This window comes from Acomys russatus, chromosome 4 (assembly GCF_903995435.1).
Source record: "Acomys russatus chromosome 4, mAcoRus1.1, whole genome shotgun sequence".
Taxonomy (NCBI): domain Eukaryota; kingdom Metazoa; phylum Chordata; class Mammalia; order Rodentia; family Muridae; genus Acomys; species Acomys russatus.
Window position 1 is genome coordinate 12,984,584 of NC_067140.1, and position 285,056 is coordinate 13,269,639.

At 48.1% G+C, this 285,056-nt stretch overlaps 7 protein-coding genes across 12 annotated transcripts in view; 5 read left to right on the forward strand and 2 right to left on the reverse strand.

Moving 5' to 3' along the window:
* Hnf4a (hepatocyte nuclear factor 4 alpha) overlaps nucleotides 1–12,761 on the forward strand; it is a 23,957-nt gene extending 11,196 nt beyond the window's left edge. Inside the window, exons 5-10 of one of the 2 annotated variants that reach the window (XM_051143735.1) lie at nucleotides 504–659; nucleotides 4,097–4,184; nucleotides 6,221–6,376; nucleotides 8,113–8,349; nucleotides 11,099–11,251; nucleotides 11,965–12,761. In XM_051143735.1, coding sequence (XP_050999692.1) covers nucleotides 504–659; nucleotides 4,097–4,184; nucleotides 6,221–6,376; nucleotides 8,113–8,349; nucleotides 11,099–11,251; nucleotides 11,965–12,107 — 933 coding nt within the window. In that variant the 3' untranslated portion in view covers nucleotides 12,108–12,761. The remainder of the gene's footprint in view (nucleotides 1–503; nucleotides 660–4,096; nucleotides 4,185–6,220; nucleotides 6,377–8,112; nucleotides 8,350–11,098; nucleotides 11,252–11,964) is intronic. The other variant, XM_051143736.1, reaches the window with a different exon arrangement.
* A 28,632-nt stretch (nucleotides 12,762–41,393) lies between these two features.
* Nucleotides 41,394–58,534, forward strand: Ttpal (alpha tocopherol transfer protein like). 2 transcript variants are annotated; one of them, XM_051143740.1, is made up of 5 exons: nucleotides 41,394–41,490; nucleotides 45,980–46,442; nucleotides 50,286–50,479; nucleotides 52,607–52,717; nucleotides 56,197–58,534. In XM_051143740.1, exons 2-5 carry the CDS (start codon nucleotides 45,995–45,997, stop codon nucleotides 56,473–56,475), a joined length of 1,032 nt encoding a protein of 343 aa, XP_050999697.1. In that variant the 5' UTR covers nucleotides 41,394–41,490; nucleotides 45,980–45,994; the 3' UTR covers nucleotides 56,476–58,534. The 2 variants fall into 2 exon arrangements, with proteins under 2 accessions (XP_050999697.1, XP_050999698.1); XM_051143741.1 differs by having other exon boundaries at nucleotides 41,398–41,490; nucleotides 45,977–46,442.
* Nucleotides 58,535–65,085: 6,551 nt separating this feature from the next.
* Serinc3 (serine incorporator 3) lies at nucleotides 65,086–86,561 on the reverse strand. The gene is made up of 10 exons (XM_051143760.1): nucleotides 86,394–86,561; nucleotides 81,389–81,550; nucleotides 79,511–79,704; nucleotides 77,195–77,274; nucleotides 76,081–76,218; nucleotides 74,872–75,041; nucleotides 70,267–70,357; nucleotides 68,800–68,980; nucleotides 66,334–66,558; nucleotides 65,086–65,412 (listed from the first exon to the last, which is right to left on the reverse strand). The coding sequence occupies exons 1-10, from the start codon at nucleotides 86,430–86,432 to the stop codon at nucleotides 65,274–65,276; spliced, it is 1,419 nt and encodes a 472-aa protein (XP_050999717.1). The 5' UTR covers nucleotides 86,433–86,561; the 3' UTR covers nucleotides 65,086–65,273.
* Nucleotides 86,562–93,931: 7,370 nt separating this feature from the next.
* Pkig (cAMP-dependent protein kinase inhibitor gamma) lies at nucleotides 93,932–161,721 on the forward strand. 4 transcript variants are annotated; one of them, XM_051143755.1, is made up of 4 exons: nucleotides 93,932–94,005; nucleotides 136,765–136,834; nucleotides 156,877–157,050; nucleotides 161,016–161,721. In XM_051143755.1, exons 3-4 carry the CDS (start codon nucleotides 156,903–156,905, stop codon nucleotides 161,093–161,095), a joined length of 228 nt encoding a protein of 75 aa, XP_050999712.1. In that variant the 5' UTR covers nucleotides 93,932–94,005; nucleotides 136,765–136,834; nucleotides 156,877–156,902; the 3' UTR covers nucleotides 161,096–161,721. The 4 variants fall into 4 exon arrangements, with proteins under 4 accessions (XP_050999712.1, XP_050999711.1, XP_050999714.1 ...); XM_051143754.1 differs by lacking the exon at nucleotides 93,932–94,005 and adding an exon at nucleotides 94,018–94,172; XM_051143757.1 differs by lacking the exon at nucleotides 93,932–94,005 and adding an exon at nucleotides 96,456–96,548.
* A 540-nt stretch (nucleotides 161,722–162,261) lies between these two features.
* Nucleotides 162,262–187,296, reverse strand: Ada (adenosine deaminase). Its single transcript, XM_051144836.1, has 12 exons — nucleotides 187,264–187,296; nucleotides 174,751–174,842; nucleotides 171,877–171,999; nucleotides 168,609–168,752; nucleotides 167,894–168,009; nucleotides 166,751–166,878; nucleotides 166,127–166,198; nucleotides 165,944–166,045; nucleotides 165,669–165,733; nucleotides 163,663–163,792; nucleotides 163,143–163,242; nucleotides 162,262–162,738 (listed from the first exon to the last, which is right to left on the reverse strand). The coding sequence occupies exons 1-11, from the start codon at nucleotides 187,294–187,296 to the stop codon at nucleotides 163,159–163,161; spliced, it is 1,089 nt and encodes a 362-aa protein (XP_051000793.1). The 3' UTR covers nucleotides 162,262–162,738; nucleotides 163,143–163,158.
* A 65,269-nt stretch (nucleotides 187,297–252,565) lies between these two features.
* Nucleotides 252,566–262,941, forward strand: Ccn5 (cellular communication network factor 5). The gene is made up of 4 exons (XM_051143749.1): nucleotides 252,566–252,732; nucleotides 256,389–256,605; nucleotides 259,937–260,191; nucleotides 262,721–262,941. Exons 1-4 carry the CDS (start codon nucleotides 252,673–252,675, stop codon nucleotides 262,939–262,941), a joined length of 753 nt encoding a protein of 250 aa, XP_050999706.1. The 5' UTR covers nucleotides 252,566–252,672.
* A 14,045-nt stretch (nucleotides 262,942–276,986) lies between these two features.
* Nucleotides 276,987–282,100, forward strand: Kcnk15 (potassium two pore domain channel subfamily K member 15). The gene is made up of 2 exons (XM_051143742.1): nucleotides 276,987–277,326; nucleotides 281,359–282,100. Exons 1-2 carry the CDS (start codon nucleotides 276,987–276,989, stop codon nucleotides 282,045–282,047), a joined length of 1,029 nt encoding a protein of 342 aa, XP_050999699.1. The 3' UTR covers nucleotides 282,048–282,100.
* The last annotated feature ends 2,956 nt before the right edge of the window (nucleotides 282,101–285,056 follow it).

Here is a 285,056-nt window from a genome sequence, read left to right on the forward strand (position 1 = left end):
GAACTAAAACCTAGGTCTGGCATCCTGGAGGTACTGCCTAGTTCTCCCCAATGCCTGTGTTCACAGGCCACACAGACTGCTCTCCCCGAGGGCTCAAGAGCAGTCTACTGAACAGAAGTAACCATTGTAGCAACAAGGTGGCAAATGGGTTCAAGCCAACCACTAGGCTGTGTGACCTCAGGCAAGTCACAATGCCTCTCTGTGCCATGGTGACTTTGTGTATGAGATTAGGACAATGCCCTGTTCATCTTCTACAGCCAAAGGATTCCTAAGACTCGGGGACTAGAAGAGACGGGGCAGGGAGGCAACAGATGGCGGTGAAAAGGGAGTGCTCCCTGTTTATAAGTCCTCCCTGTCCCTTCGCTCAGAGCTTCCTACTGACTTGGCAGTACACGCAATTTACCTGCCACCAGACAGGGAGACCTCTATGGTGTGGGTTCTGTGCAAGGGACAGGGAGTGCAGGGACAACTTGCCACCCTCAGCATTTTCTTGTTTCCCACAGATCACCTCTCCTGTCTCTGGGATTAATGGTGACATTCGGGCAAAGAAGATTGCCAACATAACAGATGTGTGTGAGTCCATGAAGGAACAGCTGCTGGTTCTGGTCGAATGGGCCAAGTACATCCCAGCCTTCTGCGAGCTTCTTCTGGATGACCAGGTAAGGTCACGTGTTCAGGGAGCAGTGATGGACACTGGGCCACCAGGATCCAGCTGACCTACCAAAGACATAGTCTAAGGCTGGTTTGATTTTATATGAAATGCTCACGTGCACCCACACTGTTTAAGTCACTCTACAAATATTAGCTCAATCCCCCTAAGGACTATGAAGTAAAGATATTTTCCATCTTCCAGGTGAGGAAACTGGGGCACAGAGAGGTTAAGTAAATTACTCAAGGTCACACAGCCAGTAACCAACATAACCAGCCAGAGAAGCTCCAAAGTCCAGACTCATAACCACGGCATCATTCAGCAGGCTTGGAGGTGTTGACAGGCCCTGAGGCTTGAGGGAATCAGGAAGTGTGGCTTAAGCTCTGGTTTTAAGACCAGTTCCCTGGACTTGGGGCAAATCACTTCTCTCCAAGGCCCAGTGTTCTTATCTGGCACGTGGGAGTTATCTCTTCTGAGTGTTGTTTAAAACTTAGGCCATTCTTGTTTGGAAAGTCTGGGATGGTGCAACAGCATAGCAGCTGAACTGCCACTGCCCTCCCTACTATTGTCCCTGCTTTTCCCCCCAAGATGGCTTGAGTCAGCATTTTATATTCCAAGGCACCTTCTCCGGACTATGGAAATGGTCCGGGGAGGGGTGCAGTTTGAGTCTTTGGATGGATACGTCTCTGAAATGCCTCACACAATAGCCCAGCTACACACACCCCCCTTAGCCTCCATAGACGGCTTCCCTGCCTGGGGAAGAGGAAGGGGAGCGCCTTCCCAACACTGAAAACACCAGCTCTTTGCACGTGAGTCTGACGTTGCATTGTCTCGTTTCCTGTCCCCCCCTCCCTGGCGGGTGGGGGGGATTATTCGTTGTTTTGAGACAGAGTCTCACGATGTAGCCCTGGCTGGCCGTAAACTCACAGAGATCTGCCTGTCTCTGCCTCCCGAGTGCTGGGATTAAAGTTGGGCGCCAACCACACCTGGCTGCATACAGTCTCTTAAAGCTTCAGAGAAGTCTTGCAGCCTCCACAGTTGCTCCTCTTTGCAGAAGTCATGTCTTCCCAGCCTCTTTTAAACACCTCTAAGAAAGCCATGGGCACTCTAGGTCAACACTGGCTTGGCTGTTCCCCGACCTCACCTTGGGTCTGGACCCTGGATGCATCTCTGGTTTGGAGAGCTGACAGCCAGGGATCATGTCCAAACTGTCTCTGCCTTCTCCCACTCCTCCTGATGCACCAGCCACTGTCCCTCTGCTGGAGAGTCTGAATTAATGTTTAATTCCCGCCCCCCACACACACACACCCCTGTTCCTTCCCAGGAACTTAGCAGGACAAGATACCCCCAAGCTGAGCAATTGTTAACCTCTTTTTCCCACTCAAACCTCCCTGGCTGGGGCTCAGAGCATTCTCTGAGAGCAGTGATGGGTAGCCAGTAACACGGGACAATCATTAACGCCCCCTTGCCCACCCACAGCCCATAGCCGCCATGTCTGAGAGTTGGACCTGGGAACGTATTCATGGTACATAAGGAACCCATCTTGCCTCACATGAGTGAGGCCACCTGCGAGATTTGGTCACATGGCCTTCCAAAGGACCTACATTTCTATTGTTCCAGGGGCCATCTTCTTCTTATACCTAGGTAGCCATTTCCTGGATCAAGAAGGCCAGATCTGACCGGAGAGAGCCTAGGGAGACAAAGTGATTGGCCTAAGGCCTGGGGCACATTGCCCACCAAGCTGGCATTTGACTCGGTCCTCTGTTCCACTGTCTGAGAGCCACATGGCGGGTGGTTGAGGGCATACTGGTGCCTACTGGGTAGAGTCTACTCAGATATTAACGTCTTCTGAATCTTTTCCTGTTATTCTCGGAAAGCAGTGTCTCACCTCCAAGCTTTCCTGTTTCTTCCCATCTTTGGTTTCTCTTGTGGCTTTCGGCCATGGTGGAGTGGAAAGGGGCCGTAACAAGTGGGCTCAGGAGGAACTGGGTTTGACAAGGAAGCCAGGGTACTGGCTCAGCCATTCATTCTTTCCTACATGGGTTTCAATAAAGGTCTGTGTGCTTGCCGAGTTCTGAGGATCCTCTGGGCTGCTCAGCAAGTCGCAGCTTTAGAGGGGCTTATCCTGAGCTCGTCGCCTCACTGCTCTGTGCTCCCTTCCTTCTCTCCCTCTTTCCCCCTTTACCCTTGCAGCACCAGCCCCCCTACCCCCCCCCCAATTCCTTCCAAGTCTGACGGTTCTATGAGCTCAGAGACCATTGTGTCCCCACACGGTCTAACTGAGTGTCTGGGGGAAGTGGTGACATGATCCAACAGGTGAAGGTGTTTGCTGCTGAGGCTGATTTCCAGGACTCATGGGGTGGAAGGAGAGAATCTTTGTTCTCTGACCTACACACACACACACACACACACACACACATATACACATACACATACATACACACACATACACACACCCCAATACATTTTTTAAAAAATGACACATCATGGGCGTCTCATATTTGACAACTAAATGAATGAGAAATCAAACGAAGGAGTATATAGCAGCACATGACCCTCCCACTATCTTGGTATCTGCAGTCTCCTGTGGAGTACACAGGTGCCCAGGGCCGACACCACCACTGAGCACACAGGTCTCCCAGGGCCACCAGCGTGTTGCTGTTCTTTGGTCTTCACTCAGGCACTAAGGCCAAGGCACAGGTGATGTCCTGTGAGGCAGCTGGACTTGACCCCGGAACTTCAGTCTTCACAGACAGGGCCTGACAACAGATCTCCTCCTGCTGCTCCTGTACTTGAGGAGAGCACAGTTGAAGAACTGACATCCACATGGAGGCTCGTGCAGAGTCTCTGAGAATCCCAGAATCTTAGCGTTGTCAGGAGCACAGGTTCTGTGGAGGTCCTTAGCACCAGTGACTTCCCAAACTCAGTGGAGCCTTAGAACCAGCTGGGAAGCTTGCTGCCAGCCTATCTCAGGTCCAGCTCAGACATCCAGAATCGGAACCACTGAAGGCTGAGCCCGAGATTATATGAGTTTCCCTAGAGCACCCCTCACAGTTCCCTGAAGCTGGCACACAGGTAGGAACTTGGGGCTCCCGGTTTTAAAACATCTGGCGTAAGTTGAGGCTCTTTTGAGGAACTGGTTCTGAAGCATGCACACCAGGTATGGCCAACACCCTGATGAGGCCGGGGCGTGGCTCCTTGCCCAAAGATGGAGACACAGCAGTTCAAGAGCAGAGCGAAAAAGAAGTTTGCAGAGCACAGACTTCCACCTTCCTAGAGTCTTTTGTATGCCCCTTGTTTCATCAGTCATGGAAGGCAGAGGTTTTATGGTGTTCTCTTCAGACTTGAGGTAAGCAAAGGCAGAGCTGACTTGCCAAGGCCACTGACTTGACTGTGTGCAGTCTTCCTAGGATGCAGATGCTAGGCTTTACGCTTTCTTTCTTCCAGGTGGCGCTGCTCAGAGCCCATGCTGGTGAGCATCTGCTGCTTGGGGCTACCAAGAGGTCCATGGTGTTCAAGGATGTGCTGCTCCTAGGTGAGGAGGCTGCCAGAGCTTGAGATCGGGGAACCCAGATTGGTACACCCACAAGGGGAGAGTGTCTCCATAGTAACACACAGGGACCAGGCAGGCAGATCAAAAATATCCCAAACTGGATACATTGTTGTAAGTTGGTAATCCTAGCTACTTGGGAAGCTAGGCAGGAGGTTTACAAGGTCGAGATATGCCTGCGTAGACTATATAGGGGCTTAATGTATGGCTACACAACATTGAGACAGGAGATTCTCAAAACAAAGATTATAACCACATATGAGGGGGTACAGAAATCAGCATTTGAATTATGCCTACAGTTGAAGGTCAGCCTGGGAAACATAACAAGACCTTATCTTCAGCCAAAATAAGTTTAAAAAAATTATAGGGACTCTCAAGGTACTAGTAATACCTTGGGTTGGCGAGATGGCTCAAGTGGTAGAGGCCCGGTGCCAAGACTTATAACCTGAGTTCGAGCCTAGGGACCCACATGGTAGGAAGAGAAAACCAGCTCCTGAGATTGTGCGCTGATCTCTGGGTGCACACTGTGACACACAGGCTCCTCAGAAATAAATAAATAAAATGCAATTAAAAAAAATTTTTTAAGGGGAGCCTGGAAATGTAGCTTGGCAGTAGAACGCATGGCTACCCGCACCACCACAGCAAAATTAAGACAAATGTAACTCAGCCCTGCTCTTAGACTTGACCAAGATTCCAGAACCCAGTTCTCAGGTGGTTCCCCAAGTCAGATGTAGGAAACACAAGTGTGAGGGAGGAGTTCTCCCAGCCTTCAAGTTGGGGAGCAGCCTACTGTTCCCAGAACCTCAAGTACATCTCAAAAGTCCTTCTGGGGTTGAACAAAAAGTGGCCAAAAGTGGTACAGTGCTCCACCCCCACCCCCACCCCAGCACACGCCCAAGTCACCTGAGCCTTCAGGACATACTTATTATTTGGAGTGCTTGTGTAACATACCCTATATATTAAGGACTGTGCAAACTGCCAGACAAATGTTTATGACCTCTTTCAATACGCCATCTCCGGGTATTTGCTAGATATTAACGTTTTTGTAGTTGAGGAAACTGAGGGACAAACAAGTCAACTATGTTACCTAAACATCCATCCAGCCATAAGTGACAGAGTCATTCAGATGGGGTGACTCAGTCCCAGAATCTGACCTTTGACCTTGATGCCTTAGTGTCTCCTAAGGGAGCCCTGACCTCTTTTCCTTTATCTTGAGTCATGCAAGTAAAAGGAGTTTAGGAGCCCACCCCCCACCTTCTCCCCCTACCTACCCTCCCTGACACATCAAGTGGCATCAGGACTAAATGCATTTGATTCCACTGAGGCCCAACAAGGCAACTCTGCTAGAGGAAAGTGATCCAAAGGCAGGAAAGAGAACCCATGCCAGAGACAGCCCTCTCTCTAATTGCTAAGGGGCTCTCATGAAGACCAAACTGACCATCAGCTACATATGTGTATAGTATGTCAATGCATGTTCAGTCTCCATGAGCCCCATGGTCCTCAGTTGACTCTGTTGGTCTTTTTGTGTAGGGAGGGAGGGAGGGAGCTGTGATAAGGATGTAAAGTGAATGAATGAATGAATGAATGAATGGGTAAACAAACAAATAAATAAAACTAATTGGGAAAAAGAAACATCACACACATTCACACACACACACACACACACACACACATATACACACACACACATCAAACACACTAAATAGGGGGAAATCATGTAGTCTTTTCTGCAGAAATAAAATGTATAATCCACATGCTGGGGGAAAAAAAAAAAAAAAAAAAAAGGAGTTGGGTGATATGGAAAGCCCCGAAAAAAGCCAAGTTCTTAGCTCACCCAGGACTTCAGGCAATCACCTTTCTCGCATTGGCCTCAGATTTCTGATCTGTGAAATGGGCGTGGTGACCCAATAGCTCCCCTCACCCCCGAGGAGTACCAGGCACGTTCTTAACTGTAAACCACAGCCAGGGTGATAGGGGTCAACCGAGGTGACAGCCCCATCCTCTCCCCTCCACCCATCCAGGCAATGACTACATTGTGCCTCGGCACTGCCCGGAGCTAGCAGAGATGAGCCGTGTGTCCATTCGCATCCTTGACGAGCTGGTCCTGCCCTTCCAGGAGCTACAGATCGACGACAATGAATATGCCTGCCTCAAAGCCATCATCTTCTTCGACCCAGGTAACCATGCACACCCCCTAACCTGACCTTCACATCCCCAGACCTGCTGTCGGAGCTCCTGCTAAGCTCACAGCCCCGTGCATTGTCATGACAACAAAAATAATTTTCACCAACCCCACCGAGTCGAGGAGTCAGACCAGGGTTCTCTGGGGCGGGTGGCGGGGGGGGGGGGGGAGGATTTGGCGGAGCACAGACTACAGGCCTTGGTTTTACATTTCCAAGCTTCTTGTCCATAACCTTGAGCATTCTCTCTCCCATCCTCCCAGGGCACCACTGTTGCTGCCCTCTGTCTCTGTTAATTAAAGCTTTTAGTGATTCTCTTTATTTACCCTTTGTCCCTTCTACCCTTCTCTTCTTGGGACCAGGATGCTGTACGCCCCCCCCCCCCCCCTTTCTGGCTCTCTCTCCTCTCCCTGCTGACTGTGTTGACTCTCGTCCCTGAGTTTGCACAGATGTCTGTAGTGGAATCTTTGTGCAACATCTGCTTTTGTTTCTCAGTATCTGAAGCTAGCTGGCTTCTCTCTTAACCTGCACCAAAAAAGGACCTGTTAGGCGCTGGGCGCTGTCCTTGGTGCTGGTCCTCGGTTTCACAGGCATGGCCTCTAGCAGTAAGAGGAAAACGACTGCCATTTATTTATTAAGGGCTCCCAGGTGCACAGTTTTAAACATTTCGTGCAGATTATCTTACAGCATGTTACCTGTGGTGTAGGAACCATCATTGCCCCATTTTCAAATAGGGAGATATACAGGGACTGATTGGCTACAGCAAGGTCATAGGTTTGAACTTCAGGCTGTTATGTAGGTCTTTCCAATTCATGGTCTTGCATTTCCACACATCAACTCTTGATTTCCCAGAGGGCAAGAGGCTAGTTCTAGTCCTGCAGCGCAAAGCTTGGGGCTGAGCAGGTGGTCATTGCTAAGTGACAGGTGTGATTCAGAGTCAGTGGCTTGGCTGAGGGCAGAGGACCTAGTCTAGGCTAGAACAGAACAGGCACTCCATGAGAGATGATCGACTGGATGAAAAAAATGCAAAGTGTGAGTGGGGTCTCTTTCTGTGAGAGGAGCTGAAGCCTCACCTGAGTCCCCGGGTGACAGATGGCAGCAGGCAAGGGAGGAGAGAATATCTTGGTGTGACAAGTGCAAGGTCTAGATGGTGAAAACTTACCTGTGGTTCTTCCAGCAACTGATTAAATGAACTGGCCACATCTTCCTTATCTCTCCTTGCCCAAGACAGAGAGAGACTGGGCCTCTCGACAGTAGAGCTCTCACTTAGTCTGTGAAAGACACGGGGTTTGATCCCTAGCATAGCATAAAATTTTTAAAAAAAGAAATGAAGCTGGGCGTGGTGGCACATGCCTTTATCCAAGCACTCAGGAGACAGAGGCAGGCGGATCGCTGTGAGTTCGAGTTCAAGGCCAGCCGGGTCTACAAAGTGAGTCCAGGATAGCAAGGGCTACACAGAGAAAAACTGTCTCAAAAAGCCAAAATAAAATAAAATAGATAGATAATAAATAGATAGATAGATAAGAGATTATAAGATGCCGTGGTGGGCCTTGCATCTTTTCTGCCTGGTTATAGGGAGCCACTATTTGTTCTAGACTAAACTGGTTGCTGAGGACCCTAAATTCTTATCCCAGAAGTGGTTAAGACTCCCTCTGTTCAGGTGAAGAAGCCGCCCAATTTGGGCCTACAAGTCAGGGGACACCGGCCTTTCCTGACCACCTCTCCCGTTTCAGACGCCAAGGGGCTGAGTGACCCAGGCAAGATCAAACGGCTGCGGTCGCAGGTGCAGGTGAGCCTGGAGGACTACATCAACGACAGACAGTATGACTCCCGGGGCCGCTTTGGCGAGCTGCTGCTGCTGCTGCCCACCCTGCAGAGCATCACCTGGCAGATGATTGAGCAGATCCAGTTCATTAAGCTCTTTGGCATGGCCAAGATTGACAACCTGCTGCAGGAGATGCTGCTTGGAGGTGTGTGACACTGGGAGGGCTCTCTGTGGATCCGTGGTGCACAGCTTCACATAGGCCTCAGCGAGCTAGCCTCTAGGCTCCACCGTTCCCTCTGTGAGAACCTTGGACAATCTTCTTTGTCTGTTAGACCTTGTTTTCTCATCAGGAAGAAAAACTGGTGGTTTAAAAAAAAAAAAAAAAAAGGTCCATTTTTTCAGGCGCTGAGGGTCTAGCAAGTTAGTAGGAGACGATGTCACGGAAATAATAACCAAATGAATAACAAAAAAAAAAAATATATAAAACCGGTCATGCGTGGGCCTTTAGATGAGGCAACCAAGAGATGCCTCCTTGAGATGGTGTCTAAGACTGGTGGGTAAAATCACTAGAGTTTAGATAGAGTCTTGGAAAACGTTCCAAGCAGGGGTCATATTTTTTTTTTTTCTAGGCTCTGTGGTAAGGGAGGGGGATGCATGTATGAGTCAGGATTGTTGGAGAAGATGCAGGTGGAAATTAATTAGAAACCAGGTCACAGATAGGGCTTAATGGGCCAGGCTCAAAAAGATTGAGCTTTCATCCAGCAGCAAACCCTCTCAGCAACAGGGAGGCTGAGGCAGGAGGATGATGAGTTTGTGAGGCAACCTGGGAAACATCAGGAGGCTTTGGAAGGAAAGAATGAGAGAAAGGAAGGAAGAAAAGGAGGAAAGAAGGAAAAGAGGGAGAGAGCTAAGATAATAAGGAAAGGGGGGGGGGCGCGTTGTATCTATTTCTCTCTGCAACTTTTATAAAGAGACCAAAATTATGATTTTAAGTGGGCCAATCTTTTTTTTGGGGGGGGGTGTTTTTTGTTTTTTGCTTTTTTGTGTGTGTGTTGTTTTTCAACACAGGGTTTTTCTATATAGCCTAGACTATCCTGGACTCGCTTTGTAGACCAGGCAGGCCTTGAACTCATAGCAATCCTCCTGCCTCTGCCTCCCAATGCCTGGCTTAGGCCAGTCTTATTTAGGTGTAAATAGTGAATTTTAGGGAGCAGGGGACAGAGAAAATTCCCCGGAATATTACTCCCCCAGCACCTGAGACAATGGTGGCTTAGACTTGGGAACAGAGCAAGCAGAGAAAGAAACTCTGTATGCATCAAATGCTGAAGCAAGGAATGACAGAAGAGAAAAAAATCTGCATTTTCCCTTTGAATGGTAGAAACAATGATTACTGACAAGGAAGATGGGAAATACCTGAATAGATCTGTGATGCAGGTCAGAAAACCCAGACCCAGGACTGGACATAGCAGGTGTGTTGGAAATCCAAACTGGGTTACCAAGACCATAAGCACATACATCAGATGCCCCAGCAATAGAGGAAAGGCAACCATGGGCTTTGTAGCATTAAGGAGTGTCATGGAAGCTTTAGAAAAGCCCAGCCAGGGGCATGGGAGAAAAGCAGGAAAGCCAGAGGAGCCAAGTTCGATGGTGCTAAATGGGGCCAGGGAGAAAAGGAAGGGAGGAAAGGGGATGTGGGAAGGGATGGAAGCCGGAAGTCAAGAAAGGAGTAGGGAGAGGGAAGGGAGTGGCAGCGTGCAGGGTTGAGTAGGGAGAGGGAAGGGAGTGGCAGCGTGCAGGGTTGAGTAGGGAGAGGGAAGGGAGTGGCAGCGTGCAGGGCTGAGTAGGGAAGAGAGTGGCAGCATGCAGGGTCGAGTAGGGAGAGGGAAGGGAGTGGCAGCATGCAAGGTCTTGGTCCTTTTGTTGAGAGCAGTATCAGAGGGTTAGGAGGATGGAAACTAGATTGGGAGGGTATCACATAGTGAGTGATGGGCGATGGGAAAGTGATGAAGCCGAGACAAACCCTTGATAACGTTCCCCACAAAGGGGAGCTGGGTCAGAGCTGAGGTTGGCTGGGAGATGGTGGCTTTAGCCACAGACCATGGCGTCTTGGCTGAACTAAAGGAAAACTGGACAACACCCCTTAGAGAAAAGGCGAGCAGTCAGTTCTAACCCCCTCAATAAGGCTGAAGCACTTCTGGGGTGAGTGACAGTCAGCAGGAGACGCTGGAACTGGAGGCCCGGGGAGTACTGAGGCAGTATGGTAACCCCAAGGCTGTCTGCCTCAGCCCTGTTGGCATTTGGGGTTGGGGGTGACTCCTCTTTGAGGGGGATGTTCTGCATGTTGCTTAGCTGCATGGCTGGCCCCTGCCCATGAGATGTAAGGAGAATTTCTCCAGGAATCACAATAAAAAAATATTTCTAGAAATCGTTAAATGTTTCCTACAGTGAGAACCACTGTCAGGCAGGACTCACCTCGTTCTCACAGTGGCCCGTGAATAGGTTGTTGTGGGTCAGGTGTCGCTGGCTGTCAGGATCAGGAGTTGTGATCTGCTTCCCAACACACTTGGCCGAGATAACCTCCCTGGGATACTGCTATCTCGTCTGTAGAATGGGTGATAATGGTGTCCGTTCTGTAGAACTAACAGGAGGATAAAATTATGTAAAAATTAGAAAGTGCTTTAAGGCAGTGCTGAGCAATTAGTGGTTGTCTTGCTATGCAACCAAAGGGACCACTTGCTGTATTTCAACTCAGAAGGGCCTGGTCTCTTTCAAGTCACCAAGCCCATGGACACGCCTGGTGATTTCGGCATTACTAAGCCAGGAATAAGTGCCCAAGAGATACTGTTGGTCTTGATGGGCAGGCTGACTGCCACATTGGGGGAAATGGTGCCTCAAGGCTGTGCTCCTTCTCCAAGATCTCCAATCCTGACTCACATCCTCCTCTTTGTCTACAGGATCTGCCAGCGATGCGCCCCATGCTCACCACCCCTTGCACCCCCACCTGATGCAGGAACACATGGGCACCAATGTCATAGTTGCCAACACGATGCCCTCTCACCTCAGCAATGGACAGATGTGTGAGTGGCCCCGACCCAGGGGGCAGGCAGGTGGGCAGCCTGGGGTCTACCTTACAAGGGGGTATGGGGGAGGGGGTCTCAGAAAGGAGGCAGGAGAAGATTGTGTCTAGTAGTTGGAATCGGGGATCCTAGTTCTCTGTGTTTCAGAGTGGACATTGGGGAGGTGGGGCTGTTGCCAGTTAAAGCTGTTTATTCCATGAGGCTGTGTGTTCAGTGAGGTGATTGACAATGTCTACCGAGTGAAGCCATCCACTACGTGAGGGGACCACTGAGAATGTTTGTTGGCTGGGAATTCCATCAGATGAAGTCATCCAGTGGGTGAAAGTGTTCATGGAAATAGGGCTGGCCAGATAGTAAGTAAGGTCATTTTGGACAGTTAAATGAGACTGACAACTAAGCAGGACCAACCAAACTCTTTAAAGGACAGAATTATCAGTGAGATGACTTAGCCACTGGGCCAGAATAATTTTTGCCACATATCTTATTGCTTTTGGGAATAGTCACACCTGGGCCCTGGTCTGGGAAAAGCAGCCTGAGTTTCCAAATCAAATGGCAGAGAGATGGCCAATAGGACCTCATGAAGCACAGATTTTGGGGTCTGCGACTCCCTAGAATCTTAGGGATTAGATTTATCATTGTGTTTTATGGACTTGTTTTGGCAGATGGAAGAGCTTCCCTAGAGAGCTTTCAGTTATTCCCACAAAGGCTGCAATTCTGGGTAACTTATTTCTTTCTCCTTTCAGCCACCCCTGAGACTCCACAGCCATCACCACCAAGTGGCTCAGGATCTGAACCCTACAAGCTCCTTCCAGGAGCCATCACCACTATCGTCAAGCCTCCCTCTGCCATTCCCCAGCCAACGATCACCAAGCAAGAAGCCATCTAGCAAGTCACTGGGGGTTGGGGGTTCTGTTGGCTCACACCCTCAGAGACCGCCTGGTTGAAACTTAGTCACAGCAAGGAAGATGTGACAAGAGGGCCAGTCCCAGAGCAGCCACGGAAAGGGTGTAGGGCCCAAAAACACGCATTGCCAACCTCTGACCCCACATCCCAGAGGGCAGGGCTTTGCTTTGAGGAGACCCCGGCTGGGAAGTCTTCCACTGCTTGGACTACTTTTCTCAAGTTGAAGCCACTGTCTTCATCTTCCTCTGTATCTTCCTGCAACTTCTTCACCCCTGAAAGGACGGCCATCTACAGATGCTACAGGATTTTGTTTAAACACACGTCCCTTCTCCCCCAGGTGGGGCCCCTTCCTTCCTGGTGCTGGTCAGGGCGGTCTGGATGCCAAGACTCTGAGCCTGGGTCAACTTGCAGTGTGGTACTCCTCCCTCTCCTGCTGTGCCGACCTCAGGTTACCCTCTACCCCATCCTCTCTTGTAACCTTCCTCAGCCATTCTGACTTCTCCGAAGCCACTTCTCTGGAGGGCAAGGAAGATGTGGCAGCCATTTCCCCCATTCATTCTGAGAACCTTGTGTAAGCACTGACCTGGGTCAACACATTGTTCTTTCAAGCACTAGGCTGTAACTTTGAAGTAATAAGCTCTACTCTTTTCTATAGCGGAGAACCACTCAAGCATGACAATTTCAGCAGAATATGGATAGAGACCAGCCGTCCTCAGGAAAGCATCTAGAAAGAGTCTAGCTTTTCAGTGGGTAGCTGTCCTCAGGAAAGCATCTAGAAAGAGTCTAGCTTTGCAGCAATCCCTTGGCAGGGAAGGTGGGCTTCTGGGTAGCACAGCGACTGATGCAGACCAGGACGAAGGCCTGGAGGTAGGTAAAATATCATGGGAAGGAGGCAGTGAAGGAATCAGTTTCCATGGCATTGAGATGGGGCACACACTAGGGACCATGGATTCAATGGAGACCACTGGAAAAATAGACTAAAGCCAGGAGTAACCGCAGTGTGGGGCTGTCAGAAAATGAATACAGCATCCCACAGATGGAGGACTGCTGGAAGCGAGCAAGAAGGACATACCAGAGCCTGGGGATGAGGCAAAGGGATGGATCAGAGCTCTCCCCAGGGCCGGCCAAGCTCTTCCATACTTCCAGATGATGTCACAAGGCATTTGATGTCCACCATCTTATGGAATCCTCCCCATCACCCAGACATTGTCACAGAAGATGAAAGTACATCTTAGCTGCCTCGTAGGAAGCCCTTGTCTTTCCCATGATGCAATTCAAGAGATTTCCTTATCCTTTACCAGTGTCAAATCCAGAGACTTATTCTCTGCAGAACTGGCCGGCTAGAGGCTGTTTCAGAGTCCACTGGCAGTCCAGAATTCCGTAAAATGGACACATGGTTCCTGTTCTCATTCTCCTCTGTTCTCCCCAAGCATAGGTGAGGAGCAACAAATCTGTGGTTCCCGGAAGAGGTCTAATCTGGCAATTAGGGCTGAGAGAGTTTGGGTGAGGGGCAGGAGAGGGACAAGAAAGCCTGGATTTCAGGCTTGCTTGAGGAGCTACATTCAGGGTACATTCTGAAACTACTAATCCCACAGTCGGCGCTTAGGCCCTGGCTGACTCTCGATGCCTCTACAAAGTGCCACTGACCAACCAGAATAAAAGGAAGGCCTCCGGGGCTGGAAGTGTGCTAAGTGGGAGACTGGCTGATCCTTCTGAGTGGATGAGGCCGGCACCCCAGTACCCAGAAATTCTAGGCTTTAGGATAGGTCCTCTGAAAAAAGAGGTGTGGAGGAGTACCTGTCAGGACAGGTTGTGTTAACCCCTCAAGCCAAATGCTAGGTCTCAGGAGAGACTTTCCCATGCTCACAGACCTCAAGCCTTCCTTGGCCACCCTCACTCCAGTGCCCCCCCCCCCAGAGACCCCAGTCAGATTTCTCAGACTTCCCTGCAGGAGGCAGAACAGCTGGGTTCCTTCCAGACTTTGTCGTTCCCACCCTTTGTCCCTCCATCCCCAGTGACGCTCGTAAGCGGAGTAGGTAATGCTGGCCTTCAGTGGTAGGTAGCAGTCTTCTGAGGCAGGGGTCAGCCACAGCCCTGATTCAACCTTTCTGAAGGAGAAATCCACTCATATTAATAAGAGAGACATGAAATAAAATAATGTTTACTCTTCTGATCATAAGCTGAGGACACTATGTTGAAGTTTTTTCTTCTGAGTTGCCCCCCCCCAATACATAATGTAAGGGACTAAGTACAAGCTGGCAGTGGACAAGGGTTTTCCCCTTGTTTTTTCCCAAGACCACCCTCTTTTCCTCAGGGAGTTCTCAGAAACTTCCAGGATAAAGGAGGCTTTCCAGAGAGCAGACAAGGGAGGATTAGACGTGGATGTCCTTGATTTCTTGTGGTAACTATGCCATTTGCCTTTGCTAAAACTCTCTGTGACCTACCTTGGTAAAATACAAATAGTGAACTTCACACAAAACATTTGTAAGTAGGCTGTGTTCCATCAGGTAAATCTGCATCTTCCTGTGGGTGTGCAAACATCATGGGGTCCCACACTGATCCCCAAGTCCCCACCATTACTGCCTAAGGGGTCAAAAAAGAAAAAAATAACCTCAAAAACAGTTCTTACTCTGTGTTTTAGAAAAAAAAAATATATATATATATCAAACAAAATAAATGGCACATATGTTTTCTAAGCCCTTGTGCTGGTGTCTTTTTCCCCTTAGTGTTAGAATAAGGACAATCTGGGATGTTCAGAGTGGGCAAGAATCTTTCCTTTTGGAAAATTCTTCCTATCTGCTGGGCAGTGGTGGCGCACACCTGTAATCACAGCACTCGAGAGGCAGAGGCAGGTGGGATCCCTGTGAGTTTGAGGCCAGCCTGGTCTACAAACTGAGTCAGGGACAGCCAGAACTACATAGAGGACCCTGTCTCAAAAAAACAAAAACAAAACAAAACAAACCTCTTCCTATCAAGAGGTTAAACTACATGGATAATTTCCCATCATAAAGATGAGGAAGCTGAGACTCAGGTGATTTTCTTTGAAAGGCAGAGGTAGAAATCCAATCCTTTACCACACCCCCAACCGTGTGTGTGTGTGTGTGTGTGTGTGTGTGTGTGTGTGTGTGTTTGCATTTGCATGTAGAAGGCTGCAGGTGTGTGTGTGTGTGTGTTTGCATTTGCATGTAGAAAGCTGCAGGTGTGTGTGTGTGTGTGTGTGTGTTTGCATTTGCATGTAGAACACTGCGGGGGTCTGTGTGTGTGTGTGCGTGCACGCACGCGCACGCGTGCACAGGTATGCATGCGTGTGCAGGTGCGCGTGAGGTCAGAGAACAGCTTCATGTGTTGTTCCAAAGACATCACGCACTTTGTTTTTGGAGACAAGGCCTCTCACTGGCATGGAATTCACTGATCAGGGTAGGCTAATGGCCAGCAAACCTTGAGGATCTGCTCGTCTTAATCACTGGGGTTCACAGCATTCTCCAGGAGATGATTCATTGGTGAAGAGTATTGACTGCTCTTCCAGAGGACTAGGGTTCAATTCCTCGCACCCGCACGGTGGCTCACAACCATCTGTAGCTCCAGCTGCAGGGAATCCAACTCCCTCTTCTGCTTTCCTAAGGTACCAGACACAAATGCCATGCACAAGTATGCACGCAGGGGAAACATCCATGCATACTGAATTAATTTACAACAATTTTTTGTTTGTTTGTTTGAGACAGGATTTCTCTGTGTAGACTTGGCTGGCCCATATTCACTTTATAGACCAGGATGGCCTGGAACTCACAGAGATCCGCCTGTCTCTCCCTCCCGAATGCTTGGATTACAGGTGTGCGCCACCACATGTGATTCTACACTCGGCTTCTGGGGACTGAACTTGAGTTGTTGTGCTTGCGAGATAAGCACTTTACTAACTGATCTGTTTCCCAGCCCCAACCCTGGCTTCTTGGCTCTAAGTAGCAGATGTATTGAGAGAGTGAACATGGGAAGGGATGAGGCAGGGGGTTGCAAGAATAGACAGAGATCCAAAGATGGAACTCTTTTGGGCCACCTCAACCTTTCAGGCACATGGAGGTCATAAGAGTAATAATAATGAAGTGGGGGGGAGGCTCTCCAGCCAGGTCTCGAGTCTCCGCGTGGTCCTTTCCTCTTAGGTCGCGATGGTGCCATGTTCGGCCACTGCAGATCACATCTTCACATTCAGGTGGGGTGTGCTGGAGCCGGTGTGTGAAAGGCGGGTGTCGCTTCCCAGGTCATTCAAGAATGGTGGGACTCTCTCCTGCCCAGCTACAGTGTAGCCCTCCTAAAGGGGTTCATAAGCATTCTAGTTTGTGATCACACACTTTTGTGGTTGGTGTCATGTAGGGCCCATCACTCCACCTCTGTAAGCCCAGCTGCAATGGGAATACTACCCTGAGGGGTGCTGTCCTCACACAAGTTTCTAGGGTGAGACAAACCATCCCATTTGCTATCTCTAAGAGCACCCACTAACTTCCCTTCCTGGCCCCTGGGGCCACTCCTGCCTTCCTGTCCCTTCCCTCAGCCGTAAGCACCAGGAAATATTTTGATGCTGTTGCAATAAGCCCTGTCTCCGCTCCTGCCAACGCGGCTGTGGGGGTGGGGATCAGAGGAGAACATTCGGCCCTAAATTGTGCTTAATAAATCCATATCAAAACCATAAACCTCGGACTGCCATAAATTCCCGACCTTGGTTCCTCCACCTCACCTGCCCTTTGCCCTCCCTCCTGTCTCAGTGTAGGTGGCCAGAGCATCAAAGCTGGTTCCCATTTCAACTGCTAAAACAACATCAGCTTAGGTGACAAACAGTAGTGCCTTCACTTGGGGGTGGCTAAAACAAAAGTTGAGAAAAACGAAGGAGCCGAGGGCTGGCCAAGAACTGGGGCCTTTGGAAGGACTCTTCCTCTTCCTATCAGCTCTTCTTCAAAGGTTCTTTTCCAAGACATGAACTGGAAGCTTCTTAGCCCATCATCCCCAGCAGGGCCCCAGTGCTCACAGAAGAAACACAAAGAATACTGACTGACAGGCAGCTTCAACAGCCAAAGAAAGTCTCAGGTAGCATGAACGACCTGTTACCACAGGTTCACCTCAGTTTTAGAGCCCAGATCACCTTTGATTGACACTTCTCCAGTCTGTGTATCCTATGTAAAGTCCAAGCTGAGGTCTAAGGGACCAAGGTTCCAGAATCCCTTGCAGCTATTTGATGATGGAGTGCAGTCAGGATGTCAGGTGCAATGTGCCTGGGTACTTCCTCTTTGTCTCGCTGGCTGGGCGTAATGAAATTCCCCCACTCTCTGGGGAAGTGACTGTTCTTCCATAGCTCAGGGCTTAGGAGAAGAAAGGGAGTTGCCAAAGGTCCTTAGCTGGTCTAACAGCTGATCAGGTGCCCATTGTCTGACTCCAGAGGCCACCATGAGGACACTGGGGAGCCATTGATGACTCAGTCGCTGTGCAGTGGGCACAGTAGGGAGAGCACTGAAAAAGTGACAAAGGTCAATGGGCAAAGACCCAGGATGAGATGAGGCATTCTGGGATTACAGAGAAGCAACGCCATGTGGTCCCTCCCTCCCTCCCAGAGCTGGTCATGCGCATATATAGAGGAAAAGGCAGCACGTAGCTCACTGTTGAGAGGCAAGGAGGGGTGGTGAGGTGGAAGGAAGCGAGAGATTGCTAATGTCTGGGAAAAGGAGTGGCATGTTGGAGGAAAATGATTTAGAGTCGATAGCGAGGCAGGGGAAAGTACACTTGAGGTGGAGTTGCGGTCAGAAGAGACATCGAAGGCCTATGGATGGGAGGAAAGTCAGCATCCTATCTTGCTTTCAGCCACGGCACATGCCACCTGGGCCTTCTCCATCCTTGAACTTTTTCTTCAACCAGTTCATAAATATTCTCTTTAAACCCAAAGCCACTGACAGAAATAGGAAAGACATAAACAGGAAGTGACTGCAAAGTCAAAGTGGAAAGAAATTTAATTTTATGCGGTAACCAGCAGAGGCGGCTAGGAAAGGCTCTGTTTCCATTTCTTCTATGTGTGTATGTTTGCTTGGTTTGGTTTGGTTAGTTTTTGAGACACTGTCTCCTGCGTGAAGATTAAGAGTCCGAGACAGCCTCGAACTCTCAATCCTCCTGCCTCAGAATCCCAAGTGTTGGTATTACAGAGGTGTGTCATCACATCAATGTCTATATTTGTCACTTTCTCCCTCCCCCTCCCCTCCCTCTCTTCCTCCCTCATTCCCTTGTTCCCTCCCTTTATCCCTTCCTACATCCCTTCTTTCTTCCCTCCGTCCCTTCCTCACTTCCCCCTCCCTCTCTCCCTCCCTCCCTCCCTTCCTTCTTCCCTCTTTCCCTTTGGAAAATTAAAGTCAAGTGCAGTGCTATAGGTCTGTCCATAGTTTCAGCTGTTCAGAAGGCCTTAAGCCCAGGAGTTTTCAGCAAACCCAGGCAACATGCCGAGACCTACTCTCAAAAGTACAGTGTGAGACAGGTGACTGACACGTGCCACAAAGATCTTAAAGACATTTTCACACCCAGTGGGGAATTTTTCCGAAGAGAGGAGAACAGCCTAAAGGCTTGGACCCACAGGTCGCTTAAGATGTGCTCTAGGCACTTTTCTGAATCTTAAGGCAGGGCCAGAACAGCCAGGTCTTGGAGTCTATTTGCTGTGCAGTGTGAAGTGAGAAATCAGGATTCTTAGACATTTAAGACAGGGCAGTGATTCCCTTCTTTTTCTTTCTTTCTCTTGTTTTAGTTTAGTTTTTTATTTTTCAAGAGTCTCACTGTATAGCCTGGAACTTGCTGTATAGGCCCGGCTAGCTTCTAACTTAGAGATCCACCTGCTTCTGCCTTTCTCAGTGCTGGGATTAAAGGCTCCACCACCACAACTATCTCTTTTACTTTAAAAAAAAAAAAAATGACGTTTACTTACACGACTCTCTGTCTCTCTGTGTCTCTGTCTCTGTCTCTCGCTGTCTCTCTCTGTCTCTGTCTCTCTGTCTCTCTGTCTCTGTCTCTCTCTGTCTCTCTCTCTGTGTGTGTGTGTGTGTGTGTGTGTGTGTGTGTGTGTGTGTGTGTGTTTGCGTAGACTCATGGCATGGCATACATATGAAGGTCAGAGGATAATTTGCTAGTCAGTTATTTCCTTCCAGGGATTGAACTCAAGTCACCAAGTTTGGTAGCAAGTACCTTGAACCACCGAACTGTCTTTTGGCACCACAGCACCCCCTTTACCACAGCACCTTGTTTTTAGATGGGCCAGATGCGGCTGCCAGAGGCTGGGGCAACTAGGCAGGGGCTAGAGGTGCCAAGGGGACCTGGTCTATAAATATTCTGACATCTTGACTGGAGTTGAGCACAAGACTTTAAACAATTTCCAGAACTTTTAGAAACACACACTTAGTGATGGGTCCATTTTGATATTGGGGGACACCCAAACGGTGGCTTGATCTCAGTTAAGTGGGCATAGGTAGTAAGGAGGTGAATGGTGAGGGCTTTTCTTGGGTTAGCCTACATGGAGGCTGGGAAGAGGAGCCAACAGGATGGAAGTCGATGGTGAGGGAAAAGACTTCAAGCCTTTTCTTGCCATGCTACTGCATGCTACGTGTGCTCCCTGTCCACGTGGACCTCAGTGAGGCTGTGGGAAGGTTAAATGCCTTCTCATTATGCATAGGAAGGGAAGTAAGTGACTTGCCTGGCTTGACCAGCAGCATGACGTGGCATGGTAGGAAAACCCAAGCTGTTGTGTCCCACACCGCATTCCAAACAAGTAAAGGAATGAATGAATGAATGAATGAATTTGGAATGAGAGCTTGTCACTGTACTCCAGGTGCTGAAGCCACACCAGCACACTCAGGCTGGGACTATGAGAACGTGGTATTTTTAGAGAAGTGGGGGCCATAAAACTTATACCAGTCTCCAACGCCCAACCCCTCCTCCTGAGCTCTGAGATTGTGCCCGGCCTTGGGAAGGGCTCCCCAGCCTTATCTTGAGAAGAGTGAAACTGTAAAAGTCTTTATGGCTTTGAGATCATGTCTGACAGGAGCAGCGATTGTTGCCATAAACCAGAACTGGCCCTGCAAGGAGGGCGATGCCCTCGGTTGCAAGGAGTCAGGAGACAGTTGAGCAATGCCAAGGGAGCGGCTGCTCCTGTGAATTAGAGCCCATCACAGACTTAGCCCACACTGCCCCTGCCTGGTTTCTATATTTTTAAAGTCCACCCATGTCTCTTTCCATGTTATGATGTCATTGAAATTAGGATGTGTCTTTAAATCATGAATCCCACAATGGCTGTTGGTTAAATCAGATGGGTGGCTGTGGCTGGTTGGTTCTGGTCACTTCCCTTTTTCCCCCCTGTACTCTTACTGGACATCTGTACCTTTTTCTGTATTTCTTGAGTGACATTAGGGTCATTTGAGGTAGGGCCATTTGAGGCAGGGCCATGAACTGCGGCAGTTTCCAGAACCCTTCCATTGATAAGAACACTGTAGCCTCTGCAGCTGCAGCCACAGTAGGAAGCATCTGGAGATGACCACAGAGCAGCCTTCCCAGAATGCTGCACCACGGAGATGGCTGCCAGTGTGGACGGTGACAAGTCAGAAGAATGGGGAATAATGATTCTAGGAGGCAAAGGGACCTGGAACAGCTGGATGATGGCTGCAGGGGTTTGAGGGCTCCTTCATAAATATGTCTTGCTTGTATTTTCCACTTTCTTTTCTGCTTTCCCCCATGCAGCCCAGGCTAACCTCCAACTCTCTGTGTAGCGAGAACGGCCTTGAATTTCTCATCCTTTGTCTCCCACGTGCTGGCCTTACAGGTGTGCCCCACTATGCCTAGTTTATGCAGTGCTGGGGATGGAGCCCAGGGCCTTAAGCTAGGCAAGTACTCTAACAGTGAGCTACACACCCAGCCTAGTATGTGTTTCCAAGTAAACAAGAGAAACATGTGGATCATTAAGAAGCCTGGTATAGTTGTTCAAGCCTGTAATCTCAGCACTGGAGAGGCTGAGGCAGGAGAATGTGTAGTTGGAGGCCAGCCTGGGCTGCATGATGAGTTAGAGCCAGCCAAGGCTTGCTTCATAGTAAGAGGGGGAGGGGGTGTAAGAATAGAAAAGAGTCTGAGGATGTCATCACATGTGTGCTTAGCATGTACAGGATTCATGGTTCAATCTCCAGTACCACATAGGAGGAAAAAAAAAAAAAAAAAAAAAGACAAACAACAGCTCAAAGATCTAAAACATCTTATCTTTAAGAATTGGGGTGGGGGTGGGCTGGAGAGATGGCTCAGAGAGTAAGAGCACTGGCTGCTGTTCCAAAGGTCCTGAGGTCAATTCCCAGCAACCACCTGGTGGCTCACAGCCATCTATAATGAGATCTGGTGCCCTCTTCTGGCCTGCAGACAGAACACTGCATAAATAATATAAATATAAGCCGGAAGGTGGTGGCACACGCCTTTAATCCCAGCACTGGGGAGGAGAGGCAGAGTCAGGCAGATCGCTGTGAGTTCGGGGCCAACCTGGTCTACAAAGTGAGTCCAGGACAGCCACAGCTGTCTCATTAAAAAAAAAAAAAAAAGTATTGGGGTGGAACAGGCAATAAGAGGGCTTTCTTAGGTTTACTATTGGGATGGAGCATCGTGACCAAGAACGACTTGAGGAGGAATGGGTTCACTTGACTTCCACATCCCAACTCACAGACTGTGAGGGAAGCCAAGGCAGGAAATCCATCAGGGCATGAACCTGGAAGTAGGAGCTGACGCAAGAGGCCATGGAAGGTGCCGCTTACTGGCTTGCTCCTCATGGCTTGCTCGGCCTGCTTTCTTATAGAACCCAGGCCTTCCAACATCAATCACTAATTAAGAAAATTCCCTACAGGCTTGCCTGCAGCCTGTAGGTTCCCTCCTCTCGGATGACACTAGCTGTGTCAAAATGACATAAAACTAGCCAGCCCAATGGCTGAACAAGTAAAGGTGCTTGCCACCAGGCCCAGGAACGTGACTTCAGTCCCAGAGGCCTGCACGATCACATGATCAGGGGAGAGAACCTAGTCTTGCAGGTTGTCCTCTGGCCTCCGTGCTTGTTCTATGGCACTCCCTCCTACTGAATCAATGGAATGAAAAATTTAAAAAGGATATATCTGGCTATGCAGCCCCAGCCAGACTCAAACTGGAAATCCTCCTGTCTCGGACTTCTGAGTGCTTAGGTTACCATCATGAATAACAACACCCAGCTACAAAAGTTCTTTGAACAAATATAAATTAAATATTCAAAGGGACAAGAAAGTACTACGTCACCATTTGATTGGCAGTGTCTTCTTTCTATGTGATAGGTAAAATGCTGGTCCCTCTTACAACCTTAGTACCTCAGTTCAACCTCTTCCACCTCACCAAGGCCAAGAACCACTGAGTGACAGAGCCAAGCTCTGAGCAAACCCTGTGTTCTCTCAGTGCCAAGGCCTGACTTGCACAGTAGCCACCAGGACATTCCTCTCTCTCTCTCTTTTTTTTTTTTTTTTTTTTTTTTTTTTTTTGACATTCCTCTCTTGTCCCAGCTGGACTAGCAACAACTCTGCCATCTGAGGCACTCTGAGAAATGGCGAGCTGCCTTTGTTGTTCAGGATCCCAGCAGAGAAGAACACCTGCTGGACCAGCCGCCCTGTGTGCCAACTGCCCATACCAGAATCCCCAGTATGGCTAAGCCTGTCCCCCAAACTACAGTGTTACATGGCCTTTGTGGCCTTCTCAGGACACTGGCTTATGTGTGTGCCTGGAGCAGCCTCACCTTCCATGACCAACATGTTCTTAGGCCAGCTGATGGGACTGAACTGTCCAGTTGAGGCAAGGAACATTCAAGAGCTCCTGACGTCACAGAGGGGCAGTGCCAAGAAAAGTTCTAGAGTCCACACACCATTCCCTCAGATAGCTTGGATTTAGATGAGTGAATAAGGCAGGAAGAAGGATTCAAAAGTGAGGCATAGTGACACACACCTGTAATACCAGCACTTAGGAGGCAGAGACGGGTGGATCTCTATGAGTTCAAGGCCAGCCTGGTCTACAAAGGGAATCAGGACAGCCAAGGCTACACAGAGAAACCCTGTCCCCCAAAAACAAACAAGTAAAAAAGAACAGGGATACAAAAATGAGTAGAAAGAAAAGACTTCCTAGTCTTGGGTTTGCTGAGGCTTGTGGGCATAGTCAAAGGTCTTAACTTGGATCTTGCTAAGTCCGCACAGTTCTGGGACAGTTTAGGGGGGACTGAACCAGAGCAGGCACAGCTACCAGCCCCCTCCCTACCAAGACCCTCTCCAGGGCCTCCTGTCAGGTTTGGAACAAAACTCAAGCTCAGCTGGGCACGGTTGTTTACTTCTATAATGGCGCACCTTGAAAGCTTGAGGCAGGAGAATCGTGAGTTGGAGAACACCCTTGGCTACATGGCAAAGCCCAGTCTCAAGGCAAAAAAACAAAACAAAACAAAAAACTACCTCTCAGGGACTGGGAGCTCGACACTGGGCCTGGCATCCTGAGTTCCAGGCCTTGCATGGACAGGGTGGAAGGAAGCGACTTTTACAAGTAGTCCTGTGATCTTCACAAGTGCGCTGGGGTGTGCTCCCTGCCCTCCCCTCATAAATAAATATTAGGTGTAGTTTTAAAAATCACCCCTCGCTAGGGTCCTGAGCCCCCCTCTTCCCCTATATTCCCTCGTGATGCTTAGTCATCCCTCTGTGTTCTTTCCATCCCAGCCCTCTAGACTGCTTCCCATGTGTCTTCATGCCTGAGGGTTCCCTAGTCATGGCTCTCTTCCCAGGCTTCCTTTCTCTGGAACACTGTTTCCTCTACTCTTCGAGCAGCCACTTCCTCCTATCCATTTGGGTCTCTGCTCCAGTTTGGTCTTCCGGAAATGCCTTCTGTAAATATAGCTCCGTATAGGAGCATCGAAGCTCAACCCTCTGTTGCAGTGGCCTAAGTCTACCCTTGCCTCATGCTAAGCTATCCAAAGGGAATAGGCACGGCTGAGTGCCAAGCAAACTTCATCAGCAAAGCAGGCGGCAGGCTGGACTTGGCTTGAGATCTTAAGCATAGCAGCCCTGCTCTAACTTGTCATCTTGTTTGATTTTCTTCATTGCCCTTAAAACTTCCAGAAGCATCTGTATATTTGCTTATTGGTTTATTGTCGTCCTCTCCTCCTTCCCTCCTAGGGTGGTAACTCCACAGGAGCGGGCACTTGGCCAGTCTTGTTCAGTGTTGCTGTGTTCACTAGTCTCTAAGATGTAGCCCCAGAGAGGCCCCTTTTCTGCTGTCCATGGCTTGGTGTGGCCATCCCAGACAGAATAGGGCTCCCCTGAGTGAAGAGGTGGAATCCGGCTCCTGAGGCCCTTGGTTTCCATCTTGCTGTCTTGGGTCCCTTGCCCTTGGATGTTGGGAAGCCATGTTGAAGACACTCGGAGACCCATGGAGGTGCACTGAGGCAGCTGCCAATGGGCAGATGTGAGAGAGGACTACATTAGAATGAATAGCTCAGCCCGTCAAGTCTGCTGGTGACACATGAGGGGCCCAGTGACACTTTTCCTGCAGCCTCATGGGGGGACCCTAATACAGAACTCACTCACCTAAGCCATTCCTAAAGTCTAGCACCCCCAAACCATGAGCTAATACATACTTGTTGCTTTAAACCATGGCAATTAATCTTCAAGCCCCAGTTGCACAGCATAACCTTCATATAATGTTGACCATATATATGCTCAATTAATATTAACCAAAAATAAATTAGGTGCCCAATAAAAATAAAAGATAGAGTTCTGGACAGAAACGTGTACACACAGGGGGTGTACGGCAAGCACTGGAGCTACAGTGGGGGTGAGAGATGGGTACCAGCAGACTAGAGAGAAGGACCTCTGGGAAGGCCTGGATAGTGGAGTTCAGAGGTGAGAAGGAGAGCTGCTTTCCATTTGATGCCCTTTTGCCCATTTGGATGTTTACTTTTCACCAAGTACACATAGCAGAGTCAATCAATGGAACAAACAATCACGATTAAAATAAACAATTCAGTTAACGGTCGCTTTTGTAACTCCGAGCACACTGCCTGCTCTTCCCTGTGATGAAATACCTATTTCCTGGTGTCTTGGTCCATACTCTGTTGCTATGACAAAATACAAGAGGCGCGGCAAGTTATTAAGTAAAGAGATATGCTTAGCTCATTGTTCTGGAGGCTGGGAAGCCTTAATATCACAGCTCTGGTATGTGCTCAGAGCCACGGAGCTGCATTGTAACATGGCAGAGTAGCATCATGAGGCGAGATAGGCTCATGGCACACTACAGCCATGACTGCAATAACATATTATCCATCAGCCCACAAACAGATGGTCTCCATCTATTTCCCCAAAGTTTCCACCTCTCAACTCAGCTGTGTTAGAGATCACATTCCAATCGCACAAGGTTTGGGAGACGGTGTTCAAACCGCAGTGTTTTCACATCCTCCAAGACATGTTCAAATGCCCTTCTCCTGACCCCTGCTGCCTCCTCCCTGGGACAGCTCCTGTCGATGACTTCCACTTGTGCTCTGTCAGATCTCCTTTGGCCTCTCCCTCCTGCCCCAGGAGATGCTGTGCCTTCTGAGTTCTGGGAGAATTCGGCAAAACCAAGAACCCACAGAGATCAAAAACAGGGAGGTGGAGATAGTGGACACCTACGTTTCCTTCTGGCTGAGGCCACACATCATTTCTCCGTGGCTTCTGCTTCTGTTTTAAGGTCACTTCTGCACCTGCAGCCGGCCTGGGCCAGTACCACTGCTTTGCGCTGCAGTGTGTGTGTGTGTGTGTGTGTGTGTGTGTGCGCGCGTGCGCATGTCTGAGATACTGACATCTATTGTTGGCCCTTGGGTCGTCCCTCACCATTCCCTAGAGTTCTTCTTTGCCTTCCCCTGCCAAGCAGTGTTGGGGGTGGATGCCAAGGCTCCTGCATCCCAGGCAAGGACCCTACCAATGGAGCCACATCCCTGCCCTGAACTTAGAATTTTCTATACATTTTATATGCCAGCTTTTCATGGGTAAAGGGTTTTATGGCAAAGAAACTATGAGTTTCTGATCGTTCTGGATTTTGCCCATCAGAAAGAGACTGCGCCAGGCAGGCTGTCTTGAGGGCGATTCCTCCAAAGGAAGGAGGAGTCTCCCAGCAGGCAGCAGGCCATTGTGGTCACTGCCTTAAGGGTAAATGGTGGCCCTCTAGTCAGAGCCTCAGCATATAAGTCCTCGAGGCCTGCTCTGTGAAAACACAGTGATACACTGGAATCCAATAGTCAGACATTACTACCAAAGAGGCGAGGAGCCAGCAGGGCACGTGGCTTGGGAAGGCCTCTCTGATCACACAACTCCACCAGCCCAAACTTCCAAAACTCACTTCTTCTCATCACTTTCCCTTTCCCGGCCCTGGTCCTCCCTACCACAAGCCCATGCTTGCCTCCCCCCTTGGCCTCCCTACCCTACAGGAACGCAGAAGCTTTCACACTATGCAGTGGTCATGTGAAGCGTACATTTTCTTAATCCCACTTCACCCCACAGAGCAACATCCAGGTCTCCAGCTGCATGGTGGGTAGGTGCACTCTGAGAACCTCTGTACTCAGGAGGAGGCAGCCAGGCGCGGCAGAATCTTTGCAAATTCGACGAGTCCAGCCTGATCTGCGCAGTGAGTCCCAGGCCAGCCAGGGCTACATAGTGAGACCCTGTGTCAAACAAGAACAAAACCGAAAGCCCCCTCTGCCTTCTACAAACCCAACCCGCCCCCTTACCCCAGCAACACTGGCCTATATCCTCAGGACCCTTGAGCTCTTGTTCACTCGGCCTGGATGGCTCTTCTGCCACAGCTTCAAAACCCACCTCTGGGAGCGGAGAGATGGCTCAAGGAATAAGATGCCTGCCCTTCCAGAGGACCTGGATTTTGTTCCCAGCACCCACATGGCTCATGACCTTCTGTAACTCCAGCACAAGTGGCCCCACCCCCAACGTCCTCTGACCTAATTGAGCACATGCTGCACAGACATACACACAGGCAAGAACACTTAGACACATAAAACTTGAAAACAAACAAACAAATAAACATCAATACCTCTTTAAGGTTCTGAGGCCACTAAACCCCATGAACCTGGTAGCATAAGGGCAACTCGGCAGGAAGACATCAAAACTGGGGACAAGGGTGTGTGGCTGGGAGAGGCATTTCAACTACTTGAATTGTATACTATGTGCGCAACCAAACCATAATACATTATTAGTTATACCAAAAGGATCTCCCTGATGAGTTTGCATCTTGAGAGTACCCTAAGGCTGAAGACTTGGCTGCCAGCCTGGGTCGGTTGGAGCTGGCGGAAGGAAGCTTTAGGAGGTGGGGCCGAGTCTAGGGAGGGTAGTGTGGTCTGAGGAACTCAAGAAGGCTGTTGGGAGTGGAGATGAGAGAGCCAGGACATGAGGCAGACGAGAGTGGGCTCTCACACCATAAGGGACCCAAGGCTGGAGATGTCAGGGGAGTCACCCAGGTTGTCCCTGGGATCAAATCCAAGCCCCATCTCCTAATGCAACAGACTCACGGGTTAGATGTACTTATATGCCTCATGTGCAAAATACTACCATTGCTTCTCACTTGACTGGTAAAGAAGAAGAAGCACCCTTGCCCAACGTCACCCAGCAAAGGAGCCTCACTTTGGTTTTACCCCTGGATCCAAATGACCATCCACTTCCCAACTCTCCCACAGCTTTGGGCCTCACACTAAGTCCCAGCCTAAACCCCAGAGAGGACTAGGAGTTCAAACCCTGGCCTTTCCCAGACGCTCGAGCCCTTTTGTCCCCTTGCCACGCCCCCCCCCAACAGTTAGGGTCCTCCAACTCCAAAGTAGAAGATGACTGAAGCGCCCTGCTTACCAGACTGCTATTTTTAAAAGTGACAAAAACAGTGACAGGGCTTGTATGCGATAACGACAATGACATGATTCCTGACAAACAGCTGAGCTGTGAGATACTGACTAATGGCACTGGGATTTATGGCCTGTGGGCCCAGCCCCAATAGACACTGAAGTCACAATTAGAGTCATGGGCAGAAAACTCCCAGCATCCCTTGCCTAGGGAGAGACTTGATATCTCCTTTTCATATGGGGGGAGGGGATAATTTCTGGGACCACTCTCCAGGACCACCATGTGTTACCCATCTGGTTGTGTCTGGCACTTTCAGTATCTCCCTTGCTGAAGAAACACCTTGTCCACTAAACTTTACAGAGGCCTGATCGGTGCATTTCTTCCCAGGCATGGGGGAGGGTGGTGAGCAGGTGGTGAAGGTGAAAGAGGTAGGATAAGCCTAGCATCGGGAAGACATTTACTGAGGGCCACTGGTGACTCAAAGGGACCTAGAGAGGAAGCCAGGGCTCGACCCTAGGTTCCCAATTCCTAGGATAAGGGCTTTACTAAACAAGCCTGTCAGAAGCTTGTCTCTTGGGCCCCTGAGAATTTTACCCTGCCTTTCAGTACTCACAACTCATCCTTAGGTGCCTGAGACCCCATATTATTATTTTTTTTTGAATTTTTTTGAATTTTTTTTTGAAATTAAAACAGAACCTATATATCCCAAGAGTTCAAACAATATGGAGAAACAGAGGACAAAGTTCAAAATGATGACATTCTGCTCTCCAGAGACTGAGAGAACCAACCAGACCGTCCCATTGGGGCTAAGCACCGCATTCCCCCCACCCCCACCCCTCCTCCGCGTCCCTGAGCCAAGTTGTGCACTGGTTTCCGGAAGCTGCATACTTGATAGTGTTGAGCAGTGTCATAAGTGTGAGTTACCATGCTATATAAAAACAATTTAAGATTTCAGAAGAGTGACATTATGCTCTATGTATAAAGTCCTCAGTAAATAACTACAGAGGTCGGGGAGCTGGCTAAGAAGAGTGCTTGCTTGCTGCTCTTCCAGGGGATCGGAATTTGGTTTTCAGCACTTACTGGAGTAAGTTGAGTCCAATGGATTCAACACCCACTTCTGACCGCCACAGGCACTGGCCCATGTGGCATACATTAACACACACACTTTTACAAAATTTTTTTAAATAGTGCCTAATGAATGGGATGTTTACAAAGTTAAAATGAAGGCTGGGCGTGGTGGCGCACGCCTTTAATCTCAGCACTCGGGAGGCAGAGGCAGGAGGATCCCTGTGAGTTCGAGGCCAGCGTGGTCTACAAAGCGAGTCCAGGAGAGCCAAGGCTAACACAGAGAAACCCTGTCTTGAAAAACAGAAACAAAAAACAAAAAAGTTAAAATGAGGAAAAGGCCAGGTGTGGTGGTACACTTAAAAGGCAAAGGCAGGTGGCTTTCTGGGAGTTCCAGGGAAGTTCAGTCTACATAAGGAGTTCTGGGACATCCATAGATACACAGTGAGACCCTGTTTCAAAACCAAAAACCAGGGGGCTGGAGAGATGGCTCAGCAGTTAAGAGCACTGACTGCTCTTCCAGAGGATCCGGGTTCAATGCCCAGCACCCGGCTGGTGGCTCATAACTCTCTATAACTTCAAGATCTGACACCCTCACACAGACACACATGAAGGCGAAACACCAATGCACATAAAATTTAAAAATTAAATTATTGAAGAAAAAAAAAACAACCAAACAACAACAACAAAAATTCTGTGACTCATGACCCTCTGAACAGAGCTTACGGTTTCACAGGAAGAACTCAGTAGTTAAAATCATAACGATGGTGATTTTAGTTTAAGGATTATTTTTAGCTTAGGGATTTTTTAAAAAAATATTTTTATTTGGGGGTGGAGGTCAAAGGAGAGCTTTCAGGAGTTAGTTCTACCCTTGTGCCATGCAGGTTCCAGGGTTTGAAACAAGTCTTCAGGTTTGAGTGGCAAGCTCCCTTTCCTGCTGAACCAGCTGGTTGCCTCCTTCATATTCTTTTACAATCAAACGTGTTAGCTTCTCTCCAGTGAAGATTGCCTGGAGCGCCCCCAAGTGTTCACATTTTGTTATAACATCTCGGGGACTGCAAAAGCTACCGTTTCAACTGGGATTCAGTTCCCAGGACCCACAGGTTGGCCAACAACCGTCTGTAACTCCAGTCCCAAGGAACCCAGTGCCATTTTCTGGCCTCCTCAGGCACTGAATGTGTGTGGTGTGTGGACATACACACCCAGAAAACCCCATACGCATAAAACAAAAAGGCACCCCTTCATCCAAGTGTAGTCTTTCTTTGAAAAAACTATGCAGCTTGTGCACAAATTAGTGAATTTCATTGTGATTTTCCATACATATATATCATTGTACTTTGATCAAGCCCCACACTTCTTATCCTTCCTTCCCACTAACCCCATCTCCTTTCTCTCCATCACGTTAATTCTCCTACTTTCATGGCATATGTGTTTTTGCGCAAACACATATATGTAGTTAAGTCTAGACTCTATATGTTAAAAAGTGATATTTTCTAAATAATAATTAGTTAATTAATGTTTATGTCTACGGGTGTTTTGCCTGAATTCCTGGTGTGTGCCTGGTGCCCACAGAGTTCAAAAGAGGGTGTCAGGTCCCCTAGAACTAGATTTGTAGATGGTAGTGAGCTGCCACGTAGGTGCTGGGAGCCAGTGCTCTTAGGCACTGAGCTGTCTCTCTACTTCCTCCCATTACCTTCTCTCATTCCTCCTTCCTCTCTCTTCTTTTGTGTCCCACACATATTATATAGTATGCTAATTGTGTGTTGTATATTATATTTAAGGATGTATTTCACATTTTAAATAAAGCATGTGGAATTTGACTTTCCAAGTCTGGCTTATTTCACTTAATATGATGGTCTCCAAGTGCATCCATTTTTCTACAAAGGGCATAACTTTATCATTTTGCAAGGGGAGCATTTTGTTTTGTCATTTGGGCTGTTTTATTTGTTTGTTTGAAGCAAAGTTTCCTGTAGCCCAGGCTGTCCTTGAACTGGACATGTCTCTGAGGATGGCCTTGGACTTCGGACCTTCTGTGTCTAATTTCCCTCAAGCTGGGATCACAAGCATGCACCAGGACCCCAAGTCTTCACAGTGCTGGGGAGCCCAAGGCTGGGGGTGTAGCTCAGTAATAGAGTGCTCGCCTAGCGTGCAGGGGGCACTGGCTTTGGTCTCCAGCATCCCATAAAATGGGGCACGATGGTACCTGCCTGAAATACCAGCATTCAAGAGACAAGAGGATCAGAAGTTCAAGGTCATCTTTTCAGTATTCTTTACAGCTGAATACAATTCCAAGATGTATTTCTGCCATGTTTTCTTTATCCATCCATCTGCTGCCAAGTGCCCATGCTGGCCACCTTTCTTGGCTATTATGCACCAGGCATCAATAGGCCTGTCTAGCTTTGTGGAATGCTGACATAGCTTCCTTGGGGTGGATATCTAGGAGTGCTGTGACTGGATCATATGAGAGACCTATTTTTAGCATCTTGAGAAACCTGCGTAGTGATTTTTCATAATGGGCACAACATTTTACAAGCTTGGAATCTTGACTCCAAAGGTCAATTCTTCGCTTTTCTTTTGTTGCAAGGCCACATTAAAAAAAAAAAAAAAAAGTACTCAAACCTACACTAACCAAGTGGGTCCCAAGTCCAGCCCCAGCCTTGCCATAATACCCTCCCTGAAGGTGGCAGGGAAAACTCACCTGAGAACCATTCTACCTCCTCTGGGTTCAGGTGCCAATGAAAAAGTGATCTGGCTTCTCAGGCAGTGCCACCACAGTGTCAGGGTGACATTACCTACCTGAGCTTAAAAATGCTTTCATCTTAGAAATCAGCACAGTGGCTTACACCTGCAAGCCCAGCTTACTCCCGCAAGCTGAGACAGGAGGCTCAACAACCCAGCTCAGCCTGGATTCTATAGTGAGACCATGTCTCAAAACCATACCAAACCAAGAGCAGTAACCACAGAGAGCTCCTGGCAAGCATGTGGAGACGTGCACGTCTGCTCTTCTTCAGTATTTCAAACGACCTGCAGAGTGCAAGTTATTATGCCGTCTTTCCCTTTCCCTGCCGCAGTGAACTTTGGGCATCTCTTGTGCCAGCAAACAGAGCTGGGTCGGAAAGTGCTTGACTCAAAGGCTGAGAACTTGAACAGTCAGCAAGTGCTGGCCAAGAGGAACGCTGAAAACAGCTAAGGTTTACTGAGAGCTTTATGGGGCCCCGGGCTGAGCTGCTGCTTTAATGTGAGTGCGCTCTCATTTGATCCTCAAAGCAGTCTGGCGGAATCGCGTGTCACTAGTCAGATGGCAAACCTGAAGTTCCAAGGTTAGAGCTGGGGTTCTGGCCCAGGTCCTTCAGGTTCAAGTGTGGTGCTCCCAGGTAGTACACTTGGGGACAATACGGAGGAGGGCACAAGGGAAGGTCTTCTAAGCGTCCAATGACAGACTCTGAAGGTGACCAGAGTGGAGTTGCGCAGTGAGAAGAAAGAAGGGAAAGGAAAGGAAGTTTTCCCGCTCAGTGAGAGCAGCCCACTGCACAAATACCACCTATAACACAATCAAGGCAGTTCTGCATTAAAAAAAAAAAAATCTCTTACTGTCCCCATTTCTAGAAAGGCATGTGTGTGTGTGTGTGTGTGTGTGTGTGTGTGTGTGTGTGTGTGCGCGCGCAAGAATACCACATGTGGAGATTGGAAAAAAAAAAAAAATCAGTGTCTTCCACCATCATTCTCCACCTTAGTTTTTAAGACACTCTCTTGTTGGGTTCGGTGATGCATGCCTGTAATCCCACCAGAGGCAGAGGCAAATGGATCTCTGTGAGTTCCAGGCCAGCCTGGTCTACAAAGTGAGTCTTGGACAGCCAAGGCTGCACAGAGAAACCCTATCTCAAAAAACCAAACCAAACCAAACCAAACCAAACAAACAAACAAACGCTCTCTCTCACTAGACCTAGAGCTTGCTGAGTCAGCTGACTGGCTGGGCAGCAAACCCTCAGGACATGCCTGTCTCTGTCTCCCCTGCACAGGGTTACCGATGCATACCACCTCCCTTCGCTTTTGTATGTTTATTGTACCGGTGTTTTAGTTGCATATATGTCTGTGCAACACATGTGTGTTGTGCCCATGGAGGCCCAGAAGAGGACATCAGGCCCCCTGGAACTGAAGTTACAATTGTGAGGCTCCATGTGGGTGCTGGGAATAGAACCTGGGTCCTCTGTAGGAGCAACAAGCATTCTTGACTCCTGAGCTATCTCTCCAGCCCTCACTTGTTCATTTGTTGTTTGTTCTGATTATTTGTTTTAAACTCAGGACCTCGTGTTTGGATGGCGAGTACTTTGCCAGTGGAGGCGTCTTCCCAGCCCACTCCCAAAATCCCTTTTAAAATGTATTCTGAAGCTGGCCGGTGGAGGCGCATACCTTTAACGCCAGCACTTGGGAGACAGAAGCAGACAGATCTCTGTGAGTTCGAGGCCAGCCTGGTCTACAGAGCGAGTCCCAGGGCAGCCAGAACTGTTACACAGAGAACCCTGTTTCGAAAAACAACAAAACAAACAAACAAAAAGTCTTTTCTGTGGAGAAACACTCTTTCCCATCTCTGTGAGGAGACTCTCCCCCGCAGCTCTTCTGCTCAGTAGACAACTCCATTTTAATATCAGGTTAGAATGTCCATCCAAGCTGCCAATACAAGCTGCCAACCTGATTCAAGTGTGAGCTTCCTCCATGGCCCAGCCAACCTTGCTGGGGAAAGCGCCATGGATGCCTCTTATCTCTTCCTCTGGGCCAGGGGTGCTGTGGCAGTGAGAAGGGTAGCCTGAGCTGCCCCAGCCTCGCTGCCTTCCAGCTCTCTGGACCCAGAAGTCACTGAACGCTTCTGATTTAGCTGGGCACCACAGAGATAGCCATGCATACAGGCCTCTCCTGCCTTTGACCTTTTTGGAGGATGCAGTTCTCCTTCGGGGTATGTGTAGGGCTCATAGGAAGGGGAGGGGCCTCTGTTGCTCCTGGCCTGATTTTAGCAGTGGGGAGTTTGGCACTCAGCTCTTGAAAAATGACAGCCCCTCCCACCTTCCTGAGCCTCGCTTTCCGCTTTTCTTCAGGAGATGGTGATATTTAAGCACTTAGCTTGTTAGGAAGTAGTGCGCGACCCAGTAAATTTATAGAACATCGTCAGATCTGACACACTAGGACTCCCAGAACAGCCCTGCAGTTCCCTCTCCGTGTAACCATTTACAAGTCAGTTGACCTTTCAGTTTCCTTCCCTTCCCTTTCTTTTCCTTCCCTTTCGCCTCCCTTCTTTCAACAGGGTCTCCAGACCCCCAGGCTGGCCTCAAAGTTGAGATCCTCCTGCCTCAGCTTCCTAAATGCTGAGATTTTGGACTTGCCTGAGTCTGTTTGCTCAGCTGCCACACGGAACTCAGGAGATCTGATGCTGTCCCACAGTACCTCTGTGGGGTTAGTAGAGCGAGCACACAGAGAGAGGCTAGTACAGTGCCAAGTGTGTGGTCAGAGCTAGGCTGTATACTGGAACCATAGATGGTGAGGTGAACTCTCAGGCTGGCGTTGATGAGGCCAGGGGTGGGGTTTCTCCCATCCCTGGCCCCATCACCATTTAGGGCCATGTTTTGGAAAAGATTCAGTCTGGCTGGGATCCAAAGCCCCTGGGAACAGACAGGACATCCTGTCCCTGTCCCTCCAAGCAGCCATGCTGACTCAGGGAGATCAATGTGTGACCACAAAAACACAGCTGGCTCTGACCTCTTCTGGGAAATCCACACGGCTAAGCCCTGGACACTATTCTACTCCCATTCAGAGTCCCTTCCAGGGACTGATTCTGGGCTTTTGAGTAGAAGGTGGCATGTAGAGAAACAGAATCTCTGGCACTCAAGGCATACCAGGCCGGGGGTGGGGGTGGGGCGGGCAGGGGGTCACAAGCTTCACACGACCCTCCGATTGAAGTCAGATATTTCTCTTGTGCTTGCCAAGCCTCTGGCTACCCCCACCCTCACCCCCACCCAGGGCTGGACAATTTTCCAGCCAAGTCAGGCTCCAGACCTCTCAGGCTGGGTCAGAGGCAGCAAGAGAGATCTGGTGAATAACACGGGAGGTTTTCCTCTTTAGAACCCCAAGGAAGGGCTAGAGTGAGCCTGCCCCATCCCGCAACTCCAGCGCCCAATCCCTCACTGTCACTCACTTGGTTTGTGATTTGGGCAAGCTCCTCTGCCACTCAAGAGTTCCAGCCCTGGCCCCTCCTCAAGAACTTTGTGTCACACATGGGGGCTGGTGCAGAGCAGGGAGTGGGGCGGGGGAGCTATCATTGCAAACAGCACTGAATGTCAAGCATAAAGAAATATGAGCAATGCCGGGCGTGGTGGCGCATGCCTTTAATCCCAGCACTCGGGAGGCAGAGGCAGGCGGATCGCTGTGAGTTCGAGGCCAGCGTGGTCTACAAAGTGAGTCCAAGATGGCCAAGGCTACACAGAGAAACCCTGTCTCGAAAAACAAAAAAAAAAAAAAAAAAAAAAGAAATATGAGCAAAATACATATAAGACCCTAGGTCCAATCTGCAGCCCCTCCCCACAAGCAATCAAACTAATAGCAGGAAATATATGCTACAGTGGCTTAGATGGTCTGGGTTCGAAGCCAGGGGCGAAGGGACAAGCCACAAGGCCACACACCTCTCCATGAGGACCTCAGTTAACAGGTGCTGTGCACGGGACAATGTTTACAAAGTTGGTGACACAGCTGAGCTGCTCAGCTGGTCAGGGCGCTTGCAGCAAGCCTGGTGGCCTGAGTTTGGTCCTCAGGACTCACATGGTAGAGGAGGAAAAATTCTCCAAAAAGCTGACCTCTGACCCCCTACACGTGTGCCATTGTGCCACACAGCAACATCCATATCACACAGACGCATATCACACATGACACAGAATAAACAAATGTATATGAAAATTTTTAAACAAATGACAAAACAAAACACCTAAAATACTTTATCATCTCCTGTGTGGCCTCAGGTAGTAAAAATGGAAACAAAAAAGTAGCAGAATTGCAGGAGTCCATGGGATCCGTGGCTGACTGACAGGATGCCCAGATTAAGTCTAAGTGTTTCTAACCATGTTGGTAAGGCTCCTGGAATCACACAGCTAAGTGTGTCTGATGAGTCATGGGGGACTCATACTTAGTGAGTGCCTACTATGTGTCTAGTGCTACTAGAGACCACACAGTGTGAGTGTGTACAAGCATACACACACATGTACACGCATTTGTGCATGCGCACACATATACACTTAGGGAGGGAAGCAGTTTAATTTTCACTTTTTAAAACCTTGGCCTTAAAAAAACAAAACAGATGAAGAAAGTCAAATTATATTTATAGCTTAAGGAGTTATTCCAAAGGTCCGGAGAGATGGCTCAGCAATAGAGAGCACTTTCTGCTTGTCTACAAGACCAGGGTTCGACTCTCAGCACCCCTATGGCAGCTATCAGTGATCTGTATCTCCAGTTCCAGGGGACCCAATGCCCTCTTCTGGACTCTGAGGGTAGTGCACAAATGTGCATGTGGTCAAAACACCTCCACACAGAGGGGGGAAAAAAAATTAAAAGTCATTTTAAAAACAACTTATTTCAGAACAAGCATGACAGTCATAACTGTAATGCCCTTGGGAGTGGGGGAGGGGCAGTCACAAAAGAATTGGGAGTTCAGGGCCATCCGCAACTTCCTAGTTAATTCAAGACACTTTGAAACATGTGGAAAATATTCTTAAAAAAAATAAATGAAAGAAAGGTCCAGCAAGATGGTTTGATCAGTGGAGATGCTTGTTGCCAAGCCTGTTGGCCTGGGTTTGGCCTACTTGGTGGAAAGAAAGAACTTGACTCCTGTAAGCTGTCTGCTGACCTCCACATATGCACGTGATAAGTGTGTACTAACGCACGCACACACAAAATGAACAAATGTAATTTTTAAAAATTATCATTTATAGCAGGGTGTGTTAGCTCATAGGCAGAAGAGTTGCTGCAAGCTTGACGCCATTGTGTTTTACACAGTGAGCTCCAAGCCAGCCAGGGTTACAGAGCAAAACTCTGTCTCAGAGACAGGGGTAAGAATAGCTGTGAATAGGTGGGTGGTGGTGGTGCACACCTTTAATCCCAGCACTTGGGAGGCAGAGGCAGGTGGATTGCAGGGAGTTCAAGGCCAGCCAGGTCTACAAAGCAAGTCCAGGACAGCCAAGTTTACACAGAGAAACCCTGTCTTGAAAAACAAGAAATAAACAAACAAACAAAAAACAACCAAACAACAACCACAACAAAAGAATAGCAGTGAACTGCACTTGTATGGTTATACATTTCTTTTTCAAATAATCTCTTGAGTCATGACAAAATTCCCAGTATAGACGACAGCTGAAAACAGCTCAGGCATTCCTAGCCACCGTGGCACACTAGTGATGTCAAGATTTCTTTCTTCCGAGGTGGGTCGAAGCTCAGAGAGCAGGCTGTTTGCAGCCTTCCAAGCCAGGCTGCAGGGTGAGCTGCCCTCTGGTGACCTTTTTGCTCTGGAGTGGGGTGATCATAGCTAACAGACATTCCGAGTGACGGTGCACCATGCCGTTCCTCAGAAGCTGCCAAGGGGCCCCTACCCTAAGCCCACAGCCCTCCTTTATGCACATGGAAACCGGCTCTTTCAAGGTGATAGTCCAGGTCTGTTGCTTCTGAGTGTCCAAGACAGCAAAGAATACAGACGTTCAAGTCTCTGCTCAATCATTTTAGTTGTTTTGTAATCATGGACGGCTTCATGTCCTTCCTTGATCTGAGCCTGTTCTCCAACCTCTGAAGCCAAAGAGACAAGCTGCGTAAGGTCTCTAGGACAATGTAAAGTTTGGGACTATGCTGACCATCAAACTTGAGTTCAAGTCCAACTCCTTCATCTTGGATTCCTTCTGAACTGGAGCATCCTGTTCTGTACAGACCACTGTGCCCCTGCTGCTGTCCACAGGATAATTATCAGGCATAAGTCAGATGATGCGAGCTCAGTGTCTCACTGTCCTAGCTGCTCAGCACACAGGAGCTTTCTCTTGCCTGTATACGATCCGTCCGTCTGCATCTGCCTCCTGAGTGCTGGGATTAAAGGCCTGTGCCACCACCACCTGGCCCCTCCATCTCTTAAACTTTCACTAGGTGTGAGGAAGGCTGACTACCCTCACTAAGCTCATCGCCTCCTGCATCTAGAAGTGCAGTCTGGGCTCCCAGGGCCACAGGTAGGTCAGGCACTGGGTTAAAGAGAGCAGCACAGCAGGGTTCAAGCTACCCACTACATGTGCAGCTTAAGGAAAGTTTGTTATATTTGTCTTATGAGCCCATTTAACCAGTTTTGGTTTTGTTTTTCGTTTGTTTTTGCTCATGAGGACTAACTACATTAGCTACTTTTCTGTTGCTCCAATAAAATACTCTGGCAAAGCCACTTAAGAAAGGAAGCGTTCACTCAGGAGGCAGAGGCAAGTGGATCTCTGTGAGTTCGAGGCCAGCCTGGTCTATGCTACGAGTTCCAGAAGAGCCAGAGCTCTATAGAGACCCTGACTCAGAAAATAAGGAGTGAGGGTGTGTGAGGGGAAGAAAAAAGCGTTTGTTCTGGCTTATGGCTCAGGGCCGTCATGGCAGGGAAGTCATATTGTATTCACAATCAGGAAGTAGAGCGAGAAATGAACACAGGCTGCTGCTTAGCGCCCTTTCTCCACTTACACGGCCCAGCATCCCAGCCAGGGAATGGTCCCAGGCAAAGCATCCCAGCTGCAGTGAACATAATTAGTTCATTCTTAAAGACCCATTTTGCCCATGGTTCTAGAGCCTGTCTAGCTGACAATTAGCTCTAACCAGCCTAGGGAGGAAGGTACTCTGGGAGTTTGGATGACTTGGCCAACATCAGTTTGAATTCAGATGACCAGATTTTGGTGGGCAGGATCATGTCCTGTCCTTTGAGATGTCCCCATCTTAGCCTCTGGAATTTGTGAATATTTTATGGGGTAAAAGGGATGTTGTTGATGTGACTAAGGATCGTGAGATGGGCAGATAATTCTGGATTATCCAGATGGGCCCAATGTCATTGTTTTTTCATGGTTTGTTTTGTTTTTGTTTTTCAAGACAAGGTTTCTCTGTGTAGCCTTGGCTGTCCTGGACTCGCTTTGTAGACCAAGCTGGCCTCGAACTCACAGAGATCCACCTGCCTCTGCTTCCCCTAGCGCTGGGATTGCAGGCATACATCAATGCACCTGGATCGGGCCCAATGTAATTGTAAAGTGAAAGGCAGGAAGATGGGTGTAATGATGAAGTAATCTCATCTACCCAGGATGTTGAAGCAGGTGCATTGGAAGTTCAAGACCAACCTGAGTAAGTGTCTCAAAAAAAAAAAAAAAAAAATTTTTTTTTTTGAGGGGCTTATTATGTAGCCCTGACTGTCCTGCAACAGGATACCCAAACCAGCTGGCCTGAAACACACAGGTCTACCTGCCTCTGCCTCCAGAGTGCTGGGATTAACAGCATAGGCACAATGTCCAGACTTCTCAAATAGCTGGGCATGACTTTTATAAGAGACATGAGCAGTGACACTTATAATCCTAGCACTTCCAAAGCAGACACAGGAGGATTGTGAGCTTGTGGTCAGCCTAGATTAAAGCAAGTTCCAGGGCAGGCTGCACTATGAGACCTTATCCCAAACAAATAAACAGTGCTAAAGAGTGATGTGTTTTAGTGGTAGAGCACTTGCCTAGCATGAATACACACACACACACACACACACACACACACACACACACACACACACACACACGGAGAGGGCAGGAATCTGCCATGACAACAGAAGGAAGATGGTAGAGTGACACAGGAAGGTTATGCACCAAGTAATTCCAGTAGTTTCTGCTGAAAAAGACAAGAAGGAACCGTGAGAGAATGCAGCATTGCTGACTCCCTGATATCTATAACAAAGCAAGAAAATACATTTGTGCTGTTTCAAATTACTATGTAGTAGTTTGCTATTGGGGAAACATGATTCTAATACTTAGATTTGGGGCAAGGGGAGCAACAGGATGCCTATTTTAAATGTGAGTTTCTGCACTTGATCTTAGCCAAAAGACTGAAAAGCGATTAAATGTGAGCTTCTGAGAAATAAAGGTTTCTAAAGTATAAGCGTGTCCCAAATGTTACATAACGCACCTTGTCTTAAAAATAGACCTTTGTTTATCTGAAATTCAAATTTAGCTGCATGTTTCCCTATCTTAAAAACAAATAAGAGCTGGAGAGATGGCTCAGCAGGTAAGAGCATCAACTGCTCTTCCAAAGGACCTGGGTTCAAATCCCAACATCCACATTGCAGTTCACAACTGTCTGTAACTCCAGTTCCAGGGAATCTGACACCCTCACACAGACACACATGCAAGCAAACTACCAATGTACATAATGAAAAGAAAAAGAAAAAGAAAAAGAAAAAAAAATAAAGAAATAAAAATACAAACAAACATAAGCACAACTCAGGATTCCCAGGTCATCTCCTCCCACACATGCAGTTTGGCATCTGGTAAAATCCACGTGTCCTTGTGTCCCTGCTGGCCACTTCCCACCACCCTGGGACTCCTCTTATCTATAAGGCAAGGAATGGAAGAGGTAATTTAAAATCATCCCTTAGGACCACCAGAATTTCTCTCTAGAAATGGCCTAACGTCCTTATTCTACCTGAAAGAGGAATCTCAGAGATTTGCCCCCAAAGTACAGTTGCACAAAACACGGGTATGTGTGTGGTGAGGGTAGTTAATGGGCCAGGAGTGGAGCTAGTAAACTTCTTTCAAACTATTGCTGTCTGGAGACAATCTTATGAGTCCCAAAGCAGGAAACAGGTAGTTTCTGAGTCTGGGTCCTGGGCAAGAATCGTGTTATTTATGAGGAAACTGAGGCCAGGAGGCTAGGGCCCTTGACCAAAGTGGCTCAGTTAGTGGCAGCCAGTCCAAACAGCTGTCAGCTGAGGAGCTAGGAGTTCTGAAACGATAATTCCGAGGTCTGGGGTCTGAGGCTGGTTCCTGCACCGATTTGCCACTTCCCTGTCATGAAGAAGAGGAATTTTCAAAAACATGAGGACTTAATGAGAAAATGATGTAGAACACTGGGCACATGGCAGAATGTTCTGGGGAAGCAGCTGCATTCCTCCTCCAGCGCTCAGTTTCCCAGCCCGGGCCACCAGGTGGGGACAGATCCAAGGCAACGCACAAAGCTCACTCATGCGCACTGCCGGGTGGGCGCCGCCTTCGTGTGCCCTGAACGTCACTTCCGGTGCGAGGGCCGGGCCGGCCGGCTGGGGAGTGCGGGTTTATTCTGCGCGCGCTGCCAGCCGAGGCTCCTGCCGCCGTGACCCGCGCTCCGCCCGCCGCCGGGCTGGTGAGTGCCCGCGACCTCGTACGTGCGCCTAGGGGCCAGAAAAAGAGACCCGAGAGGGCAAGACCGCCGGAAGTGGGCCAGAGGGGCGGGAGACCCCAGGAAATGGGGATACCTGGGGAGGGGGCGAAGACCGGAAGTAGGGGCCTTGGACCGCTGTCAGCGGCTCGGGGGGGGGGGGGGGGGGGGGTGTCTCTGGGACTCCGAGAGAGATGTCTTCCTGCCACCGGTTGTTGTGAGAGAGAGGGAATGGAATGCTCCACAGAGAGATGGCTCCAGGTGGGGAGGATGTCAGGCTTTGTATCCTGTCCCCAAGGCCACCCCTCCTGTCATTCCCCAGGAAGCTGCAGGTGGAGGCTAAAGATGATGAGGCCAGGGTGGGGCTTGACACTTCGCTCGGCCTCACTGGACAGGGCTTGCCGTACTTCCCCTGATGTTTGCTGAGTGCTGTCATGAGCCGGCACTGAGGCTTGTGGTGACCCCGGCAGGCAAGTTTTCTACCCTGTTGGGATTGACATTGTAAAGGGGGGGGGGGGGGACGGTGTCAGTTTCCTCCTTTGTAAAGTGAAAACAGTGATGATGATGTTCTTGCTCAATATTTTGAAGGTGAAATGTGGGGTTGACCGTGTAGTTCAGTGATAGGATGGTGCCTAGCATGTGCAAGGCCCTGGGTTTTTGGTTTTTTTTTTGTTTTTTGTTTTTTTATCTCCAGCAAAACACAGGAAGAAATAAGAAAACGGATGTATGGTGCAGGGCTAGATTCAAAGCAGAACCCTCAAGCATGAATGACTTCTTTGCCTCAGTCCCCCGTGATGTAAGCTGCACGAGGCAAGGATTTATTGTTTTCTGCTGTGTCCCTAGCATCTGTCGGCACAATGCCCGGCACATACTGGAGGCAGTCAGTGAGTCTTTTGGTGAATGAATGGGTGGGAACTGACTCTGAAGGGTCCCGTCAAAACGCCTGTGAGACTGCACAGAGGTTTCCAAAACCAAACAGGAACCCGGTGCTGCGGGGACTAACCCACAGGAAGCCAGGTGGGCTTTACGGAATAGATGACATTGTAGTCGGGCCTTGAAGAGGATGAGTTGTCTGGCTGGTGGCAGAGGCATTTTTTATGTAGAAGGTGTTAGATGTGTGAGATTGTCCGAGAACGGTGGCTCATTAGTTCATCTTCCCTGGCAGGGGAAGGGAGAGGGAGGACAGGAAAGAGCCTTTGAGGCTAGTTCTGCAACCTGTGGCACTACAGTCCATCTCAAGCAGGCAGTGAATTGGGATTCCAGGCACCTACCTGTTGGTGACTGCCATAGAAACCGTCCGGGGTGAATTCTGCGAGGTCGGCATTGTCCCACCTCTGCAAAGTGCATTAAAATAAAGCATTTATGATGAGGGGCCTATATGTCTTAATACCGTTTTAGATGCTACATTCGGGTGAATGAACAAGACCTGGCTAGCATACACTGATGACCTACACACACACACACAAACACACACACACACACACACAAAATCATGAGATATGTGCTTGTCCATAGAGCTCATGCCAGGCAGCTCAGACATCCTGGAGTGAGTGAGGGCCGACTCCGTGTCACTGTCCACTTTCGCCTGGATGGTTGTTGAACCGCTCACATCAGTGGTTTCTCAACCTGTGGGTCCTGACCCACAGAGACCACTGGAAAACACATACTTACATCATGATTCACAACAGTGGCACAATTGCAGTTATGAAGCAGCAAAATAATTTTACAGTTGGGGTCACCACAACATGAGGGACTGTTTTAAAGTGTTGCAGCGTCAGGGAGGTTGAGAACCACTGGTCTATATAATCACTTCCTTACAGTTCATTTTAAAAATTAAAAAGTTACTTTTCACTGTTACTTTCTGTTGATGTGCGGGTGTACACACACGGCACACATAACAGGGTGGGGGTGGTGTCAGAGGTCAGCCTTGCGCTGGTCTCCTTCCACATTTACGTAGTTTTGTAAATTTGGTAAAGTTCGACTCTAAGGATGGAACTCGGGTTGCCAGGCTGGAGCTGCACATGAGCCATCTCGCACCCCTAGCGCATTCTTGAGCCAACAGAGGAAACAGATCATGCGCCTCCTCGCTCAGCACAGAGGTTTGAAGTCCTTACTGGCCTACAGCGCCCTGGCCACTACCCCCAGTGAGCCTCTGAATCCATCTACTTTCTCCCACCTTGCTTCCTTAACTAGCTACACTGGGCATCTTGCTTTTCAGAAAAGCCGCACCGTTTTTTCAGGTACCCTCACCCAACTATGTAGTATTTGGCTCACCCTGTCTTCTCATCTTTGCTCAGATGTTACCTAGGTGAGCCTTCCCTGGATGCCCTATTTAAAACTGCAAATCCGGCCCCATTCCCTACGTTTCCTTTTCATAGTTGTGGACTGTATATCATGGTTAGAAGTATCTCCCATCTCTCCTGGACTCAGTGAAACAGGAGTGGGTTTTTGGTTGTTGTTTTGTTTTTTGTTTTTTTTTCTTCTGCAACCCCAGTGCCTGGAAAAGAATGTGGTGCATCATAAATGTTTGATATTTGTTGGGTGTGTGTGTGCTGCATGGGTTGGGAAGAGGTGGAGGAGAACATACCACAATATGACCAGAGTGAGGACATACCTTTGGAAGCAAGTGCAAGAAGCTGGTGGGGCTAGGTGTTGGAATTCGAGAGATGGAGTGTGCAATCCTGTGGTTTGGAGGGAGTGGCCTGCTTGGTCGCTGGCTATAGTGGAGCAGAGGGAGTGAAGCCAGGGCGTTACAGCTACGCACAAGAACTCTGGGCTGGCTCCTACTTTCCGTGTTGAGCATGAGGTGGAAGAGCAGCGTCCATTTACAGACGAAGGCTTAGGCTGAGCAGCCAGGGAATCCTGCTGCTAGCCCATTCCCAGGGTGCCTAGGCAGCTGTCCTTTTGTTTTCCATACAGGAGTGTGTTAGTGCAGCTTTTCCCAGAAGCGAGTCCTAGGGTCCACAGGTCAACAGGCAGTGTGTAGAGTCTACTGGAGTACCTACACATACAAAGGAAGAGCCTTCACTCAGGGATGTAGGCCCCTGGGAAGGAGCTTCAGGCAGGAAGAATCCAGCATGTGGACGGAGTCCTTGAACTCGGTTGTTTTTTGGATGTACCTATGTCTCTCTTTGTCACTCACAGGCTGGAGGAGTTGAAGGGTGCTTGTGGAACATGGGCCTTAATTAGATAGTGCCACTGAAGGGACAGGAGCTAACCCTTCTGTTACATTTCCTTAGCAGAGCTGATACATTTTCATGATCACCATAGCCAGTTACATTGTAAAAATAAACTCATACAGGAGCCACTTGTAAACCCAGCACTCTAGAGGCTGAGGCAGGGGTTAGCAAGTTCCAGGCCACCTGGAGCTGCATAGTGAGACTGTCTCAAAACAAACAAACAAACAAGAAAACGAAAGAATGGTTTTTTAAAAATCTCTTAAATGTCCAGCTGTTCAGATCTATTTCCTAGGCTGTCTTCTTTGATCATGTATTTATTTGCAGGGGTAGGAGGCATGCTCATGCCATAGTGTAGATGTGAAGATCTGAGGACAACTGTGGGATTCGGTCCTCTTCTCCCACCATGTATGTCCAGAGACGAAGCTCGCACTGTTAGGCTTGGTGTCTAGTGCCTTTACGTGCTGAGCCATCTTGCTGGTCCCTTACTCCACTAGTCTGCTGGCCACTGGGCTCCAGGGATCCTCTTGTGTCTGTCCATCCCCATCCCGCGTCCCCAGCACTGGGGCTACAGGTTCATGTGCAGCGATCCGTGGACACTGGGCATCAAAGTAGCACTCCCTCCAGCCTAGTTTTGAATTTCAGCATTGACAAACTGCTCTCTGGAAAGGTTCTGTTTATATTCTCACCAGTATTTTAGAGAACCTTTTTCCTTTTTTTTTTTTTAAACGGTTTTTAAACTGGGTTGGAATCTCAAAGTTGTTTGCATTCACATTTATGTAATGACAAGCCATGTCTCTGTTTGACACGTCCAAGGAAGGCATGGTGTTTGGTTGTTGGGTTTGACTTAGGAGTGTGATTCATAACATGATCATTCCTCCTTGGGACTCACCTCCCTGAGGTAACTAACTTGGGGAAGACTCCAAATCCCCCATGCACACACATTTGTACAAGTTTGTGAATACACACTTGTCAGGGTGTTCCAGGACAGGGCAGAAGACTAATGGGGTTAATTGTCGCTTTTCATCTTCTATGGTCATTAGGCATATGTGGCAAGTTACCTGTTGAACCATCAGCGGAAGGCCCATGGTACACTTCATTTTCTTTAATTTTTGTTTGTTTGTTTTTTTCTTTTCTTTCTTGGCTGTCCCAGAACTTACTCTGTAGACCAGGCTGGCCTCAAACTCACAGATATCCACCTGCCTCTGCCTCCTAGTGCTGGGATTAAAGGCGTGCGCCACCACCACTGGCTCCGTGCTACACTTTCATAACCCCACTTGTGGCCTGTGTGTCAGCAGGGACCCTGATAGCTAATGTCAGAAGAAAGTGACTCACTGAGAACCAGCCCCTCTGTGGCCTCACTCTCCGAAAATGAGCTGCCGCTTCCTCCGCCTGAACCTCCCGCCTATGTGTGCTCCCTGACAGAAGACTTGGTCACCAAAGCCAGGGAAGAGCTTCAGGAGAAGCCAGAGTGGCGACTCCGGGATGTGCAGGCCCTTCGAGATATGGTGCGGAAGGAGTACCCGCATCTGAGCACATCACTGGATGACGCCTTCCTGTTACGCTTCCTGCGGGCCCGAAAGTTTGATTATGACCGGGCCCTGCAGCTGCTGGTCAACTACCATGGCTGCAGGCGGAGCTGGCCAGAGGTCTTCAGCAACCTGAGACCCTCAGCCCTGAAAGACGTTCTCAGCTCCGGATTCCTCACAGTGCTACCCCACACGGACCCCAGGGGCTGCCATGTCCTCTGCATCCGACCAGGTACTGGGGGGATGTGTCGTCTCTCTGAGATGGGTCTGTCCTTCACCCTGTTTTCTCTCGTAGTCCCCTCACATCCTTGCCTTTTCTTGTTTGGTTTTGGCTTTTTAAAACAGCCCAGGCTGATCTCAGACTCACTGTGCAACAGAGGATGGTTTTGAACTCCTGACCCTCTTGCCTCTACCTCCCAAGTACTAAGATTTTAAGTGTGGACCACCATGGCTGGCCTCAAAGCTCTTTTGACTAGGGGTAGTAAAACTATCCTCAGACTACCTGAGGACCACAAGGAAGATTTGAGTTAATGAAGCAGCAACAGCTACAAAGATGCTGCTATTCTGACCAGGAGCTAGACTCCGGCGCATGGACCCCCAGTGCTGTTTGTGCTTGGCATGGGTAGTTTTTCCCCCTGAAGCTAAATATGGCCGCTCTCAGCCTTCAGGCTCACCTGGCCACCCAGTGATCTTCTGTCAGTGCAAACCCAGATTTCCAAAGGAGCGAATACAGTGGGCTGCGGGATCTGCTTTTGGTCATGGGATGCAGGCATGCTTGCCAAGCCCCTCCTGCCATCTTCTCTGCGTGAGCTGAGAACAGATATAAGGGAGGCAGTGTGGGCTGCACAGAAGCCTGGGCCTCCCTCCCACCTTTCCTCTGGTGGCTTAAACCCTGACAAGATTCATTTTGTCTTTTTCTTTTCTTTTCTTTTCATTCTTTTTTCTAGTGCTGAGAATGAACCCTGGCCTGCACCTGCTGAGCAGGAACTGTCCCACAGAGCTATACTCAGAACCCCTTGGTTCATTTGCTGATACCAACACTTCATAGTGATACTTGGTGTAGCTTTAAAAAAAATGCATCTTTCTCTTCTCCCCCGTCCTCTACCCCCCTTTGAGATAAAGTCTCTTTGTAGGCCTGGCTGTCCTGGAACTTGATTCTCCTCAGACTCAGAGATACACTTGCCTCTGCCTCCCCAGTACTGGAAAAGGCATGTGTCCAACTTCAAAACAACACAAAACAAAACTATGTCTTTTTAACATCACACGAAGAACTGTGGTAGACTTAAAGACAAATAGACACGTCTATTTATTGTACTTTCTTGTCTATCGACTTTACTATTCAAACAGTGTAGAGAGGAGGTGGCGGCTTAGGTATCAGGAAAGATAATGAAAACACGTTCCTGCGCCTCCCGTGTTGGCGCTTCTCAGATCTTTGGCACAGTCCTTTGCAGCGAGGGAAGCTCCCCACAGAGAGCATTTAGAATTGTGACCCTAGGAGAAGCTGAAAGAGGGAAACATTAGACATGTTTTACCCAGTGAATGGAGGGAGGTGGGAACTCTAGCCTTCTGATTCCTAACTCTGTGTCCTGGGCACCAGGTGCAGTGGAGGAAACAGCCTTCACTCCACTCATAGTCCCTGCAGTTCCCTTCAGTGCAGAGCCCACAGAGAGCGAGTTAGAGTGCAGCGCCCTCCAAAGCGGGCCCAGAAAATGAGGGAATGCTGCAGTGTGCAGGATGGCCTGCAGGGGTGTCACCTCCGTGTATTTCCCTCTGGCGGCTGGATGCCTCACATCCTGTTCAGTCTAACCTCTTCCCACACTGTCTTTGCAGTCTAGACCATCTCTTCACCCTGCCTCACGTGTCACACATCCACACAGAGCTGGAGCCGTTTTACCTGCTGCTGTGTTAGGCACTTTCTGAAATTAGGTGCTTATTTTAAAATAAGCAGTGCAGATTTTTTAGCACCAAGAGACCTAGAAACCAGCCAGCAAGCTTTGTCCTGCTACCGCGGGCTCAGTGAGCTCAGCTCATAGAAATGTTCTCAGATGGCACCATGCTGGCTGCTCCTCCTGCTGGGACATGGCTGTGCTTGGGTTATGAATTTTGTCCTCCTGTTTGGATGAGATTTGGACCCCTCGCTGCTGACCCAGCTTCTTAGGAGGAAGCATACCTATGAAGCTGTGTTCCCAGTGGATTTTACATTGCCTTTTGCTAAGCTGGCTTGAGGTGTATGTGATATGCAGTTATATTGTGGTGGGCTTAATTCACATGAATATTAGTCACCAAGTTTGGCCAAGATTTGTTAGGAGAATCGTGCATAGGGCAGCGAGATGCCTCAGCAGGTAAAGTCACTTGCCCCACAAGCCTCTGTTTGGATTCCTGGAATCCAAGTAGAAGGGGAAAGTGACGATCCATGATTATATTATGGCCTACATACATGCTCTATGGCACACGTGTCCCCTCACATATCATTGGGTATATGTATCATGCACACATACTCATAAATATTTCTAAAAAGAAAATAATTGTGTGCACATTGCTAGCAAAATGAAACTGTTTTATAATGTATTATTTTATGGTTTCATACATATATAATTACTTTGATCATAATCCCCAATTATTCTTTATCACCCTTCCCTCTGAGTCCCCAAGCCCCTTTTCCCAAGAAGCCCTCAATGTCTGTGGCTCCATCTCCTGCAGGGAGTAGGTGAGAGTAGCCCACTGCATTTCAGTGGGGTTGCTTTCGTGAGCATAGGTTGGGTGTTATTTACCTGAGTGAGGGAATCTTATTAGTAGCCACCACTACTGAGGACTAGGACCCCCTCCCCCAGCATTTATGGGGGATGACTTTTGTTTCTGAAGCAGAGTCTCATGTAGCCCAGGCTGGCCTTGAACTTTCTACATAGCTGAAGAAGGCCTGAACTCCTGTTCTTACTACCACTACCTCCCAAGTGACGGGAGTGAGCCACAGCCCCGACTCAGCTTTGTCTTTCTACAGGACATAGATTTTGGTGGAGATTTTCTTGAGAATAGTTAACATCTGGGCATGGCGGCCCATGCCTATTATCCCAACCCTCAAGAGGATCGCTGAAAGTTCCAGACCAGCCTGGGACACAGAGAAGCTCTGTCTTAACCCGCTCATCTCTGCTCCAAATAAATAAATAAGTAAATAAATAAAATAATGAGAAGAAGAGAAAAAGAATAGTGATTAATAGTCAAAAATACCATTGTCATTTTTTTATCCTTCTCTCAAAAAGAAAAACATTAAATATGCAAATATTATTGAAGCATATGTCCTGCTAGCTTGCACTTCATTCTCAGGCCACCTCTGGACACCAGGCTCACAGCTTCACAGGTATGAGAGGGAGGAGAGATCTTCCCTTTTTCAAGAACCACACCCAAGATTGAGTCTGGCTCTATGTGACCTGTGGCTTAGACCACAGGCTCTGGCTAAGATGTCATACCAGACTGACCAGCCAGTCCCCATTTCTTACCCTCCCTGGAGTCATCAGTCAAGTCAGTTCTGTGCAACCTGTGTGGCCAGAATGGAAAACCAGGGTGGTGATGTCATAGCACTTGATGGCAGGAAGCAGAGGTGGCCAAGAAGGCAGGTGTCTTACCTGTTTCCTTAAGATACAGAGGTTCAGAGTGCTGAAGTATCTTGCCCAACATTGGAGCCTAGCATATCTGACTTCACAGCTCATGCTTCCCCCTGCCCCCATCCCCTGAGACAGGGTTTCTCTGTGTACCCTTGGCTGTCCTGGACTCGATTTGTAGACCAGGCTAGCCTTGAACTCACAGTGATCTGCCTGCCTCTGCCTCCTGAATACTGGGATTAAAGGCGTGCACCACCATGCACAGCTCACGCTTTTAACCTTAACACTCAATGGTGTTTTCGTCTCCAGATGTTCTGCTGGGTTTGGGAGGTTACGAAACATCAGTTGTTGGCTAGACAGCATCAGGTGACAAGAATGTCTTCCTCTTCATTGCAAAGCCAAGGTTTTAGAAGATGCATCTTTCTCTGTGCACTTGTTTGTATTCATTCTGTAACGCTGCCCATCTCTTGTAACCTCAGACAGATGGATACCAAGCAACTACCCAATAACTGAGAACATCCGAGCCATTTACTTGACATTAGAAAAACTCATTCAGTCTGAGGAGACCCAGGTGAATGGGATTGTAATTCTCGCTGACTACAAAGGAGTGAGCTTATCCAAAGCATCTCATTTTGGTCCGTTTATAGCCAAAAAGGTGATTGGCATCCTTCAGGTATGGCTCCTCTTCACCATTTCCCCCTGCTGTGGCTCTTTGCTTTCCCCGTAGCCCTGTCCATTTACTGTTGTCTTCTGGAGGATTACACGGACCCCACTTCCCACTGGCAGTGGGAATAATCTTCAGTCCCTTTTGCCATGACTCCGCAGGTACCTGCCGAAGGTACCTCTTACCTGTGCTTAATGGTTCACAAAGCCCTGTCGCCATCACTGCAGTTCAGTCCTTCAGGGAACACTCTGAGGCAGACAAGAATTTGTTTTCCTTTTTGATAGATGGGGCAGCTGAGACCTAGAGAACACATACAGCCTGCCCCTCGTGTCACAGCCACAGAAGGCTGAGCTCTTGTTTACTGACCTGCCCCTTGGGTGCTGCTCCTGTGAGCTGCGATGTGCCAGTGGTCCAGCTGCCCTTCACTGAGTTACACAGATGCCCAAGCCCCTGCTGTCAATCCTCTTCCACATTGGTCATCATTTTATTTTGTTTTTTGAGCCAGAATCTCTTGTACTCCAGGCTGGCCTCAAACTTGTTATGTAACCAAAAACTGACCTAATCCTCCTGCCTCTACCACCAGCGCACAGCTCCATCACTGTAAATGTAAGTCTTGATTTTCCTTAGCTTCTACTGCTTTTATTTTCCTTTTTTCTTTCTTTCTTTTTATATTTGTTTGTTTGTTTGTTTGTTTTAGTTTTTTGAGACAGGGTTTCTCCATGTAGCTTTGGCTGTCCTGGACTCAATTTGTTGACCAGGCTGACCTCAAACTCACAGAGATCTGCCTCTGCCTCCCTGAATGCTGGGACTCCAGCCATGCGCCACCGTGTCCAGCCTGTTTTTATTTTCTTGTGCTGAGAATAAACTCAGAACGACATGTGTGCTGCGCAGACAGTCTCCCGCTGAGCTCCACCCCTGGCTCCATGTTTTGTTTTTAAATTCTTTTCTGTGTACGGCTGTGTGTGCCTGTTGTCTAAGGAGGGCAGAAGGAGGTGTCACACTTTCTAACACTAGACTTACAGACAGTTGTCAGTTGACATATAGGTACTGGAAATCAAACTCAGTGCCTCTGGAAGAGCAGCTAATGCTCTTAACTGCTGAGCCATTTTCCCAGCTCCTAGCTGTGTGTTTTGATGGCTCCTGCTGAAACACTCACACACACACACACACACACACACACACACACACGAGTGTTGGAATTGAGTTTGTATCTCTATCTCTATTTTTCTACTAATGTAAGATCACCCAGCAGGGACCAAAACTCCAGGGTTAAATAAGTTTGGGAACTGTGTGATTTAATTTGTCCCTTTCTTGTGCCTGTCACTGTAAACATCAGTGTATTATTGGACAGGGTTTCCCCAAGTGGCCCTGGCTAGCCTTGAAGTTACTCTGTATGTTAATTACCTTTTTTGTTGCTGTGATAAAATCCCATGACCAAGGCAACTTATAGGAAAATGTTTATTTTGCATATAGTTCCAGAGATATTAGTCCGTCGTGGCAGGGAAGCACGGCATCCAGAGGCAAGCATGGTTTAGGACAGATGTGAGACTGAAAGCTCACATCTCTAATAGCACCACAAAGCAGAGAACACTAAAAACAGTAAGCAGCTGTGTGCTCTTAAAGCCTGTCCTCAGGGCCATGCTTCCTCCAGGAGGCCACTCTTCTTCAACTTCCCACACAGTGCCACCAAGCGGGACGAAGCGTTCAAATGTCCAAGCCTAAAGGAGACATCTTATTGAAACCACCATTCTCTAACCCAGACAGGCCTGAGGCATGAGGCGAGGCTAAGGACCCCTGTCTGACTATGTGTGCCTCTGGCTCGCTCACCTGTTTCCCAAGCAGCCCTGCTTCACGTCATCTTGAAGGTGACCTTGGGAAATGCACATGAAGCAGCTCTGACCTGGAGGGCCTTCTGTTTTCCAGCTCTTTCTCTGTGGGCTTGGGGCTCCCACCTCTTTGATAGCTCTTCTGACGCAGACTTCCTCACAACTTGTCTTCCTGTTGGTCCCCACCAGGGCTGTCTCTGAGGAAGCTGTGAGGGTCAGGCCAGACTGGGGCTAGACTTACATGGTTTAGATGGGGAGGGCAGCTGCAGATACTACAGATGCTCTGACATGGCGTTCCTCCCCCGTACAGGATGGCTTCCCCATTCGGATAAAAGCAGTCCATATAGTGAACGAACCTCGGATATTTAAAGGCATTTTTGCCATCATAAAACCATTTCTGAAGGAAAAAATAGCAAACAGGGTGAGTGATGTCCTTTGAACTTGATACTTTTTCTTCCTTCCTTCCTTCCTTCCTTCCTTCCTTCCTTCCCTTCCCTTCCCTTCCCTTCCTTCCTTTCTTGCTTGATTTCTTTTTTTCTTTTTTTCTTTTTTTTTTTTTTTTGGTTTTTCTAGACAGGATTTCTCTGTGTAGCCTTGGCTGTCTTAGACTCACTTTGTTGGGCAGGCTAGCCTTGAACTCACAGAGATCCTCCTGCCTCTGTCTCCCAAGTGCTGGGATTAAAGGTGTGTGCCACCACCGCCCCCTGAACGTGATACTTTTTTTAAAATCTCCCTTGATTGTATTTTCTCACTTGATTTATTTTTGACACCTAGCACATCATTGTTTTTTGTCCAGGAACTAATTTAGAAAGTATATTGATAAACTTAATGATCTTTAAACAAATAAACGTGTTTATGATAAACAGATAAACATGATCCATCTTTTTTATGAGGGAACTTGGAGCTAGTAAGAGTGCATACTTTGCCTAAAACAGGAACAGCAACAGGATGCTGTGTTTACAAGGGGACCTCACATAGTCGGGCTGAAGGTGGGATTTTAATTATAAGATGCCTCTTTGCTCTGTAACCTATTCAGACTTCCTGGTCTCCTGGCTTATGCACTGGGAACCAACGTTGCGTTTTATGTGTAAGAGGATCTAGGAAAGGGAAGGGATGGGTCACCAAGCAGATGGACTGATCATTGCTGACTCAGAACTTCATGCAGTCTCAGTGCTCTACCACTAACTTACACAGCAAGCCCCAGATGACACTTTTAAAAGAGGGCCCTCCTTTCTGACCTGCAGAAGTCCCTCCTCTTCTCATCTTCCTCAAGGTCACTGATGGAAATGTGGTAATAGCATTTTTACTATCTTTCGTTGTACCCAGAGACATTGAGGTCTCTCCACTCTCCAACTTATATTTTTAAAGACCTGTGTGTGTGTGTGTGTGTGTGTGTGTGTGTGTGTGTGTGTGTGTGTGTGTGTGAGAGAGAGAGAGATTCCCAAGGAAATCAGAAGAGAGCACTGGCTCCCCCAGGAATTGGAGTTACAGGCCTGCTGTGAGCCTCTTGATGTGGGTGCTGTGAACTGAACTCAAGTCCTCTGGAAGAGTAGTAAGTGCTCTTATTTCTAAGCCATCTCTCTAGTCCAGTTTCATATCTTTACAAAAAGAGAAGCATACAGAAATAGAAACTTTCAAGGTTGTAAGAACTAAAACTTAAATTCTAGAGAGAGTAGAGCCTGGTGTGAGTGGTTTTAAATATCCTCAGTAATTTTGATCAGGTAGACTTGAGAGCTGCTGGGTGGGTGTGAGTCCATGTTGGTCCTGTCCTACTGTGATAAAACACCTCCCCCCCCCCCAAAAAAAAAGCCATGTAAGGAATAAAGGGGGTGGTTTTGCTTCAGTGAGATAGTAAAGACAGCAATAATCTCCCATAGGCATGCCTGGAGGCCTGCCTGCCAAGTGTTTCTGTCACTCTGACAGTTAACACTACCTTTCACGGTTCCTAAATGCTCTATTTGCATTTTACCATGCAGCCTGCGGATAGACTTTTTGCATCTTTGAAACTGTCTTATTTGTGGTCCATGATGCTCCTCATTCCCCTCCCTTCTGTGCCCACTCATTCAAAACTACAGCTGATGGGCTTCTATATGAAGCATGAGACGAGCAGGCCCAGGTTCTCACACTTCGGGAAACACATACAGAATGGATTGTGTAATAAAGGGGTTGTGCACTCACTGGGGTAGTGAGAACTGGTGCCCCTAAGACCACATGTGAGGGAGTAAGCCATACAGTTGGGAGACCAGCACAGGATAATGTTGGGGCACAGGAGAGTGCCGCCCAGCATGCTGGGAGAGCTGAGTGATGGGGAGAACAATGGGTGAAGCCTAAGAAATTAACGGGCCTGTCTGTAACAGGCCTTGTGGGCCTGTGAGATGGGAACATCAGAAGATGGTAAATACAGTGGTGTTACCTGAGCCACACTGAAAGGAGAGGACTGTGCTGAGACAAGGCTCAAAATTGAGAGACCACGTAGGAGACGGATGGGAGGCTCTGGGGAAAGATGGTGGCTTGGGGCTGATAGGGGCAGTGAAATGGTTGCCTCATGGCTGTCCTGGAAGGTCCACTCCATGGAGGGTGCAGCAGAAGATAAGGGATTCCAGGCCCCTGGGGCTGAGGAACTTTCTTCACTCAGAACATGTTTACTTGAGCACCTGCCACGGGGAGATTGTTTCATTACTGATTCCCCAGCACATGTGTGCCTGTGCTTTATCATCATCATCATCATCATCATCATCATCATCATCATCATTATTATTATTAGTTTTTCAAGACAGGGTTTCCCTGTGTAGCCTTGGCTGTCCTGGACTCGCTTTGTAGACCAGGCTGGCCTTGAACTCACAGCAATCTGTCTGCCTCTGCCTCCCAAGTGCTGGGATTAAAGGCGTGTACCACCACCCAGCCGTGTCTGTGCTTTAAAAAAAAGTGTGTGTGTGTGTGTGTGTGTGTGTGTTAGATTTCTTTGTTTGTTTGTTTTTCAAGACAGGGTTTCTCTGTGTGTAGCCTTGCCTGTACTGGACTATAGATCAGGCTGCCTTAAACTCACAGGCCTGCCTCTGCCTCCCAAGTGCTGGGATTAAAGCCATGTGCCACCACTGCCAGGCCCAGTGTCTTAAATTTCTGTTACTGTGATAAACCCATAACCAAAAGGATATTGAGGAGGAAAGAGTTTATCTGGCTTACATATCCCTGGTCACAGCCTACTGAGGGAAGCTGAAGCAGGAACTCGGGCAGGAACCCGGAGGGAAGAACTGAAGCTGACTGTGGAGGAATGCTGCTTACTGGATTGTTCCTCAAGGCTTGTGCCATTTGCTTCTTTATAATCCCAGAACCACCTTCCCAGGGATGGCAGTGCCTACAGTAGGTTGAGCCCTCCCACATTAATCATCAATCAGGAAAATGTCCCATAGGCCAATCTGATGGGGGTATTTTCTCAGGTGAGGTTCTCCCTTCTCTGATGATTCTAGCTTAAATCAAGTTGACAAAGAACAACTTACCAGCACAATTAGCATAGATAAGTATATAATAAACCAGTATCATTATAGCATTTTCATTCTGTTACCCTCTTGTCATCCTCCCACTCCTGTTGATCCTCTGCCTCTGGACTAGTCCCCTTTCTACTTTAATGTCTTTTTTGTCTGTTTTGGTGATCCAAGAATCTATTTAGGGTTACTTACAAGGTCATGAATAAGGAGCCATTTACAAGAATATGGGCACTAGCCAGTGGCTATAACACTGAAGAAAATGCCTCCTTCTCCCCTAGCAACCATTAATTGCCTATACATCTCAAGGGAGGAGTGGTCCTCATGCTTCCCCAAGCCCATGATGGAATGGTGAAGGCCCAATCTGTGCCGGTGATCACAGCTGCTGAGTATACCTTTTTATACCCTTCTGTTTTAGTTCTTCCTCCACGGTTCTGACCTGAACTCTCTCCACACAAACCTTCCAAGGAGTATCCTCCCCAAGGAGTATGGGGGCACAGCTGGTGAGCTGGACACTGCCACCTGGAATTCGGTGCTGTTGGCCTCGGAGGATGATTTTGTAAAAGAGTTCTGCCAGCCTGTGCCTGCCTGCGACAGTCTCCTGGGCCAGCCCCTGCTACCTGAAGGGCTGATCTCAGATGCGCAGTGTGATGACGCCATGCGAGCCATGAAGTCCCAGCTCTACTCCTGCTATTAGCACTCTACTGGGAGAGCCACCCTGGATAACTCCTTCCTTCCTTAGGAATGCACAAGGCTTAAGGTGCCGAGGCCTCAGTCTTGCACCATCATTATGCAGCAGCATGGAGCTGCGCTTAGAGACTCCAGGGCAAGCCCATCACAGGCAGGCCTTTGACTACCTGGATAATTCCAGGGAAGACACAGAAATTTCCCTGGTGATTCCCAAATATTTGGACTCTTAAGTTTGCAACTCCTAGTCCGGAAGCTTTATCTGTTCCATATGCATCCTGGAAGCAACAGGGGTCAAAGTCACTCTGAAGTGACCAGAAGACAACCTGATTGATCATGACTCTGAAGCAACTACCAGTAATGAAAGGTGGCCACATGTGAGACTTTTGAGTCTCCTTCCCATAAACTCTAGGTGTTGACTTCTGTTGCTCATCAGCAAAATTCAAGGTTCAGGCCTCAGTTGTTACTGCTGGGTCTGGAAAACACTGTTAACTGAGCAGCAGAAATACCAGGACACAGGCAGCACCTAACGATCAAATTTGGAAGCCAAAGGCTTCAGAGCATCCCTGGGATTCCAAGGTTGAATCTTGCAAAAGAATCTTCCCAGACCCATAAAGCCTTAGCTCTGGTTCTCTGTGGAATCACACAGGTCAACATAAAATACTGGGTTCTAGTACTGCGTGGCTGAAAGCATTTGGACTAGGAGTCAATTGTGTGACTGGGTAGGACATGGAACTCAGCTTGTCATTTCTGAAGTGAGGCTAGGTGGCATGGGGACCTTTGGGGATGCTGAAGATGTTAGGTTTTCTGCTTGGAAAGATGACCACCTAGAGGTGATTGAGTCTTGTTTCTTTGTGATATGCATGCAAGCCTCATGTAAAGGAGTGTCACCATTTGGCCCTGCCTTTAAAGAAACTAGTATGATCCTGGGACTTGGTGGTAACCAACTGCCTTTGTAGCACAATGGGTAAACTTGAAAGGTATGGCTTTTGTGAGGCTGGCCAAGTCTTGTACCCAGATCTTATATAAAATCTTTCTACCCTGGAGACACTAGCAGCATATTAGAAACAGCCACAGTAATCGCCAGTTTGGGGCTTCTTCAGTTTTTGTCCCTGGGAACACACAGGGGCAGGTTATTGCTGGTTCACCTGAGAGGCCCTGCCCTCCCAGACACGCTAGAGTGTTTGTCTAGTGTGGGAGGACCAGCTGGCCAGAATGTGAGTTCTGTGTTTGGGCACTTTAGACACCTGTCAAGATTTCAGCCTTAACCCAAGCATCGAGTAAGGTATTTATCTCCTGGTTTTTGACCTGCTTCCTTTGGTATTCATTGTGTATTATGGTGTTAAGTAGTGTCCGGAACTGTTGTTTGTGCACTTAATAGACTAAGCAGGCATTGCACACAGCTTATAGACAGTGCTTTGAGATTCAAAGGTCAGTCGGTTGTCACTAAGCTGTTCTACCCTTACAGCAGTTCCCAACACGTCCACAGAAGCCCTTTATGGAAACTTACCTCAATAATGCCAATTCTGGGGACATTGTTTTCACCATAGATGCTAATCCTTGATCTTCACCATAGATGCTAATCCTTGATCTTCTAGGCCCTGGCCGAGCTCAAGTGCCAAAACACACCACTCTTGACTATCCATGGAGACTATTTGCAGCTGAGTTTCTGCTATTTGATTTAGCTCCTGCAGGTTTTCTGCCTAAAGAGACAGCCACCCAGACACCTGAAACCCTGAAAAGACCCATGATGGCTCCAACCCCAACCACCTGGATGGGAGCATCTATGAGAAGCTTTCTTAGGTCCTAGGTGGGTAGAGAGCAAAAGGAAAAAAACAGACCAAGGTAAAGATGAATCCCTTAGCCCTACCAGGCTGACTGGTTTAAAGCCTGTCACATGACTAGCTAGTTCTTTGTCTATTTTTGACTTAACAAAGGGACAGTCAGGCTTATGGGGGAGAAATCTCAGAGCAGAAATGCTGCCTGCTTGCCAGGCCTTTCTGGTTAGGCCAAGAGCGAGCCATTCCATAAAGTCTCTCAGGAGACTATCTGCTGTCTGCCCCAGCTACTCTGCTGCTTCCTGAGTCGAGAGACCTGTCTGGACACCTCAGGTTTGAAGAAGGCTGTGTGACAGGGACCTCCTGGTGTAAATAAAGCAACTCCTATACTGAGCAGCAGGGATGCAGCGGCCTCATTTGAGGGGAACACAGTGCTGGAGCTAGCCAGTGAGCAAGAACTTGGGAGTATCTGACTTTAGGGTAAAGTTGTAGACATTGCAGATGGCTGGAAATGAAGGTCATGTGGTATTGGGAGGGAAAAGGGATAGTGAAGTAGAAGTGGGTGTCTGCTTTATCTTTGTGCACAGCTTACTTAACATGCTGAGCGCTGGACAGAGGCTTGTATACTCAAATCTGAACCCTGTTCCTAACTGGCTCCCTTCACCCCCCCCCCAAATCAAGATTATGTAAGAATGTAGATCAAGTGAGTTGGTGCTGAAATGTGCTAGTGTAGGAATGCAGTTTTATTCTCTAGCCCAAGTCCCCTACAGACTTCAAGGAAATCCAGCTTCCTAGACACCTTCCTTATTATGCCTTCATGTAGGGATACAGATAAAATCTACAGAAACAGCCAGAAGTGCTGGCTTCCCAGCTTGGCTTTCTCTAGGCCCAGGTGGCCTTGAACCACATCTCATTCTAGATTTGTAGGCACCTCAGGTTACAGGGCAGCTTCTTCAGAGTTGGAGGGACTGGAGGCATTCCCTCTGAATATCTGAGACAGCCTTATTACCCAGTAGGGAGTTTGGGAGATGTCACTTCATCTTTCTGGTCATTCATGGAAGTTGCTTTTTCATTTGGGCAGCAGCAGCTACACTGCTGTTGTGCATTGTGATACCTCATCTTGAAGTCAGCAGCACTTCAGGTTTTCTTGGGAAACCTCCTTTAGGAAGGAAACTGTTAACTCAGTTGACATATGTGTAGCTGTGCATGGTCATGCCAGGCAGGAACACCAAGCACATAGGCTGCTCAGGACAGACTTCTTGCTAAGGCCTCTCAGGTTTGTTTGTTTTGCCATCTGTTCACTTTGTAAACCTCAAGTAATTTTCTTTCTGCTCTCCCAATTCAGAAATGCTCGCTTTCAAATGCAAGAAGCACCATCAACTATTTTTTCTCAGTGGGAACTTGCTCCCAAGAAGGTCCAGTGTGACTTAAAGCTGGAGTCACATTTATTGGTTTGTGGCCCCAAATTTCCTGGTTTTCTCTTACCTGGGGGCCTGTGGGTATGTTTTCAATCTCACTGGATGTTTTTTCTATCAGGCAGTTAGTGGTAGCTGCTTTGGATTCTTGTGGATGTGCCTCAGCTTCCTGGCGTATTACATAAGAACCCAACAGGTAAAATACTTGAAACTTCTCAGTGGCCAAGACCTCCATTACCCTCGCTGATGGGTGGGAACTGGGCTTTTTCCTGACCAGACTAGGCCACTGTTTTAGCCCCTGGTCACATTCCTTACTTCAAACTGAAATTCAGTTTGGCTCTGAGTATAGGCACATGTGGTGGATTCATCTACTTCAGTGTTTGTTTTGACCAAATGTTTATTTTTCTAGTGCATTTTTCTAAGTGGCGAAAATATGTAATTTTAGTATGCATGACTGGGTCTCCAACAATAAAAATCCCTGTAAAGCCAAGTGTGTGTACTGTGGGTTTGTTCTTGAGACCGGGTCTATGTGACCCTGGTGACTTGGAGAGACACAGGTTTCCTAACCATGGGTCAAGGTACAGCTTCTGCCCTCTAGATGAGGTTGGGAGGGACACGGTGGCCGGCACTGGCTGCCAGTGAAGAACATCCACACTAAGAGCACGTCAGTTGCTTTGCACACGGTAGAGACACTATACATTTTCCAGTCCTAAGACTTTTGAGATATTCCTCTGGATTGACCCAGAGGCCTTCCCATGATAACTCAAGAGCTCCTGTGGGCTGGGCACATGTGCCAAGTACACAGAGTACATAATCTCAGTTAAAATTTCAGGCACTATGAGTGAAATGTATTGTCCCCATGAGGAAAATGGGGGCCAAAAATGTTAATTAGCTTGCTAAGAACAAAGCCAGGCAGTCCAGCTGGATCCTGAGTCAGGAGGACATGATGGCTGGAGTTTAATGGCACAGCTCTCATTCTCACACTCAAGTAACCAAATGGCGGAATCTTTCAGAGAAACTGTTTTGGGTTGTTTTGGTTTTTTTTTTTTTTTGAGAGAGGGTCTTATGTAGTTCCATCAGATCTCAGATGTGATCTGTAACCAAGTATGACACTGAACTTAAGCTCCTTCTGCTCCCACCCTCCCCACTTTTACATGTGTGAGTCCAGTGGACTCTCTTTTTGGTTAAGACAAAAGTCTTACCCTCTAGTCCAGGATGACCCTTAAACTGAGGGCAATCCTGTCCCCAGCCTCCCAAGAGCTGAGATTATAAGCATGAGCTACTATGGCTGGCTCCTTTGGGCTCATTTCATACATTAAGTACATATAAGGGGCTTATCACATTATGTATTTTATCATGTTGACTTCATTATCATCTCGTTTTCCCCTCCCACAGATCCCATTTTCCCAACTAGTCCCTCTTATACTTCATGTCTGTTGTGTGACCCAGTGAATTTAATTAGGGTTACTTACAGGAGTATGAGCAATTTACCAGTGGCTACCCTTCTGAAAATGTCTCTCCCTGAGTGACCAGTAACTGCTTATAGATACTGGGGGAAGGGTGGAGCCCCATGACCCTCTCCCAACTTACTATAATTTCCTCAGTGGGGTATGGCCTCACTACCCACTTCCCCAACAACTTTTCATCTCAGAACTGAATTGAACATTTTCATCCAGGAGCACCTGTACACAAGCCCAGACTATGAAGGACACTGGGGTGGCATAGTGTCACACACATTAAGCTACTACCAGCCATTTGTTTACAAAAGGCATGTAATGCCCTAGGGCAGACAGCCGCTGGGTCCTCGGGACTAGTTAGCCTGGCATGGTGGTTGAGTCAGTTGGGAACCTAGAGCACAGAATGCAGGCTTACTGCTGGCTTCTGGTGACACAACATGTAAATGGAGACTGCAGCAGAGCATACTCTTCCTGTGAGTCAGCCTCCTCTCTTCCTCTCCTCCCCTCCTCCCTCCCTCTCCCTCTCTTTCTATGTAAGAAGATAAATGGTCAAGGAAGGATTTGTCACAGACAAAAAAGGCTGTCCTACTTTCAATCAGATGTTATGGTCTGGTAGAAGACTTCAAAAGCTCTACCAATAACTAGGCCCATCGCTTGCCGAGGGAGACACAGGAGAAATTACTGGAGACTGCACTTCGTACCTCACACATGCTAGGCAAACATCCCACCACTAAGCTACATGGCTATGTTTCTTTTATTTTTTGATTTTAAGATAAGGTCTCCCTGTTTGGCTCAGGTTGAAACATGACCTACAGCAAAGGCAGGCCTAGAGCTTGTGATGTTCTTCATCATGCCTCAGGATCCCTGGGACTGTAGACGTGGCTACCATCCCTGGCTTCAAGGCTATTTTTGGCAGTGCCTTTGGCTATTAAGATAAATAAGCTGGGTGTGGTGGCCGCTGCTTATAACCCATCTTATGCTTAGCTGGGTAAGAGTGCAGGACTGCTGGCAAGGGCCGGCCAGCCTAGCCTGCGGAGCAAGTCCCTGTCTCCAAACAAAAAGTCCGACCTACAACAGTGGTTCTCAACCTTCCTGAGGCTGGTACCCTTTAATATAGTTCACTTTGTGGTGACCCCCCCCCACCATAAAATTATTTTCATAGCTACCTCGCATCTGTAATTCTGCTGTTATGAATTGAAATGTAGTATGTTTTCTTATGAGATCAGTGCGCCCCGCCCCCACAAAAGGGTTGTGACCCATAAGTTGAGATCTGATGACCTAGATAATTCAGCTGAGCCAACTAGTTTTCTCCCAGCCACAGCTAGCCTCTGCTGTTACCTTTGTTATGTTCCTAGAGCGCACCCCTGCTCTGAGTCAGGGGCCTCGATCTACACATGAAGGTGTGATGAAAGAGCAGGTGGACTTAACTGGAATGAGATGATTCAAACAATGAAGTATAACCCCAAGCTTACTCAAAGCTGCTAGCATTCTTCATGTCTGTGTACAGTTCTGCACTTGACATATAAAGCACTCGAGACTTAAATGAATGTTTCACATTAACAGGCAGATTTAATTCACTCTTAAGAGTGTAGACAAGCAAAGGTGGAACTAATCCCTGGTTTTGGTTTTTCAAGACAGGGTTTCTCTGTGTAGCCCTGGCTGTCCGGACTCTCTTTGTAGACCAGGCTGGCCTTGAACTCAGAGATCCACCTGGCTCTGCCTCCCAAGTGCTGGGATTAAAGGTGTGCACCACCACACCCAGCGCTGCGTTTTTAAAGAGAACTTTTTTAAAATTTCAAAATTATCATGGTTAAACAAAACAAAACAAAACCGTATTGAACTTCATTACATTATTTTAGTTTAGAATTCTGTTTATTTTGAATCACATAAGGCAAAGAACAGGGAGCTGCTTTTAAAATTTAGGACCTTTACAGGTCTGACCATGGCTCCTCTACTGTTCAGAGGAGGGTTATTTGTCTCACACACTAATTAAGATCAGGGGCCAAACCTATTGCACCACAAATCCTTTGTAACCTGATTTCCACATATGAACCTAAAGGACAGTGGTTCCAACAGCTCCTGTCACACCCAGCTTCCCTAGCCTCTAACTCTACTTAGCTGTCTGTATAACAACTGTTTAATTCTCTAAGACCTCAAATCCAGCCTTCATCAGACTCTGAACATCTCTCACCATAAGTACATCTAGTCTTGTTTTAAGCCATAGTGACATTGGCACTTACTGTCAAATGTGCTTAAAATAGATCCAGTCTATGAGACAACTTTTATCCTAAAACAACCTCCTGTACTACGTACTGACACTGAGGCTCAGGCAGAACGTTCAAGGTCACAAGCACTGTGTGTGTTCAGTAAGCATTAGATGGCCAGTGGATAGATGGAAAATAGCATAGCTCAGATAGATCCAGGAGGTCTGACTCTCAAACTTACACATCATTTGAAGGGACCACCTCATCCTTTTGATATAACCAGGATCCCAAATAGAACCTGTCTACACAGATTAAACCAGAATCACCCAGAAATCAGTCTTTCCTATCCACTTAAACACTAATGTGGAAACTGTCTAAGCTGTCAATTTCTCCCCAAACCCTATTTACTTCTCTATTTCAAATCTCAGATGAATTCCCTGATATCTGATATGAACCAGAGTAACAAATCCTAAGGGCGCTCTCTTGAGGAAGTCACAGTATTGGCCTCTCTCGAAGGACCTCTTCTTAGGAGTTTTCACACTAATATACCATGATGGTCACCTCATTTTCCTAAGATAGGAGAACGTCTGTCTGGCTTGTCACCCCTACAGAGACTAGTACAGAACAATCAGTGCTTTATTATGCCTCTTTACATGTTGCTTTTCAGGAATATCTTCTGTGACAGTGCCTTAACTATCTCTTACCTACTCTGGTCTTTCACAGAGAAAGTATTTGGGATAGTTCCTAAATGAACTTAAGACTTAACTTACTAGTCAAATCTTAAGTGGTAGAAGAGGATCATCCTGCCTGAAATGTCAGAATGACTAGGACTCTCTAACCAAGCATACCACAAAAGAAAACCTACCAAGCACTTCTGAAAAAGGAGCCTGAAGAAACTAGGTATGGTGGCACAGACCTACACTTCAGTACATGGAGGCTGAGGCAGGGTGATCTGAGTTCCAGGCAAGCCTGGGATACACAGCAAAGAACTTTTCTAAACAAACAAACAAACAAACAAACAGGCATCTATTTTAATCAAGTACTTTTATAGTGTGAATGTAATAAACTAACATGCCTTTGACTTGTACACACACGCAACAAGATCATTACATAACACTGAAATGTTTCCCAAGTGAACTTTCATTTTAATCTAATCTCCAAAGCATTTACTGGGATGACATATCTAATAAAGCCACAGGCATCTATCAAGCAGTGCCAGTGTAGTATAAAAGTTAAGCAACTCATTAGTCGCCTCTCAGCCTTATGAACAGCCACATTTCTGGAGATGATTTACATACAAATTCCTTGCCAAGAACCAGGATGTTACACCTCTGAAGAACCTATGCAAGAAACAGCGTGCATTCCTTTTTTGGTTTGTAAGGAGACTGTAATAGAAATATATTAAAGAGAGCCTCAAATATCCAACAATCTTTTTTTTTTAAAGATTATTTATTTATTACATATACAGTGCTCTGCCTGCGTGTACACCTGCACACCAGAACTCATAGATGGTTGTGAGCCACCATGTGGTTGCTGGGAATTGAACTCACCACCTTTGGAAGAACAGGCAGTGTTCTTTAACCTCTAAGCCATCTCTCCAGCCCTCCAACAATCTTCTAACTTACAGTTTAAACCAAAGTTGTAGGAATCTACAGGTCATTTTTTTTTTTTTTATAAAGAATTCTCTTCACAGCACAGCTGTAGTTCATGTTAAAACACAAAAATGGTCCCTTTGTGCTATAGCCTTACAAATAAACATTATATGCATATATATATATGAAAGCTCAGATTCTGCACCAAGCATTATTCAATCTTGCCTTTTGATATAAACTTGAATACAGCCAAATTTGCAAAGCGTTCACTCCATAGTTTAGTTGACGAAATGTAAAATGGATATGCATTTTTCAGGAAAGGAGAGTTTATCAGCTTTAGCAGTGTTCTTGACACCCTGAGCTCAGCTGAAGTCCCGACCAGTGAGGACCAGGGGAGCCACAAGAGTCCAGAGGTAAAGGAGGAGGCACACCCAGCTGGAAGACATTTTGACCCACACAGCTAGCCACTTGCTGGATACCTTCTGGAACTTGGCATCAGGGCTAAGAAAACAAGAGGCAGAGAGGAAGATTAGTATCATAAATCTGCATCCCTCCCATTCCACTCACCCTGGCCAATACCAAGAACCCCCAGTAAGACTTAGCTGGCACTATTAACCCTAGTACTGTCCTAGTAGAGACTTGAGAAGCTATTTTCAGTTATTATGGTCAAAGGATTCTGCCTCTCAAACAGCATTTTCCTTCTTGCAAACATGAAAGACATAACTATTCTTTCAGCAAGGTTCTGAATTATACTAATTACTAGCAAACTGGAAATAGAGTTCTTGAAATGGTTTTTCCAGCTGGGCGTGGTGGTGCACGCCTTTAATCCCAGCACTCGGGAGGCAGAGGCAGGTGGATCGCTGTGAGTTCGAGGCCAGCCTGGTTTACAGAGTGAGTCCAGGACAGCCAAGGTTACAAAGAGAAACCCTGTCTCAGAAAAAAAAAAAAAAAAAAAAAAAACAAAGAAAAAAAAAAAGAAAAAAGAAAAAAGAAAAAAGAAAAAAAAAAAGGTTTTCCTTAGGACATTAATACTTTGACCAGGTCACTTTAATATGACCTCTCTAAAAACACAGAAAAAAAATTATCAAGGTCAGGTCGAATGGCCTTATGTCATGGTTTTCTTTCTCAAATAACCTGTCTAGAAAAGCTACCAATAATTTGAGTGCAAAGAATTCCAACTGGGCTCTATTTCAAGCACAAGTTGGCAGATGCTTATAATCCCAGAGTTAGGTGCCTGTAGCAGAACCATTAACAATGTTTGAAGCAGGACCATCTCAAAGCTAGACTGGAAGGATATCTACACTGGATACAAGCAGCTTCATTTCCTGAGACAGGGAAGGGCTCCGCAGTAAGGATAAGTCACAGACTGTACAGGCATTGCCAAGGGCCGAGCGCTCTTCCTCCTTTGTCTGTGCCTCCTACCTGTACCAGCTGGTTATGGTCATCATGATGTACAAGGAAGCACAGCAGAGCATCAAGTGGAACAAGGAGTAGCTATACTGCACCCCTTCCTTCTCGTTGTCTACAGCCCGCCGTGGCTGCCCGTCTTCTTCATCACTGGCTCCATTGGTGGTATCACCAAGGATAACACTGTCACTCCCAGAAAGAGTCAGCTTGTTAACTTGGCTGTTGCTTGAAGTACGGATGCTGAAAGTAATCCCAAGAAAGTCACATCAAAAGTGAACCACTTTAGATGAAACAATGCCTTTATCCCACACCTGGTAGGTTATTTCTGGACTGTTCCTACTTTGGACACAGAAAGCCTGCTGAAAGCCCTGTACCAAGTTACAGTCCACTGCCTGTTAATTACAGGACGGTACTCTTAGTAATTGCTTGCCCATGGCTCAATGCCAGAAGCACGCTGCCCAGTGTGTTCTTCTACTACCCAAGTGCCTCTACTGTGCGTGTCACATGCCACCTCCCTCTTCCAGCTAACACACTCATGCTTCCCTTCTCTGTCTCAGTGCCGCAGCCTCCTGAAACCCTTCCCTGCATCATCCCTTCCTAGGCTGCGTGAGAAGTTTCCTCCCACTTCCCACAGCTCTCTAGGTGTCCTGCCCCAGCACTTGCCAATCCTGCCTTACTTGCTATTCAAAGAACTCTAACATTAGCTATAGTCATCTCTGGATTCCAGCACTGAAGATACTCATTAGAAGAACAAACAAGTTTATGATTGAATAAAAAAACACGGAGAAAGAACAAAAACTACATGGTCATTTCAACAGACAGAAAAAGCACATGACAAAATCTGGGTTTTTTTTTTTTTTTCCCAAGATAAAAATACTCAAAATAAGAACATAGACTTTTCTTCAACTGATGGAGCAAATGTCATACTTAATGGAGGAAGACAAAAATTAGTGCCCCTTGAGATCAACAACAAAGCAAAGATCCCACCATAAAATTTACTATTTAACACTGTATCAGAACCTCTAGCCACAGCAACTAGACAAAAGCAAGCAAGCAAGCCACAACTGATATCAGCAAGGTCCTAAATTCAGAAGGCACCTATCTCTATAACCAAGTCACACCATGGAGGACCTGTAATGTCAGCACGCAGGCGCCGATGTAAGAGGACCAGGAGTTCAATGATGCACATACAGGCAAGCATACACACACACCCGCAATCCCACCACTCAGGAGAAGAATGCAGAATTCAAGGTCAGCCTAGGTTACATGAGACTGTCTCTAAGAAAGAGGCCAATAAGATAGCTCAACAGGTAAAAACCTGATCTCTGTGTACCCTAGACAAGCCTGGAATGCACAGTAGGAAGGATAGAACCAGCTCCTGAACGTTATCCTATGGCCTCTGTACCATGTAGTGGGCACACATCCACACACTTGGGAGGTGAAGGACCAGGTCTAGATTATCCTCGGCTACACAGCAAGTGTGAAGCTGGCCTGGATATGTCTCAACAACAAAAAAACAAAAATCTTAAGAGAGAAAAAAAAAAATTGAGGGTCAGCAGGATGGCTCAGTGGGTAAAGGTGCCTGCTGTTAAGCCTGATAAACTCACCTCAATGCCCAGGACTCATGTAGAAGGACAGATCCATGTACAATTTACCCATTAACCTTCATATGTGTACCATGGTGCAACTACTGCTCCCCGCATAAAATATACACACCAGATAAAATGGTTAAAAAATTAAGTTAAGTTAATGCATAAAGTGGAAGGATACTCCAACTAAAATGACAAATGACTAAAATATCATGCACCAAAATGTTATCCATGCTGAAAGCAGATTCCAAATAAGATATTCTTATTTTGTATTTTATATGTGGTCTCTCTTATTATGCCAATTTATAAAAATAAATTTATCTTGACTAATTTTGAATATTTCTTATATTTTTAAAATTTTCCTACTTAATTATTAATCTAATATACAGTATTATATAAAAAATGAAATGAGAAAATAGGTACAGATGAAGTAAGTCTATCTGTGGTTTTGTAGTAGGGACTAGCACAAAAAATTTACAATTTTTTACTTAATCCAAAAAAATTTGTGCCAAAAAATTTTTGTCAGTTATTGAGATCACACCCAGGGCTTTATACACACTAGGCAAGCGCTCTAGACTCTGACCAACACTTTCTGCCCAAATCATTGTATATTTTCCTAAAAGATAATTTTAAATATCCCCATTCCAGCCCATTTAAAATCAGACAGACTTTTTTTATCCTTCTATGCAAAGAGGCCTCCATAATGCCAGGAGGAATTAGGAGGCTTTGTTTTTTAAAGTTTAAGAAATATACAACTGAGTCAGCAAAGACATGTAAAGGACTTTTCATTAAAAAAGAATTACATTATTTTAATTCTTCACAGTGGTTTTAAAAACCATGTCACTCACTTTCATGAGAATCTTGTATTAAGCACCTCTTACCTAGCACTTACCTAGAATATATAAGGCAGACAACAAAGATAGACAGCCCCCCAAAATCATCCAAATTCATAAAGTGTCCATTCTGTGATGGTGGAGTATAGGCAGGAGCAAGAGTAGATGCATTTGCTGGGGACACAGTTGGTGACGTTAAATGGGTAATGATGCTCATAAGGGAGGGGTTGCAGGAACGGTCTGAAAATGGAAGTACTCGTTATGATTAGTTACAGTGCACTCTTGTGCCAAGAAAGAAGCACAGGGCTTGTCTACACAACATTTAGCTTAGAAGAACTTGAAACCCAGCAGTCTATACTGCATTTGTGTCACAACCAATGACCTAGCTTTAGAAAAAATACTATCTCAAGTTTTATAAACATCCACTATGACTTCATTGGTTTTGTGAAGTGTAATAGTGTTTTAGCCTAGTGCTCAGACTTTCCAACAGGAGCTTATCCCTATTTTATTTCAATTGTCAGCACCGGGATCAAGGATCCTACAATAATCATGTATCTTTTTAAAAAGAGTCTATTGAATTTTTTCTATTGAACAATAATTGCTTAATCATTGTTAAATACCCTCTAGTTATTTCTGCTAGAAAGTGTAACATCAAAGTAAAACTTAAATAAAACAACTCTAATTTTAAAAATAAAAACAACAGGAGGACTGAAAAAAATGACTCAGTGAAGCCGGGCATGGTGATGCACACTGTTAGTCCCAGCACTTGGAAGGCAGAGGCAGGTGGATCTCTGTGAGTTTGAGGCCAGCCTGGTATACAAAGTGAGTCCAGGACAGCCAAGGCTACACAGAGAAACCCTGTCTCAAAAAACAGACAAAAAGACTCAGTGGTTAAGAACACATGGTACTCTTGCAGAGGACAAATTCATTTCTCAGCACCTACGCTGGATATCTGGCACCCTCTCCTGGCCTCTGAAAGCACCTGCACTCATGTGCATATACCCAGACCTGCACATATATACATAATTAAAAAACAAAACAAAAAAATTTATTTTTTTAGAGAAAAAGAACACCAGGTATGGTGGAATACACACCTTTAATCACAGCACTCAAGTAACAGAGGCAGGAAAATCTGTGTAAGATCAGCCTGTTTACACAACCAGGTCTAGGGCAGCCGTGACTACAAAAAAGGGGACCCAATCTCAAGTCCTTCTCCCCGCAAAAAAAGAATGAAAATAGAAATTCCACCAAAAGTCAAACAAGATCACCCTTGCCCACCACTCTAACTTAGTCTAGATTAGAAAAGGCCTAGCCTATGCAAAGGACTGCAGCCCTTCTGGCAGCCTGTATGAAGAGGTGTGAGCAGACAGGGAGAATCACACATAAAAGGTATATATCTGTAGTCTACTGTCAACACTGGGCATTTACAAGTACTTTTGTTGTTGGTTTCACATTTGCTCTAGCTAGTCTGTCTGTATACCTACCCAAAGAGTAGTTTTATCAAGAGGGTCACAACATTTCCTTACCAGGTTCATTGGTCATGGCTGACCATGTGAGGTACAGAGTGTACAGAGTGATGATGGAGGACTGCAGGAGGCCAGAGCGAGTCTGATGCTCCTGTGGAATCAAAGCAAAAACAATGTCACATGGATTGCAAGACACAACTTTCTGAAAGCCTATGTGCCTCCCAAGAATGCACTGAATTGTTAGAAATTGAAAACCTTATTCTTCCTGACAGTTAAAGACGAGAGGTAGCCCTTCAGTTTGAGTTAGTCTACAAAATAATAAGGAAGACAATGCATCTACTGCTGGTTTGCAAAACCATTTCACTATTTTTTTTTTTTAAAGATTTATTTACAAAAAAAAAAAGATTTATTTACTATGTATACAGTATGCACCAGATCTCATTAGAGATAGTTGTGAGCCACCATGTGGTTGCTGGGAATTGAACTCAGGACCTCTGGATGAGCAGTCAGTGCTCTTAACTGCTGAGCCATCTCTCCAGGTCCCCCCCCCCTTTTTTTTGCTTTTCAAAACAAGGTTTCTCTGTGTCGCCCTGGCTGTCCTAGAACTCACACTGTAGACCAGGCTCACAGGTCTCTGTGAGACCTCAAACCCACAGAGATCCGCCTGCCTCTGCCTCTGTAGTACTGAGATTAATAGCATACGCCACCACTGCCTGTCTTTCTAGACTCTATTTGGAGAAAAATCTGCTCAGGTATACCAGGCGCGGTGGTGCACACCTTTAATCCCAGCACTCAGGAGGCAGAGGCAGGCAACTTATGTGAGTTCCAGGCCAGCCTGGTCTACAAAGTGAGTCCAGGACAGCCAAGGCAGAGAAACCCTGTCCTGGGGGGAAAAAATCTGCTCAGGTCTACCACAAAATAGCTAGGTGACCCACCACTTCTTGGAAACTTCAGTTTTCTTTGTTCTTAGTAATTCCTTTTTTTCTGGATACTATTGCCCAAACTCAAATCTACTTCAGCTTTAAGCCTTGCTGGGGCTGGAGATTTATCATGTCCAGCTAGTAACTGAATGTGAGTTAACATTTTTTCTTTTTGAGACAGGATCTCATGTACTCCAAGGCTGACCTTGAACTAACTAGGTAGCCAAAGATGATCTTGAACAACTAATCCTTATGCCTCCACTTCCTGAATGCTAGGATTAGTCACATGGCACCTTGCCTGGTGCTGAATCAAACTCAGGGCTTTGTGCAGGCTGAGAAAACGCTCCGCCAACCAACCAAGCTATAAGTCCAGCCCCTCATGCTCGTTAAAATATGCATATTCATTTATTTTGTGTGTGTATGGTGGGAGGTGGATCAACAAGTGTGGAGGTCAGGAGCTGGTTCTCCTTCCACTATGGGTTCCAGGGCTGGTACTCACTGGGGTCAACAAGCAAATGCCTTTATAGGCTGAGCCATCTCAGGTACTTCCTTGTGTTTTCCTGAGAAAGAGTAATACTATGGTTTTCTAGACTAGCCTCCAATTCCTTAATGGATTATAACATTTTAGCCTTTGTGGAGGAATGTTGAGTGAATGTATCAATCATCAATAAAGTGCTGTTTAGTCAATCAGGTGGGCAGAAGGACAGGAAGTGAGAGGCGGGGCTTCCTAAAGGAGGAAAAAAGTTTGATGGTTGGAGAAGAAAGAGGTTTTTTGACCGCTGGAGGAGGAGGAAAGAAGGGGACTTAACGAGGACTGGCCCAGGGGTCAAAGTGGCAAGTGCTTAGAATATATGTATGTTATATAAGGTTTAGAGTAGTTTGTTTAGTTTACGAGTAGATTAGAATCAGTTCAGACTCTGCCTGGCAAGGTGCTGGCAGCTTTAAAGTACGTTTCAGTCTCCCTGTGTCAGTTATTTGCTTTGTAGGCAGAATGGATACAAAATACTATAACAAGCCTTAAAAGTAGCTGAGACTGCAGGGATATACCACAAATCCAGCCGTTTTTCTCACTTAAAAAAGAAAGAGGGGGGAAAAAAAAAAGACCACCTGCGCTTATAGGCATACCCAACTATACTCACTTTAGTTTTCTTACATTTAAGATAATTCTCTTAAATTCTCTTTTCTCTTCTTCCTTTGGTCTACAATTCTAGTAGCCTGAATTGGCCTTCATTTGCAGCAATCCTCCTACCTCAGCCTCCTAGGTTTAGACTAGCTCTCTCACTTTTTTTTTTTCTGGTTTATTTTCAATCATGTGTGCTATGTGTCTGAGCACTTGTGTGTGGGTGCCCTTGGAGGTGATGAGCCACCTAATATGGCTGCTGGGGACTGACTTTAGTACTTTGGAAGAGCAACAATTGCTGCCAGTTGCTGAGTTATCTCTCTAGACTCCATAATTTTCTCATTTTTGTAAAAAGTATGTATGTTGTGTATGTGCATGTATGTGTATGTGTGAATAAGGACAGATGTAAGCCTTGATAAGTATATGGAGGTCAGAAGACAATATAAATATAATTATCAGTCCTTGCCTCGTCTTCTACATCTTCAGTACTCTATCTACCAGACTAGCTGGCCATGAGTTTCCATGGACTTGCATGCCTCCACAGCAGGAACCCTGAGATTACCGACATGCACTACCACACCCAGCTTTCTTTTTAAAAAAATTATTTATTCACTTTACGTCCCGATTGTGGCCACCCTCCCTCCTCCTTCTCCCCAAATCTCCTCCCCTAGTCCTCAGAAAGGGGGGAGCCCTTCTCCTCTACCATCTGACCACAGCCCATCAAGTCTCATCATGACTGCCTGTATCCTCTTCTTCTGTGTCCTGGCAAGGCTGCCCCGCCCAGGGAAAGAGTTCAACAACTGGGCAGTGGAGTCCATGTCAGATTCAGTCCCTGCTCCCCATATTAGGGGACCCACATGGAGACTGACTGCCTATCAACTACATCTGAGCAGGGGGTCTAGGTCCTCTCCATGCATGGTCCTGGGTTGGTGGCTCCCTGGGCGCAGATTTGTTGGTTCTGTTGGTCTCCTTGTGGAGGTCCTGTCCCCTCTGGGTCCTTTTATTCCAACTCTTCCATAAGTCTCCCTGTGCTCTGTGCAAAGGTTAGCTGTGAAAATGCCCAGCTTTTTATATGCACTTTGGGGACCTGCCCTGTGCTTGGTGCTTTACCCACTAAGCCATCTCCCTAGCCATAGCTTACTCTTCAAAGCTGAGCTTGGTGGCTCATGGCTCTGATTCCAGCACTAGAGAGAAAAAGAATCAGAGGCCAAGGCCAGCCTGAGCTACAGGAGACCTTGCCTTAATTAGTGATGTACATCACCACACCAAGCTTCAAGTCACCTAGTTTGGAACAGGGATTTTTTTTTTTCTTCTATTTCATTTGTTTGCTTTTTTTGGTTTTCCGAGACAGGGTTTCTCTGTGTTAGCCTTGGCTGTCCTGCACTCACTTTGCAGACCAGACTGGCCTCGAACTCACAGCGATCTGCCTGCCTCTGCCTCTCTAGTGCTGGGATTAAAGGCGTGTGCCACCACCGCCCAGCTTTTTTCTATTTCTGTTTTGTTTATTTATTATGTGGAGGGGTATGTGTGTGTGCCACAGCATACATGTGAAGGTGGTCAGAGGACAACATACGGGGAATCATGTCAGGAGCCATAGGACCTTGCCTGACCTGCCCCAGTGGCTGAGAGGCCCTGCTGGCTGAAAGCCACAGCTGTCTGCATACTTGAGATAATTATTCTGCCTGGCTACCACAAAAATCCAGCCTGACCTTGAGAAAGAGAACTTTCGGTGTATCGAGACTTCTGTATAGTCGTCCCACTCCACACCTGCTGTCCTTGGGCCTGGCCCAGAAGATTTTGTAACTTTCCACTGCATTCCTTCTCACCCCCGCCCTTTCAGAAGCTTATTATAAATTTGGATACCCCCTTACAATAAACGGCCCTCGATAAGCAACGTTTTTCCTGGGCTCATGCCTTTCTTTCACCTATTCTTTATTCACAGGTCGTGACCCTCCTCGCCACTCCACGAATAACTGAACCCGCGGGTCGGGAACAGAATCAGTCCTCTCCATCCACCCTAGGGGTCCAGGGGATGGAACTCAGGGTATTCAACTGAATAACAAGCACCTCTACCCACTGAGGCATCTTACCAGCCCCAAGTTACCTAGTTTTTAGTCTTCAGTAAATGAATGTCATTATGATACAGGAACTCAACCAGGCAAGAAGGTCCTGAAGTTCAAATTCTGGACTGTATAGTGAATACTAGGCCAGCTAGAACGATAATGTGAAAGTATCTCAAATATAAAATTAAAAATAAAAATCAAGAAAGATGGGTTCTCGGGCTGGAGAGATGGCTCAGTGGTTATGAGGACTGCCTGCTCTTCCAAAGGACCTGGGTTCAATTTCCAGCACTCACATGGCAGCTCACAACTGTCTGTAACTCCAAGATCTGAGACCCACAGACACACACCAATGCACATAAATTAAAATTAAATAAAAATTAAAAAAAAGATGGGCTCTCAATTTCACATGCCTGCTTACTAAGTTATAATTACAAAGACTTAAGCATGACACGGAAAAATATTTAAGTAGCTAAACATAACTTCACTAAAAATATTGCTTGGAATTTAGGCTTCTAACATTAATACTAAGTTTTTCACAGGAGAAAGCAGAATACCTCCATACCTGAATTTTGGGGAGGATGGATACAATAGAAACCGCAACACAAAAAATCAGGTTAAGGCTGATGAAGACCTTGTTTTCTGTGCAGCCATCGGGCTTGGTGTAGAAGATGTAGAGCAGCACAGCAAAGACGATGGAAAGGATGTAAAAGAGGCTGGTAAAAGACAGCAAAGCTGCAAAAGGGGGAGACAGCATGAGCATCCGCCACCTGAATGATTAAGACCAGTTTTCTTCCGTGCTATACGAGTGAAGAGATTTAATCCATTCCTATGCTGAGCAATAAGCCACAGTAAAATTTGAGATTGCCCCAAAGTTAAAGTTTCATACTGTTTTGAAACTATTCACCATTAAACCCCAAAATCCACTAATAAAGTCATAACCTGGATTCCCCTAACCCGGTTCCACGGGTCCAATGAAAAATAATTGGTAACTCTGGTCTGAGTAATCCCTGAATTACGTATTAGATGTGTATGTAAGTTTTTCTACATGATCCCTGGTCTTTCAATAGCACGGTTCAGGGTCAGGTACAGCGTGGGAACACCTGTAACCCTACCTAGCATGTGCTCAAGGCTAGCCTCAACAACACAGAGCTCCTCTTCTCAAGGTAGGCATGGACAGTAACTGTGCCAGGGACGATGTCTGCAGTAAGCAAAACATCTCATGTGAGACAATCTCATTCTACAGCCACTGGCTACTTAACCCATCTCCCATCAAAACAATGAGATGACCTCCCTGGTCTAGGAAAACAGTTCATTTGCTACTTTCAAATATCACAGAAATATTCCTTTTCATTCACATGATAACCAACTGGCTGTGTGACAGAGGTGGTTACACTATAAACAGAGAGGGTCCAATGACTGGATGCACTATGCTCATCTTCCAGCAATGCATACAATTTACAATAGGCATGACCGACAAACCCAGCTTTTTCAAAGGCAGCTACAGGGGTTGGAGCAAATGCTCAGTGGTTAAGAGCACTACTGGATGCTCCTCCAGAGGCCATGGTTTCAGTCCTGGGGAATCTGAAGCCTTCTTCTGGCCTCTATAGGCACTGCATGCATGTAGTGCACAGACAATTGCAGGTAAAACACCCAAACACATTAAAAAAAAGAGGAAGCCCTACATTGAGAGTTTATATATTTAAAACTGGAGACCTTATTATACACCTACTTAAGGTAGCAGTATGACTCTGAAGTGAGTTTAGATACGTACCAGCATACCAGAACCTTGGGTTTCCTTCTTCCATTCGATTTACCCATAATTCATTCCAGGAGTGAGCCATGTCTACCAAGAGCACCAGCTGGATCAAAATGAACAAAGTGGCCCCAAACATGCCAGCCACAAACCAGACTGTAAACATAAAGAACAGTTATTTTTCAACACAAAATAACATTTCAGAGTATGGCTGCTAATATTTATAGGCAGACTTCAACTCAGGTAGAAGAGGCAGTAAAGACATTCTGTCTGCAGCAGGACAGTATGATTGTTATCATTTCAAACTTACAGGTATTGAGAAATGTCGTGCTGGATTTCATGTCCTTAGAAGCATTTTACATTTATTTATTTGTGTGTGCACATGCACACATCAGGTAGACAACAGACAGCCTCTGTTGGCGCTGAGGCTCAGGAGTACAAAACCATGATTGTATCAATGTTTGAGTGGAGTTGGAGTAATAGCTATCTTTTTGTAGAGCTTAGCAATATTTTCCAGACACCATATGACAATTACTTTTTATTTATACTTCCTCTAATTATTTTAGTTTGCACAAAAAAACTTTTTTAGGTTAATACATCTGGACCATGGTCAGGGTCATGGACAGTGAGAATGCACTGCCCAGCCAGATGCGGCTACTGGGCAGTGAAGGCTGAGGAGTTCCTGGGCAGACACAAAAGAACCAGGACAAGACGCTGCTGCCTGTCACTTCACTAGCACCTCACACTCCAAATAACTCCATGAGACTTTTCCTTTACTTTAATTGGGAAGGGGAAAACCACATGGGAAAGTGTCAGGTGTCACCTGTCGCCACGTCACAGAAGCAAATGAAGACAGGGAAAAGGCAACATGAGAATGTTAGGTCTACATGTTGCCAAGCTCTCTGATGAACTTTTTCTTATAAGATTAACTATCAAGCAGTGCAAAAAAATGAACGTATAGTTCCAGAAAAGCTGAGAAGTGGATTAGTTTTAATCCATCATTGTCTTAATATGTAGTCATACAACTGGACATAATGTTGTAAAGGCCAGTCCTACAAACCAGTACGGAATTGCAGCTCTTCCTCAATCACCACACAGTTGTACATGTCAATGCCTCAGCAGTCAGTCATACCTGAAGTGAAATGGCCCCCAGGAATGTAGAAAGATCCAACCATGATACCAATAATGGCAGCAATCTTGAAGAACCAAAACCTGTTAAAATATAAAAATACACCTATGAAATGATCGTTTTCATTCTTTTTTCTCTTTTTCTTTTTTTCTTTTAATGCATGCTTTATCTGTACCTACACTTGCAGGTTGGAAGAGGGCATCAGATCCCTATATAAATGGTTGTCAGGCACCATGTGGTTTCTGGGAATTGAACTCGGGACCTCTGGAAGAGCAGATAGTGCTCTTAACCGCTGAGCCATCTCTCCAGCCCCATAGTTTTCATTCTTACACTGAGAAAAATGCATTTCTGGTTACAAAAGTAAAGCTTAAATAGAATTTGCAATATAAATGTCTAGGCTTGCTTCATTTCACTCGAGTCTATTCCACTCAATATTTCATACAAAAAATATTAAACCAGGCCTTGTGACACATGCCTACGACCCCAGTTACTCAGGAGGTTGAAACATGAAGATACATCCACACCCCCACACAGTATAAGCAATGTTATACTGGTCAGCAGAAACAAAGCTGAGACTCATAACCCTTCAGATGAACTTCATTAAGAGTTATAGCTTCATAGACAGAGGCAGCCATGAAGAGACAGCTATTATGGATAGCAAGATGGAGATTCTAGGGGGAAAAAAGCCTTCAATTCCCTTCAGTTCCTCCAGATTATGAAGAATAACAGCATTATATGATGGGACCCTGAAGGAAAAATTCCTAGAAGACAGTGTGTTATTGGGGAACTTGATTGGGGTGGGGGGAGGGGAGGAGTGTTGCTTCAATACTCAGTCTATGAGTGACTTGGCATTTGGGCTAGTAGTCACAAGGCAGGATGGCACTAGATAAAAATAAATGTACAATTCAGGGATGGTAGGTATGGCTTGCTAGTAGCTAAAAGTGGGCGGAAAGAAACTAAGCTCTGCAAGAGCTGCAAGGTCAAGCGTGTGCTGCTTATCAACTCTCCTGTGAGAGCTGGGGGTTGGTGGAATGGAATGACAGAGGCAGCTAAAGGGCTGTAATCTAACATTAGCATGCAAGACAAATACTCACACTCATGAATAAATTTAAGCGTCTTCTTAGTTTTAGCACATTAAAGATAATGCCTTTTCTAGAATTACAAGTTCTAATGGTGAGAGTCATACATGGAGAGTCATAACATTTATATGAGAAATTAACCCCCAATCCTCCATTTACAAAATTGGACACAGATACCGTGTCCTTAGTCAAAGAGCACTTGGCAAACAGGCCAGGACCACACATGACTTGTCTATAACCTTTACTACTGTCTTGAGCTAGATATGGTGGTACACACCTGTAACCCTGCTAGGGCGGTGGAGGCATGAGGAGCAGGATCTCAGGCCAGCCTGGGCTGGTGAGGCCCTGTCTTAAAAAGCCCAAACCAACCAACCAGCCAGTGTGGCTTGCACAGCAGAACGTAAAGTAACAAGCTTAAAGAACTGAACATACATGAACTTCAATCCTATCTGCAACCTTTTGCAGCTAAGAGATCTTAGGAAAAATATTTAACTTCTCTGAAATTCAGTTACTATGTCTATTAAAAAACACAGAGACTGCTAGGTGGTAATAGCACATGCCTTTAGTCCCAAGACTAGGGAGCCAGAGGCACCCAGATCTCTGAAATCGAGGCCAGCCTGGTCTACAGAGTTCCAGGACAGCAAAGGCTATACAGGGCAACACCACCTCAATACATAATAGATAGATAAATTTACAAAGCTCCCACCAGCTTCCAACTGAGAAGTATATGTGAGAGAGGAACTGTGGTCAGAAGGGGGAAGCAAGAGAATAGATACATCAGCAGCCCATATATTTGCCCCCTTTCACTGTTTACCTTACTTGTATGCTATGTGTGCATTCATGTGTGTGTCTGTGTCTCAGGTTGAATGAAGAAAACATGCAGAGTCTAAGCAATGTGTCTGACCTATTTTTCTTTCTTTCTTTCTTTTTTTTTTTTTTTTTTTTTTGGTTTTTCGAGACAGGCCTTGTTTGCCCTGGAACTCACTCGGCAGACCAGGCTGGCCTTGAACTCACAGAAATTCGCCTGACCCTGCCTCTCGAGTGCTGGGATTAAAAGCATGCACCACCACTGCCTGGCATATTTTTCAAGGTACTCAATAAAAATCTAGGAACCTGAAAGCTAGGGGGAAAAAAAGACAATAACCAACTTTTCACGTACACATCTGACCACTGCTTCCACCCAATGGTAGCCTGACAGCTGTAGGAGAGGAACCACACACTGAAAGACAGTCTTACGTACCCATTATGTATTGCTGCTCTGGGATCTTTACTTGTTTTTACTTTTAACATGAGCAAAAAGAAGGCAAAGAAAAAGATGGCCACAGCAAAGTTGATCCGATATACAGCTTTAAAACCGACCAGGACATCACAATCTTTCTCTGCCTTTGTGTCAGCCATCTTGATTTGAAATCCTCCTTCACAGAATCCAGGAATCTGAAGAGGCAAGGAATTTCAATGCCATGAGAATATCAAATCACAAAAACGCTACCTCACTACAGAAGCAGGGACTTGTTTAAAAAAGAAAAAGAAAAAAGAAAAAAAAAAAAGCCCCCTTTCAGCAATTTCAGCACTATGAGATTTCTCTTTGACTTCCAATTGACTCAATCTTATTACCTAAGAAAATATACAAATCACATTAAAAACAAAACAAAACAAAACAAAAAAAAAAACACTTGTTATTTTACAGAGGACCAGGATTCAGTTCCCAGAACCAAAATGGTTGCTCACAACTGTCCATCTGTGCTGGAGAGATGGATGAGAGGTCAAGAGCACAGTCTGCTCTTCCAAAGGTCTGGAGTTCAATTCCCATCAACCACATGGTGGCTCACAGCCATCTGTAATGTGATCTGGTGCCCTCTTCTGGCTTGCAGGCATAGTACATGCAGGCAGAACACTATACATAACAACTGCCCATCTGTAACTCCAGTTTCAGGGAAGCCAATGCCTTCTTCTGACCTCTAAAGGCACTAAACACACACATGGTGCACATACATACAAGCAGGTAAAACATCCAAATGCAATATACATACAATGAGTGGTAATGACAGTTAAGCCTGTAATCCCAAAGTTTGGGAGGCTCAGTGAGAAGACCACAAGTTCCAAGCCAACCTGGACTACAAGATCAGTTTAAGACTAGCTTGGGTCATTTAGCATCAAGCCCTTCTCTGAAGACAGAGTATAGCTCAGTGATAGGACACATGATGAGGCTATGGGTTCAGTCTTCAATTAACCCATCCAACATTATCTCCATTTTCCCACAGAATTTTTCAGCTACAATGTAAAACTTCCAAAATAAAGGACTAATGTAGGACTAAGGTTTCCTCCAGAGCCCAACACTGCTAGCTCTGACTTCTACATCTGCAAGTGGACTAACGCCTCATCTTCTGTGTCCTGACTACAGCCAAGGATAATTTAAACCAAGTGTGGTGACACATACCTGGACTCTCAGTACATGAGAGGTAAAGGTAGGAGTACCAATCAAAAGGTCAAGGGCATGCTGGGCGTGGTGGCGCACGCCTTTAATCCCAGTACTTGGGAGGCAGAGGCAGGCGAATCGCTGTGAGTTCGAGGCCAGCCTAGTCTACAAAGTGAGTCCAGGATGGCCAAGGCTACACAGAGAAACCCTGTCTCGAAAAACCAAAAAAAAAAAAAAAAAAAAAAAAAGGTCAAGGGCAGCCTAAACTACATGTTTAAGGTAAGTCTAAGCTACAAAAACTCTGTTTCATAGTAATAATTATAGGAACACAATGTTACACACCCTGAGTTACTGGGGCTGGAGAGATGGCTCAGTGGTAAGGAGCACTTGGTTCCCTTGCAGAGGATTGGGGTTTGGATCCCAGCACTCACGGTGGACTCATAATTATCCGTAACTCCAGTTCCAGGGGATATGACACCCTCTTTTGACCTTGGCAAGACCACGCACACATTTGATGCATATGCATACACGTGGACAGAACAACTACTCATACACAGAAAATAAATCTTTAAAAAAGTTTTTTAAATTATCTTGAGTATAACAGCAAAAAATTACAATTGTAAGTACTGTAAATACAAAAAGTCATAATACAAAAAGTAATAAAAAATAATCACATTGTAAGGCGCTGTAACTTCTACTTACCTTCTTCAGCTCAGTTTGTATGCCTTCTGTCATCATGATGCAAGACACAATAGTGCCAAGGATGAGAATAGAAGCATAGATGAGCCGAGTTACAGTGGAATTCTTACTGACGGGACAGCAACCACACAGCAGACATGATGCACCACTACAGAGGCATGGAACCTGTAAGAACACCACCATGGGCCATAAGAAGAGCTCCTTCCTTCACGGCTGTTGTAGAACAGATGAGGCAAACTGAGGTTTGGTAGTTTTAATAGAATCCCCTTTAATGTGGCACATGCCTATAATCCCAGTACTTGGAATGCAGAGACAGAAGGATCATGAGTTCCAAGATACATGGGCAACACATCAAGAAAATCAAGGCATAGTAACACACATGTGCAATGTCAGCATTAAAGAGGCTTATGGGAAGAGCATCACAAGTTTGAAGCCAACTGGGACTACATAGGAAGTCTATCTCAAAGCACAAACCAATACAACACAAAGCAAAAAATGGAAAGGCTTTGGGGGCCAATGTTATTTCTACCACTTTAGCAAATTATGTATCTAGCCCTAGTTTTCTTTCTGTAAAGTGGACTCATTAATAAAATACTCCTCCCGCCGGGCGTGATGGTACATGCCTTTAATGCCAGCACTCGAGAGGCAGAGGCAGGTGGATCTCTTGAGCTCGAGGCCAGCCTGGTCTACAAACCAAGTCCAGGACAGCCAAGACTACATAGAGAAACCCTGTCTCGAAAAAATAAAAATAAAAATAAAATAAAATATTCCTCCTTTAGACTTTACTACAATAAACAAGCCAACCACAGTGCCAGAAACATAGGAAGAGCTTTCAAATTACTATATTCACAAAGAACATGTTTTGTGTGAAAACAATATAAGAAAAACAAAAACAATTCTTTTTGTTAATCATTCGCTCCCAAACTGATGTCTCATCATAAGTCAACATTACTACAGTCAGGCGTGGTGGCTCATACCTTTAATTCCAGTACTTGTGAGGTAGAGTTAGGCAGCTCTCTATGAATTTGAGATCAGTATGGTATACATAGTGAGTTCCAGGCCAGCCAAGGCTACACAGTGAGGCCCTGTCTCAACACGGCCCCTCCCCTAAACAAGACAATACTATGTGCTAGTTAGAAAACCACCTGACTTGTCATGGTTCTTGAGGTTATCAAATCATAGTACAAGAATGGGTTAATGCAGATTTATAAGCAACAACTAGTAAAAGTGGATGACTAGAGCTGGAGAGATGGCTCAGCAGTTAAAAGTGCACTTGTTGCTCTTGCAGAGGACTGGAGTTCAGTTCCCATTAGCCACATGGTGGCCCACAACATCCCTCACTCCAGTTCCAGGAGATCCAGCCCTCTCTTCTGACCTCCGTAGGCACCAGGAAGGCAGACAGTGTACACACATAAATGTAGGCAAAATACTCTACACATAAAATAATCTAAAACACTTAAATACAAAAACAATGGATGACGTGGTCATTTTATACCTTTCACAGATGTATCAGGCTTTTGTATTAGAGCAAGCAGAATTAAAAACCTAGTTCTCTCAGATATAAAATGGGCTTAGCCAGGTGGTAGTGGCGCACACCTTTAATCTCAGCACTTGGGAGGCAGAGGCAGGTGGATCTCTGTGAGTTTGAGGCCAGCCTGGTCTGCAAAAAGAATTCCAGGACAGCCAAGGCTACACAGAGAAACCCTATACACACAGAAACCCTGTCTCAAAAAACCAAAGAAACCAAGAACTAAAATGGGCTTAATGCCACCTATGATCTGAACAAGTTCACTGTGTGAAGAATGACATCTCCAGAATATAAAGTAACCAGCATAATTCCTGACTGAGAAAGGGCTCAACATAGCACACTATGTCCAACAGGAAAAGTGGAAGTAAGCAGTCCAGAAGAGCCAGATTATGGTTCAAATCTGTCAATGGTAATTCAGGTGCTTTGAGCAAGTCACGGTGGTGCAGGCAGGCCTAAAATCTCTACACTTGAGAGGCAGAGGCAAAAGCAGCAACAAAAGATGGCCACAAATTTGAGGCCAAGCTGGTCTACAAAACACACTCCAGGGCTACCTGCAACTCTATCTCAAAACAAAATTTTCAAGATCCAATGAGACTAACATCAGAAAAAGGTTTAGAGACTGATGTGCAGTGCAGGGGAAAACTGGAGAAAGATGACAAAACGGTGTGGAACTACTCTAGGATCAAAACAAGGTTACTTTTGCCTTAAAGTCTGGACAGCTCAGAGCTAAGGCCCCTGCTGCCTCTGAGCAGAAACAGAAGAGTTAGCCTTAACAAGCCCCGACGCAATTTATTTTAGGGCATCCAAATAGCCCTGTAAGAATTCCATTCCTGCCAGCGGATGGCAAGCACCTCTGATCTCAGCCCTGGGGAGGCAGAGGCCGCTGGATTTCTGTGAGGTAAAGACAGCCTGGCCCACAGAGCTCAGGACAGCCAGAGCACAGAGAAGCCCTGTCTCAGAACAAAACAACAACAAAAACCAACTCCATTCCTTTTTTTTTCTTGTTTTCTTTTTCTTTTTTTGAGACATGGCCTCTCTACATAGCCCTGTCTATGCTGGAATTTGCTCTGTAAACCAGGCTGGGCTAGTCTTTACTGCCCACCTTTGCCCCCAGAGTGCTAGAATCAAAGGCATGTGCCATTATGCCCAGCCTACTCTACTCTTTAATGAGTAGTTTCAGACTCTGCTTGAACCTTGACCTCTAGTAACCCAGGTCTATCATGCAGATAGTTAATTCAAACAAAGTGCTCTGTGAATTTTATTTCTCAGGGAAATAATAAAAATTCTGCCTAACAATTAAGAAACAGCCTCATATAGTCACCCTCGCACCACTACTACACTGACTTGAACCCCCATCCCATGAAAGGAGCCCCTTAGAAAGCCCAGCAGTTAGTTTCCACTGTTTTGCCTGCAGCAGCTGTACTACACTGTACCTAACAAGCTCTCTACTGTCGCTCTGTCTTTGGCGGGTTATTCCATACCAGGCATTATCAGCCTGTCAAGCCCAAATCTAAAAGCCAAAGAAGAGCAAAAAGACTATCATCAACTTCAGAAGGCAATAACCCTGAATCACCATAATGTCAGAGCTGTACTGTAACTTCGACCCACTGCTGTTGCTTTAAAACCTATCTGCGGTGCTTTGCTATAAAGTTTCAGCAAACCAACATACCTATTTACTTCTCTGCATCATAAATATCTTGATGGGAGGCTGTATTTTATAAAAGGAGAATTCAACTCTTACTGTCCCTCAGGCCAAAAACCTACAGTCTCAAAGCCTCCCTCATCTGACTTAAAGGAGCAACTTCTAGAAAATGAGGTGGACACAAATCCCCATTCAGAGGGTGTTTTAAAGCTAGGAGTGAACCACTTCTCATCCCAGCACAAAAGTATCTATTCCACTCATGTTTTCAAAAGACAAAAATCCTCAGCCTGACACTAAAACCTTTTGCCTTTTTGGGATAGGACCCCAGCTCTGAGTATCCCATGCTGGCCTCTCTCAGGCCTGCTTTAGCCTCCAGAATACTGGGATTACAGGTGTGTAATTATCTTGCTCTTCCTCTTTCCCTCCTCAGACTACAAGCAGCAAGATCTAATCACCTGCCTGAGTTATTCATCGGCAACAACTCAGTCTTACACACACACTCTTTTCATGAAAAAAAGGAAAGCCAGATGTGGTGGCACACTTCTGTAACCCAGGCACTCAGGATGCTGAGGCAGGAGGATCTAGAGTTCCAGACTGCCTGGGCTACAAAGTGATATCCTGTCCCTATAATAACTTTAAGCATTCTGTTAAAACAGGCCAGTTATTTTGGGGGGGGGGGTGTGCTCACACCTGTAATTCCAACACTAGGTAGGCTGAGGTAGGAGGATTGCTGCAAGTTCCAAGGCCAACCTGGGCTACAAGCTACAAAGTAAAACCTTATTTTGAAAAAAGTGAAGGCCAAAATCTTTCGCTAGGAGTGGTGACGCACACTGGGTCTCCCGAGTGTGGAAATAACAAATGATCTGCCATGCCTGGCTCTCCACAGGCTTTTCATTTCCTGTAATTATCTCATTCCACTCTTGAATACTAAGCCCCTACTGGGGAAAAAAATGAATTAATAATTAAGGAGTTTCTAGATATAAATGCCTGGAAAGCATCATTTTAAATTTTGGGTTTAAACAACGGGGGGGGGGGGGGAGCGAGAACAAGGTATCTCCGACATTACTTCTACCCCAACACATGTCACAGACATGTGCAGAGGCTGAATCTTTGGTTCATTACATCATTTCGGGAATGAGAAAACATTAGGCACTGGTTCAAGCTACCAAGCTCGTCTGAGGCAGATCTGTTAGATTATTCGGATGGTTCTCTTTCCCAGATCCTAAAATTAACTTTTTAAAATGTTTTACAATTGACAAAGCGGAGAGGAGGAGAGGAGTACTCGGAATGCTAGTGAGTGTTTGATCCCAAAATATTTAAGCCGCAGGGCTTCTAATTAAAGAAAGGGCTACAGCCCTTCTGCACCCGAGCTGCAGCGGTGCTGACTTGAAATCCGCGTTCCCAAACCCATTCTGCGTAGCGCTGGCATATGCCGAGCTATGAAGGAAGGATGACTCCAGTGACCCTAAATGCATGCCTCCACCTTCTACCCCCCCCCCCCCCCCCCGGCCTAGCTAGGAACCTCGCCGCCGCCCGTCCTCCGGAACCCTGGGTCCGGAAGCTCGCGAGGGCGGGGCGTCGACATTGTAAACAATGGCGGCCCGGCCTCCCGCGACCCTCCGCCCACACGGAGAGCCAAGCCACGCCGCCGCCGCCGCCGCCGCCGCACACGGGGACGTCGCCTACCGGGGCCTGGATTCCAAGCAAGTCCCCCCGCAGCCCCGGGCCTGCCCGCCTCCTCTCTGCCAGCCTCAGAGCGACTCGGGCCTGCCTTGGGCAGCCTGACAACCATTCCTCGCGCGCCTAAGGCCCCGGAGGACCGAGGCCTCGGGACTCACCCAGCTGGCGAGGGAGAAGACGCCCAGGACGGCTCCCATGGTGACGCTAGGGGCCGAGACCCACCGCTCGGAGCGACTCCCTGTGCGGTGTCTAACTGCCGGCTGAGGTGTCGCCTCAGAAACGCGACGATTTCTCAAGCCCCGGAAACAGGGCCCGCCCTTCGCAGGACGCCTAGGTTACGTCATCGAGTGGCCCCGCCCACGGCCCGCAGAGGGGAGGAAGGCGGAGCCCAGCACTTGAAAGGCGGGGATAAGGCTGCTGGAGTGGCAGGGGCCGCAGAGGAGTCGTAGCGAACAACTCTGGGTTTGCTTAGGACGCTAGGGATCTGAGGGGACACAAAGGTGCAGTGGCTGGGCAGTACTTTGGGATTGTGGAGAGATGAAATGTTTGTAAGTTCAGGGGCAAACAGGCTATGTTGGGTCGTTTAACAACCTGTTAGGATCTGTACTTCCAGCTAGAGACTTAGAGGAGGATCGCGAGTTCAAAGCTATCCTAGGCTACAAGGAGTTCCAGGCAAGCCTGGGCTACAATGTGATCCTGTATCTGAAAGAGGAAGAGGGTTGCTCATGAAGTAAGAGTGGTGGTGTACGCCACTAACCCACTGCATTGGAGGGGTGTTAATCATTTAAACCAGAAAAACCTGGGGCAATCTGAGTAAACACACGAGCTACTCTGGCCAGGTCATGAGGCAGAAGATTTCCAGACCGGCGGTATATCTTTCCTAACTGAGATACCAGGAGAACTAAAATTGGATTTCAGGGTTACTGGGGCAAAGATTAAGAAATAGGCCTACAGGAGATAATCTGGCCAGCTGCAAAGAACAGCCCCACTAGAGATAGCGTTGCTTAGTGACTGAAGGGTCCCATCGGAGATGGAGTTGATAAGAGACCCAGTTTTATGGCCACATTCCTTCCTGCCCACCGGAGATAGGGTTAATAAAAATCCAGCACTTCCCTGGACAAGGTGTGAACAAAGACAGCTAAGCCATGGGTGGTCTTGGCGCCTTTTTCTGTAGCCTGTCACTGTAGAGGGTAGGCCTCTTTATGTTACTCAGCCAATAGATGCTTGCCAGGTTGGAACTCCTCTGCTTTGGAGTGCTGGGGGCGGGGGGAGTAGAAACCTACAAATTTACCCTCAGCCCAGAGATCAGGGCTCTTTCTGGATATCACTGTGTTGGTGACAGGTCTGAGCCCGGCTCTGAGTTGATTAAAGGTCCTCATGTGTTTTGCATCGGTATTGAGTCCTACTGGTTTTATGGGGGGGTGGGGGGGAATCTCGCGATCTGGGTGCAGCATTAACAAGTTATACCAGCAGTAAAAACCATTTTTAAATGTATCTTTCTCTGGCCAGGTCATGGCTGTCTCTGGTTGGCTGCCCACTCTTTGCCGCATTTCTAGTGACTGCTGAGCCCACCTCTGAAGAATGGAGGCCCAGGCCTGCCCTGCACTAACAGAAACTGAAACCTGTTGTGCTAGACTTATTTAACCAGGCCTCTCATTTGAACCACCACACAAACCAGGCCTGGTGCCCACCACACCCAGAATCCCAGTGCTTGGCCTGTAGAGGCAGGAAGGTAGGAATGTCAAAGTCAGGCTGGGCACTGTGGTGTACACCTTTAATCCCAGCACTGGAGAGGCAAAGGCAGGAGAATCGAATTGGAGGCCAGCCTGGTCTACATAGGGAGCTCTAGAATAGCCAGGGCTACACAGAGAGACCCTGTCTCAAAATAGACAAACAAACAAATAAATTAAACAAAATTTTAAGAGGCCTATCCTCTGCTATATATGGAGTTTGAGGCCAGTCTGCACTACATGAGACCATACCTTTAAAAAAGGTAAGGAAAAAAATAAAAAGGTTAAGAGGTCATGAGAGATTGCTAGCTCAGCAGTTAAGAGCAAGCACTGGCTGCTCTTCCAGAGGACCCAAGTCCAATTCCCAATATTCGCATGGCAGCCCACAACCTTCTGTAATTCCAGTTTCCAGGGTCTCTGACACCTTGTCCTGACCTCTGTGGGAACCAGGCAGGCAAAACACCTATACATAGAAAATAATAAAGACATAAACCAAGGCACTCTCAGATGCTCTGGTGGAAACATAGGGCATTCCTAGGTCAGACTGGCTAATGAATCTTTCTTGCTAACAGATGTAGGAGGGCTCAGCCTACTGTGGTTGCTAGGCAGATGGGTTTGGACTAAAAAAAAAAAAAAAAAAAAAAAAAAAGTGGGCTGAACATACACCAAAGAGAACAAGCTTGTAAGTAGCCTTATCCATGATCCCTGATCTTTCACTACCTGCCTTCAGTTCCTTTCCTGGGTTGTAACAACCCCCTTCCCTCCTCAAGCTGCTTTGGGCTGTGGTGTTTATCACAGCAACAGATCGAACGATGGACAACAGGTTACAGCAAAGAGGAAGGACGGAAAAATCTCTTCTGTAGGTCTGATGCTATCTGATGACAGTCTTGACCTGTTAAGCTATTCACGGGATGTTAGGTCAGACACACAGGTGACAAAGGAATGGGTGACTGCTAAAGATAGCCCAAGGAAAACCTTAATTAGGCTCTGGACCTGCAACATTCCAAACTCAGGAATCACTGGAGTTCTAATCAGTTAATCAGCCTTTCAAAGGAGTCAGTGTAAGGTGTCAGTCTTCCCAGGAACTTTCATTCACAGATCTCCCAGAGGACCAAGCACCACATTTTGTGTACACAGGAGCCAAATAGTGATTTTTCTTATTGTTTGGAAGGCTCATTCCTAGGATCTGAGGTAGAGGAGGCTGAGTAGCAAGCAGGAAACTTCTTCAGGAAAAAGGAGTGGCTGGAAAAGATATTAAGGAAGAAACTCGTGGACCGTAGAATAGCATCAAAAATAACAACAACAAGATGGCAATGTTTTACCAGGACAAAAATCCCCTTCCTCTGATGGGTCTCAGCAAAGCCCTGTACCTCAGTCGCCTCCCCTGTGCATAATATGTAGCTATCATTTCACGTGGCATTTCAAATTTTATGGAGGGGCAATTTTGATAGTTCCCTCATCCTTTTCCTATCTCGATTTTTCAGTTCCATAGTAAATCTGTCACTAGGGAGAGAGGAGGAGCCTAAAATTGGTTATGAGGGAGAAGATAATCTTAGTAATCTTCTAGCCTGCTAGGGTTTTTGTTGTTGTTGTTGTTTTTTGTTTTTTCTCTTTAGACAGTCTCACTATGTAGCCCCCACTGGCCTGGCACTCACTCATAGTAATCCACCTGCCTCTGCACCACCTCACCTGGCTGTCTTTAATTTTTTTTTTTCTTAAGATTCATTCATAGCCAGGTGTGGTGGGTTATGCCTGTAATCCCAGCACTGGGAAGACAGAGGCAGGCGGATCGCTGTGAGTTCGAGGCCAGCCTAGTCTATAGACTGAGTCCAGGACAGTCAAGGATACACAGAGAAACCCTGTCTCAGAAAAAAAAAAAATTAAGATCGCTTCATTTTTACTTTATGCGTATGCACTGTGTGCATCCCAGGTGTCTGAGGAGCCAGAAGTGGGATCTCTAGAACTGGAGTCACAGAAGATTGCCAGCCAGCTAAGGGATGCTGGGGCAAGAACTCAGGCCCTCCACAAGAGTAGCAAACACTCTTCTTACCCGCTGAGCTCTGTCCTCAGCAAAAGTCTTTTTTTTTTTTTTTTTTTTTTAATTTTAATCTAAATTATCCCGCGTCCACAGACCAGGTGTGGGATCTGCACTTTTAACGGTCTCTAAATCCATGCTATTTTAAGGCTTTCTCCAAATGAGAGAGTTCTTAGGTCACTTGTAACAACTGCTCAGGTATAACTTCCAATAAACTGTGTTGCCTTATGGTCCTTGGCCAGGCTCAAAGGTTAGCGCTCCTGTGGGACTGTGACAGCCAGCCCTAACCTGATCACACTGTGCTGTTGTTTGGTAAGGAAGAAACCACTCTATCCCAGTCACTAAAACACCTCTTTCCGTTTTCCCTGGGTGGTCTAGTATGTGTGACAACTTACACATTAACTCTCCTGTGATGGCTAAGGAACTTAGCCTGGTACCAAGCACCCTCTAAATAGCTTATTCTAAAATGCCTGTGAGATCCTAGGGCCTGCAGGTGCCACCTATGTGAGATAAGATGAGGAACGGTGTTGCTGCTGTGAGGTACTTAACCCAGTTACTCTGGCTTTTGTAAACCCACTTATGGCCTCTGGAACTCAGATGAGATGGTCCTTTTATCTCTGTATAATGAGGATGAGAAACAATTGAGGGCAGCAAAGCATTTTTTCCTCGGCCAGCCCTGAATTCCACAGAGCATGAGATACTTGTGGCACCCACCTCTGATGTCCACTTTATTAACCCTCCCTTTAGCCTCCTTTGGTGGACAGGCTTCTGAATTGGCTGTAAGGCTGTTGTCTTTCTGCCAGCGGTAAGAATCAATTCATAAAATGGGCGTGGTGGCACACACCTTTAATCTCAGCACTCTGGAGGCAGAGGCAGGTGGATCACTGTGAGTTCAAGGCCAGCCTGGTCTACAAAGTGAGTCCAGGATGGCCAAGACTACACAGAGAAACCCTGTCTCGAAAAAACAAACAAACAAACAAACAAGAATAAGTAGATGTCTCTAAAAAGAAGTCTTTGGGATGTGTCAGAAAGCAGCCTTCAACTGTCTCCAGCCCTTGCCTATGTTGGCAGTATACATATGTATTTATATGTGTGTAGGTCTGTATACATGCACACATATATAATCTATCGCTCCTCTTTACATGGGGTAGTGTTCCAAATACATGGTGCTGCACATTCCATTTATTCACTTGATAACTATTTACTAAGCCTTCACATGTGCCAGGCACTGTTCCCAGTGATGAGATGGCAGATACCAGGGAACCGAGCGCCTGTCCTTAAAGCAGTGTATGCTCTAGTGAAAAGGAACAAACAGTAAACAAATACCCAGTGTAAACGTCAGACACCGGATGAGAGTAGAGAAGAAGAGAGAAGAATACAAACCCGAGTTTGGGGGGAATCTACTAATTTAAAGGTAATCAGGTCAGGTCTTTGTGGTCATAGGACGCAGGTGCAGAGGCACAAAGCCAGCGAGGAAACAAATCCTTGGCATACCTGGCGGCAAGGATCTGGATACAGGACTGGAAAAGAAAAGGGCTTGAGGCAGAAGCCCGACTGGCTTAAAAACCCCAAAACCAAGTGTTGAGGAAAAAAAAATTTGTGGTAGAGTGTTTGTTTGCCTAGCACGTGCAAAGTCGTGGGTTTGCACACCATTGCAAAAACGAAACAAAGGCTGGGAGTGAGGCTGGGTGTGTTGGCACAGGCCTCTAACCCCACAGTTCTGGAAGCGGAGGCAAAGGCAGAGGCAGGAAGATCTCTGAGTTTTGGGACAGCCTAGTGTACATATAGAGTTCCGAACGGCGAGGGCAATATAAAGACCCCATCCATACCCCACCTCCCTCCAGTTAAAAAAAAAAAAAAAAAAGTAGAAGCAAGAGCAGGGACTAGTTAGGAAAGCAGGAGACTATTACTACACCCATGGCTTAAAGACAGGTGGGATCTACACGTAAACTGACGACAGCTGTAGCTATTTTGGATCTCCTTATTTTAGGTGGCGTTTGCTCTAGGCCAGGCAGCCGTGGAACTCACACTGTAGCCTAGGCTAGTCCCGCATTCTCAGTGTTCCTCCTATCTCAGCCTCCCCAGTGTTGGGATGACAGGTGTGAGGCACCATGCCTAGTCTGACTCTCATAATTCTTTCTACGATGTATCTATTTTATGGATGTACCGCCATTTATTTGCTCAATATCCTAGCGATGCACATTTAGTCTCAACTCCTGCTTTAAAAACAACGGAGTTTGTGATAGCACAGCCCTAACCTGATGACACTGTCATTGCTTGCCAAGGGAGAAACCACTCCACCCCCAGGCGTTAATGACATTTATTTTCCTTCTCTTCCCAAAGTGGTCTGGTTTACGGACAGTGTGGACCGTGTGTGCATGATTCCCCTGCGATGGCAAAGGAACTCTCCTCAGATACTCCCTAATAGCTGTTGACCTTTGTCCCGGAATGAATGGGAGACCCTAGGGGTCTGCAGGTGTCACCTGTAAGAGACAAGAAGAAAAATGGTGTTGCTGCTGGGAGGTAATTAACTGCTTGCTCTGGCCTTTGTGAAGCCACGTGTGGCTCTGTGACCAGGATGAGATGGTCTTTATCTGTTTAGTAAGGATGAGAAACAACAGAGGGAGCAAAGCGGTTCTCTCACCCAGCTGTGACTCCCATTGAGCATGGGCTAATTGTGATGCCCGCTTTTCTAAACTCTTGATTCGGCTCTAAGGCTGCCATCCCTCTGCTAGCAGTAAGAATACACCCATTTAATCTGAATTCTGATTGAGTCTAGTTCAGTTTTTCTCAGTGGATTAGAACTCCACAACAGTTAGGAGCATCCTTTGTGCTTAGGGTCCTGTATATCTGCAGGGTTTCTTTTTTTTTTTTTTTTTTTCCCCTAGGAAATGTAAGTGCTGTTTACAAGCCAATTATTTCCCGTGCTGAAATTAATTCTGGAGATCAAGTTCTCAGAAAACAAAAACAAAACCAAAACCAAACCAAACAAAACCACCACCAACAAAACCCAAACAAAAACAAACAAACAAACCCAACCATTTTATTCACTATTTGTTATATCCCTTCCTTCTAGAGTTTATAACAGGAATTTGTTACTCCACATTAATTTTCTAGTCTTTATTTCTGGTCAAGGGGCTGGGCTTGTAGCTCCCTGGTAGAGCACTTACCAAGCATGTATCTACTATCATGTCTACTATCACCAAAAAAGTAGTAGTAGTGTAGTAATAATAATAATAATAATAATAATAATAATAATAATAATAATAATAATAATAATAATAATATAAATAAAGCTAGACCTGGTGGCTCGCGCCTGTAATTCCAGCAGTTGGGAGGTAGGAGGCAGAAGGCTAATGGAGCTCAAGGTCATTTTCATGAACAGACTGAGTTGAAGGCTTGCCCGAGCTACATTGAGACCTTGTTTGAAAAAGGAAAAGAGAAAAAAAGCAAAATAGGAAAGGAAGAAAGAGCAAAAAAGAAAACACAAAACCCACCCCAACCAACCAAAGACAACCTAAAACAACACAACAACAACAAAAACCAAACCAAAAATTATATATTACCATCCTAGCAAACTTGGGCTAAAGGGCCCCTCTACTCCACAAATGGTTCCCTTTCGAGTGGCAAAGGCGAGCCGAGGCACGAGCAGCACCCGAGGTACAAGTCCTCATCAATAACCTCGCTGTTCCTAAGCCATCTTCCATCGCGTCACCTCTCTGGAAAGCTAAGGCCCAGCCTCAGGAAGGTTTTCTCCTCCCTATGCCCTTTGCTCGCGGCTGCCTAGTCCGCCCGCCCGCACGGTATCCGCACCCCCTTTCCCTCCCCTCCTCCCCACCGCCTCCTCCGACCGCGTCCCTTCCGGGCCGCCGTAGAGTTAGAGACGCTGGAGTTCGGCAGCCGCGTCGCCTAGGCAACTGCTCGGCGGCGGGCTGCGGGCGCCAGGCTGCCCCGGGGAGGCGCTCGCGCCGGCGGCCGGGGCTCCGCGAGGCGACGAGGCGGCAGGTAAGCGGCGGTAGAGCGGGCGGCCGCGGCCGGTAGAGGAGCGATCCGCCAGGCGACCGGCGAGGGACGGGCCGCAGGGACGCCGGGCAAGGACAGAGGGCCGGACCTTTGTGCCCTGGGCCCGCGAGCTGGCGCCTGCGACGCCCTCTGACCCCGGGCGCGTTCGGGTGGGTGCGCTTTCGGCTTTTATTCTTACTCGTCTCTCCAGTCTCATTCTAAAGTTTTCCTTTTAAATAATAATTTTTAAAAAGCTCCTTTTCCATGAGGGTTGCTCGCGGGTTATCTAGGAACTGAAGAGAACGTATGCGTGTGTCGCTCTTTGGGAGTGGGGGGGGGGGTTGGCGAAATTGGACTTATTTCTGCGTCAGTTTTCTCACCTGCACAATGGGGATAATGTTATTACCTGTCTTATAAGATAACCACAAAACGCATTTTTAGTTAAAATCCCCAATACGTGGGAGCTTTTCTTGTCGGTACTACTACGAGGGGCATCATTGAGTATTTATTGAGAACCAGGGCCAGGGCTGATCGCCAGCAGTTAAAAAAAAAAAAAAGTGAATGAGACATCTTGTCCTTAGGGAACTCTACTCCTGTCCGTAGGAAACCGACCTATGGGCAGGAATTGGTGTAATTTGAGCTATGGTTTTTCACGTACCCCTGCAGGTACTGAATACAGAGGAGGCAGCTGTAGATCTTTAGAGGTGAGAGGGGTGGTCAGAGAGAGGTTATGCAAGAAGCTTGTTACTTTCAGAAAGAGATTTTGAAGCCTGCGGTTGTGTTGGCCAGAAGACAGAGGCTGGTGACATGCCCAGTGTTAGGAAGACAGAGCCTTGAGGAGACAGCCCAACTTCTAGAGAATCTCCTAAGAATTTCAGCCTGGAAGAGCATCTGAAAAGTAGAAATGGTCTCTACTTGATGTTTGAGAAGCCTTTGTTCCTCCCGGCAGACTTTTTTGGGGGGGGGGGCGCGAGGGGGTAAAGTTTTAGGAAGTTTGGCTTTTTATTTTTAGGAGCCTTCAAGGGAATTGCTTGTTTTATACAGGATTTTGTGGCCTCCAGGTTGTCCTTGATGCTGCTGCGTAGCCGAGGCTAGCCTTGACTCCTCACCCTTGTGTGTCTCTACCTCTTGAGTTCTAGAATGCAGGTGTGAGGTGGCAGAGGATTCTAATCACGCGCATCTTTCATCAGTAGTAGATTTCCCACCCTCTTTGGTCTCATCACTCTTATTTTTCACCTTGCAGCCAGTTATTTGTGGTGACTCAGAAAAAAAATATATAGAATGTTTCCTTAGACCCTTTTTCATTATTACAACTAACTACCCGAGGTTGGATAGTGTCAGAAAGAAAAGAGGTTGTTCGGCTTATGCTTCCATAGATTCTTGGGGCCCGCCTCTGACCATGGCTTTCTTACAGCAGACTCCTGAGATGGCTCAGAGTTTTGCATATTACAAGATGGGGAGTTTAGGATTCCTCTTTTTGTGGTTGCTGGGGGTCGAAGTGACCCTTGCCCATAGCGAGCAGGTGTTCTTGCCTTCTCTCACAAAGTTCCAGGATCCAGTCTCAAGAACTCCAACCTAAGGACCTTTTCTAATGCTGATTCCTTCCCAAAGGCCCCGCCTCTGGACACCATATTCAGATCGTTTCCACTCTCTTCACCCACCGCCTCATGGTGGAAATAAAATCTCTCAACACATGAGCCCTTGGGAGATACATGCAAAGCACATCTAAGCCATAGCGAGGATGAGGTGCCAGGCACCGTGCAGCACTGTGAGGAGAAGGTTGGTCCTCACCATGGAGATAAGAGCCGAGTCAGGAGATGCTGCCTCTCTCTGGCACGTGCTGTGTAATGGGAGGCGTTGCTTGGGTGCTTCCTGTCAGGTAAATACTGTCTAGTTTGGAGGTTGGGGAGAAGGAAGTAATGTGACGCAGCCCTGTCTGGAGAGATGTGAGAATGGTAATGGGACAGTCTTTCAAACACGTTCAAAAGCAATGTCACAGAGCCTATCTCCCCAGCATTTGGGAGGTGGAGGCAAGAGGCTACACAGCAAGTTCAAGGCTAGTCTGGGCTGAGTGAGACCTGTATCCCTGTTTGGCCTGGAACTTGCTTTGTAGGCCAGGCTGGCCTAAAACCCACAGTGGTTTATGTGCCTCTGCCTCCAGGCACTAGGACTAAAGGTGTACCACCACACTGGGCCTTATTTATTTACGGAGGTGAAAGGAGTTCACTACAGCTAGAAGTGGAATATTAACACTGAGCAGCTATGGTGGTTCACACCTGCAACCCCAGAACTCAGGACGCTGAGGGGGGAGGCCAGCCTGGACTACATGCACAGCTAGGCCCTGTCTCAGCAATCCCACCTTCCTCCCCCCTCCCATCCCCAAATAGCCCAAATAATACTGAAAGATAATGAGAGATTTCAAAAGGGCCCAGGTCTGAGGGCTGCTGCTTTGCACACTCTCGGAAGAACCATTCACTTAGGGGACACCAGAAGAAATGACTGGAAGAGGAGACCAAGAGGGTGTGATAAGGAAGACAAACGCAGAGGTCAGCTTTGCTAGATGCCACCGAGGTGCCAAGTAGGAGAAGTTAAAGTTAGATTGTGCCATCGGAATAAATAAGTCCCAGAGGTCACTAGGGACCTGACTGAGCAGATGTGGTGAGATGGCGGGGGCGGAATCTATAATGTCCCAGCTTCCAAAGGTTCGGTGTATCAGTGGGCTGAGGGAAGAGTGGGATGTGAGAAGACAGAGTGTAGGCAGCTCCGAGAAGGGCGCCTGTGGAGGGAGGGAGAAGGCTGGAGCGAGTGAGGAGTAAGGGAAGGGTTTTTTTTTTAAGCATGGGGGAGAGCTTAAATGCAGTTGGCATAGAGCTGGTGAGAGGGAAAGGCTGAGAAGGCTTGGGAATGGAAGGGAAACACCACAGCACGGCTTTCTCTGGAAGGTGGAGTGGCTAGGCTGAGGCAGAGAGCTTATTGCCAACAGAAGTGCACCGGTGGAAGGCAGCAGCCACAGCTAGAAGCTATTAGTGTGGAGAGCAAGGCATGCTTTCACGAGCAGGCCTCTTTGAACTAGTATGCTGAGCACCGCCCATGCGCTGATCTCAGTATAAGCTTTTGCTTTGGTGGAGTGGGTTGCTGGGGCTTGAACCGAGGGCCTTGAGTGTTCTAGGGAAGCACTCTACAATCCCTCAATAATCTAATCTTTATAAAAACCTTGTGGGGCAGGCCCTGTTATGACCTCCAGCTTATGGATGAAAACTGTGGTAAAATGCTTACCTCAAATCACATTATATTTGGGTCCTGTGTTTTGGTTTGCTGAGTCTAGAGCATTTAATTTTTATGTGTGTGTTGTGTGTACACCTGTGTGTGCAAGTATGATTTTCTGCTCTATTACTCTCCGTCTTTCACTGAACTTAGAGTTAGGCTGGAGGCCAGAGAACCCTAGGGATTCACTTTTCTCCATCCACCACAGTGCTAGGGTTACAAGCATGCCCACCTATGACTGTCTTCTTTTTAAAAAATTTATACGTGTTTGTGTACCTGAGTGTATGTATGTGCACCAGTTGGAATCAGGAGCCCTCAGAACTGGAGTTGTGTGCCACCATGTGGGTGCTGGGAATCAAACCTCGGTTCTCAGTAAGACTAGCAAGTACTCTTAATCTGGAGCCATCTCTTAGCCCCACACTTATCTTTTTATGTGAGTGCTGGGGATTCAAACTCAGGTCCTCATTCTGGTGTAGCAAGTGCCCTTACTCAAGAAGCACCTCCCTAGCCCAGAGCTTTTACTCTTAGTCACTGCCTAGATGGTGTAATTCTGTACCTTCCGTATTATATATTGAGATAATTCAAGAGGTTAATCTAAAAATACTGTTGGCACATGCCTTTAATCCCAGCACTGGGGAGGCAGAGGCGGGAAGATCTCTTAGTGCGATGCCAGCCTGGTCTACAGAGTGCATTCCAGGACACCAGGGCTGCTACACAGAGACACTCTGTCTTAAAATCCTTACCCCCTAAAAAAGAAAGAAAAGCAATTGTTATTCTACCAGAGGACCCAGGTTCAACTCCCAGTACCCACGTGGTGGCTCACAACCATCTGTAACTCCAGTCCAGTTTCAGGGAATCTGATACTCTCTTCTGGCATTTACACAAGCATATATGTAGACAAAATACCTATATACTTTTGGGGGAGGGGATTTAAGACAGGGGTTCTCTGTGTAGCCCAAGCTGACCCAGAACCTGCTCTGAGGATCAGGCTGGCCTTGAACTTGAGGTCTGCCTGCAATAAATGCTTCTAACTGCTAAGCCATCACCCCAGCCTTTCCCCACAACTTAAATTTATACTTATTAAACAATCTCCATTTTCCTTCCCCCTCAGTTCTGACAGCCACCTACCTGCCTTCCTTTCTACTTTCCTTTCTTCCTCTCTTCTTCCCTCCTTCCCTTCTTTCCTTCCTTAAGGGTTTAACTCCCTCATATGCCTCACTTAAAGTCACTCATTCAGTTTGTTTTTAGTGATTCAGTTATTTCACTTAACATATAGTGTCCTCAAAAGTTCAGCCTTGTTTTCATATGTTAGAGTTTCCTCTTATTGAGACTGTCTTACTATGTAGCTCCAGCTAGCCTCAAACTCAAGGTAATTCTCCTGCCTCAGGCTCCTATATGCCGAGCTTACCAGTATGTGCTAGCAAGCCTGGTTCCTTGATTTAAGGTGACTAATACTTAATTTGTGCTTCTAACATTTAGCTTATCCATCTCTCCATTGTTGGAGTTTTGGGTTGTTTCTATGTTTTGGCTCTTTTGATTAACACTTCTGTGAAACACAAGTGCCTGAAAAAGGTAAGGACCTTGTGTCTGTGTTGTAGGTTCATTGGGGAACTAATCCTTTATTCAGTGGCGACATTATTATTATTATTATTATTATTATTATTATTATTATTATTATTATTATTACTACTACTACTACTATTACTATTATTACTATTACTACTACTACTACTGTCTTAACTATTGTAGCCTTGACTTTCATGATTTCACTATTAGACCAAGCGGTCTTGCACTGAGAGGTCCACCTGCTTCTGCTTCTGGAGTACTTGGGCTAAAGGCATGCACCACCACCCCACACTATTATTATCTCCGATTTTCTAAATAGAGTATTATGCAGCTAAAGCTGGCCTGGGACTTTCTTTATAGCCAAGAATGACCTTGAACTCCTAATCTTCCTGCCTCTGCTTACCAAGTACTGGGGCAATTATGGAAATGAGAGCTCTCAGGGTCTCAGCTAGAAAAAGGGTTCAGGGGTTAAGAGTGTATGGTGTTTTTCCAGAAGACCTAAGCTTGATTTCTAGTACCAATGTCAGAAACTCACAACAGCTTTTAACTGCAACTCCAGAGGAGCTGTACTCATACACAGACACATATATACATAATTAAAACTATACACAAGTCTTAGCTGAGTGTGCTCGCACACACCTGTAATCCCAGCACTCGGGAGGCAGAGGCAGGTGGAGTTCTGCCTGATTTACAGAGTGAATCCCAAGACACCCAGAGCTCCATAGTGAGACCTTGTCTCCAAAAGACAAAACACAACAACCAACCAACCAAAACAATCCAAAACATAAGTCTTTAAACAACAACAACAAACAAGAATTGTCAAGGTCTGCATGACCTCAGCCCACCATCATCTCTAGCCTCACACTTCTGAGCTCTGCTTCAGAGCATCCCGAGGAGCGGCCACTGTGCTGACATTTGTAACTAGCTCAGCAGTTGAAATTTCTGAAAGATGCAAGTCCATAATCGCATCTGCTCTCATAGCAGCTCTATGAAGCAGGGAAGATCCTTCCCGTTTTCAGAGGGGAAACCGTTAGATGAGAGGGTTCAGGAGACTCCTCTTAAGGTCCTGAAAGTTCAGCATTCCTATTACTTCCTGTTTTTTGTTTTTTTTTTCTTTTTAAAGATTATTTATTATTTATACAGTGTTCTGCCTGCATATGGGCCTGCAAGCCAGAAGAAGGCACCGGATCTCATTATAGATGGTTGTGAGCCACCATGTGGTTGCTGGGAATTGAACTCAGGACCTTTGGAAAAGCAGCCAGTGCTCTTAACCTTTGAGCCATCTCTCCAGCCCTGTATTTTGTTTTTTGAGACAGGGTTTCTCTGTGTATCCTTGGCCATCCTGTACTTGGTTTGTGATCCACCTGCCTCTGCCTCCCAAGTGCTGGAATTAAAGGCGTGTGCCACTGTGAGGCTACTTCCTGTATTTTTGTTCTCCTTCCCTCAGGTTCACCTTTCCTTCTCAACAAGAGATGGAATGAACCAAGGGCTAGGCAAATGATCTAATGCTGAGCAATAAAGCACTTCAGTCCTGGCTCCATGCTTCGTGTGAGACAGTCTCCAGCCCTGGCCAGTTGTGAATTCCCACTAAAGTAGGGGAAGATGACCCTGAACTTTTGAACCTACAGGTGTGCGCCACCATGCACAGGCTTCTGTGGTGTTGGGGGTGAAACTCAGGGCTTCCTGCATGCTAGGCAAGCACTCTACCGACTTAGCCACACCCTGAGCCCCTATTCATCAAGTACTTTTTGGAGAGTGACTTCATATACCTTTTAGAAAAAGGTACCTTGGTACAGTGATGTTGTCTTGTGCCTTTTGATGCTTATAGCTTCTCCACCAGGATTCCCAGCTTCTCTGTTCACAGTGATTCGTTCTTGGAGAAACTGTTCGGCGATGGCAGTATCTGTGGTCTACAGAGTAGGTGCAGTCAAGGGCGAAGTTGATCTTTCATTTATATTGACAATTTCATAAGTGTATACCCTGCTCAACTATCCTTTTCCCACTCCCTTAATATCCCCAGAATGTCCCTCATCTTCCTGTCTCCCCCCCCCCCCTCTCTCTCTCTCTGTGTGTGTGTGTGTGTCTGTCTGTCTGTCTTGTTGCCTTGTTCCTGTGCAGGGTTTAGGCATTTATCCACAGCTGTAGTGAGTTCATGACTATAAAAGCCATGTTCTTCCAGAAGACAGCACTTCACAGCAGCCTCCCTCTCCTCCAGCTCTTACCTTCTTTTTTTCCTTTCTTCTGCAGTGTTCCTCAAGCCTTAGGCGTGGGGTGTGCAATAAAGATGTCCATTCAGTGCTGAGTACTCTTGGTCACTTATTCTCAGCATTTTGACAATTATGAGTCTCTTCATTAACCACTGCCTAGTTCAGAGAGAAGCTTCTCTGACTAAGGCTAAGGGCAGATGTGTAGATAGAAATATTTAGAAGGCACTTTGACAACATGAAAAATATAGCAAAAACAATAGGTTTCTCTGTAGAGCCCATGATCTTTCCATCCACAGGCTTTTGACCAGGTTTATAGCACCAGTCATGAGCTCCCTCCTGTGGAACAGGCCTCAGATCTGATCAGAAAGTGGTTGGTCGCTCTGTAACAGTCATGCCTCTGTGGTACTAGGTTGGTATTGTAGCATGCAGGGTCTGGTGCTAGGTGAAATCATGACTGTCTTTTCTTTTCCAGCAGCCTGAATAGCACTGTCTGGCACAAGAAAGCCATAAAGTCAGAGAATAGCAGGCATTCTTAACTGAGCATCTCTAGCCCCTTAAAAATAAATCCTAAAGACAAATGTCAGCTGAGGAGCAGGCTCAGTGAGTAAGGTGCTTGCCTGCTAAGATTGAGGACTGTAGTGCAATCCCTAGGACCTGTGTAAAAGCTGGATATAGCCATATATGTCTGTAATCTCAACTCTAAGGACGTGGAGACAGGAGAATCCTTGGGCCTTGCTGGCCAGGTAGTCTAGCTGAATTGGCATGTTCCAAGTTCACTGAAGACCCTGTCCTTTTTTTTTTTTTTTTTTTTTTTGTTTTTCGAGACAGGGTTTCTCTGTGTAGCCTTGGCCATCCTGGACTCACTTTGTAGACCAGGCTGGCCTCGAACTCACAGCGATCCGCCTGCCTCTGCCTCCCAAGTGCTGGGATTAAAGACGTGCGCCACCACGCCCGGCTGAAGACCCTGTCTTAAACACACACACACACATACACACAAAACCTCTGGCTTCTGAATGTGTGAGCACTTATGTGTGTACACACATACATTCACACATGTATGTACACATCTTCTCTAATCTCTGTTTTGATCCAAAGACTGCAGAAGAATTCCTACCCCTAATTTCTCTCTGTGAGTCACCATAATGCCATAAAAGAGAGTGAGTGTGATTTTCGAGGCCCGATTTTGCTTTTGCCATTTAGTGCCCATCCTTCTATGAATTTAAATAATTAGCTTGATGTGTCAAAAATTTGGACTGTCCCAGAGAGTCCTGTATAACGGAATTTCCTTTATTTCTAACTCCTGTAGCACTTTGAGCTTTGCTTTTTACAGCGTTTCTCATGACCAGTCCCCTCCCATAATTGCTATTGCTGTGTGTGTGTGTGTGTGTGTGTGTGTGTGTGTGTGTGTGTGTGTAAGGACAGGAGTTCCTCACTGGATCTTTACCCAGCTTATGCATAATTGGTGCTCAGTTGTGGTCTTGGAACTAGTGAATGAATCAAGGTCCCTTTCTTTACCTCAGAGCCCTCTTTAGTAACACTGTCTTTGAGTTCATTGTTAGTGGAGGCTGGTCATTTAGCCTCTTCAGTGGCTCAGATTTTATGTTAGGGGAAAAACAAATGTTTTAAAGCTAATTTCAAACCTAAACAACAAAAGAACAAGTAGTATAAAGTAATCCCTATTATCCACCATCTAGCTTCAATCATTACTAATATTTTAGAATGAATTATGATTTGAGATGAAGATTGGTGTTCTATGGTAGAGATGCAGGGCATGTAAGATGGGGCGAGTAGACCAAGAGGAGATTGGTGGCCCACAGAAAGACTAGCCTGCCTTTAGACTATTGTGAGTACTGCCTGAGTTAACAGACAGAAGTGCAAAGAACAATGCCCACCGCATGGAGGGTGTGACTTAGGTGCCACCACTGCTGTTAGCACCATGATCATCACTACACAGCAGGAGAAAGGCAAGTGTGGCACTGAGGTGCTCAACTAGTGAGTGACCTTAGGCACCACTCTTTCCAAGCTACAGTTTCTTTGTATGAGAATGCGCTACTAAGAGTGTCGAAGCCACCTAACCCATGAGAACATCACAAGTCATAAATCTACTCTGAATTAACATTAAGGACAGTTCTCCATAGTATTCTGGCCCTGAGAGAATCACCCTGGAATGTTTTGGGGTATTAAGCTAGTGCCTTGTATGGTTTTTCATTCTGAGACTTCATGAGCTTCACCCCCAGATCTATTTGTCAGCCCAGCAAATAAACCTTATAACACAGTAAGGTTTCTCTTTTTTTATTTGCAAAAAAAGGCGTGTTTTCTTGTTTGTGAGGTGGGGTCACTCTATGGCTGGATGGTCTCATATTCCCTGTGTAGAATAGGCTGGTCTCACTATGTCTTCCTGCCGTAGCTTCCTGGGTGCTGGGCTGCTGCTGCTGCTGCTGCCGCACTACCATGCCTGGTTAAATGTTTGTTTCCCTTCCTTTCTTTCTTTTTTCATATGTGTGTGTATGTGTATTTTTTTTTTTTCTTACTATGTAGCCCTGGTTGGCCTCCAACTCAGAAATCCACCTACCTGCCTCTGCCTCCAAGTGCTGAGATGAAAGACATGTGCCAAGCCCTGTTAAAATGTTTATTATTAAAGCACTTTCACTTTATAGTTTGTCCATATATGCACTGGAGTTGACATTCTTATCAACCAAGTTGATAAAGGAATAAAAATAATTTTCCTAAGTGGTCCTTGGCTAAGGAGCCGTGTTGGGAAAATTTTATAGCAGAATCTGTTTCACAATCTTTGGAATATAAACACTATTCTTATTTGTCCAGATTTCTCACAGTCATTTGTCAACCCCTAATTAAAAATCACTGTATAAGCCACAGATGATTGTGTTACTTTCCCCACAGCCAGTATTTTCATAGAAAAATTAGTCTATTTTTTCCTTTAAAAGGAAAATTGAATTATAAACAAAATGCTTTCTCTTCCAAGACAGAAAGAATTCTGATCATGCAGAACACTCTTCCAAACACACAGACTTATCTGTCCCAGATAAGAATTTGATTCTTTGGGAAGAAAAATGGACTAACCCTGATGGTTCTAATAAACGTCTGCATGTTTGTTTGGCAGGACAGTCAGCTGTCACATCCCCTGGGTCACAGAAAACCAGTGCACTAGACCCAGATTCTCAGGAAGTCTTAAAACTTAAAAGTGTCTTTAAAAAAAAAACAACACACACACACAACTACTTGCTGTTTAGGCTTGACATTTTAAACATTGGATTGTTGTTTTCGCTAGCATAAGTTTGGCCTTCTTAGCATTTGTGATTCATACCATCTTGTGGTTTATAAACTTCAAGAAGATTAAACCCCAACTTTATACACCCCAAACTCCAACAAACAAATATATGATACAGTTTTATCTCAAAAAAGAGCAGCGCCTCAAGGCCACCATTTAACCACACTGGCAGGTGGAACTCTTCGTTTCCTGCAATAGACTTTTTTTTCCCTGGGTCTTCAGTGTGTTTGGTTCATACCTCTTTTCAAGGGTGCTGGTGCAGATCATCTCTGGTTATCTTCTAGTGCTGTCTTAGTAGAAGGTGCAGTCTTCTTCCCAGGACATTAGCTGGTTAGCTGTTGACACAGGGTCTTTCTACATAACACACTGGCCTTGAACTCATTCTTCTTGCCCTTCATTACAGGTGTGTGTGTGTGTGTGTGTGTGTGTGTGTGTAGTCTCGTATAACCTAGGCTGGCCTTGGCTTTGAATTTGCTGTGTATGCAAGGATGATCTTGAATTTTAGAACCTCTTGCCTATACCTGCTGAGTGCTGTGTTTGCAGATGTACAGTACTGTTCCCAGCTTGCGGGATGCTTGGAATTGAACCGAGGGCCTCATGCAGGCTAGGCAGGCACTGTGCCAAGTGTTGAGATATATCCTTAGACTTTTGTTTTGTTTTGTTTTTGAGACAGTCTCAGTCTGTAGACTGCTGGAACTGAGTTTGTAGTCCAGGTTGACTGAACTGGAATCAGTTTTACTGACTCATTCTCTCAAGTGAGATTACAGGCGCGATACCTAGCTTTTTGCCCTTATAAGATTTATATGTATAAAAAAAGATTTATATGTATAATTATTGTACATGTAGATAAATCTGTTCTTTCCATAGCCAGGGTAAACTTTTAAAAAAATCAGTTTAGTTGTATACTCACATGCAGTTGTAAGAGGTGACAGAGCAATCTTGTGTCCCTTTCTTAGTCTCCTTTAATAAGAACATCTTGAGGGCCGGGCGTGGTGGCGCACGCCTTTAATCCCAGCACTCGGGAGGCAGAGGCAGGTGGATCGCTGTGAGTTCGAGGCCAGCCTGGTCTACAAAGTGAGTCCAGGATGGTCAAGGCTACACAGAGAACCCTGTCTCGAAAAACAAAAACAAAACAAAACAAAACAAAAAATCTTGAAAAGCTATAATCCGTCTTCATGATCAGGATGCAGCACAGCTATATTTTTAAACTTTTCTTGTTGCTGTGACAAAATACTGACAGGGACAGGGAGGAAAGTTGGGGAATAGTTTACTTTTTACTTGTTTTAAAGCCCGCAGTGTCTTTTGTGGCTGTTCTCTTTTGTTGGTCTTTGTCACGGAGTAAGGTGGCCCACCCGATCCAGGACAGAGATTTTGGAGGAAATGTCTAAATAAACATGCTTGGGTCTGGAGAGGGAGGGCCGTGCATAACCCAACTCCAGAGCCAGCTTAAAAAAAAAAAAAAGTAGAACAGCATGTGACAATTTTTAATATTGTCCATCCTCAAGAGACATTTGAATCCCTGTAAAACTGAATTTACGATCAGAGAGAGCAATTAGAGCCAGTAGAGCAAAGAAGGCTCAGCGATAAGACAGGGGCAGGGAGCAGAGAAGGCTTAGAGAGAAGAGATTTTGAGATCATGTGCTTATGCAACAGCAATAATTGTTATAATCTCCTTGAATTTGGAAATGAAGGATGCCATTTTCTTGTCGTTGAGCTGTACTGGGCCAAACCCATTGAGGCTTTAGTGAGATGTCTGTGTGGGAAGAGGGAAAAGACTTTAGAGAAGGCAGGTGAGGAGTTGATGCCCCTAATGGCGACGGAGAGAGCTCATGGCTAGAGAGCAGGAAAGGAGATGTCCTTTAGAAGCAGAGCCAAGAGGAAGTGGGGAGGGAGGCTCAGGGAAAAGGGCACAAATAGGAACTCCACCAGAAGGAGGATTCCAGGAGAGGGAGGGCTAAGTGCCTTAGCAGAGCAGTGCTCTGAACCACAGTGGAGAGCCATACTGCAGACTCCAGTGAGCCAACAGGAGACAGACTTTCCGTGTGATGGGTGCCCAGGAGGGCAGCGCAGGCTCTGGGAGCCAGAGACCAAGACGACACTTGCTGAGCAGGCTAGGAGAAACAAGTGGTTAGAGCATGTGGGGGAGTAGCTAAAGGTGCAGACTTTAGAATTTGGAGTCAAATATGATATTTGCGTGGCAGAAGCCAGCAGAAACAAATAATACCTTAGGCGAATCAAATCCCAGACTTCTGCACCAGATGTATGTGATGGGGCACAAAAAAGAAATTGTCAACATGACCGGTCCATGCTATAGTTTAGAGGAAGGTTTTTATTGTAAAGAGAGACTAGCCAGAGGCATCTGGAAGAATTTAGAGCAGAGAGAAAGAGAGCGGACGTGGCCAGAGCTGTCTGTGAGAGAAGGGAGAAGAGCGAGAGAGCGCGCGGGCCAGGGAGAATAGTTAGGAGAGAGGGCAGAGGCCGGCAGGAGGAACTTATTGTTACAGTGAGAACACGTGGGTGTCTGGGAGGAGGAAGCCTGGGGAGGCACATGTGGACTTTAAAATATCTCCTGCTGATTTTATCACATGGATCCATCCAGGAAGGAATCCAGGCAAAGTGGTGGTTTATTGAAAAGGAAACAAAGACAGTGTGGGTTCGTTGGACTTTGGCTGTAGCTAAGAGGAGGCACTATGTGGCACCTGATCTAGCTGTCGGCATGTTCTGATGAGCCTGTAGCTTTTGTAGCTTGAAATTTACTGGGCCCACCCTCTCCTTCACCTTGGCCCAGAAGTTACAGTCAGATGAAGCGTTCTGTTTGAAGTGAACCCTTTATATGTCTGTAACCCCAGCATTTGGAGGGCTGTGGCAGGAGTGTGAGTGAAGGGGCTAAGCAGTTACAGGTGCTTGTTACGTAAGCCTGACAACCTGAGTTCAGTCCTTGGAACACACATTGAGATGAGAGGCGAGAACTGTCTGCACAAAATTGTCCACAAAGTTCATGTACAAAACGCACACTATGACACATGCCTCCCACAGGAATGATAAATGAAAACAAACAAAAAGAGGAGGCTGTGACAGTAGGGTGGCTTGAGGCCTGAGTTCCAGGCTGTGTGGGCTCCCTGTCTCATGGCTGAGGGGATAGCACAGTGGTAGAGTGCTTCTGTAGCATCTGGGGGGGACCTGGGTTTGATCCCCAGCAGGAGGGAGCAAGTTCTTCAGAGATCCACTGCAGTAGCCTAGCTGAGAGCTCGTGGCTGTGAAGAGAGAGGCTGTGGGGGATGGAGAGCGCTGGGGCACTTAGGCTCCTCATCACTTCAGTGGAAACATTTGCTTGCTCTTGGGGCTTCTCCAAGAAGAATCAGGCTCAGGAATGCCTGGCTGACTGATTAACTGTTCCCTTTTTAGAGTCGGTGGCCGAGTCTCTGTTTTGGAAGTACTTATATAATGTATACCACCTGTTATCTGTGTATTTTTAGCAGTGAGGTTTGGGTAATCCTAATCCTGTCTGGAAAAGAGCAACTGTTTACCAGAAGCGCTTTCTCTTCGCTTTGACTCAGGCTGACTCACCCTCATTTTCCTTCCCACTGCCTCAGAATGATCTTGCTTGGGAGGGAATTTTTAGGGAATTCAGTTAGCTTTCTTTCTTTCTTTCTTTCTTTCTTTCTTTCTTTCTTTTTTTTACTTTACAAAGTTGAAAACTATCATTGATTTTTGTCTCAGGACAGACTAAAGTTTTTAGGCCACCATGGTAGAGCCATTGTGACCATGTAGCCAAACATATTACATAGAATTTTGCCTAGACAAGTTGGCTGAGTGACTGGGCAAGTGGCAGAGGTGTACAGGTGACAAGGAGGACCATCCTGCACTCTGAAAACTGCTGTCAACTTAATTTCTGTTGTACTTGGGCTTTTCCTCCTTTGAGATAGGAACTGGAGCCAGGGCTTTGATGTCCTCATGCTGGCCTTAAGACCACAGAGCCAACTTCTGACAGTGTATCAGAGGCGCCAAATGGGGACGGCTTGAAGAGCAGGCTGACTAATATCCTTCTGTCTTCATTTATCATATTCCTTCAGTATGCTCTGCTGATCATCTGAGACACGCTAAACACCAGGGCCGCAGCGGCGGCGGGGAACAGAAGCGCTGCCTGCTGTCATGGCCTGACAGTTGAGTATGCCTGTCTTTTCTCTGCCGCCTACCCCTTGACTGATACTGCTGCAGTGTTGCGGGGATAGGACCCAGAACCTCTTGCATGCTTGGACTGCATTCTACCACTGAGCTACACCCCAACCCACGTGCTTTATAAGTGTAAAGGGGAGCATGGTGTCACTGTGGCCTGCACATGTGACTGTGTGTGTATCTGAAGTGAGGGAAGAGGCTTCAAGGAGGGGGAGGCTCAGAAGCTGACGCTGACAGGCCAGGAACACTCTAACTGGGAGAAAGGGTAAAGGTAGGGGTGGCATGGTCAAAGGGAGTTTAGACTAAATAAATCATGACTTGCTTTGGGAGGAACTGAAAAGAGTTGACGTGACAGAAGGGCAGAGTTACTCTGGACACACATCCATCTGCAGGCATTGGCGAGGTCAGGTCACAAAGAGAACTGGAGGCTAGCATTTGAGTGGAAAATTTCATTAACCTGAGTAAAGTTTGTTTATGGCAGAAAGCTCATGGCCAATGCATGTACCCATGGAACCGGTAGCCCAGAGTTAACCTGATGTTGAGGCCAGTGGGAAGGAGCTCAGCATTACTACCAACTGCCAGCTGAAAGCTGGGGACATGACTGTGGGAGACAGGGTGGAGGCTTGGGGCGGCAGGCATTGCTGCTGGATGGGCAGGGAGTCTTAGCTGGAGAGCGCAGCAGCCTCTTGGCGGTCAGTCAGGGTTTTGAGGACAAACCTCTCAATGCTCTCTATAGGAGCCTAAGTGTCTGAGCACAGCAGGATTGTTCCTTAAGGGGTCCTTGAAAAGCCTCCATGGACCTTGCATTTTGAAGAAAGTCTCATAAATGAAGACACTTTTGAGATGGTCAGTAGGCAGAAGCACTTGCTGTACAAACCTGAAGACCTGAGTTCAATCCCCAGTGTCCACAGTAGAAGACCAGAACCAACTCCTCAAATTACCCTCTGACCTCCATCATCCATCAGGTGTGCCATGATACACACACACACCTCTTTTCCTCTCTTCCCTGCCCCCTCTCTCTCACCCCCCACTCTTACCCCTTCCTCTCTCTCTCTAACACACTCTCTCCCACCTCCCCCCCACACACACAAAAAAAGAAAGAAAAAAGAAAAAAAGAAAGAAAGAAAAAGGGACAGGGAGAGACTCAGTACAGAGAAGGGATTTCCTCTCCACTCCACTGACAAAGCAGATAAGAATCACTGTGGGTTTGATTGTTTTTCTTGTCTGTAGCACATGAGACCGTCTTCCTTTTAAAACTAAGTATACAAACATTGGTAGGTTTTGAGCTGTAGATTTACTGAAGTTTGGCATCATTTAAGTGTTAAGATGAGGGTTTTTGATGTGCTACCAGAAATCCCTAGCATAGTAGCACTCCGCCGTTTTTGTTAGTTTTCTGTTCTTTGACCCAACTCCCACTGGGGTTGAACCCAAGGCCTGGAGTAGACCAGACAAGAGTTCTACACCATCGAGCTACACCAGCTTCAGTTGTTTTTGTTGGTGTTCTTCTGTTTTCAAATTATCAAAGAGTGTTTTTAGGAAGGGGACAGTTCAATTTGTTTGTTTCAGGACAGGGTTTCTTTGTGTAGCTCTGGCTGTCCCGGACTGGCTTTATAGACTAGGCTGGCCTCAAACTTAAGAGATCTGCTTGCCTGTACCTCCTGAGTGCTCAGGATTAAAGGTGTGTACCACATCTGGCCCTGACTTGTCATTTTTAAAAGTTACATTTTTCTTTTCTTTTTGTTTGTCTTTTTTGTTTTGTTTTTCGAAACAGGATCTCATTGTTATTCATTTTTTAATGACTTATTTATTTTTATTTTATGTATATTGGTGTTTTGCCTGCGTGTGTCTGTGAGTATCAGATCTTGGAGTTACAGACAGTTGTGAGCTGCCATGTGGGTGCTGGGAATTGAACCCAGGTCCTCTGGAAGAGCAGTCAGTGCCCTTAACCACTGAGCCATCTCTCCAGCACTCTCATTGTTATTCTTTTTGTTTGTTTGTTTGTTTTTGTTTTTTTCTAGACAATGTTTCTCGGTGTAGCCTTGGCTGTCCTGGTCACGCTTTGTAGACCAGGCTGGCCTCGAACTCACAGCAATCCGCCTGCCTCTGCCTCCGGAGTGCGAGTTCTGGAATTAAAGGCATGCGCCCGCCACCACGTGGCCTCATTGTTGCTCTTAAAGAAGGGAAGGGTATAAATTTATCCTCTGTGTTGCTATATGCAATATTGGGTTTGAGTTTTGGATATTTTGAGATAGTTGCCCAGGTTGATCTGGAACTTCTTGAACTTGTGATCCTTCTCCCACTTCCAAGAGCTCAAAGTGGGCACCACCATGCCTGGCCTCTGAAGTGCTTCTATTTCTGTTAAAATTAAAATGCATTGAGAGATGCAGGGCTGCTCAGCTTTCTTTCTTCCTTTTTTTTTTTTTTTTTTTTTTTTTTTTTTTTTTTGGTTTTTCAAGACAGGATCTCTCTGTCTCTCTGTGTTAGCCTTGAACTCACAGCAGTCCGCCTGCCTCTGCTTCCCCAGTGCTGGGATTAAAGGTGTGCACCATCACGCCCAGCTTCTTTTTTTCTAAAAAAATGAAAAAACGACAATAACCAGCTGGTACCACATGTGTGTATTCATGTGTGTGAATGTAGGCACACATGCCACAGAGAGGGCAGCTTCAGTTAGGACAGCAGTGTCAGTCTTCACCTTCTCCCCTGTTTGAGGCAGGGGTCTCATTCACTGATGTATAAACAAGACTAACTGGCTCAGAGAGTTCTCTGTTGTCACTGTAGGCATACTGGCTTATAGAAGTGCATGACCAGACCCAGCTTTACAACACTGAGGAGGAGGAGGAGGAGGAGGCAGGAAGATCATTACCTGAAAGATAGTCTTGGCCACAAGGTGAGTTGGAGGCTACCTTGGGCTCTGTAGTGAGTCACAGGCCAGTCTGAGCTGTAGGGCAAGACTCTGCCTCAGCAGACCAAGACAAAGTTAATCTTTTTATTTTGATGTTTGTTGGTTTTGTGACAAGGCCTCATCCTTTAGCCCAGGCTGGCCTCAGGCTGGTAGCAGTATGCCTGCTTCACCCTCTCGTGCGCTGGGTATAGTCATTAATTAGCATGTCTGGTTCTTTCCACAATGCCAGGAGTTATTATTAAAAAGAAATCTCTGATAATGCACATTCAAAGCAGAACACCCACTCTAACCATGATAAGGCTGAATTTTCATCCTCTAGAAATTTACATTTATATTTTATCCATTCCTGAGGCCTTGCAATGACAGCACTTACCTTCTCTCGCTTTGACAGCTCAACAAAACAGTAAAGTAACACAAGCACGTAGAAACAAACATCAGATAGGACGAGAGACTGGCCAGGCTCGGAGTTCAGGCCTGGGACCCCAACACTCAGAGCTCAAGGCAGACTTAAAGTACAAGGCCTGCTGGGATAGAGACTGAGTTCAAGGTCAGCCTGATCAATGTAGTGAGACTATGTCTCCAAATAAATACATATTTTAAAGATTTATTTATTTATTGAGTGTAAGTATGTATGTTACGGGGTTGTGAGCCACCTGATGTGGGTGCTGGGAACTGAACCCAGGTCCTCTGCAAGAATAGTAAGTACTCTTAACCACTGAGCCATTTCTCTAGCCCTAAAAGAACATTTTACACACACACACACACACACACACACACACTTGTTGTTGTTGTTGTTGTTGTTGTTTGAGACAGGGTTTCTCTGTGTAGCCGTGGCTGTCCTGGACTAACTTTGTAGACCAGGCTGGCCTCAAACTCACAGTGATCTGCCTGCCTCTGCCTCCCGAGTGCTGGGATTAAAGGCGTGCGCCACCACGCCTGACTATTTTTTGAAGGATTAGAGATAGAACTCAGTGGTGGAGATCTGTCTCAGATGCAGAAGAGCCACAGTCTCAATACCACAAAAACAAACAACTACAAAAACAAAACACCCAAAGACAGACTTAAGGGGAGAGTAAGCATCTCACTTCCTTCAGGCCCTCCGAAGACCCTTGCTTTTTCACTTCTGCCTTTTAACTTTTCTTTAAAATATTTTTTTTTGTCACCTCAGAATCTCTGCAATGTACATGAACATGTAATTTTTAAAAAGGACAGGATCTCATTATGTAGAACAGGCTGGCATCAAATTCACAGAGCAGGTCTCTCCTTCCACCATGTAAGTCCCTCTGCCAACTTTTTTTTTTTTTTAATATTTTTATTTAATTTTTAAATTTATGTGCATCGGTGTAAGGGTGTCAGATCTTGGAGTTACAGACAGTTGTGAGCTGCCATGTGGGTGCTGGGAATTGAACCCAGGGCCTTTGGAAGAGCAGACGGTGCTCTTAACCACTGAGCCAACTCTCTAGCCCCCCCTCCTGCCAACTTTTGCCTCTGTAGAGTGTTCAAGTTAAAGGCATGTGTCACCACTGCCAGCTTAATTTTAAAAAGTGCTTGTGCGCGTGCGTGCGTATCTGCATTTGCATCTGCAAGTGTATCTGTGTACATGTGAGTGGGTATCCCTGTAATCTGGAAGAGAGTGTCAGATTCCCTAGAGCTGGAGGTAGAGGTGGTTGTGAGCTTCCTGGTGTCGATGCTGGGAATTGAACTGAAAGAGCAGTAAGCACTTCTAAGCAATGAATTATCTCTCCAGCCCCACATGTAATTTTTAAAGTGTTCCCTTGGGCGGGTGAGATGGTTAAGTGGGTAAAGGTACTTGTTGCCAAAACTGAGTTCACTCCCTGGGATTCACATGGTAGAAGAAGAGAACCAACTCTTAGAAATTGTCCTCTGGCTTCCACACATATGCATGTCTGCACACACATACACAAACACATACAGTAGGTGATATGTTGCTAAAACTTTAAAAGAGATGGCTCAGTGATTAAGAGTACTGACTGCTCTTCCAGGAAACCCAGCTTCGATTCCCAGCACCTACATGGTGCCTAGCAACCATATGTAACTCCAGTTCCAGGGGATCAGACACCCACTTCCGGCCTCCCTCAGCATCAGTCACACAGACACACACCCAGGCAAAACACCAATACATATAAAATAAAAATAAATCTCAAGAAAGCTTAGAAAGCCAACTTGATTTCTTTGCTTAAAAGATGCATCGCTTTGGACAAGTAACATTTTGGAGCTTTTGCTTGTTCACTTGTAAAATGAAAATAGTGACAAATGCTCAGAAAGTAGCTATGAGGATTAAAGGAAATCAATTTCTTTTTCTCTTTTAAAAAGATTTAGTTATTTTATGTGTACTAGTAATTTGACTGCATATATATGCACTATATGCATGCCTGGTACCCGTGAAAGCCAGGAAGTGTCAGATCCCCCAGGAATCAATTCTGGACAGTTGTGAGCCACCATGTGGGTGCTGAGAGCTGAATCTGGGTCCTCTGCAAGGGCAGAAAGTCCTCTTAACTTGAGCCATCTCTCCAGCCTCATGTATATTTAAATTTTATATGTTATTATTTGTGCGTATGTTTGCATATGTTATGTGTGTGTGGGTACACATGTGCCACAGTGTAGAAATCAGAGGGCACCTTGCAAGAGTTGGTTCTCTTCTTTTGCCATATGGATCCCAGAGATCAAACTCAGGGCCTCATTTTGGTGGCAAGGACTTTTACCTGCTGTGCTATCTCACCAACCACTTGGTTTTGCTTTGAGGTGCCATCTTACTCTGTAGCCCTGGCTGTCCAGGAACTCGCTATATAGTCCAAGCTGGCCTTGAACTCTGATCTGCCTTCCTTTTTCTTGAGGTACCATTTAAAGAATATCCGAATCCGTGCATGTTCGCGCACACCTTTAATCCCAGCACTGGGAGGCGGAAGCAGAAGGATCTCTGAGTTCAAGGCCAGCCTGCATCAAGCGCAGCACCCAGATTGCAAGCACTTCTGTCCCTGGCTGCTTCTTTTAAGGGTGGTGTTGAGGATCTGAACCCTTCATGGGCTGATGCAGCTTCTCGGCCCCATGAAACCTGTTCTATTCTTGTTTTGAGATATGCTTAAGCAGACATAGACTCCAATAGTCTGCAGGCAGAGTGCGCTCTGATACGTCCTGCCATATGGTGGAGGTCTGTTTGCTCTTCTGCTCCCTCAGTCCGTTGTTAACCCTGTAAGGGTCACACTGCATCTATCTTATGTCTTTGGGATCTGGTGTACTTGGTCCCAGCACATGTTTATAAGTGAATGAATGGAGGTTGGTAGTACTGTGGTGCCTTTAGTATACACTGCAAGTGGCTTGGTACCTATTACCAGCAACAAGCAATGTCCCTCAAAATTGTTGTAGTTTTCTTACAAGTCTGAGAGTTCCTGGACATGATCTCTGACAAACCTGAAGATGATTATCAGATTCTATTGAAAATACACATTTTCCGTAGATTCCCAAAGGGATACATACTGTACAATTACTGCAAAGTAGGAAAGCATTTCACTGATCCAGAGGACTGACTCTCTCTCTCTCATTCATTCTCTCTCTCTCTCTCTCTCTCTCTCTCTCTCTCTCTCTCTCTCTCTCTCTCTCACACACACACACACACACACACACTTGTGCATATTAGTTGCACAAGGGAAGAAGGATTTTAGAGTTTCAGGAGATCAGTCCATGGTTGCTTGGCCCTTTGCACTTGGGCAGAACATGGTAATGGTAAGAGTGTGTGGCAAAGGTTAGCTATTCTCAGCATGCAGGAAACAGAGTGGGAATACAGGAAATGGCCAGGCCAACAGTGTCAAGGTTGTGCTCTCAGTGACCTACTTCCAGCTAGCCCCCCACCCCTACCTTTCACTAGTTCCCAATAATGCTATCATATTAGAATCCATCAAGGGATTAAACCATTCATGAGATTGGAGTACTCAAGATCTAATTGTCTCTGAAAATGCAAACACACACACACACACACACACACACACACACACACACACACACACGCACGCACACACGCGCACACACACACACGCACAGAGAGAGAGAGAGAGAGAGTGTGTGTGTATGTGTGTGTAGGTAGTGAGTGGGCTTCATTCATTCATTCATTACCCAGTTGTGTCTTAATCCAGTCGAATTGAAGAATCCAGGCAAATAAAAAATCAGAATTGAGCTGGGCATGATGGCGCATACACATAATCCCAGCACTCGAGGAGGCAGAGGTAGGAGAATATCTGTGAGTTCAAGGCCAGCCTGGTATACAAATCAAGTCCAGAACAGCCAAGGCTACACAGAAACAAAACAAAACAAAACAAAAATAACAACAAAAGAAACCAAACCAGGGCTGGAGAGATGGCTCAGTGGTTAAGGGCGCCACCTGCTCTTCCAGAGGTCCTGAGTTCAATTCCCAGCAACCACATGGTGGCTCACAACCACCTATAATGTAATCTGATGCCCTCTTCTGCAGATAAAGCACTCATATGCAATAAATAAAATAAATAAATCTTTAAAAAAAAAAAAAAAAAAAAAGAAACCAAACCAGAATCCAGTCAAGATGGAGATCAAAATTGACCATCACGTATTTATCTCTTGAATCCACTTACGGGATGACTATCCAAGGGCTGGGGATGTAGAGTACTTGCCTAACATGCACAAAGTCCTGGATTTGATTCCCAACACTGCATAAATGGGCTAAGGCAGGCTACACCTGCAGTCCTAGCACTTGAGAGGTGAAGGCAAGAGGATTAGAAGTACAAGGCCACCTCAGTTGCATAACAAGTTTAAGGCCAGCCTGGACTACATGAGACCCTGTCTCAAAACTAAACAAATAACTGGAAAAAAAAAGTCTATGATCCAGGTATGCTAGCACTTTGAGATCTAGACCCCTGATTTCATGCCTTGCAGGAGCTCAGAAGTTTCTCTAGGGTTCTGTAGATTTCCTGAGAAAGTGTGGTGTGCACTTCTTTAGGTCACCTTAGTCCTTCTCTTCTGTTTGTTTTTTTTTTTTTTCCTTCCTTCTCCCTTCGTCCCTCCCTCTCTCCTTTCCTTCCCTCTCATGTCTCCCTTCCTTTCTTGTAGTTTTGGGGGTTGAAGCTGCAGGCTAAGTAAGCACTCTAGTTGAGCTATGCTCTCCAGCTACCTTTCTCTGTTTCTTCATTTGTCAGCTCTGAGTTGAAACTATCTTCCTCCTCTAATTTTCATCCAGAGCAGGGAGCACAATCACTAAAAAGCACTGAAAGTATTGTTGGCTGGTGGTTTTGAGGTCCCAGGATGGGCCCCCAGGTTTCTGCCATCCTTATGGCTCCTTGTTCATTCTCTTGTTTATAACACACAGATTGTCCCTGGAACTCCAGTTCTTCCTTCCATGCCCTGCAGAGCTACCTTGAAACCTGCAGCTTTTATTTCTATTACATTTTGTAGAGCTGAACAACTCAAGTGGTGCTCAGCCGTGAGAGCCAGCCATTGGACAGATGCTTGTTTAGCAAGAGAGAAGATTACAAAGAGCTTCTTTGTTAGATATATGTTGTAATATCTTCTTGAAGTCTGTGAAGCCATCCTAATAAATCCCCTAGGTAGTTTTGCTTGGTTTTTAACTAATGCTCTTTGTTACTAGTGGATAGGACCTGTAAATATTTTGGAGATCTTGTTTTTACCTAGAACAAAACATTGTTACGTGTGTGTGTGTGTGTGTGTGTGTGTGTGTGTGTGTGTGTGTGTGTGTGTGTGCGCACTGGCATACGTGCACGCATGTGTAAATTGTCATCTTGGTAGAGGTGCCTTCACCATTCACTGACCCATCTCTTGAGTCCCAGGAGGAACTGTGCGTTTTGCTGTTTGTTTGATTTTGTTGTTGTTGTTTTGTTTTGTTGTTTTTTCCAAGGCAGGGTTTCTTTGTGTAGCCTTGACTGTCCTGAACTCCCTATATAGACCAAGCTAGCCTCAAACCCAGAGATTACCTGCCTCTGCCTCCCAGTTGCTGGAATTAAAGGTGTGCATCACACCGCCCTTCAAAGAACTGTTTTGTTTTGAGATCTACTAAGTCAATTCCAACGCCTGTCTGCAAGTTGTTTCTCCTCTGTTTACATTCCTTCAGTGTTGTGTTCTCCATCCTCTCTTTGTTTTTCTGTTTGCGATGCTGGGGATCAGATCCAGAGCCTTGTGGATGCTGGACAAGTGCTCTGCCCCTCAGTTCCACTGCCACCCTCCTGTCCTAAGAGTAATGACTTACTTTTTTCACAGAAATGGCCTTAACATGCACTTTATAAAAATTAAGGTCTTGTGGAAGTACATAATTTAATGAATAATCTCTGTTTAGAGGTGTCCTCATTTAGCAAGTCTGAAGTGTGTGTGTGTGTGTGTGTGTGTGTGTCCTTTTACAGATGTAAATGGCTCCTGGAATAGTAATATAACATAAACTATGAACTCAGTACTTTGAATTATCTCATTTAATTTTGAGTCTCTGAGATGAAGCCCTTGATTCACAAATCAGCAGACTTGACATTTGTGGCTAGCTGGTGACTTATGTAAATATGTCACCAATGCTTGCTTTATAAACATTGTACTACTAATGAATGCATCTACTTAGGTGTTCTTGTCTGGTTGTCTTTGTGTGATAAATTTCAACATTGAGAGTCACATGGCCAAGAGTGCCTGTGGAAAGCTAGGGCTGCAAATGTAGAGCATTTACCTAGCATGCCTGAGGACCTGGGTCTCATCCTCAGCATTATATAGTAAATATAAACTGAGCATGTGATGTATGCCTTCATCTCAGCACCCTGGAGGAGGCTGAGGCAGGAGGTTAGCCAGGCTATGTAGTAAGATTCTGTTTCAAAACAAAACAAAACAGTAACAGAATTCAAGATTTGTTGGCGCCTTTCCATTTGTCTTAGAGTGAATGTCATTAGCATTTTTCTTGGTGGATGCGTTGTGTGATGGCCCTGCACGTCTCCAACATAAATAGCCACCCTGCATATAGACCTAACAACAACCATTTTTCTCTCTTCTAGACAATGCCTAGCCCTAAAAACAAAACAGCTTTTAGAGGTAGCTAGCTTTTCTAAACAGACTCCTTGGCCATACTGTTGGTGAGTTAGAGCTGCAGAAGATTCTGCATGCTTTTTGTTGTAGCTCCACCATTCTCCTGTGTGGTGTGCAGTGAGCTCCAAGGGCATTGGCAGTCCGGCACGCACTGCCTGCTTCTGCTCTGCACTCAGTGGGCAATGCTTCTGCTATTTGCTTGGCACGCATATGCAATTACAGATTTGTGGATCGCTTCTGAAAACCTTTATCCTCCTACACAAACTGTGACATAAGAAATGTTCTCTGTGTGGGTCTTGAGCTGGGCATGACAGCGTGATAGCAGCACAGAACATGCTGACTATAGTCATTCAGATATTTGTCAGTTTGTGCGGTCCTTGAATGCTGTTAAAATGTGCATGGATTGGGATTTATGATTTAAGCCTTAAAGGAAATATTATGTATTGCAAATCCATAGATAGATGAATTTAAAAGTCACATGCTCTTGAAATGTGATTTCTTTTTATAATCTTTAGAAGCTCAGCAACTCAAGTTAGACATCCTGAGGGCAACACGTGTTGGGGGGAATGGGGGTGGCGTGGGGAGGGAGTATGTTTGTTGAAATTGTCCAGGAGCAAAGCTAGGCTCACTTGAAGCCCAGAGATTTGTCATCCAAATATGTGCAGATTGCTGATGCTATAAATAGTTTAAACTCAAGTAAACAGCCTCTTCCCCTAGCTGCTGTTTGGCCATTATTCACATGGCAGAACAGGCTGGGAACAGCACCGGCACCACTACTCAGTGCATTGCACCCAAATCCTGGCCATCTCTGCCCAACAGAGCCGCCAGCTTCTCCACACTGTAAGTGTCTGGAGTCAGGTGTTTGTCCACTTTAACTCCATATATTTGGTGTCCTCTCTGGTCCAGCCTGTTGTGGGGCTTTGTCAGCTTTCCACACCGCTCTGGACCAGTACTAGCCAAGATTATTGGCAAGAATGAAAAGCCCTGGGTCACATGGCTGGACTGAAGCAGATTTAGGAGGCACGGGTGGTGTCTCTCAGAGCAGAGGTATGCATGGCTGTTTGGAACCAAAAAACATGACAGCAGTCACCAGAAGTCCTCTGAGCTCTATACCAACAGCTGGTGTAGGTGCCAGGATCTGGCTGCTGGTATTTCCAGAGCCCCTTCAAGACTCACATAGAATGCTGACAGAGCAACTGAGGACATTCCATGGTTGATTACTGTTTCCTCTGTACTGGAGTCTCCTTCTCCGTTGTCTCCTGCTGTTCTCCATCTCTCTTCAGCTCTCCTGCCTGCTCTCCATCTCTCTTCAGCTCTCCTGCCTGCTCTCCATCTCTCTTCAGCTCTATTCATTTATGGTGACTGCAAGTCAGATGACCGTGAGGAGCAAATAATAGGGTCTGGTGGAAAGAACACTAGATTAGGATCAGGGAATCTGAATTCTCAGTCAAACTGCTCACCTTTCTAGCTGTTATTTTCAAAGAGGATAGTCTTGAACCCATGTTTTCATGGGTTGATGAGAAAATGTGTGGGAAATTACTTTTGGATTCTACCAAAGTAGCAGAATGTGAAGGAGAGGTATGACAGTTCAGACCAGGGCCCTTGGGATTGTTGTGAGAATTAAGAATGCATAGAGTGAAGTGGCAATAACAGCAGTGGTTACATTAAATGTCCTTTAGGTGACTGAGGATTCTAACCTTGAAGTTACACTGGGTTTATAGGTGTTGACATTAACAAAGGGCCTGCTAAAAGATGATTTTAATAACTGATAATGAAAGAAAAAAAATGAAAAAAAAAACTGATAATGAAAGATAAAAGTTGAAGTACAGGTAAGAAGTAACTGTGAATGAATGAATGAATGAGTTTTGTTACTGTTTGAGACTGGGTCTCATTGTATATGTAGCCTTGGCTAGTCTAGAACTTGTTGCGTAGACCAAATTGGCCTTGAACTCACAAAAGATTCCCTTTCTGTCTCCAAATTGTTGGGACTAAAGATGTGTGCCACCATGACTGGCCATGAACAACTTAAAAAACAAAGCAATGAGTCCAAAAAGGCATCATTCTCCTATGCCCTTCTCACTCTGAGGCAACCATTTATTGTAGTATTACCTGCCTTGGTAGACTGGAGCCAAACTCAGTATGAAGGTAAAGATGATCTTAAACTTGGAATCCTCCTGCCTCTGCCTCTGCTGTGCTTGGATTTCAGGTGTGTTCCACCATGGGCTGGTTGTTTATTTTGTGATGCTTGAATCAAAGCCAAGGCCAGGGATCACAGCAGCTAGGCAGACCCTCTACTGCTGAGCTGCCTCACACCAATCCTGTCCCCCCCAAGCCCCATTTTTATATTTAGTATCACAATGCAATAATTTAACAGCCACTGTTACTAACAAAGTTCTCCAGTTAGCTTACATATTCATTTTTTCCAGGCATAGCCAACCAAGACCATATATTTCTATATTACTCTTTTAAAAAAAAAAAAAACGTTTTGCAGAGTCAGGCATGGTGGCACACGCCTTTAATCCCAGCACTTGGGAGGCAAAGGCAGGGGAGTCGCTGTGAGTTGGAGGCCAGCCTGGTCTACAAAGTGAGTCCAGGACAGTCATGGCTAACATAGAGAGACCTTGTCTCGAAAAAACAAACCAAACAAAACAAATAAAGATTTGCTATATAACCCAGGTTGTCCTTGAACTCAGCATCCTCCTGCCTCAGCCTTCGAAGTGTTGGGATTTCAGACCTGGGCTGATGGTTTACTTTTGACAGTGTTCTTCCTTTGCAAAGTTCCTGGTCTTCTCTTTTGAAGTGGACAAGATTAAGTGGCTGTCGGCCATGCTCTCTGCTCACACAGTTCCGACTCTGAGCTTGAAGACAGTCTTCCTCTAGCTCTGGAAACTTCTGAGAATTTCCTAAGATACTTTCCTATCTTCTCCCCTTTGCCCTTTTCATTTTGTTTTGTTTTTGTTTTTGTTTTTGTTTTGTTTTGAGACAAGGTTTCTCTGTGTGTCCTTGGCTGTCCTGGACTCACTTTGTAGACCCAGCTGGCCCCTAACTCACAGCAATCCTCCTGCCTCTGCCTCCCGAGTGCTGGGATTAAAGGCATGCGCCACCACGCCTGGCCCTTTGCCTTTTCTTTCCTGGAATTCCTAGTTAGTGACACATTGAACTCCCAGGATGTTCTAAATCAAGGTCCCTTTTGCTTTGTGTCTCTGTCTGCATTGAGAACTGTCCTTTCTTCACCCCCAGTCCTCCTGCTGAGGGGGTTAGCTTCCATGTTGATAGTGTTGAGAATTCTCAAGAGCTCATTTTTGTCAATTTCCTTAATGCTTTATGGAAACAATATCTTCAGAATTCCTCAAGTAAGAGTTTATGAAACCCTTCTCATTTGTCTGATTTTCTTGTGTTTACTGAACCTATTTTCTCTTTAGTCTTTGCTGTGCTGATGGTTTTCTTGTGATAATGTTCTTGATCAATAATGAAAGACTCCTTTTAGGGCATAGGTCTTGGCTTCCCTTGGAGTTGGCTGTCTGCCCCGTAGACCTCCTCTTTCTAGAAAATTGTTGGACACCTTTGGGTGGAAAGAGTGGCTTTCTTCAGGGCACCTGAACAGGTCCAGCAGGTAGACCAGATAGATCACTCAGATGTCATAAAAAGAGTCCAGGCTCTTGGGAGAAGCCTTAGGCCATCTCTGTTTATGTGAAGAACCCTCCTGTGGTTGTGGAGCTTCCGATACTGTGTGCTGCAGGGTAGGGGTAGGAGCTGGCTGGCCAGGTGTGGATCTCCTAAGTCCTTCGTTACTGTCACTTCCAGGGTGAGACGCTCCTTGGGGTTCCACACTGCAGTCGCTTCTCATGTCCCACAGGCGCTTGTCAGTATAACTAACTGTGGCACTGCTTTCTTCTTTTAGAAACTATTTGAAGGGAGATCTCTTGTTCCCTAATGACCTTTCCTAGAGGGAGGGCCTTGCTTATAGCGTACAAGGGGTGTGTGTGTGTGTGTGTGTGTGTGTGTGTCTGTGTGTGTGTGTGTCTGTGTGTGTGTGTGTCTGTGTGTGTCTGTGTGTGTCTACTCAGAACTGTTTGAGGCACTTAGAATGCATATATCAGAGATGTTTTGGCCTTTCCAGTCTAGTATAACACACAGCAGGTACTTAAAATAACATGCTCAGAGGAATGAGAGACTATTCCAGCATGGATCTCATGTGGCTCCAAACAAGGCCTCTCCAAGAAAGTGGCATTTAATGTGGGATCTGGTTAAGCAGAACCAGAGGGTGGAGCAATCAGAGTGGGAGTGGCACTAAGACTCTGAAGGTAGCCAGAGTGCCTCCTATTAAGCTTGTAGGTTGTGCAGCCTTAGGAAACCCTTTCCTTCTGGAAGGATACTACCAGCTACTTCAGTAAAGTGCTTGCTTTCCAACTGTGAGGACCTGGGTTCAAATCCCCAGGGGTGGCAGCATGTGCCCTCTAGCCACAGTGAGGATGAGGGGGTTGATCCCTGCAAAGTTGCGGGCTAGCCTGGCCTGTGTGCAAAGTTCAAGCAAATATACTGACCCTGTCTCTGTGACCCTGTCGGGGTTGACTGTGCTGCTTCCCATCTGACTCATGTTTCTGATTCCAAACCTGACTTTGAGATCTGCACACTGCACACTAGGAGGCTCTCTGGTTGTGTCTGCATGCTAGGGTGACAGATAGTTTTCTTGCCTTTTTCCCGTTCTCCTATAGAGTCCCATCTTTTTTTTACATAAGTACTTGTTATAATTGGAAAGATAAGAGCAAGAAACTCTACTTGTAGTTGTAAATCTCAATATGTTTCTCTGTTGTCTAGAAGAAGCATGGCCTTAGCTGTATGGCACAGAGAACAGGTGAGTTGTAAATGTCACATCTGCAGCCTGCCTTTCACTAGGCAAAGGCTGTACAAGGTGCACTTTTTTGTTTTTTTGTTTTTAAATAACATGCACAGCTGGGTGTAGTTGAGCATATCTTTAATCTCAGCACAGAGTCAGGCAGATCTCTGTGAATTTAAGGCCACCCTGATCTACAAAGTGAATTCCAGGACTGCCAGAGCTAGTAAGGCTCTTGCCTCAAAAAAATAAAACAAACAAAACATCATGCAGTTTACGGTAGCTCTATGCATCAAGAAAGCCGATAGTGATAGCCGAAATCTATTATTCATGCGTACATCCTGCCAAGAGATACCATGGCCAGCTGTGGTGGCTCATGCCTCTAATCATATTTGAGAACCTGAGGCAAGAGGATTGCCATGAGTTCCAGGCCAGCCTGGGCTAGAGTAAGACCCAGTCTAAAAACATCAGAAGAAAAAATAGCACCCCACCCCCAACACACACATATACAACAAAATAGACAGACAGACAGACAGACAGACAGACAGACAGAAAATCCTCAAATACCAACCTAACAAAAAAGAAATACCAGTGAGTTGTTAATTGAACAGATGGCCCAGTTGGCCTGTGTGAGTGGAGGGACCAGTCCTGCCTCCCTTATGGGAGCTCTGTGGGGGTTGGAGGTGATATACAGACACATAGACTGTTGGATGTTTATCATATGCAGGTGACAAATGTTTTTGTTTATGGGTTTTCTTATGCTACTAAGTGTCTTATAATCTATTTAAAATGTTACTCAGAAACATCTTTTTCTTAAGACTCTAGCAGAGGAGTATTAAAAACTCACTTGGAAATAAAGGTGGCTCAGAGGAGAAAGGTTAAGGTAGCACTAAGGATGCTCAGAGGGCAGGCCAAGCCTTCGCAGCCCAGGGAGGCCAGGGTCAAGGGCAGCTTCATGGAGAATGGCTGTGTGAACCCCTCAGACAGTTCTGTACCTGCTTTCCTCCCCTCCCTCCATTCTCACATGGGGTCCATACTGCTGTCTCTGGAGCGGAGAGGCCCTTTCAGAGGCGGTGGCACGAAGTCTGAGAGTGTCAGGATTGTGCATGCCCGGCCCTGGAGATCCCTGAGATGGAGCACAACCCCTGCTGCTTCCTTCCTGGGCTTCTGAGACTCATCCCCCCCACCCCCACCCCCACACTGCCATGCCTGTACTCTGTGAATGTGAGTACTCATCAGGGCCTCTGTCTGACAGTCTGATCACCGTGAGGATTACATGAAGTGACCTGTGTATGGGGCTGTGCATGGTTCTGGTTTACATGTGTCTCTACTGTTGTCAGCAACGACACAGCATGAGTGTGTCATGGCTGTAGGTTGGAGAATTAGAATTCTCTCTCTATGCATTCTGCCACAGGTGTATAATCACTAAGATCTACGAGGCAAATGCTAGGAGCTACGTGCTAAAGAAACTGACGTTTTTTGTATGAGCTCCTGTTTTTTGTTCCAAGCCAGAGGGTGATGTCAGTACAGTGGCCTTTCCCACGAATGCAACCTTATTTCCTGACGCCCCTTGCGCTTGTGGGACGAAGGCACAGCTAAACAATGGGCCAGTCCATTGTTGCCCTTCAGGCTGAGTTGCACTGGGAACATTCAGGGCAGCTCTCAGAGGGCCTTTGTGCAGGACTCGGCCTGACATTCTGGAAAAGTACGGTGTCTTTCTTCTGCTTTCTCTTACTCAACTTTGCTACTTTGTCATATCAATGTCTTTATTGCATCATCACCAGGGCAGAGAACCATGCAGCTGAGTCAGAATTAGAAAATCATGTCTTTACCGTTAAGGCATTGTGATTGTTTTTTTTTTTTTTTTTTTGCAAATTTTTTGTACTTATAGTGTGTCAGTCACTTCATCCTCACAAGAACTGGAAGGGTGTGGGGAGAGGCCTCAGTCAGTATGCTGAATCTGGATCCCTAGCACCCACGTAGAAGTGAGGTGTGCCTGCACATGTCTGTAACCCCAGTGCTGGGATGGAGGCAGGAGGATCCCTGGAGCTCCTTTGACAGCCAGCCTATCCAAATCAGTGAGATACCCTGCCTCAAAAAATAATATGGAAGGATTGAAGAGATTGCTCAGTAGTTAGAGCACTTGCTTGCTGTTCTTACAGAGAACCTGGGTTAGGCTCTCAGCACCCTCACTGTGGCTTAAAACTGACCGTAACTCAGTTCCAGGAGTTCCAGTGTTCTCATCTGACCTACCCACATAGGCACCAGGCACACATGGTACAAATACATGTACGTAGGCAAAACACTTAAAGACAGAAAATAAAATGTTACATCAAAAAAGAAATAAGTTGGGAAGTAATTGAGGAAGACGCTCAGCATATATCTCTGGCCTCCACATACATGTGTACACATGTACACATACCTACACAAACATGTATTCACACAGAACACACACAAACTCCTTATTAGGGGAGGTTATGATGTTATGTTATGATCCCATCCTCCATTGGGCAGCCAAGGCACAAACAGATTGCCCTAGGTCAGCCATAGTGGGAGGAAGGTCTTGCCAGCCCCCACATCTCTCCCAGTTGTTTATGTTGCTCCCACAGGGTTTTCAAGCTGGTGGGTTTTATTCCACTAAGTTCATGAACTTGTTCCAAAGCCTTCTGGTTGGCCAAGACCTTCCCAAGAAGAGCCTGTTTGCTTGAGTCCTGATAAGCATCAAAGTTCTCTGAGAACTAATTGAAATTCCTATTAAGTTACAAAGGGCCACCACCTCCCCAATCTACCATAAAGAGCTGTGACCAGCAGAGTTCCAGCCCTAACTTCCCATCCCCATGCATGCACACAGTTGGTTCTGCCCCTTTGGGGAGAGGCAGTTAAGTCTTCCTGGAATTTTGGTCACAAAGCCAGTAAGCCCACCTGTAAGCTGACCTGATGGGCTGAAGTGCTTCCTTATCGGGCAGGTGGGGTGTTTGTTTTAAGAATAGCATTGGCATGTGTGTGATGTTCATTCTGACTTAGGAGTTAAAAGCCTCGGTTTCTAATTCTGGCCCCTTTGTATGACTTTAACCATATCACATAATTTCTCTGCTTTATTTTCTTATTGAGGAAAGAGAGTAGTAGTAATAATTCTTCTAGAGGTGTGGTGAGAATCAAAATAGGTGAGGCACACAGTGAGAACTAACATCTGTCCAGTACTTATCTGCACTGACACTGTCTCAGCCCCATTCTAAGTGTCACTTCTCATAATCCTAAATGAAGCCACTAGTTTCCCACTTTACAGGTAGGAAAACTGAGATGGGGGGAGGGAGGAGGGAGAAGGAGAAGGAAAAAGAGGAGAGAAGAGACAGACAGACAGAGACAAACAGGCAGACAGGGGTCCAAGAAGTGAGTGTGTGTGCCATGTAGGACCCAGATTCTGCCTCTGACTGCTCATGGTGCTCACAGTCCCTGCCTGGGTCTCCCTGCTTCTCACAGACAAGAGGGAGAGCTTGGCTGTGTCTTGCTGGTGGAGCACACTGCAGATGCCACGTTCTTATCTAGCCCGACCACTGCTGGGTTAGTCCCTGCGGACAGAGCTCTCTCACTTGTTTATCTTATCTAGCAGTTTTTGTTGTCTTGTTTTGTGTCCTCTGGGACTCCTTCAGTGAATTCTTTTGGGTTTTCTCCCTGAGAAATGTTTTAGCTCCACTTTAAAGAAGTCCCCAGGAGCCCACAAGGCTAGGCATCTTGGGCCAGGGTTTCTTCCGGCTCAGGCATGTGGCTGTAAGCCTGGAGTAAACTGCTCCAAGATGCGTTTGATAATAAGCTCTGCACACACTGGCTTCCAGTGGAGTTTCAGACAGGAAAGACACCCATGGTATCATTTTACTGATGAAACCGAGGTCCAGTGACTTGCTTGAGGCAGGGCCAAGACCTGGAGCCAGTTCTCCAGGCACCAGACCAGTGCTGTGTCCCAGCCTTTCCTGTGTGCATGCATAGGACATAAAAAGACACACACACACACACACACACACACACACACACACACACACGCGCGCGCGCACACACACAAATAAAGGCACCATTTAGTAAAAAGCCAGGAAATGAGTGGAAACCCAGCAGAGTGCAGGCAGCCGCAGTCTTCCCCCAGTGACCGAGAGAGAAGCCGAGGAATTTACAATGGCTACTGACTGACCACATAGGAAGCCTTTTGTCACTGTGGCTGCACCATTGAAAATTGAAGGAAGGATGTTTGACAAATGTGACAGCCTGGGTTGCAGTTACAGCCCCTGGCGCATTGTCCAGAGGAAATAGATCTCTCCCGTGGAAACTGAGCAAGTGGGTTGAGTGGTTGACATCATCAGGCCGAGAATTGGATTACAACAAATGGGGACTTACTTGGCCAGCGACGTGGGAAACACCCACTAAAACCTCGAAGTGCTTTTCATTTAGGAGATACGGGGAGAGAGAAAAGGGACAGAGCAAGCTGCCCGCTCCCGTCTGCGCCACCCTTCCTGAACTCTGCCTTTTCACTCTGCCTTCCCTTCTGACCAGGACCTCTGCACTTGGAAGAGACTTGGCTCCTGTGAGTATAGCTGTGCTGCCTTGCCTGCCCCACCCCAACCTCCTGCCACCCACAAAGGGTCTGTTTCTATATTAATAGTACATGGACAGTTGCTTCTGACGTTACAGCTTTCTCTACAGCTGACCAGGACTGCAGAGTGCGAGCCTCATTCTCACAGGCCGGCTCAGTCCCCACTGGAAACTTCTCTCCACACAGCTTCAACAGTTTTCACAGCCTTCAGGGCACCCACTTGCCCACATACAGGCTAAAAAGCCAAGCCTAACCATAGACATTACTGTCTGTAAATTTTTAATAGTTTTTTGATTATAAAGTTTTGTTTTAATTCTGATTTTAAAAGTTTTACAAATTCTAGAAAGAATGGTCTCATACATATTATATTAAAAACCCTAATCCTCCTGCCTCCACCTTATAAAGTGCTGGTAATAGTTAAATTTCAAATACCAAATTGCTTAGGTTCATATTGTAGCATTGGGTAGAAAACTCTAGGTGCTGAAGGAGTGATCTTTAGCCTTGGCTTTATCATCTTTTTCTTGCTTCCTTTTAAAACTTTGTTTGTCTCTAGGAAATAAACAGACCGTATAAACCCTCAGGCTTTCTTTCTCTTAGAGTCTGTTTTCGGGATTTTAAACAAGGCAAGCTACTCTGTGAGGGAGGGCTTGGCAACTCTCGGTCCCTTCATTGGGTTTCATTTTAGGTCTTCAGATGGCTAGAATTGGCTTGTGGGATGCTGTGATCCATCTCCCTAAGTAGCAGGTTAAATATATTTGATATATTTTAAAGTTATTTATTATATTTTTTATGTCTATGAATGTTTTGCCTGCATGTATACTCGGGAGGTCCGCCTATACTACTTTAATGCCTGGTCCTACAGAGGCCAGAAGTGGGCACAGGGTCCCCTGAAACTCAGGTTACACATAGGTTGAGCACACAGGTTAAATACAGTCGAGAAGCTACAGCTAAGAGGGAAACACACCAGCCTTGGAAAGCAAAAAGCAGGGTTTGCCAAGGGTTAGCTCAGGGTGGAGCATTTGTACCATATACAGGGTCTCCCTGCTTTTCATCTCCAGCAACACACACACACACACACACACACACACACACACACACACACACACACACACACACACACACAAATAAAGGCACCATTTAGTAAAAAGCCACCCAAGGGAAGTGTGTGGCCTTGGGCAAGTGTTTCATACACTGGGGCCTTAGTTTCCTTACTTGTACCTAACCAAAGGGACAAAACCAGATAAGCTTTGGTATTCTGTTTTTCTTCTGTGGCTGACCATTATAGCGTTTGGAGCAAAGTGCCCTAGGTTTTCAGTGTTCCAGAATGGCTAAAGACTAACCATGGGGGAAATCAGGAGGAAACAGGGCAAGAGACATGGCACAATGGGTGAAGTGCTTGTTTGTGTAAGCATTAGGACCTGAGTTCAGATCTCTAGTTTACATGGAAAAGTTGGCTGTAATGGCAAGAACGTTTATAATGTCAGAGCTGGGGACATGGAGACAGGACCTAGGACTCACCAGCTAGCCAGCTTAGCCGACTGAGCTCCAGGTTCAATGAGAGACCCTGCCTTACAAAATAAGGTACAGTGTGATGGGGCAGGGACCCGATGCTGGCTTCTGGTGTACATACTGATGCACAGGGATACATACACGCACACTCAAATGCCCCTCCTGCACATACAAGTGCATGCACCACACAGAAGACACAGAAAACAAGCAGGATTAAGTTGCTTGTGAATTTTTAAGGTTTTCTACAGATTTGGTATGCCTGAAAGAGGCTAAAAGTCAGAGTGCATAAGCATGTGTATTTAGGAAGTGAGGGGTAGGAAAAAATGACTATTACTTGAACACCCTTTCAGTTGCCAGCCCTTTACCATAGTAGATGGTCACTGTTAATTCCCTGGCCGCCTTGGCAGGAGTAAGTGTTTCCAAATTCTGCTGAACTCATTCCTTGAGTCGATTGAGCACCATGTACATAATTAGTAGCTGACTTCAATTCCCGTGTCACCACTGGCCTATCCCCTGGGAGCTGATATCTGTAGGACGTCTGGCACATAGATAAAAAAGAGACAATTCTGTTTTAAAGAGATTTAAGTTTATTTTTACTCATGCAAATGTGTATACGTGCCTGTATGGCTTCATGAGAACCATGTGCCCTTGAAGGCCAGAGGGCATTGATAGGATGCCCCAGAACTGGAGTTAAAGGTGTTTGATGGGCTACCTGATGTGGGCACTGGGAACCAAACCTGGGTCCTCTGGAAAAAGAGTAAGTGCTCTTAATTGCTGAGCCGGCTTTCAAGCCTCAACCATTCCATTTTAACTTAAAGCCTTCCACTCTAGTTTTTAGTTTGGCAAGAAAGATGAGAGATGGGAAGGAAAAAAATCCCTGTATTTGCCTCTGTGCCCCCTCCCCCACTTTTTTAACCTAGTGTCCTGGCAACTGTTGCTGTAAGGAAAGGATGTCCACAGCTAGGATGCAAACAAAAGCAAAAGCCAGCTGTTGTTCCAGGTCTTGTTAATTCTTTGTCTTTAAGGCTATCAGAGACCCTAATCCTCAGGAGGGTGTATTGTTTGGAAACTGTTTGATGTAAGGTCAGCGTTAGAGGGAGAGTTCTCACAGCCCCTTGGCATATCTTGAAGCTGCAGACTTCCCCAAATGGCTGTGCCATCTAAGGTGGACTTGTAGCTACCCTGTAGCAAGGGCAGTGGAAGGCTTGGATTTTCCTCTTTGCCTTACCCCAAGCCTAGCCTCAAGAGTTGGGGACTCTGGATAGAGGCCATCCCTCTTTCTAAGAGGATAGTGAGGCCATGACACTGCAAGGATGGGGCTTGGGCTTCTGGGTCCCTGCCGGGAAGCTGTGGTGGAAGTGATGGCATGCCTGCTTCATAAGCGGGGTGAGGGTGGCTTTAGTTTCTTGTGCTATCATAGTGCCATTACAGGGCTTTTCCTGACATGTGCCATCCTGGTAATGAGTTTAGGCTGTGGAAGGGACTTCTGTGGTCAGCTTGCTCTTGCATGGGTTTCCTGTCTTCCTCAAATGTGTGTTACATGTGAGATTAGGCATCTCAGCTCTGCTGGTCCCTTTTAATCGTCACAGCAGTGAAGATGTGAGAGATTTTCTCCATCTTACACAGAAAGGTACAAAGATGGGGAGAGGTTTGTCCAAGTTCTCACATCTAGCAGGTGATAGAGGTAGAGTGCTGAGTGAAAGTAGAAAAAAGAAAGAGGCTGTCCCCGCCATCCAGAACTTGGCTCACGCTGCTGTCCTGTCTACAGCACCTCCCTGGGGCTTGAAGAGGGGTGTTGTACCAGAGTCAGAAGGCAGAGTGGTGTTATGGTCTACATCTACGACTTAGGCCAACATGCTTTATGACTAGGTCCCACCTAGTTTACTGTACATTCTGTCTGCTGCCTGGCTCCTGGCCCTTGGCCACTGTGGGCCTCTGAGATCCCTAGACTAGCTAGTGTCTATAGTCTGCCTGTGCTTTTGGTTTAGTTTGGTGGGAAGACAGGAAAGAGCACTACGTGACACCCTCTTAGCTCAGAGGCCCTGCACAGATCTTCACTCCTCCTTCAGAGCCTGCCTGCCTTTGGGCAAAGCTGGGATCACACTCAAACCTAGCCCACGGGGTGTCATAGGAGGGGATGAGACACACTAAATTAGCACCTGTAGATTGGTTCAGCTCAAACTCTGAGCTGGGTAATTCACATCTGTAGTCCCAGCACTTGATAAACTGAGGCAGGAGGATGGCCATGAATTTTAGGCTTTCCTGAGCCTCAAACCTGTGTAGAATGAGTTCTAGGCCAACCTGGGCTGTGACCTTATCTCCCAAAGAAGCAAACAAACAACAAAATAAAAAAATGCAAGGCCGGCGAGGTGCCTCTGTGGGTGAAAGCTTGCTGCACAAGCCTGACCATCTGAGTTCAATTCTCAGAACTCAACATGGAAGGAAAGAACTGACTTTTGAAAGTGGTCCTCTGACCCGCACATGCATGCCATGTGCACATACACACACCACCACCACCGCCGCCGCCGCCATCACCACCAAAAGGACGAAACAACAAAACAGCATGCTCTAGACACCTGTTTTACAATACGAGAGAGAATGTTAGTGGTGTGGACAAGGCTTCTGAGCCTGCACTCAAAGGTGGTATTTACATGAAGACCCCAGGAATGCCTCTTGGTTCTACAAACCAGGCTTCAGGGCTGTTCTCAGTCACCAAACACCTCGTGCTGAACTTCAAGTTAGCCATTAACATGGAGGCAGAAAGAAGTGGCTGCTACTCTCGGGAGCAGAGGGCCCTGGCCTGGCAGCTGAAGGAAGAGCATTTTGCCTGCTACAGCTTTGAGACACACACCCAGTCTACTCAGCTGGGGGAGAGGGGCCAGGAGAGATTCCTAAGCAGAGACAGAAGTGGGAACTCCTGGAAATGGTTATTACTCATGGCTCACTGCTGTGTGCACCACCTCCCGGAAACCCTTTATGGTGCCTGAAAACTGGCCTGGCTCCTCTAAAAGGCACTGAGTTTCTGGGAGCTGCACTCGGCTGTGAAGTGCAGACTAGAGCTTATCACTCTAGTACGCCAGCATTTCCCAAGTGATAGAGGCTTTGTTGATGCTTGAAGAAATTGCTGCTTCCATTTGGCTCTTTAGGACAGGATAATGGGCCTTTCGAGCCCTGAAGAATGGAGTGGGTGCTGGCTAGTGCACGCACACGTCCCAGGGCTCTGGTCAGTGCTGTGGAGGACTTCACAGATGTGGTCCCTGCCATTCTGTAAATGTGTGTTGAGGGCTCTCATACTGTTTGGAGTCTGAGTTTAAGGCAAAGACCAAAGCCTTAGACTCAATTCAAATTTAGATTAAAGTAGTTTATCATTACTGCTAGCAGAAGGACGACAGCCATAAAGCCATATCAGGGGCTTGCAGTGCCAAGAGGAACTAAAGGAAAGGTTCATAAAGTGGGCATCACAATTACTTCATGCTCTGTGGTATCCACAGATGGGCAGGAAAATTGCTTTGTGCCCCTCAGCTGCTTCTCATCTCCAGTCTACAGTGATAAAGGTGCCATTTCACCCTTGTCCCACAGCAATAAGTGCAGTTACAAAAGGCAGAGCAAACAGTTAATTAGCTCACAGCAGGAACACCATTTGCAGGCCCTAGGATCTCACAGGCATTTCAGGACAGAGGTCAATGGCTATTTAAGGGGTGCCTGGTGCTGGCTTAGGTTCCCTAGCCATCACAGGGGAGTCATACATCAGTTGTCACACAAACTAGACCACCCAGGGAAAACAGAAAGAAGTGTCATTAATGACTGGGATAGAGTAGTTTCTCCCTGGGCAAGCAACCACACAGTGTCAGGTTAGGGCTGGCTGTCACGTTCCCACAATACCAAGCACTGGCTAGAGGAATCACAGACACAGCTTTCGTTGTCTTCCTCCACCCTCCTTATTTTTGAGACAGGATCTTGTGTAGTCCAGGCTGGCTCAAACTCACTAGATAGCTAAGGCTGGCCTTTACTAATCTTGCCTCTTCCTCCTTTGTGCTGTAAATTGTAGGTATATACGCTATCAGGCCCTGCTCAGAATTCCACATGATTCCTGGGTTGTTGCTGTTGGTTGGTTGGTTGGTTTTTGTTTGTATTGTTTGTTTTGTTTTAAATGGCATATTGATGGTTAAACCAAGTTTAAGTCAGGCAAGTACTCCACCTGGGCCTATCTCCCAAGCCCGGTGATGTAGGGAAGCCAGCGGGGGAGTGAACAGTTACTGTGGCATGTGCCATGAAAAGCTGTGGAGGGCTGTGGAGGGCTAGGCAGTGGGTTCCAGAGACTCTGAGCTGCAGCTCTCTTAGCCCACACTCTCCCTCCCATTGCTGTGCCTGCAGCCTTGCAGCTTTTGTGCTGGGAGCTGCCGCTGCAGCCGAGGCCCTTGTGCCTTCACCTGCATGCTTCAGAGGAGTGGAAGGAACATTTCCTTACACAGTTCAAGGGCCCCTCCTGGGATGGCCTTGGATGGGGAACCCAGCTCCAGGGATAGGTGACTTGGAGTCTGAAGTCACCAGTGGATGTTGTATTGCTTTGTTTTTGTAGTGTCTCCTGGATGCTCCTCCTCTAATTACAGCTCAGACTTAAGGAAGACACGCTACATAGTGTAGAATACTTAGAATAAATCACCATTCGGTGCTTTCATTTCTCTGGTGTCTGTTTGAGTGCCCATCTCCCCATCCTCTCCTGTTTCTCCCTGGGCCTAGTGTCACGTGCATTTGTGTATCCTGGAGGTGTGCGTGTTCTGGGCTGCACTCCATTATACAGCACAACTGCCATCTGAGTGGGCGTGGCTGCCACCTCCATTTGTCTTGCCTTGCTAGTCAAAACCCGGGGGGTAGGGCTCCTGTGTGGCTGTGGTAGGGGTATGGGGGAGATGCAGCCGTTTACGCTTTTATTTATTTTAGTTTGCTTGTTTTGAGACAGGGCCTCACTATGTAGCCCTGGCTGGGCCAGAACTTTGTGTGTAGACTAGGCTCTCCTCAAACTCAAAGAGACATTTGCGTGCCTCTGCCTCCCTAGGATTAAAGGCATGCACCACCATGCCTGGCTCTGGCCAAGATCTTTTTTAAAAAAAATTTTTTTAAGCTTCTTTAACATATATAGTCACCAGTCATATGGTTACTGAAAATTTTTGAATTGTGACCTAGAAAATGCATGGACCATAGCTTCATTCCCCCCTCTCTGTCTCTGTGTCTGTCTGTCTGTCTGTCTGTCTCTCTCTCTCTCTCACATACACACATACACTCACTGACACATAGAGGTACACACAGAATTAAATGGATAATAAAGTAACAGAACAAGAAATTAAAAACAGACCAACCAAAACAAAAGAAAACAATAACAACAAAAACAACCTTCCTGGGGTTAAAGAAATAACAGGAAGCCAGATGTGATACATGCCTTTAATCCCACCACTCTTGAGGCAGAGGCAGGCGGAACTCCAGGTGCTGGAGGCAGGCCTGGTATAGGTAGTGATTTCCAGGGCTATATAGAGAGACCCCCATCTCAACTAAAAAATGAATAGAAAAATAATAAATGTAAACATAGTTAACTTGGAGTAAAACAAACATGTATATCTGTGTGCACACATACATGTGTGTAGATGCCCATGGAGGTCAGAAGAGGGTGCCGGGCATCTTAGAGCTAGAGTTATAGGGATATAGGTATTTGTGAGCTACCTGATGTGTATGCCAGGATCTGAATATAATTACTGAACCAGCCTCCCAGGCATAAGATGTATTAATTGCTTACAGTCTGCTAGAGGAATAAATGCTCAGTTACAAAAGACCCCATCTCAACAAAACAAACCTATGGTGTACCCTGAGAGGGGCCCAGAGAGTGGAGGCAAGCCTGAAAGGCAGAGGACTGGAGCGTTGAAGCTCTACCTTCAGTTCACGTTGATGTATTTTCTCATGGTCAGTGTTCATTCATCGCCTGTACTGGGTGGAGTGGTGGATGGATAGTGTAAAGGAAACAGGAGTGGCCCTTCCCCAAATGAAGGTCACCCAGACCAAGAATAGGTGTTAGCACCACAGACACAGGCTGAGTGACGTGAGGAGAGAGTGGGCCAGGGTTTCCTTGAAGAGGTGGGTACTTAAATGGGTTTAGGAGGCTTTGATGCCATGAGCCAAGAGCCAAGGGGTAAGGTTAGGGTGTCATGGAGCCAGAAGTCTCACCCAACAGGAAGAGGAGCACATGAGCAAGAAAGTGGAGTCAGGAAAGCTTGTAGAATGTTAGAGAAACTGACAGGAAGCCAGGGTAGGCAAAGCAGAGGAATGGGGAGGAGTGAGACGCTGATGGTTAGCAGTGCAGCAGAGCCTGAAGACGTGGGCCCGCATGCTGCCTGCTGCCGGAAAGTGTAGAGGGCAAAGGTGAGAAGCCAAGCAAAATATGCTCCATAGGATATGTAGAGATGGAGGTGTCATTGCTGTTTTATTGAAATCTTTATTATCAATTAAGCAGCAGTGAGAAGCAGAGCATTGCAGCCCAGGAGAGCAGAGGCGGATTCAGACACACACTTCTCTCTCAGGCAACTGGGCTTCTTTCACTTTTATTTTTATCATTCCTCTCCTTTCTCCTTCTGTCTAAATGATTCAAACAATATTCACATTTCTCTTCTCTGAGATCATGGTCTCACAGATATGAAAACCAAAGCATGTGCTAGGAGCAGCCAGCCAGCGAGCACCTCTTCCCCAGCAGCCAGCCACTCCGGGGGGTGGGGGGGATTATTTATGTTTTACGTTTTGTTTATCATAAATAGATAGCCTTGGCTGACTTTAAAAGTTCACAGAAATTTATATGCCTACACAAGAATTCCAGGCCGGGAATCTGTCTTAAAAACAAAACAAACAAACCCCCAATGGATTGAAAGACCTATTCTGTTTTGATCCTTCCCCCTCCCCCCAAAGTGAAAGCAAATACCACTTCAGGTCGGTAGGTAGCTGTGTGAGGCTTCACGTGCCTGTTACCCAGCACTGAGGACATTGTGAGGCTAGTTGGCACTACATAGGAAGACTGTCCCTCCACAGAAGAGCAGCAATAATATATGCAGTTTCACAGTATTCGTTTAAGCAACCAAGCATGAACATCTTTGCATGTGAGTTCTTTATACTTTGAAATGGCTGTCTAGTGTCTTGGCATCCTGATATCCAAGGATTTGTCTCCATTCCTCATATAGGCAGTTAATTCCACACCGTGTCTTTCCTTCCTTTCACTATGTCTATGGTATTAATTCCTAGACATTGGGTCCATGCTCATTTCATGTTAACTATCCCAAAGGTGATTCCAGTTTGCAGCCCAGAGTGTGCCTAGCTCTAATCTTGTTTTCTTTTCTTCCATTTTCTTAGACTTTCATCCTGATTAATCAAGAGTGAAAAAATCTGAAGAAATGCAAGCAGGACAAAGAAATTAAACTAGGTGGGTAGCACCTCTGTACCATCACATCACAAGTATGCCTACACACCTTTTTCCTTTTTTTTTTTTTCTTGAAGAAAGAAAACCAATAGGATCTAAAAAGTTCGAGAGGAATTTTAGTCTCTTGAATAAAAGGCAGGGTGGCTCTTACCAGAAGTTACATAACATCATGCTGCAGTGCCACAGGCCTGATTCCCATCCAGACAATTTCTTCATAGCATTGGAAAGACAGCTTCCTTCCGGTGTCTTAATGTTTTTTCAGCCATGTACTCAAACAGATGGAGTCAAACAGCTGATTAGCGACTTTGGGTGTGACGCCACGTTTCTGCTCTAAAGGAATGTTTACAACAACCAGAGTGTGTTATAGGGATTGTCACTTTAAGACTTTGATAGAGTTACCAAAGCAAGCAAAACCCAGTCCAAAGAAATGGGTACAGCCCAGCAGTCCTGTGAGGAGGGATGGGGCAGGCACCTTCCGTTTGGAGACCGACTGCACACATGGTGTGAATGGGCTGCCTAGAAGTGTGCTATTTTGGGGGTCAGTATTCACAGTTTTTATGATAGCCAGGTGTTCTGGCATAGAGGCGCAGCAGTGCGTGGTCTAAACTAGGCAGCATGGCTCTTGCCTCTCCCTCTCTCCGACTGCCTCACTCTCTCCTTCTCTGTCTCTCCCTCTCTGTCTCTCTTTGATACAAGGTCTTACCATGCTACATGCTACTCTGGCTGTCCTGGAACTCACAGAAATCCACCTGCCTCTGCCTCCTGAGTGGCGGGATGAAAGGTCTGCACCTTGCCACACTGCATTGTCACATTGTGAGTCCATGGTCCACAGACGTCTGCCCACCTGTGAAGGTGTCCATGGCTGTAACTGTGAAGGGAGTGAGGAACAAAGGCCACTGAGCCCAGCTGACCCACGGGCACCTGGCTCTATGGGAAAGGTGCTGAGTGCCTGCTGGTGAGCTCATCGCTTTCTGAGGCGCACACTGGATCTGTTGTGCTTTTGTTCCTCAGCTAGGGATGTGTGAGGAAGATGGTCTTATAGGAACAGCACAGCTCTAATGAAGTTCAGTTTAGACCTCCTCAGGAAATGGTCTTTTATCTCAGTTGCTCAGCAGGTACCACAGCAGAAGTGGCAGGCACAGTCCTTGCCCTCAGGAAGCCTAAGGTCTGGTTGCTAAATGAGTGGTGTTGTCCGCAGTAGTACAGAAGCAGGTGAGCAGTGGTCTGGAGAGGAGTGTGCCAAACAGGCTGCAGGCCGCAGGGCTTCTGGAGCAGCACAGGGCAGGCTCAGAGGCTGGAGGGACCGCTGAGTCCCTGAGGATACAAGGGTGTGCACGTGCTTATGTAATGCAGAGCAGGAGCCAGGGCCAGAACTGAGTCTGCAAATGGCTGCCAATGAGTCCAGGCTTTACTGATGGTTCTAAGCAGAAAGTCACTGAATGGTATTCCAGGAGTCATGTGACTTAGGCTTAGAATGGTGACCCTTCTGGAAACTAGGCCCAGTTAATTTTCTTATTCTCCCCATCTGCTTTCATCCCCTCTACTCAGGGCTTGTACTCCTCCGCTGTTGGACCCTGATGAAGAAAGGTGACAGAGTCTGGGAGAGATGATCTCCTTTGGAGAGACTGAGGAGGTGGGTGGGTGGATAGTCATTCAGGGTAAAGCAGGTACAGGTGGCCCTGTCCAAGTCCCTTCATGCCTGTGAGCATCAGCTGCCTCTTGTATTAAAGGATGGTGGACATTACCTTTCTCCTGTTTCCTTCCACTGTGGATATTTTACATGCTTAGGTAGGGCTTCTACAGAAATTTCTCTGCCTTTTTTGTCACATAATGTGTTATTAACATCCTCACAGGGATACTAGGGTTTCACTAGCTGCTGTTTGTCCTCTGATAAGGGCCTCTCTCTTCCTTGATGTCACCTTTATGGAAGAGTGAACAAATGCTGACTGAAGACTAGGTGTGTGCTTGGCATGGCCATAACAGAAGGCGTTTAGAACTAGTAAGCATTATGACAGGCACAGCCATGCTTTGCTGTGTATCCATGGCTGTCCTGGAACCCTGTAGACCAGGCTGGTCTCAAACTCAGATCTACCTACCTCTGCCTCTTGAGTGCTGGGATTAAAGGTGTGCACTATCATACCTGAGTCATTTTAGTCTTATGCAGTACCCAAATATTACAGATATGGAAACTGAGGTGCAAAAGGGTAACAGTAAGGTGAAGTAGAAAAGCCCATCTCTAACCGTTGTGCACTTGCTATTCTGTATGTGTTCCTGCAGAAGAGTTCAGACATGGCGGAGGCTGTGGAGAAACACACACAGCTCCTCTGTTCTCTCCCAAACCATAAGCTCTTAGCAAGGCCATTGGTGACTAACACATGATCTGGACCTGAGTCCTGGGGCCACTTGTCCATTCACTGTTTTCTGAAAGACTTCCTCTCCACATGCATCGAGGCCACCTCTCTGCCTTGTGGTGAGTTCCCTGGCAGCTGAGTGTGTCTGCTTAGTTTGCTGGGTATTCTCCCTTTGGTCTATAGCTAAGGTTCTATTTCATTCCTGATCTTCCTGCTTCCTGCTCCCAAGTGCTGGCTCTAGTCATGTGCTACCCATGTGGCTCTTGTACCTGGCCTTCTAAGTTTTTTCTTTTTTTCTTTCTTGAGACAGGGTTTTATGTCACCCAGGCTAGCCTTATAATCACAGTCCTCCTGCCTCTACCTCCCTAGGGCTGGAGCTACGCTCATGCTACTCCACCCCCAAAATTGGTTTCCCTGGGGTTACATCCAGATGGTTGACAGGTGTATGGGAAGAGCCTCGTTATCTATAATTGCAGGGAAATGCAACTTAAACCAAGTGAGTTAGCTACCTCCCAGTGTGAGGAGCTCTGTTATAAAAGGCTCTGGGAGACTGAAGAGGCTCTTGCTCGTTGTTGTTGGAAAGTAAACTAGCTGTAACAGAGAACTGTCGAGGTTCTCAAGAAAACGACATAGTCAAGTTGGTGACTCACACCTATAATCCTAACATTCAGGAGACTGAGGTAGGAGGATTGCTGTGAGTTTGAAACCTGCCCAAGCTACATAGATAAAATAAAGAACCACCACATGGTCCAGAATCTCCTGCATAGTTATCTAAGGAGATGAATTGGTCTCCTAAGTAGATACCTGTAGTCCCGGGTGTACCACAGCACCATGGTTCACAGTAGCCAGGACATGGAAGCAACTAAGTGTTCAGTGACAGATGAATGGGTAAAGAAAATATCATGAGCCGGGCATGGTGGCTCACACCTTTAATCCCAGCGCTCAGGAGGCAGAGGCAGGCAGATCTCTGTGAGTTCGAGGCCAGCCTGATCCACAAAGCAAGTCCAGGACAGCCAAGGCTAACACAGAGAGACTCTGTCTCGAAGGAAAAAAAAAAAAAAAAAAGAAAGAAAGAAAGAAAGGAAAATATTTTGTGTGTGTGTGTGTGTGTGTGTGTGTACATATGTGTACATCATATATGTATCCTATATGTGAATACTACTTAAAATGGAAAGTTAGTCATAACAAAAAGGGTGGACATGGAAGACATAATTAGCCTGAGTAAAGCAAGGCAAGCAGAGAAGTACTAAATGATTTCATCCTGGGCCCCCCCCCTTGCCCCCGCGAGACAGGGTTTCTCAGTGTAATAGCCCTGGCTGTCTTGGAACTCTATTTGTAGACTAGGCTGGCCTCAAATTCACAGAGATCTGTCTGCCTCTGCCTCCTTGAGTGCTGGAATTAAAGGCGTGCACCACCACACCTAGCCCCATGATTTCATTCTTTTTGTTTGTTTGTTTCGTTTTGTTTTTTAAAGGTTTATTTATTATGTATACAGTGTTCTGTCTGCATGTGTGACTGCCCACAAGATCTCATTCTAGATGGTTGTGAGGCACCATGTGGGTGCTGGGAATTGAACTCAGGACCTCTGGAAGAGCGGACAGTGCTCTTAACCTCTGAGCCATCTCTCCAGCCTCCATGATTTCATTCTTATGTGGAGTCTAAAGAACCCAGAGAAAAAATAGAACGTCATTGCCAGGGCTTGAGGGCCTAAGGATTGAGACGATGTTGACCAAAGGCTACAAACTGCAGTTATGAAGTGAGTAGTAAGTCTGATGTACAGCATGACATCTAGAGCTAATAATAATGTGTTCGGTGCTTAACAGTTGCTAAGAGAATAGATCTTAGGTCTTCTCATCATGAAAAACGTGAGGCGATGGATGCACAGTTAGCTAAATGTGGTCATCATTTAGGCAATTTAGTATATGTTCACACAAATACATAAACATCACACTGTACACCATGAACACACACGCACACACACACATACAAGCTTGCTTTTGAATTTTACCACCATACTGCTGAGAGGTTTAAACATCTATCCAGTTCATTGGAAGCCATCATTTAACCCTGTTGAGCTGCTGTGTCATCTAGAGGTTGGTTTACACTTTAGCACAGAAGTGTAGCATGGCCACATTCTTCCTGGCATCTTACTCAGCAACTCATGTTATTATGTGTTTCTGAGTGGGAATGCTAGGCTTCTAGAAATCACAGCATTTGGACAACAACCAAAAGCCACAAAGTGGCACAGCCAAGATTTCACTTCAGGCTTTTTTTTTTTTTTTTTTAAAGATTTATGCTTTTATTTTTCAACTATTCAAAAGTTACTTCATGGATCTTACTTCATATTTTTAAAATTAATTTATATTTAATCACTTTGTTGCCTGATTGAAGCCCCCTCCCTCCTCTCCTTCCGGTTCTTCCCTCACACCCCTCTGAAGGTGAGGCCACCTCCATGGTACCAACCTACACTGGTATATCAAGTCACAGCAGGACTAACTGCATCCTCTTCTGCTGAGGCCAGACATGGCAGCCCAGCTATGGGAAAGGGATCCAAAGGCAGGCACCAGAGTCAGAGACAGCCTCTATTCCCATTGTTAGGGGACCCACATGTTGACTGGGCTGTGCATCCTACATATATGTAGATCCAACCCATGTGTGCTCTTTGGTGGTTCAGTCTCTGTGAGCCCCCATGGGCCCAGGTTAGTTTACTTTGTAGGTCTTCCTGTGGTGTCCCGGACCCCTATTGCTCCCTCTCTCCTTCATTCCAGTCTTCCACAAGACTCCTCTGGCTCTGCCTACTGTTTGACTGTGGATCTCTTCATCTGTTTCTATCAGCTGCTGGATGAAGCCTGTCCAAAGACAGTTATGCCAGGCTTCTGTCTGCACGCATAGCAGAGTATCATTACTAGTGACGGGTTGGCTCTCTCCCATGGGGTGGGTCTCAGGTTGGCCCAGTCATTCGTTTGCGATTCCCTCAATCTCTGTTCCATCTTAATCCCTACACTTTTCGTAGGCAAGACAAATTTTGGGTTGAAGGTTTTATGGATGGGTTAGTGTCCCCCTCCCTCCACTGGAAGTCACATCTGGCTATAGGAGGTTACCACTTCAGGTTCCTTAACCCTCACTGTTAGTAGTCTCAGCTAGGGTTACCCCACAGACTTCCAGGAGCCTCCCCCATCCCAGAGATGCCCCCACCAATTTCCATTCTCTTTCTCAGTCCTCTCCCCCCACCTCTTTTCCAGCACCTGATCCCAGTCCCTGTTCCCCTCCCCACCCCTTCTCCCACCCAGTTCCCTTCCTTCATCTACTTCAGATGTCTATTTTTTTCTAAAGATGAGTTATTTATGTATATAATACTTAGTCTGCATTTACATTTATGCACCAGAAGATGGCATCAGACAGTTGAGAGCTGCTATATGGGTGCTGGGAATTGAACTCAGGACCCTTGGAAGAACAGTGAGTGCTCTTAACCACTGAGCCATCCCTTTAGTCCCTCAAAAGTCTATTTTATTTCCCCTTCTGAGTGAGATTCAAGCATCCTCCTTTGGACACTCCTTGTTACTTAGCTTCTTTGGGTCTGTGGATTGTAGCATGGTTATCCTGTGCTTTATGGCTAATAGCCACTTACAAGTAAAAGTGATTATAGTAGCTCCTGCCTTGAACCTCTTCTCGGAGCCAAGTGCTATACATTTAATATTCTGGTTTCTAGTTCGGCCATGTAAGGAAGTTTTTATCCTCACCTCACAGGTGAAGAACAGGGAGTTTGAAGAGGTTAGGAGTCTCCCTAACTAAGCAGTAGGACCAGGATTTGAACTCTCCATAAGCAGAGAGAGCTTCCAATCCTCACCCTCTCCCTCCTGTTCCCTGCTTCTCCAGTGTCCTAGAAGGAAAGGGCTTATAGAAAGTAGCACCCATTTTCTTTACTTTCCTAGCAGTCCTCAGCAATGGTATCATGTGGTAATTCGTGGACCTTGTGACTCTGTTTCCCACCCACAGTTCACCCCTCCCACCATCATTTTTAGCACCATCTCTGTGTATCCAGGGCAGAGCCTACTGCCTTTTTTTCTCTTTCACTTTCTAATGGTCCCAGGACTTGGGGGATTTCAGCCCTTCCCTGCCTCCAGCCCCGCTACTGAGATTCTTCTCTGCTTGCAGAGCCAGGGTCTCTAGCGGGAAGCTGAGAGTAGAGCTCTCCAGCTCCTTATCAGGGAAGCCTGTGCACCCTCCTGCCAGCTGCTTCCCAGGACCCCAGGCTTGTGTCCTCCTCTGACTTAGGGCCTCTGGGAATCCCCTAGATGCATGTTTGCAGTGACTCGGTTGCAGCCGTCAGGTCCCAGATGGTTTTCTACCCAAATGGAGTTGAGGAGTGTTAGCCTCTGCTCAAGCAGCCTTTGGAACATTGACAGCCAGAGCCCTGTGCACATTGACACTGCTGGGTGGGGAGACTTGAAGGACACCAGGGCTCCTGTTGTCGTGGACACAGCTTGATACTTACACACGTATACATATTTTCTTGGCAATTGTCCGTAGCTTTTCTGAGGTTGTCAACCATGTCTTTGACCTTAGGAATTTGAGAACCTTTGATCTAGAGAGAATTCCTAGTTCCAGGTGCAGCGTCACAGCATTTCTGCCAAGGGTGAGCAGAGACGGATGTGCTAACAGTGCTGAAGCTGCCCTGTGAGATGCTCCAGACTCCCACCATGGAATACACAACCTGGCTCTTACTTCATCCTGTGCAACCCCCAGGTGCTCTGAACATGGTGTGTCATGTTTGAGTCCGTGGAAGGACCACTGTGAGCAGCTATAACGTGAGCATTGATAATGGCAAGAAATATATGTTGGGGCTAAGCATGGTGGCATACACTTTTAACACTCAGAGGTAGGTAGATCTCTGTGGGTTTGAGGCCAGCCTGGTCTACAGAGAGAGTTCCAGGACAGCCAGGGCTACACAGAGAAAACCTGTCTCAAAAACCAAACCAAACCAAACCAACCAACTACTACCACCAAACAAACAAATAGACAAAAGAGAAAACCCTGTCTTTAAAAACAAAGCCAGGCATGGTAGTTCACACCTATAATCCCAGCACTCAGGGAGGCAGAAGCAGGTGGATCTCTGGGAGTTTGAAGGCAGCCTGGTCTACAAAGCAAGAACAGCCAGGGCTACACAGAGAAACCCTGTCTAGAAAAACAAAAACCCAAACCAAACCAAACCAAACCAAAAAAAACCCCAAAATTATGTTGTGAGCTTCAGTTCAGTCTGGCATCCACTGCCAAGGGCACCATTAAATGCATACTGCATGCTGTCAAACTCAGCCCTCATAACACCCTGAGAAAGCTGGCGCTGTCATACATGTGGAGAAACTGACTGTTGTAGGAGCCTGAGGGACTTGCTGTAGATTGCTATAGATTGCCAGTGAGCCAGCCAGGAGTGTGTAACTGAAGCACACCTGCTCACCTGCCTTATTTTTAGGGAAAAGCCAGAAAAATGAGGAAGTATTTTGCATAGGGCATACAGTCCCAGACCCTGTGATTCCGGGAACATTGCTGTGTGGTAGCCTGTGTGAGAAACCACATCCATGGGAGTGATCTGAAAGCTGGAAGAAAGCCATAGGGCATAATGCACTAATGCACCAGTGTCTACACGAGAAGGGTTCGCACCATCAGAATTAGGGTGTTTTTCTTTCTACAGCTTTATGGATTCACATACCGCATAGTTCACCCATTAAAGAGTCAATGCTCTTCATACTTGGGCATCCATCACCACTTTGGGACTGATGTAGGCAAGGGGCAGGAGGTTTTGTAAGATTTATATATTTATATATGTGTGTGTAGACGCACAAGTGTGCTCATGCACAGAGAACCAAAGAAGAGACCAGGTGTCCTCTACCATTCAGCCTATTCCTTTTTGCTACAGCTCTTAGCTACCAATGTTTGTGACTTTTTGTTTGTTTGTTTGTTTGTTTTAGTTTTTTTTGAGACAAGAGTTTCTCTTGTAGACCTGGCTGTCCTGGACTCTTTTTGTAGACCAGATTGTCCTTGAACTCAGCAATCCTCCTGCCTCTGCCTCCAGAGTGCTGGGATTAAAGGCATGCGCCACCATGTCTGGCTGTTCCTGACATTTTAAAAGTTTACATACATTACTCTGAAGTATTCTTAAACTCTTCCCACTTTCCAGTGTGTGGGCCTCCACATACAAGGGCTGTTGTACCAGTGCCCCACCCCGACTGTCTTTTACTGACCCACCAAGGGGAGGGAGTTTGAAAGTCCGCATGGTACTTCTAGCAGTTCTACCATGTGCCTCACATGTTGTAACTTGTAAAGAGTTAAGGAATTATAGTCTGTCTCCCTCACTAGACCATGAGCTTCCTCCAGGCCGTATTTGTGTCCATGACGTGTAGTCACAAATCTGGCACACAGTGATCAGTAAAGTGTTGGATGGTTGGATGAATACCGTAGCGATAATAATATCTTGCTTCTTCTCATCCTATTCTGTGTATTTTGGGGGTGACTTTGGCAGGACTCTTGGGGGAGCTGGAGAGGAAACCTGGGCTGGAAGTGACTCAGGTTTGCTCTAGTTCTCCCCTGTTGTATCACACATCACCTCAGTACCCAGTAGTGGGGGGAGCAGTGGGGACTTGCTTTCCCTCTTGATTTCTGTAGGTCAGAACTTTGGATGGATTGCCTGGGTAATTCTGAGACTTACCTTTCATGCATAGTGACTGGAGCTGAATTAACAAGGGTTGGCAAATAGCCAGTAACTGACCATCACGCAGCTTAGGTCTCCTCAGATGGTCACTTCCCAGAGCTAGTTTGGGTGCCTCATGGTATGGCAGTCTCTGATTTCCTGTGTTGCTCTAGCACTAGAGCATCTCAGGAGAGCCAGGTGGATGCTGTGTGAAACTCCCTAACCTCATCCTAGAGTCAGACCTCATCACTCATTTTACGTTAGAAATTAGAGACTAGGGTATAGCTCAGTGGTGTGTGGAAGACCCTGGGTGGGAACCCCAGTGCCTCCCAAAAGTGAAAGAGGAAATGGAGGAGAAGGGAGAAGAGCAGTTAACCAGAAAGCCAGCTCATGACTCATCCAAAAGGGGTTTAAGTTAGACCGTCCATCACCTTTTTTATTTTATTTTATTTTTTTGGTTTTTCGCTGTCCTGGACTCACTTTGTAGACCAGGCTGGCCTCGAACTCACAGTGATCCGCCTGCCTCTGCCTCCCGAGTGCTGGGATTAAAGGCGTGCGCCACCACGCCCGGCTCGCCTTTTTTATTTTCTTAATGGCGAACTTCACCCCAGGACTGTGTGTCTGCTAGGCTAGTGCTCTATCACTGAGCTGCATTCCCGACCTGATAGATGTCAGCGTGTTCAGCAAAGTCAACCGGCTTGTAGACAGGTTGCAGAACTACTACAGAGAGGCTGTCTTCCTTCCTCCAGACCCCTAAGGCTGGGGGACCATGCCCAGAGGCACCACCTGGCACAGCAGAGCTGCAGCTCAGCCCAGCCCAGGGCCTTGGTGAGCCTGCGGGAAGGGATTTCACTCTCTTTTCCTGCCCCTGCCTTCATAGTAGAGAGGCTGTCCTTTTCTAGAAGTTTTGCTTCGCAGCTGAGCCCCAACTAAGCTTAGATAAGGCACAAATGGCAGGAGAGCTGGGAAAAGCATGCCTGGCCACGGAGAGGACCAGCGACACTCTGCTGCTTCATCCCACCGACTGGCAGGGTGTAGCCCCACCCCACGTAAATCACATCCTGGCCCTGCTGGGGAGGGCAGAGCTGCTAAGAGGGTGAGGTTTAAAATTGATACCTCACATGATTTTTTTCTATAGCTGTGGATTAAAATTTTTGAGGTTAATTAATTCATAGACTCAACCAAACATCACTGAAAAGACTGAAGAACCCGATCTCCAGCTCAAAATCCAGTGCAGAGGACTAGGTGTGGTAGTCCTGGCCTATGCTCTTAGTCCTGGGGAGGCTGAGGCAGGAGAATCAGACGTTTGAGGCTAGCTTGGGATACATTGTGAGACTCTGACTAAAAACCAGAAACCACAAGTGAGAAAATTCAGCACAGAACTTGGCTTAAGCATGGTTACTGCATCTGCTGTTTGTTTTGGCAAGCACAGGAGAACATTTTCTTAAGCCTCCCATTTCCTGCTCCACTTTTTAAAATTCTTTCTTTGAGGCTAAAGGCTGGGGTGGCTGGGTGGGCAAGGGACAAAAAGATGACAGAAAAGAAACAGACCTTAAGAAAAATATCTTACTAGATGCTAGACCCCATTGCAGGCCACTTCCATGCTGTAACCTGCTCAGACTCCATCCTCCTCCACATCTGCCATGTGACCTTGGGGAAGCTACTGACCTCTCTGAGCCTCCCCTGTCTTTAGCAAAATAGCCACTATAATGCTTTCTTTGTCATAGGCGTGGTATGCAGTCAGAAGAGAGACCACCTGGCCCTCTGCTAACAGTGAGCCTTGAGAATCCTCACAGCACATTCAGGGCAGTTTAGTACCCATGTTTCACAGTTGTCCCTTTGTCAAGTAAGTTGGCCAACACCATAAGGGGCCAGACATTAGCCTCAAAATCCCTGGTTGTATCCACTCCAGGCACCAGGCCTTCTTGACTTACACAGCGAGACAGAGGAGCCCTGGTGGTTTTGAGTCCTGCAGACTTCAAACAAGGACTCTTTAAAAACAGTGCACAGGAGGTGAGAATGCTGAGAATGCTTCAGGCAGAGGGAAGAGGCCTAGAAAGGTCAGGAATTGCATTAGGTTTGAGAATTAAGGTCAAGTGTGGCCGAGCAAAAATAGGCTATGAAGAAAGAAATGACGAAAGACTGTGAAGGAAGGAGGGCCTGGGCCATTGTGGGACTTCAGGGGTTGACAACAGAGGTTAGGGTTTTCCTGGTGTTGAACGAAGCAGAGGAATCCCACGGCCCAGTTTCTGTTTCAAGAACAACTCCAGGCTGCATAGGAAGTTGCTTTTGGGGTAAGAGGAATGCAGGGCTATCGAGGGCCTCTGCATGGCACTTAGCAGGCAGACAGCGGGCACACCGAAACTGTATTGCAAGCAGAAATTATGGAAGCTGGCAGAAACTGCAGGTGGTGGCCAAGGAAGAGAATCAAGAATGGCTCCAATTTTCAACTCAAGCAGCCTGTGACGGGGAGGCTGGAAGGGGCCAGGCTGATGGCTTGACACAGGGGGGAAGCCCAATGACACACAAAGTGGGCAAAGCCACACATTCTAAGAGAGTTTGAAGCTCTTTGGGGTTCGCCAACATACAGTATTTAAAGGAAGGGATTTGTGCCACACCCAACACCCCACCCCCACCCCCAGCCAAGAGTGCACAAGGAGGTTTTGGGAGAGAAGCTCTAACATATAGGTCCTGGTGGAGGCAGGAGACCCCATGGGAAACATGCCTAGAGAAGTAAGAAACAAATATGAAGGTATCCTTGGCCCCTAGCAATGCAGAGGTCACTGATAGCCTTGTATGTCGCAACACCCTACCCTTTCCTCCATCACACCACCTCCCACAGCAGGTCTCACAGCTACACCTAGATGGTGGAAGTCTGCACTTCCCATGTGCAGAGGCTGGAAGCCTGCTGGGAGCTTGCTGGGAGCCTGCTGGCACCTCTGATCAAAGCTGCAGCCAGGCCTGCTCTCTGCACTAGGTACTGAGCACTGTGAGGTCCTGCACCGCGTGTGTCCTGGGGCACTAGGGAGCACTTTGATGGCAGCCCTGTCAGTCTGTCTCCTTCCAGCTTCCTTCACAGAGATGATCTGGGACTACCGGCTTAGTAGATGCTGGCCTTCCCATCTGGTGTCTATAGTTATACTGGCCATGGAGATACCAGACAGTTTGTCCACTCTGAGAACCTTTTACACAACTACTTCACACTCCTGTACCCTGTGTCCTCTGTTAAAAAAAAAAAAAAAAGGCTTGCTTTTTCTGTAACTTCTGCAAAATATTTCATCTTTTCAAAAAGGAAAGAAAAGCAGGAAATGACCTTTCAGTTTGGAGTTTTAATGGAATCTGACCTAGCAATGAGGACTAAGAGCTGCAGACTTGAAAGACTGTAGCTCTTGGCACAGCCCAGGGCCTCTCTAGTTTACAGAGCCAGGGAGAGAGCAGAGAGGCACGAGGGAGGTGCCATCCTGTGCTGACCAGAGCAAGCACCTGCGGGGGCTTTGGCCTCTAACTTCAAGGCCTCAGAATATAAAGCCTTTCCCTTCAGGCGTGTTCAAGGTCAGGCTCCCCATCAGCATCCAGCTCCCACAGAGCTCCTCCAGGGTTTAGGCTTTGGTGTCATTCCCCCACCACCACCCCCTCCCCTACACCCCAGGAGCACAGGCTGAGATAGAGGCTATTAGACACATTAGATCTGTCTGGATTGCTCCCTAGCCATCTTCATTTTGTGTGAGACAAGGTTTTTTTTTGGTTTGTTTGCTTGTCTGGTTTCTGAGAGCAGGTCTCCTATGCAACTCTGTATGTAGACCGGGCTGGCCATGACCATCTGGTAGTCATCCTGCCTCTCCTTCCCAGGTGCTAGGATTTTAGTCAGATGTCACCACACCTGGCACTCCACATTTTTTTTTTCTTTTTCAGATTTACCCAAAGCCACTTTTCTGACCTTTGCGCCTTTAACTGAAGCACGAGTACACCGTTTCCTCTCCTTCCATAGCCAGTGTGATACTCTGCCACAGTGGGTTAGCATCCTCATTCACATCTTCTCTTGTGTCAGACTGTAAATGTCTGGTCTCCAGTGTGTACCTTACACCTGGCAAGGTGCCTGGTATATCCGGGGTGCACAGTAGAGAGTGAACTTTCCAGGCTGGAAGAGACTTAGAGATCACACTCCATTATTATTTAGATGTGGGAAAGGAAGCCAGTGGAGGAGGGTCTGGGAGTCTGCCTCCTGTATGAGGGCTGTGAGGGCTGGGCAGACCTTTACCGATGTTGTGTGCTCCTTCCCCTAGAGTCTAGACACAGTTCATCACATAGCGAACTCTACCGTGAGCTGGGCTCTCAGGTGGAACAGTGCACATGCGCATGTCAGCCAGGATTGCTTCTGGTAGAATTTCTATTCCACCCCCCAGCGAAAGCCCAAGCAAGAGAAGGGTTTTTTTGTTTGTTTGTTTGTTTTTTGTTTTTGTTTTTTAGGTTTTTGTCTCTCTGCAGCACCATTAAACTGAGAGTAAACAAAGGAGCCAAGTGAAATGTCAGAAGGAAGGTTTAACTGACAGCTCAGCTACACTGGGATGCAGTGATGTTTTATTAATTGGCACCTCTCTTATCTCATGGAACTTTCCAGCCCCTGTAAGCCTGTATTCTCACCACATCTTCATTTCAGCCATGAACTTCAGAGTGTTTTAGTTGTTTCCCGAGGTGCAGGGGCAGACGGCGGCGGCCTCCAGTGTGTCCCAGGAAGTCAGTAGGGAAGCTGGCTGCAGGAATGCTCTAGATGCGGCCCACCACAGCACACCTGCAGCCTCTGACTCCTGATAGCAGGGAGCTCTGCGCTAGGCACCAGGACCTGTAGATTCTAGAACCTTGGTAAGACACTCTCCTATTGTTGTTGTTGTTATTACTACTTATGTTCAGGCCTTACTATGTCACCCTGGCTGGTTGGGAACTCCTTGTGTAGACCAGGCATCCTCAGACTCACAGAAATTTAGCTGTCTCTACTTCCTGGGAGTAAAGGCATGTGTCATTATGATCCTCTGTCCTCAGTTTTTCCCTAGGGCTTGAAAAAACAAGAGTCTTTGCTAGGTGGTCTCTGGAGTACCTCTCAGGTAATTCTGCCATAAGCTTTTTGTTAACTGAGCAAATATTTGTTACGGGCCAGTCCCTGTCCTGGTCCTGGGTGCGTCACTGCTGTTGCTCTGCTGCAGGTCCATGACGGGCCAGGGCTAAGGGGAGACAGCAGCACAGACCCACATTTTGGTGACCATTTTGGAGTATATTCTTATGTCAGTATGTGTGGATCAAGCGTGTGCCTTACTTTTTAAAGATGGGGTCTCCTGTGGCCCAGACTGGCTTTGAATGTTCTGTATAACCAAGAATGACCTTAAACTTCTGACTCTCTTGAGTGCTAGGATTGCAGGAGTGGCAGTCACACTCAACTTTTGCTTTTCTCTTTTTAATCATTGGCCGTTTCTGAGCCAGGTATGACCATGAGCCTGACTACTTTTCTGAGTGCCCCTCATGCCAGCAGAGGGCAAAGGACCTGAGGGTGAGCCAGAGGTAGAGGTAGGGAACAGGTGAAAATGCCAGAAGAAAAGTGTTGTCATCGGCCAGCTTGTGTGGTGTTTAGGCCTATGCATTGGTGCTGCGCAGGTGACTCCTAAGAGAGGAAATTGAGGGAACCCTGAGCTGAGGGCCATACAGTTTTGTCTTGGGCAACAGATTATGGAAATAGCACCTTGCCCAGGAGAAAGAAGAACCCAAGAGAGGCCCAAGAAGGAAGAGAATGTTGCTGTTCCTAATGATGTCACCCAGGTGTCTGCATCTCAGCATGAGTGAGTTTATGGCCATGTCATGGGATGGAGAGATGTACAGAGCAGCGTGAAAGGCAGCCTGGGAACAGCACAGTCAGGGGCTTGCCCAGGAGAACGAGAGTGCTCTGAGAAGCTGAAGTCGCCCTAGTCTCCAGCTTCAGTTGCCTGTTTCTCAAGTGGAGAGTAGAGGAGTCCTGTGCACAGAGTGCTGCTAACGTCATCACCCTGGCCACCCTGAAGGAGGACTCAGGCTATTAAGAGTTGTTTATTTAGTCAGTAAGTATGAAGTACCCACCACATGTAGGCCCTTCAGGGTACGCTGGGCAACAAAGGAAAGAAAGATGGTGTTTGCCCTCATGGGAGGGAGATGACAAGAGAGTGAGTAGTGATGGTTAAAATCTTGAGCTGTATACATTGTATACTCATATGAAACATGGGGTTGAGGATGGTCCAGGCTGTGGGGGTGGGGTGCTAGGAGAAGGGTGGATACAGAGGACCAAAGGGGAATCCGGTGCAGGACACCATTTATTTTTGGTTTACAAGAGACAGAAAGAGAGGAAAGACATCTGGTATGGTTGTACCTGCTCTGACAACCAAGTCTCTTGCAAGTGTTAGTATACACAAAATCATTTCCTCAGAAACTGTAATTGCTGATTACAAAGCTTTAAGTTTTCCTTGGTCACATAAGTATATAGAAACAAGAGAAACAAAATGAGCAAAGAGCAAATTTCATAAGAACTAAAAATGAACATGATGATACAGTTTTCTTTTAACTCAATGTCTTTTCCTTAACATTGGAATCGTAAAGCCTTGCGGTTACAGCAGTGCTCGCCAGGATGACTGTGAGATTGATCCTGTGTCAGTTTGGCACAGCACTAACAGATCAGAAGGTGTTTCTACCACCTGCTGCAACAAACTTCTCTTTCCACAGAGGTCCAGTGTCTCTGACTCTTGCTTAATTGTTCCATTCCTTCCTCTGTTTTTCTTCTTTGACAGAAGACCACCATTCCTTTTCTTTGATTCTTAAAATACTGTGCAGCCCCGTGGTTAAGCAAAGGTAGTCTATCCTCTGTTTTCCTGTACCGACAAATCTGTTCAGGAAAGCAGGCAGTTCACTGGTTTCCTCTGTGTCTCTGTCATAAACCGGTTTCAAAACCATTCCTATCTTTATTATGATTCTATAAAGAGTAGAAGAACATCAGGATTCCTCAAGCCGTTTACTTTGCCTTCAGGGACGTACCAAGGTTGTCAACAACAGCCTGATCAAAATTTTTTCCTGTCTGTGCTAGTTTTTTTTATTTCTGAAGCCGCACGTAAAAGCCTAGTGATTCAATTACAGTTTGTCAGCTTCTAAAATTTCTCTAAGTTTTTCCTTCTTTAACAATTGTTCTTAGATCCTCTATCTCATCTAAGTTAGTCTAAGTAGGTTCTATGGAAGACTCAGTTTTCTGCATAGCCGTTTTTCCCAGGGAGCTTCCCTTAGGTTTATTATTTTTTATTAACACTGGCTTTTGTTACATTATTGCTATTCTAGCCGTTGGAGAGAGGGCCTTTAACAGTAAGAGATATCCACCAAGGGCTGTGAAGGATCAATCTAAGACATCTAGGCCAACTGGAACTTTGTCAAACAGGCCTTCAGGACACTTGGCTGATGGGGCACTGGAACTTTGTCAAGCAGTGGCCTCGCCATAGACTCAGTATTTTGTTTTAGCAGCATAGGATTGGTTGAAACGGGAGTGAAAATAAAATAGTATCTGGAGGAGAATTGGCACAGAGCCTTTGATGTGGCAGTTCTGCTTTTAAGGAAACAAACCCCAGGTCTTAGGGGGAAGGAAGCCAGCTGTGGTGCATTTCTGATCCCAGCAGTTGGAAAGTAGAGGCAGGACAATCAGGAGTGTAAGGCCAGCCTTGGTTATATGGTGAATTTAAGACCAGCCTGGGTTACATTAGACCTTGTTTCAAAAAAAAAATAGAAAAGATACAAAACTCAAAAATCATTCTTGCCAGTTGTGGTGGTGCACACTGGTAGGATTTGCTGAAGGAGGTGGAGGTAAGAGGATCATGACTTTGAGGCCAGCCTGGGCTACACATTAAAGCCAGGTGGTAGTGGTGCACACCTTTAGTCTCAGCAAGCAGATCTCTATAAGGTCAAGGCCAGCCTAGTCTACAGAGTGAGTTCCAAGACAGCTAGGGCTATGTAGAGAAACAGTCTCAAACAAAAATCACAATTTAAATACTCAAGTGATTGTACGATTTTATTTCACCTAACAGTATATATATGAATATTTCCTCATGTTTGTCTGTCTGTTGAGACAGGATCTTGCTGTGTAGCTGAGGCTAGCAGGACCTGAGATCATCTTCCCTTGCACCCTAAGTGGCTATGACTCTAGGCCCGTGCCACCACAGGATGAAGAAGGTAGACACGAGAGAAAAGGGAACTTGGGTGTTTGTGTGTTGAGTTGGAAAACGCCCCAGAGCTGTGTTTGGAATCACTGTTCCCTGAGGGATGGGGTGGGTGCTTTCCAGGGTTGGGTCTGGGCTTTGGCAGTGATCTCTCTTTGTGAACAGCATCCGCTCAGAGGTCAGACAAGCAAGAGCGAGGTCAGGACCCCAGGGAGTCTGTCCCAGGGAGAGGCTAGCACTTCACATTAGCAGGTAACTCCATCTGCTGGTGTCAGGTCCTGGAGAACAGTGCAGCACTCTGGCAGGCAGAGCGTTTCCCTGGAGTCATTCTGTCATCCCACAGAAAGGGAGCTGGGAGAGAGAATGGGTGTGTAGGTGGGGAAGAGCAATGTGATCCAGGTGTATTTATAGAGCACTCCTCTGTAGCAGGTGCTGAGCGGAGCATCCTGGAAAGAAGCAGCAGAACAGGTTGGCTGAGCTGGCAAGATCAGGCCTTTTAGTCTGGTGCATTGAAAACCCAGGCACAAATCCCTCTTTTAATGGAAAATCCCTCTTTTCTAACTGGGAAAAAGCCGAGGAAAGAGGCTAAAACGGATGGTGTGGGTTGCCCAGGATTTGACCCATCCTGTGGGCAGTTGGTGCCACATGGGGAAACATCTGAGCCTAGGAACCACATAGATCGGCTGAGACCTTTCCAAGTCAGGTTATAAAGCAGTGCACAGTGCTTAGTTACTGGGTGGGGCCACTGAGTGACTGCCTTCAGCACTCTTTCTGCTGGCAGCATTGTCATTTGTATTTGTCCCTGCAATGTTACTACCATAACAACAGGCCACTTAGCTGTACTACGGCTTTGAACAGTTTTCCCAAAGGAAGGGGAGACAGTGACCAGCAAAAGGAAGCATCTCCAGGAATTCTTCAGCTGAGGCCTCGCCACAGCTCTAGTGTGCACCATAGTTAAGAAATATAGGTGGGGTGCGCCATCTGCTGGATGCAGAGGGGACTGCCTTATGCAGACTTTTGCCCCTGCCTTCATCTTTCAGGTGGGGAAACTGGCACAGAGAGGGGCAGGGTCTTTGCTCCAAAGAATAGGCTGTGAAATATAATGTATGGTATTGTCCCTAAATAATGACTGTGTTTCTTCTTACCATTGCCCACCAGAGAGCAGTGAGTGTTGCTGGTTTCACGACTTTGTTCCCAACTCCAGCTTACTCCATGCTGCCTCTCCACCTTTCCCATTGGAAGCCAGCCAGAGAATTAACTGGTGACTGGTTGCTTTCCTCTCAGCGTGGCATCCCAAATGATCCCATTTCAGTAGCCACACCTCTGTCTACCTCTTGACTTATGCCAGAAACCAAAATTCCCTGTCTGTCAGGTACTGCCTACATATTTGTTCTCCAAGCTGTATCTAGAACCCATCTCAGCACCTGCCTTGGTCCCTGCTCGTCCCTGCTTCCTTCTCACACCTGACCTCCCCAGCAGCCTCCTAACTCACTCCATCCACAGCTTGTCTTCAAGACCGCACCTAAAACCGCTCTGGGATAAGGTCTGGCTCTGCCCACTCTCAGTGTCCTCCATGTCACTGTCCCCTCCTGCAACACCCTTCTGCTCTCGTAATGTACCCCATCTTTCTTCCTCAGAGCCTCAGTGCCTGCTGTTCCCTCCCTTGGGATGTTCTTTGCCTCTTTCTTTACATTTAAATTTTTCACCTGAGACAGGATCTCATTCCATTATCCCAGAGCTCACTTGCAACGGCATAGCTCAGGCTGGCCTCAAATTCACAGCGGTCCTCCTGCCTCAGTCTCTTCAGTGCTGGGGTTACAGGTGTAAGCCACCATGCCCAGATCTCATGGCATTCTTGGATCGTGACTGACATGTTACTTCCTGATTTTGAGTCTTGGTTGGTCCTGGCCATCCCCGTAGCACCCCTGAAGCCCTGAACACACGGCTTTGACCTAAGGGATGGTAGCTTGATGCTATGTACAGTAAACTCTAAGCTCTGTGAGGCGGGAAATGGTGCTGCCTTGTTCTTCGCTCCCTCTTTAGTCCTAGTCAGTGCAGGGCATGTGGCATAGTAAGTGTGGACATGGTGGCCATCACCTTTACTTTGAATGAAGATGGATACATGTTCTTTTAAAGATATTTCTACATGTATTTCATCATGTGCGCGTGCATGTGTGTACAGGAGGTGCACAGTGCAGGTGTGAAGGCCAGAGGATAGTGTGCAAGAGTTAGTTCTCACTTTCTACCACATGGTTCCTGGGTATTGAACTCAAGTCATCAGGCTTGGTGTCAAGCACCTTGACCCACTGAGCTATCTTCCTGGTCCTCACGCATGTCCGTCCTTCCTTCCTTCCCTCCCTCCTTCCCTTTCCTTCCTTCCTTCCTTCTTTCCTATCTTCCCCCTTCCTTTTTTCTTTTCTTTTCCCTTTCCTCTTTTCCTCTTGCTCCTTCCTTTCCCTTCCTCCCTCCCCCCTCTGTCTTTCTCTCTTTCTCTTAAATGAAGCAAGGTCTCTCTACATAGCTCTGGCTGTCCTGGAACTCTCTAGGCTCAGCTAGTCTAGAGCTCACAGAGATCTCCCTGTCTCTGCTTCCCAGGTGCTGAGATTAAAGTCATGTTCTACCCCACCCAGCTTCACGCTTGTCTTTAAGATGTGGATAGCAGCTATCTAACTGGACTTACAGTGTTATATTTGGTTTTGTTTTCCTCTGCCTCTGCTCAGTCCTCAGTGGAAAAGGCAGTAGTGTCATTTTGTCAGAGGATATCTGCGTCTCACTTCTGCTTTCCTGCTCCTGTCTCCACAGGCCAGAGGAGCGATGCAACAGGCGTGATGGAGGTCGAGTCCTCCTACTCAGACTTTATCTCCTGTGACCGGACAGGCCGTCGGAATGCGGTCCCTGACATCCAGGGTGACTCGGAGGCCGTGAGCGTGAGGAAGCTAGCTGGAGACATGGGCGAGCTAGCACTTGAGGGGGCAGGTCAGAGCCAGCACCCCAGCGTCCCTGTGGGCAAGGGGGGGGGGTATCTGCCAGCCCTTGCTAGCCTCCAAGTCCTACACTTCCTCAGAGAAGCAGCTGCATTTAAATTGGGGCTGCCCATAATTGTTGGTGGATGGCAGGAGTAGCTGGTCATTCCTGTCCTGTCAGAACGCTGCCCCAGATCCCTTGGGAACATCCCAGAGCCAAGCCACTCCTTAGTGCTCCCCAGAATCATGCACCGCTGGCCGCCTGCCTGGCCTTGGGTTCTACCCATGCCTTCTTCCGTTCTCCTGTCTCCATCTGGGTCTCTCTAATGGGGCAGGGCTTCCTTGTCAGGGCCTTAACCTCACTGTTGCCCCTGACTAGAATGCCCCCCAATGGAGCTGGGACCACCTGCTGTCCCTTTACTCTCAGGTCAAGCTAGCAGATGCCCCGAGAGGCCTCCTCTAAGAGCTAATGTCCTGCCCCAGCCACATTACTCTCAAAGGTCTCATTTCTTTGACTTTGAGCCCCAGGAGAGAGCGACTCTGTTGTTCCTGCATGTGGCAGGGAGTTTGTGACCACAGGCTGAATAACCCAATACAGAAACCAAGAGGACCCAGTACTGCCTGGGACACCCTGCTCCCCACTCCTCCCTTTGTTCCCCCAGAGGACTCTGCTCAGCTCAAGTCCACAGTTAGCCATAGACCTTTCCTTGGGAAGCTTTCCCTCCAGTTCCTTTCTGCTACAAGCATGGAGGCCATGCTTGCCATATCACTTCCCACAGTGCACTGCGGCTTCCTACTGTGTTACTCCAGGAGCAGGCAGTTCTTGCAGACCATAACATTGTCTGTGCCTGTGTGGCCCTAGTCTAGAGTTCTTGGTCCTCACTGCCCAGAAGTGACTTAGGAAGATAGAACAGAGATGTTGGGGGCAGGAACCTAGCCTCTCATGTGATAGATCAACTGAGGCCAAGGGAAATTGGGAGTTTCCTAGGCTTACTCAGCAAATGGCCTCTTGCCCCCAAAGCCTCACCCAGTTTTTCTGTTGGAGGCCCTGTTGGCCTGCCTTGTGCTGGTCTCCACTTTTTGTTCAAGTGTGAACATGTGCAGTGCTCGTGCCACACCCCTCTACAGCTTCAACTCTTCGTGCCCACTTTTTTGCTCTCTCTTTCAGCCACAGCCTGCAGGCTTTCAAAAGCCATGGTGGGCTTCTTTACAGACTCCCTGGTCCCCATGTGCCAGTTGCTTCTCATTGTGGTGCCTTTTGTGCCAAGGCCTTCCCTGACCACAGCTCATCTCAAGCAGAGGTGCCCCTTTCTCCCTTTGTCTCCATGGCTCTATAAGCATGGCACCCCCTCTGAACTGAGCTGCTCCAGCACAGGCTATTTCATCCCCTCTGTGACTAGCAGTGTTTGGCACGTGACAGGTACCTGCTCACTGTCGAGCTGAAAGAGCAGTGTGCCCAGCTGGCACACCAGGCACAGTGCCAAGGGTTTCTTCAAGGCTTCCGTGCCCTAATCAGCTCTCATCAGCTTTCTTTGCTCCTTAGCCAACCAACATAGCTGCTGTCTCTCATACAGGCCCTTATAATACTGTTTGCCCTGCATAAAAGTCTTTGTGGTTTTGGGTCCTCCCAGTACGTGATGTGCTTGCTAGCCATTGTGACTGCCAGGGAGCTGAGCGCCTTTGATAGAATCAAGGCAAAGTGGCCAGCTACAGGAAGCCTTCTGTGAAGGAAACTTTACAGTAAAATGTGTCCAGGCATTTCCGAGCCAAAGACACAGCCTTAAAAGGTCCCGAGATTCTGATCCAGCAGGGCAAAGGCCACAGAGTTTTCTCTGCCACCGCTTCCAAGTGTGTGTGTGTGCGCTGACGCATTGACACTGGGCAGCACAAGTTTCTTTCTGCCCTGGGGCTGACAAGAGAGGATCTTCTTCCCAACTAAGGGAGAGCTGGCTCAGGGGAAATAGGTTGGTCAAGAGGACTTGAGGTCATAGCCTGTGCTCCAACAAGCCAGATTCAGACCAGTCCTCAGTACGCCAATTACAAGAGCTGCATTAGGAGCTGGAGTGATGGCTCAGCAGTTAAGACCACTTCATAGCAGCTGTAGCTCCAGTTCTAGGTGACCTCATATCACCTTCTCGCTTCCAAAGGTACCACACATGCACGCAATGCACATATATACATGCAAGCAAAACATGTATACATGTAGGCAAAACTCATATAAAGTAAAAATAAATTTAAGAAGAGCCAAATTCATACTAAGATCAAGAATAGGCAATTTATTCATTGTGGCCACATTGGGAAGAGAGACAAAGAGATCAAGTGACCCTCCAAGTTCATCTTTGGGACCCTGCCATGAGGATAGGTTTAAGTAGAGGCCAGAGTAGTGCATACCTAAACTGGCCTGCACAGGTGTGGTCCTGCCCATATGACTGACCCTTTGTTGATTAGGGCCCTGTCCTCTAACTCCGACAAATTACAGATCTCTTTTCAGGAGGAAAACCCCTTTGATTGGCTAGGGCTTTAAGCTTTTCTCCAGTAGGAGATCCTGGGGACTATCTAATTCCTTGGGGCCCATTGTTTCAGTAGTCTGGCAGCCAAGGTGAAGGACATAGAGTCTCTTTAGAGTGTCTTCCTTGTCTGCCAGGCTGCTTACTGCAAAGTGACTTGCAAAGTCTCTAGCAACACGAGCAACAGAGCAGAGATGATGGGGGAGTTTAAAGGGTCCCAGCTCATGGGAGCTTCACAAAATGCAAATGTTACCTCAGGACCACCCATGGGTGTTAGGCCTCCAGAGGCCAGAGGAACTTTGTGGGATAGAGCCTTGGTCCAGCCACCATCCCTAGAGGAGGTAGCTTCAGGCCAGGCAGGCTCAGGTTGGCACACTTGAGCCATAGTGCTAAGGTCTGTCCACACTAATCACTTCCATGAACATCCAGGGCTAAAGACTGCCCTGCGGGGCACTGGGAGGCTGTCCTGCCAACAAGCCTCTGTGGATGGCAGAGAATGCTGCTTAGTGGAAGAAGTAGGGTTCAGCAGTAAGCAGGCTCTGCACCCTTTGATTACAGGCATGTCACATTGCCCCTCTGAGCCTGATTTCTCATGGGTGTCATGACCCTAACCACACCTGCAGGTTGCTATATGGGTTGATTGACAGACTGCCTATAGAGGCCAGACCCAGAGCTCAGTATAGGCATAAAGACAGGCCTAATGGCAAAATAGAGGGGCCTTCAGTGGCATCACAATGTCACTGGGCTTGGGAGTGCACTACTGCCTGAGCTTTGCCTATGAGCAGACTGTGTGGTGGAGGACGCTGACGCTAGGAGGGTGAGGATGGAGTACAAGCTGGGTACACTGCTGTCAAGTGGGTGAGGCAGAAGCTGCCGGTCCCACCTTCCAGCACAGCTTGAGAGAAGCTGGGAATGAGGAGACCTCGCTCACACAAGGACTTGCAGGCCAGGTTGCTCCTCTTACCCCGCTGCTGTCTGTTCCTTACTTCAGCCCAGGTGTCTGGCTGGCTGGAGTAGGGCAGGGGTGGATGCTGCCAGCAGTGTGCCGAGTCGGGCATCCTCTACCGTGGATGTGCAGGCACAGTGTGCCCTCTTGAGCTGATGGGTTGCCTCTCCTATTCAGTGCCCAGGAACTCCCATTGGCTAAGCACACCCTTCTTGCTGGGACCTTACCATTTACAGTTCCCCACTGGAGAGCACACACTCATCTCATGCTTTTAGCACCTGTCCATGATCCTGACCTTTGCTGACTTTTGTTATGCTAGCAGCCCTGACAGCCTTACCATGGTAAAAAGTGAGCTGAGAGAGAGCAGGCTAACGTCTCTCTGGCTTTGGTCACCCCTTCCCCAATGCACCTTTTAGCCTGCTCCAAAATCTGGCCACAGCGATCAGTTTGGCTGGTCCTTCTAGACCCCTTGTTCTTCACAGTGTGTAAATACTCAAGAAAACGTACTCTCCTTTTCCCCTGCAGAAGGAGAGGCAGAGGGAAGTGCCCCCGGCAAGGAGGCCAGCAGCCAGCCTGAGAGCAGTGCCGCGAGCGCCTCGTCGTGAGTCTAGAAGAGAGACCTGCTGTACCTCCTGGGACTGGAGCCCTGGCACAGCCCACAGCCCAGGCCAGCCAGGCCGCCTGAGAGCCTCATGGAGGCCTCCCTGGCCCCTACTCCAGCAAAGTCCTCTGCCCACACCACAGGCTCCACTCTCCCACACCTTCCCAGGGTGCCCAGGTACACTTTGAAGACACCATTACCACAACATGTTATTTATTCAGCTAGGCGGGGCTCAAGCCAGGCCCTGCCCCCAGGGGAGTAGCCCCCACCTGGACAAGGACTGTCCCATCACCACTCTTTCCCTCCAGCCAGCTGTCTACATTGGAAAGATCTTCCTAGTCCTTTTTTAAAGCCTCTTTTACATTTTTAAAAAACATAACCTTTTTCAGCAGAGAAGGGAGAACTGACAATCACCTTTTCCTGTTTTGGTTTTGGTTTTGGGTTTTGGTTTGTCTTGAAAGCCGTTTTAAGCTTAGTTGTGATGATCTATGCAGCTTTAAGTTCCCTTGTGGAGCCTCACAGATCCAGTTTTGGGAAAGGATTTGGACTCAAAACTAACTGACCAATTCTTTGCCCTTTGTACCAAGAGACTGATACTTAGGCCCAGGAAATAAATGCTGGTGATTTGTGTGACTGGCTTAAGATTCCTTCTTTTAACCACCAGGTACCCATCCTCACCCCCTCAGCCAGCAGGGTTCTGCTGCTGCCCCCTGTCCCGTAGTGACCAGCACCACTCCTCATGTGTCTTCTGGTGAGATTTCCTCACCCCACCCTCACGGCCCACAGCTGCGGTAGCCTGAAGGGGCCTGTGAGATGGCCCGGTGGGTAAAGGCCTGACAGCCTAGAGTTCAATCCCCAAGACTGACATGGTAGAAGGGAGAACCAGCTCTCACACGCTGTCCTCTGACATGCATATGCACATTTGGTAATTTATAACCAGATTCCAGTTCCAGGGGATCTGGTGCCCTCTTCTGACCTCTGGCACCAGCTACACATGATGTGTATACATACACGCAGATAAAACACTTATACATAAAATAAGTAAGTCTTTAAAATAGCAGAAGCAACCCAAAACAACTGAGTCAAGAGTTCAAGAGTAGCTGGGCATGGTGGCCTAACCCTAACCCTATAATCCCAGCACTTGGGGAGGTACAACCAGGCAGTTCCTTGTGAGTTTGAGACCAGCGTGGTCTACAAAGTGAGTCCAAGACAGCCAGGGCTACACAGAGAAACCCTGTCTCAGGGAGTTCAGGAGCATCTGCTCAAACAGCCCCTCTGGAAAAGTGTCATTTCTAGAGGAAAGAAGTCCTGGCTCCTCCCAGCCTGATACCCAGTGTGGGGCCCAGGACCCTTTCATGCTTACCCGCCCCAGCCAGCAGCCCCCAAACCACATTCACCGTGTGCTGCAAGATAACAGTCACCAGCTGCTTTATTGAACACCAGAACTTTAGCCCTAGAAGGAAGGTTTCCTATTCATACCCATGATTGGCAGGGCCCCTGGGCCTAGCCAGGACACCTAATCAGAAGAAAGACCTAGACACACCAAGGTCTGGAAGGAATGAAGGTCAAAATGTCACAGGGTTGTGAAGACTCCATGCACAGGATGAGGCTCAGAGAAGTGGCCTTGCCATCTTCAGAGGACCTGCCCTGCTGGTCAAATGAGAGAGGTAGAAAGGTCAGACCACTCATAACACAAGGCATTGTGGGAAAAACAGAGAACCGCTTCATCCCATAGAAGTCAGCAAGACAGAAACTACAAGCAAGGCAATGGGTGGCTTGCCACGGCCATACAGAAATGAAGAGACTCATGGAACTAGGCCTGGGCCAGCTCCTGTTCAGGTCACACCCCAGGCTGCCCTGATAGTTGGGAGTAGTCTTCAGAAAGCCTGTCACAAAATAGCTGTTCTGACAAGAGGCTGACCACTGCCCAGAAGCCAGTCCTCACTTATTCTCAGGTTCATCACCTCTCCCCAAGGATTTCTGCCACAAGCCACACACAGAGTCGAGGAGGGGCAGGGCCAGGTGGTCGCTGCACCCATGCGGAAGCATACCGTCAGCCGGTGGCGATCATTGGTAGTCCTTGTAAAGCTGCTCCAGAAGCTGCTGCTTCTCATCCTCTGGGAGGAAGCTAGACTTCGCTGCATTGATGTTCTAGAAGGAAAACACGGAGTTAAAGAGCAAGAAAAGGAGTGGCCTTGTGAGCCAGGAACAAGAGGCATTAGCCACAGGACAGTGAGAGCCATAGCAGAGACCATAGGCTCCCATACTCAGTGTGGAATGTGAGGCAGAAGCCCTCGCTGGGATTCACTCAGGACATCAGAACCCAAGACCAAGGTCTCAGCCTAGGAACAGCCTAGATGGCACAAAAGTTCCTGCAGGGAGATACTTTCTTGGGAGAGGGTCCTCCAAGGGGCTAAACTACCTGGTCCCTCGGCCAGGGTGTCGGTGCCAAGGCATCTCTGTGGATGGCTTTGGGTGCCAGACAAACCCACTGTGGGTCTCCAGAGGCTCCAGGCAGCCCTCTCACACAAACTGGACCAAGTGTCATGGTCACAGCTCACACCTACTCACCAGTCGCTTGAACTCCTCCTCAGTAAAGCCCATGTCCTCTTTGGTCATCTGGTAGTCTGTGTTCAGGGTGGACTTGAAAATGAGAGGGTCGTCTGTGTTCAGTGAGTAGTTGGCTTGGTCATCCTTGAAGCTGGGGAAGGGGCCAGGCAGAAAGAAAAGAGCCTCTTTTTACCCCAAGAACCGGCACTGCCCGCCCACCTCCTCCCCTCTTGGATCTTTACACAGCCTTGGACAACCTGAAGCGCTGCATTCTCCTACTAGGAAGGAAGTATTTGGAAAACTCAGGGGCTTCTATAAAGTCACCCTGCCAGCTCAGAGGCAAAGGCAGAAGACCGCCTGAGGTGACAGCCAGGGAGAAGGGTGGTTTGGAGAGCTGGGGACGCAGCAGCTCCGGAAGCTACCATGCTTTTTTTTTAGCCTTCCCCTTCTCGGCGCTGGAGCATGGCTAGCACCCTACCTTTCCTCCCAGGCACCCCTCAGTTGCTTGCCATATGCCAACACACCACAGAAACGTGGTGCAGTCGTGCACCATCATGCTGGGATTGATTGGTGTCAGCTAGCTTGGATAGCAGGATCCAACACTTTTAAACTTTTTATTTATGGCTGTGGATGTGCATGCTGTGGAGCATGTCTGGAGATCAAAGGACAATTGGGACAGTTGGTTTTCTGCTTCTACCATATAGGTTCCTGGGATCAAACTCAGGTGGTCATACTTTGTGGAAAACACCTTTACCCACTGAGCCATCTTAACCAGTCCCAGAATTTGACACTTGACTCTTCTCAGAGCACCATTCCTGGATTTCTCTGACATCATACTTTTAAAAAAATATTCTAAGCTTTTGTTTGATCTTCTGTTTGTATATGCACCGTGTTTAGGGTATGCAGAGCTACAGGAGGGTGTTGGGTCTCTTCCTGTATCACTCTCCACTCCCTTCGTCACAGGTGTACATGCCTGGCTTTTTAAGTGGGTGCATAAAATCTGGACTCTGGCCTTATGCTTGCATAGCAAGCACTCTTACACTCTGAGTTGTCTACCAACCCTTGACACCTTGACATGCTTTTTTAAAAAAAAAAGATTTGTTTGTTTATGAGTGCTCTGCCTGCATGTATACCTGCAGACCAGAAGAGAGCATCTGATGACATTATAGAGGGTTGTGAGCCACCATGTAGTTGCTGGGAATTAAACTCAGGACCTCTGGAAGAGCAAGCAGACAGTACTTTTAACCGCTGAGCCATCTCTCCAGCCCAACACCTTGGCATGCTTTGGCTTTCCTTCGTCTGTTTCTACCTGTCCCTAATGTCACTGTTAGAGGCTCTCTCCTTAGTCCTCTTGATCCATCATATCCCTTTGTATCTGCATACATGCTTTGAACCTTTCTCTAGACAGTGCTATAGAGCCATGTCCCTCCGAGAGCTGCCACTTGGCTGTCTCACAGGCACCATGTACCCATGCTCTAAGGATGCCCAGGAGCCTCTTGTCACCAGAGCACACTCCTATCTGTGTAAGCTTGGCTCGCAGACCAGGGCTGGCCTGACCATTGTCAGCCCTGTATCCTGCCTTAGGAGAAGACAGTTAAGGACCTGGTCACAGGACCGGAAGGCCTTGATTTTAGTTGCTGGTGGGAGCCAGGTTGTATGGGAGAGGCCTCTAGAGAAAAGCTTCCAGCTGGCCTTCAGCGGAGTGCCCAAGAGCACCGAGAGCAGCAAACATCCACACAGATGGGAGTTATTTTCCCCACGCACAAGAGACAGAGTTGGGTAACAGTGTAGAAGCCATGGCTGATGAACCGTGGTGCCTCGGCTCTGCTAGTTAGCGGATGGGGAGTCAGACTGGTTCACATGAGGATCACATTGCTCATTTGTTGGACAAGGACAACAATGCCTGCTTCCCAACTAGTCAAAGTGACTTTATTCCTAAGAACCAGGATGGCCAGGTACCCATTCCTGCATTCCCTCCCTTTACTTTCCAGAACAAAACCAAATGGGTCCCAGAAACCACATCTCACCGAACAACTGCATGCGTCGTTTTGGGATCCCAGGCGCCTGTGAGGTAGCTGGACCAGGGGCAGACCTGAAAGGGGCAGGTGTGTGGCTGGCATACTGGGCCCCAAGGCCATACCTTGCAGGGGCTGGGCCACCTGCTGTGGCACTATTCATGCCAGCTGTGCAAGTACCTCCTTGCCTCAAGCCCTATGAAACCTCCACCACTCAGCTTGCCTGTCCCTCCTCTATCCAAAGGGCATGGGATAGCCAGAGTCAGCTCTCAGCCTTGACATCTCACCTCAAAGTGCATGTTTTCTTTCAGTAGCCTCTTGTAGAGGGCCTCGTCCTCCAGGGTGTGGTAGCCATGTCCCACCCTCTCTGTCTTGAGTATGTCCACAGCCTGTAGAGAAGCAGAGAGGAGCTGAGTCCAGGAACAGGAACAGCATCAGGAGGAAATGTCTCAGGGCCACCGGCTCCTTACCTGTCGCACAACCTCAGCAGAGCCCACCTCCCCAGCATGGACAGTACGGTGAATGCCATTCTTCACAGCCCCCTGGAAAAGGAAGAGACAGGGCAGGGGTTGCTCTGTGAGGGCCCTAGCAAGCCCTGTCTTTGCCACGCTTGGAGGTCTAAGTTTTGGCCCGTGTGACTGCTCCCAGAATCAGACTAAGCTACTTCAGTAAGTGCGCAGTCTGGTGTGGCTCGGTTTCCCAAATCATGATTAGAGCAGTAACCACCCTTTATTTCACAACTCCTGGGCACTGATACTGTTTGAAGGCTTTAAACACACTATCTAGTATTCTACAGCAAATACTATTATACTATTTTAGGGTAGAGGTTAAGAAAGTTAAGTTAACACAGTCAAGGTCTAACACATTTAGACTCAAGGAAATGAGGCCCAGAGGAAAAGCAGCCTGCCCAAGTTCACACAGCCAAACAAGGCAGATGCAGGCTCAAACACAGCTCTCCCAACACCTCGCAGGGGCTTCTGTTTACACCCAGTTCTGAGTCCCTCACCCCAACCGAGACACACTTGGGAACTCAGGAGACCCTAAGCTCACCATCCAAGCTCCCCCAGGGCCATCTTTCCCTTTTCCAGACCCACCTCATAGGCTTCCACATGGCCTGGGAAGAGGCTGCTTCCTTCAATGGTCTCATCACCAGCCAGGTCCATGGCCACCACAGTCTCCTGACGGTACTTCTTGCACAGCTCCAACACGTCAAGGGACCAGCCTGGAAACAAAGTCCAACGGGGCCTTATCAAACCAATGGAGTAGGGCCTGCCAGCTGCCCACTGGCTGTCCTAATCCCTCATCTGAAGTCAGAGAAGACATGAGATCCTGTGTCCTGTCTTCAGGTCCTGACTGCTGTGTCTTCCCATCCCAAGCCTGAGAGCGCCCTCTCCCAGAGGGTCACTGCCACTGCTACTGCACAAGGGCATGGTGAGTGTCTGCTGACACAGACTGGGCTCAGTAACTGGCTTATCAACGCCCATGGCAGCCTGGCTCCCACTTAGAAGCTTGGAAAATAGAGCCTGGCATTTAGCCCAGAATACAACTCATGAGAATATTAGTTTATTGCTAATGTGTCATGCTCTTTTTATACTAAGAGCTCCATAAAGTTACTATGATGTGGGCCAACAAGATGGCTCAATGGGTGAAGCCCTAAGCCTGATGACCTGAGTTCAGTCCCCAGGCTGCACCAAGGGTTAGACATGTAGGCCACACCCTATTGTAGCAGGCTCTGTAACCTAACATCAGGCCTTGGCTTTGGTTTCCACTGAACCTTAGGGTGGGGGCACAAAATGTGTGTGACCATCTCTGGACAAGGTGTGAAGGAGCTCAAGAGGGTGATGTGACTCACCCAAGGTCACAGAAAGGGCTCTGGAGATTGCAGCGTGAACCCTGGAAGGTTGGCCCGTATTGGTAACAGGGGGACCCCTCAGATAGCTCAGCGGTCAGACCTAAGAGCAGGTCAGACCAGAGTCTTGTGGTCTTAGAAATTTCCCTGTTGTTTAGGTTCCTTTGGCTGTGAGCTTCCTGTCGGTCATGTGGTTGTCAAGACCCAGACTTCCTGTTAAGGAGACTCACCAGAGCCGCCGAGAGTGCACTGGTGGTTTTTTTTTTTTTTTTTTTTTTTTTTTTTTTTTTTTTTTAAGAAAGCTCTAGAAATACGAGGTGAGGATAAAGTAGGTACAGCCTTGTGGCCAGGCCAGGCCAGGCAGCCTGCAGGGTGCAATGATACTCACTGGGTTGGTGGCGCATACAGCACAGTATGGACCGGACCTTGATGCCGAATGCTCGCTCTCCCTCCTGAAGGCCCTGGTTCACAAGGTTCACAACCTCATCAGGGGTGACGTCCCCTCTGTATGGAAGAGGAGGAGGCAGGACTTGAGGCCAAGGGAAGGCCATGGGCAGCTGTGGAACTCCCAGCAGGGGAGGGCAGCCTTGCCCCTGAATTACATCTTCCAAGGAGACACACAGACATGGTTTCAAGGCCTTGTGCAGGGCCTCCCTTCCTTAGAGCTGTCTGAGCATTGCCAGCTCCCGGTGTGGGCACGTCAGGCAGCCCTCCCTATTTCTAGAGGGGGCTAAATGTGGGCCTGTTGAATTCCATTCTGCACATGTATCAGATTCATGGCTCAGAAGGAAGGAGGAAGGGGGTTCAAGATAGTTCAGGATGCAAGAGGTCTAGACCAGAAGACAGCAATGGGCCAGACTCACTCACTGAACAAAGCCTCTAGAAGTCACTGTCTAAGCCCGGCTGAGTCATGGGGCAGCTAGCCACACACTTCACTCGGTGGGGTGACATAGCCACATGCAGAGGGTTAGGAATTGAGTTCCTCCGAGTCTGTGAACCAGACCAAGGCCAGGGCTCTCAGCACTCTAGCCTCTCTCGTCTCAGAGCTAGGCAGTATAGCCCCCACCCGCACCAGCACAACTGTCTCCAGGGTTGTCACTCACTCGGTCTGGTTCCAGGGGATTGGGTCCACTTTGGAGTTGGCCAGCAGGTGTGGGCTGTATCGCACTTCCACGTATATCACACCCTCGTTTGCCTTCATCTCCACAAACTCATAGGCGATCCGTTTGATGGCCTCCCTGCAACCTCTGAAGGGAAAGACACAGATTGGCTACAACCTTCAACTCCTTGGGAGCCCCTGTAGCAGACAAGGTGCCTTGCCACCCGCCTCGTGTCCACACATTTCTAGCTCCCAAGCTCTCACTGCCTGGGCACCTGCAGGTAGGAACCAAGCCCCCTGGCAAGTCATAGCATCTGCACTTCTTCAACTACCGACTCGTTCTGACCCCTTCTCCCTGTGTGATGACATTGCCTCTAACAGGCTTGTCTTCCTGTCTGTCCTGAATGTCGCTCTCCACAAAGCAGTGCCAGCGACTAAAAAAAGTGTAAACCAGGAGGACTAGTGAGATGGCTCCTCAGGAAAAGTGCTGCCACCAGGCCTGAAGACCTGGGTTTGATTGCCAGGGTCCACAGGGTGGAAGGAGAGAACAGACTTCTGCAAGTTGTCCTCTGATTACTGCGACCCGCCCCTCACTCCACCCCACCCCACCCCACCCCCGCAATCTAAAAGAAAAGTAAACTAGAACGTAGGGGTATGGCTCAGTGGCAGGGCATGCATCTAGCATCCTCCCAACCCCAAATACACACACACACACACACATACATACATACCGTTTGTTTGTTTGTTTGTTTATAACAAATGAAACCAAAGCACATTGTTCCTCTCCTCTGAGCCCCTAAGGCTTGCAAGTTTTCTAGAAAGATCTGTCCATGCCAGCCCAAACAGCACAGTCGACAGCTTCCACAGCACCTTGTACTTCGCATCCTTCCTCTGGCCAAGGATTGTGAAGCTGGTCCCTCCCGTCTCAGGACCTTGGGGGTCGCTTGCCCCATCACCTTGCACTCTACCCTCCTCCATCTAATGCCAGCTTAAGGGCGTCCTCCCACCCAGGCCTCCTCTTCCCCCTCTCGGGACCCTTCCTCCATGCCCTGATCACCACTTGACACCAGATAGCTCACGCTTCTTTTAGGGGCTGTATCCCACCTCCCCTCAGCCCCTTTATCTATCTTGTCATGGCTGTGACGCTTCAGCCGAGGAAGTGCCCAGGGCACAGTAGCCAAATATTTGTTGAATAGTGGCTGGCAGGGGAGATAAAATGCACAGAGGGGTGAGTCCAGAGGGAATATGGATTGGGCAAACTTGATGTTCAGTCATGGACTTGCAGCCTGTGTGCTCCTGGGCTAGTCAGTCACCCTCTCTGATACCTATAACATTTCAACGGGGTCGTCTTGAGGACAAATGAACAGAGCATCAGAACCCTCACGCAGGCCAGCACTTGGAATGAGGCAGACATGTGTGACACTTGATCTCATCCAAAAGGCTAGGAAGTAATCAATGCTGGAAGTGTTTTAGTTGCTGCTGCTGCTGCTGAGCGTGGCCTCCACGAGCAAGGCACAACCTTACCTGTGAGGGCCTCTGTGAACACTGACCAAATGCAGACGGACTGGCCTAGTTAGGAATGAGTAAGGGAAGGCAAGCAAGTGCCCCAATGGCCCTTGGGTAAAAAGAGTGGGCCCACCTCTGAGGAGATGGAGTCACTCCCAGGAGGTGAACCAATGGGTGAGGGCAGATCAGGTCTTAACTCTGCCATTGTGGGGCGCTTGCTGGCTGCCTTTCCTAGCCCCAGCCCCCGCTCTCACATAGCTATAATCTCGTTTATTCTCCAAGTGGTAATTGAGCCCTCATATGGGACCCAATACCTTAGGACACAGTGAACAGGAGCTAGGATCCCTGCCTTTCTGTCACCTGACAGGAAAGGCAGGCACAAATGAAGAGAAAACACACTATCTATCAGACAGGAACATTGTCAACGCAGATAAAGCCGGGAGGCCACAACACCAAGCAGGAACATGGAGCTGTGTGCAGAAGGCAAACCATGGGCTTTTAGGGAACAGCATTCCAGGTTGAGAGAACAAGGGCAGAGGACCTGAGGTGAGGTGAGGGGGATGCCAGTACCGAGGGGTAGGGAGGAGTCAGCATCCTCCAAAGCAAGGGCTCCGAGCTGAAGGACCTGTGCACTCACTGTGTGGTTTTTAGTGTTTTCTCTGCAGGACACAGAGAAAGGCTGGTAAATTTGGGTCGGGAGATGGCTTAGGCTTTCAGAGTCATAAGCCCTTTCTCTGACCCTCTCTAATGACTATTCCTGGGCCTTCTCAGAGGCTAATTGTAACTGTAGTGACATTTTTAAGATTTCTGGAATTCACAGAAATATTATAAAAATGTGCTTTCGTCTTAATTCCAGGTGTGGGGCTGCTTCAGACTGTCCACGGCAGCTGACTATGGTTATGGTTTGCCTTGTGCTCTAGCAGAGGAGTGGTTTTGTCAGCTGCAGATAATTTCTGCCACTGTGTGACGTTTGGAATTCTGGGAACTTTTCAGAGAGTATATGAATGAAAGGGCCCTGAGAGGCAGGGTTGGTGGTTGGTAGTCATTTAGGATGGTTGGTTGCAGTTTGTTAGTAGTCGTGGTGTCAAAGAAACAAAGGAAAAGAAATTAGGTTCAGGGATCTCCCTCCCTCCCCTCCCCCCCATCTCTTCCTCCCATCCCTTTCTCTCTCTCTCTCTCTCTCTCTCTCATTTTCCCTCTATCCTTGTTTCTCTTCTATTTAGTGTTTGGGGGGTAAAACCAGAGGGACAAAGGATGGGAAAAAGAAGAATCCACAAAGTAGCAAACACCAGTTACAAGTAATGGTCCTCACTTGTCCAGTGACTCCAGACTTAAAAGACAGACCCAGATCCGCCTCCATTTCCCACGCCAATGTCTGGACTAGCTCCCCTCCAAAGTTCTAAACTGGGACATGAGGGGCCTGGTTCAGACCCTACCCTGTTCTGCACCCATGTTTTTTCTTAGCCTCAGTTCACCCAGGACTAGGGCTCTTGTTCTGAGATCTGTGATGGTGCCTGGGTCTGTGGAAATTAGGGCGGTGAGTTCTGAACAAGACATATTACAGTGTGACCAGCACAAGGCTTCTGCCCTGAGACGGAAGCCACCTCTGGGTGGGATGAGATTAGGAACCCAAAGGCACCAAGAGATGGGTTCCAGTGCCAGTGCGCACGGCGGTAAGAAGCAAGGCTGGGGCAGCAAAGTGCTCAGGCCTGGTCTTGGTTACAGGGACGGATACTGCCCTGAGACAAGGGTTGGGAGCAACTCACGCGATAACAGGCATATAGATGTCAAACTTGGCCAGGAAGGCTGGGAGCGAGATGGGCTTGTCCATGCCGATGATGTTCTGCAGCTCCTCGGCCGTATCTGCCGGGAGGGGGATGCCCCTCTTCCTAAAATAAAACTGAGGGTGAGGGGCTGCAGCCGAGGCTCGGTGGTAAGAGCTTCCCACATGGAGGCTTATGACCATCTGTGACTCCAGTTCGGGAGATCTCATGCCTTCAGGCCTCCTTTGCAGGCGTCAGGCATGTGTGTATTACACATACATACCAACAGGCAAAACACTAAGACACACAAAGTGAATCTTTAAAAACACATACATGTAAAAACAAAACAAATGAAAACAAATTGTGAAATGCCAGGGCAGGATCCAGGCAGCATGGGCCTCTCAGGGCAGCATGGGACAACAGACTGGGAGCCCCAGTAAGAAACGAGGGGGTCCTTCCATCTAGCTCCTCCCCGGTACAAACGAAACTGAACTCCAAGGCCTGGAGAACTGCGTAGAGGCCTCCTAAGACTTCCGAAAGCCAGAAGCCGTGACAAATCACACACCGCCCATCCAAGTATTACCAGGCTCAGCCCTGTTTAATTCCAAGATTAAAGACATTCACAGTGGACTACAGAGACAAGTCAGTAAATCTCAAGGGACTAGCCGGTAGGCTGATGCCAAGGTGAGTACCACGGCAAGCCCATGACATCATCTGGTCCAGAGGCAGGCAGAGATGTCTGGACATATGCCCAGACAGAAGCTAGCAGACACTGCAGTGCAGTGTCATAATGCCCAGGTCAGGAGCTGGTAGCAAGGCCTTTCCCTTTGCCCTCCTGACTGGCATGTCCCGGCAGCCTGACCTGCACAGCATAGGCCTGCTGTGCTGGCCACTCAGCTCAGAACTCTGTCCCATCTTTGTCCCAACCCTTTTGCCTTAGAGCCTTCTTCCTGTGCCAGGAGCTCTGCCTCTCCGTGCACTGCCGGAAGCTGCTGTGAACTTGGGGTGGCTTCCTCCTTCAGCACATGTGCCGCTGTCTCCACCCACTATGACAAGGATCTAGTCCACAGGGTCTGGACTGTGGACTTGGTGTCTCCGATTTTATCATCACTATTGTTGTTGTTATTGGTGTGTGCGTGTGTGTTTAAGAAAGGAAATACTGAGGGGCCCGGACTACAGCTTCGCAGCATGTAGAAGGCGCTGGGTTCCATTCCCAGCACCACAATAAAATAAAAAAAAAGCCCTCCTCCCTGTAGTTTCCCGATAGGTATCATCAGTGTCTCCCTACTCTTGCCTGTGTGTTGTGAGTTTCCACTAGTTCCAGGTCCCCATAATGTACAGTGGGGATGTGGTACCTGCCCCTGCTGTGATTCTGGCACAAAAAAAAGGGGTTCTCAGTACCCCCTGGTTCCTCCAGGCCAAATGTTTTGCTGCTGGTCAGACTGCCTCAAAGTTACCCTCCTAAGTCCACGCACAGCCATTGGTGTTCCTGGAGAGCCTTCAGAGGGACACACTGCTTTGTTCAGAGACAATGGTCAGACTGAAGCCCTAAAGCCCAGAAGACACCAAGGCTATGGTATGCACCTGGAGATAGTTTGCAGATGAACAAGAGAAGCGACAGTGGCGGCTCAGAGTAGTACAGTGATGGCCACAGAGGGTGGCTAGGTCCTCAGTATGCTTTGTAGAGAGCCTGCAGGGTGATGAAGGGGCCTGGGAAGGAGGTGAGAGGCACTACAGGAGCTGGAGGAAGAAGGAATGGTGGCTAACACAGTCATGAACACACGGAAGGGGTCACTTACTTGAACACCAGAAGCCACAGCCTCTTCTCTGCTGCCTGACTACTCCAGAGCACCCCTTGGAGGGGCCCACCGGGGCTAGAAAAGCCATACCAGACCCCCACTATCTACTTTTTGCTCCTTCACCCCATCCCACCCTGGTTACTCGTGCCTTCTCGACTTGGCTAATGAGGCTTCTTTGCCCCTTTAATAATGCCTGATTAGAAACCATCTCAGTGTCCCACCCAAATGACCTCAGCAAGGCCCTGTAGCAAGAGCTACCAGCTCCAAATGACCAAAGGCCACACAGAGATAAGGCCGGAGGTGTCCCCTGACACTAGAGTCATAGATACTGACAGTAACATTTGGGAGTGACCTTCATGGGACAACCTGACATGCTCTGAGCTGCTCATTTTTCATGGCTCACTTCACAGAAACCTCTGGTCGCATTGGTGACAGTAGCATGGAACCTGTTGGGCCCCTGAACCAAAACCCTGCCCTGTGCTCACGAGGAAGCCTGCGGCTTCCAGGGCTTCATCTTCCCATCTGTAAAGTAGGGTGGGCAAGAGAATGCCTCCCAAGCCTTGGGACAATGTCACTAAATTACCCCAGTGTAGCGCGGCCAAGGGTGTGTGCTTATGTCACACAGCTGAAGAACAACCATGTCCCAGGGCAGGAAAAGGCTACCCCGGAAGCACAGCATGGAGGAAAGAATGCTTGGCAGAACTCTGGGAACTGGGAGCCGTGCTCTAGAGTTGGAAGACAAATTCCCAAGTAGCACTTGGACACCTGGGATTGTCACACGGGATAGAGGTAGAGTTCAGGCTAGACACACTGGAGACAGCGGGAGAGAGCTGAGTCCTTCCAGCACACACAGGATGCTTAACAGCAAAGGCGGGAAGGATGCTGCAGGAAGAGGCCCACTTTTCCTGATAGCTCTGGAGGAAGGATGCTCGCCTACTACCTCAACCATGGAGGCTGGAGTGGAAAGATCCCAGAACATCACCATCTTCCATCAAGGGCCCTGGGACTTTCCAGGGCCCCTTGGAAGAGTTGTATACTCCACTGCATCCTGGAAGGCTGTGGTTGTCTATAGACTTACTTGCCAAAGTATAAGATCGTTTCCGGCTTGATGGTTCCATCTAGGTGGACATGTAGCTCTACCTGCAAGGGGCAGAGAAAGAGTGTGAGACACTACAGAGCCTGAGGACCCTGCAACCCACGCCCCTCTTCCTGGACCCTGAATCCATGCCTTTCTTCAGGATACTCTTGCCTAAGATGACCTGTATGTGTTTGGGGGATGGTCAAGTGTTTCTGTTATATGCCTCACAGCTCAGGATACTGGGGTTCAGAGAGGTTAAATGACTTGCCCAAAGCCACACAGCAAGCAAGCTACGGAAACAGGGACCCAGCCCTTGCCTTAGTCACAGCCTGGGAGCAGCAGAATCAACGTTCTAACCCCAGCTTGATTCTAAGGCTTGTGATCCAAACCAGGAGGCCAGCCATGATCCCAGGGAGAGACAGGCAACACACCAGAGCTGCTGTTCTCTGCCACTTGACTCACCCAACTCTTGAGTTTAACAGAAAAAGCCGACTGCAACTTAAAAATCAGGTGCTTGGGGCCGAGGACACAGCTCGGTTGGTAGAGCACTTGGTACACAAGAGTGAGGACGTGAGCTCAGTCAGCACTCACATGAAAAGTGTGGTAGTGCCAACCTGTAATTCCAGAGCAGAGGAGATAGAGAGGGGAGGGGCCCAGGGGTTCACCAGCTGAATAGTTGAGTCTAAGCGGTAAGCACCCAGGTCCCTGTGTGAAAACCTTTCTAAAAAAAATCAGGTGAGCAGCACTTGAAGAATGGCACCTGATATTGACCTCTGGCCCCCACATGCAAGCACATATAAATACACTCACTCATACCTTCACACACACACACACACACACACACACACACACACACACACTGAAATAAAAGACTCCATTGGGAGTACAGTCCTGCAGTAGAGTCCACACTTGCTTGTATAGGCCCTATGCTTTGACCCTAGCACTGCAAAGTAAGTGCAAGTGTATAAATGCTAGGCTCTGTTTCACAAACAGGTGCCAGTCAGGCCTGTATTATCAGGCAGTTTATCTGACAACTAAGTCTTTCTGATCCTCTGGAAAGGGCCTGGGTGATCACTCCTTATTTGCCAAGTCCAATGTCTGACACCTTGTACACAAAGCCAAGGCTACAAGCAGTGGCTCTGGAGAGAGTCCATCTGTTAGACTTGTATGGCTGATCTCAGATGTTTGGCTTAAGATCCAGTCCAACAGTGCAGGATGGTGCACTCTTGTACAAAAACTATGACAAAGATTTTCGACAGGGACTGTGGAGAGGTGTGGCCCAAAGGAAGCAGTCAGCGCCTATGGGAAGTGGTGTTTTCCATGAGCTGTTAGGTAGCACAGCAAGTGCCAGGAGCCAGTGACCTAAGGGACTTTGTCGCCTGCCAGATCCATAGAGGAAACTTCCTAGACCAAGGGAGACCTGGAAGTGGCGTTTGCCAGGGGGACCATTTCTGGCAACTGGTGGCTGAGATAAGGTGGGCAGGCCAGGCTTAGGAGGAACATTTGGGAACTGCTGGCCCAAGGGACAGTTCCAGGAACTCTCACAGAACCTGCTTCTAGCAGAAGAAAGCAGGCCCAGAGGTGCCAAAGCCTCCAGCTGGCAAGACCGTGGAGCAATTAGATGACTCCTAAGGCCTTGCAGTTTGTAAAAGACAGAGCAGTTCTTGCCCCGCCCCGCCCCGCCCCCAGCCTGGGATCACACTAGCCCGTGACTTCCCCACTTGACTAACAGTTTTTGAGACTTAAAATATGTTCAACACTGGAACCCTGAAGCTCATGGCCCATGGAGCTGAGTTACGTAAAACAAGTGACCTCACCCCTCTCCTGTCTCTGAGCCTCTGCCCTCTAACCTAGGCTGGAAGGAGCAGTATCTGCTCAGAAGCCAGGGCCCAGTGCTTGGGGAGGGCATCACACACAGTGGGAGCCAGTCTCCACTCGATCCTTTGCAACCCAGGAAAGATACTTCACTCTGTGCCTCTGAGTCCTCACACCATATGCAGAGAACAGTGCACCTTTCCTCTAGGTCTTCATGAACAGGGGCCAGATAGATAGTCAGTCATGAAGCTCTAGGCATATAGCAATTGCTAAAATCATGCCATTTATCACTTTAAAAACATACGTAGTCTCATGTAGTCCAGGATAGCCTTAACTTCAATATTTAGCCAAGGATGACCTGGAACTCTTGGTCCTCCTGATCCTTTATCTCTCAACTTGTTGTCTGAGACAGGATCTCCCTAGATAGCCCAAGCTGGCCTGAGATTCATTATTAGCTCAGGCTGGCCTCATCCAATGTGCAATCCCCTCTCATTAGGACTATGGGCATTGAGCCACCATACCCAGCACTTAGGAGTTTTTCATTTGAGTAAAAATAGTAAAGCCCCTTCTAGTTGCTGGGGCTACAGGAGCAAGCAAAAGGGACAAAATCTTGTTCTGTTTTGTGTCGTTTTGTTTTTATTTTTCGAGACAGGGTTTCTCTGTGTAGCCCTGGCTATCCTGGAACTCTCTTTGTAGACCAGGCTGGCCTCGAACTCACAGAGATCCGCTTGCCTCTGCCTCCCAAGTGCTGAGATTAAAGGCGTGCGCCACCACCGCCCGGCAATTCTTGTTCCTTTGGCACACACAGGTGAATGAATGTATAGTTACATACCAAGATGCTCCCACAGGAAATACTAACTGAGCTGTGAAAGAACAACAAACAAACTCAGGCCAGCTGGGCAGCAAACAGCCTTCCAGAAAGTCTGAGGCCAAGCACTGAAGACCGAAAAGGAACTTGACTGGGCAAGTGAAGGTGAGGAGGAGGCAGAAGAACATTCCAGGTGGTGATAAGAGTACGCACAAAGGCCCTGGGACAGGGGAAAGTGGGAGTGTGGGGGAAGGAAAGGAAAATGCTGAGATTGGGAACAGTAGGGCAGAACCACCCGGGAGGGTTGTTAGACCACAAAAAGATGGCCTTTCTGGTGAGAGCACAGAGAGACCAGCATAAGGTGTGAAATGAGAGAGGCCACCATAGATAGGAGTTCGAGGCTGAGGTCTACTAGGCCCTGGTTTAAGATGACACTTAGTGCAGGGGCGGGGGGGCAGAGGCTGGAGAATAGAGGCCAGAGATGGGAGGAGACTGGGTGCTGTGTCCTATAGAGACCAATCCACCAGGCTTATCACAGAGGAACAGTGACCTCCTGGGGCAAAACACTGGGCCAACCATGGACCTCTGGAGTTGCATCCCAAGCCCTTGATCCAGTAACGAGGACGCTAGGTAGTAACATGTGGAGGCATCCGCACTCTTAGATGGTAGCCCAGACCCTCTGGGTGGGCCCCGAATGGACTCTCCTGTCTGAGTAGCAGAGGTAGAGGGGTTTTGATACGCAGGACAAGAAGCGGCAAGGTGAGCACAGTGGCAGAGACTGGTGTCACGAGGGGACAAGCCCGGAATGCCCGACACTACCAGAGGATGGGGAAGCAAAGGGCTGATTCGCTGAGCTTGTAGCAAGCCCTGCTGGTGGTTTTATTTTAGACGCCTGGCCTCCAGAACTGCAGTGTGGGCTGGGAGCATGGGGTGTAACTGCCTTTATTCTGTCTTCTCAGCGCTGGGGATGGAGCCCAGGGTGTTTTATGGCCTTAAGGCCACTAAGCATGTGGTCATCTGTTACAGCTGCCACAGGAATCTCAAACAGTCAGAAGCCAAGGCTAGGAGGACAGATCGATGCCCCTTAGTCTAAGAACTCAGGCGGCAGGAACCCTTCAGGACACCGGGGTAGCCTTGGAAAGTTGTTGAAGACCGAGCTTCACCTCGGACCAGTTCTGCCTCGATTATGTTCAGGCACAGCTGTGTGGTGCTTCTGTATTTTGGGGTTAACGGGGATGGAAGCCAGGGCCTCAAGCAGGCCTGGTACCCTATTACTAAGTCACACCCTCAGCCTTGTTTTGTTCTTTAAATCTTTCTTCTTCTCCTTCTTCTTCTTCTCCTCCTCCTCCTCCTCTTCCTCCTCCTCCTCCTCCTTCTTCTTCTTCTCAAGGTTGAGAAGAGTGCCCTGCAGCCCGTGCCAGAGGCCTGAGCAAGGGCAGAATCCAGATTAGGGAAAGGCATGGATACGGAAAGGAAGGAAGGAAGGAAGTGGAGAAGGTGGAGATGGTTCTCCTATGAACCTTGCTTCTGAATGGCTGACACTTAGCTCAGGAGACGGCAGGGGGGGAGATGTGGGTCACAGCAGCTCATTTCTTTTGAGGTGGGAGTGAGTTGGCCACGTTTAGACACTGATGGATGATGGGTATAAAGGAAGTCACTGAAAAAGGGAAGAGGATTAGGAGGCAGAGCAAGGCCTGGCTATGAGCAGCGGGATCAGACAGTGGTTCAGGGCAGAGTCTCTGGGCTCTGTGTCTCCATCAGTGGGTACCAGGAATCTGCAAGGCCACTCGGGGAAAGCATTTATGTGTCAAGACAAGATGCCTCCACAGTGCTCTCTGCTCCAGCGTAAGAGCGACAACAGTCAGGATGTGACCGCCACACCTGCCAGGCCCCAGGAGACCATCGTGAGCAGAAAGGCTCTAGGAAGCTCCCGGCAGATGTCAAGTGAGTCAGCTCTAGAAATATCCGCACTGTCTTGGGCTGCCTCTGTCCTGTCCCACTTACCAGAACAACAGCCTATGGTGACACAGAATCCAGAGCCACAAGGTAAAGAAAACCAGACATCAAGGGGCCCAGTATAGGAAGCATGCCCAGAAGGCCCGTGAGGAGGAGAGCCGCAGGGGTCCGCAGGCCAGGGAGAAGCAGGGATCGAGGAGTTATTGTGTGCTGCAGTGACGACTCCTGTGAGGAGTCGCTCACAGAGATGGGTTTTTCAACAGAAGTAGTTTCAATTAGGGGAGGCACCTTTGAAAAGCTTCCTTTGGCTTCCAGGGTGGAGTCAACTTCCATAGAGGGCTGCTATTGTGTCCTAGATGGGAGCCAGCTAGCTACTGCACAGGGCGGGCCCCACCAGTAGGTGCTTGGCGAGCGACTCCTGGAGGAGGGCGTCAGAGAACCAGGCTGTGGCAACGGTACCTCTGGGGCCAGCTGCCCACATGGAGCAGCTTGGAGGCAAGGGCCATCTCCATGGACAGCCTCAAGTTTGGACAGGTACCCCACTGACCATTCCAGAAAGCTGCCACTGAGAAGCCTTATTACCGCCCCCGATGAGATAGGGGTACAAGCCTGTCCTCCTGGCCACATTCTGGGAAAAGGAGCCCTTAGGATAGACCAACGTTTGAGTGTCTAGGGTGTGAGTATCTACTGTGTCCTTGAAGGCAAGAGCTCCACACCCATTTTACACAAGAGAAAACCCTGAGGCTCAAAGGAATATCTGGAGATTCCGAATCAGTCAGTGAACGCAATTCCTTCCTTGAGCGCCTAACTACTCTCCTGCTAGCCTTCCGCACACAGGATGAATTATGGCCTTAGCGTTGAGGCTCCTGCTGTCATCAGACCCTTCGTCGCATTAGCTCTTGATCACTAGGCAAGGTTCACATTAGACCTAGTTGCTGTTGCAACTGGACTTGTGTAGCAGAACTCAGAACGGTGTAAGGACCTCCCCTGGGCTGCACAGACTGAGAGTAGAGCAGAGGTGCTCAACCAGTGGGCCATGACTGCCTGCGTCACGAATCATATTAACCTTATGATTCATAGCAGTAGCAAAGTTACAGTTATAAAGTAGCAATGAAATAATGTTATGGCTGCAGTAATGGGTAGCAGCGTTAGGCAGCTTGAGAGCCGCTGTAGTAGAGCAAAGTCGGGGCCCATGTGTTTCTACCTCTAAGCCCAGGTCTTGCTCACAGCCATAGCACCACCCCGACCCTGGTGACAAGCCTCTGTCTGGCCTCCTGGCCTCTCTGGAGAGGAGTTTCGTGCATCTCTCTTGTAGTCACTCTGCAAGACTGCCTCATAGTTGGCCATTATCTGTCAGAACCACAGGAAGCCCTCCTCCTGCTGCTGCCGGGGACAGGAAGCAGCTTAGGAACTAACAGATAATTACTGTGTCCAGGAACTAAGGAAGCACTAAGAGATGTCAGCCACACAGGTGACATTCCTGAGGCTCATTCACAAGCCCCAGCATCCCAGGTCACAAGACATGGTGGGACAGAGGACAGAACCAGGGCTAGGATCTAAATCTTGGATTCCTTGGCCACATGCGTCCATACCTGATTCAGGCCTATAGAGGGCAGGCAGGGCTTGTCCCAATGGGACAACATGTCCCCAGGCTTCCAGACACTAAACACACAACCCTGTTCTTTCTTTCTTCTTTCCCCTCTCCTTCCTTCCTTCCTTCTTTCTTCCCTCCCTTCGTTCCCTTTCTCTTTCTTTTTTAATTTTGAGACAGGGTCTCTCCACATAGCCATTGCTGTCCTGGAACTTGCTATGCAGCAGGCTGACCTCAAACTCACAGACATCCCCCACCTGTCTCTCTGCTTTCCAAACACTGGGATTAAAGGTATGAGCCACCACATCTGCCCCTGTTCTTTTTGCCTCTCCAAGATCAGAGACCTGTCTGTGTCCCTCTGTTGGGTCTCAGGCGCCAAGTATAGCACCTAGAGCGGCAGAATGGGCTCTGGGTCATTGAGTGTCACTAATTCACACCACCTCCCCGCAAGGCATAATGTCAGCTTTGGCAGATATGGTAGAGAATCCAAGTGGGCAGAACAGTAAGACCCTGAGCACTATGGCCAGAACCCAGAGGAGCCACAGGTGCCCACTGCCAGCCCCAGTCCCTCCTTCCTACCTAGCAATGGTCAGCGCCTCATGCCTCATGGCCTCTCGGCTGACTTTTACGATGAAACCAACAAACAAGGCAGCGTTTAAGCCAATGCACCATCTCAGCACCACCTCATTCAGGAAGCCCTCCCAGGCTCTGCCCTTTCTGGACTCCTATAGCTAGCTCCAAGGTACAGACAGGAAGGAGCCAAGCAGCTCCTCGGTGTTTCCTGCAGCCTTAGGGCTTTATGCAGCTGTCCACTGCTACTCATGAGCCACCACAGAAGTTCCCAGCTAGTACCTCTGCCTGAGTAAAATCTTATGACTCAGCTATCTAGGAATGCCATCCATTTACCCCCACTTTACAGGTGATAAGACCGAGGCTCAAAGATGAGCTTGCCTTAGGTCATGACTGAGTATCACAAATTAATGAACGCCACAGCCGGGAACTTGTATGACCCTCAAGCTGGATTGTTTGTTTGTTTTGTTTGTTTGTCTTTTTAGTACAGCAATATGTTCCCGGCACCTTGCAAAGCAAGGTGCTAGGCAGATGGTGGGAAAATGTGACCAGGATGATCAGTCACCATAGTGGGGCTGGTCTCTAGAGACAGGGCTGATCACTGCAGACAGCAGCTATCAGCGGCATGTCCGTACTAAGCAGGCGTGGTGTCTGTGAGATGGGTACTGGTATAGTTCCCGTTTAATGAGAAAACTAAAGCTCAGTGGCGTTACTTAACCCCAGTAATTAGGTGGGAGATCAGAACGCAGACAGTTCAGGCCTAGCCCTGGCCACCAGAACACAGATGCTACCCAACCCAGCAGCCACTCTGGGGCATGGCTCACGCATACTCTAGCCCCATGATAAATGTACCATTCACCCTCATTTTGAGGGCCCCCTGTCCAAGGCTATCCCACAGTGCTGTCTTCCCCAACCCCAGGGGGTACCACCACAGGACACTCAGGACACCTAGGCAAGTGATCAGTTTTCTCCCAGTTTGCAGGGCAGCCTCCCAGGGTATGGAATCAGAATCTGGCTGGCCTCCTGGCCTCCCTGTGTGACCACAGACCCCTTCTCCTTTCTGGTCCTTCATTCTGCTTCTGTCAAGCAAAGCCTTTCATGAAACCAAATCTCCTTGTGTCCCCTCCCCTACAACTGCCACAAGAGTCAAAAACGGGAGAGATTCTCTTCCTGGGGTGGGAGGTGGGGGTAGAACAGGTGGCTCTGGTAACCGAAAGACGCTAAGAACCCAAAGAAGTGCACCTGGGGCTTTGTTTCAGCAAGACAAGAAGTGAGGGTGACCCAGAGTCCAGGAAGCACCCATTGCAACCTCCGGAAGGAAGCACACACTTGAGAGCCTGGGCCACCCACCAGGCACTGTAGCAAACACTGGAGGGGTGTAGGTTTTCCCCAAGGCCCTGAACAGCAGTTTCTCTACCCCACCTTACTGAAGGAAGCTGAGTTTCAGGGCGTGCCTACCTGAGGATTTGATGCTGAGAGGCAGGGGCTCCACCCTGATCTGCCTGAAGGCCAAGGTGCTGATTCTGACTCCTTGCTCTATAGCATAACCCCGACACCCCCTTTTTTCCCACAAAAGGAAAATGACAAATTAATTAGCAAAGCAGTTAATAGCACCTACTTCAGTTTTAGGCCAGTCTGTGTTGCAGGCCAGCACCGCTGCTTTCTTGCCTGTCTACTTTGGCAAGTTCCTTTCCCTCTCTGAGCCAGTTTCCTCTGATGTAAATGAAGACAGCATGACCTATCCCAGAGGGCTGTCGTGAACGGAACATGACTTAAGTCATACAAAGCAGCTAGAACCACACTCAGTACAGAACAAACATCCAAGTGTGGGAGAGCAAGGTGCACTGGACTCACGCTGTGTATGAACTGGCACAGGAGGAAAGCCCCGTTTGGAAACATGCTTCCCAACCCAGGCCAGGTCCCTCAAAGTCTGAGATGTGAGGTGCACAGACAGGCTTTGAGTAAGCCCCTCTCCTCTCTAGTCCTTGGACCACTCCACTTGCAACTGGAGGCACACAGCTGCCTGTTCAGCCATCCAGGATTCTGTGAAGGAAGCTGCTAAAGGTTCCTGGTACCCACAACCACCCCAAAGAGCCTAAGCCCATCACAGCCGGAGGTTCAGGATCAGCATGCGTCTTGAACACATAGCAGCAACTGGAGTCATGGGGTTTGCTAGCACTGCTTGAAGTGGGCAGAGTGATAAGGGCTGCCGGCACTGACACACTGACACATACACACACACACACACACACACACACACACACACCCCTATCTGCCTTTTTAATTTTTCTTTTCTTTTTCTTTCTTTCTTTCTTTCCTTTTTTTTTTTTTTTTTTTTTGGTTTTCTGAGACAGGATTTCTCTGTGTAGTCTTGGCTGTCCTCCTAGACTCACTTTGGAGACCAGGCTGGCTTCGAACTCACAGAGATCTGCCTTCCTCTGCCTCCCAAGTGCTGGGATTAAAGGCATGTGCCACCACGCCCAGCTATTTTTGAGTTTTCGAGACAGGGTTTCTCTGTGTAGCCTTGGCTGTCCTGGACTCACTTTGTAGACCAGGCTGGCCTCGAACTTACAGAGATCCACCTCTCTCTGCCTCCTGAATGCTGAGAATAAAGGCATGCACCACCACCGCCCGGCCCTATCTGCCTTTTTTGGGGGGGGGGGCAGGTGCCAAAGCTAATTTTATTTCGAAATCTTTATTAAGGCAGCATGATAGAAATGGGCCACCAGGCCAAACCTTGTGGCCTGTGGAAAGACCTGTGTCCATAGGACTTGCCCACTCTCAAGGTAGCTCAGTCACTTCCACAGCACCCATCCCTTCTTAAACTCTCTGCTGGAAGATGAGATGGAGGGCTAAGGAGAGAAAGGCATGGCCCCATCCCAGGCTGTAGCAGCTCCTGAGCCACAAAGCGCTAGCAGAGGGGAGGGAAACAGCAACCGCCAAGGTTACCACCACTTGCTGGATACAGGCCTCACTGTACCATCTTACAGTTGTAGTCAAAGCAATAAATTAAAATGACCATCAACACCCCCTCAAGATCCCTCAATCCCAGAAGCTAAGCAGGAAGCAAAGCAACAATTTGGGTTCTTGTGACCAAGGCCTAGGCTGCTCCCTCTAAGAGCAGCTGGGAGTCTGGATTGCGAGGTGGCCATCTTAGGTTAGCTCTTCATGCAAATCTTGTCAGGACGCTTTCTTTAGTGCCCAGCAAGTACTCCAGAAGCAAGCACTCAGCAAGGACTCAATAAAGGCAGGTTGCAGGTGCCTCCGGTCTTGCTTAGCTGGCTGGTGGGCCAGCAGCTTTACATTGCTTGGGGGCATGACAAGAGAATCTCAACCCCACCCAAACCTCCTCAGTCACAGCCTGCACAGTCAAAGCCAGGTGACTTGAGTGCTCATCTGGACCTGAAAGGCAGGGCTGGGGAGATTGCTCAGCGAGTAAAGAGCTTGCAATACCACTGTGTGGGTCTGAGTTCAAATCCACAGAGGCCACACGAAAGCTAGGCTTGGTAACTCACCCCCGGCTTATGAGATGAGAGAGAGTGAGAGAGAGAGAGAGAGAGAGAGAGAGAGAGAGAGAGAGAGAGAGACAGGAGAATCCCTGTAAACTCACGGGGCAGCTAGCTCGGTGTTCCGGTAATGGACAGCAGAGGACTCCATCTCAAACATTCTGGGAAGTGGAAACTGACGCCCAGGTCTGTTCTCTGACCTCCACATGCATCCTGCGCGCACACATACATGTACAAGAAACAAAGCAAACCCTGGAAGCTCTCATTTGCTAACCTGGAACTTGTCTAAGCCCCAAGTCCCACCTGGTGGTAAGGCACGAGAAACCAAAGAACGCAGCAAAGGTCCCTGGCTCAGGGGAGACGCCATCTCATCCTCCCGGGCTCCTGCAGAGATCACCCACGAAAGATAGGAACATAGAATTTCTGGCCTTTACTTTTTTTTTTTTCATATGAAAACCAAGATCTTGCTATATAGTTCATGCCTAGAACTCAAAAAAATCCCCCTGTCTCAGCCTTCCAAATAATAGGAATTCCAGGTGTGCACCATGGTGCCTAGCTTAGGGAATGGGATCCCCCAGCTTGGCTAGATCCTAGTTAAGCTCTCTGTACCTGTTTCCTCATCTGTACACAAGGATGATGCTGGCTACATGGCAAAGCCATTGCCAGGATGGACTGGCTGTGTGCGGTTATGGTGTATAGGTTGGGCCCTTGGTAAGTAAGCCTCAGCTGGTGCAACTTAGTTACACAGGCCGGCCAGGCTCTGATCACAGTGGCTCCTCCCCACTTCTGCCAGCTACAGGCAGCATTCCTTCCTCACCGTGACATGCGCCCTCTCACAGCGCAGACGCAGCAGCCAACATGTTACCTTTCTGCTCACGCGTCACTCTCTCTAACACGCAGACAGCAGGGGCAGCAGATGTAGCAGTGAAGTCACGCTCTCACACGCAGACACCAGGGGCTGCAGATGTAGCAATGAAGTTCTCCTCAGGCGAGGAAATGACATGCCACCATGGACCAGATGACAGTACGAGGGATTGTAATATAGTGGCACTCCTCAAAGGGCAGTTACGAAAGGGTAGGTGCTACAGAAGTGCAGCCTGTCATGCATTTCTAGTCACTCCCAATCAAGAGGTTTCATCTCCTGCCTTAGGTTCCCATCAGGAGAGGTAGTTCCCCTGACCAAGGGCGGAGAGAATTCAGATCATCAAAAGAAAAGGGGAGGGGGGAAAGCCTTCAATGGTGAGGAGGACTAACTGTGGTCCAGGTGTGGAGCACCATACAAGATGTGCAGGAGGACTGGGTTGGGCAGGAAGACTTGCCCTGGTCTTCTAGTCTCTAGCTAGAAGGGCAAAATGAGTCCCCTGTGGTAAGAGCATGGGTGACAGGATACAGGCCCACCGGCCCCTTCCTTCTGCCCCTCCACGTACAAATGCATTGCACAACTTACTGGATTCTTACCAACGCCTTTGCCACATCTGGCATCCCCACTCAACATCTGTTTCTTGGAGGGGTAAGTCTGAGGGTGACTGTCTCTGATTCCTCCCCCTGAGTCCTCAGTCCCACCCTGTTGGCCAGTACAATTTGCCTGGCTGACTACTGGGTCTAGTCCCTCGCCGGACAGAATCTGTGAGGGCTACAAATCTGGCCGTGAGCACTTGGACCCTCCGTGACTCTTCTGTTTCCAAAAGCCACAGTTTGTGGGCAGACATTGGGGTCAAGGGCCATAGCTTGACCCCCGATAAACCTATTGTGGCCAAAGGCCCAAGGGTGCATAGGAATTCCTCTCCAGCGATCCTTTACTGGCTTGGACCACAGATTTCCCCACAAACCTAGCTTACCTGGTGCCCACAAAACAATCATAACACTGAAGTATAAAGCCATTCACGGAACATTTAACAGCTAGAGACCCTGGGCCCCATTCTACTGAGATTCAAACATCAGGTCCCCGCCCAGTCTCACACAGTGCGCAGCCCCACCGCACTGGATGCCCATTTGGCAGACGGCAAGGCTGAGTCCCAGAGGGGACAGGGCATGGGCAGCAGCCGAACCCTAAGGCTGACCAGAGGCACCTCCAGGCTCTGACTCTCCCTGCCACATCGTCTCTCGCTCGACATCCCGGAAGCGAGCCAAGGCCTGGGCAGGAGTCGCGGGAGTACCCCCCCCCCCCCCCAAATCCTTTCACGGCGAAGATGCCCAGGGCTGGGCCCGGCTAAGCCCAGGGTCAGCCTGGGGCTAGAACCCGGGCAACGAAGCCCCTCCGTGCTCACTTTGGACTTGTTGAAAGCAGACGTCTGGGCCATGGTGCCGAGCGTGCTCCCTCCGCCGAAGCTCTCCGGGTCCGCGCTGGCTCGATGTCGAGGTCGCTTCCCGAGGGCTCTCAGAGACCGCGGCCCGCCACGCTCTTTTTTACCGGGCAGCCCCAGCCCCGCCCCGCCCCATGCCCCGCCCACGCCGGAGGCTCCGCCTTCCGGGTCCCGCGCCCCGCCTGCAGCCTCGCCTGAAGCCTTGCCGCGCGTTTCCCGGAATTCTGGACCCCGGACTTTCCAGGCGGCTACACACCCTGGGAACCTCCCAGGTAAGCCCCCCGGTAAGCCGGACACTAGTGTTCTCACCGAGCCCTGGCCCCTTCGCGGCCCCTTCTGCACCGAGGCTTCCACCGTTGCCTGGGAGCCTACTGTGTGCAGGCCGGAGTCGTAGGTACGGAGCCTCCAAGCCTCCCTGGGGCTGGATTCTGCGAGCTAGACCCACTTGTTGCAGAATCACAAGACGGAGTGTGCAATTAGGGAGATTTAGCGGAGTCTACGACGACTGGAATTCACCAAGTGAAGGCGAGTGGGAGGCAGAAGACCTTCATCAGGTGTGTAAGAGACTCCTGGGAGCTAAAACTGAAAGGACACAAGGTTGCTGGAGACACAGGGGCGGGCAAGACCACACAGTTCATCTCTCCTGGGGCAGTTACGCCGGGGGGAAATGTGCCCACGCATCGAGACCTATTCAGAATGCTCAGCATCAACGCTGTAGACAAACACACTGGACTGTCTCCTCCACTGCATAGTATGAGGTAGTAAAGTGAGTTTCAGCTACAAAGTGCAGCCGGTGTTCTCAGACACAGTACCGAATGGAGACAGACAGAGTACGTTGCAGAAAACATCATATGCTATGGTCAACTTGTAGAGCATATAAAAGCAACACTGAAAAATAGGCATGTTTAGCTATATGCATCCATGAGGAGAGATGTAAAGCAAGACAAACACTTTCCTGTCTCAGCACTGTCAACTCAACCCTGAGGAGGGACATGATGAGTCTGTGGAAAGACCGGGGCACCTAGAAACATCAGCTTCGTGCCACTATCGCAGAAGTAGGTGAGATGCCGTTCTCACTTTTCGTCTGTAAATAAGCAAACCTATAACTAAGGGAAGGGAGAGGCTGGAGAGTGGAGGGCTGAGGCCAGCAGGTCAGGTGGGAGCTAAATCATATTCTGTGCCACACTGAGGTTTGGTCCTTCCCATGAGCTTGCTGGGGAGTAAGTGAAAGTTTGTCCATGGCTTCAGCACAGTGTCAAGCCTTTATTTGGAAAAAACCCTCTACCTGTTCAAAGTCTAGAAACTAAGGCAAGTTGACATCATAGGTGAGCTGGTTAGAAATAGACTCCTCTTGGTTTTTTTTTGTTTTTTTTGTTTTTGTTTTTGTTTTTCGGGGGAGGGGGAAGCGCTGTATTCTAAGAGCAAGATCCTTAAATAACTTGTGTGCACCTTGGGGTGGGGCCACCTGGGCGCTCATGCTGGGGGTTACAGCATGAGGGGTGCCCTGAGGAATCATGGACACCAGGAAGGATCTGGGTGAGACAGTGGGGACTGTGGGAAGAATGGAAGATTCAGGTCCATGCTCCATGTAAGAATCTGGATTTGGGATGTGAGCGGGGTGGAGGAGAGGATGAGTCAAAATGGTCCTTCTAAGACAGGGATGGTAATACCTACCTGAAATCTTAGTGTTCAGGAAGCTGAGGCAGGAGGATGATGGACTATTATTGAGATGTTTGCTTGAGGTTCTGTCTCAAAAAAGAAAAAAAAATGCCTAGCACATTGTAGCTTTATGGGAGATTTTTTTTTTTTTGTCACTGCAGATATATGACAAAAACACCACAGGTGGGCACACCCTCGGTGGCTCATGGCCTGGAAGCATTACAAAACTATCATCCCATTCGATCTGTCCCACACCGTGGGCTCCTGGAAGTTCAGTGCATTGCAGAGAGAGCTGCCACTTGAGTTAAATTCTGTCTCTTTAGCTGGGCCTGGGCTGGGACAGTCAAGTCCTTCTCCAAAGTCGAACCCCGAAACATTCGAGAAAGCTCAGGCCATGCGAAGAACTTGCTGGTCCACCAAAGGCGACAACCCTTTACTGATCCCATCTTTGCCTGATGAGGTCTAGGTTTTGGCTTCCTGACCTGGAATGGCCTGAAGGGCTTGCTGGTAGAACGTGGCCGAGGAGGCTACTCAGCTTCCGTACCCAGAGCGGTTTGGGGCTCTTTTGGCTTCCGCTGGAGCCTCTTGGTTTCTCCCTCTGGGAACCTGAGCCACCAGAAGACACCATCACTGGTGGGAAGTCCTGTTCAGCTACTCCAATGGGCTGTTGGGCCAAGCTCCAGTTTTCAGTCACCCCTAACCCGCCACAACACCATGGGCTCTTCTCTGTGGCACAGGCAGAGGGACAGAAGCTGACAGGAGGGAGAAGCCAATATGTTTATTCCCTTCACTCCCCGAGTCACCCAAGAGGACTGTCTTTCTGGCAAGGCCACAGCTTCTGGCAGGCCTCCTCTACTCTCACCCGGCCCAACAGACAGCTCCTCTCTTGTCCCTGTCTCCAAGGCAATAACCCTAAGAACTGCACCATGTCTGGGGCTTTCCCTGGGCTCAGCTCCCTGCCTTAGGGTTTTCCTGAAAGTGGATACTGAGAGACCTGAGGAAGCACCACAAGATGCAGAAAAAGACAGGGCAGGGAGAGAACCTAGTAGCAGGCAGGTGACAAGCCTGAGCCCCGAACTTAGCCTCTGGGAGATAATGGGACTTGTCATCCCGAGCGGGCCCAGCTGTGAGAGACTTGGCCACACAGCCCCCTCCATTATCAGGTGTATTTCTGTGTATATTTTGCAAGGATCAACTCCCAGGCTTACTGAGTAGCAGGCAAGCACTGTATCTCCCTCTCCCCCCTCCCCCACACCTCCTAGTGTCCTTCTGGTATTGTTTTAAGGCTGTTTCCATTATCTTCTTGGGACCCTTAGTTAGTTCAACATAACTAAGCTTGCTCTAGTGGCTGCACAGTACCTGCAGCAGAGAGACAGACCCGTGACATGTAGATGTCAGGGGGAAGCAGTTATCACTCATAGGCATCCCTTGGGCAGTACATAGACATAACCCACACTTTTGTAGACAGTCTGGTAAATTTTCCTCTCTTTGAGTGTGTCATCTGGTCCCTGCCAGTTGATACAGACTGGCTTTGAGGTTCCCTACACAACAAACATCAGGCTGTGAGCTGGAAGAGGGATGGAGAGGGACCCCTTCCACCAGATGCGTTCTGCACACGGCACCGTTTGTTACTGAGCACAGAGGAACTCTGGCTCTCCTTGTCTTCCTGCAAAACCAAGCTCAGTATCTAACCGCAGCCAGGGCGGAGTGGTTCATGCCTGTATTCCTCGTGCTTGGGAGGTGGACGCTGGATTGCCACAAAATTAAGGGCTACCGAGTAAGACTGCCTCAAATATATGTAAATCCAATTCCACCTAGTAGATTGCATTATGGAAACTGCTTAGGAGAGATCTCCAGCTAAGACTAGAGTTAGGCTTAAATAATAACTTAGGTATCTCAATACCAAACAGCCAAAGTAACAAAGTGTGTGTGTCTGTGTGTCCTGGGTGGGGAATGCACCTTAAAAAAAAAAAACTACAATCTGGCAGGCCAGGCCTTTAATCCAAGATTCATGAGGTAGAGGCAGGTGGGTCTCTGTGAATTCAAGGCCAGCCTGGTCTATGTGAGTTCCAGGACAGTCAGAGCTATGTAGAGAGAGACTCTGTCTCAAAAACTAAAACATAAAATCAAAAAGAGTAGCCAGGCACGGTGGTGCACGTCTTTGATCCAAGGGAGCCAGAGGCAGGCAGATTGATGTGAATTTAAGGCCAGCTTGGTCTACAAAGCAAGTCCAGGACATCCAAGGCTACACAGAGAAACCCAGTCCCAGAAAAATAAATAAACAAATAATAAGCACAGAGGCAATCTTTTGATGGTAACCACTGTAGCAAAGAGGATGTAACGAATACCTGGCCCAGAACTGACCGCAGATCCCCTGCTTCTTCAGTCCCTCTGGGTGGGCAGGTAGCCCCCTCCAGTCCTGGGCGTCAGGCTTATGCCAGTCAGAAGAGGGAGTTTGAGGAAGCCACATTCGGAATAAGCACATTTAAGTCATTGTTAGACAAGCGTGACGACCACCATGCTACGGAAACACCCCCACTTAAGTCATTGTGATAGGAGTCCTTGTAGTTGGGTTCAGCCTGATCAGGGGGCCACAGAGTTGCAGGGCGTGGGGTGGGCTGGGAAATGTAGTTCAATAACATCTAAAGCAGGGGGGGGGGTGGGCTGGGAAATGTAGTTCAGTAACATCTAAAGTCAGCCTGCTCAGGAAAGTATCTCCCTTGAGGAAGCCCTTTTGCTGTTCCCCTTCCCACAAGACTCGCTACCATCTTCCCGATGTCAGAAAGTCCTATGAGGGGCAGGAGAGATGGCTCAACAGTCAAGAGCACATGCTGGTCTTGCAGAGGTTCTGAGTTTGGTTTCCAGCACCCTGTGAATTGCCTCATCATTTTTACAGTCTAAAAATTAAAAAGGGAGAATGAGCGTGGTGGTGCATACCTGTAATTCCAGCACTTGGGAAGTAGAGACAGAAGAATTGGGTCATCCTTAGCTACATAGAGAGTTTGAGGAGAGCCTGAGCTGCATGAGGATTCATTTTTTTAAAAATAAGTTATTTTCTATTTTGTGTGCATTGGTGTTTTGCTTGCATGTATGAGTGAGGGTGTCCAATCTTGGAGTTACAGACAACTGTGAGCTGCCATGTGGGTGCTGGGAATTGAACCTGGGTCCTTTGGAAGAACAGTCAGTACTCTTAACCACTGAAACATCTCTCCAGCCCAAGGCTTTGTCTTAAAAAAAAAAAAGAAAGAAAGAAAGAAAGAAAAAGAAATGTTCTAACCAAGCATAGTGGTGCCCACCTTTAATCCCAGCACTAAGGCAGGCGAATCTCTGTGAGTTCGAGTCCTGGTCTACAGAGTGAGTCCAGGACAGCCTGTGTCAAAAACAAAATAAAACGAAAAGAAATGTCCCATGAGAAGAATGAAATCATACTGTTAGAGGGAAAACGGATAGAACCAAAGACCACCACGTTAAATAAATCGAGTTAAAAGAGAAAAGTAGGTCACAGTAGATCGCCTGTCTTCTGAACAACACAATATGGCAAAAAATTATCACGAAGAGGTTATCGGCTGAGGAGGGTCAGGAGGAGGAGGGGAGATGGAGATGGTAAGGGGGAGTATGATCAAAGCACATTACAGGGCTGTCCCATTATTTTGTACAACTCATGTACACTGATTGCAGAAGAAAGTCCTATGACTCTGGCTAGCCAGTGGGTGGGTTGGTTTTCTCTCCAGATCTCCAGGATGAAGGTATGTGCTTGTGTGTATGATGGAGTATCAGGGGAGACTCTGGTCATTGTGATGCCCCTGAGATAGAGGGGAGCTTCATCTGAGCAGGTGCAGCCCTATGCCGAGTCAGGTTGGTGGCTGCAGGTGAGGATTCTCAGGTGATAATGTGGGTCCCCTGTGTCCCCTAACTTCATACAAAATGTGTCCCAATGATGCCCACTGTCTACTGAGCATATGTTATGTATCCCCCTCATAGGCGGTGTCCTCTAGTCCTCCCAGCAGCCCTGAAGTCCCAAGGGCCGGGACCACAATCAGCCCCCTCATCTTGGGAGGATCCAGAGCTCTACGTTGTCTTCTGGTGAGAGATGCACTGGGGTTGAGTGTGAACTGCTAGACAGTGTGTTTGGGGGCAAGCAAGTGAGGCTGGGCAGCAGCTAGGTCTGGGGGAAGAGCCTGGGAAAGAGGCAGGAGGAACTCAGGACTTGCATCCCACTCTGCTATGAGGCCAGGTGACTAAGGAGTGTGGACTCCTCGTTTGCTCAGCATAGATCTCTGGGATGACTCTGTGCCAGGCTTTGAGACTATAGGGGATGCCTCACTGCTTATTCATAGCTCTTTAGATGAGCTGTCTCCTCCTAATGTGATACATGAAGATTGCTCGTTAAATTTATCTTCCCTTGTGAGGTTGTGCACACGTCCAGGAACCTCAGGGTTGCAAGGTCAACGTTGACAGAGCACTTACAGAGTACATCTGGTCAAAACTCATGATGACCTGTGGTTTGCAGCCTCAGGCAAGCCCAGAGCCCCTGTTTCCTCTTCAGAGTAGTGGAGATGACACAGAGTCACTAACTCATGGATTACACTAGAGCTGTCCCTAGTTCAGGGCTGACTTGCGGACCTATTTGGCTCATCGTCAGAGCCATAGGCAAATCCCATTACTTGGGTCAAGGAGAGCATCTTTATTTGATACGGAACCATCACAAGTCAGTAGCAGATGTCGCATCTAAATGCGCATTGTGGGGGCTCATTCTAGAGGCTGAGGCAGGGGGACTAGAAGTTCAAGGTCATTCCCAGCTATATAGTGAGTCTGAGGCCAGCCTGAGCGACATGAGACCCTATCACGAATAAACAGACAGAATAATTTTGTCCTGAAATATGAGCCCAGCAGCCAGATCTTCCAGCCATTAAAGAGGATCCAGAACCCTGGACTTCAAAGTTTAAGACATAATTCAAAGGCTGGAGATGTAGCTCAGTTGGTACAGTGCTCATGTAGCAGGCGCAAGGCCTTGGCTTCAGTCTCTAGTGCTTAGACAACACAGGCAGGAAGATCGCAAATTCAGGGTCATCACTGGTTACATAGTGAGCCTGGGCACATGAGACCATGCTTCAAGTAAGCAAACTCACAACAACAAAACAACAGCGGGCGGGGGGGGGAACCTCACCATGAATTATAACAGAATACATATTCACGTATTTTCTAATTCTTTTTGTTTGCTTTTTGGCTTTTCGAGACAGGGTATCTCCATGTTAGCCCTGGCTATCCTGAACTCGCTTTGTAGACCAGGCTGACCTTGAACTCACAGCGATCCGCCTGCCTCTGCCTCCCGAGTGCTGGCATTAAAGGCATGTGCCACCACACCCGGCTCAAAACCTTCATGGAGGATTTTTTTTTTTTTTCTAGACAGGGTTTCTCTGTGTAGCCTTGGCTGTCTTGGACTTGCTTTGTAGACCAGGCTGTCCTCGAACTCACAGCGACCCGCTGTGTCTCTGCCTCCCGAGTGCTGGGATTAAAGGCATGTACCACCGTGCCCAAATTCTTTAAACTTAGTAGGAGCTAAGGAAAACATCTGTGCTCTAGATTTGCCCTGCATGTGTGAACTCCATTCAGCCAAGGTCCCCGTTGGCTCGTTTCCCAGGATCTCTGAGTGGGAAGACAGCCAGGGAAAGGTTGGACCTCATCTCGGGTTACAAAATAGGATTAGCATCTTTTCACAGCAGAAAATCCCCAAATGATAGTGGTTACTACAAGACACTTTTCTCTTTCTGTGTTGTATGAAATCCAGAGGCAGGCCGTGAAGCCATGATTCTGTGAAGACAGGTCAACCCAGAAAACTGAGTAAGAGGATGCTACACAGTGAAAGGCAGCGAGCCCTTTCTGTCCCATCAAATGGCCTGTGCATTGAAGAGGGTAAGCATAAAAAGAAAGTATGGCAGCAGGAAGCCAGACACTGGCATCCTTGTGACTTCTCTGGGTGTATGTATTTGAGTCCCTTTGTGGCTAAGAAGAAAAAGATAATAGAGCAAGCCAGGAAGAGGACGTTGATGTGAATAATTCATCAGGGAAGTGGGGAACATTCCTGAACCCTTTATGAACACCCAAGGGGGTCTCCTGTCATGATAGGGAAGGTCCCATCCTGTCTATACTCATTATGAACAGACCCCTGGTTGACCAGTTGTTCCTCAGAGAAATAGTCAACCAGCCCTTTGACTGACAGTCTACCCTTCACCTCTGGATCTTCAGAGGAGGCTGGTTCTTCCAACCCTGGAGCCTTTGGGGAGCTCAGCAAGTCTGAGTCTCCGGCCATGGGTTCCTCTAGTCACTATTGGCTGGCTGTACAGTACCGACAGTATAGCTGATTCCTCTTGTCCGCTGTTTTTACTTCACAGGGTGATCATGAGCTTGAGGGGAGCCTGAGTTACATAGTGAGATGCTGTCTCAAAAAATTAGAACTTTCAGACTGTGGTACTGTGGTACGGGGAGAGCATGTGTCTTCAAACCCCTGACACTCTTAGTGGCCTTCTGTGATTCTTACAGGGAAAAGGCCAATGACTAGGCAGACAGCCTTCCCAGACTGGGGTTTCCTGAGGTGCGGGGTTTTCAATTCTAAAACCAACACAGTGGCATGGAAACTGATACCCACCAGAATTCTCCTTAGGCATCATCTTGGGGGTGCCCACCTGGCTTAAGCTTACTCCCTGGGGGATCAGGGAGATGACTTAGTTGATAAATCATGAAGATCTGAGTTCAGGTTCCCAGAAGGCACAGGAAATTGTGCCTGCAATCTCAGCCCTGGGGAGGCAAAGGCAGGAGGGTTCTGGGAACTTGTTTGCCATCTAGTCTAGTCAAGTTGATGAGTGTCAGGCTCAGTGATGCTGAAAATGAGACCAAAAACTGGAGAGTGGAGAGTGATTGAAGAAGATGTCCACCAACCACCTCTGTCTTCCATACACACATACAGACTCCCATACATACATATACACATAGACTCCCATGCATACATACACACATACATACACACAAGTGCACACACGCACAGTGCCCACCATCTGCTGTCACATACATCTCCCCCACATTGCCTATTATTTTTATGACAAATGCTGGAGAGGTCCACAGCGCAACCAGTGTGCCCGCTCCAGTCCTCAGCTCCAACTATTCCCAGATGTGTCTCTTCAGACACGTCATCTCAATTTACCTCTGTCCTACTTTTCTCATCTACAAAATAAGAATATAACCCAAGTTCCACCTCCATGGATAATTGTTAGTATTAAGTGACTCAGTGGATGAAAGTCCGTTGAAATGCTGTCACCCAGCCAGAGAGGCCACACCCTTTATCTCCGGAGACATGAAGAAAAAAATGTCTGCATTTCTTAGCAGGCCTTGTAGATATGAGTCTTGAGATAGGGGTCAGAGCCTAATGGATTTCAAAGTCTGAGTCTATAATTAATTAATCTGGACCTTGAGCCATTTCAACCTGGTTCCCTGTAGACACAGTGATGCCATTGGAGTATTAATAATGAGACGGTCTTGTTCTCACTTATCACTGTCACCGATTGTAAGAGAGCATCGATTGATCTGTTCCTGTTGATCCAAGCAATCAACAAACAACCAGGGTAAGCCTTCCTGGTGTTCTCTCTTTTTTCTTCTGTATCTCTTGGTGCCACTTGGAGCATTTAGTGAGAGAACCAAGACTGTGTGTCTTCTCAAGTGGCCACCCCCATTGTTGGCACAAAGACCTCCGCCAACCCTTTCTTCTCTTCTCTTCTCTCTGCCAGGAGTTAGCTGTGTATAGCAGTGTGGCTTGGAACTGAAGCTCTTCCGGCCTCAGTTTTCCAAGTGTAGGGATGTCACAGAAGGTAGCCCCGTCTCTTGCATGACCCTGTGAGAGTCTGTTCAGGGTGGGATGTCTGATGACCATAGACAGACTGTGGAATAAACCTTTCCTTTGACTTTGGCGGCCCACTCTAAATCTGGTACTTAGGACCAGCCTTGAATTCTGCATTTCCCAACTTCAAGGGAAGCAGCTATATTATTTTCCCGTCACTACGACAAACGCTCAGATTATTCAATTTAAATAGAACAAAAGGATTTGGGGGTTTTGTTTGTTTGATGTTTTTTGCTCCCAGTTTGTAAAGCCTCTGTCATCTCCCAGTAGTACCGCCCTGGGGAGCAAGCCTTTGCCACATAGGCCTTTGGGAGCTGCAGGACCAAAATACAGAAGTGACTGAGGTTGGGGTGAGTTTGCCCTGAGATGCGAACCTCCCAGATATTCTGGAGGAAGTCAGAACATTTGTGCTGTCCTTGGACTTTCTCTAGAGGAAGCGAGAGGAGCTGAATTTGCCTCTCTGTGGGGAGTTGGGCACAGCTGTCCTTCCCTACAATTAGGATGATTTAAAAGCAAGGCTGCTCTTTAAAGCAAACAAGCAAGCAAACAAACAAACAAATAAACAAACAAAAAAACAAAAGAGCAGAGGACTTTTTAGTGTAAATATTATTTATTAGCGTGTGCGTATGTGATATGGGGGAGGGGACTACAGAACACAACTTTGTGGAGTTGGGTCTCTCCTTCCATCCTTTGTTACCAAAGAAACTGAGGTTCCCTATGGACATCCTTAGTCTCATTAATAAGAGAATTTAAAATAGGTTCAAACAGAGTCTCAAGAACAATTTTATTAGAGCCTAAAAGAAAAACAGTCCAGGTTAGGTGAAAATCCAGCCAACTGTCAAGGAGACAGAGGAAAACTCATGTCTTTTAAGTTAGGCGTGGAATAGAAATACATAAATTATTTAAAAAGGAAAAGGTAGATTGGAGGGATGGCTCATCAGTTAAACACACTTACTGCTCTTGCTAAGGACCCAGGTTTGATTCTCAGGACACCACATCAAGAGGCTCATAGTCACCGGCAGCTACAGCTCAAGGGGATCCAACATTCTCTTCTGGCATCCGAGGACAACCACACCCTCACACACACACACACAACACACATGCACATGCATACTCCACACACACACAACACACACACACACACGTGCACACACACATGCATACACACATGCACATACACACTCACACGCGTGTGCACACAGACACGCTTGCACACACATGTGCACACGCACCCAACACACACACTCACACACACACACACACACCAATAATATAAGGGGCTGGAGAGATGGCTCAGTGGTTAAGAGTACTGGCTGCTCCTCCAGAGAACCCTGGGCTCAATTTGCAGCACCCACATGGCGGTCTACAATTGTCTGCAGAGTATCTGACACCCTCACATAGACATGCATGCTCACCAGTGTGCATATGCTAAAGATGAATCTACAAATAAACAAACAAACAAACAAACAAACAAATAGAGCAATCGCTCTCAAGAATGGAAGCAGGCTAATGAGGTGAGGAAAGAGCCCACGATAGTATCAGGCCACACATTGTAATGGTCTTTTATAGCTACCCACTTCTAGTTTGTAATTTGTTTGTTTGTTTGCATTTAGTTGATGCCAGGATAAGGGAGGGCTCCCAGTCTTCCTCAGACAACTCACTTCATTTACATGTTAATCTTGATTTATAAAATTTTATTGATTTATTTGTTTATTTTGAGATTGAGTCTATATAGTCCTGGGTGGCCTAAAACCTAGTGTATAGACCAGGCTAGCTTTGGATTCATGGAGATCTACCTATTTCTGCTTCCTGAGTGCAGGGAAGCAGAAACCATGTCGCTGTTTTAGTTCCTATTCTCCCAGGACATGCTTATGGGTTCTGGGGTGAAACTCAGGTCACCATGCTTGCACAGAAAAGTGTTGTTCCTGATGGACCGCCTTGCCATGAGGATGTGCGTATAAGCAGATGGTCATTATTGGAAACATCCCTGGTCAGTGACCTGATGTTCTGTCTTGATTTGTTGTGTTGCTACAGGAGAGCTCTGCTCCAAAAGGGAGCGAAGCTGCTCCTTGCAGCCTCTGGAGGAGTGCGGTGTTGGGACGTTGATCTGTGACCCGCCGTGGTCTCCTACCAACTGACACCAGAAGGGAGGTGCACATGAAGGCTGGCAATGAGTCTCTTCAAGTATCTCAGCCAGTCTAAGGTGGCTGGGTTTCTCAGGCACATAGAAGGCCCTGTTGACTGTGAGGTGACTCCCTGAAAGCTTCCCCCATAAACCACACACTTTGCACTTTCCAGACCCACTCACTCTTCAAGGATCCCAGCGTAAGGAAGCCAGTTTGCCAAAGCCGAGGCCTTCTCCACAGGAGAGCCTCTGTCCTGTGCCCCATCTGCTTCCGCACGTGACATGAAAATCTTCATCGTGCTTACATTCAGGGTGATTGCAACTGAGTGAGGCCTGGAAGGGGTCTAAGAGGCGCCTGCTACTATCTTGGGTCCCAGCAACTCGAGAGCCCTGCACTTGGGTAACTTATCCTGAATCCCACCAACGAATGAGTAGTCAAGGCAGAAGCCAGGCATTATGGGCTCCATCCCTGCTGAGTCAGCACCACTGAGCAGCTCTTGGCCACATCCCAGAAGGATGCCTTAAGTTCTTGGGAAGGTCTGTAGCCACTGGCCCTCCCAGGTGAGGGCAGCCTCTAGTCTCAGGTGGGTCTTTAATCACCCAGAAAGTAGGGAGGAACCACATAAGTGCTGGCTGTTCTTTGTCCCACACCCTACTGGTACTGTGCACTTGATCCTGGGATCTGTTCCACCCTCACCTCTTGTTTTCTTCTGGCATCTTCTCAGTCATTTGATTCACGGTTCAGGGAAAAAAAAAACTCCTTCAGGGTGTTCTGTATTCTGGCATCTGTGGACAGAACCATAGGTCCTTCAGTCATTGACAAAGCAGCCCATTGGGCCCGTTTCCCTCACCTCCGCATTCCTTCTCTTCACAGTTCTTTTAATAAGTCGGTTGTCAGATGATCTGCCCTGTTTACTCCTTGTCCATCGCTAGATCAAAAAGGACAGTCCTCATGGTCTGAAGACCTCACCCAGGCCAGGCACGGTGAGCCACATGTGTAACCTCAGTGCCGGGGAGGTAGAGGAAGGAGGAGTTCAGGGTCGTACATGGCTACCTAGCGAGCATGAGGCCAGCCTGGCCTATAAGAGACCTCCATCAAGCAAGAGGATGCCTCACTGACTAGAAGCATCACCAGCACTCTGGAGTCCTGTCCAGGCCAAAAGCTCCCCACCACTATAAGCACACAGCTGCTGCCCCAGACAGTGAGGACGCTCAGGCGCCAAATGAAAGGTCATATGGTCATAAGGGCATGTGACTTCCGTATTTGGGAGTGACTGTGTGCTTTGGTCCCCTTTACCTTCTCCTTTTGAGTCACACACACACACACACACACACACACACACACACACACACACACACACACACAAAAAGAGCTGACTCAGCCCAATGGGCAGCCCCGATCTCTACCTGCTGCCTCCCCGCTTAGGCTGTCCAGTCCCACACTGGAGAGGAAGCACTGCTCTACTTTTTTTTCCTTCCTTTCTTTCATTCTCACGTGCTGGCGTCTGGCCCATTCCCTCTTGGGTCTGTTAATAAGTTGGTTTCTGAACTGGGCAACTCCTCCTGCTGGGCTGTATAAATGCTCTTCCCATGAGCAGGGATTTAAACACACGGTAAGGTTTGTGTTTATCTGTCTTCTATTTGTGTATGTATGTATGTGTATGTACGTCTATGTGGGTGCACATGTGTGCTGGTGTGCATGCAAGTATGTGTACATGTGTCAGAGCACAAGCTCAAGTGTTGTTCAGGTGTCATCTGCCTTACTTTGAGGCAGGGTCTCTCATTGGGCCGGGGCTCATGGGTTAGGCTAAGCTAGCTGGTCAGAAAGCCCTAGGGAGCTGTCTGTGTCTGCCTTCCCCGTGCTGGGAGTGTAAGCACACACCGCCAAGCCAGGATTTGTTTTACATGGATTCTGGAGCTCAAACTCAAGACTTGTCGCTTACAAGGCCAACACTTGGGTGCCATCTCCCCAGCCCTAAGGCTAAAAAGGATGGCATATTATTTATTCAAAATATATTTTCCCCCGAGAATAATGCTCTTAGATTTAATAAGATTGTGCTTTGTGTTCTTTTACTGTCTTAGCTGTGCTCGTGATCACTATTGATTTCATGCACCTGTTTACAGGTCATTTTGTCATCAATCTGATGTTGGCCTCTGATGAAGGCTAAACATACTGATGAAGGCACAGCCCTGGTCCCGTTAGAGATTTATCTGTATGAGGGTCACCAGACCCTAAAGAAAGCAGGCAAATGCTCACTTTGGCCTACTATGGGTGACTACTGGTGATGAAGGTCTTAACGGAGGAATTGGCGTGTCTGACCCCATGCCATGCACCTGCCTTTCAGGGCCTCACATATCTCATTCCTGGGTTGGAAGCAAGTCAGCAACTCTTCTGGAGGATACAGAGGTGTGGTTGTCCTTAGCTTGAGCTACCTGGCACCCCTTGGTGCTACGGTTTTCTGAGACAGCTAAGGGAGAATATCTACCCTCTTGGTGACCCTCAGAAGGATGCTCTGCTGAGCCCAGACACTTCCCTACCACACACTCTTGTTTCAGCCATCAAAATGAGCTTCTACTGATGTGTCCTAAGATAGGGCTGAGCAACCTGCAGCTGCTTCAGTTTTATATTCTGATACTGGTTGTGTGTGTGTGTGTGTGTGTGTGTGTGTGTGTGTGTGTGTGTGTGTGTGTGTGTGTGCGCGCGTGCGCGTGCGCGTGCATCTCCAGGGCTACATTTGAGAGGCTTCTGATTTATTGGGCTTATTCTTGTTTTAGTACAAGAATTGCCACATTGAGCACTTGAACACCAATCTCAGATATTTATGGTTTATTAAATGCAGCACTCCAAGACTGACCATGGCCAGGGACACAGTGGACTCAGGAGCCAAACTGTGATGCCAGCCTGTTTCTAAGGCAGGCTTCTTATAAGAAAACCCATAGCCACCTAACAACCAGGTAGGAAACAAAGGGAGGGCAGCATTGCATCATTTTGACTAAACACAAGAAGAATTGATTTTGTTCTGAGTACAATGTAGCCAGGTGGCTAGACAAAGCATTTTATCATTGGCTGGGATGTAGGTTTGGGGACCTTCCAGTTCCCTACTGGTCTAGGAGAAAGGGACATAATAGGGTACTGTGGTTTTTGTTTAAGCAGAACACTTCATTAATTCAAGCAGAACAATCAACAAGTATTGAACTGTAAGTAAAAGGCGATTCAAGCTCCCAGGGATATAGAGCCTGAGACCCTGAACTTAATTTTACCTTATGATCAAAATGGGGACTTAAAAACAAAATGGGTCCTGCTGTATGAGAGCTACAGTTCTGCTAAGGACTAAAGCAGGTCTCAAGGGAGGGGCTGCGGAGTTTAGGCAGGTTACAGCAATCCTCTCCTGCTGCCTCTTGAAAACACGGTTCTGCTCAAACTATGGCACTAACCAAGGACTATACGTGCAGTAAACATCGAACCCCTACCCAGATCTAGCCGATGGACAGGACATTCTCCACAGATGAATGAAGACTGGGGACTGACTTTCACACGAACTCTGGTGCCCCATATTTGATCACATCCCCTTGAAAGGGAGGCCCAGTGGCACTCAGAGGAAGGATAGCAGGCTACCAAAAGAGACTTGATACCCTATGAGCATATACAGGGGGAGGAGGTCCCCCTCAGTCACAGTCATAGGGGAGGGGAATAGGGTGAAAGCGGGAGGGAGGGAGGAATGGCAGGATACAAGGGATGGGATAACAATCGAGATGTAATATGAATGAATTAATAAATAATTAAAAAGTGAAAGAAAAGAAAATATGGCAAGGTTATCACAAGTCAGTCCTATGCAGAACACAGACGTGCAAGAGCGAATGATCAAACCAGGGAAGAGCTCAAAAGTGACTTTTAAAAATCCAGGCAACCTTGAGGCTTGCTTAAGACTAGCCTCCAGCCAGGCATGGCGATAGGGATCTGTGATCCAGCCCTGGAGATGATGAAGCAGGGCGATTATGGGTTGAGGAAATCTAGGCGCTCTCTGTCTGTCTGTCTGTCTGTCTGTCTGTCTGTCTCTGTCTCTCTCTCTCTGTCTGTCTCTGTCTCTCTCTCTCTGTCTCTCTCTCTCTCTCTCTCTCTCTCTCTCTCTCTCTCTCTCTCTCTCTCTCTCTCTCCAAATTCAGCTGCAAGCTGCAGCCTCTTAACTTGTAGCTATAACATGTGCAGACCCCAGTGCTATGGGATGGGGTCTTGCAGAAATGCATCCTTCAGCCCTTCCTGGAGAATTACCATTCAAGGATGCTTTGCATTCAGATAAATTCTCAGTCTCACAAACTACCTCAGGTGTGGTGCGTCTGGGCAGAACGGGAAATACTGAGGGCAAGACAGGAACAGACTGATTGCAAATAACGGGCTGTGAGTCTCTGCAACCTTTTGCTTCAGCCTTTGGCCCAGTGCTTGCAGTTACCAAAGACCAGTCAGACAGGACTTTCAGGTTGGAAGAAAACAAACAGGCTGTGCTTCACCTCATCCCCGTGGTTCCTTGGGAGGGACATTTATGCATTCTATACCTGATGGCTTTGGGGTCCCAGGTGAGAGCCCTCTTCACTTCAGGTCTTTCGCTGGACACACTCAAATATAATATTTATTTAGTTGTCTCCAACAGCTCGGGAGCCCTGAGAGAATTTCACGGCATTCCTTTCCTGAGCCTCGCTGCTGTCTGTCTTTGACTTAAACCTCCTGCCATTTGTCTCTCCTGACATTACAACAGGAATACTATTAAAACCAAAACCACAGTGGCACAAGAATTGGGCATGATTCTGGAATTTACTGCACTTGGGACATGACTGATAAGGAACGAACCTTCCTTGTGGCAAGGAATTTCCCCTTGTGATTTTGTTATTGATATTATAAATGCCTTCAACAGAAGAGGGAGATGGTGCTGGGGACATGACTCAGTGGGTAGAGTACCGGTCCAGCACATAGGAAGCCCTGGCTCCATTGATAACACACGGACCAGCTGTGCATGCCTCCGAACCTGCCACTCAGGAGGCAGAGGTTGGAAGTTCAAAGCCATCCTTGGCTATATAGTGAGTTTGAGACTAGACTAGTATGGGGTATAGAAGACCACATCTCAAAAAAAAAGGGGGGGGGGGAGGATGAGAAGGAGAGGTGGTGACATCAGAAATGAGGAAAAGAGACCAGCAAGCTCCTGTTAGGCCTGCTAGGCAGGGCACACTGGAGCCCTTGAGATGGATCTTAAACCATTTCACCTCAGTTCATTGTGAGCATGCTGACATTATGTGAGTGAAACACTTCCCTAGGAATGCCCTGCCCTAGCTTCTCTCTGAGCCCAAGGGACCAGCCAACACCCAACCTTCTTGTCACCAACAGCCAACCAGCCGTAACCGTCCATCTTGTTCTTGTTAAATCTGTAGCACCAGCGTCTCGGGATCCATTCCAGAATGCTGATTCTGGGCAGCTAGAGTGTGTGTGCTTTCCCAGGTTTGTCTGGGTCGAAGGAACTCCTTTGACATGCTTGTGTGAGACTCGGTGTTCTAGGTGGTGAGGGAGTGGTCAGGGTTATGGCCATAGACAGATCCTGTGTTTCAGGTTTGTAACAGAAACCCTAGTGTCTTAAGGTACCAGTGTGTTTGGCGATGTGGAAAGTTTTAGAGTTTGGGCAAGTACATGATATATTTTACTTACCATACAAGTGGGATCTGAATTACTGTCTCATAATCTAAAACGTTGATATTCCCACAAAGAATAAGGCTTTAATAGTCACACATCTTTTTCTTTTTCTTTCTTTTGCCACACATCTTTTTCAAGTTACAATTTCGTTTCTGTTTGCTTTGGTCTTTTGAAACAGGATCTCAATGTGTTCCCGGATGGCTTGGGCTCTTTATGTAGCTGAAGCTCACCTTGAACTTCTGATCCTGCTGCCTCTACCTCCCAGGTGCTGGGATTACAGGTGTGCGCCATCATGTCCAGGTCATACAGTGCTGGACATCAAACCCAGGGCCTCGTGCGTGCCAGGCAAGCACCGACTGAGCTACGTCTCCAGGCTTGCTATCAAGTGAGTCTGATTGGTAAACTCCCTGTGTTTAAAATTGTTTGTATCTCAAAGTTGTATAGATGGCTGCAGGACTGAGTGCACAATTTTAATTACTATAGTTTAATGGGCACTGTGTGATTGTCATGTGGCCGGTCAGCCCTGAGGACAACTCAGAACTTCTGTACCCACAATCCCCTTAGGTTCTTGACATTTTCCAGCATGGCCTTTCTAACCTAAGTCGGAGGACCAAGGGACTCCGTCTTCTGTCTCTACCCAGGCCCTACGTGTAGGGATGTCTTCCTGGCCCTTTGAGTGTGGTGGTTATGGCTGGTGGGAGGGGCAGGCAACAAGTTCAGATCTCTGAGACCCTTCTCAGTAGTGGTGGGAGAGCCGGCTGGTGGGAGGTGGAGCAGTGGTTTGGCCATGTTTCTGGCAAAGTTGCTGTTGGTCTTGAGCAGTCAGCTCATCTGTTGGAGGGAGATAGCAGAGTCCCAGGAGGCCCCAGCACCTTATGGGTGTTCGTAGTCTCTAAGGCAGACACTGCACAGAAAAATGTCACTGAGCAATCACTAGTGTTTTCTTTGAGTGCTCCAGGAAATGCTTGTTTCAGCAGGCACGAGGGGCGGGGCGGGGTGGTGGCAGCAGGAATTGCCATGGTTACAAGATGGGCTGGACCTCCTCACCCAGCCTAGCCACTGTGAGGACCCCACAGAGAACACATTTGCACATTGGCTGAGTTCTCCAGTTCTGCCCAAAACAGAACTGGCCTCCTTACCTCCATCTGGAATTCTTTTACAAAGTTACTGATTTTGAGGTCTTGGTGTCTGGTCCTGCTTCTTGCCAGGGGAGCAGCTTCTGCAGTGAAGGCCAACGGTCTTTCTTGAGAGTGAGAAAGCAAGGTGGACTAGAGTCTGGCTTTCCCAAGGATTGCTCTCTGTTCCATTACAGTCCAAGGTGGGTCATCTGGGGATCCACTGGCTGTGGAAGAGCTCTCAGTCCCCTCATTTTGTGATTCTGCCATCTCTTGGCGCCTTCTCTTGTCTGGCCAGCAGCAAGGGAGGACTGTAGTGAGGGAAGTGCCATCAGGACCAGGTGGCACCATACTTCTGTCCACATTCCTTTGGCTGGACTGTGGTCCCATGGGCCTAGCCACAAGGGAGCTGGAGAAATGTCATCTAGCTCTGTGTCAGGAGGAAAAGGGACATGGGTGCCAAAAACGGGGTGAAAAAGAATTCATATTCTGTTCTATTTGTTTGATGTTTTATTTACTTTTCTTTTTCTTTTTTTCTTTTTTCTTTTTTCTTTTTTCCCCTCCAAGACAGAGTTTCTCTGTGTAGAACTCACATTGTAGACCAGGCTGGTCCCAAACTCAGAGATCCGCCCACCTCTGCCTCCCAAGTGCTGGGATTAAAGGTGTGGGCCACCACCTCCTAGCTTGTTTGCTGTTTGAAAACTGACTACTTCCTCCAGTTGTCTCTAAAGGGAAGTAGTAATTCTGGAGTGCCAACAGCATGCCTACAAGTTTACAAGTCATAAACCCAGTTCTGTAACATCAGCCAGACCGTCATGTATCCTGGTCCCTGGTTGTACCTCTTGGTCCTGCTTTTCCTAGCTAGTATCTTGTTACTGTAATTCATGACTGAGATTTTGATTTTGCCATTTGCAGGACTTTTTAAGGTGATGGCAGTTTTTATTATGTGCAAATCTATCTTTTTACCTGGCATAAATCAGTGTATTCTGATGCCCACACTGTGATTGCGGAGCTCAGGCTGCCGCTCAGGCAGCAGAGCACGTGCCAGCATGCGGAAAGTCTGATCCTCACACCACAGAAGCTGGGTATGACACCAGGTAGACGCCTGGGAGCACTTGGGAAGAAGAGACCGGAGATTGGGGAAGTCAAGGCCACCCTCGGCAACTTAGCATGTCCAGGGCCAGCCTGGGCTACAAGAGAGCTGTCTTAGACATGGAGACTGTACCAGCACTGCTGTGCTAGGTCTGATGCCAACCACGCCTTACATTGAATACAAAGTTAGAGCCACACTGTTCTGAGATGGCTTCTTTAGAGGGTCTGTTCTTTGTAAGCCAGAGTTCTCTCTGCATTTGTTCTGCTTTCATCTTACGAGCACATTTTTTCATACATACATACATACATACATACATACATATTCACAGACTACAGAACAGGTTTGGATTACCCCCATAAAGCTCTGAACAGCTTCATGGAGAAACAACTTCGTGGAGAAACAACTGGCACCAATGTCTGCTACAAACTGAAAGCTTATGCACAATATTCTGATTTTTAAAAATGCTATCAAGACATTAACATTTATTTTACTATTTTTTTTTTCTGAGACATGGTCTCATGTAGTCCAGGCTTGCCTTGAACTCAATAAGTAGCTAAGGGTGACTGGATGACCTTGAACTTCTAATTTTTCTTCCTCAGCTTCCCCAGTGCTGGTTATGGATATTAGCCACTATATCTAGTTTTATTTAATCCTGAGGACTGAACCCAGAGCTTTGTGCATCCTGAGTAAGTAGTAATAGAGAAAGCTGTGCCCCCCAGCCCCTAGAAATTCAAATTCTAAAAAGATAACATGTGGATTAAACAGCTCTTGTCCATGATCCAGCTGACTCTCAGGCTCCCAGGTTTTGACCCTGGTGGGTCTCATCTTATGAATGAGCTGTCATCCTCCTACATGGACAGACAGGTAACTGACAGGTGACAGGTGAGATGGTGGCCTTTTCACTATTGGTGTATTCACAGTTATTCAGCAAACATGAATTCAGCTTCTACTCCATACCAACCAATAGGCAGTGAGCACTTGGGAGGAGTTCTTGTTTTCTCCCTAGAGAGCATGAGGTTATTTTTGCTCCTGAGTAGAAAAACATATTAGAATTTAAAAACTAAATTGTAAAGGCTGGGACTACAGCTCAGTAGTAAGAATGCCTGCCTAGCATGTGTTCTGTTCGCAGAACTGCAAAGAAAGAGGGAAGGAAGAGAGGGGGGAGGGAGAAAGGGAGGGACGGAAGGAGGGAGGGTTGGAAGGAGGGAGGGAAGAAGGGAGAAAGGGAGGTTTTTCTATTTTCTAGAGTTACTTGCCAAAGTGTTAAATCTTTTTTTCTTTTTTAAATTAATATATATTTTATTAATTTATTTATATTACATCTCAATTGTTATCCCATCCCTTGTATCCTCCCATTCCTCCCTCCCTCCCGCTTTCCCCCTACTCCCCTCCCCTATGACTGTGACTGAGGGAGAATTCCTCCCCCTGTATATGTTCATAGGGTATCAAGTCTCTTCTTGGTAGCCTGCTGTCCTTCCTCTGAGTGCCACCAGGCCTCCCCATCCAGGGGACATGGTCAAATATGGGGCACCAGAGTTCATGTGAAAGTCATTCTCCACTCTCCACTCAGCTGTGGAGAATGTCTTGTCCATTGGCTAGATCTGGGTAGAGATTCGAAGTTTACTGCACTTGTTGTCCTTGGCTGGTGCCATAGTTTGAGCAGGACCCCAGGCCCAGATCTGCCCATCATAATGTTCTTCTTGTAGGTTTCTAGGACCCTCTGGATCCTTCTATTTCCCCATTCTCCATTGCTTCTCTCACCTAGAGTCCCAATAGGATGTCCTCCCCTCTGTCCCAGTTTCCTGGTAAGTGAAGGCTTTCGTGGAACATGCCCCTTGGGCTAGTGTGCAGATATAAGTGAGTATATACCATTTGACTCTTTCTGCTTCTGTGTTACCTCACTCATTATGATCATTTCTAGTTCAATCCATTTGTCCACAAATTTTGGGAATTCCTTGTTTTTAATAGCTGAGTAGTATTCCATAGTGTAAATGTAACAGTTTCTTTATCTATTCTTCTACTGAGGGACACTTAGGCTGTTTCCATGTTCTGGCTATTATGAATAAGGCCACTATGAACATGGTTGAGCATATGTCCTTGTTGTGTGCTGGAGTGTCTTCTGGGTATATTCCAAGGAGTGGAATAGCTGGGTCTGGAATCCAAAATATATAAAGAACTCAAGAAATTAAACACCACCAAACCAAATAACCCAATTGAGAAATGGGGCTCAGAAGTAAACAGAGAATTCTCAACAGAGGAATATCGGATGGCTGAGAAACACTTAAAGAAATGTTCAACGTCCTTAGTCATCAGGGAACTGCAAATCAAAACAACTCTGAGATTCCATCTTACAGCCATCAGAATGGCTAAGATAAAAAATTCAAGTGACACCACATGCTGGCGAGGATGTGGGGAGAGAGGAACACTCCTTCATTGCTGGTGGGAATGCAAACTAGTACAGCCACTTTGGAAATCTATCTGGTGCTATCTCAGAAAACTGGGAATATGGCTTCCTCCAACGTGTTAAATCTTAAAAGAGGAATAGCATAGCTAGGAAGAGGCGCTCGGGTGGGAGCTATGCCAGGCTGAGCCTTGGTTTCTATCTCTGAGAGATGTGGACAACGACAGCTACCTTACCGAGGGACACAGAGAAGTAAGGTGCATAGGGACTGTAGAGCCTAGCTCCCGCCTCCCAGCTGCCACTGTGGTGATGATTTGGGGACAAAAGTCACCGTGGCCCCCCGCCCCCCCGGAGTCCTCTGGCCGCATTGCTGAATGTCACCTGGGCCAGACACATGCTGAGAACATGCGATGGGAATGGTTTAGTTTCTTCCTAAGAGTTCCAGGGACAGCTGCCCTCAGACCTCCGCTCACTTCAGGATTGGGGGGACAAGCGCTCATACTAGTGTCACTTCACAGGGACACACCCCATCTTCTTCACTGACATCACAGAGAAGCACCAGCAGAAATCTTACGGTTTCTGACTGACCCTGAGGTGTGGGCTTGAGACAACTGGGCCTGCCTGCGTTCCTAAAGATGGAACTGAACCATGCTTCTGTCTCCAGGGCCTGAGCACTCCTCTGGTCTCACACGCCCTGGGTAGGGAGGTACCGTCATTAGTACTTTTGTTTTAACGGCTTAGTAATACTCCATTGTGTAGATGTGCCACATTTTCTTTATGGTTCATCTGTTGAGGGACATCTAGCTCGTTTCCAGTTTCTGGACACTATGAATAGAGAAGCGATGAACATGATTAAGCAGGTGTTCCTGTGGTGGGATAAAGTGTCCTTTGGATGTGTGACCGGGAGTGGTATAGCTGGATCCTGAGGCAGATCAGTTCTTCCTGAGGAACTACCACACTGATTCTCACAGTGGCTGTACACTTTTCACCCCCACCAGCAACGGACGGGTGCTCTCCTTACTCCACATCCTCACCAGCATGAGCTGTCATTTGTGTGGTTGATCTTAGCTATTCTGTTCAGTGTATGATGGAATCTCAAGTAGTTTTGATTTGCACTTCCCTGATGACAAGGATGGTGAACATTTTTTAAAAAGTGTGTCTCAGTCATTTTGAGTTTTCTCTTTTGAGATTTATGTTTAGCTCTTTATCCCATTATTAAATTGAATTTTTTTTCTTGCTATCTAATTTTTTGAGTTGTTTATATGTTTTATATATATTACGTGTAGTTGGTAAAAACCCTTTCCCATGCTGCAGGCTGCCGCCTTGTTCAAATGCGCCCCTGTCGGACTGAACCTATTAAGTTGTGGATAATGCCAAGATACGTATGCGTCTTAACGTGATGAACTACAGACTCCTATATTAATGCTGCCTAATTTTACATCCCACTTTAATTCCCATTACATATTCCATCTGTGTTTCCGTCTTTGTGTCTATTTTCCTAACATGAAAATAACTCAAAAAGGACAGCTTTGAAGAGCATTGGTAAATATACCAACACAGTTTTCCTAAATCAAAATGGCTTAGGCTTCATCTATTTCATATTTCTATAGCACATACTATACATTTAATCATAAAATGAAAAATGACTCAATATATTAAGTTTCACTATCTCTATCACATGCAAGATATTCTGAGATCCTGCCAGTGAAACAGTTGCTCAGTCATCTAAAAGGTTCAGCCAACACAATCAGTGTGAGTGTATTTTGTCTAGTGAGGCCAGCTTGCTCAGAGAGCATGCTCGCTCAAATTCCAATCCACCTGTATATGAAAATGCTGTAGCGGAGACACCTTGCTTTGTATGCTAACTAAAAAGATTGAAATTCACAGGCTAAGGTGTGTCTCAGTGGCAGAGCCCTAGCCGAATGTGCCTGAATTCTTGGGTTTGATCCCGAATACTGTGAAAAGGAAGACAAGCTTCTCATGCTAGTCCACACACTGTTCCATGCCTCTCGATGCAGGGAATGGGGAGCCGACTTAGGCTGGGCCCAGAAGGCCTTCTCCTGGAGTCCCTGACCCAGGTGGGTCACAGTAGGACCCAGTCAGACAGAGACAAAGGGTTCGGCTGAGAAATTACATTTCCCAGCCTGAGTCTGGGAAATCTGAGTTCGTCTGATGGCTTATTCGTTTCTTCATTCATTCAGTCATTCATTCATTCTGGGTCAGTTCCTAGCTCTGGCAATAAATATTCTCTGGGAGGCCTGGACAGGCTACTTTAGCATTCCCAACTTGAGTTTGTCGTGGATTAGCCACCATTCAATGTTTATTTCATATATTATGTACATGCTTTCAAGTGTGTGTGTGTGTGTGAGAGAGAGAGAGAGAGAGAGAGAGAGAGAGAGTGTGTGTGTGTGTGTGTGTGTATATCTCACTTAGGAATGCTCTCCACTTTCTTTGAGACAGGGTCTCTCATCAGTTGGGCGAGCCTCCCCCACTGTTAGGACTCGGCTCCTTTTGCTTGGGTGCTTGGGTAGCAAGCACTTGAGCCATCTCGGGTGCAGAACAGCTAGACACAGGGGCTACTGGGGCCATAGGGCAGGTGATGGGCTGGGACAGGCAGCTGACCTACTCTGGGGGCCTCCTGAAAGAAACACAGTAGCTTGAAGTTGTGTAAGAGACAACTGTGGATGGTGTTCAAGTGTGGGAGGGCAGGGAAGAGGTGGATTTACTGTGAAGCCAGAGGCTTATGCCTCAGAGCAGGTCTAGGTGCCTCCCAACAACCTGGGGACGGGGCCCAGCACATGCTCTTGTAGAATTGCCCAGATCTGGTGTTTTAACAGTAACTGCCTGAAAACACCACCTCTAACGGCTCCAATGTCACCCTGCCATCTCCTCTCTCATCCGGCATCACAATGTATGTGTGAGATTTTTAGAGATTATGGCTAAGGAGAAGTTGGAATAGTGGAATAGTGGAATAGTGCTGACTATGACAATAACTAAAGCCAAAAACGTGTCATTCCAAAGGAGATGTTGACACTGGTTAATAGGCGGGTGTCAGGTCAAAGAATCCTCGGAGATTAAAGATCAAGGAAACAGAGCTTGAAAGCTCACAGCTTTTGTTTTTGTTTTTTGCAGAGCTGTGAAATCTAGTCTGACAACCATTATCTTGGGGTTGTTGTCATTGTGAAATAGAGACCTGCTGTGGTGGCTGCCCTTGATCTTTAAGGCTCAGATGATGATCCACCTGCTTCAGCTCCCTGAATACCTGCGATTGGTGGCTTCACAACTGGGCCCAGCTGGCCTTTGGTATGAAAGAAATTCAGTTTTCCACTAAGAGTGGAGACACCAAACCTATTCCAAATGCCAATAATAAAAATATTTTGATCAACTGCTAGATAAAAGATGAAATTATCTCACTTTTTAGTGGAACAGTGACATCACAGAACTGATACACAGCTGGAGCTTATTCTAAAGGTTTACAGCAAAAAAAAAAGCAGTTATAAAATTACTGTAGAGATGTGTTACATTGATGTAGACATTGATGCACATTTAATTTACATAATTGCCTACATAAATGCAAAGCTAATCGCATATAAACTTAATGTTTACTGTTACTATGCAACTTTGGCTTAATATATTTTATTATTAGAATGGTGTAAACTCTTGCTGGCTGTGTTACCAAACATGGAAAGGATTTTGGGACCTATCTAGTGAGATCAAGGCCAAAAAAGGAGGTGAATGTTATTTCTTTCAATCTCCCAGCAGAGAAGGAATCCTCTCCCAGGAGCCTCAGCGTCATAGACCTGGGGGTGGGGGAATGGGGCACTTCTCCAGTCCTGTCCTGTGGATGTCATGGGTGAAAACCCTGGTTGTGGGAAATTCTTCTATTGAGCTTATTGCTGTCAATGGTTCCCCTTTGGCCCTCAAGCATCCACAGGTCTGCGGGTATAGTTAACTCTCCTTCCCACATCATGATGGCTCTGCAGATACCTGAGGTGCAAGGCCTAGGGTGACCTGACATCCTCTAAAGATTTCTCAGATGCCTTGGCTTCCAATGTCTAGAGTCTTCCTCTTCCCTGTTTCAGAGAGATTTCCACCATCCAGGGAAGAGTTAATGATAGTGGGGAGACTGATGGCATCTTACATGTGTGGGCTTCAGTTTTATGACAATCCTAGAAGTGAGCCAAGCCACGAGGCCCAGCTTGTAGACAAGAAGACAAAGGTCCAGAGGGGTGTAGTGACCTGCCTAGCTTGTACACAGCTAGTACACAGCGGGTGTCACTGCACTTTCTGATTTGTGCCTTAGTCACCTTATCCCATGGCTGGAATTAGGTAGTCACAGGCTCTGTGTGTGGAAGTGGGGTGGGGGTGAGACTAACACCAGTAACCTATCATGAGTAGAGACCTGCTCATAGGACGTCTCAACAGTTGTGGACACACATGTGTCTAGCAAGGAAACTTTAAAACACACGGAGCAAGACCTGCTGGTGTTAGAGAAAGAGAACACACAGCAATAGGTTTAGAACGGTATGTATTTTAAATGTTTAGTTGTGGTAAAAACTTACACAACCAACACTGCCCTTGTTTGGAGGATGGCTTAGCCTTGCCGAGTGAATGTGTTGTCATGGAACCAGCTTCATCAGGACCCACTGAACAACAGCTCTCACTGCCCTTCTCTGTGTCCCTGGCAACCAGCGTTCAACCTTCCGTACCCATGAACTTGATAGCGCCAGACACCTTGCATAAGTAGTCTGTTTGTTGTGATGTGTTTTGATTAGCATAATGACTTTACGATCCCTCCATGCTATATATGACATGTGTCAGAATACCTTTCCTTTTTGGGACTGGATAATGCTTCATTGCATGGGTAGATATTAGGAAACATTTCCTGATGCACCAGAGGGGCTATGAGGGGACCAGAAAAGCAGAGGGGCACCTGCCAGCTGAGTGTTCCTCAGTATATGGAGCCTCAAGCATCCTATTTTCCCTCAGAGAGGAGGAGCAAGTCAAATCTTGAGCAGGCCACTTGCAAAGTGAAAGGGTCCATTTGGCAGCTCCCTGTTTGCCTGGGTTAGGCACCCCGAGCCTGGCCTGGGAAAGGGAGATAAGCAGCCATCAGACACTGACCCCACAGAGGGCCCCAGCTCTTCCCAGCCTCAGCAGGTCCCTGTGAAAGGGCCAGACCTCGCCCCCCCCCCCCAGGGATCTCTTAATAGTATCTGCCAGATCTACGCGGCCCCAGCCTGGGGCCAAGGGCAAACTGTTAGGCTTTGTCTTCACTCCGCCCAGTTTCTATTCCCAGCCCACCAGGAAACTGGGTCCTCAGCTCTCAATGTTTTATAATAACAGCCATTCATAGCTACTGTACCCTGCACGGTTCACCAAGCAGGCTCCACCCAGACATCACAGAACCCATACAATGGGCTACAAGGGAGGGAAAGAGAAGAGGGGGGCTGGGCGGTGGGGACTGGGTAGATGGCCATCTTGAAGGCGAGAACAGGACCTGGGGAGGGAAGACCAGTTGATGCATCTGCTTTTTCTTTTTTTTCCTAGAAGGCTCATGCACAACTGGAGCAGAAGGAATGAGAAATAGACGAGTTAGAACTTCAGGCACCAGCAAAATCCTAATTAGGCCTTGTAGACCAAGAACAGGAGTCTGGCTTTTAAGCTAAGCATGGTGGTGCACGGCTGCAGTCCCAGCACTTGGGAGGTAGAAGCAGGAGTTCAAGGTCATCCTAGCTCCACAATGAGTTCAAGGCCAACCTGAGATGCACGGAACAGTGTCTCAAAACAAAACAAGCGATCAAACAAAAAAAGAGCCTGGCATGCATTTGTTTGTTTGTTTGTTTGTTTGTTTATGCACCCTGAGTAGAATTCTCACTGACCGGAGAGAGAGTTCGCAGTATATGAAGTAACTGCTATCAGCTGCTATCAGCTGCTGCCCTGTGCAGCCCGGGCCAAGCCCTATGTGCAGTTCTCTTGAAACTCCTCACCCCACCCACCCCTTATTTGTTTACCCAGAAGTCTCTGGTGGATGAACAAACATAAACACAGAAAAGACAACAGCCATCAAGACACTGCATCCTCATCTTCTGGTGTTCAGTGGAGGTTGACAGTGCAGTATGGAATGTGACAGAGGGCAGAGGAGGGTGACCCCAGGGGGCCTGAGAGACCTGAGCAGGGTTAGCCAGTCTGGATGGAAGATCTAGAAAGGGCAGGAATGGTTTTCAGGATGGGGAACAGCAGGTAAAACAGTGAGCAGAGACAAAGCCCCTAGGCTCTTGGTGATTAGAAGAGTTGTCAGCAGCTGGGCTGTTAGCCTGGATGCAGGGCAGCAGTGGACAGGGTCTATCTGCCCCGCCCCTTCATGCATTCTGAATACTTCCTGGTGGCAGAAAGCCTCCCCTCTCAGTCTCTCTGTTTCTGTCTGTCTCTCTGTCTCTTTCTGTCTCTCTCCTTTTTTTGAGACAGGGTTTCCCTGTGTGTAGCCCTATCTGTCCTGGAATCTGCTTTGTAGACCAGGCTGGCCTCGAACTCACAGAGATCTGCCTGCCTCTGCCTCCCAAGGGCTGCTCTCTTTCTTCCCGTCTTTCTTGTGTGTGTGTGTGTGTGTGTGTGTGTGTGTGTGCGTGTGTGTGTGTACATGTGGAAGTCAGATGACAACTTTGAGGAATTGCTTATTGCTTTCCACCGTGGGCTCTTAAGACTGATCTCAGGTTATCAGACTTATGTGGCAAGCACTTTTACCTGCTGAACTGGCTAGTCAGTCCCAGATTTCTTTTTTGTTTGTTGTTTTTGTATTTAGAGCATGGTCTTGCTCTGTCATCCAGCCTGGCTTTGAACCTACAGCCATGGACATGGAAGAAAGAGGCCTTGGCCCAGAGAATTCACACTCCCTGACTTGCTGTGCGCCTATCTGGCAGCTGACTTCCTTACCAGCTGCCAGCAGCACCTTCCCGAGAGATGATAACAGTGTTTCAGTGAGCGTGGATGTGGGTTTGAAGCACAGCTCCTCCACAGAAGTGATCTTGGGCCAGTTCCTTGGTGCCTCTTGGACCTCAGGGTTCTCATTTGCAGGACGAGGGGGAACTAACCTAATAGAGAGATCATGAAAGGCAAATGAGGTTGAGCAAGTCCCTGACTAGTAGCCCACCATCCCAGAAGTCTGTATTTTCACTGTTTTTAGGAGAATGTTATTGGGGCTGGGGGAATGGCTCAGTGGATAAGATGCTTTCTGCTAAGTGTGACAACTGAGGTTGAGCGCTCCAGTGTCCATAGAAAGCAGTCAGGAGGGTATGGTGGCCCAGCTGTGATCCTAGCACTTGGAGACAGGGATTCCCCAGGGCTAGCTGGACCACTGGTCAGTGCTGCCTTCCCACTGGCTGGGCCACTACAGTAGCTGGAACCAGTGAGCTCCCCATTCAGCAAGAAATCCTGCCTTAGTAAACAAAGTGGAGAGCACTTGGGGAAGGAAGCGGATGCCAGCCTCTGCCCTCCACGTGTGTGTGCACAAACGCTGCCACTCATAGGAGCATGCGCTTACACACACATATGAATATATATATATAAACACACCATATGACTCACACATTTGAGATGTTCAGCTCAGTGTGCGTTGAATTTTTGTCATCCCTCAGAGAAATACCGTACCCAACAGTAGGCATCCGTAGCCCCCAGCAGAGCCCCTCCAGCCCCCAGTAACTGCTAACTTACTTTCTATGTCTATGGATTTACCGATACTGGACACTTCATAGCAACACCACCGAGCAATGCATGGTCTCTTGTGATAGCTTCTTTTACTCAGCGTGCTTTTCTCAGGGCCCGTCTGCACTGTGGTACGAGTTGCTGCTCTACCCCTTTCACTGGTAAATAATATGCCACTGTGTGGACCAACTGCATTAGATGTATCCTCTTCTTAGGTGACAGACTTTTGGGTTCTATGTGTCTCTTGGCTCTTATGAATGATGCCATAATGGGCATTTGCATGTAGACTCTGGGTACTGGGCAACAGGATGCGATGGCACAGGAACAGTAGAAACGAGACCAAGTTACCTATAACAAAAAAGAAGAGCCTAACTCTTTTATTGAAACTTCTGTCCCAGCCAATGGGAAGGCAGCACTGACCAGAAGTGAGCAGACTGCTTGCTTACAGAGGCAGCAGAGGAGAGCTGGCTAAGTATGGTAATGTTCTAATAGTCATAGGCACATAAATGTTTGTGTTTGTGTGTGTACACAGGAGTGTGTGTGTGCGTGTGTGTGTGTTGGGATAGGTGTTTTCCGTAGTCACTCTCCACTTCGGTTTTGGAGACAGAGTCTCGTAGGGAACCTGAAGCTTGTTGATTGGGCCAGGGACCCTTCCGTCTCTGCCTCCCAATGCTGCTGGGATGACAGATGCACACCACCACATCTGGCTTTTTTATTTGGGCTCTGGGGATTCGAACTCAGGTCCTCGTGCTTGCACAGCAGGCATTTTACCAACTGCACTATCTCCTTGTGGGTGTGATTTTGTGGGTAGACACCTTGCCTTGTACTTGCTTGTAGTCATCATCTCAGGATCAGCTGCCTCCGGCATCTTCCTCTTACACTAATGCCCTCGATTACGATAAGGCTGAGGACTCCCGCGTTTGCTCAGAAAGTACCAGGGCATTGTAAAAGAGACACATCTCTGCCCAGGTAGGAATGCCCATGGTCAATCTGCCTTATAGTCTTGGAAAACAGCATTTCCCAAATGACCAGTGTGTACACATAGAGCTGAGCAGGCTGGCTCAGAGGCAGAAAGAGCAAAGGGGACGGACAGGGTTTGAAGACAGATATGCTAAGCCTTTGTCCCATTCTAGTCACCCTCTCAGTACCTGTAGGCACAGGCAGAGAGTCAGTGTTTTAGCAAAAGTGGCTTCCTACAAAATAATCTAGGTAACTCCTAGAGTACCCATAGACTTAGAGAGGTGTAATCTACAAAGAGACGGGGATTTCCTAGCCGGCTGCTGGAGGTGTCATCTGCAAGGGAGGTGATAGGAGCCGAATACCGCATTGCTCAGGGCGTGATCTCCAACATCAGTGGTTTTAAAGTTCACCGAGAATACACAAAGATGGAGGGCTTATCTGGGTTTTGTTTGGTGACAATGGTCCTTTAATTTTGTTAGGTGTGCGTGTGTTTTAGCTCAGCCCTGCCCTAAGGGCCCTGTAGCCCGTGGAATTCTGGCCTTATAGTCTCATCAGCTGCTCTCTGACAAAGCCACTGAGAGCACAAGGGCGGACACAGAAGAAACCGTGTATTATGCTTTGAACAACAACAAGGTTTATTAGTTTTTGGTCCCCTGTGGCAGTCTGGAGCTAGTTCAGACATCTGTTTTTATTTCTCTGCTGGGCAGTGGGAACTCAGGGTCCGAGTAGAACTTCAATGCTCTGAGGTCCTGCTGGCTAGTTTCGAAAGGAGCTGAGCACTTATGCCGCCCCACTACAGTGCAGGAGAACTCAGCTTCCCCCACATCCTCACTAACTCTTGTTATTGCCTGTCTTGGCTGTAGCCATCTCCGTGGTAGGTAGCTTTCTGTGGTTTTGACTGACATATCTCTGATGGGCATCTCCCATCTGCTTCACACCCAGGGCATAAATCCTGGGGCACCCTTTCCTAATTTGGAACTACTAACTTCAATTTCTTTCTTTCTTTCGTTCTTTCTTTCTCCCTTCCTTCCTTCCTTTCTTTCTTTCTTTTTCTTTCTCCATTTTTTAAAAAGACTTATCTATTCATGTAGTTTATGTATATGGTATATAAGTGCTCTGTCATCATGCACACCAGAAGAGGCCATCAAGTTCCATATCGATAGATGGTTGTGAGCCACCATGTGGTTGCTGGGAGTTGAACTCAGGACCTCCGGAACAGCAGCCAGTGCTCTTAACCTCTGAGCCATCTCTCCAGCACTCTAATTTAAATTTCTATGGGAAAAGATGACTGAGGCATCTACAGAACATACCTCCAAGTGGCCTTTCCACAGAGACAATCATGTACCTGCTTTGAAGCACTGAAAAATCCCCAGGGCCCTTTCTCTCATAGTTACAAAGACTGAGTAGTTATATGAAAATACCTGTGATATGGGAACAAAAGTAGGGTGAAATTTTATTAATTTTTATTTTAATTTTGTTTTGTTTTTGAGACAGGATTTCTCTGTGTAGCCCTGGCTGTCCTGGACTCACTCTGTAGACCAGGCTGGCCTCGAACTCACAGCTGATCCACCTGCCTCTGCCTCCCTGAGTGCTGGGATTACAGGCATGTGCCACTGAGCTCCGCTTTGAAAATATATTTAATATCCACTTAGTCATTGCTAAAGAAGCTTGTTAATGGGACTGAAGAGACAATGCCTGCTAGAGGACCCAAGCTCAGCTCCTAGTACCCACGTGGAAAGCCGGGCACGGTTATGAAGTTGTAATCCCAAGGCTGGGGACATAGAGACAGGTGGACCCCTGGGATTCCCAGGCCAATGAGCTTAGCCAATTTGGCAAGCTCCTGGTCCCAATGAGGAACTGTGTCTCAAAAGGCAAGGCGGATTGGCTCCTGAGGAACAACATCATGCCTTGTCCAAGCAGTCATGGGCTGTGACCTCTGACACCATTAGCAAAACAAATATTAGAGTTTTTGTAGCCCTGATGGAAGTGCCTGACTTGAGAGAGGGAAGATGTGTTTGGGATCATGGCTTCAGAGGGTTGAGTCCACTGCGGTGGGGAGGGTTCTCCAAGCTGAGCTGCTCCTTGGGGACCGTGTTTGTGCTCCCCTCCTGAGGGGATGCTGCCTCCCACACTCACTGTGTGTCAATCCTCTCTGGAGATGCCCCCAGCTGTCATATTTAGGGCTGGCAGAAAAAGTCAGATTCCAGCACCCCACGCTAACCTGATAGAAAGCCACAGGAGTAAACACGGCACTCCTCCAATTTCTGTAAACAGTAGCTTTTCTTTTCTTTCAGAATGATGTTTATAGTTTTTTTCAGTTTCGACAAATAAGTTTTATCACCAATCTGTCATTGGTAGGAATGAAACCCAACAGGTTCCTAGCGAGCAAGTTAAAAAAAAAAACTTTTAATAAACAACTACCTAAACAGATTAACTCTAAGGGAAGGTGGTGCATGAAAATGCCTCAAAGGATGGAGTGGGGGACAAAACAAAAACTCAAACACAAATAATTAAGATGCAAAACAAAATAAAAGTTAAATAAAAAAACTATATCATATGGGGAAAAATTTACCATACAACCAAACCCTCAACACTGGTTGTGCTCCAAATCAACAGAGGCTCCAGATCCCAGGCCAGAAACAAAACAAAACAAAAATCCAAATGGTCATGAGGGAGGCAGGGGGATGAGGAGTTGGAGGTCATCCTCAGCCACATTAAGTCTGGGGCCGGCTTAGGGTGCATGACCCTCCCTCAGAGAAAGAAAGAAAGAAAGAAAGAGAGACGGACAACAGAGCGCCTGCCTATTAGGGAGTCAGTGTGCCCTGAATTGTCTGAAAAAAGACTTCTCTATAGACTCAGGAACCCGTGGAGATTGGATCATTGTGAGGCGTGCCCTCTCCACCTAAGTGCCCAGGGTTCCAGGTAGAGACTTCCAGGCTTCCAGAGCTGCTGGAATCCCAGGGATGTTGGTGTCTGGGGAGGACTCCCTGCTGGCCCTGTGCTCCCTGACCAGAGAGCGGGTCTCCTCCTGACATCAAGGAGATGCTGGGCTCTGTGTCCTTTGCTTCAGGCAGTGGTTGAGGTGATGGTAGAATGGGACACAGTAGGGCAGGGATGCTGAGGTTCTTCTTCCATCTTGACTGTATCCCAGGGCAGGTGTTGACACTTATATGGCATAGCAAAGGAAACACAGGCTCAGAGAGGTCTAGGCCCCCACACAGGCAAATGTGAAGAGCTAACTTCAGGAGTCAGCTCTTTTTCCCACGCTGCTCCAGGCAGTGGGATGCAGCCACAGAAGGACACCTGGGCTTTGCACTTGATGAGCTAGCTGCCTTTCTGAGTGCTGGAGTTCAGAGAACTTTTGTGGACTAGTGCACCCTACCCTTATCACTTGCTGTAGGCAAGGGACATAGGACAGTTACTATACCCTTGGCTGGCCTAGGAGCTACTTCTGAGCTGAAAGGAAGCTATGCTGATCTTTTCTTAAATTTTATTTTATTTACTTATTCAGATTACATCTCAGTTGTTATCCCCTCACTTTTATCTCCCTGTTCCTCCCTCCCTCCCTCTTTCACCCCTTTCCCCTCTCCTAGGTCTGTGACAGAAGGAGACCTCCTCCCCTACCATGTGGTCACAGCCTATCAAGTCTCATCTTGGTAGCCTTTCTACTGTTTCTTTGAGTGCCACCAGGCCTCCCCACCAAGGGGAAGTGGTCAAATATGGGGCACCAGAGTTCATGTCAGAGTCAGTCCTTGCTCTCCACTCAACTGTGGAGAATGCCCTGTCCACTGGCTAGATCCAAATAGGGGTTCAGTGTTTACTGCATGCATTGTCCTTGGTTGGTGCAGTAATTTGAGCAGAGCCCCCCTGGGTTCAAATCCGCCCATCATGATGTTTTTCTTGTGGGTTCCTATGACCCTCTGGATCCTTCTATTTCTCCATTCTCCCATATTTCCCATCTTGTAGACCAGGATATTCTAGCCAGGGCAGGGCAGGTTAGTGATAGCTGGCGTCCTCTAGTGGACAATGAGAGAAAAGCTCTCTCTTCTTCCAAGCTGGTGTCCAAACTAAGATAAAAATTATCATCATAATGGCCCCATTCAATCTTCACAGGCAAGCACTTTACATGAATATAATACCTGCACAATTGCCCTGTGCATCATCACCACATTACCGAAATAATCAAGGATGGAGTAATGACACCATCTACACCCCCCACCAACCCCCACTTCCCTCACCCCACCCACCTGGTGGTGGTCCCCACCACCAAACTCCTGAAAGCAACTTCCAAGACTTTTTAGTTAGAAAGAAACCCTTGGAGCTGAGAAGAGACCACTAGTAAAGGATGCTCCTGGGCCAGGAGAGGTGCCAGGGGCTGGACTCAGAAGTGAATGTGGAGGATTCTGGATCTCTTAAGCTCTCCACCCCCGCCCCCCCAATCTCCTTCTAGGAATTCACATAGCCACATAGCTTATAAAATCTGCAAAAGCAAGACATGTTGCTTGCAGTTGTCTACAATTTGAGTGTAACTGTCACTGAGACAAAGGCTTAATGCCAAAGAGGTCCAATGGTGGGGGTCAGACTATGTCAGATGCACTCCCCTCACCCAGCACCTTCAAAACCACGGCAGTGGGCTTCCCTGGGTACCCTTGGGAAGCAAGTGTATTTGCAGAAGGCACTGTCAGGTGTCCACTGCTCCTGGAGAGGCTGATTTCAGTGTCTCAGCTGCCATTGCATGGATGCAGTGTGCTTAGCCTGGTGTCGGGGAGTGGCTGGGCCCTAGGCTTGGGCACAGGGAGGGGTTACACAGATATGAGGGTTGCTGCATCCAGCTTCTCTGTGCCCTTTGCTGAACAGTGAAGAGGCCGTTCCACCGAAGAGAAAACTAGAGTCTAGCCGCCGGCTGGATAGTGGCGGGGCCACGGAAGTGCAGCCATCCAGCTGTTTCCTTTGCCAGCTCTGGACTTTCCCCTTCAGAAAAATGTCAGCAATCCCGGACAGCCTGCGGCTAGCCCTGGCTGTCCATCACATCCTCTAAGTGTGCCTCAGGTCCCAGTGCCCCACAAGCCTGTGCGTGGGAATAACTGTTACTTCCATTTGACAGATGGGGAGGTGGTGAGCCCAGAAAGCCGAAGCTGCTTAACCTGCAATCCAGAGGCCACCCCTGGGATTCCAGCTTCTCACAACACCCTGCTATCCTGGTCAGGGATGTGAAACTCATTTTGACCAGCAGAGGGTGGCATACCCTAAGAGATAACATCTTACACCCAGCATGGCAGCCAGCCGAATTCACTGATTGGTGAAGTATCAAGCCTTCAGCCTTAGCTCCATCCCAGACTCCAAGAGGACCTGGGGAGCAAGGAGAGAGCTCCACATAACTGAGAGGCATCTGGCTTCCCGGAAAGCTGAGGGTACACAGCCAGAGCAGTGCCATGCCTTCTAACACTGAAAGAGACGCCTCTCTGCACCTCCTAAGGGAACTGTGTCATAGCCCCAGCTGGCGCTGTTTAGCCAGCAGACAGAGCTACCCAGGGCGGGCCGGGCCAGGGGTTGCAACCTGCTTCCCTGCCTACAAAAGACAGCCTGGCAAGATCAGAATCACAAATGTTCATGCAGTAACAGACACAATGAGAAACCTCCACAGCTGCTCCCTCAGTGCTCACTCACATAACAGCCACCCAGCTGCCTGTGGGCATCCAGCCCTGGAACTGCGGCTGGTCCTAATTTAGATGTGCTGTTACTGTGAAGTGTGCGCACATCAGTACAAAATCCAAGCTGTGTGTCTGTCTGTCTGTCTGTCTGTCCCTCTGTCTCTCCCTCTTCCACCTATCTCTGTCTCTCTCTCTCTCTCTCTCTCTCACACACACACACACACACACACACACACACACACACACACACACGGGTGGTGAGGTTGTTTTCGCAGCAGCTCTGGGGATTGAACTTTTCACCTCGTGCTCTATCACAGAACTACACTCCAAACCTGTAGCATGAGTTGGTAGGAGTGGTGGTAACGGCCGCTCAGCACACACTTAGAAGCGGTGGAGACGGTGTGCTTGCTGCTGGGTATTTTAGCACGTACTATACCAAGTGAGGTGAAAGGTCTACACGGTGAGAGAATTCCCAGCAAGCGATGGGCAATAAAATCAAGGAGAGACTGAGCTGGTGTGTGCTCCCTGAGAGTGCGCTTGCCATTCCCCTAGCCTCTCAACGCTCTGGCCTTGATTCCCCTAACACCTTGAAGATGTTAGTAAGAGACACCGAACCAAAGAGGGAAGGGGAGGGGCTCTGTGATTTAAATATATCAGTGTGAAAGCCTGGAAGGCTGCCCTTCCCCAGCAGGTCACAAACACACAGAGCTAACAGAGAAGGTCAGAAACCTGCCTTTAATTTCTCACAACTCTAGGGGTCAGGTAGGGGACCTGCTGCGGGGGAGGGGCATTGTTCAGATCAAATATGGGTCGTGTGTGCATATATGGGGAGGAGGGAGTCCTGCTCACTAGGGCTTGCTGGAGGGTGAGGGGAGGCAACAGCTGGCAAGGGGTATGGACTCCCAAGGGCTGAGGTTGAAGTTTTCAGGGGAACCCCAGAAACAGAGAGGTGTACATCACTCAAGGTCAAAATTGAGAGAGGCCTCTAAGTGTAGCCATCTCCGTGGGACCCACTCCAATGGGTGATGGCTCCAGAGAACTGGGAAGCAGTCAGGCTGGGGGGACTTGGAGTGACCCCTCATCTTCTTCATCACAGCTACCTGGACCCCACTTAAGGCATGAGGAGAGAGCTAGAGAAATACACCAACTTAGGTATAAACCCAAAGTGGGATTCCATTCATATCCTGGACATTCTCTCTTCCCCCGCCCCTCCTCTCTCTTGCTCCTCTCACACTGGTGGGGTCTCATGTAGCCATGCTGGCATTGAATTGGCTATGTAGCCAAGGATGGCCTTGAACTTCTGATCCTCTTGCTGCCACCTCCCCGAGTGCTGAGATTACACTCATGGGCCATTATGCCCCATTCATGCAGGGCCGGGAATCGAACTCATGACATCGTGCGTGCTAAGCAAGCACTCTACCAGTTGAGCTACAGCCCTAGCCCAAGACATCCTTATTTCTATATTGAAGTTGTATTTGCAAATTAAGCTGATGTTACATAGGTGCTGTGTTCCCATTCTGCATAGTCCCCATGGGGACTCCTCTGCTAGGGGAGGGAGAGAGAGAGAGAGAAACAGAGACAGGGAGAGAGACTAGGATGATATCACAAAGGGCTGAGGCCTGGGTTCACTCAGAAGCAGCACAAGATCTTTTCTAGCGCACTATATTGACCTGGGAGACCTCCCCCCCCAAATAAGATTAATATATACTTAGGGGAGCAAAGTGACGTTGCTCTAGCAACGTAGAGAGTGGGCTCATTTTGGTACGTCTGCCACAAAGGCTTGCCTTTCTTAACACAGGGTAGGGGGCTGAGATGCTGACCCACTGCGTGTCCAGACTCACTGCGTGTCCAGAAGAGAAAACAAGTTCAGAGACAGTTGCCAATCTCCACCCCTCTGCCCTTCGGGGCTCCTGAAAGAACAGTTCCTGTGTACTCAGTTCAGCAGGGTGGCCAGAGGGAGTGGGGGCCCCTGGGAGAGAGACAAGTTGTGCCTCACCTGCCCCACCCTGCCACTCATTGCTTCTGGCTCCTCATTTTTCAAATGGGGGAATCCATGAACTTCTCTCACTGGTGGCCATGGAAGTAACTGATCCATTCAAGGATCATCTGAGGTCTTGCAAAGAAGTGCGTGGTACTGTCCCTGTGTTCAGAGGTCAACCAGAGAAGGTCAGAATGAAGCCCTGCCCCCCTCAGATGAGGTCTTGTGTTAGCAGAAGGAAGGTGGGAGAGGCTGCACCAGGAGAGGTTCGAGGCCTAGTCTGGATTGAGTGGGAACGGGGGGTGGGGGGCAGCATGGTGAGGGCAAACACACCTGTGCCAGAGGTGGAGAGTAAGAGCACCCGGGGTAGGTGGCAGGGTCCTGCGTCCCACAATAAACACAATAAACAGCGGAAATTCCAAGGGATTCATGTTCGCTGGGCAGGAGCTGGCGTTGGTTTGCATGCTTGTTCTTGGCAAGGTCGGACTGAAAGAGGGGGAAAAAAGCCCCGCTGATTGAAAACAGATTCCTGGGAGGAAGTATTCCAGGCTGGCATGAGACTACGGCTTGCAGCCTCTGGCCCCATCCCACCCATTCCCCGGCCCTGACGCAAGGCTGGCTGGAGCAAGGCTTTCTTCCTGGCTCTTCACAAGGGCCTTGTTGGCAGAGGACGAAGCTTCTGCCATTCCTGCCTGGGTGCCGGAGTAAGCACTGAGCTTCAAACGCAGATGGTCAGACTACAGGCCCTTGGCCATGCTAACTGCTCCCATTGACCTTGACTTCCATCCCAGAGAGATTGCCCTTGTTTCCTAGGTGAGCCACTGTGTTGAGAAAAGTTAAGCAGGGACCCTTGGGGCTTGTGGGCCATCAGTCTAGCCTAATGGGTAAGTTTCTGGGACAGTGGCTTTATCCTTGGCATGGAGTGCAGACAGGTTGGCTTATGGTAAAACGGAAGAAGACATTGTAGGTACATTGTGATGTGAGGGCAGTATGCTGTAGGGACACTTGACTGGTGCTAAACTCAGATTTAGGGGCTGCTTGTTACAGCAGCATGACCTAGTTTATCCTAACATATAAATCATGATAAACTAAGGGTGTGCTTTCTGTCTCTGTGTCTCCCTCTGTCTGTCTCTCTCCATCTGTGTTTGTGTTGTGTTGTATAGTGTGTGGGTACACAAGTAGGAGCCAGAGGTCAGCATCAGGTGTCTTCCTCGATCACACTCCATCTTCATTTGTGAGGCAGGGTCTCTCACAGAACCTGAAGCCCGCCATTTTGGCTAGGCTAGCTTGACAGCAAGCCATTGGGATCTGCCTCTCCCTGATTTCGAATGCTGGAGTTGCAGGTGTGTGCCATCACATTTGGAGTTTTCACGTGGCCTGTGAGGATGGGACTTGGGTCCTCATGCTTGCATGGCAAGAGCCCTCCCCCACTGAAACGGTAAGCTGTGGATCCAGTGAGAGACCATGCCTCAAAAAAATGACAAGTGGCTGGGCACAGTGCACACCTGTAATCCCAGCACTCGGGAGGCAGAGGCAGGCGGATCTCTGTGAGATTGAGGCCAGCCTGGTCTACAGAGTGAGTCCAGGACAGCCAAGGCTAACACAAAACAACACTACAACAAAGACAAGTAGAGAGTAATAGAGAAAAACGTCTGATGTCAACCTCTGGCTTCTACACGTGCTCCTGTGTATACCCAGCATATGTACACACACACACACACACACACACACACACACACACACACACACACACACAGGGGTTTTCTGTGTCCTAGCAATTGAACCCAGGGTTTCACCCACAAGGAGAATGTGCTGCACCCTGAACTGTATCCAGCCCACCTGGGTACCATTTCATTTTCAAAAGCACAGTTCAGCAGGACTAAGTACATTGTGTTCAGCCCCTACCATCATCCAACCACAGAACTCTTTCTTCTACAAAACTGAAACATCAAATAACTACTCTGCCTCTGTCCTTACCCAGGGGCCTGGCAATCGCATTTTTAATCTTTGTGAACTGAACTATTTTAAAAAAAAATAAAAAAGTTCATTTAACTGGAATCATCCAGTGTTTGGGTTTTTTTGTGATTAATTCATTTCACTTAGTAGAATGTTTTAGCATGAGTCAGAATTTCCTTACTTTTCAAGACAGAGTAATATTCCATTGTACAGACATACCACATTTTGAGTCCATTCATTGGGCATTGGGCATTTGGATAGCTTCCATGGTTTAGCTTTTCAAACATGGTACAGCTTTTTAAACATTTTTAAACGTGTGTGTGTGTGTGTGTGTGTGTGTGTGTGTGTGTGTGTGTGTGTGTGTGTGTGTGTAGGGTACTAGCCAAGAAATCAGTTACAAGTCTAGTCTCTAGGCTTGGCTCTAGATTGCTATGCATCTTTGAGTAGGTAGGTGACTTCCTGACCTGATGCCAGGTGCCCTCACCTACCTGCCTGCTCTCTTCAGTGTACAGAAGGCCAGCTGAGGCCACAGTGCAATAGCTCTCAGCAAAGAAGCCACCACAGGAGACTGTTACTGTTATTGCTCAGTAGGAGAGAGGCCAGTGGCTTCCCAGAGGCATGAGTCATTTCTGGTGGGATTCCAGGCATCAGGAGAGGCTGTTCTGGGCAGCAGAATCCAAATTCCACACAGAGCAGGGGCCCTGACCCTGAGCCCTTGGGGGAGCCACACCCTCTCTCCCCAGCCACTGCCACTATGAAGAAGAGTCTGTGGATGTCAGAAGCATGCACGTTCTTAGGGATAGAGCCTCCAGCCCCACTGTTGCACATAACTGTTAAGGAGGCTCAGAGAGGGTGATGAACCTGCTCAGAGTTGCACAGTCAAAGAAACTGGACCGGATGAGGAAACCTCAGACACACCCATGTCTCAGTGGCTCCCACTTGGTACCAGTGTTAGGAAGAAGACTTCAGAGGTGAAGTCTGCACTGGAGCCATGGAACAAGAGGAAAGAGTGGCCGAGTGGCCCTAGAAACAGACCGGGCATTCCTTTGTGTTTCAGGGACTTTGGTCTGATGACTGGTCAACTCAGCCATCTGTTTACCTTCCCACGTCTTGGTTAACATGGAGACTGCTCAAAACCACAGCAAAGTGGCACGGAACTGAGCTGTCCTCGCAGGTTCACATGCCAGCCCTTCCATAAGCCTGGAGCCAGAGCTCCGCCATCCCAAGCCATTTCCAAAGTCGTAAATGAGAGCAGGCAAGAGCTTTGCTCAGAACCCAGGCAGGGGGCTGTAAAATGTGTTCACAGGCTACAGGCCCTGTGCCTCCTTGGAGCTGTGGCATCTCTGCTCACTGTGCCCATCATCCAGGTGGGAAAACCAAGGCTTAGAACATCATTGTGACATGTTGGCCAGAGCGGGGAGTTGGAGTGAGAACCCACTGTGTCACGACTGGCCTTTGTCCGGTGCACACGTTATAAGAAACAGCTCTGTACCCAGCAATATGCAGGCCAGTCTAGACCAAATCTTGGAGGTGCAGGCCAGGAGGGCAGGGTGACAGGATCTGAGTGTCACCCTCTGCTCGATGACAACCAAATACCCAGTGCTTGGAGCACATCGAGTTGCTTAACATAAAGACAAAAGGCCAAAACTAAACACAAAGCAACACTTAGTAATCAGGCCACAGTCATTTGGAGTCTGACCTGTGATGACTATAAAACTTGCTGAGTTCTCTTTAATTTTTTTTCTTATATTTAAATGAGTTTATTTTGTGTGGTGATGGGGGCTCATACAATGCCACATGAGTGGAGGAACTGTGTGGGTCTCAGGAGTTGAAGCTAGTTTGTTAAGCTTGGTGGGGGGGCCTTGCTTTGAAGGCAAATTAATGTGGACTGGAGACAATGGTTCAGCAATTAGGAGCCCTTGCTGTTCTTGCAGAAGACCTGAGTTTGGTTCTTACAACCCACGTCAGACGGCTCACAACAATCTGGAGCTGTAGCTCCCTCTTCTGGCCTGTGTGTGTGTGTGTGTGTGTGTGTGTGTGTGTGTATGTGCACGCATGCACATATGCTCACACAGTCACACACAAATAAAAATAAAGTGAATCTTTAAAATATTTATTTATGCCAGGCAGTGGTGGCGCACGCCTTTAATCCCAGCACTCGGGAGGCAGAGGCAGGTGGATCCCTGTGAGTTTGAGGCCAGCCTGGTCTACAATGCGAGTCCAGGACAGCCAAGACTACATAGAGAAAACCCTGTCTCGAGAAAACAACAAAACAAAAATAAAATAAAATATTTATTTTTAATGTGTGTGCATACATGTATGTTTTCCTGTGTGAGCAGATGCACAAGGTATAATTGGTCGTGTGTATATGTGTGTGTGTGTGCGTGCACACCCACACCAGAGATCAACACCAAGTGTCATTCTTCAGGAACCATCCGTCTTCATTTCTGAGACAGGTCTCCTCACTGAGACCTGAGGCTCAATGATTTGGTTATTGGCTGGTTGGCTAGTGGGTCCCAGGGATCCTCCCGTCTCCACCCCCCAGCCTTGAGATGTTAGAGCTGAACCATCTTGACCAGCCTTTCAAAATTCAGATGCAGGGAATAAACTGAGGTTCTCACACACAAGCAACAGCTACTGCCTGAGCTATCTCCCCAGAGCCTGGGCCTGATTTCCAATGACCATGGCTCCTTACACAGATAGCCCTTCTCAAGAAAACAACTCCCCATTGTAAAATTTGCTATTCAACAAAGGAGCAAGATACCCACCTGGTCCCTGGGATGCAGGCTTCTCACAGTAAAAATGAGTAACTTTTCCCTCCAGTCCCACCATCGTGGGAGGTGGGATGCTCTCATTGTGGCCTGGCCTTCCCTCATCTGCTCCCCAGAGCAGAAGCGGGCAGTGTCTGTGTGGCCACCATTCACAAGCCTTACACCTTCTCTCCTGAACAGATTTCCTGATCCAAGAAACACACAGGTGACCAGGCTTTCACTTCTCCGGGGTGATGAATCTTCACCTGGTGACCAATCCACAGCTGGTTTCTGTTCGAACCTCCTTTTGATGGCGGTCAAGCCTGACCAACTGGACACTCTGGCCCCATCACTACAGGAAGCTCCACAATCAATCTGAGATTCACTTTCAGAAGCTGGAGGTCCTCCGTTCTTAATGAGATGCTCCAGCTTAGAGAGATCCTTAAGTCCCTTGAAGACGAATGGGAGGTCTGTCACCTACTAGGAATACCTTTGGAGTGAAAGTTGCACCTCAGTAGAACTCACAATGGGTTTCACACTTGCAGTTTCCTCCAGCTCTCTTCTGGCTGATCTCTGTGCCGTGGACCCCCCCTCAGTCCCCCCTGCCCCTCCACTGCTTTTCTCTATTTTACTGTGGACACTACTCTCCCCGCCTCCCTTTCCCTGGTTCTACCTATAACAGGGCTGGAGAGATGGCTCAGAGGTTAAGAGTACTGTCTGCTCTTCCAAGGGTCCTGAGTTCAATTCCCAGCAGCCACATGGTGGCTCACAACCATCTAAAATGAGATCTGGTGTCCTCTTCTGGCCTGCAGGTGTACATGTAGTCAGAACACTGTAAACATAAATAAATAAATAAATAAATTATATATATATATATTTTGTTTTGTTTTGTTTTGTTTTTTGAGACAGGGTTTCTCTGTGTAGCCTTGGCTGTCCTGGACTCGCTTTGTAGACCAGGCTGGCCTCAAACTCACAGCGATCCGCCTGCCTCTGCCTCCCAAGTGCTGGGATTAAATAATATTGTAAATTAAAAAAAAAACAGCGTCTAATGACTGCCGACAGCACATGCTTGGCTTTACAATACATACAATATCATGTCTAACTTTCGTTCCCTCTACTGCCTCTCTTTGCATCTCTGGGGACAGCACTGGGACCTAATTGAGGGCTGCCAACTTCTTTCTATGCAGCTTCTTGATTCTGACAAATTAAGTACTACAGAGTCTAACCATAGAGGCCTTGTCCTAGAAAAGTAAGAATTCACTCCTTTTCCTTGTATAAGGACCGACAACATTGACCGACCCCTCAAAACCAACTTCCCCTTCTTGTAACTTTTTCTTCCTCTTGGTCAGAATGCATGGCCACTCTGAAGAGAAATGAGACCACTACAAGACAAACAACTTGGACCATGGGCCTGGGCTCCTTCCTGGGACTTTAAGAAAAGTTCTTGAGGCCCTGGCTGTCACGAGCAGAGAAACAATCTGGAGGTGACTACCCTATCTAGCTCTCTGGGGGGAAAACCATATTGTAAAAAACATATATGCATAAAGATTGTTTTGTTAATTAAAAAAAAAAGGTTAAAACGAAAATGAAAAAATTTGAGGGGGTGGCATGGGTGTGGGAGTGGGATGGGAGAGATGAGGCCCAAGCCAGAAAGGCGAAGTGTAACAGAGAAGGCCTGGGCTGAGGCACAGCGCTATGCAATAGCGCGGACTCAAAGGCCGTATACCCAGGGTGACAGAGGCTTACCACTGAGGGCAGTACACGGATGTCAAACTGGAGTGTGCTCTTCTGTTCAAAACAATGGAGTTCTCCTAAGATCTGCTCCAGACAACATTAGCAGTGACTGAATTCAGGAACAAAGATTGGAGTTTATCAAGATAATCACTAACTTTTTTTTTCTCACTAAGTCTGTCCAACTTAGAAGCTGAAGTCTTAACAAACACGCATTTCACTAAGCGTTGTCTCAATGTTACACACACAAAAAAATTAAAACTAAGACCTGTTATTTCATCCTCAAGATGGTAAAACTGCCCTTCTCTGTGTCGACCTGCCTAAGCTTAGAGGCCTAAACCAATAAGGATGGCAGGGATTACTGATATTTTATTCCTTGTCCTCCGAGGTCAGCCAGGATGAAGGGGACAATGACGAGGAGACCCCTCTCAAAGGGCCCCCCAACTCTGAAAGAAGGTGGTTTGGTCTCATGAAATCTGCTGCCTTGGTTACCATGGCTTGGTCACCATGGAGATCCCAGAGGGGAAGCTCTGAGGAGGCCACATCTTACAAAGTGAAAAATTGGTAATTGCAGGGGGAAAAAAAAAAAAACGTTCCCCAGATCACGTGGTCATCAAGACCCTGATGTGTCCCAGCAGATGACACAAATGGTAGGAGGAAAATCAAGCCCCTCAAGAATGTAACCCTTGAAGAATCTCTTCTGATCCTAACAGTTTAATGAGAAAACCTCTTGACCGCCATATGGCCTGAGACACAGCAGGAAAACATAACGCCAAACAAAATAATTAGTATTAGAGAGAGAGAGAGAAAAAAAAAAAAAACCTTTCCCAGCTCCTCACTATAGCTCTCAACCTGACCTCATTCAGCAAGAAGACTAGGTTGACCTACAGAGACACTCACTCAGGTGGCCCAACTCAGCTCCTTGAAGCGGGGACCAGTGGGCTAACCCCGTGGGCACACTATGAACAGCTTCTGATTTGGAATTATCCAGGTGGAAAAAGACGTCCTTCCAACATTCAGGCTCCCCCTTACCTGTGTCCCACCAGATCTTTTCTTGACTGCCATAAAAATCTTTCTAAGATGTTCTGTCAAAACTACTTTGTCTCGCTCTGAGTGAAGAGAAATCCGATCTTCTGCTTCATGTCCCCCCCCCCCTCCGCACCCCCTGCAACCCCCCCTGTTGTTACTGGAGAAGCCTCCCTCACAGCAGGGTCCACCACACCCAGCCCTGGGCTCACCTACATGGCCTGATATTTTATCTCAGTTACCCCAGTCTTCCAAACATACCTCTTAACTCAGCTTAAGAGCCTCAGGCTCCAGAAGACCCCAATGGTCCCCCAAGTACACACTAACTGATCACCCCTCAGCCTGTCTCCTATCCTGATTCTCTCCTGCTTCATAGGAGTGGGAGGCTTCCAGGAAAAGCGAAGCAACCTCCACCATGGTACCAGAGTTTTCCTTCTCTCTTCTCTGGTAGGTAGAGTTTTTCCATGAGGCCTGGGGTACTGCTCTGTCCGTCCTTCTCACAGCTTGTATGTCCAGTCTGGGAAACATCTGGTGCGGCCATGCTTGGCCTCCATTGTCTCCCTAATAGGATTTCATATTCTGCTCTGTATTTTTAGTCCCTGCCTTGTTCAAGGCTAGTCAAGTTGTTTCTCCCAGAATTTCTGGCTGGGACAATTTCCGGGCAACTTCTCCAGATAGGCTTGGATATTGTTGGTTCCCACGGCCCCTTCCTTGCTGGGTTTTGTTTTTTTTTTTTTTTTTTCATCCTGCTTTGTATTTCCAGCCCCTGCTTACTTAACCTTTTGGTGTCTTTAGCTAGGTTTCTATTGCTGTGGTACAGCGCCATGACCAAAAGCAACTTGGGGAGGAAAGGGTTTATGTCACCTTACAGTGTGGAAGGCCACCATCAAGGGAAGCCAGGACAGGAACTCATCGTGAGAACCTGGAGTCAGGAGCTGATGCAGAGGCCATGGAGGGGTACTGCTTTCTGACTTGTTCTCCATGGCTTGCTCAGCCTGCTTTCTTACACACCCAGGACCACCAGCCCAGAGGTGGCACCACTCACAATGGGCAGGGCCCTCCCAAGTCAGTTATCAGTCAAGAAAATGCCCTACAGATGTTCCCAGAGGCCAATGCTATGGAGGCGTTTTTTTTGTTTATTGTTTGTTTTGTTTTTTTAATTAAGATTTCATGGGGCTTGAGACATGGCTCAGCAGTTAAGAGCACTGACTGCTTTTCTGGAGGACACATGTTCAATCCCCAGTACCCACATGGCAGCTCACAACTGTCTGTAAACTCCAGTTCCAGAGGATCCGGCGCCTTTGCACAGACAAGCAGGCAGAACACCAATGCACATAAAAATAAGTAAATCTTACCCCAAAAAATTTCTTCTTCCCAGATGATCCTAGCTGTGTCAAGTCAACATGAGAGCTAGCCAGCACAATTATTATCTTCCAGACTACATGGTATTAAAGTCTAGATTACACTGTCTCAGGTCACTGCCATCTAAGAGATTCAGTAATTAATTACCACCTGTCATGGCTATTATTGGCTGTCAACTTGACTACACCTGGAATTGACCAAAACCCAAGTGGCTGGATATGCCTGTGAGGCATTTTTTTTTCTTAATTAAATTATTAGAAGTGGGAAGATCCATCTTAAATCCACCTTAAATGCGGGCCACATTTTCTGCTGGCAGCCTATATAAAGGACGTGGGAAGAAGGAAGCTCTTGTTCTCTTCCTGTTTGTCCTTGCCCCTGTTAAACTGACATTAGAGCCTACTTCTTCAGAGTTCCAACACAAACCGAGGACCATCTGAGACATCCAGCCTCGCGGGCTGAACAACCACTGGATTCTTGCACCTTCAGCTGGGAGTTGGACTAGCCTGACCGCAGCCTGTCAGCCACTCTAATAACCCTTTCATACAGAGAGATCCATTCTATCAGTCACAATCCTTTAGGCCAGCGCTTCCCAATCTTCCTCATGCTGTGGCTCTTTAACCCCTTCCTGGTGCTGTAGTGACCCCCCCTCCCCCTCAACTATAAAATTATTTTTGTTGCTACTTCATAACTGTACTTTTGCTACTGTTATGAATTATGATATTAATATCTGATATGTGACCCCTATGAAAGGGTCATTCAATCCCCACAAGGGTCTCGACCACAGGTTGAAAACCTCTGCTCTAGACACTCCTGACTAATACACCGCCTCAGAGCTGTCAACCGTCACCACTATCTTTTCACCACTGAAGACCTCTCCATCTCCAAGTGGAGGGTCCACAGTTGGGCCTTCCACTTCTTGCAGTGGCCATTCCCTCCCCCTCTCTGGCATGCTTCCGGAGAATTCTATACCTTATTGTCTCTATTAGTTAATGTTCTAGTTGCGATATTAACAAATTCCTGACCCCCCCCCCCCAAAAAAAGACCACCTTAAGGAGGGATGGTTTCTTTTGGCTCACTGTTTGGAAGTATAGTCCATCATGGCAAGAAATCCATGGGGGGAGGGAGCTTGAGTTGGCTGCCATATTGCACCCATGGTCAGAAAGCAGAGGGGATGAACCCTGGTGCTTGGTGAGCCTCTCTTTCTTTCTTTATAATGCAGTTCAGGATCTCTGCCCATAAAATGGTGTCACCCACACTTAGGACGGGTCTTCTCACTTTAAGGTAATCCCTCACATATACGCTCAGAAGGTTTAGTGATTCTAGACCCTGTGACCCTGAAAATCAACATTAACCACCATCACTCCTCCCTTAACGTATCATTCTTAAAGCTGTAACGGTTCATCCCTCAGGGCACCTTTCCCGTAGGCTCATGATACAAAATCCATTCTGTCCAACGTTAAAACTCCCAACATCTTTCAAAGTTCCATCTCTGTCCAAAAGTATACGTTCAAAGTCTTTTCTGAGACAGGCAATCTCTTAATTTTGAGCCCTTGTACTTTGTTTGTTTGTTTGTTTTTTGTTTGTTTTTAAAGCTGTGCACTTCCAACATACAAAGGCACAGAGTAAGCCTTTCCATTCCAAAGGACCAAAGCTGAAATCCACCAGGGACAACACCAAACCCCGTAGCTCTATGGTAAATACCTGGTGCTTATGATGCAGTAACCTGGGCTCTCTCTGTCCTTCCAGCTTGGCTACCTGCACTCCCAGCCTCTACATTGGGCCAGCCCCACCTTGCTTCTGCGGCTTTCAGTGTATGCCCTGTGGTTTTGTTATCTCCAACACTCTGGACTAGACTTTCACAGCTGTGTGCCCTGTGGCTCCTCAGAGCCTCCTTGCTGGGACTCCAACTCTGCCCTGTGTTTCCTCGCTTGAGCGACCTTCTGGAACTCCACAGCAAGACCCTGCTTCCTCTCAATCCTGCATCCTCCATGATTTCGAGACCCTGGCACTACTGCATGGTGCGATGCTAACTTGTTCTGCTGCCAGGTTAGGAAGGTAGACCACAGCCTCATTGGCTTCTGAGTGCTGACCCTGGTGAAACTCTTCCTCAGTTGGTTTCTTGCAAATGAATTTGCATTTTCACAAGACAGAGCCTGACATAGTAGGACCTTACCCTCAGGACACCTCCCCTCCCAGCACCATCCCAGTGCTGAGTACCGGGTTTCTCTTTAAAGGTATTTAACTCCTAAGTAATCGCCATGGCTTCCAAACCTGCCCTGTCTGTAACGCTAAGCTTGCTCCCACCTTTTCTTGCCAAAGGGCTTATTTTTCACGTCTTGGGACTCCATTTAACCTTTTTTCCCCATTAGGAGAGAATTTTATTTTAAAAGTGTCACCTTCAACTGCAAGGATGTCAGTTCAACACCACGCTTAAACATGCCAAAGGAGAAGCCATGCTGTCAAAATGCCCACTTAACCCCCCAGACGCCTCAAACCCACCCTTTGCTGACCTATACCCACTTTTTTCTTTTTCTTTCTTTCTTTTTTTTTATTAAACAAGAGAAAGTAGACCGATACATGTTGGTAAATGCTAACTGTCTGTATTCACAGAGAGACACAGTGCAATCTCTGAGCCCAATATACAGAGAAAGGAAAAAAGCTGGAGCCTGTTCACTATTACACAGGCACCTAGCACCTTCCAGCGGAGCCAAGGGAGCTGGAGGGCTTCTCTTTTTTCCCCACCAAGCACAGTGTTGGTTTTGAATCCACAGTTTTTAAGACAAGAAAGGATAAAAGTGAATTTAGAACAGAAAAGTGGAGATTCTTTTCCTGTTGTGTTTTGCTCAAAGGTATTCCCCCAAATAAGTTGAGAACCATGGTGTAAAGAGAGACCCTCAAAACAGAGCGACTGAGCACATGAGAGGGGGAAGGAAATGACTGCAACTTGTTCCCAGGGACTGGAGAAAATTTAAAAATAATAATAAAATAAAATAAAATAAAATAAAAAAGGTTAGAATCCATCAGTCTTCCATGCTAGTCATCCTCACCTTCATCCTCCTCACCTTCCTACCTTCCATCATCTTCACCGTCATCCTCATGCCCTTCCTCATCAATATCTTCCAACCCTTCCCCCCTCCTCCTCCTCCTCATCTTCTGCCTCCTCTTCATCCTCATCCATATCAGGATAAATAGTACCACAAGGGATCTGGCCAGTATCATCTTTGACGACCCGTCCTAACTCATCTGCACCTGCATCAGAGTGGCCGATGAAGCAGGTGAGGAAGCTCTCTGGCTCTTCTTGTTTCCGTTTGATTTCTTAAAAGTTTATGTTTAGGCCGGGTGTGGTAACGCAGGCCTTTAATGCCAGCACTTGGGAGGCAGAGGCAGGCAGATCACTTTGAGTTCAAGGCTAGCCTGGTCTACAAAGTTGGTCCAGGACAGCCAAGGCTAACACAGAGAGACCCTGTCTGGAAAAACCAAAAAAAAAAAAAAAAAAAAAAAAAGTTAATGTTTAGTTATGTGCGTCTGTGAGTGCTTATGGGAGCGAGAAGTGCCACCAGTCAGATCTCTTGGGGTTACAGGTGGTTGTGAGCTGCCTGACCTGAGTGTGGAGAATTGAACCTGGGTCCTCTGGAGGAGCTCTGAACCACTGAGCCATCACTCCAGCGCCTACTTGCATTTATTTAGGAAGGCAGAGGTCAATTTGTTGTTTGTTTTTTTTCCCCACAATGCCGAGTGTCTTTATTTTGAAAAGGCTTTATGTAATCACATTTCAAATGCAAGGGGAGGGGGGGACAAAGACAGTTTTGGGAACATCAGAGATCAATTTGTAATAGTCAGGTCTATCTGTCCACCACATGGGTCCTGGGAATTGAACTCTGGTTGTCAGTTTCCATGTCACCTGCCTTTTGTTCCATCTTTCTCTCCCTCTGATTGTGACATGGAAACCAGCAACCAGAGTTCAATTCCCAGGACCCATGTGGTGGACCGTGGTGGATTAGCGATGCTGACCAGGGTCTCACCACCTCTACTCAGCTTCAAAGCTGCTCCAGAAGAACAATGGTCTTTGCCATTTGTCAATGATTTGATCTTGCTGATCTGTCAAGGGGGAGATAGAGAGACGAAAGGTCAAAAATGAAATGAAAAGTCCCACATCTTAACAACCGTGCTGCAACCACTTGAAGTTGGGCCCACGGATACCTAGGGCCTAATCCCAGTGACTCACAGTACCTTACTCCAATGCCCAACTCAAGAAAACAACTCATAAAGTTTACTACTTAACAAGCTAACATCTGCCATCCTCCTGCGGCTCCAGTATCAGTTTACCCAGGACTCCTGCAATGCGAAGGCTGAGCTACGCCCCCTCAGCTGCCATGCCAGCCTGGCAGCAGGGTGGGGCCTCTCTCTGAGCACATACCTGCCACTGTCTTGCAGGGAACTGCGACACACCGTTTTATCTTTTTGTAGCCCGGGGAACTTTTCACCACCCCCATCATACCTGGCCTTCCCTACATTTGGCTCAGCACACCACACTTTATTTCCACTATTTCATTTCCTCTTCACCCAATTTCTCCATTATGAACACAGGGTGATAATACACTTCCTATCTGCTGGTGTCTGCTGAGGTGAGGTATTGAGTGCCATATGGTCAGTCAGCGTGCGGCCCCGTCAGCCTCAGGTCAGAGGTGGGCAGTCTGAGGTCTAAGGAAAGGTGGCCTAAGGACATTTGAAATGGAAAAGGCAGAGCCAGGGTTTGAATCCAGTTCTAGATGAGCCCTACTATGTGTCAAACAGCCCATAGTAGGTATTCAGACGAGTATCCTGTTGGGGGAAGCAGCGATCTGGCCTGGAAGGGGTTATAACTGTGCTTACCACCACTCTCTTTTTCTCTGTTCTTTCTCTTTTGCTCTCCTTTTTTTTTTTTTTTTTTTTTCTAAAAAAAATTCAGACACACAGAAAACATTTGCTGTTTATCTATCATTTCAATCCCACAGCTGTTGACATTTCCCTCAATTTGTTCTATTTCTTTGGTGCCAACATTTTCTAAAGTCAGTCACAATCACCCGCCCCCCAAGATTCCCTTTTTAAAAACTTGCAAGTGGAGAGTCTGCTCTGTTTCACTCTGTGGAAGCTGGTGGGCTTTCAGTCAAGAGTCACTGGATGAAAAGATCTCAGGTTTCCCCATGACAACCATATGCCATCTCTTCAGTGAAGAGAGGAAACTGAGGCACAGCAAAGGAACCCAGCTAGAAGGAGGTGGTAAGGCTGAGTGATCTGGGGCTCTCTTGCAGCAATTCCTGCACTCTCTTGGTGCACTTGGCCTGTCTAGACAGCAGCTGCCCGGGGGGGGGGGGCACCTGAGGGAGGATGTGGACTCAGGGCTACCAGGAGCAGACCACACCTCTGGGAACCCTGCCCCCCCCCCCAGTGCTTCAGCCCTTCTGCCCTGCTCTGGGGTGGAGGGAGAATATGCTCTTTCCCAGACGGGTGACCTTTGGGGTTTGTTATGAATAGAGAGTCGTTCCGGGGAATGTGATGGCTGATGGCGGGAGCCTGTGTCCTCAGACTTAACACCCAGGAATGTGGACAGGCATTTCCAGCCCCAACCCCAGAGACTAGAAACTGGCTCTGTCGGCAGGCCCTGGTTCTAAGCAGCTCTCACGGACGTCCAGCTACTGGGGAGGAGGCCTGGCGCCATCCATCCTCAGCTGGGAGGCAGAAGTTCTGGATAAGTAGGTTTTAACACCAAAGAGAGCTAAGGTCCACCTCTGGACAGGCACCAACCTGGGCAAGCCACTGTTTTCACATCATCATCATGATCATCAGAAAGAGAGAGAGAGAAATAGAAAAAGATTATCAAAGTGGCTTTGCACTGGATCTGGCAGGGTAAGGTAACTAGGCCCCTAGAATAACCTTCATTTTGTGGTCCTGCTGATGAGACACAGGGCATCATGTGCCAGGCAAGCTATGTCCTAGAACCTCCACTCCAACTCCTATACTTCCTGTTGGCTGCTTTTCTACAGTAGACAGGATCCATTTCTTACCAAGGTCCCTCTTGGGTCTCCCCCAGCAACTTTCCACCCATGAAGTAAAAATCTTTTGCTATCTGTCCCTATTTAGCATACATATTCTATACTGGGCTGGGCCTTCCAAGGTCTCCTCTGTGCTAATGTCGTGTGAACAGGGACAGTGAGTAGGTGCTTGAGTAAAGAGCTTGCCCTGAGAGCAGGGTGACCGGAACTGATCCCCCACCAAAAGCCAAGAGAAGCCGAGACAGGCAGCTCTCTGGAGCTTTCTGGCCAGCCAGTTCCAGGCCAGTGAGAGAACCTGTCTCAGAAAACAAAGTAGACAGTTGGTTGTATTAGTCAGGGTTCACTGGAGTCACAGAAATTATGGAATGAATCTCTGTCTGTCTGTCTGTCTGTCTCTGTCTCTGTCTCTGTCTCTGTCTCTGTCTCTCTCTCTCTCTCTCTCTCTCTCTCTCTCTCTCTCTCTCTCTCTCTCTCTGTGTCTCTCTCTCTCTCTCTCTCTCTCTCTGTGCGTGTGTGTGTGTGTGTGTGTGTGTGTGTGTCTGTTTTATTGAAATGGCTTACAGGCTTGCAATCCAGCTAATCCAACAATAGTTGGCTGTGAACACAAAGCCCGAGAATCTAGTAGTTTCTCAGTCCCACAAAGCTGTTTGTCTCAGCTGGTCTTCAGTAGATGCTGGAATCCTGGGGAAGCTGGCTCCAATGCCAGTGAAGGAATGGAGGCGCTAGCAAGGCGAGGGCAAGCAGGCAGAGAGCAAAGCCTTCTTTCTTCCACGTCTTTATATAGGCTTCCAGCAGAAGGTGGCCCAGATTAAAGGTGTATAGTCCGGCCTCAAGATCTGGCTCAAAGCTTGGGGAGGCAGAGACAGGCAGTGTCTCTGAGTTCAAGGCCAGCCTGGTCTACAAATCGAGTCCAGGCTAGTCAAGGCTACACAGAGAAACCTTGTCTTGAGGGGAAAAAAATCCAGATCAGAGATATGTGTCTTTCTACCTCAAAGGTCTAGACTAGAAGTGGACCCACCACTTCGAAGCAGAATATCTCTCACAGGTGTGCCGTCCATTTCTGGATTTTAACAAGGCTAGAAATTGACCTCTGATCTCCATATACTCTCACTGTGCTGGTCTCCTCTAATTTTTATGATGGTCCCATGAAATCTAAATTATAGGCGCATTATGAAAAAAACTGAAGCATGGAACCATTAAGTAACTCATTCAAAGCCACACTCCAAGCGAGCAAAGGCTGGAGTTAAGAGCAGATTCAAGATGGTATATCAGCCTCCAAACCCAAGATGGGGGAGCCCAGAACACTATTCTTCCACCTTGAACAGGCTCTGTCCATCACAACACACACAGGTGGCTCCAGGCAGGGGCCCCCAGTGCCCATCCAAGGGAACTGACCTTCCAGGACTCTGAGGACAGGACAGGGGCCAGTGCTGTGTGAGCATCTCTGAACCAGAGAAAACTGCTTCCGGGTTCTTTCCCAACCAGAGGTGGTGCTGGCCTTTATGCTTTGATGGTTACAATAGTAAGGATGGCCATGACTCCTATTTGCAGAGCAGTCTCTCGGTGTAGGATCCTGGGGCGCTGCGCTGCTGCAGCAAGCCTGTTCTCTGTCTATGTGGCTCCTCAGAACAGCCCCTCCCTTGTCAACGCAGGACCCAGGGCCTTACCAGACTTCTGGGCAGCAAGCTGGGGTTCATCCCAGCACTGTTGGGTTCAAGATATGGACTCTGGTTTAACCTTCCCTGTGGGTGGGCATAGAGGGGGCTGCTAAGGGCCTGCAGGCTCCGATCCTTCCCTCTTTCCACTGCGGGCACCCAACCTTTGTAGGAGCTGAGATTCAGTAGGAGGGAGGTTCGCTTCTGGCCCGTCCCCTCCTCCCTCACATAGTACACATTGATTTGGATGACATGGATCACAAAGTGAATGATTCGGATTTAGGGAGGCAGCCTCTTTATTAGCACAGCCTTAGGTTTTCTCTCTGTACTCCGCTTGTAAGTCACTTTCCGTCCAGACCTCCAGACGGTCTGAGTGGCCCTGGGTCTTTCCACATGCAGGCTTTGCTCAGGATTCTACACACACCTCTGCCGTGGACACCGGTGTTTGTCGCTTCACAAAGGGGGCCAGCACCGAGCAGGGAACTGACTTACCCCTTCGCCCTCCCACAAGTGGGGTGCCCTGCCATCTTTTAAGGTGCCTTTGCCCCAAGATTCATCTCCATTTCCTTGGGTGGGGCGCCCTGCCATCTTTTAAGGTGCCCTTGCCTCAAGATTCATCTCCATCTCCTTGGGTGGGGCTGGGAGCTCCTGAGAACTCTCAGGCTTGAGGCTTGCCATGCAATTCGACACTGCACTCACATTTTGAGGAGAGTGGTGTGTGGTTAAGTGGTTGAAAGGGAAAGGTTTGGGCTTAGCTGTGAGTTCATTCTCAGTTCTGTCATCATCAGCTGTGGGACGTGGGCTGGTCTTTCCGGGCCTTAGCTTATCTCGCTGTGAGTGCATCATTTTCTGAAAGTCTTGTTTCCCAGATCTTTAATCCTCACAACAAATCCACTGGGAAACCTGGACTCAGAGGAGTGAAGAGATCAAGGTGACAGAGCAAGTAAATGACAGGAACAGGACATAACCAGGTCTGTCTTAACTCCTCTGGTGCCAGGCAGTTGGATTTGGATCTGGCCTTCCCTGCTGGCCCCCTCCCCTCTGACCCTCAGTGTTGGGGGTGGAGCCTAGGTCCTTAAACTGCCAGGCAAATGTCCCACTATGGAGCCATGCAGACTGCCCCCAAGTCCCAATGATCTTTAAAGAGGCAATGAGGCCAGAGAGTGAGTGCAGAGACCCAGAGTCCACCTTGTGGGGGGATCAAATCCCAGTTCAGCCTCGTACCTTTGTGACTCTGCTGGAAAAGCCATTTCACTCTTTGACACTTCAGCTCCTCCTTCAATAAAATGAGACACACACACACACACACACACACACACACACACACACACACACACACACACACACTTCCTGGGATGATACGGGCATAACTCCGATGCAGAACCCTCAGGGGACGCAGTGGTTTCTCCTCCCTCCTCTGTGTGTGTTGTATGTGCACACATGTGTGTACATATGAATGGAAGTTAACAAAAGTGTCTTTTTTAAAAAAATCACTCCCTGCCTTATTTCTTAAGACAGCATCTCTCACTGAACCTGGGGCTCACCAATTTGGCTAGACTGGCTGGGCAACAAGCCGCAGTGGATCCTCCTGTCTCTGTACCCCAGCACTGGTGTCATGGATGCATGCCACCTTGCCCAGCTCTTACATAGTTACTGGAGATCCATGCTCAAGTCATCATGGCTGGAGTAGCAAACACTCTATTGACTGAGCCATCTTTCCAGGTTCGAGGATGCAGTTGTTTCTGCCTGATTCCCATCCTTTCTAGTTTGTAATGGGAGTGATGTCCAGGGTACCCCCCCCAGGTCTAGCCTATACCTTTTGGGGTACTTCGGGTAGTGCAAGGTGTGTGAGCCACTGGGCAGCAAATCCTCTGCCTTCCTGAAGGAAAAAAAGTCCCCATGGAGGGAAAGGGATGGACAGGAAGTCCCCAGGGCTCCATGCCACCAGCACCACCAGCTCCAGAGAAAACACACCATTACTGGAATCCCAGACAGGCAGAGGGGGTGGAAGTGGCCGTGTCATAGGAAACCACATGGGGCCAGCCAAACCACGTGGGGCTGGCTTGCTGGGATGTTTACGGAAATGCTGGCCCTGAGGTCACCCAGCTGCTGGGCTGGGATCCCCTGGGTACCCACAGGACCCCTAGTGCCAGCTTGGCAGGAACCACCAAAGTCTACAGCTGAGCCCTGTTTACATCCATGGCCAGCCCAGGGGAAGAAAGTGGGGGTCAAGTGAGTGCACAGGGGACTGTGATCTTCCAGGTCATCCATCGTGGGTATCCTGTTGCAATGGGTGAGGAGGGACCACGCCCTTTCTAAGTACTGCTGGGAAAGTAGCATTCCCTCAGGAGACACACACAGGGAACTATAGAGACTTGGGTTCAGGTTCTGGTTGTGTCTTCACTGACTAACTTTGTATGGCTAATGTGACGCCTCAGTGCCTCAGTTTCCCCACCTCTGGAGGGGGGACAGTAGTAACAGTACCTTTTGCGGGGAGATTGACATAGTTAAATGATTTAGTATTTAAGGTTGCTCAGAACTACCCATGTCTCATATTAAGTATCCTAAGTCTTTGCTGTAGAAATAGGAAGCTGGGAGCTGGAGAGGTGGATCAGAGGTTAAGAGCACTGACTGCTCTTCCAAAGGTCCTGAGTTCAATTCCCAGCAACCACATGGTGGCTCACAACCATCTGTAATGAGATCTGATGTCTTCTTCTGGCTTGCAAGCAGAATACTGTATACATAATAAATAAGTAACTATTAAAAGAAAAGAAATAGGAAACTGTATTCAGACCTGAAATTATGGAGGACCTGAAGTTATGAGTGTAAATCAGACTTAGATCCTGTCTGGGAGCATTGACATTATTGTGAGGTACAGTATGATTTGGGGGCCATTACCTAGCCTCAGCCACAATAGCAGTTGACTAGGGTATAGATTGTCTCTTCTCATTGCCCTGTCTAGATCACCCCACATCCATGTTTTCCATCTGGCTGTGGAATGAGCAGACAGATGCATGTCTCTCTCTTTTTTTTTTTTTTTTTTTTTTTTGGTTTTGGATTTTTGAGACAGTTTCTCCATGTAGCCTTGACTGTCCTAGATTTACTCTGTAGACCAGGCTGGCCTTGAACTCACAGCGATCTGCCTGCCTCTGCCTCCCAACTGCTGGGATTAAAGGCGCGCGCCACCACGCCCAGCTGCATGTCGCTTCTGAGCCCTGAGCATGCTGTAGGCCCTGAGCCTTCTAGTCAGGACCTTCCGGCCCAGAGCTTTCCCAACCTCTACACCCAGAGGAGGGGGTCAGTTGTTATTTGCATAAGACATTCAGAAGAGGGTACACAAGTCACAGTTAACCTTCTTGCAATGTGCACCATGCCCAAAGCCCTCTGCAGCCATCTCCTCAGAAGATGCGGTGGCAGTCCAACTGAGACCGGACTTGTCTCTGAGCTGCCTGCCTGTGTCCTGGGAGAAGCTCCCAGATTCTAAGAACCCGCCAGGCTGGACCCAGATACCCTGAGTGTCTCCAGCACAGGACTTGACAATACAGGAAGGATCAACAGGAGCGAACACTGCTTGTGTGGCTGCCATCTCTGGACCTCTGTCTGCCTTCCTGAGCGTGAGGGTGTGGGACTCTCATGAGATAGGGTTCTCCAGGCTGAGGCGGAGCTTAGCTGGTATCATACTTGCCTAGTATACGTGAAGTCCCGGGTTCAATTCCCGGCACTATATAAACTGGGTAACATAGCTCACACCTGTAATCCCAGCCGTGGAGATGGGGAGGGAGGCAGGAGGAGCACAAGTTCAAGGTCATTGGCAGCTACATAGCAAGCTTGAGACCATCCTGGGCTGTGTGAGATTATCTCAGAAAACAAACAAACAAACAAAAAACAACACACACTTCTCCTTGGGATCTTTAGGGCCTGCTCCATTTAAGATCCCTCCTCCTGTTGTATCTCAAGCTGTTTTTGTTTTTTTTGTTTGTTTGTTTGTTTTTTTCTTGTGCATGTTGCAACCATAGGGGCCTTTAGGGGGCCGTGTTCTGAGTGGAGAGCCTGCTGCCTGGAGAGCTTCTGTGGAGGCAGCTATGAGCAGATGGATCTCCTGTCTCCCACCCAGGGACCCTGAGGCTCAAGCTGATGCCTGCCTGGGACAGTGACTCAGATCCTTCTTGGCACGTTTGCACCCCATGACCAGAGCCCTCAGGACTGGCTCCTAACCAAGTCCGCCGTCCCCACAGCCAATGCTCCTCCGCCACAGCAGACATAGGGACAACTAGCTCCAGGCCAGACCACACGTTCACAGTGGTCCTTGGTCAGATGAGCACGTATGACTCAGGATCTCAAAGAGTCCTGGGAGGCTGAAAGGATACCCTGTGTTGTCATCACTGTGGGCCCCATAGAGTTCCCACACATCATCACTCAGGCAGGCATGGGAGTGGGGTTCCCATACCTGCCTCGGACAGTTTTTCCACCTCTACAAGCAGCCATACAGCGTGCCCAAGGCCTTGACATCCTTGAACATGTCTGTCAGTTGATATTTGCCTGCTCAGGTGCAGCTCCTCTCAACCCCTGCCACCACCATGGCTCCATCCAGACTCAGTTCTTCCACCTCTAGGCCCCTACTCCCTCCCGCCCCTACACAAATCACCCAGATGACACCTACCCCTTGCTTCTAAATTCTGTGTCACATCCTCCCGGGCTGGCTCAGGCCTACCTCTTTTTTTCTCCTCGGCACCCCTTACTTGCTATGGAGAAACTCTCTCTGCTGGCCTCTGTTCCCCAACCTCTTGAGCTCACTGTGAGCAGGAACATGTTTTTTCCCTCTTCTTTAACACTGAGGCATGGACTGTACAGCCAGGGTTTGTAGAATGAGTGCATGGATGGTGGATGGGCAGATAGATAGATGGGTTGATGGATGGATGAGTGTACAAACAGATGCACAGGTAGGTCAGACAGGCGGACATGCATGCAAGGATGGACAGATGAGTGGTTCTTAGGCAGATAGCGGCAGCTATAGGGACCCTGGGGAAAAGTGGGTCCTTGGAGCTGGGGTCTTCTGACTAAGGCAGGGGTTCTCAGGTGGGGTAGGAGTAACCTAGCATAATATTGCCCCTGGCTTGGTTCCTGACCCCGCTGGTCCCAACTTAGCAAAGTATCCTGCAGGTTTCTCCTGAGGTTCTTCCTCCAAGCCTCTCACCAGGTCAGAGCTGTCCCTGGAAACAAGTGACTTCCAGGTATATAAAACATAGACCTTTGGGCCCAGAGGTGCTTGAAAAAATTTTTTAAAATTACTTCTCACTCACTTTATGGATAAGGAAACTGAAACCCACAATGTCAGAGAATTTGCCCAACGGTGCACAGTACTACAGCCGGGATAGGAGCCTGGCTTCTTTGGTTCACTGATTCATTAGGGTGCCAACGTGCTTCCCCCAGCGTGCTGTGAATAAATCCTCATGCCAGTTTCTAAAGCCCTGGCATGTGGCATCATAAGCCTCAGCTACACACAGGGCGCCACCCCCATGCCATCCCTGTGCTCTCAAATCCCAGTTCACACCAGTTTACAGCCACGTGCTATGTGTGCTGTGGTCACCACATTCCAGTCCTTCTGTGGGAGCACGCCGTTTCCCACCAGCTCAAACTTCAGCCAAGTAGTAAACTGTCCAAGTCCACAGCTTTCCCTGGAGACCTGTCACATGGCACCTGGGACCTCGGGGCCAGGGGTAGACATCTGAATTCCTGTCCAGCCTGCAAAACATGTGGGAAGAGAAGCCACAGAGGGACCCTGGGGGCAGGATGCTGGCAGTCATCTGAGCAGCTGAGGCCACGGCCCCAACCTGTCCCTCCAGTCAGGGCAGAGGCGGGGTCAGAGCAGAGGCCGGGTCAGGGCAGAGGCGGGGTCAGGGCAGAGACGTTGGAGATGCAACGTCCAGTTTTGGGGGTGCTAGCTCAGGCCCCTTCTATGGTACACATGATGTCGCTGAAGATGCAGAAGGAGTGAGCAGCAAAGGGGCAAATTGAGTGTGGCTGTGTGCAGCAGGGGATTCTGTGAACAAGTCAACAAGCCAGAGATCAAAAGAATTCATCAAAGCAAGACCAAATTAATAGCAGACACACATTCCTGAGCAGGCTAACCAGAGGTACAGTGTCGAGGAGAGGCTGGGGTGTCTCATGTCTCAGAGGCAGAGCACTTACGCAGATCACACTAGTCCCTGGGTTCCGTCCTCAATACCTCCCACCAGGTAAAATAAAATATACACGAAATGGTGGAAATAACCTGAACTTAAAGGTCACTGTGAACCAGTGATACACATATGCACCCGAAAACCTAACGCCCGAGGAGACAGCTTTTGGGGAGGTTTACGGTACCAAAAGAGGGGCTTGGAGTGATCAGTGGGTAGTGTATGCAATCTTGAGGTCCTGAGTCCAAATCCCCAAAACTCATATAAAAACGCCGAGTCTGTCAGTACACATCTGTAACACCAGCACAGGAAGGCAGAGACAGGAGGATTCACTGAGGGGATTCACTGAGCAGCCAACCTAGCAAATCGGTGACTCCAGTTTCAGAGAGAGAGAGACCCTGTCTCAAAGCATACGGTGGAGAGCCACAGAGGAGGAAGCTCCACATTGACCCCTGGCCTCCTCACCTGTGTCCACTCGTGTACACATCCACTTCCGTGCACACAGACACGCAAATACTAACATTTCCAAAGACTGGCCCAAGAACAAGTGGAGAGTAGAAGCCGAGGCATCATACTTTCAGATCTCCTAGCCTCACAAATCATCAGCCTCGGGCTCCGGTGGCAAAGCTGCGCAGAACTGCAGGAAACAGTTCTTACATCGTCGTACAGGTTGCAAGAGAGACGGGGAGAGGGAGGGGGTGCTGCCAAGGAAGCTATTATTACAAAAGCTAGATAAGGCAACTGCTGAAGGAATGCTACAGGCTCATGTCATTCATGAACGCAGATGGAGACACTAAATAAAATGCTGTCTGCATCCAGCAAGGTTAAAACAATCACGTTCCTTCGCTTCCAGGAAGTTTATCCCAGGGGAAATATCAACAACAGAGAACTAGCCAGCATATCTGCCTCAGAGGATCAAGGGGAAAAAAAAAAAAAAAAACAGCCCAGTGTTCATGAAGCCTGGCACAGACACGGCTCTTGGACAAGGTCTATGGTCTTCAGGGAAAAGAAGTGTACCTTAATCTCACTGAACTTTTCAGACCCTAAAGCTGCGTTTGTGTGTTGAAGGTCCAGGAAAGGCTAGAGCTGCAGATAGTGTCGCTGTGCTCTGAGGGCTGGTGCCAGGCAGCCAGGCAAGTAAGGAGGAATGGAAGAGATGCCATTCTTGAATGGAGAGGGACAAGGCTAGAAGCCAACAGACAGACTACTAAATGGGACTCGGCAAGGCTTCTGGGTGCATGGTCACCACCACCAGCAGTAAAAAAAAAAAAAAAAAAGCTATTTTTACATTAGCAATAAGTAACCAGGAATAGTCCAAACTCATGTCAGCTCAAATAGAAGAAGGTTCTAGGGGGACTGTATAAATATTAAAAGCAGCAGTTACATATAATCGTACAAATATGCACATATCATTACCCCTTTAATTACGTACATTAAATCTGCAGGGAGGAGCATCCTGGACACATATGTAGCTCTAGGTCTCATACAGGACCCTACTCTCCTTCTTTGTCTATGATTAGGGTCTCTCTATGTAACCCAAGCTAAACTTAAACTCATTATCCTCCTGCCTCAGCCTTATAAGCACAGGGATGAAATATGCGTTCCCCCATGGTCCAATCTCTCTCTCTTTTTTTTTTAAGTTTTAGTTTACCTCCCCCGCACATGAGATCTATCTTCGAGGTACCCTCGTGGTCCAAGGTGGCTTTGGAACTTCACTGTCACACCTTTGACCGGAAGCAAGAGGAAGAAAGGAGTGTTGGTGAGACAAAAAGAAAGCCCTTCCCTCTAGGGACAGGTCCCAGAATTGGCACGCAATGCTTTTGCATAGCCCACAGACAGCAGGAAGCTAGCCACATGGCCTTGCCTAGCTGCCAAGCCTTCTTAAACTCAGGTCTTGGTCATGGCGGCAGGAAGTAAAGAGCGTTATTGGGATGGGCACTGCACAGGTCTGTCTGAGGCCCAGAGAGGCTGTGGAGTTTCCATGTGGCCACAGAGCAGCCGAGCAGCCAAGGGGGCATGCTCAGCGTGGCTCAGGGTTGACTGTACATCAATGACTGTCTATGGCCACCTTGGCATGCCCAGCCACACAACCCCACCGCTTCTCACTCTCCACCTGCTGGATTCAGGGCCTGAGCCCTATTCCTCTGCCTCCACCACCTATGCAAATGGCTGTGAGCTGCCTTTTCAGTGTCCCTGGTGCCATGCCTGTGTGTGTGGCATAGCCTAGGCTCGGTGAGCATAGGAAGGCCAGGGAGGGAGATACAAACGGCACCCCAAGCTGGCCACGCCGTTTCCTATGCCAGCCCTGACTGACACAGGTCGCAAGGTCTTCTCTAGATATGGCTTTTACACCCACAGTGGGAGGGATAGCCTCTGTGTGACCCAGGGGAGTGTGTAGACTCCCTGCTTGCTTGATTTTTTTGTTTGTTTGTTTTGGTTTTTGTGTGTGTGTGTGTGTGTTGTTTTCAAGATAGGATCTTTCTTTGTAGCCCAGGCTACCCCTCTGTGTTCTGGGCTCACACGTATGTTCCACTAAAACTTGTGGAGGTGTTGGGAGCCACAGCTCTCTCCAAGCACCTCAGCCCTCTCTTTCTTTTTAAAGCAAGCTCTCATGTAGCCATTCTAGACTCAAACTCACTATGTAGCCAAGGGCAGTCTTGAACTTCTGACCCTCTAACTCCACTGCCCAAGTGCTAGGATTGCAGGTGTGCGCACCCACACCAGTTCATTGCACAACGCTGGGCATCTGTGCATGCCAGGCACACACTCTACCAGCTGTAGCCCCAGCCTTCCAATCTCATGTCCTTATACCCTGACACCCCTTGATGGGACCTTAGGGATGTTCCCTGGGCCCAATGGCTGGGGATGCTGGAAATGTCCCACAGTTGGTGGTGTGAATCCTGTGTTTGTTCTTGCATAGTCCTGCGCAGTCCAGTACCCAGGAAGCCACCTGCCCACGAGGCACCTTCTACTCTGAGTAGGCCAGGCTGCCGTGCTGGGTCCCTCCTCTGGGCATTTGAACATGCTGTTCCCTCTGGAACATTCTACCACTCTTACAGTTAATTTTACGTAACTGTGTTTGTTTCTCTATTTCTCTCTTAGCCTGGCTATCACACAAATAATTGTTTAATAATAATCTTCATAGCAAATGAACTGAGCAGTTATGAATCTATCCTTAACCCTCTCAGCTAATTTGGTTTCCTTTCAGCATACATTCCAGAGATACTTGTATTTTGTATCTCTCCTTGCTCTAGTTCCGTCTTCTGTGGTTTCCCCTGAATCCCCTACTTCCTCTTTTAACTCCTCCTCCCCTGTCTGGCAGGAAGTCCAGCCCTGTTCTCTCCTCTGCTCAGCCATTGGCTGTAAACTGCTTTATTTGGCATATCGGGGACAATTAGGGAGCTGAGCTTATACAACATTGAGACAGGAGGTTCTCAGAACAAGGCTTGCAACCACAGAGCCTTCTTGCCTTTCAGAAATGGCATCTCTCTCAGAAGATTGGACCCCAGCCTTAGTCTGAACAAGGGGGCCTCTTCTCCCAGGCTCTGGTCTCCAGGTCTATGCTGTGTCTCCAGTCCCACAGAGCCCCTCAGAGCTTGTGTAGTTCAACAAAGACAGTTTAGCTCAGTTGGATCAGCTGAGCCCACACAGTAGGCTCAGCCTACTCAGGCAGCCCAGCAAGTGCCCCCAGCACACAGTAGGCCCAGCCTGCTCAGGCTTGGCCATGGTAGGCCACCTTCGAAGCTAAGAAGGCAACATAGGGAGGCTCTTGGTTGTCAAGAGTAGACAGGCTGCCAGAGAAGCTCTGCTCTGGGTCACACCCACCTCTGGGTGGCTGCCAGTTTCCCTGCCAGAAACCGCAGGCTGGGTCTGGACTGCCCAGAGCTCAGGCCACGGGGCTCAGGACGCTGTGGGTCAGATCTGCAAAGCATTTGACAGACACTTGTGGTCTCCACAGGATCCTGGGGTGGGACAGGAACCCTGGCAAGGCTGTGGCTGCTGTGCCAGTGGCTTGGGCTGGAGACCTTCCTTGCTGGGAACCGAGGAGCTGTCAGGGCCCTGCCGGCTTGTCCTCAACTCTTTGGCATAGGTGGTGGCTCAGGCTTCACACACTGTCAGACACCTTCTCGGTGGCCTCCGCGGCCTCACCTTCCAGGTAACTGGGCTCATTCCTGGGACTATGGGGAGAAGAATGAGAACTCTCTCTCTCTCTCTCTCTCTCTCTCTCTCTCTCTCTCTCTCTCTCTCTCTCTCTCTCTCTCTCTCTCTGTGTGTGTGTGTGTGTGTGTGTGTGTGTGTGTGTCTGTCTGTCTGTCTGTCTGTCTGTCTGTCTTTTTCTCTCTGTGTATGGACCTAGAAGGGACCTCATAGCCTCTAGAACATAAAGACTCAGGTCTTGCCTCCCAGGTTTGAAGCTGGCTCCACGGGGGACACGGTGACATGAGGGGCACCTTATTGATCCATCTTCTGGCCACTTCCTCCCTCTGCCTCCTCTCAATGGTAAGAAACCCTGGTCTTGAAAGACAGCAAAGTTCTGGGTGGTGGGACAGATATGTGGTCACATCTTCGGACCCCTTGGAATAATCCTATACTGGCTACTGTCTGGTCTCTGTGCCCAGGCTTGCTTCCCTCTCTGGCCTAGACAGCTTGCAAATTCTGCTGTGTGACCTCAGGCAAGTGTCCTTCCCAGCCTCAGTTGAATGGGTACAACATTCATGAGGCTTTTTGTGGGGAGGTCATTGAGGAGAATTGTTCCACTGAGGACAGTGTGGGTTCTGGACCCAGACAAGTGTCCAAAAGAGAATGCAGGCACCTTCCAGTCTCCTCATAGAAACTAAATCAGATGTGAGTGTTGTGTAACTCTGAGCCAGGCCAGGGATGGATGCTGGGGTCTGATTGCAAAATATAGCATGCTGGCTCTCAGGCAGTCAGTGACCGCTGACCCTGGTCAGAGAGAGCAGGAGACATCTCTGTGGTAGTTGTCCTCGTCCCTTGGTGTCACATGAAACATCTTCTAAATGGGCTTGTGCATAGCTCCACTTGCCTCACATTTACAACAGTCTTGTAAGAAATTGTCCTGTTTCAGTCTAATGAGACTCAGAGAGGATAAGCAACTTACCCAAAGCCACACAGCAAAGAAACATTATAACAATAGAAGAGCAGCATGATGGAGCCTGGGGCAGACATGGGTGTGTCTGGAGGCGATCCCAGTCTGGATCTCTCCACCCAAACCTGCGCAATGCCTCACACTAAATGTGGGCTTCCCAGTCAGGGGCTGGAGCCAATGGTGCATGAACAGAAACCTCTCCCTCCCTGGCAAGGCCAGGACCAACTGGCTTCCAGTCTTGGAAGGGGATTGGCAGAACAAGAAAGACACTAGAGTGGGTGGCTTAGGTAGTTCCCTGGGTCCCCAGGAGGGGAGAGTTCTAAGAAGCAGAGGAAGAAGTGTCCTGGATTCGCCACTGGAGTGGCATTGGTAGGTCCGTTCCTTCCTTCCTGCTCCTGGAAAGCTGGTTGACATGTGGCACAGAAACCTGCCCTGCCTTGTCACTGTCCTTGAACAAGTGGGTAGACTGAGGCAGAATTCTGGGTGGTGGGACAGATATGTGGTCATAACTGTTGCTAATGTAGCCCCCCAAAGGGCAACCGACACCAGAGTTACGTTTGGGCTCCGGCTTCCCACGAACGTGGATTCCGATCCTGTTCCATGGCTTCCTAGCTGTTTACTATTTGACATTGATCCATTTTTGACATCATAGGTTTGAAGTTTTTATTTTGAGACAGAGTGCTACGTTACTCTGTAGCCCAGGCTGGCCCAGAACTCACTATGTAGCTCATGCTAACTTCAAACTTAAGGTATTTCTCCTGCCTCAGTCTCCCAAGTGTTATTTCATCATCTTTAAATCAGACAAGACCCCACCCCACCCCAACCCCCCAGACCTCACAGGAGAATGTTAAACAGACAGTTTGTCCACACAGCACTTAGAGTAGTAACAGTTGTCACTAGTGGAGTAACAGGTGTCACTACTGGAGTTTCCTGGGGCTTGGGACCTGGAGAAGCCAGAAGCTCCTGAGTGCCTGCAGTAGGCCTGGGACTCAGTAGAAGGCTTGTTTTGTGCTTGGGCAGTTCTCGTCAGCCAAGGGCGTCAAAACCCTGCTCTCAGCATCTGTCTCTTTTCTCTCAGGCCAACTCCAAGTAAGTTACCCCAGACTGTACTATGTCCTATGCTGAGATGACATGGAAGGCTTGGAGAGGTGACAGTGCGTTTTCATTTCAAGCTCCCAGAGGCTGCTGGTCCAGGAACTCTCTGGAATCTGATTTTTTAAAAGGACTTATTTATTTATTATGTATATAGTGCTCTGCCTGCATGCATGCATGCCTGCCCGCCAGAAGAAGGCACCCAATCTTATTATAGATGGTTGTGAGCCACCATGTGGTTGCTAGGAATTGAACTCAGGACCTCTAGAAGAACAGGAGATGCTCTTAACCTCTGAGACATGTCTCTGAAATTTTGCAGCCTGTCCTGCCTTAGGTGGGAGCCACTGGTGAGGGACAAGTAATTACTCTAGGGCGGCCCCTGCTGGCCACAGTGAGAACTGCGGACCCCAGAAAGCAGGTTTTTGGGACTCTGGGTCCAGGGGTGGGCAGGATGATGGCGGCTGTAAAGGGATCACTGCCTCCTTGGGCCAATCAGGATATTTGGGTCTTTAGTTTCCTTTTCCTAGATCATAAATCATCCAATTAAGGCTTTCTCCTGCTAAAGACTGACTCTGCTGGTGGGACAGGCAGTTGGAACATCACGTGTGGTAGCTTGGTCCCCACCCATGGCTTCTAGTTCTTCACTTGGGTACTTCTGTCCTGGGTGGAAGGCGCAGTTGAGTCACTGGGGTTAAGTCTTGGCCCTGAAATGAATGTGTTCTGAGTCCCTGGCTCAGGTTTTGTCTGTTACAGGAGAAGTGTACTCCTCTGGGGCCATGAGTCCATACCAGGGTGGTGGGCTTGGCACGGCTCCCAGCTCTGGCTACGGGCAGTCACTTTCCCCTTTTTGGAGTCACTTTCCCCATCTGTGTAGGGTGGTGGGGGAGTGGGAGTGGTGTGGAGGTATGTGGGTGGGGAGTTAGGCTGTGGACCTCGCTGTTTTCTTAGAAGCTTCTAGACAGCTTATGAAATAGATAGCAGGTCCTGCCTCTGTGACTTTTAGTTTTGTGAGTCCTAGAGGAGACCTGGGAATCTGTATTTCCCCTTTCCTGGCTAATCTGATGTGCACTCAGGGCTGGGAAACGTTGGATTGTGCCAAGATGTGGAAATTCCGTGTTCTGTTCGATTTCTTCAGCCTGGGAGCAAGAGCTTGCATACCGGCTCTGGCTCACCTCACTCCTCAGGCCTTCACTCCTGCCTTCCTGTGAGTTAGTTCATGGGGACCGGCAGCTCTCCTTTACGGTAATTAGCAAAGATGACCACCAGGCCACCAGTGTTAACCACCATTCAGGAGGCTGAGGAGATGGCTTGGCAGGTAAAGTGCTTGCAGTGCAAGTCTGCGGGGCCTGAGATGGATCCCCAGCACCCCTATGGAGTGGCCGGGCACAGTGGGACACATCTGTAGCCCCAGTGCTGAGGGGTCAGTGATGGACAGATCCCAGGGTTCACTTGGCTAGGCATCCTAACCAATTGGTGATTGCCAGGCTCAGCGAGGGACCCTGTGGAGAGTCATAGAGGTGACCAGCTGACGTTGATCTCTTCATATTTACACACACACGCCTGCCTAACACACATCCGTGTGCACACCAAGAAACAAAACCTAACCATATTGATGACCCCTTCCCTAAGCTCAGGGGTCAGGGGTCAGTGGCATTGTTTCTTGTCCCCGTTTAGCACATGAGGACATCTGGGCTTGGAGAGCTCAAGGAAGTCTCGGGCCACTCAGCCAATAAGGCAGAACCTAGATCTGCGACTCTGATGGGGGCGGGGGCTCTTGCAATGTTATGTTGCCTCTCGGGAGCACAATGGGATGGCTCAGGTTGAAGACCAGTTCTGTATGACACTGAGGCCAAGGTAAGGGGCAGAGTTGGTCTGATTTGGCCGAGAAGGGGCCAGTTGTGAGGGTCTCCACACTGTCCATGATAGTCAAAGCTGAATGAGGTTTTTGTCTCCTCAGGTGTGCGCCCAGCTGTGCCCAACACCCTGTACCTGTCCCTGGACACCACCCCGGTGCCCACTGGGGGTAACCCTCGTGTTGGACGGCTGTGGCTGCTGTCGAGTGTGTGCACGGCGGCTGGGGGAGTACTGCGACCACCTGCATGTCTGCGACCCCAGCCAGGGCCTGGTTTGTCAGCCTGGGTCAGGCCCTGGTGGCCAGGGGGCCGTGTGCCTCTGTAAGCAGGTTTGCCAGACCAATGGGGAGGAGAGGTGTCAGGTCATGGGATCCAGAATCAAAGAAGAACCCACCCCCTGTATCTCTCTCGCCTCACTTTTAGGCGCTGTGTCTATTCAGCTTGACTGGTAACCCAAGGGTTCCTGGGCCCACTGCACTGTTTCTTTCCTCTCGTTCTCTGCTGAGACTTTCTGGATGGTGATTTCTATCCACACCCATCCAAATTACAGCCAGCTTCCAGAGCTGGGCAAACAGCTGCCCCGAGGCAAACACACAGGAAGAGTCCAGGCTCCAGGCAGGGCATGGCGTATGCCATGAGGAGTACCAGGCACTCGCTGTTCATACCCCATAGTGCGGTTGCACAAGTTCTACAAACAGGGAAACCGAGGCTCAGAGAGGTTGAGCATGCTCTCTGCCCTACAACCTGCCCCATCTCCAAACAGATTTAAATAACAGTCCACTTCTTCCATTCCCCAGCTGGGAGCCTTGGGGCTACATTGTGAACCCCCAGTACTGTTTTCCAGTGGCGCATTGGATGTGTGACATTCCTCACCAGTGTCTCAGGCCTGGGCGTCCTCTGACACTTTGGGGTAGGACTTGGTGACTGTTGCTGGGAGGCTCTCTGTTGCCTGACCTTTCCCAGCACCGTCTCTGCCTAGGAGGTGCCAGGATCAGCTGCCAGTGGTGACTTTGCCAAGGTCACTGAAGAACAAAATTTCCCCAGTCAAGAACTTTGGAGAAACAGAAACCGTTTATTTTTGTTTATTTTTACACTTCAGCAGTTTTATCTAAGTGTGCTTCACACTTTGACAGAAGTGCTCTCATGCACTCCCTTTCTCATGCTTGCTCTCTGCTCCAGCCACACTAGCCTTGACACCCAAGTCATGTTCTCGGTCTCTGGGCCTTTGCACTGGCTGTACCCCGCCCCCATCCTTTTCTTAGCCATATGTATGGGGCGTTCCCTCACTTCCTTCACATTCTTCCTCACACACCACCGTGTCTGGTGAGGCCTGTCACCATATTTAAGAAGTTACAGTTCCCCCTCTAGTACCTAAACCGCTGTTTCACTAGGCGGGGCCACAGCCAAGGCAACCTCTGCTGGCTTGCTGGCTTGCTGGCTGTGTTTATTTGCACTGGAGTGCTCCAGCGACAGGGGGAGGGGGGGGGGAGATGCTTGCCCATTTGCCCACATAGCCTGAATTACAACCTCCTGGCATATAGCCTAGGCCACAGGAGGCGCTCAGCAAATATTTGTGGCATTGTGTGGATGACAGCAGAGGATTTAGCGGGGCTGGCAGTAACAGGAGCCCTTTTTTGAGTAAGTCCTGTGAGAAAATGCCTTGCAAGCCAATTTCACTTTAACCCTGAGGTAAACACTAAGGTAATCCCTATTTTGCAGGCGAGGGAGCTCAGCCCAGAGAGGCTTAAGTCACTTAAGTAGTCACACAGCTTGCAAGTGGCTGAAGGGAAAAAAAGAATTGTGAATCCTGCCTCGCAACTGACTTCCAGAGGTGGGAAAGGACACAGAGATTCTCCTAGCTGGCAAGCCCAGGGCTTGTGCTCAGGGCAGGCTGGGGAGCTCAGATGAAGGCTGGTATCATAGGAGGGTAGGGGAGGGCCAGCAGAGGGGACCCTGAAGAAGCCTCGGAGGAAACAATGGTTTTGACATGGGTACTGCTGGGTGGGGGATGTCTGAGATGGTTCATGGGGTTTGCAGTGTCAAGGTGCTTCTCACAGTAGGACTGCCCTGCTGAGGGACTGGCTGCCCAGGCCCACTTTCCCCACCCAGCCAGCTCCCAGCTGATGGCCTATGAGGTGCCAGGGACTCTTGCTAACATTGTAATTTTCCCACTGACTTCCTTAAACATGCCTCTGTTTGTCAGGTCATTCTGGCAACCTGGCACCCAAAGCTGAGGCAGAAGAAGTCAGTGGTGTGTGTGTGTGTGTGTGTGTGTGTGTGTGTGATGGGTGTGTGTGTATGTATATACGTATGTATGTGTGAGATATGTGTGTGTGATGGGTGTGTATGTATGTATGTATGTATGTATGTATGTATGTATGAGATATGTGTGTGTATGTGTGTGTGTGTGATGGGTGTGGCATGTCTGTGTGTCTGTGTGTGATGGGTGTGGTATGCGTGGTGATGAGTGGTGTTATGTGTGTGTGTGTGATGGGTGCATTGTTTGTGTGATGGGTATGTGTGTATGTATGTATGAGATGTGTGCGTGTGTGATGAGTGTGGTGTGTCTGTGTGTGATGAGTGTGGTGTGTGTGAAGGTGAGATGGGTCTGTGTGTATGAGATGGTTGTGTATGTGTGTGTGTGATGGGTATGGTATGTGCGTGTGATGCGCGTGTGTGATGGGTATGGTGTGTGTGGTATTGTGTGTGTGATGGGTGTGGTGTGTGTGATGGGTGTGTATGTGATGGGTGGTGTGTGTGTTGGGGGGAGAGAGAGATGGGTGTGGTGGGGTGAACCTAGAAGTGGCAAGGCCAGGTAGGGATCCAGGCATAGTTTCTAGGGAACCACTGACATGATCCTGGTCAGAGGGTCTGATCTTTGTATCTAAGGGGCTGTGGTCTGGAGGCCATGGGGACAGGGAGCAGTTGTCCTCTCTGGAGAACAAGGGGCTGCCAGGAGGAGCACTCTGGCCTCTAGCCCTCCAGGCAGGTGGTGACACAAAGGCCCATGTGTTTCTTGGGCACCTCTATGTGCCTCGCCCTGAGCTAGATGCTCTGTGGGTGGTCCATGTAGCCCGAGGGCACAAGTTACTGTTGTCATAGATGGTGACGGGGCCACTCAGAGAATCTGAGTAGCAAATGCAAAGTTCCACAGCCGACAAGTTAAGCCCGGACGATGATGACACCAGCCAGGAAGAGTTCTCTAGCCCAGGCTGGCCTTGAACTTCTGACTCTCTTGCCACCACCTCCCAAGTGCTAGGCTTACAGCAGTGCCAGCAAGGATGCCATCACACAGAGTTTATACAATGCTGCAGACTGAGCTCAGACCTTGAGCAAGCTCTCTACCATCCCTTGACCCAGGGATTCCCTTTGTCAGATTCCTTATACACAGAGTTTCATTTAGTCCATGACAAGCTGTGAAATAAGTGCGAATGTATCCTGTTTTTCACATATAGAACCTGAAGCAAGAAGTGAAAGTACTTGGTTCATAGTTAAGAAAGGCCAGGCTCCTGGACGCCTCTCTATCTTGCTGACTAGGGAGGCTAACCAGTAGAGGTGGGGGATGTGGGGAGCAGAGGAGATGGGACAGGGTGCCTGCCTTGTACTCTGACTCCAGGACCCAGAGCTGATCACTTTTTCCGCCCCTATGCAGTGGAAGAGGAGGATGGAGGCTGTGAGGTGAATGGCCACAGGTACCTGTACGGGGAGACCTTTCAGCCCAATTGCAGGGTCCTCTGCCGCTGTGATGACGGTGGCTTCACCTGCCTCCCACTGTGCAGTGAGGATGTGCGGCTGCCCAGCTGGGACTGCCCACACCCCAGGAGAGTAGAGGTGCCTGGAAGGTGCTGCCCTGAGTGGGTGTGTGACCAGGGAGTGACGCCGGGGATCCCGCCTTCCACGGCCCGAGGTGAGTGAGTGCAGGGTAGGCTCAGGCCACCCACGCCCCAACTGCAGCAGCTCGTGCAAAACTGACCAAACAAAAGGCAACCACTGAGGGATATAATTTTAACTAACAAATGGTTGAAAATAAAATTCAAGGGACTTGAGATGTGGCTCAGTAGTTAAGAACACTTGCTGTCTTGCAGAGGATCCTAGTTCAGTCTTTAGCACCAACATGGTGGCTCACAAATATCCATAATTTGAGTTTCAGGGGATCCGATGCCCTCTTCTCACCACTGTGGGCACCAGGCATGCATGTGGCGCACATGTGTACATGAGGCAAAACATGTGCACATAAAATAAAAATAAGTAAATCTTAAAACATAAGAGTTCAAGTTCAGGGGCTGGAGAGATAGATGGCTCAGTGGTTAAGAGTGCCATGTGCTCTTCAAGAGGTCCTGAGTTCAATTCCCAGCAACCACACGGGTGGCTCAGAACCATCTGTAATGAGATCTGCTGCCCTCTTCTCTAAAGCACTCATATGCGATAAATAAATCTTAAAAAAAAAAAAGCCAGGCGTGGTGGCGCATGCCTTTAATCCCAGCACTCGGGAGGCAGAGGCAGGTGGATCGCTGTGAGTTCGAGGCCAGCCTGGTCTACAGAGTGAGTCCAGGACAGCCAAGGCCACACAGAGAGACCCTGTCTCAAAAACAAACAAACAAACAAACAAAAAAAAAAAAACAAAAAAAACCAAACAAACAAAAAAAGAGTTCAAGTTCATGAGACAGAATGGGGAGGAGGAAAGACTGTTAGCATCCTTGATCCAAATTTCTGCATCTCGCAGCAGTGGTACAAATATAGTATAAGTGATATAAGATGGTACAGATACTAAATATAGTATAGAACAATATAATATGACATAAATATAGATATGTATAGAATACATGTTTATGATACATATTCATATCATATATGATATAATTAAATGCATATGAACAATTTATAATATTATGAACACCTGCTTGCTTGGATTTCAGTAAAATCCTTAGGTAAAAGATTATGTAAAAGCTGAACCAGACAGAATTAGGGTTTGGGAAACAGCCCACGCCTGGGCAGAGGCACAGGCAGGACTGCTACACCCTTCTACAAACTCTTCAACTCTGGGGTTTTGTTGTCCTGTTTCTCTAAAAACATTATCCTTATCACATGAATTTGATGGGGGAAGGTGACCGGGAAGTGAGGACTGGCTCTGTGGATGCCAGTATGTATGACTCTAAGGAAGCTGTTGAAACGCCCTGCCTCAGTTTCTCCAACTGGAAAGTGGGACAAATAAGTACACCCACCTTTTAGAACTGTTGAGAGGACACAATGAATTATTTCAAGCAAACAGGCAGTAAAGATGCCTCATGCTAGCTCCGCATGAGTGCTGTGGCTGACATTATCCCTGGCAAGGAAGATGACACACCAAATTAGGCATCCAGCTCACCTTATGTGTCCCCACCCACACAGTACTCGGAATTGAACCTAGCATGTTGTACAGCTACGAAAACGCTCTACAACCGAGCCATACAGCCAGCTCTTGGCTTACATAGAAAAAAGCGAGTTAAAGACCCTGCCTCCCGTCTGACCTCACTGTGTGCTCATGCGCAGGGCGTGAACATCTGGCCTTCTGCATTCATGGACTCAACCAGCTGTTCATCAAAAACAGTTTTGTGATTGGGCCTGCATTGAACATATGCAGACTTTTTTTTTTATTCATGAGACAATTCCTTAACAAAGACGGTTTCACAACTGTCCAGTAACATTTCCATTCTTGCTTGTGTCAGTGTTGTGTGTGTGTGTGGTGGGTGCTAGGAGGGTGTGTGTGTGTGTGTGTGTGTGTGTGTGTGTGTGTGGTCTGTGCAAGCAGTAAATGGTGACCCCAGCATCCTCACACCTCCTGCCCTGACACACATGCACAGGACGCTTGTGTGCAAAGCAGGGGTTTGCAGCATTAGTGACATTTGGGGTGAGTCACGCTTTGTGGTTGGGGGGCTGCTGGGTACATGTGGGATGTGCAGAAACAATGCTGCCTCTACCCTCTAGCACGCCCCCCCCCGAAAAAAAAAAACCCTTGTCTACATTCATTGAATGTGACAACTGAAAATGTCTCTGTATATTTTGTGCTCTTAGTTCTCAGGGACAGAAAGAAGGACACCAAACATAAGAGAAAAGGGTAGTGGGGGAGGAAGAGCTAGGCCAGGCTGGGCCTGCCATCTTGGGCCCCTGAGCTTCTTGCCTTCAGGTTATAGTACCATGCCACACAAGTGTGTCTGTAAGACACCGTGTATCAGGGAGTAGGAAGGTAAAGAAAAAAGAAAGGTGACCAGTGTCGCTGAGGTACGCTGTGCTTAGATGCCCCAGCTGTTGTTTTTATACAGTTCCAGATGTTAGGGAGTTTAGGAAGAAACAACAGGTAAGCAGCCTTGCTGAATTCCCTGTGACGGACAGCAGGTGACCAGACTTGCCTCCTGAGCCCCAGCCTCTTCATGTTCACCCTCTTCTTTCTAACCCCCAGGACACCAACTTTCTGCCCTTGTCACTCCTGTATCAGCTGATGTCCCCTGTCCCGAATGGAGCACTGCCTGGGGCCCCTGCTCAACCACCTGTGGCCTGGGCGTAGCCACTCGCGTATCCAACCAGAATCGATTCTGCCAACTGGAGATCCAGCGGCGCCTGTGTCTTCCCAGACCCTGCCTGGCAGCCAGAGCTCGCAGCTCATGGAACAGCGCCTTCTAGAGCTGGGGATAAGGAGCCGGCCAGTCTCTGCAGGTGTCTGTCCCTAGAACCAGGCCCTGGACTCATGGTAAATGCCCCTGTCCATGCTCTTGGCTGCAGTTAACTGCTCTGGTTTGGTTGACTGTTCAGGGCCACTGAGAGATGCCTGCTCTGTCTGAGGTAGGTGGAGTATGTGACCAGCTCCATTTCTGAGTCAGCCCGGGATTCTGACCCATCTGGCTAATTTCTTAGCAAGCATGCACATGGTACAGCTTTCTCTTCAAACTTCCCTGTACAAAAAGGACAGCTGAAAGGACTTTTAAAGCTAGGCTGTGCTGGGCAAGCCTGGCCACCATGCTGGGGAATATGGCGGTACCAGGCAGCAGACTGCCTGAAACTCCCAGCTCCCTTCTTAGACTTATTGTGCGCTTGTCCCCAAAGACTGTGAGTGGACTCCTAAGTCTGGCTTCTCTGGTTTGAGAACACCCTGCCTTCCCTGGAAGAATTCCGGGCCAGAATTCTCTGTGAACATGAAGAGATGAGACCACACTGAAGAGCGTCAGCAAGCTGCACGAACCTCACTTTGTATTTCTAAGACGCACATTTCTGAAGTATTCGCAAAGCAGGAGGCGCCACACTTCTGGCAGGCCAGGGCCGTTCTCTTTAACACGAGAAAGACAAGGACAGTGGAGCACTTCCTTTGGAGGACTAGATCGTCCTGGGACAAACAGCTAAGCCATGTGTGGAGTTTTGTTTGGTGTCTTGAATTTTCCTGTTGAAACAAAACAAAATAAATACCCACCCAAATAGAGATTTTACATCCTCTCCCATGGTCTACTTTGTGGCTAGGAGACAGTTTGGTTGGTAAGTGTTTGCAGGAAAGCAGGAGACCCTGGGATCAAGCCCTGGCACCCACATATGAAGGCCAGGTGTGGTGGTGCCCTCTTAAGATACCTGCACTGGGGAATTGGAGGCAGGAGGATTCCCAGGGCTCCTCAGCCAGTCAGCCTAGCCCACTTGATAAATTCCAGGCCAGTGAGAGAACCTGTCTCAAAAAACACAGGGGGCAGCTGCTAAGGAGCAATGCCTGAGGTCTTACACACACATGTGTGTGCATGTTCACAGATGCATGGGCACATATGTACATACATACACACCACAAACATCTAATACTTTTTAAACTGCTGTTATCATCAAGGTCTAGCCAGGCAATGAGAAAAGGCTCTCGCTGGTGTGATGACGCCTGCCTTTAATCCCAGAACTCCAAACCAGAGCCAGGTAGGTGGAGCTCTGTGAGTCTGAGGACAGCCTGGTCTACATAATGGGTTCCAGGCCAGCCAGAGCTACACAGTGAGATCCTGTCTCAAAAACAAAACCCACAAAAACTAAATAAACAAACAACAGTCTGTGTTTAAACAATGATTTTCCATGTGAGATGTACGTAATTCACACAGTCAAATGCACAAGCCACACAGACTCTGTCTTGAGTCTTCACAGCTGCGCACCCACGTGACCAACCCCTCCATCCAGGTATATAATGTTTCCATCACCTCAGAAAGGTCCTTCTGCTCCTCTTGCTCTCCCCTTCTCTTGGTCAGGTAACCCCTGCCCTCCCTGACTTCCATCTCCACAGGTGTAAGTGTTGCCTGTTTCTGAGTTTGCACACTAGAAGCCTTACACTCTTTCATGAACCATTTGTACCTCTCAACAGAATAAAGAAAAGAAACATTCCGTGTAGGTACTGAGTCCATCTGAGAGCACAACTAGAGAACCGAGATCAGTGCGGTACCTGAAATTGAGAGCAGCCTCCTAGAGGCAGGGGCAGGGGTCAACAAAGCTGGCCCTGAAGGCAGGAGAAGAAGGAACCCCACCATGCAGGGCTACCAGTCTCCCAGAGTCACCAAACAGGAAGGGAAGGACAGCCTCTTTGATTCTGTGTGGTCAGAATGCTGCAGGGCAGGGACAGGAGCCCTCCCTGAGTGAAGAGATGGGCTCCACACCTCTTCTTCCCTTAGGCTTTCAGAGCTGCATAAACTGGATCTGGCTGGCTGAACCCAAGGAAAGTGTCTGCACTCACCTCCTTGGTACTGGGTACTCTCCGGGGACTTCTTCTTTGTCAGCTGTGGCTGAAGCTCCCAGTGCAGGGCTGGTCTCTGTGGACCAAGGCACCCCATCTTCCTGCATGTTAAAGGGGCAATGAAGACAACGCTCCTTTGATGAAAGGCAAAGGGGGATCCTTGTCCTGCTGAGATGCCTAGCTCACTCCATGCCCTACCCGACAACAACCCTTGAGAATCTGGCCTTCTAGACCTTGTCCTGGGGTTGACACCAGGATGGTGCCAAGCAGCTGGCAGCACCACTGTCTAGCAGGCATTTACTGGGTCCTGAAACACCTGCAGGAATTCCTGCTCTACAGAGGGGAAACTGGGGCCAGAGAGGCAGAACTACAGCTACTATTAGGGCTGAGACACTCAGAGCCAGCTGAACCCAGGGCCTGTGAGCTCCCCCTCCTCCCCCCCCCCCCCCCCCCCCGTCTCTCTCATCTCTTTCTCTCTGCTCCTTCCCCTGACGTTTGTCTTCTCTTTGTTTTTATCTACCCCTTCTCTCCTTTCGCCCTTCCTTCCCTCTTGTCTTTTCCTATTCTTTCTTGATTACATGTGGCCATCTGTCTACTGTTCAAGAACAGCTTACTCCTCCACCAGCATCGGTCAGAGCGAGATTTTGCATTTCCTGAGTCCCCTACCCCCAGCCCACCCCTGAGTTCCCACTTCACTAAAATCTGTATTATTAGTGGTTCCAAACGGGCTTTGGTAGAGGAACCAGTAACACGGTGCTGCCCCCTAGTGACATTTGTAAGCATGAACAGCGGAGAGACTGCAAGCCGGTTAAAGTCCTGAGACTAGAGGTCACTGCTGCCCCCTGTTGCACGGATGTAAAACTGCAGCCTAGCAGGAGGCAGGCCTCCTACTAGCCAGCCAAGTAGGGAGCCTAGTAGGGAGAGCTGCTTGTCCCAAGCTTCAGCATGAGATGGTAGAGATAGCTAGGTTTTTGTTTGCTTTGGGGGTTGTTGCTACTGCTGTTTTTCTATTTGTGCTGAATGTATTATTTAATTACACCTTTTCTCTCTCCCGGATGAGTCCACTGTGAGTGGCTTCTCCCACTGGCCACACTGCACAGCCAGGAAGACCTTTATCAAGCACAGCAATGACTAAATCACTCTGCTTAAACCCCTCTGGGATTCTGAGATGACCTCCACCCCACTGTACCAGATCCCAAGACTCACAGGCTTCCTGTGTCTTCCAGATCTGTACTGAGACACCCCAGATGGCTGTAGAATGCCCCTCTTGGCCAGATTCTCCCCTCTAGGCGTTTCTCCAGGCTGCCTGCTCTGACCTGGGTGGCTACTGTTATTCCCTGTGACTCTCAGTCTCCCCTTTCTCCTAGGCTAAGCTCTTCTGGCTTCCAACTAAATAAAGAACCAACCCGCGTGGAGAGTAATTGACAGGGTCCGGAAGTCAGGGACAGAAAGGCTGCAGTGGACAGAGGGAGGGCAGAATACAGCATGCAGCCATGACTCAAGCTGCACAGTCTCTGTGTTTCTGGGGGATTGTACCGCAATGAGGTGATAGTCTGTGATCATTGAGTTCCACCCAGGGAGTGGACACAGTTTTACCAGGATCTTGTAGTTAGTGCATTGTAGACCCAGGATCTAAACCTGCTCTTTGGTCCTAGAAATCCCATCCACCCCACCCCCTCTGGCCGCCCTCACTATGTAAGCTGAGGGGCTGGAGTAGGAGGAGGAAGCCAGTAGGGTGTTTCTAAGGAGAGCCCGCAGGTGATTCTTAGAGCTTTCTGTAATATTGGTGTTCTTGGTGTCTGCTGTTTGACCTTAGACTCTATCTGGAACCTGACACAACAGTAAGTCCCAGTCAGGGGTCTATTGTATACGTACCATTGAATTTGGTTGTCACAGCAACTTACATAGTAAGTGTGTGGATGACGTGTGCCTTAATAAGTATCCTGATGGGATGGCGGCCTCCCTCCATGAGATGCTCCCTGATGCTTAGATGGTGACCCATCATTTGCCAGGGCACAGGATCTTCTGCATAGTCACTGCAGACAGAGATGGAGAAGATCCCCTGTTCCCTAACGGCCATGCCTGGACCGCATACTCTGTTTGTAAGGCTCATCAAATAATCACTGTGGCTGTAAGAGAGGCTGGCAAACACACCGTCTCGCTTGGCAGGTGTCTCACAGAGTCAATGCTACACTTTGGAATCTCTGCTAAGAATTAGGGGTGACAAGATTGTTGTTAGCAAACTCTTCAACCACTTACTAGTCTAATCAGGGCTCTCCGGGCAGTTTGAATGGGACACTCCTGCCACATGCCCGCTGAGTGGCCAGCAGGCCACTCTCTGGCACCCTTGTCCCCCGCTGGCTTTCTGCCATCAAATTGCATGCTTGCCAAGAGTCTATTGGGTTTGTTTCCAAACTGGCTTGCACCAGCCACACTGGCTTTTGTAAAGAGGCAATTGGATTAGCGATCCCATAAGCTGGTGAAATATGAACACAAAAGGAAGAGACTTGTTTTCTATGAAAACTCAATAATGACTGCGGTTTAAAAACTACTTTAAATTGAGCATGAGTGACACAACTCCAAAAGATCTGGAAAGGAATACCCCAGAGGCAGCTGGAGTGACGGCTCAGTGGTTAAGAGCGTGGGGCTGCTCTTACAGAGGTCCCAGGTTCGATTCCTAGCACCACATCAAGTGGCTCACAGCTGCCTGTAAATCCAGCTCCAGGAGTCTGATGTCTCTGAAGGTACCTGCACTCATGTGCACACACACACACACAAGCACACATACATAAGCATACACACGTGTACACACACAGATGCACACACACACAAGCACACACACACGTGTGCACACACAGATGCATACACATGCACACACATACAAACAAAATAATAAAAATAATTTTAAAATAAGAACCAGAAGAACGTAGAAGGGTACTGCCCTCCTGTTGTCTCATCAGCTGCCTGCCAGTCCCTGGCGTCCTTCACATATGGGGCCAATGTGTGAGGCTCATGAACAGGACTAACCTGAAGGAATAGACTGGGAAACAAGAGTTTGTTTTTAATTGAACAAAAATCCTCCAGGTGTCTTCCATTTGGAAGAATTCCCTGGGGGTGGGGAATGGATCTCTGCATTAGATCGTGTGTGTATAAGGTGTCCTGGATCCAGGGTTGTATTCCTAGCATGTCATTTAAACGCCTCATGAGCCGGGTGTGATGCTGTGTATCTGTAGCCCCTCCCAGCTACTTGGGAAGCCAGCTTGTGCTGCACAGCAAATTCAAAAGCCAGCCCCAGCAATTTAGCAAGATCCCATCTCAAAACAAAGCAAAGGGCTGGGAATGAGAGTCATTGGTCGCGAGCCTGTGTAGTGTGAGTGAGAGTGAGACTCGGAGTTCAGGATCCAGCACATTCAAGAAAAAAAAAAAAAAAAAAGAAGTCAATCCCTGCTGCTCTGAGAAACTGACTAACCTCTAGTCCCACTTGTGCCTGGTATATGGGCTTTTACAGGATCGTTATGCCCATTTTGCAGGGGAGGAAACTGAGGCCCAGGATAACTGGAGGTTGGAACCAGTGTACAAACCCAACCGGCCTGGTTACCAGTCCTATGTTCTTACCCTCTTTGTCAGTTCTGTCCAGAGGTACATTCCATGGTGAGGCAAGTGGTCTATTTTCCATCATGTCACTGTAGTGGCTGACCTTGATGTGTCTACTGCAAGAAAGGAAATTAATTCTTCTAGAGATTTTAAAATTGATTCTTTGGCGCATATATATATATGTGTGTGTGTGTGTGTATATATATATATATACACACACACACACATAACATATATAATGCACCATGATCATCTGTTTCCTGGACTAACCCTTCCCGCTTCCTCTTAGGAGCTCTCAATTCCCTTTCCTGTTCCCCTAGACACCCCCAAGACATCCCACTCTCTTCTTTATATTTGCTCCTTTTTTTTTTCTTCTTAACCCATTGTGCTGGTTTGACTAAGAATGGCCCCCATAGGCTCATATATCTGAATGCTTAATCACCAGGGAGTAGCACTATTTGAAAGGATTAGAAGGGTTAGGAGGTGTGCCCTTGTAGGTGTGGCCTTGCTGAAGGAAGTGTGTCACTGGGGGCCCAAACTAGGCCCAGTGTCGCTATCTCTTTTGGCCCGTGGACCAGGATGTATCACTCAGCTAACTGTTCCATCACCACACATGGCACCGTGCTCCCTGCCAGGATGATAATGGACCAGGCCTCTGAAACTGCAAGAGAGCCCCCAGTTAAAGGCTTTCTTCCATCAGAGTTTCTTTGGGCATGGTGTCTTTTCACAGCAGTAGAAGAGGAACTAAGACAGAAGTTGGCTGGTTGATCCATGGGATTGAATTGAAGACCCAGAAATAAATCCACACATCTGTGGACACTTGATTTTTGACAAAGAAGCTGAAACCAAACAATGGGAAAAAAGATAGCATCTTCAACAAATGGTGCTGGTCTAACTGGGTGTTTACACGTAGAAAAATGCAAAAAGACCCTTATTTATCACCCTGCACAAAACTAAAGACCAAGTGGATTAAAAACCTCAACATAAAACCAGACACACTAAATCTGGTAGAAGAAAAAGTGAGAAAGAGCCTGGAGCTCATTGGCACAGGAGACAACTTCCTGAAAAGAACACCAATAACTCAGGCTCTAAGATAAACAATTAGTAAATGGGACCTCATGAAACTGAAAAGCTTCTGTAAAGCAAAGGACACTGTCAACAGAACAAAACAAAAGCTACAGACTGGGAAAAGATCTTCACCAACCCTACATCCAACAAAGGGCTAATATCCAAAATATATAAAGAACTCAAGAAATTAAAGAACACCAAACTGAATAACCCAATTAAAAATGGAGTACAGAGCTAAACAGAGAACTCTCAACAGAGGAATAGCGAATGGCTGAGAAACACTTAAAGAAATGTTCAATGTTCTTCATTATCGGGGAAATGCAAGTCAAAACGACTCTGAGATTCCATCTTAACATCCGTCAGAATGGCTAAGATCAAAAATTCAAGTGACAGCACATGCTGGTGAGGATGTGGAGAAAGGGGAACACTCATTCATTGCTGGTAGGAGTGCAAACTTGTACAACCACTTTGGAAATCAATCTGGTGCTTTCTCATAAAATTGGAAATAGTGCTACCTCAAGACCCAGCTATATCACTCCGGGGCATATACTAGAAAGATGCTCCACCACACAAGGATATTTGCTCAACTATGTTCATAGCAGCCTTATTTATAATATCCAGAATCTGGAAACCACCTAGATGTCCCTCAACCGAAGAATGGATAAAGAAACTGTGGTACATTTACACAATGGAACAGTACTCAGCTATTAAAAACAAGGAAAGCTTGTAAATTTCTGGCAAATGGATGGAACTAGAAATGATCATCCTGAGTGAAGTAACCCAGACCCAGAAAGACACACATGATATATACTTACTTATAACTGGATATTAGGCCAACATAGATGCCCTTTGAGAGACTCCACCCAGTGGGGGATCAGGACAGATGCTGGGACTCCCTGCTGGACTACGGGTGAGAATGGTATGGAAAAATGGGGAGACAGAAGGACCCAGAAGGTTCAGGAGCCCCACAAGGAGACCATCAAGGCCAGTGGATCTGGACAGGGGTGGGGGACTGCACAAACAGTTGCACCAACCAAGGACAATACATGCAGTGAACCTAGACCCCCTGTTCAGATCTAACCAATGGACAGTTCATTCTCCACAGTTGTGTGGGAGAGCAGGGGACTGCCTCTGTCACTAACTCTGGTGCTCGTGATTTGATCACTTCCCCTTGGTGGGGAGGCCCGGTGGGCACACAGAGGGAGGGGAAGCAGGCTGTCCGGATGAGACCTGATAGGCTATGGTCACATGGTGGGGGAAGAGGTCCCCTTCTGTCTGAGGTCTAGGGGAAGGGAATAGGGAGAGAGGGTGGGAATAGGAAGATACAAGTGAGGGGATAACAATTGGGATGTAATCTGAATAAATGCACGCGCATACACACACACACACACACACACACACACACACACACACACACACACGAGTGTTAAAATCTGGGTGTGATGACACATGCCTGCATGGTGATGGCACATGTCTGTAATCTCAGTGCTCGGGAGGATGATGTGAGAAGAAAGGTGGGTTCAAGAACAGCCTGTGCTACATAGAGACAGCTTCTAAAACAAACAAAACAAACAAACAAGGAAGTTTTCGTTTTCTCAGAATGACCCTCCAACTCAGAACAAAGACACAACAGGAAAAGGGGTGAAGGGAAGAATGGTTACAGAACGTATTAGTTACTTAGCTGCTGCTGTGATAAAACACCATGGCCCAGGCATCATAGAGAAGGTCTAGTTGAGCTATGTTTCCAGAGAAAGCTCACATCGTGAAGCACAAACAGGAAGTGGAGTGAAATGGGAGGGGCTGTGTCTTTGAACCCTCAAAGCCCATTCCCCCAGTGATAGACCCCCTCTAACAAGGCCACACCTCCTAACCCTACCCAAACAGCATCACCTGGGGAGCACCCGGGGACCTCCTGGGGAGCACCTGGGGACCACCTGGGGAGCACCTAGGCACCCGGGGACCACCTGGGGACCAACTCTTCAAATATATGAGTCTATGGAGGCCACTCTTATTCAAACCACCACAGAGAGAACAATTTTTAAAAACTGTTTTACTGTGAACATTCTAAAATGCACACAGAAGTAAAACATTAATTTGGTAACTCTCAGTATTCCGTTGACATATTTTTGTTTGTTTGTTTGTTTTGAGACAGGGTCTACTGTGTAGTCCTGGCTGTGCTAAACTTGCTTTGTAGGCCAGGCTGGCTTAAACTTCCATAGAGCCTCCTGCTTCTACTTGGGTTAAAGGCGTGGGCCGTTGTACCTGGCCTATGGCAGATTTTTCTTATTAACTGTTAGCAAAGTAAACATTTATCAGTGAATAGTGAAGCTTCGATACCATCACTAACCTAACAGTATCTCTCCTCGTGCAGCTGAAGTTAGTCACAGCAGCCCTGAGGGTCACAAGCAAGTGTCGGGGCAGCAGCCTGGCTGAGACCACAAGCCAGAGAGGCACCTTTCCATGCCCTGCAGTGACAGGCAGGTGCAAAAGAGTCACAGCTGCTCTCTAAGGCACTTCCAACACTGTCCCCTGGGATGAAACAGTCAATTCTGCTAAGAGGAACACAGAGGGATCTTATCAAGGGAAACGCTGAGCCTGCTGGCCTGTCGGAAAATCACTGAACTGCATTCTTAACTGTAAAAATCAATTTCTTATCCCCAAAACCCTTCAGAATGAGCACCACACAGAAAAGGTCAGGGGAGACACTGGCTGGGTGGAGGGGTGCTCACCTGCTGGTGAGACTCTGTGCTGTGCACACTTATTTGAGTTAGGCAGCTCTTCATACCCACCTGCTGGGGCAGAGACGGGCACACTGGTACTCAAAGAAGTGGCATCACTTATCTAAGATGGGGGCCGAGGTCTGGCTCACTCAGATAACTAACTGCTCTATCCTGGGCCCTTGTTCAGCACCCGTTCTTGTGTGGCCTTGGATGGGATTTCTCTCTCATTCTGGGCTTCATTTTTCTTTTCCCATGGGGGTGGCAAAGGCTGCCAGCTTTTTAAGGAACATGGGTATCGAGCTAGCAGCAGGGGACAGAGGAAAATCACCAGGCCTCCTCAGGTCCTGGGGGGGAGGGGGAGGTGAGCAGGAGGGTAGACAGAAGGAGGGGAGCCGAGGGGGGGGTGTGTGCCTTAGGGAGTTCTGTTTTTGGTGTCTGCTCAGCGGATGACTTTCCAAGCTGAGAAACACACATCTACAAACTCTAACCTCGTCTGGCTTAAAATAGAGCTGCTGAACCCAAAATGCCAAGCACGGGAAAGAGTCACCTGCCTGGCAGGACCAGACAGCGTCTCTCTCTCCATGGCCCCAATTATACCCACTCCAGCGGGTAAGTCTAACTGACACCTCTCAACTTTGTGTCACAGGATCCTCACCGTGGTGGGACAGCTCCGTTTACCAGGGCTCCCACAGCCACCCCCAGGGCCGGGGGAAAGGCGATGTGGCCAACAGCAAGAATAACGCCCTAGGAACTCAGGTAGCCCCGTGTTCATGTCCTGTCTCAGCCGTGACCACAGGGACTTGGCGGGTTGGCACCTTCTCTTTCGTGACCTGTAGAGGTGACAATATGGCAATGCCCAGCACACACGGGGCTCCAGAGCCTCTGGCCGCTCCTCTGAAAACAGAATTCCTGGCATCTGCAGAAAGCCAGTCTTGAAAAGGGAGGAAAAAAAGACTAGCAGCTCAGGGACACCCGGGACGTAGCACACCACAGCGTCTTACTGGTCGTCAGTCGGGGGCATTGGTATCTTGGTTCTCACATGGGGAAACCTCAAGGGAAGTGGAAATGTTCTATCTGTGGGCACCCAAGTAGAACGTGGAGGAGCGGAGATTCGAACTCAAGTCTTTGTGGACCTCAACAGTGCTCAGGATCGCCCTCATGAACTCTCTTTCCCCCATGCTTCCCAAACCTGCTTGTCCCCCACAGACTCTCACCCAACCCTTCTTGAGCGGAAAGGGCCTGATGCTCTGCCCTCACCTCAAGACTCCTGCCCAGGTTTCTGCCTCTCTAATGCAGAGAAGAGTCAGAGAAACAAACTTGCTGATGCCTTTACTAAAAATAAAGTCACAGCAACTGTGTTAGCTCTCTCGCGTCAGCACCTTGCTTCTGGGCCACTTGGCTGCTGTCCTGACTCTCTGGGGGGTGAAGGCATGCAAACTTTTCTCTGCAGGCACCGAGCCCCAACTCCGCCCCAGAAGTGAGGTCTTATTGGCCAAGGTCCACTCACTGCCATAGCAAAGAATAAAAATTAAAAAAAAAAAAATTTTTTTTTTTAAAAGCTAAATGCTCCTAGGCAAATCCTGATGGCGGACAGGTAGTGTACTCAAGGCTTCTCCGGTCACCCTGTGACAGCTGTCAATCATCGCAAACATGGAGACCCACACCCACCTCCCGATGCCCTCCAAGTTACCTTCTGAGGCTGAGGAGACGGAGCTCGGGCAGTAAAGGGCTTGCTGCACAATCACGAGAAGCTGGGATCGATCCCCAGTACCCACTTTGCAGTCAGGGGTGGTGGCATGTGCTTGTGATCCCAGCTGAGGAGCGCATGTCATGAGGCTCTCTGGGGCTGGTTAGCTGGCCAGTTGTTCTGATTTTGGAGAACTGAACCCTAAGGAGAGATCTTGCTCCAAGGAAACAATGTGAATGGCTCGTGAGTAACACTCAAATTTCACATCTGGCCTCTCTACACATGCACGGGCGTGTGCATGCATATCCCTGCTCCCCCACACCCATCGCGTGTACTTGCACACCACTCCACTTCCACAAAAGAAGAACTTTCTCGTTCTCTCTGCCTGGGCCTCCCTGGCTAGGATAAAGGTGCCAGCGTGTCCACATTCCTTCCTGGAGATAAGCAGAAGAACCCCCCTCTCTTCTTCCCACTTACAGCTTCTGGAAGTTACCTCCTTTTACCTCGCCTGTAGCTCCACCTCCAGCGATCAGGCTCTGGGTATGTCTCCTGCCTTCACCTTCCAGGAATAGGACCCTTGTGGCAATGGCAATGGCGGGCCCACCTGGAGATTTGAGATTGTCTCCCGTGTTGAGGAGAGCTGACCTCAGCTTCTCTTTGCCAGGCAGCCAGATGTATTCATGGATCCCAAGGACAAGGCGCGGGGCCATTCTTATGCTACTGTGGTTCCTTATCAGACAGAAAACAAACAAACAACACTCTACTGATGGTGAAATTGAACCAGCCCAAGCTCCGGAAGCAACAGAAGTTCTCATTTGACCTCAAACTGGAGTGAGGTGTGTGCTGAACTGGACACCGGGGTCTGCGTGCTGACCACCAGACGAGGATCCTTGGGGGTGATGCCTATGTGGAATGCCAGGGCTATATTGTAGTGAGAGGAATGGAAGATGGCAGGCACTCAGAGGCCTCTAGGAGCTCAGAGCTGACCCATGGGGTGGGGGTGGGGGTGGCCATGGGGTGGGGGGGGGGGAGGTGTCAGAAAACAGGTGTAGCCGAGTGGCCAGGCTATGAGCCGGCCTTATCTGTATGGCATTTCTGCTGGTACCCGGCCCCTGGCAGGGGGGCAACAGGTGTTAGCTGAGTGGGATGGGGAGAAGACTGTAAAGAGTCAAGAAAGATTTTATGGAAGGAACTGAAAGTTGAGGGCGGCTGGAGCAAGCAAGTGTGAGAGGCTATAGGGAGATAGGCCCGAGCAGTCATGGTGACAGCCATGCTGTGGCAGATATATGGGGAGGCCAGCTGTCACCAACAGCTTCAGGTTAGGGTAACCAGTGCCACAGCACAAGTCTCCATACAGGCCCACATGGAGGACTCTGAAAAAATGATACCATTTTGGTGCTTGAGAAGTGGAGGGTCAATAGGAGGCTCCCTAAACACCTAGCAGCCCAGGTCTTACCCTGGGGCCATCCTGAGTCCTTCCCTTAACCTCCACACCGGACCTCACCAGTTACTCTTGACCTGAGAATCGGCTTCGATGACAGATTGACCCCAATTCTCAGACCCTGACATAATGAATCAACAGTTCAAAACAGGGGGCGCTGATAGATAATGGGTCTCACTGTGCCCTTTGGGATGCTACATTCAGCCTGCAGCAGTGGGGAGGGGGGCAGGACTTTAAAGATCAGGCCTAGGAGTAAGGTGTGCCAGTTCTGCAAGGGTTCACTGGCTAAAGCTGGGGATGGTGAGGCCTCTTGATGCCAGGGAGCTTAAGTACCATGACTTGCTGTATGCCCAGCTCTCTGATGTATCCCAGGGCTATATCTATGTCTCTTCATCTGTTATCCACGGCCCCTTAGCATGTATCTGAGTGACGCCATCCCCTGGAGTGGGCTTCGCTGTCTGACCCCTTTCCTTCTCCACATAGCAGCCTCTTGGGTTTTCCTGAGGTATCATGGTGAGACACGCTGTCATTTAGCCCAGTCTGGATTTGAACTCCCTATCTACCTGCCTCTGTCTCCCAAGTGCTGCCATTACAAGTGCAGGCAGCCATACCTGGTTCTGATGTCTTTTTGAGAAACAAAAACAAATAAAAACCCAACCAAGCAAAACCAGATTATGGTGGAATTTTGTGTATTTCTGCTTACAGTTTTCCCAATGTTGTCAATTGTCCTGAGGAATCAGCCTGGGATCTGGAAAGGTGGCTCTGTGGTTAAGAGCACTGACTGCTCTTCCAGAGGACCTAGGGTTCGATGCCTAGCACCCACATGGTGACTGACAACCATCTGTAACTCCAGTTCCAGGAGATCCTATACCCTCATCTGGCAGCCATGGGCACTGTGCAAGGCCTACACAGACATACATGCAGACAAATATAAAACAAAAATTAATTTTAAAAAATCAGATTTGTAGAAGTCACTTCCTCTGGTCTCTCTCCTGCGTGCACCCCAATTCTCTTGGCACCAGCCACCCCAGCTTCTCTGCTGTTCCCTGCTACCAAGTCACCTTTCTGCTGTGGCAAAGAATCTACTTGTGTGGCCTCTCTCTGGTCACTCCTGGATACCCTGGCACGCGCTCCACCAAGCACTATTTTTCTCCTTCATCACACTTGTCTTCCTTCATCTGTTCGGTCATTTATCATCCCCACCCCATCCCCCTCCTACTGGCATACCCATTCTACTCCCAGAATGGTGGGCACCAGGCGATTGGTAAATATTTGCTAGATAATAGACGGGAGGGAGGAAGGGGTGGCCAGCCCCCGACCCCGCAAGTCCTAGGGCGAGTTAAAGATGGAGGCGAGTCCTCTGCACACCTGGGCCGGGCCTCTGCTCCAAATGTCCCTGCCGGCACCTGCGTGGGTTAGGGCGGGGAGCGGCGGGAGAGCTCAGAGCCCGCCCCCTGCTGTTTGTGGTGCGCCGCGGGGATGGAGCGGGCGCCGTCGGGGCGCACCGAAACCCAGACTCGGAGTTGGCGAGACGCGATGAGGAAGCAGAGCGCGCGCACCGCGGTGCTCATCCTGTGCATCCTGTCCTATCTGCTGGTGGGCGCCGCGGTCTTCGATGCGCTGGAGTCCGAGGCGGAGCGCAGCCGACAGCGGCTGCTGGCTCGGAAGCGAGCCGAGTTCCGCAGAAAGTATGGCTTCTCCGCCGACGACTACCGCGAGCTGGAACGTCTGGCGCTGCAGGCTGAGCCGCACCGCGCCGGCCGCCAGTGGCGCTTCGCGGGCTCCTTCTACTTCGCCATCACGGTCATCACCACCATCGGTAAGCCCTCCGGAGCCTCCCTCCTGCCCCGCCCCGCTTCTCTGGTGCCCTCCAACCTCCGCCCCTGTCCGGCCAAATGACTTTGGAAGGGACATGTCAGCTCGCTGAGGCTCCTTTGCCTCGTTGGGCGGCATGAGGACAATCAGTTAGCTAATGTAGGCATCAGTAAGGGTTTGCCTGGAGACTGACACAGGGTGGTTAGAAGAAAATCGAAAATCTGGGCTCTTGGGGAACTTTCTTGTCCCATGGGGTCATCTGTGTAACCTTAAATAAGTTTCTTGACTTCTCTGAGCCACGGTGTTCTTTGAAAACTAGGAATGCTAGTATGTCTTCCAAAGGGAGGGAGGAATGTCAGCTGTGTTGGAGATATTATTAAGGAGATAGCGTGTTGCAGATCGTTTTAGCATAGGGCCTGACCCACAGAAAACACTATGAAAATAAGATTGCCTTTTAAAAGATTATTATTATAGCAATTATTCTGCAAACCCCGTGATGACAGCTCTCTCCTTTGCCTTGTGATTCCTGGGGCTAATGTCCTAATAGATGTCCAATTGTTAAGGAAACTACTAATAACCAAAGCTTTGACCTCACATGGGGGCATCCAGAGGAGCCCCAGCTGTTGCCATAACCACCTCTGGCCAAGACCTGAGGGACCCAGCCTGGGAAACCTGCAAAGGAGAGAAGCAGGCTTTCCAGGGCTTCAGACCTGTGTTAGCTAGCTACTTGGGGCCAGGCTCCAGCTGTAGTTGCCAGATGTCCCCGTAGCCTCAGCTGAGCAGACCAGAAGCCTGCACCCCAGAGAGTGCTCTTGCATAGGATCCATGGGTTTAAGCACACCTGCAACCCTGAACGGCTGAATTCTGGGCACCTCCTGCCACCTGCCTTCTCAGGCAGACTGTGCCCCCTGACACATGTTTTTGTCGGAGGCAAAAAGCCAATGTTCTCCCTTGCTGGGTGGATGCCAGGTTTTAAGTGAGGTCAGCTGTGTAAAGGGCTCAGCATGGTGCCCATGGGCTATGCAGGTGCTATTTGTTAGTAATAATTTAATATTTGCCAAGTACAGAGCCAGATCCCGCTCAACACTTCTGTCCTCTCTTGTCTACATGCCCCAACCTCAAGACCTTCCCATCTGTCATGCCTACAGGGGTTGTGCCTTGTCAGAAGCCTTCTGCCCTTCTCTGAGAGCTACTAGCCAGATGTGTTTTCTTTCCTCACTGAGCTGAAACCCAAGGTAGGGAAAGAAACAGAAAAAAGTTAAAAACCAGGATAAAACAAAACAAAAACCACCACCACCACCACCAAACAACAACAAAACCCAAACCAAAACGGAATAGAAATTGGAAATGTTTTGCTTTTTGGCCACTTGGGGGCGCCACCACCTGTTTTGTGTTAGTGTCTACTTGAAGGAGGAGGAGGAGGAGGAGGAGGAGGAGGAGGAGGAGGAAAGAAGAAGAAGACGAGAAGAGAAGAAGAAGAAAGAAAGAAAGAAGAAGAAGAAGAAGAAGAAGAAGAAGAAGAAGAAGAAGAAGAAGAAGAAGAAGAAGAAGAAGAAGAAGCCTTGAAGAAGCCAGGCCCCTGGAGTCCAGAAGCTCTGGTTTGGCTGCCGGGAGAAAGTCACCAAGGAGCACTGAGGCCCTGGGGCTTTATAACAAAACAAGGTTCACAGTGGGAGCTAAAGGAGAGAATCTGTGTAGGGCACGTGCCCTTGTTGTTACTCTTTTCCCTCTGTCCAATCCTAGCCTAGCTCAAGCAGATGAGGGGGCGGGGCCTGGCCTGTTAGTCCCCAGCAGGGTCCTGTCTCTTATCCCATTTGGTTTGTGTCAGCTATCTTTCATGGACCCTGTAGTCTGTGGAGAGAGAGAGAGAGAGAGAGAGAGAGAGAGAGAGAGAGAGAGAGAGAGAGAGAGAGAGAGAGAGAGAGAGAGAGAGAGAGAGAGAGAGAGAGAGAGAGAGAGACTGCACAGGGGTGGCCCTCCTGGGGTTCTAAATAGCGGCAGGGCAGGATGTATCCCTCCCCAGGGACGACAAGGAGGCAGAGTGGAGGGCTTTGATTATCACACATGTTTACAGCGCATGCCTCACAGGGCACCGAGGAGTGCCGAATGGAAAGGAAACTTGCTCCTGCCCCCGTGTTCCTAGAAGTCTTTTGGTCTTTTTTTTTTTTAATTCGTGTATATTAGTTGTACAGAGCAATGGCTTTCACTTTCATTTTCACACACATTTATCAGACATTCTGATCATATTATTCACCCCATGACTTCTTGCCTTCCTCCCCTGGACAGCTCCCTTTTCCCCAAGTGGCCCCCCTCTACCCTCATGTCTCCTTGTAAACATCTGGGCTCCCATGAAATAGGAAACACGTCACTTTTGTCTTTCTGAGTCTCTATCCTGTCTCTTAACCCATTCATGTATCTCCCTGGTTCACACACATCTTACCTGTCTCTTTCATACTTCTGGCTACAGGCTCTGTGTACATGTTCCTTTAAACACTACGTACATCATGTGGACACTGCACTGTATCTACCATTCTAACGATTCCTGCTCTCTTTGCTTAGTAGATCTTTTTTTATTTGCTTTTGAGACAGAAGCCTCATGTAGCCCAGACTGACTTCAAAATCACTGTGTAGCTGAGAATGACAGAGAATTTCTGGTCCTCCTGCCTCAGCCTCCCAGGTGCTTGGGAGCACAGGTGCACACCACCACACCTGTCTTTTATGTGGTACTAGGAATTGAACCTGGGACATCAGGCATACTAGTCAAACACCCTGCCAACTCAACTTTATCCCAGACCCTGATTTAGGATATCTTAGTGCTTTTGTTGTTGTTGTTTTGTTTTGTTTTTTGTTTTGTTTTTTTGTTTGTTTTTGTTCCGAGACGGAGTTTCTCTGTGTAGCCTTGGTTGTCCTGGACTCGCTTTGTAGACCAGGCTGGCCTCAAACTTACAATGATCCACTTGCCTCTGCCTCCCGAGTGCTGGGATTAAAAGCAAGCGTGTGCCACCACGCCCAGCTCTTAGTGATTTTTTTTTTTTTTTTTTTTTTTTTTTTAATGTCAGCCCTAAAGAGCCAGGAAGGCTGACAGGGTAGCAAAGATGAGGAGGGCTTTGAAGGGAGCAGGAGCCTGGGCAGGGGAGAGAGGCCAGTCCAAGCGGGAGGAAGGTGTGTGTGGAAGTGACGTTCTAGAAGAGAAACACCAGGGTGTACCTGCAGAGTGTGGGTGCAAAAGGGGCGAGTCTGCCAACTGGGGATTTGAGAGAAAGGGCTAGGGCTAGGGAGTGTGAGGTGAGAAAGGGGTGAGGCTGGGGGTGGAGAGGAGAGAGGAGGAGTGAGTTTGAGGAGTGGGGATTTAAAAGGAGGGGTGAGGCTGGGGAGTGGGGAGGTGAGTGGAGGGGTGAGGCTAGGGAAAAGGATGGTAAGAGAAGGAGCTTGTGAGTGCAGAGGAGAGAAGAGGGGTGAGGCTGGGGAGTGGGGAGGTGAGTGGAGGGGTGAGGCTTGGGAGTGGGGAGGTGAGGCTGGGGGTGGGGAGGTGAGTGGAGGAGTGAGGCTAGGAAGTAGGGGAGAAGGCGTTGGGGGCTCCTGGTGAGAACTGAAACTTTACCACAGAAGGCATGTTTCCCCTCTGTCTCGACCAACGCGTAACTTGCTAAGATTCACTCCCTTCTGTAGTCCCTCAACCTCTAGGTCAGGCAGCCACCTCGCAGTTCTGTCTCTCCGTTGTTTCAAGAGCATCCTATCACGGGGTCCATGCTTTGCGGCTGGGCTTTCTCTATTGGGCAAAATACATTTACGATCCCTCCTTTAATACCGCTGGGAACAGAAGATGGCCCCTCGGAATTCTGTGGTTCTGGAGGACCATGGGTCTATTATCCACCGCTGAGGCGGAGGAACATCTGAGAAGTGAATCGCAACCCAGGGGCTCAGGCTATGGGAACGACATAGGTAGGGCTTGGAGCTGCTGGGGACAGGCAGGCCCAGGATTGGGAGCGCCTTGGGGGCAGTCTGGGCTCTCAGCATCCCATTTCTTCCCGCACAGGGTATGGCCATGCCGCACCGGGCACGGACTCCGGCAAGGTGTTCTGCATGTTCTATGCCCTCCTGGGCATCCCCCTGACGCTGGTCACCTTCCAGAGCCTAGGTGAGCGTCTGAATGCGCTGATGCGGTGCCTGCTGCTGGCGGCCAAGCGCTGCCTGGGCCTGAGGCGGCCGCACGTGTCCACAGAGAACATGGTGGTGGCCGGGCTGCTGCTGTGCGCCACCACCCTGGCCCTAGGCGCCGCCGCCTTCGCACACTTCGAAGGCTGGACCTTCTTCCATGCCTACTACTACTGCTTCATCACCCTCACCACCATCGGCTTCGGCGACTTCGTGGCGCTGCAGAGAGATGAGGCGCTGCAGAGGAAACCGCCCTACGTGGCCTTCAGCTTCCTCTACATCCTGCTGGGGCTCACGGTCATCGGTGCTTTCCTCAACCTGGTGGTCCTGCGCTTCCTCGCTAGCGCTGACGCCCCCGAGCGCTCAGCCCGCCGCGCCAGCGCGTTCCACAGGAGGGCGCCCGAGAGCCGCTTCCGCGCCAGGGCCTCCGCCAGCCTCCCTCACCGCTTTCATCAGCTGGAGACCTGGGCCCTTGACAACCCTGCCTTCTCACCTCCCCTGAGCCCAGAAGCCTTGCACCACTGCCACAGCAGCTCAGACAGACCCCGAGCCCGGAGGAAGTCCATCTGACAGTCCTACTCACCCGGGCCAGGCCTGGCCAATGTCTAGCCCCGCCTGTTAGCAAACCCACCCTTCCCCGGGCTTGGAGGGGGTTGAGGCTCCCCTTACCATCCATGGATCATCCCCTTCTAGAAACACGTGATTGTTGCACGAACTGCACAAGCCGTCTCTACAATCACCTGGAGGTGTAAACTGTTTAGTCCAAACTTACAGAAAAACGTGGCCATCAGGCCTTAGGACCTACCTGGTCCTTCAAAGGACAAATGGTCAGCTTCTGCTCTGGAGAGAACACAAGATACCTTGCTGGGAAAAGGTATAACTTTAAACACCAGAATTCCTCTAGTGAGACTAGATGCTCATGATAGAAACATGGATATAGACACAGTTGGAAGGGAATTTATGGGTCACAGTGGACAATTTCTGCGCTTATATAGATTACGACATTCTCTTTGCTCTGCACGAAATGTGGAATTAGCCCGTGTGTAAACAGTTGTCGTCACCACTGTCAAGTAGATGCCTTGTCCCTGGCCAGCCCCTTTTGGATGAAGGGGATGGCCTCCCCGTGTCATTACGTATAGGCAGCTCAGTGCTATGGGATAGACTTCATTCTGAGTCCCACCAGTCACCAGCAACATGTCACTGGAAATCCCATCACTTTCTGGAGCCTTAGCTTCTCCATCAATATAACGGGGCTCATCTGAAGATCCGGCTCCGTTCACATTGGCACCTGCGGCAGAGTTTCCTGGTGCAGGCTCCTGCCCACAGAGGCTGGTAATAAGGGAGACACCTTGGCATCCTAGAGTACTCGCCCCTTAAGACACCAGGACCCTCTTTCTCTTCCCAGATGGATGCAAAGCAAGAGTAAAAACCGGGATAGAAAACCAAAAACTTTAATTTCCAACATGAGCTATGTGGTCATGAACATAATGCAATGTGACCCACTCCAACTCAGAGGCCCCCAAAGCCCTCCCTCCTTGAAGGACCAGGCTGTTCCTGCTCCCCAAGAGGGCACAGCAAAAGGTGGGTAGATGGAGGGAGGCTCCCAGCCCGAGGACTCTTCCTGTCACCTTGCAGGAGGGCACAAGGGGCGCAGGGGTAAGACCTATGTCCACTTGCAGCCTCCACCCAGCCCACACAGGCTCTCTCGCTGAAATGGAAAACCCTCAGGTCTTGTCAGGTAAGCCTGTAGAAACTCTTTATCCACCAAGGTCCTGTTCTTCAGACATAGGCCCTCTTGGAGGGCCAAGAGAGCCATTGCAGGGGACAGGAAGGGGTCTAAGGCTCTGGGCCTGGTGTTGCGCTGCCGCTCAATAAATAAATGCAGGTGACCTTGCCTGGTGCAACAGCTGTGCCTTGGGAGAGTGTGCTGCCCACCCTCCACCCCCCCATGCCATTTCTGAACTTCAAAGTGCTCAAGAAGCCCCTGCCTTAAGGAAAGCTTGCAAACGTTGCTTGCATGTCTCCGCTGTGGACCACAGAGAATGGGCTGGTGCTGTCAAAGCCAGAACTCCCGGAGAGCATCCCCTCCCCAACCTTCTCCTCCTGAAAATGGGGCTGACAATACAAGCCTCTCTTCACTTGCAATGGGGGGGCTCTTGTGGGGGGTCAGAGCAAAAGCACGGGGGCGGGGGGAGACACATTGTGGGAAGTGCTAGGGGGAGTGGGGCAATCGCTTTTGAAGGTTAAAACGACTTGCCCGAAGAACCCCCCACTCGACAAACCCAGAAGGGAGCTTGTCTTTTTCACAAACTCCCAGCTGACCTGGAGAGGTCATGACCCCGGGAACAAAAGGCCAAGAGCAAATCCTTCAGCTCAAGATGACTGGGATATTGCCCAGGAGATCCCAGCCAGCCTGACCCATGCCCAACTCAAGCCCAGAAAAGGCACTAGTTCTGTGCCTACAAGCTGGGAACGCTGATGGTGGCAGACCTGCCCCTGAGTGGTGGTCTTGCTGAAGCTCCCAGCCTTCTCCCCCTACCACACACACACACACACACACACACACACACACACACACACACACACAATGTTATACTGCTGAAAGCCCTTAGCCAAAAAACAGTCCCCACTGTGGCCCTGGTGTCCTCGCCTCTCAGATGGGCTCCAGCTTGTTCTGCCATGATTTGGAGCCACTAGGAGGCTCCAAAGAAAAGAAGCAGAAAGGGTGAGAAGGGGCAGGGTGCCTTCATCCTGCCCTGCCTCTAGCTCAGCGTTCGACACCAAGGGGGAGACCCAGGTGGACGTGCCACTGGGCATACCAGTGACCCCAGGATGGCTCTCCTCAGGCAGGACCTTGGTGTCCTCTTCTTTGTAAAATGCAAATGGACTCAAGGTCCAGAGGCCCCTCCCTTCAGAGTGCAGAGGCATTCTGGGTAAGGAAAACGGAGATGGCCCTTAGCATGGCAGTCCTATAGGTGATCTCTGCCCAGAGGAAAAAGAACTCCCCCCGCCCCCGGAGACACAGCACCAGAAAGGCCCCCCAGCTCCATCCTCTCCACTCCCCTCCAGTAGCAGAGTTTGAGTTGAGGGTCAGACAGCGTGGAAACAGGCTGGGCTTGATGGCCCCAGAGCCGATGATGAAAACCACTCCCCCGACCCAAGCCCTGTCCAGTCCTTTGGTGAAGACAGATGTGGCTCCCACATCCAGGGGTCACAGCCCCTTGGAAGTGGGGGCACATGCTTATAATGATACAAAGAAATGGGACTCCAGCCCCCCCCCACTCTACCCCTCCAGGAGGCGAGTGAGATTTCACAGAACAAACAAGAAAATCACTGAGGGGCCTCACTGACCACCCCAGGGTGTTGTTATTGCTTTGCAGCCAGTGTTCCTTCGTGCTATCATGCATGCTCTCTCTCTCTCTCTCTCTCTCTCTCTCTCTCTCTCTCTCTCTCTCTCACACACACACACACACACACACACATACACACACACACACACAACTCAGAGCCGAGCCCCTCCCCTCTGCTGGTGACAGCCAGGCTCTGTCCCACCCTGAACAACCACAGCAGTGAGAGCTT

What these genes read in the sequence shown, in the direction of transcription:
- Ttpal (XM_051143740.1), top strand. Translation starts at nt 45,995, where the DNA reads ATGTCAGAAGAAAGTGACTCACTGAGAACCAGCCCCTCTGTGGCCTCA. An exon ending in AGGTGATTGGCATCCTTCAG is followed by an intron (nt 50,480 to 52,606) that starts GTATGGCTCCTC and finishes TCCCCCGTACAG; the next exon opens with GATGGCTTCCCCATTCGGAT. An exon ending in AGGAAAAAATAGCAAACAGG is followed by an intron (nt 52,718 to 56,196) that starts GTGAGTGATGTC and finishes CTTCTGTTTTAG; the next exon opens with TTCTTCCTCCACGGTTCTGA.
- Kcnk15 (XM_051143742.1), top strand. Translation starts at nt 276,987, where the DNA reads ATGGAGCGGGCGCCGTCGGGGCGCACCGAAACCCAGACTCGGAGTTGG. An exon ending in CACGGTCATCACCACCATCG is followed by an intron (nt 277,327 to 281,358) that starts GTAAGCCCTCCG and finishes CTTCCCGCACAG; the next exon opens with GGTATGGCCATGCCGCACCG.
- Ada (XM_051144836.1), bottom strand. Translation starts at nt 187,296, where the DNA reads ATGGCCCAGACGTCTGCTTTCAACAAGTCCAAA. An exon ending in CTGCTTTCAACAAGTCCAAA is followed by an intron (nt 174,843 to 187,263) that starts GTGAGCACGGAG and finishes CAGGCTCTGTAG; the next exon opens with TGTCTCACACTCTTTCTCTG. An exon ending in CTGTATGCGCCACCAACCCA is followed by an intron (nt 166,879 to 167,893) that starts GTGAGTATCATT and finishes CTTTGTTTCCAG; the next exon opens with GCTGGTCCCTTGACGTGTTG.
- Ccn5 (XM_051143749.1), top strand. Translation starts at nt 252,673, where the DNA reads ATGAGGGGCACCTTATTGATCCATCTTCTGGCCACTTCCTCCCTCTGC. An exon ending in CCAGGGGGCCGTGTGCCTCT is followed by an intron (nt 256,606 to 259,936) that starts GTAAGCAGGTTT and finishes GCCCCTATGCAG; the next exon opens with TGGAAGAGGAGGATGGAGGC. An exon ending in CCCGCCTTCCACGGCCCGAG is followed by an intron (nt 260,192 to 262,720) that starts GTGAGTGAGTGC and finishes TCTAACCCCCAG; the next exon opens with GACACCAACTTTCTGCCCTT.
- Serinc3 (XM_051143760.1), bottom strand. Translation starts at nt 86,432, where the DNA reads ATGGGAGCCGTCCTGGGCGTCTTCTCCCTCGCCAGCTGG. An exon ending in TCTTCTCCCTCGCCAGCTGG is followed by an intron (nt 81,551 to 86,393) that starts GTGAGTCCCGAG and finishes GTGTTCTTACAG; the next exon opens with GTTCCATGCCTCTGTAGTGG. An exon ending in CCCAAGGTTCTGGTATGCTG is followed by an intron (nt 75,042 to 76,080) that starts GTACGTATCTAA and finishes CCCCTTTTGCAG; the next exon opens with CTTTGCTGTCTTTTACCAGC.
- Pkig (XM_051143755.1), top strand. Translation starts at nt 156,903, where the DNA reads ATGGAGGTCGAGTCCTCCTACTCAGACTTTATCTCCTGTGACCGGACA. An exon ending in GCTAGCACTTGAGGGGGCAG is followed by an intron (nt 157,051 to 161,015) that starts GTCAGAGCCAGC and finishes TTTCCCCTGCAG; the next exon opens with AAGGAGAGGCAGAGGGAAGT.